The sequence below is a fragment of the Chlorocebus sabaeus genome, chromosome 6 (genome assembly GCF_047675955.1).
Source record: "Chlorocebus sabaeus isolate Y175 chromosome 6, mChlSab1.0.hap1, whole genome shotgun sequence".
NCBI classification, from domain to species: domain Eukaryota; kingdom Metazoa; phylum Chordata; class Mammalia; order Primates; family Cercopithecidae; genus Chlorocebus; species Chlorocebus sabaeus.
Window position 1 is genome coordinate 17,890,206 of NC_132909.1, and position 277,623 is coordinate 18,167,828.

The following is a 277,623-nucleotide window of genomic DNA, read 5'->3' on the forward strand; positions in this document are numbered from 1 at the left end:
TATGTATAAGGTGATTCTTCACTCACAGGTCTGAAACTATGGTGGGGACAATCAGAAGGCTCGGCTCAGCTGCGACGGTCGCCTGAGTCCTACACATGACCTCTCCAATGTGGTGATCCTGAAACAGCTGGGTCTCTTACACAACAGCTCATACTTTTTTTTTTTTTTTTTTTTTTTTAGATGAAGTCTTGCTCTGTCACCTTCAGGCTGGATGCAGTGGCGCGATCTCAGCCCACTACAGCCTCTTTACCAGGTTAGGTTCAAACGATTCTCCTGCCTCAGCCTCCCAAGTAGCTGGGATTGCAGGCACATGCCACCAAGCCCAGCTAATTTTTGTATTTTTAGTAGAGACGGGGTTTCACATTGTTGGCCAGGCTGGCCTTGAACTCTTGATCTCAGGTGATCCGCCCACCTCGGCCTCCCAAAGTGCTGGGATTACAGACGTGGGCCACTGCGCCTGGCCAAAGCTCACACTTTTTATGATTCAGCCTTACATGTCACATCGGGTCACTTTCCCCACACTTGTTAGTGTTAGAAGTCACAAGCCCACCCATACTCAGGGAACCTGGCACACAGACCCCACTCTCAGTGGAAGGGGTGGGAACACCACCATTCTCCTGCTGATGGGCATTTGAGTAACTTCCTGTTTGAAGCTTAGATTGGGCTGTGTGGCCGGGCGCGGTGGCTCACGCCTGTAATCCCAGCACTCTGGGAGGCCAAGGCAGGCGGATCACGAAGACAGGAGATCGAGACCATCCTGGCTAACAAGATGAAATCCCTTCTCTACTAAAAATGCAAAAAAAAAAAAAAAAAAAAAAAAAAATTAGCCGGGCGTGGTGGCGGGCGCCTGTAGTCCCAGTTACTCAGGAGGCTGAGGCAGGAGAATGGCGCTAACCCGGGAGGCGGAGCTTGCAGTGAGCCGAGATCGCGCCACTGCACTCCAGCCTGGGCGACAGAGCAAGAATCCATCTCAAAAAAAAAAAAAAAAAAAAAAAAAAAAAAAACTGGGCTGCTGTAACTATTCTAGCAGGTGTCCTTGGTGAGCACCTACAAGTGTTTCTCTTTAGTATATGCCCAGGAGGGGAACTGCTGGCTCCTAGATACTGTATGTTCAGGGTCACACACACGTCCGCGGGATTTTCCAAAGCACTTGTACCAGGGCATACTCCCAGCACCTGTGTGACTGCTCCAGCCGTCCCACAGTTTTATCAGTTCTATTGCTGATATTTTCATTTTAGCTTAAGTTATATTTAATAGGAAAATTACCATTGCCTCCGCGCCTCGTTCCTGCCTGTAGAAGTTTCTCACAGTTGTTGCTACAAGTGGTCACAAATGTGTCACTTAAACCCACACGAAATGATGTTCTTGTGGTTTTGGAGTCAGAAGTGTCAACGGACGGTGCTGGCAGGGTTGTGCTGACCTGGAGGCCTCAGGGGAGCATCTGTGCTGCTTCTCCACCTTCTAGAGGCTGCTGCGTCCCTTGCTCCAGCCCCTTCCTGACACCACTCACCCTCGTACTTCTGTTATCACATCCTCCCCTTTTCTGTGTTCAGGGCTCCCTCTGTCTCTCTTGCAAGCACACTTGAGATTCCATTGAGGGTCACCCACATAACCCAGGAGAATTTCCCCACCTCAATATCCTTAACTTCATCCCATCTGCAAAGCCCTTTTGCCATAAAAGTTACCATTCACAGGTTCCAGGGATTGTGACATGGGTAGCTTTAGGAGTGATTATTCAGCCCATAACACTGCCTGTCTCCTGCTCACCAGAACTTGGAGTTTCTGTCTCAACAGGAGCCCCCTGTGTGGGAATAGCCTGTCTCAACGACACCCGCTATAGGGACCGGCTTCCTCAAAGGACCTCACAGTCCCGTCCCACCCCTGTGTACGGTCTTCGCCTTGGCTGGAGGGGCTGCAGCGGTGTGTCTTGGCGCCACCTTGTGGAGATAGGGCATCACAGCAGGTTGGAGCCCAGTAGAAGCACAACCAAGCCCCATGGGTAAAGTTTAAAATTTTCTGGCCGGGCGCTGTGACTCACGCCTGTAATTCCTGCACTTTGGGAGGCCGAGGCGGGTGGATCACACGAGGACAGGAGTTTAAGACCAGCCTGGCCAACATGGTGAAACCCCCTCTCTACTAAAAAATACAAAAAAATTAGCCGGACAGCTGGTGCACGCCTGTAATCCCAGCTACTCGGGAGGCTGAGGCACGAGAATCGCTGCAACCCGGGAGGCAGAGGCTGCAGTGAGCCAAGATCACGCCACTGCACTCTAGCCTGGGCGACAGAGCGAGACTCTGTCTCAAAAAAAAAAAAAAAAAAAAAAAAAGAGAGAAGAGAAAACAATGGCGAATTTGTTTCTGTTTGAGCTGAGACATCCATCTTCTCCTGACTTCGGATATTTGCCCTCCTGGTTATGAAACCTTCAAACTTGAACTGAATACACCACCAACTTTCCCAGTTTCCAGCTTGCAAACGGCAGATCGTGAGACTTCTCAGCTTCCATAATTACATGAGCCAATTTAAATATACAAATGGGGTTCTACAGAAAAACAGCATAAATTATATAGATACCTAACTTATACGTACATATACCTAAATTATACGTATAATTAAATTAAATTATACTTTAAATTAAATTATATGTATAATTATATATATAATTTATTCTGTTTTTCTGGAGAACCCTGACTGATACAAATGTTGAGCATCTTTTCATCTGCTTATTGACTTAATAACGTGTATATCTTCTTTGGGGAAATGGCTATTCAAGTTCTTTGCCCATTTTGTAACTGAACTATTAATATTTTTCTTTATATTGTTGAGTTGTAAAGGTTCCTTATATATTCTAGATATTAGAGCCTTATCAGATATATTTCTGCAACTATTTTCTCCTAATGTATAGGTTGCCTTTTTCTTTCTTTTCTTTTCTCTCTCTTTTTTTTTTTTTTTTCATTGAGACAGTCTCACTCTGTCACCCAGGCTGGAGTGCAGTGTGGCATGATCTCAACTCACTGCAGACTCGACCTCCCGGGCTCAAGCAATCCTCCCACTTCAGCCTCCTGAGTAGCTGAGGTTACAGGCACTTGCCATGGCACCCAGCTAATTTTTGTATTTTTTAGTAGAGCTGAGGTTTCGCCATGTTGCCTAGGTTGGTCTTGAACTCCCTGACTCAAAGTGATCTGTCAGCCTCGGTCTCCCTAAGTGCTGGAAGTGTGAGCCACAGTGCCTGGCAATCTATTTTCAATAGTGTTTTTTTTTTTTTATGTATACACAGGTTTGGAATTTTGATAATGTTCAATTCATCCAATTTTTTTTTTTTTTTTTTTTTTTTTTTGTTCTTTCTACTGGACCACCACTCTTGAGCCCTCTAATCCAACCTCCACTCGGCAGCCAGAGGGAGCTCTCTAAATGTAGTTACTGTCTCCCTGCTCCACCTGCTCAAAGCCGTGTCACATTTGTGATTTAGAACAGTATTTCTCAAACCTAATTTGCGAAGGCAGCAGGTGGAACTCTTCTTATGCACAGAAGCTGATTTGGTTGGTCTGGCATGGGTCTGGGAGTGAGCACATCTACCAAGCGGCTACTGGGGTAGCTTGTGTTTTCCACTGATGATCTCAGCAGTGTTTCCTGTCCCACATGCTCCTCTAGAACACTGTACTCGCCCATGAAAAGGTGGAGTCTATTTCCCCTTCCTTTATTTATTTTTTTTTTGAGATGAAGTTTTGCTCTTGTTGCCCAGGCTGGAGTGCAATGGCACCATCTCGGCTCACCGCAACCTCCGCCTCCTGGGTTCAAGCGATTCTCCAACCTCAGCCTCCCGAGTAGCTGGGATGACCAACATGTGCCACCATGCCCAGCTAATTTTGTATTTTTAGTAGAGATGGGGTTTCTGCATGTTGGTCAGGCTGGTCTCGAACTCCCGACCTCAGGTGATCCGCCTGCCTTGGCCTCCCAAAGTGCTGGGATTACAGGTGTGAGCCACCACACCCAGCTATTTCCCCTTCCTTTGAACCTGATCAGGACTTTGCAATGGCATCAACATGGTGAGAGTGACCCTGCATGGCTGATGAGGCTGGGTTACACAAGGCGATGTGGCTTCTGACTGGCTCCCTCTCAGGATACATGCCCTTGGAACCCATTCTCTAAGCTCCTTGGGAGCCCAACCTAGCCCATATGGAGACAAGACAAGAAGAGAAACAGAGGCCCCCCAGCCCTCAGCCAGCATCAGCTGCCAGACAGGAGAGCAAATGCGCCTTCAGTGATTCTAGCTGAAGCCTCAGACCGCATGGAGCAGAGATGAGCAAAATGCACACTGTCACTGTTTTGAAACAACAATGTTTGGGGGCTGTTTGTTATGTAGCACTAGACAGCTGTAACAATGCTATTACTGCTGTGTTCCATGAATGACTGCACTTTGAGTAGCAGGGGGCTAGATCACTAGATAACCCCCATGGCTTCTGTATATGCTATTTTTCTACTTTTATATTCTTTTCTTTCACTTTTTTTTTTTTTTTTTTTTTTTGAGACAGAGTCTCACTCTGTTGCCCAGGCTGGAGTGCAGTGGTATAATCTTGGCAGACTGCAACCTCCACTTCTCCAATTCAAGCAATTATTGTGCCTCAGCCTCCTGAGTAGCTGGGACTATAGACATGCACCGCCACGCCTGGCTAATTTCTGTATTTTTAGTAGAGATGGGGTTTCGCCATGTTGGCCAGGCTGATCTCAAAGTCCTGACCTCTGGTGATCCACCCGCCTTGGGCTCCCAAAGTGCTGGGATTACAGGCGTGAGCCACCATGCCTAGCCCCATTCCCTTTCTTTACTTGGCTCATTTTTCCCTGTTGCCTCAGTTCTCCTCTAAGATCACTTTCCTGACATTTCAGCCTGGGCCTATTGCCTTCCCTGGGTCCCCTCAGCCTCCTGCGCCTCCATCATCTCAGCCCTGATCCCTCAGATTATACTTCCTCTGTCCCCACTCTGACCATCTTGGCTGTCCCTGGGTAGGGATGGGTATCTTCTCCCACTGATCTGGGAGACCCAGTCTGCCTGGTGCAGACTTGGTCACTGCTGGAAGGAGCTCAGTTAGTGTGGTGCTGAGGACAGCACTGGTGGGGCTGGTCCCCTTCACCCAAACTCCCACTCTCTTCCATAGATTTCACCTCTGTGGCCCAGGCCATCGCTTAGGGCAACTCTGCTTAAACATCGAGTCCATCCTCCATTCTGTTCTTGAATAGGGAGCACCTGTTACACCAGCCTCTCCCTTGTACCCTCCACTCATGTCTTTCTCCCCAAGAGACACAGGACCCCGGCACTTGTGAAGCATGACCCAGATCCTGGGGCTGTGGCATCCAACATCCTCATTCCCTATGACTCCTACTGTCTAGATGTAGCTGCCAAGAGACCCCCAGACTCCCCGGGCCTCTGTCTAGAATGCCAAGAGAAGGCGAGAACGCCGTGCCACTGCATGCTCTGTGGGGTCTCCTTCCCCCTTCCCTGGCTGCTGGGCGTGACTTCAATGTTCTCCCCAACCCCCAAACAGCAGTACTGATACCAGCTGCAGACCTGGCTCAGGTTAGCTAATGAGGACCAGGCTGGGAATGAAGCCTGAATCCCTAAACCCCAGTCCTGCACCCCACCCCAATCCTGGGGTTTCCACCGGACAAAAGGAAGCAGCTTGGTTTTCCGTTATTTTTGTTTTGAGGTAGAGTATCTCTCTGGCTCCCAGAGTGGAGTGCAGTGGTGTGATCTTGGCTCACTGCAGCCACCACCTCCTGGGTTCAAGCAATGCTCATGCCTCAGCCTCCCCAGTAGCTGGGATTACAGGTGTGCGCCACCACACCCAGCTAATTTTTGTATTTTTGGTAGGGACGGGGTTTCACCATATTGGCCAGGCTGGTCTCAAACTCCTGACCTCAAGTGATTCCCCAGCCTCGGCCTCCCAAAGTGGAAGTGGCTTATTTTTAAGGAGAAAACTCCCATGGAAAGGAATCAGCACCTCCTCTGTCAATGTTTCACTTCTCTGAAAAGACCCGCACTTCCAACTACAAAGTGCTTTGTAAACACAAGAATGAGGCTGGGCGAGGTGGCTCATGCCTGTAATCCCAGCACTTTGGGAAGCTGAGGCGGGCAGATCAGGAGGTCGGGAGTTTGAGACCAGCCTGACCAATATGCTGAAACCCCGTCTCTACTGAAAACACAAAAATTAGTTGGGTGTGGTGGCGCGTGCCTGTAATCCCAGCTACTCAGGAGGCTGAGGCAGGAGAATAGCTTGAACCCAGGAGGTGGAGGTTGTAATGAGCCGAGATCACACCACTGCACTGCAGCCTGGGCAACAGAGAGAAACTCCATTTCAAAAAAAAAAAAAAAAAGAATGAGAACACATGGACACAGGGAGGGGAACAGCACACACAACAAAATTTAAAAACAGGCGAAAATAATTTTAGTAATATTTTTACTACTACTGATATGATCAAAATATTATTATTTCAACAAGTAATTAATCTAAACATGATTGAGATGTCTTATGTTATTTTCATCATACTAAGCCTTTAATATTTGTTGTGTATTTTACACTCACAGCACATCTCAATTTGGACGCCCCATGTTTCAAGCACTAAATAGCCATGTGCGTCCGCTGTCCGTCTACCATACTGGACAGCGTTGATCTGAAATCCCATCTGTATGTATCACCATCACATTTGCAGAGACCCCATCTCAGCAGCACAGCTGAGGCTCATCTGCAAAAGCACCTGCAACTTCTCTACAACCTCCCACATCACCTCCAAACACATCCTCATGTCATCTGCCAACACACCCATAGCTCACAGGCCAATGTCTAAATCTCATTGCAGGCATCTTCAGAGAAAGCACTTACTAAAGGGGTATACTTGATTCCACATCTGATTTGACCTGCAAATCTCCCCTCCCCTTTGCATACATTTGCATCTAATTTGTATGTCAACCTAAATGCACTGGCAGAGCCTCAGATCATCATCTCAAAGTCAGGGGGGTGTGGGGCTGGGCAGGCCTCCAGGTGTTCCTCCTCCTCCTGCTTCCACTGGGGCTCTTGATCCTCCTCCTCTTCCTCGCTGCTCTCCTCCTCCTCCTCCAATATGGTGACCAGTTCCTCCCGCAGTGCCCCTATCTCCAGCCCCAGGCTGCACAGCTGTCCCAGCAGCTGGACATCAACTCGGCGCAGGTTCTCCTGCCGGTAGGAAGGGGACGTCACAGGGATGCCACCCCAGAGAGCAAGGGTCTCGCCAGGGCCTGGATGAGAGCAGGTCCCAACTCATGTCCTGGCCATGGTGCCTGGGCAGGGTCCTCACCGTGCCCGTGGATCCTAACTGCCTTCCTGCTTCTCAGAGTGTATCTTGATCTCTAACTCTGTCTCTGTCTTTGTCTCTCCATTTCATTGTCCCTGACTTCTCTCTCTGTTTCTCAGTAATATGTCTCCTCCCCCTCTTATCTATCTCTGTCCCTGTTTCCCTTTGTCTGTCTCTGTCCCCATTTATTTTTTGTCTTTCCACGCCCCTGTCTCTCTGTCTCTGTTTTGCTATTTCTCTGCCCCTGCCTTTGGCTCTCTTTCTCTCGCTCGCCCTGTCTCCACCCTCCTCAACTTTCTCAAATTCAGTCTGAGTCCCTCTGTCTCTGTTCCTGCTCTTAGTCTCTGCTTCCCACCCCTGTCCCTCTCTTTTGGGATCTCCCTGTCCCACCTCTGTTCCCGTCCCTCACTCTATGTCTGTCTTTCTGTCTGTACGTGCCTCTCATGTCTCTGCTTCTGTCTCTCAGATTCTGTCTTTCAATCTCCGGCCCTCTCTATTTTCGTTCATTTCCATTCATTCTCATTTACTCTCTCTCTCTCTTTCCCTTCCAAACCCCTCACTCACCAGCTCCTCCCTGATCCACAGCAGACTATCCCAGGCACCTCCAGTGTCTGTCCCTGCAGTCCTGAGGGTCTGACCAGGGATTTCCACTGGGGGGACCTCCCTCAGGGCCTGGGGGGGTGGGCCCAGCCCCGGAGGCACCAGTCCAGCCTGACTCAGCTGCCTCCACAGCTCCATGGTCTCTGAGCCATGGCTGCCAGGAGCAGGAAGTAGCAAGGTCCAGGGTGGCCCGGTCCCCCAGGGAGCTGTGTGCGTGGTGGAGAGTAAAGGGCAGAGGGAGTGGGGTGGGGGTTCCTGGCGAAGGTATCCCAAAGTCCACTCTTCAGAGAAAATCAGCTGGCCTTGTGCTTTTGTTTTTCCTTCTGAAGTCTAACCTCAACTCTGCTTAAAGGATTCAAACACAGTCTCTTGCAGAGGTCAAACTCTGCCCCTCCCTGCCTATCTCAGGTCTGACCCCTCAGGGGCGCTCAGTGTCTGTAGATGCCTGGCACCCTCTGTCATTCCACCTGCCCCCCACCACCTCTCCAGCCTCTCCTCAGCCTCCATTTGACCTCTGGCTTCCCCATAGCTTGGTCCTTGCTTGTCCTCTCAGCGCAGGTCATCCCAGGGCTTTCCCACCAGTGTGCCCTTGGGGGCAGGAATGGCTCCCAGGGGCACCAACAGAGCAATCCCTCAGCTGGAGTGCCTGTGTCCAGGCTGCTGGCCTAGGGCCGAGCAGCCAATTCTGCTGACCCTGGACTTGCCTATGGGTATATCATCCTTGCTGAGGGTGGGGCTTCTGCTGTGGAAAAGTCTGGGAAGCACTGCAGGCCTCTCTCGGCCTTGAACCCTTCCTTCAGACCCAAGGTGCTTATATATATATATAATGGTAGATCACGAGGTCAGGAGATCTAGACCATCCTGGCAACAGGGTGAAACCCCGTCTCTAGTAAAATACAAAACATTAGCCAGGCATGCTGGCAGGCGCCTGTAGTCCCAGCTACTCTGGAGGCTGAGGCAGCAGAATAGCTTGAACCCAGGAGGCAGAGGTTGCGGAAAGCCGAGATCACGCCACTGCACTCCAGCCTGGCGACAGAGCAAGACTCCATCTCAAAATAAATAAATGAATGAATTAATTAAATTATATAGATAATTTTTTTTTTTTGAGATGGAGTCTTGCTCTGTCACCCAGGCTGGACTGCAGTGGTGCAATCTTGGCTCACTACAACCTCTGCCTCCCGGGTTCAAGCGATTCCCCTGCCTCAGCCTCCTGAGCAGATGGGGTTACAGGTGCACACCACCACATCTGGCTAATTTTTGTATGTTTAGTGGAGACGGTGTTTCACCATGTTAGTCAGGGTGGTTTCAAACCCCTGACCTCAGGTGATCTGCCTACCTCGGCCTCCCAAAGTGCTGGGATTACAGGCGTGAGCCACCAGTCCCAGCCAATTTCATGTATATGTCACTGGCTTCCAAATGTTTGGCCTCAGTCCTGATCTCTCCCTTGAGTTCCACACCCTAATTCTGCAGCCCTGATGAAGGGCAGGTGAGTCCCCAAATTGGGGCTTAGCCCTGGAGGTTTCTTGGCTCCACTCAGCCAAGAATTCAAGAGCAAGGGAGCAAGCCGTGGAAGAAAGCAGGTTTACTGAAGCGGCTGTGTACAGCAGAAGGACAGCTCCTTGCAGAGTAAGGCTACCCAGAGTAGCAGCACGTGGGCTGTTGGCTGGCAGTATTTATACTCACTTTTAACTGTATGCAAATTAAGGGGTGGGCTATTCAGAAATCTAGGAAAGGGGTGGTAACTTCTGGGTGTTGCCATGGCATTTATAAACTGTCATGGCGCTGGTGGGAGTGCCTTAAGCTGATGAGCAGTGAGGGCAGCTAGAGGTTGCCTTTATGTCATTTGCTGGTTCCAGACACTTTATTTATTCTATCCTGTCAGGACCAGGAAATAAGTCCTGCTGCTCCTCTACTTCAGCTCCACCAGGGTGTCTCAGACACCTCCACGTGAATGTGGTCAACACAGAACTCTCAGTTGGGAGCCCCATCATTGGATGCATTTCCTGTTGCTGCTGTAACAAATGACCACAATCTTAAAACAACACAAAGTCACCGTTACAGTTCTGGAGGTCAGAAGTCTAAGGTGGGTGCACAGGGCTGGGTCCCTTCTTGAGTCTCTAGAAGACTGCCTATTCCTTAGTCTCTTCCAGCTTCTGGAAGCCACCTGCCTTCCTTGGCTCTTAGCCCCTTCCTTCATCACCCTGACCTTCTCTATCTATGATCATCACATCTCCTGTTGATGCTGACCCTCCTGTCTCCCTCTGAGAGGCCCCTTGTGATTACATTGGACCTACCCAATTGCCCATGGTAAGGGTAATCTCCCATCTCAAGATTCTTAACTTTGTCACGTCTTCAAAGTCCCTTTTGGAGACAGAGTCTCACTTTGTCACCCAGGCTGGGGTGCAGTGCATAATCTCGGCTCACTGCAACCTCACTGCAACTTCCACCTCCTGAGTTCAAGCGACCCTGCCACCTCAGCCTCCAGAGTAGCTGGGATTACAGGCCTGCACCACCACACCCGGCTAAGTTTTGTACTTTTAGTAGAGACTGGGTTTCACCATGTTAGCCAGGCTGGTCTCGAACTCCTGACCTCAGGTGATCCACCCACCTCAGCCTCCCAAAGTGCTGGGATTACAGGCGGGAGCCACCGCGCCCAGCCCCAAGTCCCTTTTACCATAGAAAGTAACACAGTCACAGCATCCAGGGATTCACAGGTATGAGTATCTGGGGCAGGGGGTCCGTTATTCAGCCGCCACACCCACCCTCCTAAACCTGCTGCCCTTTCAGTTTCCTCATGTGCACAGCCATGCCAGTCTGCTTTTAGTTTCTCAATCTATTGGCTTAACCTTCAGAACAGATCCAGGATTTGAGCACTTCTCACCATTTCCTCTGCCCCATCCCCATTCATCTCTTGCCTAGACTGTTACAGTAGCCTCTTGTACTGGTCCCCTGCATCCACCCTTGCCCTCTAAGGCAAGGGTCCCCAATCCCTGGGCTGAGGACCAGTACCAGCCCCTGGCCTGTTACGATCTGGGTCACACAGCAAGAGATGAGCAGCAGGTAAGTGAGCATTACCATCTGAGCTCCGCTTCCTGTCAGATCACCGGTGGCATTAGATTCTCATAGGAGGCAAACTCTACTGTGAACTGTGCGTGTGGGGGATCTAGGTTGCCTGCTCCTTATGAGAATCTAATGCCTGATGATCTCAGGTGGAACAGTTTCACCTCAAAACCATCCCCACCCCACATCCTGCCCCCTGGTCTACGGAAAAATTGTCTTCCTCGAAACCAGTCCCTGGTAACAAAACAGTTGGAGACCACTGCTCTAAGGTACATTCTCCACATGGCAGAGATAATCTTTACAAAACGTAAATCCGATTTTAACACTCCCTTCTTCCCACTGTGAATAGAAGAAAACCCTACCAGGCCTGCACCGTCAGCCCCTGCCCACCTCTTAACCCAGTCTCCTATCTCTGTCTACAAGCTGGTTCCCACCTCAAGGCCTCTCTGCTCTAGAGGCTACCTCTCCCTGCAGCTCTTTTCCCTTAGATCTTTGAATGGCTCTTTCCTTATCATTCACTTCCACTTCAATGTCACCTCTTCAGAGAGGCCTTTGCTGATGGCCCTACGCCCCAGTCACTTCTTTTTATCTGCTTATTATCAAAATTACCTTGCTGATTCCTTCGTTTCTTATCCATCCTCTCCCATATCCATGCTGTCCCAGCCCAGAATGTTGACTCCCTGAGAGAGGGACTGGGTCTGTCCTGCTCACTATGGTAATCTCAGCACCTAGAACAGTGCCTGCCATCATGTGGTAAGTGCTCAGTAAATATTCTTGGAATGAATGAATGAATACTGCTATCCACAAGACTTCACAATGGCTCTGCATGCTGCTATCTAGCTTTGAACTCTGAACTGGTCTTGAGATCTCACCTCAGTCTCTAACCTTGAAGTCTAACCTCTTCCCCTACTCTTTCTCTTACCTGACCCTAATTTTAAAAAACGACGTGGTCAGCTTTTCAGCCCCCTCATTCATTCCCTGTTTTAAAGAGGTAGTGAGAGGAAGCTGGAAGAACAAGCTAGCTCAGGGAGACTGCAATTGCAGTCAGGAAAGAAAGAGACTCTGCCGGGAAGGACACCCCATCTTCTCCTAGGGAAAGACTGTGGAGTCCTGGTTTTTTGTTTTGTTTTGTTTTGTTTCAACTTTTTGTTTTAAGAGACAGCGTCTGCTGTGTCGCCCAGGCTGGAGTGCAGTGGCGCAATCACAGCTCACTGCAACTTCGACCTCCCTGGCTCGAGCATCCTCCCGCCTCAGCCTCCTAAGTAGCTGGGACCACAGGCATGCACCACCATGCCCAGCTAATATTTTATTTTTTGTTTCCCTATTTTTTTGTGGCGATAAGGTCCCCCTGTGCTGCCCAGGCTGGTCTTGAACTTCTGGCTTCAAGCGATGCTCTCGCCTCAGCCTCCACAAAGTGCTGGGCTCACAGGTGCGTGAGTCACCGCGCCCGACCTGTGTCTGGTTTTGAAGCTCAGGGAGAGGGAGCTGTGAGCAATCCCTAAACCCTAGGAGAGTAAAAAGTGCGTGCACCTTTAAGAGGACGGTTAGAAAACGCGGGGCGTGGCCACAGGAGAATAAGTTCGCCCCGGCCCCGGCTAGTGGGATAAGACCGACCCCTTCCGGTTACGTAATCTTAGCAAGATGGCGGCTCCCTGGCTGGTAAGTGGCCGGAGTTCTAGAGCCCTAAATTTGAAGTCCGCTCTGCAGCCTCCGCATTCAAGCCTCTGTTGGCGGCCACGAGAGCAAAGAGCCGTGAGGCAGCGGGCTAAGACTGGCAAGCCCCGTACTGGGAGTGCAAACCTGTGGCTATTGGGGGCCAGGAAGGATCTGTGGGGGTCGCAGGCGGAGGAGACGCTTTAGCGAGGGAGGGACTTGACTGAGAGTATCCAGTGGGGATGAGGGAGTGACTTCCGAAGAGCGACGCGACTAACCAATCAGAGGGAGGGATGACACAAGGCGCTAATGGACAGACAAGGGTGGGGCCTGTAGGATAAGAGGGCTTGAAAGGGATTGTTTAAGGATGTGGGATTTGGTCCTAGGAGACCGAAGGATAAATGTAAGAAAAGTTCGTGGGAAATTGCCTAATTTTTACAGAAAACTCAAAAGCATGATGGGCGGGGGAACCAAGAGGCCAATTTGGGGGTTCCAAGGGCATGATCTGGGTGAAATTAAGAGCAGAATTTGAGATATTATTTCAGAGGATTTAGAAAGAATTGGGTAAAATCAAGGAATGAATTTAGGGAAAATTAAAGAGGTTGGCAGCTTCAAATTTTTAAGGAAAATAAGGGTGTGGGTAAAATTATCGACAGAATTTGAAAAAAAAAAAATGGTTAAAGCAAAGAGAAACTGGGGTAGATTAAGAGAAGACCTTGAAAGCAAAATTGAAGCGTTTGGGGGCTTCTTCCCTGTGGCCACACCCCTCCACTTTCTTACTCTCCTCTTCAAAGCTCATGCTTTTTTTACCCTTCTCGGTTTAGGGGTGTCCAATCTTTTGGCTTCCCTGGGCCACATTGTTCGAAGAAGAAGAATTGTCTTGGGCCACACATAAAATACACTAATCATAACTGATGAGTCAAAAAAAAAAAATCACACAAAAAAATCCTCCTAATGTTTTAAGAAAGTTTGCATGTTTGTTTTGGGCTGCATACAGGCGGCGGATTGGACAAGCTTGGTTGGGTTGAGGGATTGCTCAGAGCGCCCTCTCCATGAGGTTTGGAGATATGTTTTTAAGATTATATTTTGGGGAAAGAAGTCATTTGGGAAAACGGGAAACCCCCAGGAGAAGAATTGGGTAATTAAGGGGCAAATCTGTGGGAAATTAAGAGGTCAAATAATGCAGGTTTTGAGTAATAAGAGTTTGGGGGAAAGTTAGAGGAAGAATTTAGGAAAATCAACAGTATATGGCTAGTCAAGGAGAGAATTTAGGGTTGACTAAGGGGAGGAGGAACTTGGAAAAAACATGGGGAAATTTTTGGAATCTCAGACAATTTTGAAGTTTTGAAGGAAGAACTTAGGGCGAGTTGGGAAGCAGAGGGATTGAGGTTCATGGAGCAAGAACTGGGGGATCCAGCTCTGTGTCTCCCAGGAGGCTCCAGGCTCAGCTCCTTTCCTCTCCCCCTCCCCAGTCCCTGCGCCTGGTGGCCCCCATGTGGAATGGGACCAGGGGCATCCATCGCCTGGGTGGGGCAGTGGTCCCAGAGGGCAATCAGAAGAAGGAAAGGACGATACTCCAGTTCCTGACCAACCATTTCTACGATGTGGAGGCTCTGAGGGGTTACTTGCTCCAAAGGGAGATGTGCAAGGTGCATCTGAAAAATCGGTGAGCATCCCTGGCCTGCAAGACCCTGCGGAGACCCTGGCCCACCAGAGCCCAAGTCCTGTCCTTGCCATTCCCAGGCAGCACTGTGGCTTCCAGTGCCAGCCTTGTTGTCTCTTGCAGCTCCATCTCCAACCTGTACCCTTCTCAAGGACTCCAGCTCACATAGGCAGCTTGCCCACCAGCTCCACTCAGAGTCTAACTGGCATCTCAAACCTAACATGGCTAAAACCAAACCCTGATTTCTCCCCAAAACACATCTGCTCACTCCCAAGCCTTCCCATCCCAGTAAACGCTAGTGCTGCCCACCCAGTTGTTCAGGCCAAATTCTTTTTTTTTTTTTTTTTTTTTTTGAGACGGAGTCTCACTCTGTCACCCAGGTGCGATCTCAGCTCACTGCAAGCTCCGCCTGCCGGGTTCATGCCATTCTCCTGCCTCAGCCTCCCGAGTAGCCGGGACTACAGGCGCCCGCCACCACGCCCGGCTAATTTTTTGTATTTTTAGTAGAGATGGGATTTTTCACCATGTTAGCCAGGATGGTCTCAATCTCCTGGCCTTGTGATCCGCCTGCCTCGGCCTCCCAAAGTGCTGGGATTACAGGCCTGAGCCACCGTGCCCGGCCTGTTCAGGCCAAATTCTAAGGAGTCATCCCTAATTCCTCTCTTTGCTTCCCTGCCCTCCACATCCAGACCATCAATAAAATACTAGAATATCTCTAATTTGACCAGTTCTCACTGCCTTCACCATTCATAACCTGATCCAAGTCCCTTCGTTTTATAATTGAATCACTCAATAACTGGTTTTTTGTTCCTATACTCTTTTTTTTTTTTTCCCCGAGACGGAGTCTTGCTCTGTCTCCCAGGCTGGGGTGCAGTGGCACAATCTAAGCTCACTGCAACCTCTGCCTCCCGGGTTCAAGCAATTCTCCTGCCTCAGCCTTCCGAGTAGCTGGGATTACAGGCACTTGCCACCAGGCCCGGCTAATTTTTGGATTTTTAGTAGAGATGGGTTTTCGCCATGTTGGCCAGGCTGCTCTCAAACTCCTGACCTCAGGTGATCAGCCTGCCTCAGCCTCCCAAAGTGCTGGGATTACAGGCATGAGCCACCACGCCTGGCCAAAATTTGTTTTGTTTGAGACGGAGTCTCGCTGTGTTTCCCATGCTGGAGTGCAGTGGTGTGATCATGGCTCACTGCAACCTCTGCCTCCCGGGTTCAAGCAGTTCTCCCACCTCAGCCTCCCAAGTAGGTGGGATTACAGGCACATGCCACCATGCCTAATTTTTCTATTTTTAGTAGAGCTGGGGTTTCACCATGTTGGCCAGACTGGTCTCGAGCTCCTGACCTCAGATGATCCACCTGCCTCAGCCTCCCAAAGTGCTGGGATTACAGGTGTGGGCCACAACACCTGGCCTGTCCCATACTTTTTTATAATCTACAAAGCAGCTCAAGGAATCTTACCATCACTAGCTCAAAACCTTCAAATGAGAACCAATCTCCAAGGCCTAAAACATAGCCCCTACTGAGCTTTGAGACCCCCCGACCAGGACTCCTCTGGCCCCCTGTCAGCATGACATCCCAATTTCTTATTTTTTCTTCTTTTCTTTTTTTTTTTGAGACTGAGTCTCGCTCTGTTGCCCAGGCTGGAGTGCAGTGGCGCAATCTCGGCTCACTGCAAGCTCCGCCTCCCATGTTCACACCATTCTCCTGCCTCAGCCTCCTGAATAGCTGGGACTACAGGTGCCCGCCACCGCACCTGCCTAATTTTTTTTTGTATTTTTAGTAGAGACGGGGTTTCACCGTGGTCTTGATCTCCTGACCTCGTGATCCTCCCGCCTCGGCCTCCCAAAGTGCTGGGATTACGGGTGTGAGCCACTGCGCCCGGCAACATCCCTATTTCTTATTTATTCAGCCATCCTAATTTGAGTCTCTGAGCCTTTATACTCTGTTCCTTCTCACCACTCAAATCTCTGCTCAAATGTCACCTCCTCCAATTAACACCCAAACTCAGCCTCCACCGTCCCCACCCCTCTGCTCCCCACCCCTCCCAGTCAGCCTCTCTGCTTTATTTGGTCATGGAATTGACATTCTCTGCAATTTGCTGTTATTTCTTGGGTTGTTATCTGTTTCTCCCTGTATAATGGCTTGGATTACTGCACTAATCTCCAGACTGGGCAGGGATGTTATCTGCCTTGGTCACCACTTTGCCCCCAGTGCCCAGCACTTAGTAGGTGGGCAATAAATATTTTCAGCCTGACTCAGTCTGTCTGCATGCCTGGTTTGCTGGACTCTGCCCCTCTTAACAGCACTGGGGCATCGTGAGGGCTGTGGTGCTCCCCAGGCCTCACCCTTAGCTACCGTTTTTTCTGCAGATCCTTCACCTGGCTGGAGGAGCAACATGGTCCATACAGTGCAGGTGCCTTTTTCATCCTGAAGCAAGGAGGCGCAGTCAAGTATGACCGCTAAGGTGTTAGAACGGGCTGGGGGCAGGTGGTGGGGTATCTCTCTAACGTCCAGGCTATGCAGTCACACAGGCTTCAGAGTCCCCTGGTCTCTGCCGCCTTCTGGCTGTGTGGCTTGGGACTTGTTCCTGAGCTTCAGTTTTGTCATGTGTAAAGTGGGATGGTGATCATTTCTAACCTACAAGTTTTGCTATAAAGACCAAATGGGGGCCAGGCACGGTGGCTCAAGCCTGTAATCCCAACGCTTTGGGAGGCCAAGGTGGGCGGATCACCTGAGGTCAGGAGTTCAAGAGCAGCCTGGCCAAAATGGCAAAACCCCGTCTCTACTAAAAACACAAAACTTAGCTGGGTGTGTGGTGGCGGGCGCCTGTAATCCCAGCTACTAGGGAGGCTGAGGCAGGAGAATCGCTTGAACCCAGGAGGCGGAGGTTGCAGTGAGCCGAGATTGCACCACTGCACTCCAGCCTAGGGGACAGGGCAAGACTCCGTCTCAAAAGTGTCAAAAAAAAAAAAGACTGAACGGAGTTGGGCACAGTGGCTCATGTCTGTAATCCCAGCACTTTGGGAGGCCGAGGCAGGAAGGTCACTTGAGGCCAGGAGTTTGAGACCAGCCTCAGCAGCTTTGTGAGACCCTGTCTCTACAAAAAATATTTTAAATTAGCCAGGTGCGCTGGGCGCGGTGGCTCAAGCCTGTAATCCCAGCACTTTGGGAGGCCGAGATGGGCGGATCACGAGGTCAGAAGATCGAGACCATCCTGGCTAACACGGTGAAACCCCCTCTCTACTAAAAAATACAAAAAACTAGCCGGGCGTAGTGGCGGCGCCTGTAGTCCCAGCTACTCTGGAGGCTGAGGCAGGAGAATGGCGTAAACCCGGGAGGCGGAGCTTGCAGTGAGCTGAGATCCGGCCACTGCACTCCAGCCTGGGCGACAGAGTGAGACTCCGTCTCAAAAAAATAAATAAATAAATAAATAAATAAATAAGCCAGGTGCAGTGGCACATGCCTGTGGTTCCAACTACTCAGGAGGCTGAGGCAGGAGAATCGCTTCAGCCCAGGAGGCTACAGTGAGCTATAGTCACACCACTGAACTCTAGCCTGGGCAATAGAGCGAGACCTTGTCACAAAAAATAATAATAGGCAGGGCACGGTGCCTCACCCTGTAATCCCAGCACTTTGGGAGGCCAAGGCTGGTGGATCATCTGAGGTCAGGAGTTTGAGACGAACCTAGCCAACATGGTGAAATCCTGTCTCTACTAAAAATACAAAATTAGTTTGGCATGGTGGCGCACGCCTCTAATCCCAGCTACTTAGGAGGCTGAGGCAGGAGGATCCCTTAGAAGCCGGGAGGCAGAGGTTGCAGTGAGCCGAGATCACGCCACTGCACTCCAGCATGGGCGACAGAGCAAGACTCTGTCTCAAAATAATAATAATAATGGCTGGGCGTGGTAGCTCATGCCTGTAGTCCCAAGCACTTTGAGAGGCCAAGGCAGGTACAGCATTTGAGCCAGGAGTTCAAGATCAGCCTTGGCAACATAGTGAAATCCTGTCTCTACCAAAAATACAAAATTACCCAGGCATGGTGGTGCATGCCTGTAATCCCAGCTACCCAGTGAGACCCTGTCAGAGAGAGTGAGAGATTGACTGTGATTTTGCGATGTAAGAGGCCTAGCAATGCATATGTGCTCATTTTTTTTTTTTTTTTTTTTTTTTTTGAGACAGAGTCTTGCTCTGTCGCCCAGGCTGGAGTGCAATGGCACAATCTCGCGTCACTGCAACCTCCTGGGTTCAAGCAATTCTCCTGCCTCAGCCTCCCAAGTACCTGGGATTATAGGCGCATACCACCATGCCTGGCTAATTTTTTCTATTTTTGGTAGAGCCAGGATTTCACCGTGTTGGCCAGGCTGGTCTCCAACCCCTGACCTCAAGTGATCCACCCACCTCGGCCTCCCAAATTGCTGGGGATTACAGGCGTGAGCCACCGGCAGCACCTGGCCTGTGCTCAATACTGTTTTTCTTTCTTTCCTCCTTCCCCGCCTCCTTTCTCCTTCCCTTTCTCTTTCCTTTGCTTTTTTTCTTTTTCGGAAAAGACAGTTCACATAGACTTCATCTACCCCTCCGTCTGGTTTGAGCACTTCCTCTGGCAACTTCCTTAGAAACAGTATACATGTTTGAAAATGTCCCTTAACTTTTGCCTATCTACAAGGATTCTTGCATTTACCTCTTTGCTATTATGTTATCTGTAATCTTGCTGACCCTCAGTTTCTAGGTATGTAAAATTGGCAAAACATTCCTTTTTTTGTTTTTTGAGACAGTGTCTCCCAGGCTAGAGCACAGTGGCATGATCACAACTCACTACAGCCTCGACCTCCTGGGTTCAAGCAATCCTACCACCTCAGCCTCCCAAGTAGCTGAGACCACAGGTGCAAGCCACCAAGCCCAGCTAATTTTTGTGTTTTTTTGTGGAGATGAGGTCTCACTATGTTGCCCAGGTTGGTCTCAAACTCCTGAACTCAAGTGATTCTCCCGCCTCGGCCTCCCAAAGTGCTGGGATTATAGGCGTGAGCCACTGCGCACAGCCAGATGGAGTCTTTTTCTAAGATGGAGTTAGTTATGTCAGGGGTGACCTATACATATTATATAGGGCTGGGGAAGGTTCCGAAGAGGCTGGAGGCCTGGGGCAGGTTCGGCTGCCCTACTGACACTCCCTCTCCCGTTTCCAGGTTTCGAGACAAGGAGTGGATCAGGCCCGATAAGTATGGCCATTTCTCTCCAGAGTTCTGGAATTTCCGGGAAGTGCCTGTCGAAGCTGTGGATGCCAGTGACTGTGAAATCAACTACGAGGGCCTGGACAACCTCCGTGAGTGCGGTGGGGTGGAGATGGGACAGGCCTCTACGTTTTCCCTTTGGTGATGGGCTCCAGAAAGGCTCCTGGTGCCATCCTGCCCTCTCCCTACCACAGTCCTCCTGAAGGAGCTCCAGTCCTTGTCGCTGCAGCGCTGCCCCCATGTGGACGACTGGTGTCTCAGCCGCCTCTACCCACTGGCCGACTCGTTGCAGGAGCTCTCGCTGGCCGGTTGTCCCCGCGTCTCCGAACGGGGCCTTGCCTGCCTCCACCACCTCCAGTGAGACCTCAGCTCAGGCTGGGCCCCGTATGCAGGCAACTCTCCCACCTCACACAGACGCAGGAGAGGAAGTGGGGAGGAGCAGTGTTGGGCAGTTCTCATATCCCCCTGCCTCCATCACAAACCTAGAGTATTTGTGGTAGATGAGCAGTCACAGTGAGTCTCTGGAAGAATTAAATGACTCCTGGTTTTTCTTCCTTTTTGTTTTAGTCAAAACTCTATGATATCGATGCTGTTGCAGAACAGTAGGAGCTAGAGTTGCATATTTGCAGTTAACACACTGGGCTTCGTGTGCCTGGACAGCTATAAAGATTTTAGGAAGCTAAGGTTGAAATTTGGGGCCAGTACCTCCCTATACACACACACTGTCCTTACACTGGCTTCCTGTCCTCCCCCTTTTTCAGGAACCTCCGCAGGCTGGACATCTCGGACCTCCCTGCTGTGTCCAACCCAGGCCTCACTCAGATCTTGGTGGAGGAGATGCTGCCCAATTGCCAGGTTGTGGGGGTTGACTGGGCCGAGGGCCTGAAGTTGGGGCCAGAGGAGCAGCCTCAGGACACAGCCAGCCCTGTCCCTGCCTAGCCTTCAGCCCTGTCCCCACTCGAGTGGCTTCTCAGCGGGCTGCATGGAATGTCTGGTAGCTCGCCACACTTCTGGCTTCCATTTGTCTTCACTCAACGTGGGGGTGGGGAATGGTGCTGGCCAATCACAGGGAGAGAGCATGAAGTCCCAGTATTTATTCCTGACCGCCCTTGGCTAAAGGTCACAGCTCCCGTCACCCTCTCAGACAGCCTTTCCATGCCCCTCTTCAGGCCTGGGGAGGTAAAGTCTCAGGCTGTCAGTAGCTGCAGAGAGCCACACTCACCTTGTCAAGAGACTCTTCTCAAACTGTCATGTGAGTGCACTGCCATTTCTTGCAGGGACCCTGACTGACAGAGAAGCTGCTACTGACATTTTACAGGGATGGTTCTCCCCCGTACAGGGCCTCTCTGCTCACTACAGGACGTGCAGCATCCTTTGCCCCACTCACTAAAGGCCAGCACACCCCAGGCCCCATGGTATTGCTGGTTATGGATTTATTGACTATATTCCAAATTCAGCTTTTTTGGTCTGTGTTTCTTTAGAAAGGGGATAAGCTTTGTCAGTAGAGGGCACCAAACAGGCATTACAGGAGGAAAGGTGCCTCCTTCCTGGTTCCTGTTGGTTGTGCTTCCGCCTCTGGACCCCGCGGTGCCTGTGGCTTCCCCAGCACCCAGCTCCTGAAGCACCAGGTGGTCAGCAGCTGCCCTTGGCACCCTCCAGCCCCCAGAAGTTGCGTAGGAGACACAGCACCTCCACTGAGGCACCTCTCTGGGAATAACGTTCCCCAGCACCCCAGATGGATTTCCAGTCAATTCAGAAGCATTTCACCAGTGAAGCCCTCATTATTCCAGTTCGCTGTTAAAGCCAGTAATTCTCTATATTAAACTTTCCCTGTTCAAGTTACTCTGTGGTTTTTCTCTCCTGACTGCATCCTGATGAATACAGAGTCGACACCTGGAGTGTCCCAGGAATAGACTATTAAGATAGGATTCCAGGATTGGTTTGCTTGTGCCTTTGGGCTTGGGCGCAGTGCTGAGCTCTTGCTGGTGGGAAACTAGACGCCAGAGGCCCAAGGCATGCAATGGCATCATAATCCCACAAGCGCCTGTGGTTGACAGAGATGAGGCACGTGCCTTGGGACCCCCTGTGGCTGCTGTGCTCAACAGCTGTGGTAGTTGTGACAATTCTAAAGACTGGGTATTGGACGGATTCTCCAGAGTGCCCCTGAGTGCCCACAGACAGTGACAAGCGTGGGTCTGCTAACTCAGCTCAAGTCACAGTCTGAGAACTAGACAGCTTCCGTGACAGCCCCCAAATTTTTGTTGTTTTTTGTTTTTTTGTTTTTGAGACAGAGTCTCGCTATGTCGCCTAGGCTGGAGTGCAGTAGTGCGATCTCTTGGCTCACTGCAACCTCCACCTCCCGGTTTCAAGCGATTCTCCTGCCTTAGCTTCCCAAGTAGCTGGGATTACAGGCGCGCACCACCACACCAAGCCAATTTTTGTATTTTTAGTAGAGACAGCATTTCGCCATGTTGGCCACGCTGTTCTCAAACTCCTGGCCTCAGGTGATCCGCCTGCCTCAGCCTCCCAAAGTGCTGGGATTACAGGTACGAGCCACCATGCCCGGCCCAAAAGTTTTTACTTCTTTGGAATGGGGTCATCTAATTGGACCCATAGTAAACAGGCAATCTTGAACCCCCAAGTCACTTCAAGCGAGTGACTTAACAGTGTCTGAGGAACCTACCAGCCTTCCTATGCTTAGAAACCCTGTGATGTGGCCCAGCACAGTGGCTCACGCCTGTAATCCCAGCACTTCAGGAGGCCAAGGAAGGTGGATCATGAGGTCAGAAGTTCAAAACCAGCCTGGCCAACATAGTAAAACCCCATCTCTACTAAAAATACAAAAAAAATTAGCTGGGTGTGGTGGCAGGCGCCTGTAATCCTAGTTACTTGGGAGGCTGAACCCTCTCGAGTAGGAGGGTTACTTAAACCCAGGAGGCAGAGAGGTTGCAATGAGCTGAGATCACACCACTGCACACCAGCCTGGGCAACAGTGCAAGACTCTATCTCAAAAAAAAAAAAAAAAAAGAGGCCAGGCGCGGTGGCTCACGCCTGTAATCCCAGCACTTTGAGAGGCCGAGGCAGGCAGATCATGAGGTCAGGAGATCAAGACCATCCTGGCTAACATGATGAAACCCCATCTCTTCTAAAAATACAAAAAAATTAGCCGGGCGTGGTGGTAGGCGCCTGTAGTTCCAGCCACTCAGGAGGCTGAGGCAGGAGAATGGTGTGAATCTGGGAGGCAGAGGTTGCAGTGAGCTGAGATCACACCACTGCACTCCAGCCTGGTTGACAGAGTGAGACTCCATCTCAAAAAAAAAAAAAGAAGAAGAAAGCTTGTGATGACCTCACCAGGGGCAGATACCTTGAAAGTGGTTGTCCATTCTTTTTTTTTTCCCTTAATTAGAGATAAGATCTCACTGTGTTGCCCAGGCTGGTCTCAAACTCCTGGGCTCAAGTGATCCTCCCCTCTTGGCCTCCCAGAGTACTGGGATTATAGGGGTGAGCCACTGTCCCACCCCAGTTTTTTTTTCTCATGGCCAGCTCTTACATAGAAATAACAGATACACCCCATTCTTCTTAAGACTCACCACAAGCGCCCCTTGCTGCCTCTAGACCCATAAATACCTAGGGTCAAATCAGCTTGCTCCAGGTGGACAGGTGCCAGCTTTTACATGATGAGAATGACAAGGCTTCGCAAATATACAGAGTCAGAAACTTGGGGAATGCATGCAGAAGTGGATTTTAAGGACGTGACACCAATGAGGGTGGATGTAACACTAGCTCAGGCCAAATTTACTGGCATGAGTGCGCTTTCTAGAGCTTCTGGATTTCATGGGTTACCTTGTGCAGCTGGACATGGTTCTAATAGCTTGCTTGGGTACCTAATCGGAACTTGGATCCAACAGTGGCCTAAAGTTAATGAGGCAGAGACCAGAACTGCCCTAGCGTAAGATGGATGAGGGGAGTCCCAAGACTTGGGGAGATGGAAGTGTTGGATTGGAATGATCATGTTCCACCAGCATGTCCACCCTCCAACCATGTTCCCCAAGAAGGCACCCCTTACTGGCCAATCCCATGGTAGAGTTAATCATTCTATATATTGAACTTACCCTATTCCCATTCCTGTGTGGTTTCTCTCTCCTGATTGGACCCAGACTGAGGCACATGGCAAAGGCAAAAAGAAAGGCACCCTCTGAAGCTTCCTAATGCTTCCAGGAAAAGCAGCACCCCCTGCCCCCAGAAGCTAGATGAGCTCAGGGGCCTAGAGTCCCTCTCTCCCAGCCCCAGGGTAGAGGAACTTGCAGACTCCCTCAGGAGGTGCTCGGGCTCCTGCCCCCAGCCCCTAGCTGTCATTTCCCACTCCAGCTATTATTCCATTAATATTCACCACTTCCTCCCCACTCTCTTCCTCTAGCTGTTCCCACAGGCTCCATTATTCAAACTTGGGGGGAGGAAATCAGGGCTGGACAGATCAACTGCTGCTGCTGACAGACTGGGTTCCTGCCATGATGGGGACAGGCCTCCCCCAAAACGAGGGTGGAGTGAAGGGGTCAGCCCAGGCTTAGTGGGAGCCCCTTGGTCCCACCCCCTGTCTTGGGAGGTCTTCAGAGAGCTGATGCAGTACCAACAGCAGGGACCTCTGGAGGGCAGGCACGCAAACACAGGCAGACACCCTCTCCTGCCCCGGGGAGCTGGATGTGAGTGTCCCCAGAGTCACAGTGCCCCTGGGGGAGGGGCGGGGCCCAGGGCGAGGCTGGCTCCAGGGCTGGAGGTTGGGGATAAGGTAGCAACAGATTCCCACCCTGCTGGGCAGGCAGCCCAGGTGGAGGAGGTACTGGGGTCAGCTTAGCTCCTGGGGTTCCTGTGGGCCCCACCCTGTCACCCTCTATTGCCCTTGAAGCTCCAGTCTTTTCCTCTCCTGTTCTTCCCCTTGGCTCTCTCTCCGCCACTCCCCGGGTCTGGCTCAGAAGCCTGAGTCCCTCCCCTCTGCCCTCCACCTGCCTCTCTCAACCTCTCTTTCCCCCGTGAGCACCCCACAGGGCTTCCGCAACCCCTTATCTTTCTCGGATCTCCATTTCCCTCCCCCTCTCCCTCCTGGCCACCTTCCCACTTTTCCTGTCTTCTCTCTCTCTCCCCTCAGCTCTCTCCATCGCCTGTCTCACCCCAGTTCTCCTCTCTCTGCTCCCGGGCCGTCCCTTCCCTCTCCACAATGTGTCTGTCTCTCCTCCTCCTCATCAGCCCCTTCCCCCCACCTCACCCTGACTGGGCAGCTACAACAAACATCCCTCTCTCTGGCGGGCCCGCCGATCCCTTCCCACTCAGCACATTCACTGCCGCCTCCTGGCCATGGGCGCTGCCGGGTGCCAGCCTCTCAGCCTCCCCATCTCTGCCTCAGTGGGACCCTGCCTCACCCTGGTCACTCTGACACTCCCCAGCCCAGGCCCAGCCCTCAGTCTCACCCTCCCTGGTACCCCCTCCCTCCCCAGGCCCTGGTTCTCCCCTCCTAGGCCTCGCAACGCCCCCATCTTGTTTCTGTGGCTGCCCCCTGCACCCTTCCCAGCTGTCTTACCAGAAACCAGCCCTAACACGCCAGAGCTCCATCTCTCAGGTCGGCCTCCTGCCCTCCTCCCTCTCTTCCTCCCTCCCTTCTGCCTCAGCCCCGCCCCGGCCCCTGGGGCCCTCCCTGCTCCCGCTCCGCTCCCCTCCCTGCCCCTCTGGACTGGCTGGGCAGGGCTGGGCCTGGCCGGTCGACAACGCAGGGGCTGGGGCAGGCAGATCAGAGGGAGCTGAGGGAGGCCTGACCTGAGGCCAGCACCCGGAGCTGGTGGGAGCCAGACCCAGAGGTAAAAAGGCATGGGATCCCGGGTTCCCCTGTCCCTGGGGTGGGGATGTTGCGGGAGGCAGGCTGGGTTTCTAACCCCAGGGAGCTAGGAATCGTGCTCCTGATTTCCTGGTGAGGGCGATAAATGGAGGGAGAGGGAGGAGATAGACGGCAGGGTCCCTTGTCCTGGATGGAGACAGGGAAGAGGTAGACCCTTGGGCTTTTAGGAAGGTGGAAGCATTTGGACGGAGTGGGAAGAACAGGGTGCTGGAATGGGATTGGAATGGGGGATTCCTAGGTCTAGGAATAAGGACCAACGGGGTCCCTGGGTCAGGGGAGCTGTTTAGAATCTGGGACTGAGAGAAGCTGTTACGGGGGTTGGCAGGGACTACGGGAGATTGTGAAGCTGTCTGCCTGGGGCCTGGCTGGGCCCTCTCTGGAGGCCCATCCCCACACCCCAATGGCCTCCGTGGCTCCCCTGTGGCTCCCTTGTAGCTCCCGCGGCCGCCCCTTCCCTGGGCCAGGTCATGCGCTGCCCCAAGTGCCTTCTCTGCCTGTCAGCACTGCTCACACTCCTGGGCCTCAAAGTGTACATCGAGTGGACATCCGAGTCCCGGCTCAGCAAGGCCTACCCCAGCCCTCGGGGCACCCCGCCAGGCCCCACGCCAGCCAACCCTGAGCCCACCCTACCTGCCAACCTCTCCGCCCGCCTGGGCCAGACTGGCTCGCTGCCCTTCGCTTACTGGAACCAGCAGCAGTGGCGGCTAGGGTCCCTGCCCAGTGGGGACAGCACTGAAACGGGGGGCTGCCAGGCTTGGGGGGCCGCCGCCGCCGCCGAGATCCCTGACTTCACCTCCTACCCCAAGGACCTCCGCCGTTTCCTGCTGTCAGCAGCCTGCCGGAGCTTCCCACAGTGGCTGCCTGGAGGTGGTGGCGGCCAAGTCTCCAGCTGCTCGGATACTGATGTCCCCTACCTGCTGTTGGCTGTCAAGTCAGAACCAGGGCGCTTTGCAGAACGACAGGCCGTGAGGGAGACGTGGGGCAGTCCAGCTCCAGGGATCCGGCTGCTCTTCCTGCTAGGGTCTCCGGTGGGTGAGGCGGGGCCTGACCTAGACTCACTAGTGGCCTGGGAGAGCCGTCGCTACAGTGACCTGCTGCTCTGGGACTTCCTCGACGTCCCATTCAACCAGACGCTCAAAGACCTGCTGCTGCTGGCCTGGCTGGCCCGCCACTGCCCCGCCGTGAGTTTTGTCCTGCGAGCCCAGGATGATGCCTTTGTGCACACCCCTGCCCTGCTGGCTCACCTGCGGGCCCTGCCACCTGCCTCAGCCCGAAACCTCTACCTGGGTGAGGTCTTTACACAGGCCATGCCTCTCCGGAAGCCAGGAGGACCCTTTTACGTGCCCGAGTCCTTCTTCGAAGGTGGCTACCCAGCCTATGCAAGCGGGGGTGGCTACGTCATTGCCGGGCGCCTGGCACCCTGGCTGCTGCAGGCGGCAGCCCGTGTGGCACCCTTCCCCATTGAGGACGTCTACACTGGCCTTTGCATCCGAGCCCTGGGCCTGGTGCCCCAGGCCCACGCAGGCTTCCTCACAGCCTGGCCAGCAGACCGCACTGCGGACCACTGCGCTTTCCGCAACCTGCTGCTAGTACGGCCCCTGGGCCCTCAGGCCAGCATTCGGCTCTGGAAACAACTGCAAGACCCAAGGCTCCAGTGCTGACTCTCGGTGGGGAGGGCGGAGGTGCTGACCTGGGGCCTCTGGGGCCTGCCCCTGGCTCAGCCCCTCCTTCCAGGTCTTGATGGGAGGGAGGAGGGCCTAGGAGCTGGACAACTTAAGCCACTCCTCGGCCTCCCCAGCCAGGGGCCTGGGCAGGAAAGATGGGCAGGAAAGATGGGCTGGTGGGCTGTCTTTGCCTACTTTTTGTTTTTGAAAAACATGCACTCCCCACTCTGAGGCCTGGGGTTGTTTTTTCATCTGTGGGGCCCTGGAGTGGTGGGGAGCAGGGCTTGGCCACACCCTGATCTTCATCCTGGACGCTCCCCTGCACCCTTGCTGGGCAGGGCTAGCTCTGCTGGGCTCCCCGTCACTCTGCTGGACAGCAGGCTTGCCCCATTCTGTAAGACAGCAGGAGACCATCTCTGGAGGATCCCCCCACCCCCATCCTGTCTGCTGGAGCTAACCTTCCAGCTTGCGAAAACTTCCGGGGGAAGTAGGTATCTCAAGGGCCTTGACCTTATTATCTAAGGTGGAGAAGCTGGGGGTGGCCTCAAATCACCCCCAAACTCCAGGAAACAGACCAGAGGTGGTAGAGAGCCAGGTGCAGAGATGCAGTTTATTCGTGACCTCTGCTGGCCACTCGCACCTGCGCAAGTTCCACAGGCTGACCTGCCATGTCCACCCCATGCCCAGAGGGGCTTCTAGTCCTGTACACCCCCTCACCCAGCCCCTGGGAGAAGGCACTGCAACAACAGGTGAAAAGGGGGCTGACGGAGCCCCAGCAACTGCAGCAGATACTATCCCCCGACAATGTAACAGCCTGGAGGAGCAGGGGTGAAGAGCAGCAGCCGCCCGGGCCGCCGAGTGTTTTAGAGGGAGCTGACTGGGGAAGAGGGTAGTGTGCTGCCAGGTCCCCCTGCTCCCCTTAGAGTCGGCTACCTCTCGGGGTAGCTGAAGGCGGGTGGGGGTGGGCTGAGCAGGCCTCACTTATCAAAGTGCTCCAGTGGGTAGTGCTCCCCGTAGGTCTGCAGGTGGCGGGCCAGGGACTCCTGCTGCTTGCGGAGCTGGGCGGGCATCTCCTGATACACGTCTGAGAAGAGCAGGTTGGGGTTGGGTTTGGGCTTCCGCTCTGCCTGCTCAAAGGCCTCCATCACCTGTGGGGACATGGGGCAGTGGGCAGGCAGCCGGCCTCCCATGTAGGGCCCTGCCTCCTCCTGCGGGGCCTCGGCAAGGAGTTAACCACTCCAAGCCTTTGTGTTCCCACCTGGACAATGGAAATGATCATCCTAGCAGAGGTGTAACGAAAAACCCCAAATCCTAGCAGGGACCAGGTGCTATGCAAGTGTATGGATTCATTTAAGGCTTTCAGCAGCCCTAAGACGTAGGCAGCTGAGCAATGAGGAAACTGAGGCACAGAGAAAGGCAGGGACAGGACGCATAGTGCTGCCCTATGCTGGGTGCTACCCTCACCACTGGGTTGCAAGGCTCCTGGCTCCTAATGACCAGGCCAGGGAGGGTGGCACACTGACTCCGGGCAGGGCACATACACTGCACACGGTTCGCCACCTACTCCTCAAACCAGCTTCTTCTTTTTTTTTTTTTTTAAGAGATAGTCTCACTCTGTTGCCCAGGCTGGAGTGCAGTGGCGCCATCTCGGATCACTGCAAGTTCCGCCTCCCGGGTTCAAGCGATTCTCCTGCTTCACCTTCCCAAGTAGCTGGGACTACAGGTGCACATCACCACACCTGGCTAATTTTTTTTTTTTTTTTTTTTTTGAAATGGAGTCTCACTGTTGTTGCCCAGGTTGGAGTGCAATGGTACGATTTCGGCTAACTGCAACCTCTGCCTCCCAGGTTCAAGCAATTCTCCTGCCTCAGCCTCGCGAGTAGCTGGGATTACAGGCACCCGCCACCATGCCTGGCTCATTTTTGTATTTTTATTAGAGACGAGGTTTCACCATCTTGGCCAGGCTGGTCTCAAACTCCTGACCTCAGGTGATCCGTCCGCCTTGGCCTCCCAAAGTACTGAGATTAAACGCATGAGCCACCGCGCCCAGCCCTAATTTTTGTATTTTTAGTAGAGACAGGGTTTGACCATGTTGGCCAGGCTGTTCTCGAGCACCTGACCTCAAGTGATCTGCCACCTCGGCCTCCCAAAGTGCTGGGATTACAGGCATGAGCTACCAGGCCCAGCCTCAAACCAGTTTCTGAAATGGGCACCACCAGCATCCCCCTTCAAAGACAAGGAAGTGGAGGGCAACGTGCCAAGGACACAGAGCCAGGACACACATGGCCCCAGCAGCCTGGCTCCACAGGCCACATCTGAGACATCACTGAGGTTATCCCTGAGCCTCCCAGTTCAGTGTTCTGGAAATCCTTCCCAAGCTCTGCAGGCCACAGCAGCCCCCAGCACACCCTCCTGGGTGGGATGCCCTCACCTTCTTGCGGGACTGCTTCCTCCAGGCCTTCTCTTGCTCCTCATCCCACCAGCCTTGGCTCAGCAGGTAGTGCCGCAGCCGGGAGATGGGGTGGTCCTGCTTGTCCCAGTAATTGACTTCGTCCACCGAGCGGTACGCTGAACTGTCGTCACTGGTGCTGTGGTGCCCGATCCTGCATAGGGGCAAAGGGCCCCAGGTCAGTGTGGGGCTCCCTGGAGTGGGGGTCAGGAGGGAAGATAGGGGATGGACTAGGGAAGGAGGAGTGGAAACGGAATAAAGGCAAGGGGGAAATGCAACATCAGGTGATAAGGCCATGTTTTGGAGACAGTGATGGATATGAGGAAGATGCTACAGTGGCTGTCAGCGCTGTGGGGGTGCTGATGGGGGAGCGGCAGGCACCTGTAGGTCATGGCCTCGATGAGGAAGGGCTGGTTCTCTGCCACAGCGCGCCGTCGGGCCTCCTTTGTGGCATTGTACACAGCAAACACATCATTACCATCCACGCGGATTGACATGATGCCATACCCGGGGCCTCGTGCCGCTGTGGGGACACAGAGAAGGCGGGTCAGGCCAGGGCTGAGATGAGGAACATGCACGAGGCCAAGGGGACGAGCAGGGAGAGGACAGAGAGAGCAAGGCTGAGTGCTCAGGACCTCGACTCCTGTGGCTGACCAAGTGCCAGACACCACAGGACACAGGAAGGACCAGGAAGGAGGGCAGGGGTGGCAGGAAGGTGGGGGGATGGGGGAGGGAAGGAGATGATCCCGGCGAGGTGGGGAGCAGCCAGTAGAGCCCATACCGATGCCATCACCGCGATACTGCTCGGAGGTGGGCGTGGAGATGGCGTAGCCATTGTTCCGGCAGAAGAAGATGATGGGGCACTCAAGCGTGGCCGCGAAGTTGAAGCCGGCGTGGGCATCCCCCTCGCTGGCCGCCCCCTCACCGAAGTAACAGATGACGACCCTGTTGGCATTGGCCCGCTTGGCTGCATAGGCTGCCCCCACCGCTGCAGGGGATGAGAGGGTGGTGAGCAGGGGCGAAGACTTACACGCACTCACACTCATTCACACTCACACGACCCAGGGCTCTGAGGCTCAGGCCAGCGGTCACCAGGCTTCAAGGGGAAAGAAAACACCTGAGCTCCTGATGCCCCCAGCATCTGCCCATCCAGGTCTCCTCCCGCTCAGCTGAGAGCAGCTCCACCCTTCCAACTGCTCAGGCTGAAGACTCCAGCATCATCTCCAAGCCAAACTTCCCACCATTCCCCACATCTGCTCCACCTTCAGAACCTGACCCCTCTCTCCTCCTCCTCAGCACCACCCTGCTCAAGCCCAAGTTACCCAGCAGCCTCCTTACTAGCCCTTCACACACTGCCCAATCTGTTACCCACAGGGAGGCCTGCGGATTCCATGAAGAGGTGAGCCAGGCCAAGGAGGAGCAGACTCCTCCCCACCCACGGCTCCTGTTCCAGTGTAAGTAAAAGTCAACATCCCTGCAAAAGGCAAAGGCCTTGAGGCCCCACCCAACCTGCACCATCTGCACCCCTCCCACCACCTCTGGACTTGACCTCCAACCACCCTACACCTGCTCACCCCATAGCCGCTCGCTCCACACCTGCCCCTCTGGGCTCCTCCCTGCTCCTCAAACACACTAGGCTCACACCTGCCTCAAGACACCACACAGCTCCCTCCCTCACTTCCTCTGGTCCATACTTCAGTGTCACTCTAGTGACGGCCCCCAGCTACGCCCACAGTGTACCACGCCCCACTGGCTTGGCAGCTCCCTACAGGACCCCCACCCTCATATACTCCAGGCATTCCCTCTCCATCTTTGTTACTGTCCATCTCCCCTACCACGATGGCAGCACCAGGAAGGCTGAGGTTTGCGTTGCTTTTGTTCCCTGTACTTGGAGTGGCACCGGCACACGGCAGGAACTTCTTACATTTGAAGTGACTTAGCAGGGACCCAGAGGGAAGGTTAGGGGCAGGTCCCAGCCTTGTGGAAACCCTATTACCTTTAGTTCAAATGCCCCCTAAATGCCTCCTCGTCTGAGAAAGCTTCCCTACCCACGTCCCACCTAAGAGGCTCAAACTGCTACTTGTTTCCCAACAGAAGAACACTATGAGCTAAGGGGTGTGGAGCCTTCTACTGTGCTGGGCACAGTGCTGAGGCCTGGAGAGACACAAACTCATGCATCTCAGCTGCCCTAGGGCAAAGAAGCCAGCACCCAGACCAACCCTAGATCAGGCTACAGGCCCCAGAGGGCAGGAAGGGGCTCCGATTCCTTGTTCTCCACGCTATGAGGGTTGCAGGCCTGGCACCCGGTGGGTGTGCTTCCCAAACAAGCCTCTTATAAGGAAAGGGGCTTCAGGGCACCTACAGTAAGCTTTGGGGAAGCTTGCTTGACTCTAAGGACTGAGGTAGACAAAGGTCAGGGCCAAGAACCCAGGCTCTGGAGGTACACAGTCCATGACGAGTCCCTGCTCCTCTCCCTCTGTGCCATATGACCGTTAGCGAGTGACTTCCCTCTTTGACTTCAATTTCCTTTTTTTTTTTTTTGAGACAGGATCTCACTTTGGCTAGAGTGCAACGGCACAATCTCAGCTCACTGCAACCTCTGCCTCCCAGGTTCAAGCGATCCTCCTGCTTCAGCCTCCCAAGTAGCTAGGATCACAGGTGTGCATCACCACACCAAGCTAATTTGTGTATGTTTAGTAGGGACAGGGCTTTGCCATGTTAGCCAGGCTTCCTGCACTTTTTTTTCCCACTCGCTTGCTCTCTCTCTCACACACACAAAACATGGGCCTCCTGCTCTCGAAAACAGGAACAAGAGCAAATAATAACCTCTGTCCCCATGGCCACAATGAGGGTCCTATTGGACGATGAATGTGAAGCACTGGCACAGTGGAACCTGGTGCACATGTTGGCTGTGTTTGTGAGCAGACAAATGCAGTGGGCATGTGGTTGGGAAATCCAGAGTGTGGTCGCATAGGCTTCAGGCCCCTGAATGGGGTGGGGACAGCAACAGAGCCCTCTTCTGAAGGGTCCCAGACAAGAGGTGCATTCCAAGTCTGGAACACAGGCCGGGTGCCGTGGCTCACATCTGTAATCCCAGCACTTTGACAGGCCAAGGCAGGCAGGTCACTTGAGCTCAGGTTCAAGACCAGCCTGGCCAACACGGTGAAACCTTATCTCTATAAAAAATACAAAAAATTAGCCAGGTGCAGTGGCCTATGCCCATAATCCCAGCTACTCAGGAGATTAAGGCAGGAGAATCACTTGAGCCTGGGAGGTGGAGGTTACAGTGAGCTGAGATCACACCATTGCACTCCAACCTGGCTGACAAGAGTGAAACCCTGTCTCAGACAAAAAAAAAAAAAAAAGTGGGCTGGGCACAGTGAATCATGCATGTAATCCTAGCACTAGCTGAGGCAAGGTGTTTGAAACCAGCCCGGCAAACATGGTGAAACCCCGTCTCTATTAAAAATACAAAACTTAGCTGGGCGTGGTGGTGCACACCTATAGTCTCAGCTACTTGGGAGGCTGAGGCAGGAGAATTGCTTGAACCCGGGAGAAGGAGGCTGCAGTGAGCTGCAATCGCACCACTGCACTCTAGCCTGGGCAACAGAGCAAGGCTCCGTCTCAAAAAAGAAAAAAATAGTAATAAGTCTGGAGCACAGACCAGGGCTCTGGTGGTGTCACCAACCCAGAATTCCACCCAGAAGGGAGGCAGAAGAGCTGAGGCTTGGACAGGGGTGTGACACTGGTCTGCATGTGTGCAAGGTCCAGGGTATGCATCCTCACCCTGAGGGATCTGTGTGGCCAGTGGAGAGGAGATAGTGACGAAGTGGCGTTCCTTGCAGCCGTAGTGGACAGGCATCTGGCGCCCCTTGCCCAAGTCACTGATGTTGCCATAGCACTGGGCCATGAATAGTTCCAGGGGGTAGTCGCGATACATCAGCACACCTAGGAGGGGAGGAGGCAATGGTTAGCTGAGTGGGCAGTGCAGGAGGTCAGATCGGCCCCGTGGGTGACCCGCAGCATGCCGGCAGACAGACAGGAAAGCTCGGGCTTGTTTTTAAGAGGGAGACTGATGTTCAGACTGACTGACTGCCCGGCAAGGCCAATCTAATTTTTCAAAAGAAAGCAGAAATCTAGCCTTTTTCTTTCTTCCTCTTAGTGAGACACTGTCTGGTCTTTAAGTGCTTTCAACTAATTCAATTACCTTTAAGAAATATTCTAACCATAAATCATCACTATGGCCAGGCATGGTGGCTCATGCCTGTAATCCCAGCACTTTGGGAGACTGACGTTGAAGGATCGCTTGAGCCCAGGGGTTGGAGACCAGCCTGGGCAACATAGTGAGGCCTTGCTTCTACAAAAAAAAAAAAAAAAAAAAAAAAATCAAAACATTGGCCAGGCATGGTAATGTGCGCCTGTGGTTCCAGCTACTTGGGAGGCTGAGACAGAGGACTGCTTCAGCCCAGAAGTTCAAGGCCGCAGGCAGCTGAGATTGTGCCACTGCACTCCAATCTGGGCTACAAAGCAAGACCCTGTCTTGAAAAAAAAAAAAAAGAAAAACATCATCATTATGAACCAAATAACAGCACAGACCACTAATTTACAACTTCTGGACTACAGAAGAAGTACTCTAACCCACGTATGGCAGTAAAACCCTTTCTTCAAACAAAACCTCTGGTGAACACCCACCTGCCCATCAAAGGGAACCGCTCCAGGTGAAGGCGGCCCTTCCTCCTGAGTTAGAAGACAGAAGGGGGTTTGGGATTGCCCTTGGACAAGCTCTTTGCCCCACCTGGATAGTGGGACAATCTTCACATCCACACCTTAGGGGCAGCGCTGTGGATCAATGCTGCAAGCACTCAGACCAGGAACCTTATTCAGAGGGAGCTCTCTAGTACAGTGCTTTCCGAACGCTTTCTTTACTGCAGAACCCCGTCTTTAGATACAAATTTAATGGTGATCACATTACACACAGCAGTTACCGGTTTTTTTTTTTTTTTTTGAGACAGAGTCTGGCTCAGCCACCCAGGCTGGAGTGCAGTGGTGCAACCTGAGCTCACTGCAACCTCCGCCTTCTAGTTCAAGCAATTCTTGTGCCTCAGCCTCCCAAATAGCTGGGATTCCAGGTGTGCACCACTACACCTAATTTTTTTTTTTTTTTTTTTTTTCTTGAGACGGAGTTTTGTTCTTGTTGCCTGGAATGCAATGGCACGATCTTGGCTCACTGCAACCTCTGACTCCCGGGTTCAAGCGATTCTCCTGCCACAGCCTCCTGAGTAGCTGGGATTACAGGCATGCGCCACCACATCCAGCTAATTTTTGTATTTTCAGTAGAGACAGGGTTTCTCCATGTTGGTCAGGCTGGTCTCAAACTCCCGACCTCAGGTGATCCACCTGCCTCAGCCTCCCAAAGTGCTGCAATTACAGACATGGGCCACCGCGCCCGGCCCACTTGTTAATATTTTAGTTAGAGTTGAGAGTGATTGGCATTACTTCAACATTCAACTTTAATACAGGTTTATTGGTATTTTCTGACACACGCTTTTGAATGGACATAACACAAATCCGCATAACATGTGGCTGTGGTGCATATGTAACAGATGGAAACAGGAGCTGCTCTGGTTAAAGAGGGAAAGAAAGGCCTTGTAGAGGGCCGAAGAAGGTCCAAGGCACTGATACAGGATCTTGGAATCAGGCTTTCTCAGAATGTGGTACTGGGTCCACCCACATGAGAAGGACTGGGTAGGGGCAGGGAAGGTGCTAAAAGTACAAACTTGCCAGGTGCAGTGGCTCATGCCTGTGATCCCAGCACTTTGGAAGGGTGAGGCAGGTGGATCGCTTGAGCTCAGGAGTTTGAGACCAGCCTGGGCAACACAGCGAAACCCCATCTCTACCAAAAATAAATAAATAAACAATTAGCCAGGTGTGGTGGTGTGCACCTGTGGTCCCAGCTATTCAGGAGGCTGAGGTGGGAGGATCACTTGATCCTAAGAGGCAGAGGTTGCATGAGCCGAGATCATGCCACCGCACTTCAACCTGGGTGACAGAGTGAGACCCCATCTTGAAGAAAAAGAAAATACAGACTCACAGGCTGATTTGCACCGGGAAACTCCAGGTCCAGTGGGAACTGCTGCTCTTGCTTGACACCTGCCACCTCTTTTCTTGTTGGTCTCAGAGACAGGATCTCACTCTGTCACCCAAACTGGAGTTCGGTGGTGGAAACATAGATCACTGCAGTCTTGAACTCCCAGGCTCAAGCAATCCTCCCACTCAGCCTCCTGAGTAGCTGGGACTACAGGTGTGCACCACCATGCCTGGCTAATTTTTGAATTTTTCAGCGATGGGGGTCTCGCCATGTTGCCCAGGCTGGTATCAAACTCCTGGGCTCAAGCAATCCTCCCACCTCGGCATCCCAAAGTGTTGGGATTACAGGCGTGAGCCACCGCACCTGGCACCTGCTTCCTCTTAACACTCCTTTTCACTGGGTGCCACTCCCTGCCGGTGCCACCACTGACACTCCACATATAGCCCTGGTAGGACAGCCAAGGGTGGAAACAGCGAGAGCTATCTCTGGGTCAGACAGCCATGCAAGGACTCGGCTCCACTCCTTAGGAGAACATGGCCTGAGCCCATGACCTCACCTCTGTTGACTCAGGTTCTTACCTGGCTTTTAGAGTTGACGGTAATGCCTGCCTCTCCTGCCTCACATGGATGCGGGAGGTGCCTCAATGAGGCAACACCATCGGGGCCTGCCCTAACCTCACCCAGTGTGCCCTTGCTCTGCAGTGTGGTGAGAGGAAATGACAATCTCTGAGGCTAAAGAGCACTTTTAACAGCACCTTGGCTGGCCAGGTGTGTTGGCTAACGCCTGTAATCCCCAGCACTTTGGGAGGCCAAGGCAAATGAATCACTTGAGGTTAGGAGTTTGAAACCAGCCTGACCAACGTGGTGAAACCCCATCTCTACTGAAAATACAAAAATTAGCCAGGCATGGTGGTGCATGCCTGTAATTCCAGCTACTCGGGAGGCTGAGACAGAAGAATCACCTGAACCTGCAAAACAGAGGCTGCAGTGAGCCAAGACTGCGCCACTGCACTCCAGCCTGGGCGACAGAATGAGAATCTACCTCAAAAAAAAAAAAAAACCGCCAGGCGCAGTGGCTCACGCCTGTAATCCCAGCACTTTGGGAGGCCAAGCAGGGCAGATCATGAGGTCAGGAGATCAAGACCATCCTGGCTAACACAGTCAAACCCTGTCTCTACTAAAAATACAAAAAAGTTAGCCGGGTGTGGTGGCAGGTGCCTGTAGTCCCAGCTACTCGGGAGGCTGAGGCAGGAGAATGGCGTGAACCCAGGAGGTGGAGCTTGCAGTGAGCTGAGATCATGCCACTGCACTCCAGCCTGGGTGACAGGGCGAGACTCCATCGCAAAAAATAAGTAAATAAAAATAAAGAAGAAAAAAAGAACAGCACTCTGGTGTCAAGAGCCCAGGGAAGTGCTACCTATCATGATGAAGACCACTCTTCTCACTTCACAGATGACAGACAGCGTCACCAAGGCAAGTGGCCTGCCAAGTGAAGCCTAGAGTGGGTCTGACTCAACTCCTTAGCCTGCACCATGCTGCCAGTCCCATTTGCAGCTGCCCAGCCACTTCTGCTGACCCTCAGTGCTGGACAGTCACTCTCTCCCATGTGGAGAGCTCAGCGGCTCCCATGATTCCTATGAGGCTTGCTCGGTCCTGCCTGGTGCCCTCACAAAAGAGACCCCTTCAGCAAAAACAGGTGCAGTGCTCAGCACAGCTGGTGGGGCCCCAGCTTGCTGCCCGGCGTCTGGAAATCTCATTTTCCGCATGGATGACACTCAACCTGACAAACATCACAGGGCGTTTGCCCTCCTAGAGCATGTGGGGCCAGGGGCCTGGTCCAGCTGTGAGCAGTAGACAGTCCAGGAGCAGGCTGCAAGTCATGCTGGTCCATGGGGGCTCTGGACAGCCACGTGGTCTGGCGCGGCAGAAGCGCTGTCCCAGGGTGAGGCCCCAATCATGACACCAACCCCTGCCCCTGAGTGCTCACTCTGTGCTGAGGGCACTGTGCCAACTGCCCCAAGACTCCCCTCAACAGCTGTCTTGGGAAGGGCTACCATTCCCCTTACAAATGAGGAAACAGAGGCACAGGGCAGTTAAGCAACTTGCCCCAGGCTGTGCAGCGTCTAAGACAAAGGGTTAAGATGTGCCTTCCTGGCCCTATCAGTGCTCGCTGACACTCAGAGGGTAGTCCCCTTGCAGGGCCCCACACCAACAAGCTCCCTGGAACACCCCACTCACTGCTCCCTGGGCTCACTCCTTCGCTCCCAGGCACTCATTCCTGCTCAATGATTTTCTTCATTCCTGGTCTTTGACCCTTCCTTTCACTCATCCGGGCCTGCTGGGCCCCTCTGATCTTGCACCGCACTCAGGTCTGTCAAGGTTCTTCCACCTGCTCCTGCTCCCTGAAGGATACAGCACCCGAGGAGGGGCCAAAGGATCCCTGCACCAGGCAGACAGGGTCTCCAGCACAGACCACACCCACAGCGAGCGCCGACCTCACTGCATCCTCTCAGCGACCTTGGATGCTGGTACCATCATAATCCCTCTTCTGGAGATTAGAAAACTGAGGCTCAGAGAAGGGAAGTGATGTGCCCGAAACCTGACAACTGGTAACAAAGGGTTAAGAGCATAGACCCTGGCCACTACACTTCCCAGCCTTCAGAGTGAGAAGACCGCCCCCTCCAGAGTCCTGACCCTGGCTTGTCTCTTTCTTGCTTGGAAAGCTCTTCTTCCAGCTCCTTAGACCTTCCTGGCACTGTGCTGCTCCTGGAAGAACACTCAGAAAGACTAAATTGTACACCTCAATGGGGACCACAGGGCCAAACCACGGACAGACGTACCTGCCTCCCGGTACTGGCCAAACACCAGGTCTGTGTTGTCCAGGGCGGCGGCACTCCCCACGTGCGTGCCCTCCTCGCCATAGTTGGTCATGTAGAAGGAGATCCGGCCCTGGTGGTGGAGGGGGGGACCGGGGGCCCACACTTGGTTATGCTGGGCAATGACAGAGAGCCATCCAAACCCTACCCAGCTTCTGACACCTCCGTGAATTTGCAGCCTGCCTGAAGGCCAGTCCTGGGCCAGGCCATGCTAGGGTTCCTGCCTTTATGGAGATGCTGCCAGACTGCTTAAAACTGCCAGAGGGATCGAGTTGCTGTGATAGGAGCCCAAAGGAAGCACCTTTTCCACCACGGAAGGGCATCAGCAAGCACCAATGAACAAAGATGGGGTGGGTGGAGGGTTCCAGGCAGAGGGAATGATAGACCGTGAGGACCGAAGGGCTGGGACGTATAGTGGTAGGGGTGAGGAAAGATGAGGGAGAGGAAGGTGGCACCCAGATAACAAAGGGAACGATACATTGATTTTACTCTGAGAATGGTGGTAACCTGCCAACAGGTCTTCTCAAGGGAGCAATGTGGTCAGACCTGTGTTTTAGAATTGCTCTCAGGCTACAGTGAGGGAAATGGATGGAACCATCAAGGCTGACTCAGCGAGCCAGGAGAGAGGGGACAGAGGCCCAGCTTGGTAGCAGGGGGAGGTAGGAGAGGAGCAGGTGGATGTGTCTGAGGAAGCTGAGTTGGCTGTGCTAGGGGGCAGCAGACCCTGTCAGCTGACCACATCAGTAACCAGCTTCCTTCTCCCAAATCCCCTATCCTGAGCCTCGAAAGACATGCGCTCAGGTTACTGGCCTCCCTTGCAGCCAGAGGTGGCCATGCGACACAGTTTTAGCCAGAGATTTCGGTGGAAATCTGCTTTTGCTTTCTGGATAGAAGAGACCACTGCTGCTGGTGCCAGCCCCATCCACTCCCAACTTCTTCCTGCCTTGCAGATAGCCAAGAAGCCTGGACATGCAGCAGCCATGCTGAGAACACAAGGCCACAAGCAGAGCACGAAGACCAGCCCACCAACAACAGTGAAGCAGAGAGAGGATGAGGCTAGGTCCCAGAGTGTGCTGCTGAACAGCTGAGCAATTCCTAAGGAAGTATCTACAGACAGGCTAGGCGTGGTGGTTCACGCCTGTAATCCTAGTACTTTGGGAGGCCATGGCAGGTGGATCACTTGAGGTCAGGAGTTCGAGACTAGCCTGGCCAACAGGGTGAAACCCCATCTCTACTAAAAATACAAAAATTAGCCGGATGTGGTGATGGGCGCCTGTAATCCCAGCTATTTGGGTGACTGAGGCAGGAGAATCTCTTGAACCTGGGAGGTGGAGGTTGCAGTGAGCCGAGGTTGCGCCACTGCACTCCAGCCCGGGTGAAAGAGGGAGATTCCGTCTCTAAATAAATAAATAAAAATAACATAAAAGAAAAGAAGTATCTATAGCTTGGTGCGGTAGCTCATACCTATAATCCTAGCGTTTTGGGAGGCCGAGGCGGGCAGATCACCTGAGGTTGGGAGTTAGAGACCAGCCTGACCAACATGGAGAAACCCCATCTCCACTAAAAATATAAAATTAGCCAGGTGTGCTGGGACATGCCTGTAATCCCAGCTACTCAGGAGGCTAAGACAGGAGACTCGCTTGAACCAGGGAGACAGTGAGCCGAGATTGTGCCATTGCACTCCAGCCTGGGCAACAAGAGCAAAACTCCGTCTCGAAAATTAAAAAAAAAAAAAGTATCTACAGAGGGAATGAGAGGGGAGAAAGGGATAGCAAGGGAAGGGAGGAGACAGGGATGAGATGAGGTTTCTGGTGTGGGCAAGCAGGTGGATGGTGGTGCCCTTCACTGAGAAACAGACTAGATGAGGCAAAGGAGCACGCCTGGGAGGAAGATGTCGAGGTCAAGTTCAGACAGGATTAGTTTGCTGTGGGACATCCAGGGCGAGAAGCCAAGCAGGGCTCTGACAAGCAGTCTGGACAGGGCTCTGGGCAGCCCTGGCATACGGATGCACATGAGATCACACAGGGCCATGTGGAAAGCGCAACAAAGGCAGCCTGGACAGCACCTTAGGGACACCCCGGGGTCAGTGCACCTCATGGCTCGGCAGTGCCCTCCCCCGTGTGTTCCCAGGCCTGGCTTTCCTGTTGCTGTGGGGGAAACTGATGAATGTGTGCTTTCTTCCAAGTGGGGAGCCAATTAAAAGTTCATGCACATTCCAGTGCCAAGTGAGTGGGCGGTGCTGAGTACTGAGGGCCTGGCAGGACTGTCCAGGTTAGCGTGGGGAGGAGCCTGCGACCAGCCCCCTGAGGATCAGGACTCCGGGCTACTGGCAGAGGCTCCTGATTGCCTTCCCAGTATCCTATTCCCCTCCTCTGTTAACAGAGGTCTCAATCTCCCGCAGGCAGCAACTGCCTGGACTAAAGGATTATTAATACATTTCTCAGTCTCCCCTGAAGCTAGGAGTGGCCCATGAAATGTATGCAGATGTTACTAGGTGGGACTACCCAGAAAGCTCTAAAAAGGTAGGGGGGTGTGATAGCTGGGATGTGCCATGTCTGGCCTTCCATCTTCCCTCTACTTCCTGCCTAGAATGAGATGTGATGGAGAGAGCTTCAGCAACCATTTTGGCTCATGAGGGGACCTCAGAGAAGGTAGAAGCCAATGCTATGAGTGGCAGATCTAAGCAATGAAAGAAAACTGGGTATCCAATGACTCCAATGACATCATGGTGCCACCAGACCTGCCCCAGACCACCTGTTTCCAGATTTTTTTTTTTTTTTTTTTGAGACAAAGGCTCACTCTTTAGCCCAGGCCGGAATACAGTGGCATGATCTTGGCTCACTGCAACCTCTGCCTCCCAGGCTTAAGTGATTCTCCCACCTCAGCCTCCTGAGTAGCTGGGACTATAGCCATGCACCACTATGCCCGGCTATTTTATGTGTTTTTAGTAGAGACGGGGTTTTGCCATGTTGGCCAGGCTGATCTCAAACTCCTGACCTCAGGTGATCCACCCACCTTGGCCTCCCAAAATGCTGGGATTACTATGAGCCACTGGGCCCGGCCCAGGTTTCTTTCATTCAAAAGAAGAAATTACTCGTCTGTATAGACTACTGCTTTTGTTTTTATTTGTTAGGGTTTGGGGTTTTGTGTGTGTGTGTGTGTTTTTGTTTTGTTTCGTTTTTTGTTTTGTTTTGTTTTGTTTTGTTTTGTTTTTGGAGCGGGAAAGAGGTCTGTAACTCACAGCTGAACACAGTCCTAACAGAAGCAGGCCGCACGGTGACGGGTGAGGTGACCTTACTGAGAGCTTCCTCTGTGTCAGCCAATAGGCATGAACCCTACTTGCTGTGTCTCACAGAATTTCTACCCCTGCCCTTTAGGGTGGCTCTATCGTTAGCCTCATTCTTTAAAACAATGAGGAAACTGAGGCAAAGACAAGAAAAATCACCTGTCCGAAGTCACAGGTGTGACTGGACCCAAGCCCACTGGACTCCAAAGCCGGTGTGTGCAACTCACAGCGGGGCAGGAGGGAGCCTATGTGTGCAGGGGTGGTGTGGCCTCGCACTGAGGCTGTGGAGAGAGGAGCAGAGAGCACCAAGCCACGGGAGAACAGGCAGGCAGGGAGGCCAGGAAGGGCTGGACTTGATCCTGTAGGCGCTGGACGCCCAGGGAAGTTTCTGGGCAGGGTGAAGACACTACCCTAACTCGGCAAACCCATGCATAGGATTCCTGTGAATGAGAAAGTCTGGGAGTGGGCTGCCTGCCCGAATCCATGCAGTGTCCACAACAGGGTCACCTGGGCACTTGACACAAATGCAAATTCCCAAACCTGGGAGAGGTCCTGACCCCCCCAAGCCCTGGAGAGGTCCTGACCCCACGAGAATGGCGGACATCCAAGGACCTGCCTGCCCAACAAGCTTTCCACTTTTCTCAGAGGAACCCCCAGCCCCGCCCTCCATCTCTGTGGAAGATGAATAGGATCATCATAAATAAGAAGAAGCTAATATTAAGTGGTAGCTAAACGTCAGTTTTGCTGTTCCTAAGGCCATTACATATGCCACCATCAACCCTCAGGCCAACCTCATGAGGCAGGTGCAGATAAGAAAACTGAAGCACTAGCTGGGCGCAATGGCACTTTGGGAGGTGCCAAGGTGGGAGGCTCACTTGAGCCCAGGAGTTCAAGACCAGCCTGGGCAAAAACGCAAGATCCCATCTCTACAAAAAATTAAAAACTAGCCGGGGATGGTGGTCCATGCCTACAGTTTCAGCTGTTAGGGAAGCCAAGGCAGGAGGATCGCTTGAGACCAGGAGGTCACGGCTACAGTGAGCTACAAGGGCACCGCCACACAACAGTCTGGGAGACAGAGTAAGACCCCGTATAAACTAATAAAATAAAATGAAATAAATAAAATAAACTAGGCTGGGTGCAGTGGCTTATGCCTTTAATCCCAGTACTTTGGAAGGCTGAGGCAGGCAGATCACCTGAGGTCAGGAGTTTGAGGCCAGCCTGGCCAACACGGCGAAACCCTATCTCTACTAAAAATACAAAAATTAGCCGGGTGTGGTCGTGGGTGCCAGCTACTCAAGAGGCTGAGGCGGGAGAATGACTTCAACCCAGGAGGCAGGGGTTGCAGTGAGCCAAGATCGTGCCACTGCACTCCAGCCTGGGCAACACAGCTAGACTCTGTCTCAAAAAATAAAATAAAATAAAATAAAATAAATAAAATAAAATATAAATAAAATTTAAAAAATAAAATAGAAAACTGAAGCACTGAAGTTTTAAACAACTTTCCCAAGACCACAGAGCTAGAAAGGGGCAGAACTAGGACTTCAGTCTTACAGACTTGCTTCAGAGCCTGTACCCTACACCCTTTCTCTCTGCCTGCCTCCTCTGCATGAGCCAGGAGCTGCCAGAGCCTACCACCACCTGAAGAGGAAGAAAGCCAAGGCAAAGGAGAACAGAGCGAGAGAAGGTCTAATGACAGCTTTTGAGCCCCCTGGATCCAGCTGTGCCCCAAAAGAAGACCCTCTGGATGTATGGCAATTGGAGTCAATAACTTCCTTCTTTGTTGACACTGGCTTGACTGGATCCTTGTCCCCTGATACAAGGATTTATCAGGGGATCATAGCACATTCCACATGGGCCTATGGTGGTCCCCTGGAGCACTCCAGGAAGCACTGGGGACCCACCCTGTTTCTCAGGACCGTGTGTTTCCAAGAGGAAGGGCTGTCAGGCCTTCTCCCTGCCTTCTCCCCACACAGGCAAGCCCCCAGCCAGGCACACAGTAGGTGTTTTTTAGTGATCAGGTCCATCCTTCTGCCCTAGGGCAGGACTGCTCTCACGCTTTTCCTCCAGAGTCCCGAGAGAACCCTCAGAACTCTATGGAACCCCCCCAAAAAAGAATCTCTCCTCCTTGAGAGCCATCCTTTGGCCCAAACACAGGTAGGGGACCTCAGGTAATTCCAGCCCCCCGCCCCCAGGCCTGTCCCCACGCACCTGCCGCTGAGACTCATAGAGGATGCGGTCCATGGTGTTAAGCAGTGTCATGCTCTTGTAGAGCTTCAGCACCTTCTCCTTTGGCAGCTGCGGGTGGAGGCACAGACAGACGTGGGGCGGTTGGGACCAGAGAGGAGACAGGCAAGGGGCCTGGGCATGGGGGGCATGGGAAGTGGGGAAGGTCGCCTCTCACGTGGGGGTCCTCGCTGGGGTTGATGATCTGGCCTTGCCGGTCCATGACACGGTAGATGGGGATTCCAGAGATAACATTGGGCTGGATGAATTCCAACTTGTCTATAAACTCAGCCGAGGCCCCTGGGAACTGGGGCTTGTCATCCAGAGATGAGAACTGCTGCTGCTGCCTGTGCGGGTGCTGGGGGAGAGAGCAAAGGAGACCACCTACATAAGAAGAAGCACCCAGGTTTCAGTCGGCTCAACCCCAGCGGCAGGCAGGCGGCATGGTGGTTGAGCACATGGCCCCAGAGAACTGTGGGGCCTGACTCGCAGGGTCTGAGGCCCAACTCCAGTACTTTCTCACTGTGACACCTTGGGTAACTGACTACAACTTCTGTGTCTCAGTTTCCCCATCTGAAAAACCGGGATGAAAACAGTAACACCTATCCCATAGAACTGTTGTGAGATTAAATGACTCAATAAAGTGGCCCGAAAGTCAAGAACTGGTACCTATTACTATTCTCATTACCATAGGCCCAAACTCTTCATACTGGCAGCTACTTCTATTCTCATTATCATAGGCCCAAACTCTTCATCCTGGCATTCAAGGCCTCCCCATTCTGGCCACAGATGCCCCCTCCTCTCTCTCTCCCACTGTGATCACAGACACACACGCCCACTGCAGGATGCCCTCTAGGCATCCAGACAGGCTCTCTTCTGACCCCTATACCATACACCAGCGAAGCTACTCAGGACAGAGCTTAAGTCTTTGAGTTCTTAAGAGTCAGACTGCCTAGGTTCAAATCCCTTACTGGCTTTGGGAGGCCGAGGCAGGCGAATCACTTGAGGTCAGGAGTTCGAGATCAACGTGGCCAACATGGCGAAACCCTGTACCCACTAAAAATAGAAAAATTAGCCGGATGTGGTGGCACATGCCTGTAGTCCCAGCTACTCAGGAGGCTGAGGCAGGAGAATCACTTGAACCCGGGAGGCGGGGGGTTGCAGTAAGCCGAGATTGCACCACAGCACTCTAGCCTGATGACAGTGAGACTCCATCTCAAAAAAAAAAAAAAAAAAAAATCCCTTAGTGGGTGATATGGCAAAGTAACTTCCCTCTTCATGTGTCCTCTTCCTTGTCTATAAAAATTGAGAACCCCTCATGGAAATGAGAGGCTTCAACAAGATCATGTGAATAAAATGTTCAGCAAAGTATCTGTAAGCCACATTAACAAATGCTCAAAACAATCTTAGCTATTCTCATTTCTCCCTCTCATCTCTGCTTGCTTCACGAGAAGGTCTCTTTCCCTATTGCCTGGCAAACTGCTACACACGCTTCAGTGTCCACCCTACTCTGGTTCCAGCTCCCTCTGCGAGCCCAAACTGACTCATTCAACAAATATTGGAGCACCTGACATGTTCCAAGCCGTGTGCTGGGTTCTGGGGACCTAAGACAGGCAAGATATCTATCCTTGCTGCCTAACAGGGAGGGCGGACGCTGAACAAGTAACGATGACAGTGGTTCATATTATCCTACAGCAGAAGAGAGGGAGGGTAGGGCTTCCCTGGGGAAGTGATGTTAGAGCTGAAACCTGAGGGATAACCAGGAGGCAGCGAAAGCACATTCCAGGCAAGGGGATCAGAACATGCAAAAGACAAAAGTGGCCAGGCACAGTGGCTCACGCCTGTAACCCTAACACTTCAAGAGGCCGAGACCAGCCTGGTCAACATGGTGAAACCCCACGTCTACCAATAATACAAAAATTAGCTGGGCGGGCTTGCGCACACCTGTTATCCCAACTACTCAAGAGGTTGAGGCAGGAGAATCACTTGAATCTGGGAGGCAGAGGTTGCAGTAAGCCCAGATCGCACCACCACATCCCAGCCTGGGCAACAGAGACCCTGCGACATACACACAAAAAAAGACAAAAGGCGAGGAATAGTGTATCCTTCATGGAAGCCAGAAGGAGCTCAGCGCCTGGCAAGGTGGCTCACATCTGTAATCCCAACACTTTGGGCTCAACGATTACTTGAGCCCAGGAGTTCAAGACTGGCCTGAGATCATATCTCTACAAAAAATTTTAAAAATTATCCGGGCATGGTAACATACACCTGTAGTTCTAGCTGCTTGGAAGGCTGAGGTGGAAGACTCGCTTGAGCCCAGGAGGTGGAGGTTGCAGTAAGCATTGATCACACCACTGCACTCCAGCCTGGGCAACAGAGCAAGATGCTGTCTCAAACAAAAGTAAAGTTCAGAGGGGCTGGGCAAGGACATCACACCTCCTCAGGTCAGATGAGGAGTGGCTGAGAAAGTCCAGGGGACCTGTGAGAAGCCTATAAATGCTCAAAGGGATATGAACTCACTGGGACTCTTAGCTCTGGAGCTAGGCAGCCTAGAACTTGCCAAGACATTGCAACAGCTCCCCCTTATGAAGCACCTGTTGTAAGCCAGCTGTGTCTGGCATGCACAAGCCTACTGACTCCCCGGGGAATTTGTGAGGGGGATTATCTACCATTGCCCTTGAGTAGATGAGGAAACTGAGGCCTGGGGAGGTAAAATAACCTGTACCAGACCACAAATTTAAAAAAAAAAAAAAATTGGGCTGGGCACAGTGGCTTACGCCTGTAATCCTGGCACTTTGGAAGGCCAAGGCAGGAGGATCACATGAGCTCAGGAGTTTGAGACCAGCCTGGGCAACAGTGAGAAACCTGGTCTCTACAAAAAAATACAAACATTAGAAAGGTGTGGTGACACACACCTGTGGTCCCAGCTACTTGGGAGGCTGAGGCAGGAGGAATGCTTGAACCTGGAAGGACGAGGCTGTAGTGAGCTGAGAGTGTGCCACCGCACTCCAGCCTAGGGGACAAAGTGAGACCCTGTCTCAAAAAAAAAAAAAAAAAAAATTACATCAGGACTGGGCTTCTAACCTGGGCGAGGTTGAGATTCAGGCTCATAGACGTCCATGCTCCTCACCCCAACTACCCCTGCAGCCTGATTTTCAAATATCTGCGACTTTTCTTCCCACTACTCCTGGGATTCCTCTGAGGTCAGTAATGGTGGCTTCATTTCCCACAGACGTTAAAGAAGGGCGGGGTTTGCCACGAGCTGGATCTCACACATGGGTGCTCAAATGTGTTCCTCCATCTTCCTTTAACTGCAGTGAACAAGCCGTCAACAGTTCCAGGGCGGTAGCATGTTCAGTGTGTGTGTTTATTTGCATTTGTAGTCGTGAGGAAATTACACTCCCAATGGCAGGGCAGATGCAGGCCTGGCAATGTCACCGTAGGCCTCCCCTTGTGAGGAGGAAGCAGCTGGCCTCTTGCAGCACATCGCTTCCCCCTTCTGAGTACCCAGGAAGCCAGAAACTGACTTAGAAGATTCTTTTGTTCCGTGTCTCTCTCCCACACACAACACAATCCCAGGAAGGCAGAGACAGCGTCCAGGTTGCCTTCACAGCAGGCACTCAAGAGGGAATTCCTGAGTGAATGCATGAATGGGCGGTTAAGTTCCCTGGCTCTGGAGTTCAAATGCCCTGGGTTCCAATTGCTTAGCTCATCGTGTGGCTCTCTGCAAAAACACTTCATCTCTCTGAATTTCATTATCTGTAAGAAGGCTGCAGAATGCCACATGAAAAGCTGTTAACTCACACAAGAGGTTCAGCACCGATCTGGGATGCATTACCTACTCAAAACTTGGTAAGAGAGAAAAACAAAACCTAGGAAGGTGAGAAGTGGGAGAAAGGGAAGTGACTACACTTTATGAGGATGGGGAAAAGAGGAGCTAGGGAGAACTAATTGCACCTTAAAGTGGATTTTAAAATCAAACTGTGGCAATGTGCAGCAGCTCATGCCTGTAATCCCAGTACTTTTGGGAGGCTGAGGTAGGAGGATCACTTAAGGCCAGGGGTTCGAGATCAGCCTAGGCAAAACCCCCGTCTCTGAAAAATTGTAAAATCAGCCAGGAAGGCTGGGCATGGTGGCTCACGCCTATAATCCCAGCACCTTGGGAGGCCAAGGAGGGCGGATCACCTGAGGTCAGGAGGTCGAGACCAGCCTGGCCAACGTGGTGAAACCCTGTCTCTACTAAAAATATAAAAAATAGCCGTGCATGATGGTAGGTGCCTGTAATCCCAGCTACTTGGGAGGCTGAGGCAGGAGAATGGCTTGAACCTGAGAGGCAGAGGTTACAGTGATTCGAGATGGCGCCATTGCACTCCAGCCTGGGTGACAAGAGTGAGACTCTATCTAAAAATAAATAAATAAATAAATAAATAAATAAATAAATAAATAAATATAAATAAATAAAAAATAAAATAAAATTAGCTGGAAATGGTGGCATGTACGTGTAGTCCAGATACTGGAGTTGCAGGAGCCTGAGGTGAGAGGATGGCTTGAGCCCAGAAGGTCAAGGCTGCAGTGAGCCATGACTGCACCACTGCACTCCAGCCTGGGCAACAAATTGATACCCTGTCTCAGAGAACAATAAAACCAAACTATGGCACCAGCAGATACTCCAGAGAGGGAGACTGAGGCACAGGGGAGACGGCATGCTGATGGAAGAAGACCGAAGGCTGAAGTCTTCAGATGGGCACTAAGAGGGGAGGCCAGAGTCTGATAACAAACCAGGGTGTCAGGGCAGGACTGTCAGCCTCTAGAGGCTGGACAGCTATCTTCATGGCACCCCAGTGTGCTCCATATACTGGAGCTGGACCTTGGCTGTACCCTCCTCCCCTTTTTGCTGGGCTGGTGGAGATGACAGTAGTCCCCAGGCCCAGGTTGCTGCACCAATTCAGTGAGCTATGCAAAGGGCTCCGCACCACCCTGGTCCTGAGGAAATGCTCCATAATGGGAGTGGGTGGTCAGATGCCTACAGAGGAAGGATGCGACTCCACCCATCCGTTCTTCTAGTTTTTGGTAGGGGATGGGGGTAGTCTGTCCTGGTGGCCCAGTGATTTACAATGGCAGAGGCTGCACAGATGTACACAAAGCTTCATGCCATGTCCTCTCCCACCACGCAGGAAAGCACAACCTGCCCGCCCTGGATGGTCTGGTCTGCCCAGGAAGTACTGGGGTGGCCCTGGTGGAGTCATTTGAAGGCACCATGGCTAAGCGCATGGACTCTAACTGAGCAGACCGCTGCCTGATTGTGTGACTTACACTCTCTGAGCCAAGAGCAGTGGCAGACGCCTGTAATTCTAGCTACTGTGGAGGCTGAGGCAAGAGGATCACTTGAGTCCAGGAGCTCGAGGCCAGCCTGGGAAACATAGTGAGACCTCATCTCTACAAAACAATTAAATAAATAAATAAATAAAATTTAAGGCCGGGTGTGGTGGTTCACGCTTGTAATACCAGCACTTTGGGAGGCCAAGGGGGCCCGATGAAAAATTAGCTGGGCATGGTGGTGCACACCTGCACTCCCCAACTACTCGAGGGGCTAAGGTGGGAGGATCCCTGAAGCCCAAGAGGCTGCAGTGAGCCAAGATCACGCCACTGCACTCCAGCCTGGGTGACAAGGTAAGACCTGTCTCAAGGAAAAAAAAAAAAGGAAAACTTTTTTTAAAGAAAAACTCCCTGAGCCTCAGTTTCCTCCTGTGTACACCGAGGGTGGTATAAGCCCTTACCTCACGGGTTGTCATGAGGATTAACTGAGGTGACCCGTGTGGACTGCTCAGCCCACTGCCTGGCACATAACGAGTGTTTCATAAACACGAGTAGTGAATAAGTATTTCTCATGATTGTTCTTGTTAAACAGATACTGAACATTTGCTCCAAATCATGCCCTGAACTGAGGGCTGGAGACAGGGAGGGATGAATGACAAACACTGAACACACAAATTACAATCAAGAGGTGATCTTACTCACATTGCTTCACCTGAGTAGCCTAAAAAAATAAATAAGTGTCAAGTTGACAGATAAGCCAAATGAAAATAAATAATATAGCTGGGTGCGGTGGCTCATGCCTTTAATCCCAGCACTTTGGGAGGCTGAGGCAGGTGGATCACTTAAGGTCAGGAGTTCGTGACCAGCCTATCAGGCTGATCACGATGGTGAAACCCCATCTCTACTAAAAATACAAAAATTAGCCAGGTGTGGTGGCATGCACCTGTAGTCCCAGCTACTCAGGAGGCTGAGGCAGGAGAATCGCTTGGACCTGGGAGGTGGAGGTTGCAGTGAGCCAAGACCGCCCCACTGCACTCCAGCCTGGGCGACAACAGAGCAAGACTCTGTCTCAAAACAATAACAACAGCAGCAAATAAATAAGTAAATACATACATACACACAAAATTTTAAAATTAAAAAAAAAAAAAAAAAACCAGGAGATTTCAGAGGAGGCAAGATGTATAGTGGTTACCCATGTGGGAGGTAGGATGAGGGCCTCCAGGGCTAAACTGCCGGTGCTTGAATCGGGTTTTGTCTCTTTCCAGTCACGTGGCCTTGGACAGGAGCCAGTCTCTGTGGACCTGCATGCCCTCGTGGAGATGGCATCCACCTCACAGGCTGGTGGAGAGGTGGGGAAAATATCTGCCGCAGCTCTGGCAGGAATGCCTCACCAGCTAGCATCAGATAGTACCCCTCCAGGAAGCACCAGCATCAGATGGCACACCAGGGAAAGCTTCCTAGAGAAGGCGGAGTTGAGCCGAGGGGTCAGAACATTTCAGTCCTAGGGAACAACAAAGGCTCCAAGACAAGAGAAGAAAGCCTGGCAGCCTGGAACCCTGAAGACTGGCACGGCTGCTACAGGTCAATCAGAATAACTACATGCCGAGGTGCCACTCCTTTATTTACACCTATGTGCTCACTGAACCCATAAGGTATCCAGGCAGGGCAGGCACTGTTATCACAACTCCATCAAAGACAGGTGGTAGGTGAGGCTCCGAAGGGCTAAGCAACTTGTTCAGGTCCAGTGCATGCAAGGCTTTGTGGATGGTGCCAGTTAACTCCAAGTCCTCCGTATCGAGGGTAGCTAAGGCCATCCAAACCCACTCTCTCCGGAGCTCAAAGGCACTCTGCCCTAAAACAGAGTAAAGAGTTGAGCCCCCCTTCCCAGGATATCTCATGAGAAGGGAAAGGCGTGCAGATTAGGCAGGTACCACTGTCCCTGTTTCACAGACAGAGACCTGGTGTTTGCGGTCTGGAGCGCTTCCCTGAGGAAGTGTCATGTCAGCCATCATCTAAAGGACCTCATACCTACAAAGGCCTCCAGGCAGGAGGAGGCACATTCAAGGAAGGGAAAGATGGCCAGGGGGACTGAAGTGGAAACAGGGAAAGACAAGAAAAATCACCTGCCTGGCCACATGTGGTGGCTCACACCTATAACCCCAGCACTTTGGGAGGCCAAGGTAGGTGGATCAGTTGAGGCCAGGAGTTCGAGACCAGCCTGGCCAACATGGCGAAACCGTGTCTCTATCAAAAATATAAAACTTAGCTGGACATGGTGGCATGTACCTGTAGTCCCAGCTACTTGAGAGGCTGAGGCAGGACAATCGCTTGAACCCAGGAGGTGGAGGTTGCAGTGAACAGAAATTACGCCACTGCACTCAGCCTGGGTGACAGAGCAAGACTCCGTCTCAAAAAAATATAAAATAAAATAAACCAATACTGGACTAAGAAGGATGCTGCAAGACTTGAATCTAAGCTCCATCCTGTCTCCTCCTGGCAGCCTGGTACCATGAAAAGAAACTGGGCTTTGGAGTCCAGAGCTCCAAGTTCAGACCTCACCGCTGAGCCTCAGTCTCTCCACCTGTAATAGGCGAGTACTACCAATAAAGGCCTTGCACTATTGGTGTATTAAACATAATAAAAAATTAGAGTTGGCATTGTAAACCACACAGCACTTCAAGATGTGAAAAAGCAGGCCAGGTTTCTTAACACACTACCAAGTAAGAGATGGACCCATACACTTAGAAGACCGTAATGACCATCTCCGTTCATCTCACAATACACACTGATATGGTTTGGCTGTGTCCCCACTCAAATCTCATCTTGAATTGTAGCTCCCATAATTCCCACATGTCGTGGGAGGGAGCCAGTGGGCTGTAACTGATTCATGTAACATGATTCAGTAACTGAATCATGGGGGTGGATCCTTCTTTTTTTTTTTTTTTTGAGACAGAGTCTCGCTCTGTCGCCCAGACTGGAGCGCAGTGGCCGGATCTCAGCTCACTGCAAGCTCCGCCTCCCGGGTTTATGCCATTCTCCTGCCTCAGCCTCCTGAGTAGCTGGGACTACAGGCGCCCGCCACCTCGCCCGGCTAGTTTTTTATATTTTTTAGTAGAGACGGGGTTTCACCATGTTAGCCAGGATGGTCTCGGCCTCCCAAAGTGCTGGGATTACAGGCTTGAGCCACCGCGCCCGGCGGGGGTGGATCTTTCATGTGCTGTTCTCGTGATAGTGAATAAGTCTCACAAGATCTGATGGTTTTATAAAGGGGAGTTCCCCTGCAAACACTCTGTCTGCCTGCCACCATGTAAGATGTGACTTTGCTCCTCATTCGCCTTCCACCATGCTTGTGAGGCTTCCCCAGCCATGTGGAACTGTGAGTCCATTAAACCTCTTTTTCTTTATAAATTACTCAGTCTTGGATGTGTTTTTATTAGCAGCCTGAGAACGGACTAATACACACATTAAGTACCTACCACTTAGAGATACTGCACAGGGCACTGGAACCCCCAGATAGGCTGCCCCTGATGAGCTGGGTCACAGAAATAAAGTCACTGATAATTAGCACAGACCGAGCTCCAGGTGCTTCCTGACTTACAACAGGGTAGGGACTCTACTCACCCCACTAGCCAGGGTCAGAGAGGTGAAATGACTTAGCCAAGCCCAGGCCTGGGGTGGTGGCTGAGAAACTGACTCACGATTCCTTGACAATCTGAGTTTCCTTCCTCCTCCTTTCCCTGAGCACTAAAACATCTGCTATGATAACAGAGACAGGAAGGGAGGTGAAAATCAGGCAAACACATCTGCAGGGCAGCATGGTATTCAATGAAGGAGTGGGCAGAGGAGGGGCAAGAAGTCAGGGACAAGTAAAGCAGCCCCACCCCCCTTCTAATCCGACCTTCCTCAGTGAACCCAGTAATTCAATCCAATCTGTCCACAACTATACAGCCTCTCAACCTTTCCCTGACTATTTCTTCTTCTCCACCTGGAAAAAACTGCATGATCTTAGCCAGGCGCGGTGCCTCACACCTGTAATCCCAGCACTCTGGGAGGCCGAGGTGGGTGGATCACCTGAGGTCGGGACCAGCCTGACCAACATGGAGAAACCACATCTCTACTAAAAATGCAAAATTAGCCAGGCATAGTGGTGCTTGCCTGTAATCCTAGCTACTTGGGAGGATGAGGCAGGAGAATTGCTTGAACCCAGGAAGAGGAGGTTGTAGTGAGCCAAGACCCTGCCATTGCACTCCAGTCTAGGCAATAAGAGCAAAACTCCGTCGCAAAAAAAACAAAAAACAAAACAAAACAAAAAACCCTGCACCATCTAACATGGCAGCCACCAACCACTTGGGCTATTAATTTTATTTTTGAGACAGAGGGCTGCTCTGTCACCTAGGCTGGGGAATTGTGGCGTGATCTTAGCTCACTGCAACCTCCGCCTCCCAGGTTCAAGCAATTCTTCTGCCTTGGCCTACCAAGTAGCTGGGATTACAGGCACATGCCACCACGCCCGGCTAATTTTTTTGTGTTTTTAGTAGAGACAGGGTTTCACCATGTTGACCAGGCTGGTCTCGAACTCCTGACCTCACGCAACCTGCCCACCTTGACCTCTCAAAATGCTGGGATTATAGGCATGAACCACTGCGCCCAGTCCACTTGTGGCTACTAAAACTCATAATTGAATAATATGCCCAGACAAGGTGGCTCATGCCTGTAATCCCAGCACTTTGGGAGGCCAAGGCAGGCGGATCACCTGAGGTCAGGAGTTCAAGACCAGCCTGGTCAACATGGTGAAACTCCATCCCTACTAAAAATACAAAAATAAACTGGGTACAGTGGTGCACGCCAGTAGTCCCAGCTACTCAGGAGGCTGAGGCAGGAGAATCACTTGAACCTGGGAGGTGGAGGTTGCAGTGAGCCGAGATCGTGCCAATGCACTCCAGCCTGAGCAACAGAGCAAGATTCTATCTCAAAAAAAATAAATAAATAAAAAATCAGCCAGACGTGGTAGCACGTGCCTGTGGTCCCAGCTACTTAGGAGGCTGAGGTCGGGGGATTGCTTGAGCCCAGGACGTTGAGGCTGCAGTGAGCCATGATCATACCACTGCACTCACTCCAGCCTGGGGAACAGAGTGAGACCTTGTCTCAAAAAAAAGAAAGAAAAGGCTGGGTGCAGTGGCTCATGCCTTTCAAGGCCAAGACAGGCGGATCACTTGAGGCCAGAAGTTTGAGACCAGCCTGGACAACATAGTGAAACCCCGTCTCTACCAAAAATACAAAAATTAGCCAGGCGTGACAGTGCACGCCTGTAATCCCAGCTACTTGGGAGGCTGAGGCAGGAGAATTGCTTGAACCCGGTGGGCAGAGGTTGCAGTAAGCCAAGATCGCACCACTGCACTCCAGCCTGGGCGAGTGAGTGAAACTCTGTCTAAAAAAAAAGAAAAAGGAAAAAAAAAGAAAAAGAAAAGAGAGAAACAGGTACAGAAAGAAAGAGCGAGAAAAGAGAAGAGACGAGACGAGACAACAAAAGAAAAAGGAGAGGGGAGGGGAAGAGGAGAGGGGAGGGGAAGAGGAGAGGAGAGGAGAAGAGAAGGAGAGGAAAGAAAGAAGAGAGAAAGAACAGGTGGGAGAAATAAAGGGGAAAAAAAATAACTCTAAGATAATACAAATTTAAAGATATATAAAAAAATTAAAAGTAAGGACTTCTTCCCTCCCCATTCCCCACCACAAATGAAGGAGGGGAAGCAAGAGGAAAGGTAATCAGGAGATTGAGACAGGAGAGAAAGATTTAATCAACCTTAAATGACCTTTCCCTAGCCTGCCCCAGTCCTGCCCACCTCCCGCCCCAGTTGCCCAGCCAATGGGCTCCTGGGACTGAGATCAGCTGTGGAGGATATGAACTACTCAAAAAAAAAAACCCGAAAAGGTCTCCAGCCCAAAGGCAGGAGACTGCCCTACCCACATCTTGCTCCTGCAGCCCTTCTGCATTTACCTGTTTCAAGTGACTCCATTCCTAGATACCTACTACGTCCTACTCCTGGCCCATCCTCTTCACCCTCCTCCCGTTTTTCCCCCTACCCAGAGCTTCTTTCTACAGATTCCATCTTCTCCTCCTTATGGATTGGGGATCAGACGATCAGACTCAACCTCACAAGATCTTTTAAGATTTTTTTCCGCAGGGCCTCACCAATCCAGGCCTTCCCAAGGTCACCCCTTTCTTCTCCCCATCTCCAACGTCAGTTTCTGTCCTTTCCCTCCACCCTCACTATCAACAACGACCAACATTCCTATTGCCCTTATGATGTGCCAGGTCCAGTCCTTAGCATTTTACATATTAATTTTTCACAGTCCTATGAGGTGGCCACTGTTAATATTTTAGAGAGGGAAATTAGGTCCATAGATCCAGAGAGGTGCAGTCCGTTGCCCAATACACAAGTGGAAAGTGGCAGAGCAAGGACATGAACCTACCCATGTAACCACTACTCTCCTATCTGTCAAATGTAGTTCAAAGCTCTTCTGCAACCCCTTGCCTCTCCCCCTCTGAAGACAGGCTTCCACCTAGATTTTTTGCAGTGTAATTCTGACAGCATCCACCTGAAGGGATTGTGACCCTTTTGACAAGAAACAAAGCCTTCTCAAGTGTTTCTAAGAAATGTGGGCCAAGTGCCCTGTCTGTACCTCTCTCCCTCCTTTTTTCCCCTCATTAACTCAACAAATATTAATCATCTCCTCTGTACAGTGTCCAGAACACACGAATTCCCTGTCTTGATATTCGATCAGGAGACACAGGAACCAAACAAAATTTTTACACAATTCATTTTAAAATCAGAATTGTGGCAAATGAGCAAAGTAGTACAAGGCCCTATGCAGCCTGCGACAAGGGGACCTGCTCTCTTCTTTCTTCTTCTTGAAGAGGGATCTTTGCCCAGAAGAAAGTCTCTCCTTTATAAAGTCAGTTTCATTCTCCAAACCCTGAGGGAAAAGGTCTCGCGGTCTTCCCCTGTCCCTCCAAGGAACCTCCCCTGAATATGAGTGGCAGTTAAGAAGGAACCCCCGGCCGGGCGCGGTGGCTCACGCCTGTAATCCCAGTACTTTGGGAGGCTGAGGCGGGCGGATCACGAGGTCAAGAGATCGAGACCACCCTGGCTAACACAGTGAAACCCCGTCTCTACTAAAAATGCAAAAAAAAAAAGTTAGCCGGGCGTGGCGGCGGGCGCCTGTAGTCCCAGCTACTCGGGAGGCTGAGGCAGGAGAACGGCGTGAACCCGGGAGGCGGAGCTTGCAGTGAGCTGAGATCCGGCCGCTGCACTCCAGCCTGGGCGACTGAGCGAGACTCCGCCTCAAAAAACTAACTAAATAAATAAATAAGGAACTCCCATCCCTCTCTTCAAGTCGTCTCCCTCCCTCAGGGCCCACAAAGAAGTTGCAAACGGGTTTTGTCCTCTCCTGAAGAAGTGGAAGTTCTTTTCTTCTCCTAAGGAAGTGGCAGATCTTCCCTTCGGTGTCTTCTCCAAGGGGTCTCCCACTCTTTTCCCCTTCTGTGACAGCCCTTCCTTCATATCCTTCAGGGACCCCACACTCTGAAGATAGCCTTTACATCCCTAATCCCCTTTGGGAAAACTCCCTGGGGCCCAGGTACTCACAGATCTAGCCAGTCCCCGAGCCCCAGGCCGCCACAGCAGCAAGAGGGCAGCCTGGCTCAGGCCTCGGTTTGGCCGCCAGACCCTCGCTGCAGTGATCGCTACCGCCATCTTGGCTAGCAACCACTCAGTGGTCCGGCACTCACGTAGGCTAGATTCGGGGCTGCCCCTTTATGTGCCTGACACAAACTCCAGCACCATCTGACAAGAAAATCACCTTCTTCCCATTCTGTTGTAGATAGAATGCACAGAGATTTGGAGAAGAAAATCTATCTACCCAAAATTTTCCCCAATCGCCTCACTGTAGTTACTCCTGTAACAGGCAAAGAAGAAGGCAACCTTTCCACGGCCTCAGGGATTTAGGGCCCGGGGGCCCAGAGTAAAACAGGTCACTGCCAAGGCCTGCCTCCTGTTCTCAACTGTCCAATGGCGTTGCCAGAGTTAGGAGGTGGGACTGGGCGGAGCCAGATTGTTGGTAAACGCTAAGCCACGTGCGGACGCCAGGACGGAAGGCCGAGCCCAGCGCGTGCGCAATGGTTACGCAGAGTGTTCGGAGCGCGCGCTGCCGGGCGGAAGTGATAATCGCAGCCGCACGTGGGGTCGGCGCGATGGAGGAGGAGATGCATACTGACGCCAAAATCCGTGCTGAAATTGGAACAGGGTGCAGCCCTCGGGGTCCCGGCTGCAGCCTCCGGCACTTTGCCTGCGAACAGAACTTGCTGTCGCGGCCAGATGGCTCTGCTTCCTTCCTGCAAGGTAAGAACTTACCCAGGTCTTTTGCAGAGGGACTACCATGTACCGTGCAACGGAGTGCCCATCTCCCCACGATACCAGCTGGTAAATGTCACTCCTGCGTTGATGCATGATTTCTTGTCCGATTGAATACTACTACATACGCAGGGATACATATATCTCTCCCTCACGACTAGAAAGGAGAAAATAGCTCCATCTTTGTAAATATGTCTGAGAATGACAGGCAGGGCAGACCGTCCCCGCAAGAATTAATATTTCAGAATAGGGAAAATCACCTCACCAGGGTAAATATCGCCCTTAACTAGATTCCTCCTCCTCACCCCCGCCCCCGCCCACCCCACACACACGCCCACTAGGTCCTTGCATCCCGGACTGACGCAAACCTGTCAATTTGCATACTCTGGACTGTGGCGGATCTTTCACCCACGTAAATACTCCTCAAATTGAAGATAATGTCACTGCCCTGGGTTGAAAAATACATCCCCACTGCTACCTAACTGCATCTCTCCACAGGAGTAAATATCCCTAAGATTAGGGCAAGTCTTACCTATAGGGCAAATATCCCCCTCCCCTAGTTAAATAACTCTCAGAACCAGATTAACTCCAAGAATATTTCTCTTTAACGTTTGAGACAGGAGGCTGGGCGCGGTGGCTCACGCCTGTAATCCCCACACTTTGGGAGGCCAAGGCGGCTGGATCACCTGAGGTCAGGAGTTCGAGACCAGCCTGGCCAGCATGGCGAAACCCCGACTCTACTAAAAATACAAAAATTAGCCAGGCATGGTGGCGGGCGCTTGTAATCCCAGCTACTCAGGAGCCTGAGGCAGAAGAATCGCTTGAACCCGGGAGGCAGAAGTTGCAGTGAGCCAAGATTGTGCCATTGTACTCCAGCGTGAGCGACAAAACAAGACTCTGTCTCAAAAAAAAAAATTTTTTTGAGACAGGGTCTCACGATGTTGCCCAGGTTGGTCTTGAACTCCTGGACTCAAGCAATCCTCCTCCCAAAGTGCTCATATAGGTATCAGCCACCACGCCCAGCCCCAATACATTTTAACAAAATCTGGCTGCTGTGTTGATTGTGGGGAGTATGGGGGAAAACAGGGAGGTGATGGTGGCTCCAGCCAGAACAGGAGTAGTGGAGGTGATGAGATTCTGGATGTAGTTTGAAAGTAAAACGGACAAAACTTACCTATAGTTTGGTTTGAGTGCGAGGAAAAAGAGTCAGGCATAACTAAGGTTTCTGCCCAGATCTGTACAAGTCTGGAAATCAGGAGAGAGACCCAAGCTGGACGTAGGCAATTTGGAACTCTCTGGCTATATATATGGTATTTCAGCCTATTGACTGAACGAAGTGCGTGTAGATGGAAAAGAGGTCCCAGGACCAAGCCCTAGGCCTTCCAACTTGAGCAGTCAGGGACTTGTGACAAGCAAGCTAAAGGAGACTCAGAAGGAACGCCCAGAGACTTAGGGGGAAACCGGGAGAGGGTGGTGACCTGGGGCCGAGAGAAGAACGTGTCTGAGCTGTGAGGCTGACAGCTGTTTCGTCCTTACTGACAGCCGGGTCAATGGAGTGTTGATCATTTGGAGGTCAGTGGTGACGATGTTGAGCTGCCGCAGTGGAGTGGTGGGGTCACAGAAAAGGAAGAATAGACAGCTGTTCAGGAGTTTTGCTGTAAGAGGATCAGATAAGTGGGGCAGGAATTGAAGATGGTTGTGGGGTCAACAGGGGAGAGAATTGCTGGAGCCATGTCTTGAAGAAGGTGAGAGGGGAGGGACTCTTGTGCTCAGGCGAAACACAGGCAGTTCATCTGGAGCCAGAGGCGAGTTCTATTTTGGTTTCTCCAGTCCTCAGGGCAATTTTTCCTGGAACTAAGCACACCTTCCGTGTAAGGGCAAATTGGGCTTCCCAGGAAATACCGCCTTAACCAGGGACCTTCCCGGACCCTCCCTCAGGCTTAGCACTTATGCTGAATTGAGATACCTAAAGTTTCTTTGAACCTAAGAATTAAGAAGGGGCCGGGTGCCGTTGCTCACACAGGTTGCTCACACCAGTAATCCAAGCACCTTGGGAGGCCGATGAGGGTAGATCACCTGAGGTCAGTAGTTCTTTTTTTTTTTTTTTGACACAGAGTCTCACCCTGTCACCCAGGCTAGAGTGCAGTGAAGCGATCGCGGCTCACTGCAACCTCCACCTCCCCGGTTCCAGCGATTCTTCTGCCTCAGCCTCCCGAGTAGCCAGGACCACACGCGCGTGCCCCCACACCCAGCTAATTTTTGTAGTTTTTAGTAGAGACGGGGTTTCACCATGTTGGCCAGGCTGATCTTGAACTCCTGACCTCGTGATCCACCCGCTTCAGCCTCCCAAATTGCTGGGATTACAGGCGTGAGCCACCTCGCCCAGTCGAGGTCAGGAGTTCTGAGACCAGCCTGGCCAACATGGTAAAAACCCGTCTCTACTAAAAATACAAAAATTAGTCGGACGAGGTGGCATGCACCTATAATCTCAGCTACTCTGGAGGCTGAGGCACGAGAATCACTTGAGCCTGGGAGGTGGAGGTTGCAGTGAGCTGAGATTGCACAACTGCACTCCAGCCTCCTGGGTGACAGAGGGAAACTTTGTCTCAAAAAAGAAAATAGAGACAGGAGTCTTGCTGTGTTGCTTAGGCAGGTCTCAAACTCCTGGCCTCAAGCAGTCCTCCCACCTGGGCCTCCAGAGTGCTGGGATTACAGGTGTGAGGCACCATGTCTGGCCTCAAATGTTTTGTTTTGTTTTGTTTTGTTTTGAGACAGAGTCTCGCTGTTATCGTCCAGGCTGGAGTGCAATGGTGCCATCTCGGCTCACTGCAACCTCCGCCTCCCCGGTTCCAGCAATTCTGCCTCGGCCTCCCGAGTAGCTGAGATTACAGGCACCCACCACCATGCCCAGCCAATTTTGGTATTTTTAGTAGAGATGGGGTTTCACCATGTTGGCCAGGATGGTCTCAAACTCCTGACCTCAGGTGATCCACCCACCTCAGCCTCCCAAAGTGCTGGGATTACAGCAGACAGTACTAGAAGCCAGGCTATTTATTTCTTCGGTCTTACCTCCTGTACCCCGTTTATAGCTTCTGGGGAAATAAGCAGGAATCAGGATTCATTCCAGATATTACTCCTTTCTCAGGTGTCCAGACTGGACTGGTGCAGAATTTGGGGACCAGTGCCTAAGGGAAGAGCTGGGCTGGGGAACCTTTGGAAAGAGAAGTTGAGAGCAGCGACAGTAAGAGGGAGGATGGTTAGCTTTCAGGAAGAACTTCCTGTTAAAAGTTACTAATACTGGCCGGGCATGGTGGCTCATGTCTGTAATCCCAGCACTTTGGGAGGCCGAGGCGGGCAGATCATGAGGTCAGGAGTTCGAGACCAGCCTAACCAACATGGTGAAACCCAGTCTCTGCTAAAAATAAAAAAATTAACCGGGCATGGTGACATGAACCTGTAATCCCAGCTACTCAGTAGGCTGAGGCAGGAGAACTGCTTGAACCCGGGAGGCGGAGGTTGCAGTGAGCCGAGATTACGCCACTGCACTCCAGCATGGGCAACAGAGCGAGACTCCGTCTCAAAAAAAAAAAGAAAGTTACTAATATCAGGGCTAGGCATGGTGGCTTACGCCTGTAATCCTAGCACCTTGGGATTACAGTTGCCCAGGAGTTCGCAACCTGCCTGAGCAACATGGCAAAATCCTCTCTTTACTAAAAATACAAAAATTAGCCAGGCATGGTGGCATGTGCCTGGAGTTCCAGCTACTTGGGAGGCTGAGGCAGGAGGATCGCTTGAGCCCAGAAGGTTGAGGCTGCAATGAGCCGTGATGGCACCACTGCACTCCAGCCTGGGCAATGAGAGTGAGACCCTGCCTGAATGCCTGAATGGATGAATGTTAATAATATCAGCTAAAGTCTGTTGCGCACTCAGCATGAGCCCCGCAGTGTTTTAAATGTTCTCTTTGAATTGTGTCCTTTGATCCTCACAAGACGCTAGCGGGGAGCGACTGCTATTTTCCCCATATTACAAATGAGGATACGCAGGCAGAGAAATGAAGTGAGTACTCAAAGAATCACTGCCAACAAATGGCGGGGGTGACATGGGGAGCCCTGGCCATCACACTCAGTGCCACAAATGGGGCCCCAGGAGCAGGAAAGCTGGGAGTGAGGCCCTCCCGCCCTGCTGTCTCCTCAGGTGACACCTCTGTCCTGGCGGGTGTGTACGGACCGGCCGAGGTGAAGGTCAGCAAAGAGATCTTTAACAAGGCCACACTCGAAGTGATCCTGAGGCCGAAGATCGGGCTGCCTGGTAATTGGGCCCTGTTGAACCTCTGAATAGTGCCCAGTTTGTCATAACCGCCCCCCAGCTCCTCCCTACCAGCTGCCCCGAGTCTCCACTCCCCACTTTGGTCTCCACTCAGCTGTTTCTGTCCTTAACTCTCTGCCCTGTATCTCATCTTCTGTTGCTTCTCTCTCTGCCTCTAATTTCTCCCTCCCTCCTCCTCCCTCTCTCTGCCTCCACTCATTCATTCCATTAACCTGTTTTTCTTTTCATTTGTTTGTTTATTTATTTATTTTGAGACGGTGTCTTGCTCTGTCACCCAGGCTGGAGTGCAGTGGTGCGATCTTGGCTAACCGCAACCTCTGCCTCCCAGGTTCAAGCAATTCCCCTGCCTCAGTCTCTCGAGTAGCTGGGATTACTGGTGCACGCCACCATGCCCGCTAATTTTTTGTATTTTTTTAGTAGAGATGGGGTTTCACCATGTTGGCTAGGATGGTCTTGATATCCTGACCTCGTGATTCGCCCACCTTGGCCTCCCAAAGGGCTGGGATTACAGGCATAAGCCACTGCGCTTAGCCATTTTTTTTTAATTTTAATTTCATATTTTTAAGACGGAGTCTCGCTCTGTTGCCCAGGCTGGAGTGCAGTGGCTCGATCTCGGCTCACTGCAACCTTCACCTCCCAGGTTCAAGCAGTTCTCCTGTCTCAGCCTCCCGAGTAGCTGGAATTACAGGCGTAAGCCATCATGCCCGGCTAATTTTTGTATTTTTAGTAGAGACAGCGTTTCACCATGTTGGTCAGGCTGGTGTCAAACTCCTGACCTCAAGTGATCCGCCCGCCTCATCCTCCCAAAGTGTTGGGATTACAGGCGTGAGCCACTGTGCCTGGCCCATTAACCTGTTTTTCTACCCTTTTACCCTCATATCCAAGCTTCAGTCCCCACTGGCTGGGCCTACTAGGGTGGGAGTGGGCATGGGTAGCAGCACAGACATGGAACTCCCAGGTCTTCTTCCCCTGGATGGTTCCTTTGGTGGATGCTGGAGGTAGCAGGGGTCGGTGGATGGCAGTCAGGCCTTGCCTTCTTCCCACTGGAATCTTCCCTCATCCCTGCAGGTACCTGCACCATCCCAGGCTAAGACTGTGGGCCCTTTCCAGGGGGTTTGGGTGGGGCATATGGAGGAAGGTGAGTCACATGAAGGAGAAGACCCTGACAACCGCTCTTCAATTTCCCCAGGTGTTGCAGAGAAGAGCCGGGAGCGACTGATCAGGAACACGTGCGAGGCGGTGGTCCTGGGCACATTGCACCCCCGCACCTCCATCACTGTGGTGCTGCAGGTTGTCAGTGATGCCGGCTCTGTATCCTTTCTCCCAGGCCTCCTCCTCCAGGAAGTCTCCTGATTGCTTCCCTTCTGGTGGCTACATATATGCTTTCTGCTAGCCAGAAAGACTTCAAACACTTAACAGGTACCAGCTCACTGAAGAAGGAGAGCAAACAGCCTGGGTGCTTACTTATGTGCCAGGCACTGTTCTGTGTGCCTTACACACATTAACTCATTTAATATAGCACATGCCCTTAATGATCCCCATGGAAGTGGCAGAGCCAAGACTTAGACCCAGACCATCTAGTTCTAGAGCCCAAGGACCCTGACAGATGAGTGTTCTTATGTTCGCATGTTTTCAGTGACAAAACTGAGGCCCAGAGAGGGGAAGGGGCTTGCCCAAGGTCACACAGCTGGAAGGCCGCACAGGCGGGACTCAAGCCCAGGCCCGTCTGACTCCAGAGCCTGTGCCAATCACTTTTGTTTTTTTGGTTTTTTTCTTTGTTTGTTTGTTTTCGAGACAGGCTCAGGCTGGAGGCAGTGGTGCAGTGTCAGCTTACTGCAACCTCTACCTCCCAGGCTCAAGCGATTCCCATGCTCTAGCCTCCTGAGTAGCTGGAGTTACAGGTGCCCGCCATCACACCAGGCTCATTTTTGTATTTTTAGTAGAGACGGGGTTTTGCCATGTTGGCCAGCCTGACCTCAAGTGATCAGCCCACCTTGGCCTCCCAAAGTGCTGGGATTACAGGCGTGAGCTACTGTGCCCGGCTGGCAATCACTTCTACTTGCCACCTCAGTGGATTTTAGGCCCTCAGTGCTGGGGGCGCCCTGAGCAGACAGCGGCTGAGTCAGGAGCTTGGCCCTGAAAGATCTCCCCGTCTGAGGTAAGGGAGGTTGAGGTTGAGGACCAGAATTAGGCACTGTAGAAGGCTTTACTGGAACATGGCCCTGAACTGGATAGACATTTTATAGATGGGCAGAGAGAGAAGCTATTGAGACCCCATTTTACAGAAGAGGAAAGTAAAGCCCAGAGGAAGTGGTGGAGGATCAGCAGCAGAACTGAAACCGGTTGACTCTAAAGCTGTGGCCTGTGTGTGGCCTGCTCCGCCTGGAGAAGACACACATGGAAACTGAAGCAGAGCCAGCTGACTCCCAACCTATGCTGTCTTTCCACTGTGAGCTCCCTGCAGGCAGCAGCGCGATGGCTCTTCCTCCATTGCCCTGCCAGCTCTGTCACCGCGGAGTGGCTGCTACCCAAGTTTTGAGCCTGGCTTTGCCAGTGCCTCCCCCATGTGACTTTGGAAGGTTTCTTCCCTTCTCTGACCCTACTTGCCAACAAATGTGTGGTATGTACTTCAGTACATACCTATTGAATATTATATCCCCCGTCTAACAGATGAGGAGATTGAGACTCTAAGTCATTTGTTCAAGGTCACACAGCTGAGAGAGCAAAACTGGGTCTGGAACCCAGGGCTACTTGATCCCTGGACCACTTTTAAGCACTCTGCCATACTGCCCTTCTGTGACCGATTAGTGATGTCTGCCACAGGCATCAGCCTGGTGGAGGGAGGCATGGATCTGCTCTGCTGGCCAGGCCTACAGTAGAAACTTCTTAGGCTGGGCGCGGTGGCTCACGCCTGTAATCCCAGCACTTTGGGAGGCCGAGGCAGGTGGATCACCTGAGGTCAGGAGTTTGAGACCAGCCTGGCCAACATGGTGATACCCCGTCTCTACTAAGAATACAAAGATTAGCCAGGTGTGGTGGTACGTGCCTGTAATCCCAGCTACTCGGGGGGCTAAGGCAGGAGAATCGCTTGAACCCAGGAGGTAGAGATTGCAGTGAGCTGAGATCAAGCCATTGCACTGCAGCCTGGGCAACAAGAGCAAAACTCCATCTCCAAAAACAAAAAAGAAACTTAACCATTGCCTGTGGTGCTCAGCTCCTGGCCTGTTGTCTGAATGCCGCCTGCATGGCATTGGTGGACGCAGGTGTGCCCATGAGGGCTCTCTTCTGTGGGGTCACCTGTGCCCTAGACTCTGATGGGACTCTCGTGCTGGATCCTACATCCAAGCAAGAAAAGGTAGGTGTGAAGATCAGGGTGGCTGAAGGGCAGAGGCCAGACAGCTCCCCCTCCCTTCCTCCAGGCCTCACTTCTCTGCAGACAATAGGCTCATGCCACCTCAATCCCACTTAGCAAGGGTTGCTCTTATCATCGTGGTTCATTTAGCAGCAAGTGCTAGAAACCCAGCTCAAACTTGCTTAATTAGAAAGGAAATGTGGGGCCGGGTGCGGTGGCTCACACCTGTAATCCCAGGACTTTGGAAGGCCGAGGTGGGCAGATCATCTGGGGTCAGGAGTTCAAGACCAGCCTGACCAACATGGAGAAACCCCGTCTCTACTAAAAATACAAAATTAGCCAGGTGTGGTGGTGCATGCCTGTAATCTCAGCTACTCAGGAGTCTGAGGCAGGAGAATCACCTGAATCCGGGAGGTGGAGTTTGTGGTGAGCCGAGATCGTGCCATTGCACTCCGGCCTGGGCAACAAGAGTGAAACTCCATCTCAAAATATAAATAAATAAACTAGAAAGGAAGTGTATGTCCGGGTGTGGTGGCTTACACCTGTAATCCCAGCATTTAGTGAGTCCGAGGCAGGCAGATCACCTGAGGCCAGGAGTTCGAGACCAGCCTGGCCAACATGGCAAAACCCCGTCTCTACTAAAAATACAAAGGTTGGCTGAGCATGGTGGCACGTGCCTGTAATCCCAGCTACTCGGGAGGCTGAGGCATGAGAATCACTTGAACCCAAAGGGTGGAGGTTGCAGTGAGCTGAGATCACGCCATTTCACTCCAGCCTGGGTGAAAGAGTGAAACTCCGTCTCAAAAAAAAAAGAAAACCAGGACTTTAAACAGCATCAGGATGTCCTTGCTTCACTTCTCATCCCTGCCTTTCTCTCCACATCAGCTTCATTCTCTCTGGCCAGCATCTCTCCTGAGGCTGGGACTGACCCCTTAAGCTCCATTTCCATCTTAAGAGGCTCGAAAGCACACAAGAAGACAAGAGAGCTTTCCTCGTCGGCTCAGGTGCAGCGTCCTAAGCTCAGGTTATGCTGAGTTTTCTGCCCAGTGCTATAATGGTCCCCTCCAGTCAAGAAGACAGAAACCACTTGGAGGGTTTCAGATGGAGGGAGTTAAATGCAGGGACTTTGTAACAACAGTGTTGGAGGAGCTAGAGGAGGAAAAAGAAACCAGGAGTGACACCCAAAGATGAGAAACCCCTCCCAGACCTGGGCTGAACCTGCGAGCCAGCTCCTGCTCTGTCATGTTGGAGACATCATCTCAATTGGTTCTGCATGCACATAGCATGTCCTGCCTCTGCCCTGGCCACTGAGGTCCAGAACCCACCCCACCTCCATGGCTGTCACACAGCCACGTGGAGCCATCAGCACCTGCCATTGTCAGTGAGGACCAGGGTGCTGCTCTTCTTCCATTCTCCCACCTCATTACTGCTGGAAACTAGCTGGTAAGGGAGTCTGGGACATACAGCTTGCTGGCTTCCAGCCCCTGTGGGGCAGAGCATGGAAGGGTGACTGGGAGGCCGAGAGGCACCAGATAAGTGAGTGGCACTGTGGCTAGCCCCTTGGGGCAGGAATACTAAGCTTGGAAGCCCCTGTCAGAACCACGTGGTTGGAATAAGGGGCATTGAGTACAGTTCTACAAAGGAAAGGCAGAGGGCTATACCCGGGGAAGTAGGGAAGGAGTGGTGTAGACAAAAAATGACTGCGCTTCATGCTTGATAGGTGAGCACCTGGCTGTGGAAAGGGAGAGGCCTGGAGGCCAAGGGTCCGGAGTCCCCTCAATGGGACTGGCTGCAGGTGTGTGGTGGGAAGCAGGGTATTGAGACAGGGTCTCACTGTCGCCCATGCTGGAGTGTAGTACGATCACAGCTCACTGAAACTTCAAACTCCTGGGCTCAAGCAGTCCTCCCACCTCTGCCTCCTGAGTAGCTGGGAACTCAGACATGTACCCCCATGTCCAGCTACTTTTTTTGTTGTTTTCTTTCTTTTTTTTCTTTTTTTTTCTTTTTCTTTTTTAGAGATGGGGTCTTCCTCTTTTGCCCATACTGATCTTGAATTCCTGGCCTCAATCAGTGTCCTGCCTCGGCCTCCCAAAGTGCTGAGAGTATTGTCATGAGCCACTGTGCCTGGCCAAAGGACTGGCTGAGACTTTATCTGGGGGGAAGGTCCTAGGTCCCCCACCACCTTCTACCCGTTGTACCTAGGAGGCCCGGGCAGTCCTGACCTTTGCCCTGGACAGTGTGGAACGGAAGCTGCTGATGTCCAGCACCAAGGGGCTCTACTCGGACTCTGAGGTACCAGCATGGGGATAAGGGGAAAAGCCTCCCACTGATATACGGTCTTGTCCCAACTCTGCCCTGGATTCTTAGAGGCTTCAGGAGAGCCTCTTACATTTCTTCTTGTAAAAAAGAGGGAGTTTTCAAACTTCGTGGTCCCAGAAACCTTTGCGGAAATGTTTAAGGGAAGCCCAATTTATGAGACAGGCAAAAAGAGGATGAGCTCTGTTTGAAGTCAGAAGAGGGCATGTGATGGTCCCCCAGCTCCCAGCTCAGAGTGGTGAGCCACGGGAATTCCGGGTCTCAGGCTAAGGGGCAGAGCCTGGAAACTCTTGGACCAGACTGTCTGCAAAAGCATGTCCAACCTGGACCTCAGAAATCTAGGAATACATGGCAGTGAAGACTGGGAGTCTCTTGATTCCGTGGCTCTTAGATTATTTGGGCTCAAGGGGCCCATGGCTGTAAAATCCCAAGACCACTCCAATTCTGTGCACTCTCCAATTCCATAGCTCTGCAAAGCTAGGGCTTCCAAGGTGTGAGGATACCTGATTGGTCTGAGTCCTGTTGCTGTCAGAATCTGATCTTGAAGCCCTTTGCCCTTTTCCTGATCTCTAAAAAACAGCTCATGAAATGGGAAATAATCCCTCACCACCTGCCTCACTTGGGGGCAGGGGAGTGATGGTAGGTTAAGGGAGTCAGGTGGGGTCAGCAGAAACTCCTGGGTCAACTAAGTCACGTGTGCATGCAGGGCTAAGCCCCCAGCACTGACCGGTCTCTCCCGCACAGTTCCAGCAGTGCCTGGCTGCGGCCCAGGCTGCTTCGCAACACGTCTTCCGCTTCTACCGGGAATCGCTGCAGAGGCGTTACTCCAAGAGCTGAGGCAAGCTGGGGCAAAGGGCCGCTCCCACTGCCTCCACCCACTCACCCCCTATAGCCTGAAGCAAACCAACGGCCCAGCCTTGCCTCTCTGTCCTGTGGGCTCCTGTGAGCCTGCAGCTCTGTAACCACAGGGCTCTTGTGGGGAGGCCGTGGCCTGTGACAGCCCCCAGCAAGGATAACATTCAGAGGAGCTCACATTTATGGAATAGATGAGTCAATAAATTAATTCACTTTAACAAATGTCTGTTGAGCACCCACTGTGTGCAGGCCCTGCTAGTGAGATCCCAGAGAAGCAGGGAGGTAAACTGGAATTTGTCAGATGGTAGTAAATCTATAACAAAGTAAAAAGCAGGGAACAGGAGTTTGGGAGACTCCCTTTATGGAGGGCAAATTCAGTACATCAGGCATCAGTGCCTTCACAGAGCAGGGCACCTCAGAGGGGCCCTGAAGGAGGAAAGCGCATGAGCTCTTGGATAACGTGGGGAAGGAGCCCCCAAGGACTGGGGACCAGCTTGGTGAACAGGGTGGCCAGAGCCAGTGAGCAAAAGCAGGAGAGCAGATGGGGCTGTGGGGAACAGGCAAGCATGCAGGTGGGGCCTTGTAAGCCATGGGGGGAATCTCACCCACCAACCCTGTGAGATGGGGCTGTTGTTACAGTCTCTGTCTTGTTTTGTGACGCAATCTCGTTCTGTTGCCCAGGTTGGAGTGCAGTGGGGTGATCTCGGCTCACTGCAACCTCCGCCTCCCAGGTTCAAGTGATTCTCCTGCCTCAGCCTCCTAAGTAGCTGGGACTATAGGCGCCCACTACCACACCCAGCTCATTTTTGTATTTTCAGTAGAGACAGGGTTTCTCCATTTTGGTCAGGCTGATCTCTAACTCCCGACCTCAGGTGATCTGCCCACCTCTGCCTCCCAAAGTGCTGGGATTACAGGCATGAGCCATCGGCCCCAGCCTAATTTTTGTATTTTTAGTAGAGACGTGGTTTCACCATGTTTGCCAGGCTGGTCTCGAAATCCTGACCTCAGGTGATTTGCCTGCCTCGGCTGCCCAAAGTGCTGGGATTACAGACGTGAGCCACTCTGCCCAGCCTAATTTATGTATTTTTAGTAGAGACGGGGCCAAACCCTGCCTGGAGTTGGAGGCAGTCCCATTCAAACCAAATGGCCTGCGATAGGGAAATGGATGCATCCTTAAGGAAACATGGAAGTGTTGGCACCTGCACAGGGAAAACACATCTGCCACAAGCACTTAGCAGAGGCACATAGGAAGTGCTCACTAAGCACACTAAGAGGGGCTAGATATTATTAAGCAATAAAGGCCAGGCTCGGTGGCTCACGCCTGTAATCCCAGCACTTTGGGAGGCTGAGGTGGGTGGATCACCTGAGGTCAGGAGTTCGAGACCAACCTGACCAACATGGTGAAAACCCATCTCTACTAAAAATACAAAAATCAGACGGGTGCGGTGGTGTGTGCCTGTAATCCCAGCTACTCGGGAGGCTGAGGCAGGAGATCGCTTAAACCCGGAAGGCGGAGGTTGCAGTGAGCCAAGATTGCGCCATTACACTCCAGCCTGGCGACAGCGAGACTCCGTCTCAAAAAAAATAAAACATACAAAAAATTAGCCAGGCATTGTGGCACACGCCTGTGGTCCCAGCTCCTTGGGAGGCTGAGGTGGGAGGATCACTTGAGCCTGGAAGGTTGAGGCTGCAGTGAGCCAAGATCGTGCCACTACACTCCAGTCTGGGTGACAGAGGGAGATCCTGTCTCAAAAAAAGAAAAGAAAAAAAAAAAAGCTCAGAGGGAGACAGCAACAGCAGTCATTTCCATATACGATGCCTTTAATCCTCACTACAGCCTGAGGTGTGCAGAAAGTCCCATTTTGCAGAGGAGAAAAAATGAGGCTTCAAGAGAAGTCACTTGGGCCAAGCTTACACAGTTAACAGGTAGAGGAGTAAGGACTTGGAACTCAGCTCTCTCCAGTTGTCTGCTAACCACCAATATTGGAATGAGAACATCCTGCTGTTTAGAAACCGGCAGGCGTGGTCGCTCATGCCTGTAATCTCAGCTCTTTGGGAGGCCAAGGCGGGAGGATCAGTTGAGCCCAGGAGTTTCAGACCAGCCTGGGCAATGTAACGATGATGCCTTGTCTTTACAAAAAAAAAAATTTTTTTTTTTAATCAGCTGGGTGTGGTGGCAGGTGCCTGTAGTCCTGGCTACTTGGGAGGCTCCTGGGCTCAATCAGGAAGATTGCTTGAGCCCAGGGGTTCAAGGCTGCAGTGAGCCGTGATTGTGCCACAGCACTCCAGCCTGGACAACAGGGAGACCATCTCTCAAAAAAAAAAAAAAAATCCTCTTCCCCTTTTCCAGCTCAGGTCTCAGGGGGCAAGCACCCTGGGGATGCCCACCACAGCTCGTCACCCTGACCAGTCAGTCCCCTGTTGGTCTCAAGCACCCCCAACCCCTTCCATCCTCCCACACACATGAACAGACTCTGGTTTGCTGTAAGAGTGTCTGGTGTTTAATCTCACGTTGCTGCCGCCCGATGAGCGGTGGCCAGGAAGGGGAGGGGTTCCAGTCCAGCTCACTCCCGTTTCTAGATGCTCCTGCCGCCGCCGCAGCCTCATCCACCAAGATTCTCCACTCTCTGCCCACAGATTTGCTGGGCTGCCGGCCTCAGGGTTCACAGTGAGGGCTGTAGGGGCAACTAGGGCGGGTCTCGGGAGGCAAGGTAGGCGGCCAGGGTCACCAGGGCAGCCGCATACGTGCACACGCCCAGCCCGACGGCGAGGACCCCCAGCAGGAAGGCACGGCGGGAGGCGGCCCCTGCCCCCTGGATGTCCCCCTTGGCCCAAGCCTTGTTGGTCTGTAGAGGCAGTGGGCAGCAGTGACCCAGGCATCCCCTCAGTCCCAGACCCTTCCCCTGGTCTCCCCCACCCAACATACCCATTCATTCATTCATGCATGTATTCCAAAAGCAGATACGTAGCACCTACTATAGGTCAGGCACTGGGGATGCTGAGTGATTAATAAAAACATTAAAATGGTATATGCCACTGTTCTAACTCATTTGATTCTCACATTGGCCTAGAGGTAGCAATTATTCCCACTTTACAGATGAGGAAAGTGAGGCACAGGGAAGTTAAGTGACTCGCCCAAAATCTTGCAGAGATCTGGGCACCGTGGCTCACACCCGTAATCCCAGCACTTTGGGAGGCCAAGGTGGGAGGATCACTTGAGGTCAGGAGTTCGAGACCAACATGGCCAACGTGGTGAAACCCCGTCTCTACTAAAAATTCAAAAATTAGCCGGGCATGGTGGCGCATGTCTGTAATCCCAGCTATTCAGGAGGCTGAGGCAAGAGAATCACTTGAACCCAGGAGGCGGAGGTTGCAGTGAGCCGAGATTGTACCACTGCACTCCAGCCTGGGCAACAAAGTGAGACTCAAAATATATATATATAGCAGAGAGTGGCAGACTCAGGATTTGAGTTCAGGTTCTTAACTAACACTCTGGGCTGCCCTCCACCTTCCCGCCTCAGGTATATGGCTCTTTGTTTGTGTGGGGCATTTTTCTCTTTTATGCCCAGTCCCCTCCAAGTCCCACACACAGACTGACCTTCTGGGCTAGACAGAAGGCAGCGATGCCCACAGGCCAGAAACAACACAGCATGGAGAAGACAGCCAAGCCGAGGTGGTCGTGGGGTAGAAATGGTGAAAGACGGCTGCCGCCATCCCAGTCCGAGTCACTGTCACTGGATGACATGTCCTATGGGCAGGAAAGTGCCCAGGTGGGCATCTCCAGCCACCTTTCCTGCCCCATTGCTCTGCTCTCCATAGCCCTCAAAGGCCAATACCTGCCCCCAGGGCTTCCCCAGAGATACAAAGAGAAAAAAATGTTCAGAGATGGGCTTTTGGTGTTTGTTTGAGACAGAGTTTCGCTCTGTCACCCAAGCTGGAGTACAATGGCACAGTCTCAGCTCACTGCCTCCCAGATCCAAATGATTCTCCTGCCTCAGCTTCCGGAGTAGCTGGGATTACAGGCACGCGCCATCATACCTGGCTAATTTTGTATTTTCAGTAGAGACGGGGTTTCACCATGTTGGCCAGGATGGTCTTGAACTCCTGACCTCAGGTGCTCCACCCATCTCGGCCTCCCAGAGTGCTGGGATTACAGGCATGAGCCACCACACCAGAGATGGACTTTTGACATTTGTATCCTGGAGCCCTTTGAAGGGAAGCTATGGACCAGGTCTCCAGAGAAGAGCCCCAACCACACCCAGAGTTTTCAGTTCATTTTCAAGGGGTTCACGGATCCAATCATGGATGCTACAATTGTTTATAATGTCTGAGTGAAAAGCCCCTGAATGACCAGGCGCAGTGGCTCATGCCTGTAATCCCAGCACTTTGGGAGACCAAGGTGCGTGGATCACCTGAGGTCGGGAGTTGGAGACCAGCCTGGCCAACATGGTGAAACCTCGTCTCTACTAAAAATAAAATTAGCTGGGCATGGTGGGGTGCCCCTGTAATCCCAGCTACTCAGGAGGCTGAGGCAGGAGAATCACTTGAACCCAGGAGGTGGAGGTTGCAGTGAGCCAAGATGGAGCCACAGCACTCCAGCATGGGCGACAGAGCAAGACTCTGTCTCAAAAAGAAAAGCCCCTGAACAGGGACAAACGCCACTGAAACAAGGAAACTGCAAAAAGATGGAGATTATTGGCCAGGCACAGTGGCTCACACCGGTCATCCCAACACTTAGGGAGGATCATTTGAAGCCAGAAGTTTGAGACCAGCCTGGGCAATATAGCAAGACCCCATCTCTACAAAAAAATTTTAAAATTAGCTAGGCATGGGCCGGGTGCAGTGGCTCACGCTTGTAATCCCAGCACTTTGTGAGGCCAAGGATGGCAGATCGTGAGGTCAGAAGATGGAGACCATCCTGGCTAACACAGTGAAACCCCACCTCTACTAAAAACACAAAATCAAAATTAGCTGGGTGTGGTGGCATGCACCAGTAGTCCCAGCTACTCGGGAGGCTGAAGCAGAAGAATGGCATGAACCCGGCAGGCAGAGCTTGCAGTGAGCCGAGATTGCGCTACTGCACTCCAGCCTGGGCGACAGAGTGAGACTCCATCTCAAAAAAAAAAAAAAAAAAAAATTAGCTAGGCATGGTGTCTTGTGCCTACAGTCTCAGCTACTTGGGGAGCTGAGGCAGGAGGATGGCTTGAGCCCAGAAGTTTGAGACTCCAGTGAGCTATGATCACATGTCTGCCCTCCAGCCTGAGCAATGGAGCAAGACCCTGTCTCTAATAAATAAATAAAAGATTGAGATTATAAAATGCTCCAATGGCCTAAATGATTAGGGCAAACCTGCCTGCTGGAAACTAATGTAGAGTCTAGATTTTTAAACCTTTTTTTTTTTTTTTTCCCGAGACGGGAGTCTCGCTCTGTTGCCCAGGCTGGAGTGCAGTGGCTCGATCTCTGCTCACTGCAGCCTCCACCTCCCAGGTTCAAGTGAGTCTTCTGCCTCAGCCTCCTGAGTAGCTGGGATTAGAGGTGTGCACCACCACACCTGGCTAATTTTTGTATTTTTTTATTTAGTAGAGACTGGGTTTCACCGTGTTGGCCAGGCTGGTCTTGAACTCCTGACCTCGTGATCCGCCCGCCTCAGCCTCTCAAAGTGCTGGGATTACAGGCGTGAGCCACCGAGTCCTGCCTAATTTTTGTATTTTTAGTAGAGATGGGCTTTCACTACATTGGTCAGGCTGGTCTTGAACTCCTGACCTCAAGCAGTTCATTTGTCTTGGCCTCCCAAAGTGTTGGGATTACAGGCATGAGCCACAGCACCTGGTCCCACATGCTTTTATTACCATGTGACTTTGATATCCCTCCCATCAAGGGATGAGTTCTGTGTCCCGTCCCCTTGAATTTGAGCAGACTCATGACTCACTTGTAATGAATAGAATGTGGTGGAAGTCATGTTACATGACTTCCAAAGCGAAATCAGAAAAGGTGAGGCAGCTTCTGCTTTGCTGCAACATTCATGCTGCAGGCTGGAGGTACCTAAGCAGCCTGACTGCCCTGAAGCTGTTATGCTGTAAGGAATCCCAAAGCAGCTTATATGGAGGGACCACATATGGAAGCTCTAAGACTCGGCTGGGCACAGTGGCTCACGCCTGTAATCCGGCACTTTGGGAGGCTGAGGTGGATGGATCACCTGAGGTTAGGAGTTTGAGACCAACCTGAGCAATACAGTGAAACCCTGTCTCTACTAAAAATACAAAATTAGCTGGGCATGGTGACACAAGCCTGTAATCCCAGCTACTCAGGAGGCTGAGGCAGGGGAATTCGCTTGAACCCAGGAGGCGGAGGTTACAGTGAGCTGAGATTGCACCATTGCACTCCAACCTGGGCAACAAGGGCAAAACTCCATCTCAAAAAAAAAAGGAAGCCCTGCCGGGCACGGTGGCTCAAGCCTGTAATCCCAGCACTTTGGGAGGCCGAGACGGGCGGATCACGAGGTCAGGAGATCGAGACCATCCTGGCGAACACGGTGAAACCCCATCTCTACTAAAAATACAAAAAACTAGCCGGGCGAGGTGGCGGGCGCCTGTAGTCCCAGCTACTCTGGAGGCTGAGGCAGGAGAATGGCGTAAACCCGGGAGGCGGAGCTTGCAGTGAGCTGAGATCCGGCCACTGCACTCCAGCCTGGGCGACAGAGCCAGACTCCGTCTCAAAAAAAAAAAAAAAAAAAAAAAAAGGAAGCCCTAAGACACCATGAAGAAAGAGAAAAGTACCCAGCCAGCTCCTGACTGTTCTAGTTCCACCCACCAGCTGAATGCAACTTCATGAAAGACCCAGAGGCAGAACCATGCAACTGAGTCCCAAATTCCTGACCAACAGAAACCATAAGAGTTCATCGTGATTGTTGCCTGCCTGCCTGCCTTGCTTCTCTTCCTTCTCTCTCCTTCCTTCCTTCCCTTCTTTCCTTCTTTCTTTACTTCCTTCCTTTCCTTCTTTCTTTCCTTCTTTCCTTCCTTCCTTTCCTTCTTTCTTTCCTTCCTTCCTTTCCTTCCTTCCTTTCCTTCTTTCCTTCATTCCTTCTTCCTTCCTTCTTTCTCTCTATCTCTCTTTCCTTTCTCTCCTTCCTCCCTCCCTCCCTTTCTCTTTCTCTCTCTCTCTCCCTCTTTCTCTTTCTTTCTGTCTGTCTCGCTCTGTTGCCCAGGCTGGAGTAAGGTGGTATGGTCATAGCTCATTGCAGCCTCTACCTCCTGGGCTCAAGTGATCCTCCCACCTCAGCCTCCCGAGTAGCTGAGACTACAGGAACACGCCCCCACACCTGGTTAATTTTTTTTTTTTAAACGGGGTCTTGCTAATTTTCAGAGGACAAAATGAAAAATTAAATAAAAATAAAGATGGAGTCTCGCTATGTTGCCCAGGCTAGTCTAGAACTCCTGGGCCCAAGCAGTCCTCCTGCCTCGCCTTCCCAAAGTGCTGGGATCACCAGTGTGAACCATTGTGCCTGGCCTGGAATGAGAAATTATAAAAAGTGACATTAACTTAAAAAAAAAAAGGGAAGGCTGGGCAGGAGTTTGAGACCAGCCTGGGCAACATGGCAAAATCTCTTCTCTACAAAAAATACCAAAATATTAGCCAGGCATGGTGGCACATGCCTGTGGTCCCAGCTACTCAGGAGGCTGAGGTCGGAGGATTGCTTGAGCCCAGGAGGTCAAGGTGGCAGTAAACTATGATCGCTCCACTGCACTCCAGCCTGGGCAGCAGAGCGAGACCTTCACACACACACACACACACACACACAGAAAAAAAGAGCAGAGTGGACAAAAGCCAGAGGTGCATGCACTCTGAAGACACCAAGCAGCAGAGTCAGAGATCAGAGGGAAGACAAAGCCAAAGGCCAGGCAACAAAGATGAGAGACAAATCTGGAGAGAAAAAGGTAAAGAAACCAGGAGAGACATAAAACAAGAAGAACCGTAACTGGAAATCTCAGAAGCCCACACACAGCTGGGAAGTGAGACTCCAGGCCTAGGGCAGATCAGCACAGCTGTCAGCCTGCCAGATGCTGGCCATAGTGGGGCTCACCCCAGCCCCCTCCCGTACCTTCCACTAAGGTCTGCTGTTCCTACCTCAACATCAGGGGGCCTTGGTTCCCCCAGGCCAGCGCTGACAGAGGGAAGAGGCGGTGACAGGAACTGCAAACCCCTCAGGGACTCGGCAAAGGCTAACTCTCGTAAGGCGGGCCCCAGCTCATGCCTGCCAGGCTTCTGGGCAGGGGTCTCACATTCTGTGCTCTCCAGCAGAGGCTGTTGAAGCTCACGAAGACTAGGACTGTCCATGGCTTTGGGAAAACTCCAAGAGGGATTTCCTAGGGGTAGGGGGAAGAAAAAGACAAGTTGTAAAAGTCTCACTTCACTCAACTTCTGACCCCTTGCTTTAGAGAGACCCAGGCAGAGACCAGTGAGTGCGGTGGTCCTCAGACCCATTTTACAGATAGGGAAACTGAGGCCCAGAGAGAAAAAAAGATTGGCCTCAGGTTACAAAGAGAACTTAGGACATTCAATTTTGGGCATTTCTCTCTTTTTTTTTTTTCTTTTTTCTTTTTTTCTTTTTTTCTTTTTTTTTTTTTTTTTGAGACAAAGTCTCTATCTGTTGCCGAGGCAGATCCACCACTGCAGATCCACTAGAATGCAGTGGTGCGATCTCAGCTCACTGCAGCCTCTGCCTCACGGGTTCAAGCCATTCTCCTGCGTCAGCCTCCCAGGGTAGCTAGGATTACAGGCACCCACCACCATGCCCGCCTAATTTTTTAAAAATTATTATTATTTTTAGTAGAGACAGGGTTTCACTGTGTTAGCCAGGCTGGTCTCGAACTCCTGACCTTAGGGGATCCACCAGCCTCGGCCTCCCAGAGTGCTGGGATTACAGGCATAAGCCACTGCACCCAACCAAATTCTGGGCATTTCTCTCAGGCAAAAGCCACATACCCATCACACTTATCCCATTAAGTTGCACCTGTTGAACCATGCCTTACACACTTACCTGCCCCATGAACACCCCCAGCACCCATCCCAGGTTCATACCCTGTGGCCACCTATCCAGGTCCACACACCCCTCCCAGTCACACACACACCCATCCCCTACCCCCAGTGCTGCCTGGAACTTCACTCTAATCTGCATTCCCCCTCCTGTGTCCCCTAGACCTGCCCCCCGAAGTCCCCTGCCACACAGCCCCATCTAGGCAAGCCCAGCCTCCACCTCCACACATTCATCTCCCAAAGGACTCCTTGTATATTTGCCCCAAAAGTCAGCACCCCTTTCAGGCCCCCAACCTCCTTACACATTTATCCCAGTTGACTCCGTGCACAACCCTACTCCCCACTGCATCACAAACCACAGACACCTGTGCACACACACGCACCCTGGCCCTCTCCCCTATTCTCATGACCTCTCGCATGCCTGCCTCACTCATCAGGCCCAGGCACCCCTGCCCTACTCCACCCACACACCCATGACTCCACACAACTCCCACATACGCACCAGCTCTCCAGAATCCTTGGCACACCTCGCCCCATAAACACCTTCAACCCCAGCACACATACACTACACACGCAACACAACCAGAAAGAATATTCTTCTTGTCCTACGATCCCCCTGGGAGGTCCCCAAGCCTCCTGCCCGCTCATTCCAAACCTTGACTGAGCCGATTTCCTCACCAAAGCTTTGCCCTCTCATCCCCAACGCCAGGACCCAGGGGAGGGACTGTGACCCCCACCCACCTACGCCCCTCGCTCACCGCTTACGATCACAGGCCGGGGGCCTCCTGAACCCCCGCAATGTCACCCGCCCAGACCCTGCCACCGAGGGTCCGAGGGGCGCAGGGGCCTGGCGCTTTGCTCTTCGCGGGTCTCGGCGCCCCGGGCCCGCTGCGCGCGGGGGCGGGGACGGGGCGGGGCGACGGCCTCCCAAGCTCTGTCCCTCCGCGGCGTCCGGCGAGGGGGCCCTGAAAGCCGACTTCAGCGTCCAGGAGCGGGTTCCTACGACTCCCGGGGGTCTGGGAGCAGGCGGGAATCCTCGGAGAACGGTAGCCCCTTCCTCGTGAGTCCAGGCCCAAGCTCTGCCGGAGGAGAGGGCACCCCTGATTCTCCAGGGCCTTCCTGGCTTGGCCCCGCCTCCCTTCCCCTTTGCGCAATAATAGCCAATAATAATAACAGCAACAAGGACAGTGCGCCCTGTTCTAAGTGCTTTGCAAATAAACTTACATACACATGTATTCCTCGGCAAAACCCTAAGAGGCATAATTGTTTATTGTCCGTTTCACGCGGGAGTAAACTGCAAGCCGAGGTTAGGTAAATTGCCTAAGGGCATATCATTGGTTCATTGAGGGCAGACTGTACCCAAGACCTGTGTGAAACGCTCTACATTCATCATCGCATTCATTCCTCCTCTCAGTAGCTCCGCGTTTTTTTGTTGTTGTTGTTGTTGTTGTCGCTGCTATTTTACTTCGGGGTTTTTGTTTGTTTGTTTTGTTTTGTTTTTGAGACGCAGTCTTGCTCTGTCGCCCAGGCTAGAGTGCAGTGGCATGATCTCGGCTTACCGCAACCTCCGCTTCCCGGGTTCAAGCGATTCTCCTGCCTCAGCCTCCCGAGTAGCTGGGAGTACAGGGGCAAGCCACTACGCCCAGCTAATTTTTGTATTTTTAGTAGAGATGAGATTTCGCCATGTTGGCCAGATTGGTCTGGAACTCCTGACCTCAGATGATCCACCCACCTTAGCCTCCCAAAGTGCTGGGATTATAGGCGTGAGGCGCCGCGCCCGGCCAGGTTTCTTTTATTTTTTAAAAGACGGGGTCCTGCTCTGTTGCCCAGGCTGGAATGCAGTGGCACGATCATTGCTCACTGTAGCCTCAGCCTCCCAAAGCGGTGGGATTACAGGTGTGAGTCACCGCGCCTGGCCTATTTTGTTTTGGTGTGTTTTTTTGCCGCGGTGGCGGGGGGCGGGTGCTGAGGGGGTGTTGGCTTGTTTTTCATCCCTGTTTTGCAGATAAAGAAACAGGCTCACGGGCCAGGCCGGTGGCTCATGCCTGTAATCACACGGTGAAACCCTGTGTCTACTAAAAATACAAAAAATTAGCCGGGCCTGGTGGCGGGCGCCTGTAGTCCCAGCTACTCTGAAGGCTGAGGCAGGAGAATGACATGAACCCAGGAGACGGAGCTAGAAGTGAGCCGAGATCATGCCACTGCACTCCAGCCTGGGAGACAGCGAGACTCCGTCTCAAAAAAAAGAGAAAAAGACTCACCTGTATGCTCACTTGGCCACAGTAAACAGCTGGTACCAAGCCCAGCAGACTGTAACCCAGGGCTGTGTTCCTGCGGCCCTTGCTAAGCCAATGGGCGAGGAGGAAGCAGAGACAGGTAGGGTGGGAGATTCTAGGAAAAGAAGGCTGAGGAGTGGGGTCCAGTAGCGGGTGATGCTTCGATTGTCAAGTGGTACAGTGATGTTCATGAGTCAACATTTGGACCCACATAGACCTGGTTTCCTTTCCAGGCTCTTTTTTGTTTGTTTGTTGTTGCTTTGAGACAGAGTTTCGCTCTTGTTGCCCAGGCTGGAGTGCAACGGCGTGATCTCTGCTCACCTCAACCTCCGTCTCCCAGGTTCAAGCGATTCTCCTGCCTCAGCCTTCCAAGTAGTTAGGATTACAGGCATGTGCCACCACGCCTGGCTAATTTTGTATTTTTAGTAGAGACAGGAGTTCTCCATGTTGGTCAGGCTGGTCTCGAACTCCCGACCTCAGGTAACCCACCAACCTCAGCCTCCCAAAGTGCTGGGATTGCGGGCATGAACCATTGCTCCCGGCCCCTTTCCAGGCTCTTTAAGGCACTGAGCATGTGGCCTCTAGACAGTGCCTTTACCTCTCTGACCCCCGATTTCTTCACCTGCAAAATGGGGATAATGCTCCTTGCCTCTTATGTGATACTCTATGTACTTAGAGTTGCTGTAACAACAAATGTCCAACATTGGGAGCCTCTCTGAACCTATTTTGGTTCAGGTGCTGCCTAGGAAATAGAAAAATAAACAATGAACAAATATCCAACATTTATCCAAAGCCGGGCAAAGAAAGCAGTCTGAACACATTTGATGGTGTTTATTAATATTATTATTTACGTCCATCTCCATCGGACTGATTACAAGACTCTCCCTGTCTTGCAAGGTTCCACCTCCTTCATGGAGCCTTGTACAGGCCTCCCTTCCCAGAAGCCCTCCGTCTCACCAGACTGGAGGATTCCCTGGCCTTTGTGGGGCCGGAGTTCCCTCGCTCCAGGGCTCCAGGGCTCCATGCCAAGAGTCCAGATGCTGGCGCTGGCACTGGCTCCACTCCCGGGGAGAACAGATGGTGTCTGCAAGTGCACTTGGCTCAGCCAGTTTCTGGCAGACGACAGAAGCAGGGAGACCCACGGGAGGGTAGACGAGAGCGTGAGGGGGCAGGATTGTTTCACCCAGGAGGGATGCCCTGTTACTCTCTATCTTAACCTTGCTCTCATTCTTTTCATATTTCTATGAAGCATACTATAGGCCGGGTGTGGTGGCCCACGCCTGTAATCCCAGCCCTTTGGGAGGCCGAGGAGGGAGGACTGCTTGAGCCTAGGAGTTCGAAACCAGCCTGGGCAACATACCAAAACCCCAGTCACCGAGACTGGAGTGCAGTGGCATGATCTCAGGTCACTACAACCTCTGCCTCCTGGGTTCAAGCCATTCTCCCACCTCAGCCTCCCAAGTAGCTGGGATTATAGGCACTTGCCACCATGCCCAGCTAATTTTTGTACTTCTAGTAGAGATGGGGTTTCACCATGTTGCCCAGGCTGGTCTTGAACTCCTGACCTCAAGTGATCTGCCCGCCTTGGCCTCCCAAAGTGCTGGGATTGTAGGCATGAGCCAGCGCACCTGGCCAAAAACGATTCAAAAAAAAAAAAAAGAAAGAAAGAAACATACCGGCCAGGCATGGTGGCTCATGCCTATAATCCCAGCACTTTGGGAGGCCGAAGTGGGTGGATCATAAGGTCAGGAGTTCAAGACCACCCTGACCAACATGGTGAAACCCTCTTTCCACTAAAAATACAAAAATTAGCCAGGCGTGGTGGTGCGCACCTGTAATCCCAGCCACTCGGGAGGCTGAGGCGGGAGAATCACTTGAACCTGGGAGGCGGAGGTTGCAGTGAGCCAAGATCATGCCACTGCACTCCAGCCTAGGGACAGAGCGAGACTCTGTCTCAAAGAAAAAAAAAAGAAAAGAAAAGAAACATACCACATATTTTTCTTGTTTGTAGTTTGAATCCTGCCACATCAGTGTCGACACAACAAGGGCTGAGATTTGATCTTGTTTTTTTCACTACTGTGCCTCAGGGCCTAAAACCGTACCTGGCAGAAAGTGGGCCTTTATTACATATGTATGGGATGGGGGCATGAATTACCACCAGCCTCCAGCCTCAGTTTTTCACCAAATCATTGAGCTTTGGGTCCTCTTATCCCTCTAGGCCATCCTGGAGATTAATTCACTTCCAGTTAGAGCTCTCTGACTGCTGTTAGCCTCGTACAGTCTAAGAGGCTACACCTCTTAGTGTTTGCCATGGGTCTGGAATATTAAACATGAGATTCTAGCTGGGCACAGTGGCTCAAGCCTGTAATCCCAGCACTTTGGGAGGCCAAGGTGGGAGGATTACTTGAGCCCAAAAGTTCAAGACCAGCCAGGGCAACAAAGTGAGATTTTGTCTCTACAAAAAATAAAATCAGCTGGGTGTGGTGATGCATGCCTGTGGTCCAAGCTACTCGGGAAACTGAGATAGGAGGATTGGTTGAGCCCAGGAGGTGGAGGCTGCAGTGAGCCATGATTGTGCCACTGCACTCCAGCCTGGGCAACAAAGTGAAACCCAGTCTCAAAACTAAAAAGACAAACAAAAAATCATGAGATTCCAGCAAGGATTGTCAACAGAGACTGAAACTATTAATTTGATTTGATAAAGAACAGGATATTTATTTAGTCTCAAAGTATCTTCCCCTAGATTACTTATTATAACAAAAAAAAAGTATTCATGGAGAAAACTGGCAAACATCACGTTAACCAGATGATACAAGTTAATATCACCATTAACAGGACAAATTGACCTTAGTTGCCTCTGACGTGAAGCAAAGAGGGAGACACATATCATTTCTTTGGTTTTCCTGCCAAAATGCATAACTTAAATCTAATAATAAGAAACATGTGCCGGGCGCGGTGGCTCAAGCCTGTAATCCCAGCACTTTGGGAGGCCGAGACGGGCGGATCACAAGGTCAGGAGATCGAGACCAGCCTGACTAACACGGTGAAACCCCGTCTCTACTAAAAAAATACAAAAAACTAGCCGGGCGAGGTGGTGGGCGCCTGGAGTCCCAGCTACTCGGGAGGCTGAGGCAGGAGAATGGCGTAGACCCGGGAAGCGGAGCTTGCAGTGAGCTGAGATCCGGCCACTGTACTCCAGCCTGGGTGACAGAGCAAGACTCCGTCTCAAAAAAAAAAAAAAAAAAAAGAAACATGAGACAAAGCCAAAATGAGGGACACTCTACAAAGGAGGTGGCCTATAACCTTCAAAACATCAATGTTATGAAAAAACAAAGTAATAATAATAATAACAACAAAATAAAGTGCTTGCCAGGTATAGTGGCTCGTGCCTGTAATCCCAGCACTTTGAGAGGCCGAAGCAGGAGGATTGCCTGAGCCTAGGATTTCCAGACAAGCCTGGGCAACAAAGTAAGATCGATCCCCATCTCTCCAAAACTTTTTTTTTTTTTTGAAAGGAAGTCTCACTCTGTCGCCCAGACTGGAGTGCAGTGGCACGATGTCAGCTCACTACAAATTCTCCCAGGTTCCAGTGATTCTCCTTCCTCCCTCAGCCTCCGAGTAGCTGGGATTACAGGCATGCACAACCACGCCCGACTAATATTTGTATTTTTAATAGAGACAGGTTTTCACCATGTTGCCCAGGCTGGTCTCAGACTCGTAGCCTCAAGTGATCCCCTCCTCCGACCCCTACTGCCTCAGCCTCCCAAAGTGCTGTGATTATAGGTGGGAGCTACTGAGCCCACCCTGTCTCTCCAAAACTTAAAAAAAAAAAATTAGTCGAGCATGGTGGCACACACCTATAGTCCTAGCTACTTGGGAGGCTGAGGTGGGAGGATCACTTGAGTCCAGGAGTGGCTATGATGGCCACTCCACTACAGTCTGAGTGACAGAGCAAGACTCCAAGTCAAAAAAAGGGGGGTCAGGAAGGAAAAAAATCCTGTTGTATGCTACGACCTGGATGACCCTTGAGGACACTATACTAAGTGAAATAATCCTGTCATAAGACAAATACCATAGGATTCCACTTACATGACGTACTTAGAGTAGTCACATTCACAGAGATAGAGAATAGGATAGTGGCCGGGTGCGGTGGCTCACACGTGTAATCTCAGCACTTTGGGAGGCCGAGGCGAGCCGATCACAAGGGCAAGAGATTGAGATCATCCTGGCCAACAAGGTGAAACCCTGTCTCTACTAAAAATACAAAAATTAGCTGGGCTTGGTGGTGCACGCCTGTAGTCCCAGCTACTTGGGAGGCTGAGGCAGAAGAATTGCTGAAACCCGGGAGGTGGAGGTTGCAGTGAGCCAAGATTGTGCCACTGCACCCCAGCCTGGAGACAGAGCAAGAATCCATCTCAAAAAATGAAAGAAAAAAGAAGAGAGAAAAGGAAGGAAGGAAGGAAGGAAGGAAGGAAGGAAGGAAGGAAGGAAGGAAGGAAGGAAGGAAGGAAGGAAAGAGGGAGGGAGGAAGGGAGGGAGGAAGAGAAGGGAGGAAGAGAAGGGAGGAAGAGAAGGAAGGAAGGAAGGAAGGAAGGAAGGAAGGAAGGAAGGAAGAAAAAGAGAGAGAGAGAAAGAAAGAAAGAAAACAGGATAGTGGGCTAGGCGCGGTGGTTCACACCTGTAATCCCAGTACTTTGGGAAGCCAAGGTGGGCAGATCACCTGAGGTCAGGAGTTCGAAATCAGCCTGGCCAACATGGCAAAACTCTGTCTCTACTAAAAATACAAAAGTCAGCCGGGCATGGTGGCGCATGCCTGTAATCCCAGCTACTCGGGAGGCTGAGGCACAAGAATTGTTTGAACCCGGGAGGCAGAGGTTGTGGTGAGCTGAGATCTCACCACAACACTCTAGCCTGGGTAACACAGCGAGACCCTGTCTTTTTTTTTTTTTTTTTTTTTTTTTTTGAGACGGAGTCTCGCTCTGTCGCCCAGGCTGGAGTACAGTGGCCGGATCTCAGCTCACTGCAAGCTCCGCCTCCCGGGTTCACGCCATTCTCCTGCCTCAGCCTCCCGAGTAGCTGGGACTACAGGCGCCCGCCACCTCGCCCGGCTAGTTTTTTTGTATTTTTTAGTAGAGACGGGGTTTCACCGTGTTAGCCAGGATGGTCTCGATCTCCTGACCTCGTGATCCGCCCGTCTCGGCCTCCCAAAGTGCTGAGATTACAGGCTTGAGCCACCGCGCCCGGCCAACCCTGTCTTAAAAAAGCAATAAAAAACAGGTTGGGCACGTTGGCTCATGCCTGTAATCCAGCACTTTGGGAGGCCAAGGCAGGCCGATCACCTGAGGTCAGGAGTTCGAGTACAGCCTGGCCAACATGGTGAAACCCTATCTCTACTAAAAACACAAAAATTAGCCGGGGTGGTGACACACGCCTGTAATCTCAGCTACTTACGAGGCTGAGGCAGGAGAATCGCTTGAAGCCAGGAGGCAGAGGTTACGGTGAGCAGAGATCACTTCGCTACACTACAGCCTGGGCAACAGAATGAGACTTCGTCTCAAAAAAATAAATACGCAGCTGGGCACAGTGGCTCACGCTTGTAATCCCAGCACTTTGGGAGGCCGAGGCGGGTAGATCACAAGGTCAGGAGTTCGAGACCAGCCTGGCCAATATGGTGAAACCCCGTCTCTACTAAAAATATAAAAATTAGCTGGGCGAGGTGGCGTGCGCCTGTAGTCCCAGCTCTCAGGAGGCTGAAGCAGAAGAATTGTTTGAACCTGGAAGGCAGAGGTTGCAGTGAGCTGAGATGGAGCCACTATACTCCAGCCTGGGCAATAGAGCAAGACTCCGTCTCAAAATAAATAAATTAATTAATTAATTAAAAATAAATAAATAAATAGGCAGGGTATGGTGGCTCACGCCTATAATCCCAGCACTTAGGGAGGCTGAAGCAGGCGGATCACCTGAGGTCAAGAGTTCGAGACCAGCCTGACCAACATGGAGAAACCCTGTCTCTACTAAAAATACAAAATTAGCCGGGTGTGGAGGAACATGCCTGTAATACCAGTTACTTGGGAAGCTGAGGCAGGAGAATCGCTTGAACCTGGGAGGCGGAGGTTGCGGTGAGCCGAGATCACGCCATTGCACTCCAGCATGGGCAAGAAGAGCGAAACTCCGTCTCAAAAAATAAATAAAGTGAAATAAATAAACTGAAAGAAAATAGGATGGTGATTACCATGAGCTGGGGAAGAGGGGGGAATAGGGGAATTGTTTTGTTTCAAAAATGTGTTTAGTTTGCAAAAATTTTAGTTTTGCAAGATGAAAATGGTTGTGGAAATTGGTTGCACAACAATTTAAATGTACTTAACACTATTGAACAATACAGTTTTAAACAGTTAAGATGGTAAATGTATATTTTACTACAATTAAAAGGCTTATTTTTTTATTTTTTTATTTTTTGAGACAGAGTCTCACTCTGTCACCCAGGCTGGAGTGCAATGATGCAATCTCAGCTCACTGCAACCTCCACCTCCTGGGTTCAAGTGATTCTCGTGCCTCAGCCTCCCAAGTAGCTGGGACTACAGGCGCTCACTACCATGCTCAGCTGATTTTTTTTTTTTGTATTTTTAATAGAGACGGGGTTTCACCATGTTGGCTAGGCTTCTCTCGAACTCCTGACCTCAAGTGATCCGCCTGCCTCGGCCTCCCAAAGTGCTGGGAATGCAGGCGTGAGCCACTGCGCCCAGCCTGTTGGGTTTTTTTTTTTTTTTTTAGAGGTGTCCTCTCACTTTGTTGCCCAGGCTGGAGTGCAGGGTGCCATCATAACTCACCGCAGCCTGGACTCCCTGCACTCAAGTCATCCTCACGCTTCAGGCTCCAAACTAGCCGGGATGGCCAGGCGCAGCCATACATGGTGAAACCCCATCTCTACTAAAAATACAAAAATTAGCTGGGTGTGGCAGCAGGCACCGAGGCAGGAGAATCACTTGAACCCAGGAGGCAGAGGTTGTGGTGAGGAGAGATGGCACCATTGCACTCCAGCCTGGGCAACAAGAGTGAAACTCTGTCTCAAAACAACAACAACAACAACAACAAAGTAGCTGGGACTGCCAGCTGTATGGCATACTTGGCTTAAAAGCATTTTGTTTTTGCGACAGGGTCTCACAGTTAGTTGCCCAGGCTGAAGTGCAGTGGCACAATCACAGCTCACTGTAGCCTCCAACTGTCAGCCTCAGCGATCCTCCCACCTCCCCCACCAGAGTAGCCGGGGCTACAGGGGCATGCCACCACATCCAGCTAATTTTTTGTAGTGATGGGGTTTCATCATGTTGTCCAGGCTGCTCTCAAACTCCTGGATTCAAGCAATCTGCCCGCCTTGGCCTCACAAAGTGCTGGGATTACAGGTGTGAGCCACTGTGCCCAGCCCCATATTCTATTGGTTAAAGGCAAATTACGAAAACTAGCCACACTGAAGTGAAGGAGAATTAGGCTCCACCTACTAAAAGGGGGCTGCCCAAGAATCTGTGGATATATATACACACACATATATATATACACATATAAATACACACACATACACACACACACACACACACACACATATATATATATATATTTTTTGAGACAGAGTCTCGCTTTGTTGCCCAGGCTGGAGTGCAGTGGCGTGATCTTCGCTCACTGCAAGCTCCACCTCCCGGGTTCACGCCATTCTCCTGCCTCAGCCTCCTGAATAGCTGGGAGTACAGGCGCCCGCCACCATGCCCAGCTAATTTTTTGTATTTTTAGTAGAGACGGGGTTTCACCGTGTTAGCCAGGATGGTCTCGATCTCCTGACCTTGTGATCCGCCCGTCTCAGCCTCCCAAAGTGCTGGGATTACAGGCATGAGCCACCGCGCCCGGCCTCTGTAGATATATTTTAAAACAGCTTCAGGCCGGCATGGTGGCTCACGCCTGTAATCCCAGCACTTTGGGAGGCTGAGGCAGGTGGATCACTTGAGGTCAGGAGTTCAAGACCAGCCTGGCCAACATGGTGAAACCCTGTCTCTACTAGAAATACAAAAATTAGCCAGGCATGGTGGCATGGGCCTGTAATCCCAGCTACTTGGGAGGCTGAGGCAGAAGAATTGCTTGAGCCCAGGAGGCAGAGGTTGCTGTGAGCCAAGATCCCACCACTGCACTCTGTCCTGACCCACAGAACGAGACTCTTTCTTTAAAAAACCCAAAAACCAAAAAAAAAAAAAGGTGACAGGTTTTCACTCTGTCACCCAGGCTGAAGTACCTTGGCATGATCACAGCTCACTGTAGCCTCAAACTCCTGGGCTCAAATGATCCTCCTGCGTCAGCCTCCTAGGTAGATGGGACTACAGGCATGTGTTACCACACCCTGCTATTTATTTATTTATTTTTCTAATTTTAAATGTTTTTGTAGAAATGGAGTCTCAATATGTTGCCCAGTCTGGTCCAGAACTTCTGGCCTCAAGTGATCCTACTGCTTTGGCCTCTCAATGTTTTGGGATTACAGACAGGCATGAACCACCAGGCCTGGCCAGCTTCCGACAATGTGGTTAGATAATTCAAACTTAAAGCTGCTGGAACTTTAAATTATTCCGAGCCTTGAGAGGAATGTTGCTCTGTAGCCTGAGTCACGTAGCATGCAGTTACAACTTCTGCTTTTTCCTGTAAATGATTAAGAATGACCAAGCAGTGCCAGAGATAAGATCGCCTCAGAACATTACTCCTAGGCCGGGCGTTGTGGCCTCACATCTGTAACCCCAGCACTTTGGGAGGCAGAGGTGGGAGGATCACCTGAGCCCAGGAGTTTGAGACAAGCCTGGGCAACATAGTGAGACCACGTCTCTACAGAAAAATTTATTAAGAAATTAGCTGGTCATGGTGGCACACGCCTGGAGTCCCAGTTACTGGGAAGGCTTAGGTGGGAGGCTTGAGCCTGGGAGTTCGAGGCTGCAGTGAGCTGTGATTGTGCCACTGCACTCCAGCCTGGGTAACAGAGCAAGATCTTATCTCAAGAAAAAAGAAAGAAGGAAGAAAGAGTACTCCTCCTCACAGAATGTTAACACAATCTTCCCTGCAGCATAGCAAGATGTACTAATGAAATCGCTGTAACATATGTACTGGCCTTGTAGCCTGGAATAAACTCTATAGTTAATCATATTTTCTTTCCTTTTCTTGTTTTTGTTATTTTCTTTTTTATTTATTTGTTTGTTTGTTTTTGGTGAGATGGAGATTTACTCTTGTTGCCCAGGCTGGAGTGCAATGGCGCAATCTCGGCTCACTGCATCCTCCGCCTCCCAGGATCAAGCGATTCTCCTGCCTCAGTCTCCCGAGTAGCTGGGATTACAGGCATGTGCCACCACACCCGGTTAATTTTGTATTTTTAGTAGAGACGGGGTTTCACCGTGTTGCCCAGGCTGATCTTGAACTCCTGACCTCAGGTGATCCACCCGCCTCTGCCTCCCAAAGTGCTGGGATTACAGGCGTGAGCCACTGCGCCCGGACTTTTTTTTCTTTTTAGAGAGTAGAAGTCTTGCTCTGTCGCCCAGGCCGAAGTGCAGTCGTGCGATCTCTGCTCACTGCAACTACCGCCTCCCAGGTTCAAGTGATTCTTCTGCCTCAGCTTCCCAAGTAGCTGACACTACAGGCATGTGCCACCACACCCATCTAGTTTTGATATCTTTAGTAGAGACGGGGTTTCACTATATGTTGACCAGGCAGGTCTCGAACTCCTGACCTCAGGGTATCCACACGCCTTGGCCTCCCGAAGTGCTGGGATTACGGGCATGAACCACTGAATCCGGCCTCAATCATATTTTCTGAATCTCGTTATTTATGGTTGACAATAATTTTTTTTTTCTCTTATTTAACATGTATACATGGGAGCCTTCAGAATGAAGACCCCAGCTGGGAGCAGTGGCTCATGCCTGTAATCTCAGCACTTTGGAAGGCCAAGGTGGGTGGATCACCTGAGGTCAGGAGTTTGAGACCAGCCTGGCCAACATGGCGAAATCCTGTCTCTACTAAAAATACAAAATGGAGGCAGGAGGTGCCAGCCAGGTTGTGGAGAGCCTTGTCATGCATGGTAAGACTTTGGCTTTTACCCTGAGTGAAATGGGGACCACTAGAGGGGTTTGAGCAGATGGGACCTGACTTAGGTGTTCACAGGGTTCCAGATGCATGTGGGGTGCAGACTAGGAGGGTTGGGAAAGGAGACCCCAGAGACAAGGTCCCTGTCATAGTGCAGGTGATAGATGAACTTGGACAGATGAAGGTGCTGGGCGACAAAGAGGTGAGAAGTGGATTTTAGGGTGTATTTCAAAAGTAGAGGCAGTAAGATTTCCTGATGGACAAAATGAGGGTTTGAGAAAAGAGAGAGCAAGGCTGGTGCCACCACTAGGGGACCAGAGGCCCCAAGAGCTGAAAGGTTAGAGCTGTCTTCCTCACCCACACAGCATCCAGAAAGATATAAAAAACCCATCTCTACTAAAAATACAAAATTAGCTGGGTGTGGTGGTGTGCGCCTGTAGTCCCAGCTACTTGGGAGGCTGAGGCAGGAAAATTGCTTGAACCAGGAGGCAGAGGTTGCAGTAAGCTGAGATCGCGCCACTGCACTCCAGCCTGGGCGACAAGGTGAGGCTCCATCTCAAAAAAAAAACAAAAACAAAAAAAAAAACACTAACAAAAATCCAAAATTATAAGGAGGGGGCAACATTTCAGTAGGATAACACTTATATTAAACAATTCAATGGAATATTTCACTAGTTGATATATGCATTATTTTGTTTTTTATTTTTGTAGAGATGGGGTCTCACTATATTCGACCTTCTGGCCTCAACAGCTCTTCCCGCCTCAGCCTTCCAAAGGGCTGGGATTACAGTCATGAGCCTAGCCAAGGGTGGCTTTTAAATACTCGTGTCTATTGGCCTGGCTGGGTGGCTCAGGTCTGTAATCCCGGCAGTATGGGAGAGCAAACTGGGAGGCTAGCTAGAGTCCAGGAGGTCAAGACAAGGCTGGGCAACACAGCAACACAGCAGGACTCCATCTCTTAAAAAAAAGAATTAGCCAGCCGTGGTGGCGCATGTGTGTGATGCCAGCTACATGGGAGGCTGAGGTAGGAGGATCCCTTGAACCCAGGAGTTCAGAGGCTGCAGTGAGCTGTGATCAAGCCACCGTACTCCAGCCTGGGTTACACAGTGCGACCTTTTTATGGAGTCTTGATGGGACCTGATGACTGGCTTGATGTGGGAAATGATGGCATCTATGATGGCATCCAGGGACATCTCCATTTCTTGATTGAGAAATCAATCAATAGAAAAGAGGATTTTCTGCAAATGAGAGGATCCCAGTTCCTCATTTCTCTTCGCTACCCCAACGGTTCCTTGCTCAGACTCAAGCAGTTTAACAGTGAACTTGGTAGTAGCTTGGTAGAAGTTGGGTAAGTCCAACTTCCTTCCTTGTCCTTGAAAAACCTAGGGGAACTCTAAAACGGAAGCAGAACCCACTCCCCAATTTCTCCACTCTCTCTGAATGAGGAGTGATTTTTTTGCTTTGTTTTCCAGTTACAAGGTAGGGGATGTACACGAGGTCCTGGAAGGAATTCCTCCTTGGTCGTGGTTCGATCTCTGATTTGTGATCCTGGACCATAGAGAGCTCTTCGGTGGGGTCCTCACGCAGCACCGAGCAGTTACGGATTTGCTTTTTTTGGTAAAGAGGACATCTGGGAGAAACTGCACTCAAACTTCCTCAGCCACACTCAACATGGCAGCTTCCAAGCCACGGCCAAAATGGCGGAACCCTTTGCCGTCGCTGGAGAGACGCTATTTTCCCAAAATGGAGCGAGAGGAGGAAAATGTCCATCACAGTTTCACCCCGCCTCCCGGGGACGGTTAGCACCAATCAGTGGCGCGGAGGGCGAGTACAAAGCCAGGGGAGGAGCCTGCTGTTGCCCCAGCAACAACCACGGAACCCAAGGCGAGCGCGGACGCGGAATATCGCGGCTTCCATCTCTCGCAGCCAGGAAGGTCCTGGGAAAGGCGCGAGCCAGGCCTGGTAGGCGCCCGCGGAGAAAAAAAACGAGTCAACTCAACCCCATGAACTACAACCCCCGTTGCCGCTTTCGCCTCTCCTAACCGTTAAGTGCGCTAAGGTAGGAATAACGCATGCGCCGCGCTTAGAGGCGTGGCTAAGTCGGCCCGGAACTCAACGCATGCGCCTTATAGAGCTTGCTGGGTGAGGGAAGCGGGGTGGCTGACATGACGCGGAAGGTGGGTCTTTTGCGCTCGTGGGCGGAGCCATAGTCCCCTCGGGCGGGGCTTTCCGCCGACCTGAACCCAAAGAAGGTATTTTAGACCTCGCAGAGTTAAATGCTGGTTCCCCAGACAAGGGTCCCCCCATTGTTTCCAGGCTTTCATGGGTTGGCAATTAGGATCTGTGGTCAAGACCTCAGCCTCAGGGGTGTGACGAAGCTAGCTTGGAATCCTAGTACTACCCTTTACTTGCTGGGCCTCAGTTTCCCCTCCTGTCAAATGGAGATAATATACTTACCTCACAGGGTTGTGATTATATTTTTTCCCATCCCAGGGCCATGGCTGAGGTGCACGTGATCGGGCAGATCATGGGGGCCAGCGGTTTCTCGGAAAGTAGCCTGTTCTGCAAGTGGGGCATTCACACAGGTATTCCCCCAGGCCTGGTTCATTTCCACACCAAGACCCCTAGCCTAGAGGCTGCATGCTCCTTCCTCCACCCGTTACCGCAGCCCCTTAACCTCATCTTCCATCAGCTCTCTGTACTCCAGGCTTAGCCCACACCCTGTCCACATGAGTCTCAAGCTCCCATCTGTTTTTTTGTTTGTGCGGGGGCTACGGACAGGGTCTCTCTCTGTCGCCCAGGCTGGAGTAAGGTGGTGTGATCATAGCTCACTGCAGCCTCTAACTCTTGGGCTCTAGTGATCCTCCCGCCTCAGCCTCCTGAGAAGCTGGGTGTACAGGCACGCACCACCAAGTGTGGCTAATTTTTAAACTTTTTATAGAGACAGGGTCTCGCTATGTTGCCCAGGCTGGTCTCAAACTCCTGGGCTCAAGCAGTCCATCCGCTTCAGCCTCTCAAAGTGCTTGGATTAAAAACATGAGCCACCACATCCCAGGAAAGTAATTTTGTTCATGCTTCCCCAACTAAGGCCCTGTAGAGTCATGGTATAGTGTAATGGTTAGGGCCATGGGCTGCCAGATCTGGATTTAAATACTAACTCTCCCTTCTATTAATTGGAGACCTTTGGACTTGACCTCTCTGAGCCTCAGTTTCCTTGTCTGAAAGTGAAGCTAATAGCAGCCAAGAAGCAGCACAGGTTTGAGGTTAAGAGCACAGACTGCCTGGGTTCAAAACCAGTTATTGCTTGTTAATGCACCCTTGGGCTGATTATGTGACCTTGGGCACTTCTCTTCACCTCGACTTCTCTGTTTGTACAATGAGAGTAATAGAAATATTTACCTGTTGAAGTTGTCATGAGTACTAAACAAATGTCAACAGCACTTAGAATAGGAATAGGGCTGGAATATGAAGTGCCCATTCAGTGTTTGCCTGGCTCATACAAGACTTTGATGGGGTCTTGTTTGTAAAGCCTGGGGTATGTTGTTGCCTGGCACAGATAAATGTCCATGAAACAGATGTGGCCATTTGGCATTATCATGTCTGAGTCTTAGTCCCTTTTTTTTTTTTTTGAGATGGAGTCTCTCTCTGTTGCCCAGACTGGAGTGCAGTGGCGCAATCTTGGCTCACTTCAAGCTCCACCTCCCAGGTTCACGCCATTCTCCTGCCTCAGGCTCCCATGTAGCTGGGACTATAGGCACCCGCCACCATGCCCGGCTAGTTTTTTTTGTATTTTTAGTAGAGACAGGATTTCACTGTGTTAGCCAGGATAGTCTCGATCTTCTGATCTCCCGATCCACCTGTCTTGGCCTCCCAAAGTGCTGGGAGTACAGGCGTGAGCAACCGCGCCTGGCCGTTTTTTTTTTTTTGAGACAGAGTCTCACTCTGTCACCAGGCTGGAGTGCAGTGGCACGATCTCGGCTTACTGCAATCTCTGCCTCCTGGGTTCAAGTGATTCTCCTGCCTCAGCCTCCCGAGTAGCTGGGATTACAGGCGTCCGCCACCACACCCAGCTAATTTTTGTATTTTTAGTAGAGATGGTGTTTCATCATGTTGGCCAGGCTGGTCTCGAACTCCTGGCCTTAAGTGATCCGCCCGCCTAGATCTCCCAAAGTGCTGGGAGTACAGGTGTGAGCCACTGCCCCTGACCTCTGGTCCTTTTTGATTCTACAGGTAAGTGAGGTAGAAGTTGAGATTCCCAGGAAATCAGGACCCTCCAGTTGACGGAAGAGAGGCAGACTCTGGAGTCAGACTTGGTTTCCAGGTTCCACCCCACCACTCACCTTCTCTGTGACCCTGGGCAGATGCCATCCCCTCTTAGAACCTCAGTTTCCTCATTTGTTCTTCATAGGGCTGTTGGGAAATCTTGCTTTTAAGCAGCCTGACTGAGGGCCTGGTGCTTCCCTCACTCAGCCCAGAAGGGAGTAATGACTAACCTGATTTTTATTATTTCAGGGAGTTGCTGGGGGTGTTGACCCAGCCAAGAATACTGAGGCAGTTGGATGAAAGGCTTGGGCTCTGCAGTTAGAGCTGAGTCTGAATCCAGTTCCATGATGGGACCTTGGTCTGCTATAGTCACAGCTGTGTCACCAGCATGGAAAACAGTGCTTGGCACACAGCAGGTGCTCAATAAATGTTCATGAACTTACCTTCTCAGAGCCTGTTTCTTGTTAAATGGGAATTATATTAGTTCCTACCTCCTAGGATCACTAATTTGTCCAAGAAACATTTATTGAGCACCTTCTGTATACCAAGAGCTGGGTTTGTGGTCTTGGAAATCCAGCAGTGTGCAAGGTCCGTGTTTTCCTGGGCCATACGGTAGGGGAGACAGAAAATAAATAAGCAGGCCAGGCACGGTGGCTCATGCCTGTAATCCCAGCACTTTGGGAAGCTGAGAAAGGCAGATCACCTGAGGTCGGGAGTTTGAGACCAGCCTGGCTAACATAGTGAAACCCCGTTTCTACTAAAAATACAAAAGAATTAGCTGGGCATGGTGGCATGTGCCTGTAATCCCAGCTACTCGGGAGGCTGGGGCAGGAGAATCACTGGAACCCGGGAGGCAGAGGTTGCAGTGAGCCGAGATGGTGCCATTGCACACCAGCTTGGGCAACAGGAGCAAAACTCTGTCTCAAAAAAAAAAAAAAAAAAAAAAAAAAAAGAAACAGATAAACGAGTGCAGTTGGGTGTGGTGACTCACCCCTGTAATGCCAGCACTTTGGGAGACTGGAGCAGGAGAATCACTTGAGCCCAGGAGTTTGATACCAGCCTGGGCAACATAGTGAGACCCCCGTCTCTACAAAGAAATCAAAAATTAGCAGAGCATAGTGATGTGTGCCTGTGGTCCCAACTACTTGGGAGGTTGAGGTGGGAGGATTGCTTGGTCCTGGGAGGTTGACTGCAGTGAGCTGTGATTGTGCCACTGCACTCCAGCCTGGGTGACAGAGGGAGATCTTGTCTCCTCCTCCTCAAAAAAAAAAAAGAAAGAAGCACCGTGATTACAGACAGTGGTAAGTGCTAGGATGAAAAGAAATGATGTGACAGGAACTAGTGTTTGGAGAAGAGAGTCAGGGAGAACCCCTCTGTGGAAGTGGCACTTGAGCTGGGCCCTGAAGGATGAAAACAAAAGCTAGGGATGGGGACATCCAGGAGCAGAGCTTTCTAGGCAGAGGGAACAGCCAGTGCAAAGGCCCTGAGGTGGGAAGACAGAAGTGGGACCGTGAGGCCAGAGGGTGATGACGGGCGGGGAGAGTGATGGGAGATGAACTCAGGGACGGGAGCAAGAGCCAGGCCATGTGGGCCATGGTGGAGAGTGTAAACTGGGGAGTGAGGAGGGAATTAAGAGTCCTAGAGGGTGGATTAAATGAATGCATTGCCTAAAGTGCTTAGCATAGCATCTGGGATTTAGTAAGTACTCGGTGTATTTTCTTTTTTTTTTTTTTTTTTTTTTTTTTTTTTTTTTTGAGACGGAGTCTCGCTCTGCCGCCCAGGCTGGAGTGCAGTGGCCGGATCTCAGCTCACTGCAAGCTCCGCCTCCCGGGTTCACGCCATTCTCCTGCCTCCGCCTCCCGAGTAGCTGGGACTACAGGCGCCCGCCACCTCGCCCGGCTAGTTTTTTGTATTTTTTAGTAGAGACGGGGTTTCACCATGTTAACCAGGATGGTCTCGATCTCCTGACCTCGTGATCCGCCTGTCTCGGCCTCCCAAAGTGCTGGGATTACAGGCTTGAGCCACCGCGCCCGGCCAGTACTCGGTGTATTTTCTTATTTTTTTTTGAGATGGAGTTTCACTCTTGTTGCCCACACTGGAGTGCAATGGGAACATCTTGGCTCACTGCAACCTCCGCCTCCTGGGTTTAAGCGATTCTCCTGCCTCAGCCTCTTGAGTAGCTAGGACTACGGGCATGCGCCACCATGCCCAGCTAATTTTTGTTATTTTTTTTAGTAGAGACAGGGTTTCAGAATGTTGGCCAGGATGGTCTCGATCTCTTGACCTCATGATCTGCCTGCCTCGGCCTCCCCAAGTGCTGGGATTACAGGCATGAGCCACCACACCCAGCCATACTCGGTACAATTTCTTTCTTTCTTTGATTTTTTTTTTTTTTTTTTTGAGACAGGGGCTCACTCTGTCGCTCAGGCTGGAGTGCAGTGGCACGATCATGGCTCACTGCAGCCTCAACCTCCCTGGGCTTACGTGATCCTCCCACGTTGGCCTCCTAAGTAGCTGGGACTACAGGCATGAGCCACCATACCTGGCTAATTTTTATATTCTTTGCTTGGCTTGGTTTGGCTTGGGTTTTTGTTTGTTTGTTTGTTAGTTTTTGAGACAGAGTCTTTGTTGCCCAGGCTGGAGTGCAGTGGTGCAATCTCAGCTCACTGCAACCTCCACCTCCTGGATTCAAGCGATTCTCCTACCTCAGCCCCCCGAGTAGCTGGGATTATAGGCGTGCGCCACCATACCCGGGGCTAATTTGTATGTGTGTGTGTGTGTGTTTTTAGTAGAGATGGGGTTTTGCCATTTTGGCCAGGCTGGTCTCGAACCCCTGACCTCAAGTGATCCACCTGCCCTGGCTTCCCAAAGTACTAGGATTACAGGCGTGAGCCACCGCACCCATCCTAATTTTTGTATTTTCAGTAGAGACAGGATTTCACCATGTTGGCCAGGCTGGTCTCAAACTCCTGACCTCAGGTGATCTGCCCGCCTCAGCCTCCCAAAGTGCTGGGATTACAGGCGTGAGTCACTGCACCCGGCTTGTTTGTTCATTTTTTGAGATGGAATCTTACTGTGTCACACCAGCTGGAGTGCAATGGTGCAATCTCGGCTCACTGCAACTTTTCCCTCCCAGATTCAAGCGATTCTTGTGCCTCAGCCTCCTGAGTACCTGGGATTACCGGCACCTGCCACCACTCTAGACTAATTTTTGTATTTTTAGTAGAGACGAGGTTTTGCCATGTTGGCCAGACTGGTCTTGAACTCCTGACCTTAGGTGATCCGCCCGCCTCAGCCTCCTAAAGTGCTGGGATTACAGGCATGAGCCACCATGCTCACCGAGCTCAGCCTTGATTTTTATATTATTCGTAGAGATGGGGTTTTGCCGTGTTGGCCAGGCTGGTCTTGAACTCCTGGACTCAAATGATCTGCCTGCCTTGGCCTCCCAAAGTGCTGGGATTACAGGTGTGAGCCACTGTGTCCGACCACTCAGTGCATTTTAGCTATCATTATCACCCCTCAGTGGGATCGAAATTGTTATGTGTGTTTCAGGATGTGCTCCTGGGGGGTACCCTTGACCTCCTCTTAATCCTTGGACTAGGCTTGTAAATGTGGGGTGCGAATAGTAATAAAATGATATTGAAGACTTACCCGCATTCACTATGCTCATTATCCATTCATGGATTAATGGGTTAATGGATTAGTGGGTTATCATGGGAGGGGAACTGATGACCTTATAAAATGAGAGAGAGACGTGAGTGGCATGTTAGCACACTAGCCTTGGGAGTCTTCAGAGAGTCCCCCCAGCAAGAAGGTTCTTACCAGATGGGGCCCCTCCACCTTGGTCACTCTCCCCTAACTGTGAGATAGAAATTCCTTTTCTTTGTAAATTACCCAGTTTTGGATATTAAGAGTAACAGAAGACAAATGAAGACAATGGGGAATGCATTATTGCTCAGCCCTTTTTATAGATGGGGAGACCAAGTCATAGATGACTTGCCCAAGGTTGCAGAGGCAGGAAGAGGTAGTGCCAGGATTTGAACCCAGATACTTGGTTCCAGAGTCCACGCTTCATAACCCCTACCAGTAGATGCCACGGAGTAACAGTCCTATAGCTACAGTGGCGTCCCCTTCCCAGTGGCTGCCTCCCACCCCTCTATGTCTCCGCTGTCACTGCAGGGGCGGCGTGGAAGCTCCTGTCAGGCGTGCGGGAGGGCCAAACGCAGGTGGACACCCCCCAGATAGGGGACATGGCCTACTGGTCCCACCCCATCGATCTGCACTTCGCCACCAAAGGTCTTCAAGGTGGGTACCACACCTGGTCCTGGGGCCAGGCTGAGGGGAGGGGATGAGTAGCCTCTGAGGCCCCGGGTCTGGGAACACCAAGACCTGTCCCTGCTCCCCATACCACGTGGGTCCCTTTTGCAGCAAGTCTGGCCCTGGAGAGGCTGAGCTAAGACTTTCCCAGGCCTGCTCAATAGGCGATCCCAAGTTTGTAGGATTAGGGCAGAGTCCAGGGTGGAGCGGGAGATGGGAAGGTGGGGGTCAGGGTGGGAGGGAAGGTGGCATTCAAGTAAAGAGACAAACCGAGAGTTTCCAATAAAGAGGAAGCCGGGAGGCAGGGTCTGAGAGAGGCAAGGGCTGTTTCTCCAGGAAGGGCTCCTCGGCTTGAAAGTAGAGCCACTGCTCAAAGGGGAAATCAGTACTGGGGGAGGAGCGGCATCAGAAAACCTTTTGGTAGGAAATGTGGGTTCCTGAAGATGAGTCGATTCTGAGAAATTGCCTAGGTAAATGTGCCGTATATTTCACCAATATAAAGAATGTTTACCTGGTGCCTGCCCTGTGTCCAGCCTGTGTTGGGTGATGCCAGGGAGACACTGGGGATCAAGGCAGTGCCCCTTAGCCTTCTCCTCACAGAGTTCACCATCCTATGGAGGGGACACACCTCTCTCCAGACAGTGGCACCTCAGAGTGGGCAGGACTAAGATAGGCAATTTGGAGAGGCCGTGGGAGCCCAGAGGAAGTGCCTGACTCTGTCAGGGAGGTCACAGAGGGCTTCCTGGAGGAGGGGGCTTCTGCGCTTTGCTGTGAAGGGCCAGTGGAAGCTAATAAGGCAGAGGGATAGAAGAAGGTTCTAGGCAGAGGGAGCTACATGTGGAAGACTCAAAAGGGAGAGTGAACCAAGGGTGTCTAGCGGACTGAGGGAGAGTGGGACAGCAGCAGGGAAAGGTAGCAGGGGACAGTTCATGCAGGACCTTGAGTGCCAGGCTGAGGAGCTGAGGCCATCTCCTGAAGGCACTTGGGAGCCAGAGCAGGTGATGGACAAGTGAGATTTCACTTTTTTTTTTTTTTTTTTTTTTTTTGAGACAGTGTCGCTTTGTTACCCAGGCTGGAGTGCAATGGCAAGATCTCAGCTCACTGCAACCTCCGCCTCCTGGGTTCAAGCAATTCTCCTGCCTCAGCGTCACAAGTAGCTGGGACTACAGCTGTGTCCTACCATACCTGGCTAATTTTTGCCTTTTTTTTTTTTTTTCTTTTAAGTAGAGATGGCATTTCACCATGGTGGTCAGGCTGGTCTCGAACTCCTGACCTCAGGTGATCCGCCTGCCTCGGCCTCCCAAAGTGCTGGGATTATTGGTGTGAGCCACCGCGCCTGGCCGAGATTTCACTCTTAAATATTATCTTTCTGTCCTTTAAGCTGGAGCTGGGGAAAGAAAAACTTTCCGGTGCTGTGCGTGTGAGGTGGGCAGCTCTAACCTTTCAGCTCTTGGGGCCTCCGGTTCCCCAGTGGCGGCACCAGCCTTGCTTTCTCTTTTCTCAAGCCCCCATTTTGTCCATTAGGAAATCTTACTGCCTCTACTTTTGAAATACACCCTAAATCCCACTTCTCACCCTTTTCTCGCCCAGCACCTTGATCTGTCCAAGTTCATCTCTCACTTGGACTATGACAGTAATCTTGTCTCTGGGGCCCCCTTCCCCAGCCCCCACTAATCTGCACCCCACATGCAGCTGGAACCCTGTGAATACCTAAGGTCCTGTCTCCGCTCTGCTCAGAACCCTCCAGTCGTCCCCATCTCACTCAGGGTAAAAGCCAAAGTCTTAGCATGCATCACAAGGCTCTCCACAACCTGGCTGGCACCTCCTTCCCTTCTCCTCACCTCATTCTGCTCTAGCCATGCTATCCCCACCAGGCACACTCTGTCGGGGCTCCGGCCATGCCGTCCCCACCAGACACTCCCCTCTCAGGGCCTTGGCACTTGCTGTTCCCTCTGGCTGGGAACACTCTTCCTCTAGATGGCCACATGGCCTACTCCCTTCCTTCCTTTTAGCATTTGCTTAAATGTCACCTTCTTAGTGAAGCTTCCTTGATTCCCTTCTACAGCGGTATCCCCACCCTCACCCTACCCAGCTCTGTTTTTCTCCACAGCAATTACCACCATCCGATCTAACCTATAATTTGCTTATTCACTACATTTGTTGTCTAGGATATCAGCTTCACGGGGGCAGGAATTTCTGTCTGCCATCCATGTTCATGTCCGCCGTGTCCCCAGCTAGCTAGAACAGGGCCTGGCACAGGGGAAGGGGTCAGCATGAGATGAGATGGGGCTGGATCTCCAAGGGTTTTGACTACTAGACTGAGGAGCTGAACTGTGTTCTGAGGACGTGGGCAAAGCTATGGAAGGAAAGATGCTTCCAGATGCCAGGTGGAAGGTGGATTAGAGAGGGGCAAGAAAGAAGGCCCTGGGCCCAAAGAGAGCAGGGCAGGGACATGAGGAGGGAAGGCAGGAGGTGACCCTGACAAGGCCCACGATGGTTACCTGGGGACTGGAGGAGCAATGGGCTGCCCTGACATGGGGTCATGGAGGAGGATAACACAGAAAGGAAATTCAGCAGAGGTCTGATTTGAAGGGCCTTGAATGTTGAAGAGGTTGAACTTCATACTGAGGGCACTGGGGAGCTATGGAAGGATCCTTAGCAGGGGAGTAACATGGATTTGGAAAGATCTCTGGCAGTTGTGTGGGGATCGATGAGAGGGTGGGAGTCTAGAAAGGAGGCTGGGTTGGAAACCCTGGGACAGAAACCCAGAGAGGAAAGGACTGGGCCTGGGGTCTCCAGTGAGTACCAGGGAGGGGGGAATCAGGAGCAGGAGTCTGGTCCCCACCCATCCCTCCTTTCCCCTCTCCCTGCTTTCCTGCAGGCTGGCCCCGGCTCCATTTCCAGGTGTGGTCCCAGGACAGCTTTGGCCGCTGCCAGCTTGCAGGCTATGGATTTTGCCATGTGCCCAGCAGCCCGGGCACACACCAGCTGGCCTGCCCCACCTGGCGGCCCCTGGGCAGTTGGCGAGAGCAGCTGGCACGGGCTTTCGTGGGTGGTGGGCCACAGCTGCTGCATGTGGACACCATCTACAGTGGGGCCGACCGCTATCGCCTGCACACAGCTGCTGGTGGCACCGTGCACGTGGAGATCAGCCTGCTGCTCCGCAACTTCGACCGCTATGGCGTTGAGTGCTGAGGGACCCTGTCTCCAACGCCACCACCATCCACACCCTGGACACCCAGTGAGGCACAGTGGTCAGGAGCACGGACTCTGGAGACCATCAGAGCTGGACCCCAGCTGAGGACTCCTGTCCTTGCTAGGACCTCTGGGTCCCTCTGGGCCCAGTTTCCCTATCTGTAAATTGGGGAGAGTAAATGTATGGGGTCGCAGGATGTTGGGTGACAAGAGGCTGCTTAGCCACATGGGAGGTGCTCAGTAAAGGAGAGCAATTCTTACAGGTGTCTGCCTCCTGACCCTTCCATCCCTCAGGTGTCCTGTTGCCCCCTCCTCCCACTGACACCCTCCCGAGGCCCCCAACTTGACAGACCCTCTTCCCCTACCCTGTGTCCCAGCCTCACACTGTCCTCCCGTTCTGGGTCCCCCTCCTCTGGTCGGCTCCCCTGTGTCTCATCCCGCGGATTAAGCCTTCTCCGCCTGGTCCTCTTTCTCTGGTGACCCACACCGCCCGCAAAGCCACAGCGCATCTGGATCACCCGCTTTGGTGGCTCTTGGCCGCCAGGAGGCAGCACCCTGTTTGCGGGGCGGAGCCGGGGTGCCCGCCCCCTTTCCCCCAGGGCTGAAGGGACCCCCCTCGGAGCCCGCCCACGCGAGATGAGGACTGTGGCCCAGCCCCCCCCATGCCCTCCCCCTGGGGGCCGCCCGCGCTCCCGCCCAGTGCGCTTCCTGGGTGGGGCCGGGGCGGCTTCAAAACCCCCCGCCGACCCAGCCGGTCCCCGCCGCCGCCGCCCTTCGCGCCCTGGGCCATCTCCCTCCCACCTCCCTCCGCGGATCAGCCAGACAGCGAGGGCCCCGGCCGGGGGCAGGGGGGACGCCCCGTCCGGGGCACCCCCCCGGCTCTGAGCCGCCCGCGGGGCCGGCCTCGGCCCGGAGCGGAGGAAGGAGTCGCCGAGGAGCAGCCTGAGGCCCCAGAGTCTGAGACGAGCCGCCGCCGCCCCCGCCACTGCGGGGAGGAGGGGGAGGAGGAGCGGGAGGAGGGACGAGCTGGTCGGGAGAAGAGGAAAAAAACTTTTGAGACTTTTCCGTTGCCGCTGGGAGCCAGAGGCGCGGGACCTCTTGGCGTGACGCTGCCCCGCGAGGAGGCAGGACTTGGGGACCCCAGACCCCCTCCCTTTGCCGCCAGGGACGCTTGCTCCCTCCCGGCGCCCTACACGGCGTCCCTGAGGCGCCCCCATTCCGGACCAGCCCTCGGGAGTCGCCGACCCGGCCTCCCGCAAATACTTTTCCCCAGACCTCGGGCGCACCCCCTGCACGCCGCCTTCGTCCCCGGCCTGTTTCCTGAGCCCCCGCGCATCCTAGACCCTTTCTCCTCCAGGAGACGGATCTTTCTCCGACCTGCCACAGATCCCCTATTCAAGACCACCCACCTTCTGGTACCAGATCTCGCCCATCTAGGTTATTTCCGTGGGATACTGAGACACCCCCAGTCCAAGCCTCCCCTCCACCACTGCGCCCTTCTCCCTGAGGACCTCAACTTTCCCTCGAGGCCCTCCTACCTTTTCCCGGGGGACCCCCAGCCCCTGCAGGGGCGGGGCCTCCCCACCAAACTAGCCCTGTTCGCGCTCTCGGCAGTGCCGGGGGGCGCCGCCTCCCCCATGCCGCCCTCCGGGCTGCGGCTGCTGCCGCTGCTGCTACCGCTGCTGTGGCTACTGGTGCTGACGCCTGGCCGGCCGGCCGCAGGACTATCCACCTGCAAGACTATCGACATGGAGCTGGTGAAGCGGAAGCGCATCGAGGCCATCCGCGGCCAGATCCTGTCCAAGCTGCGGCTCGCCAGCCCCCCGAGCCAGGGGGAGGTGCCGCCCGGCCCGCTGCCCGAGGCCGTGCTCGCCCTGTACAACAGCACCCGCGACCGGGTGGCCGGGGAGAGTGCGGAGCCGGAGCCCGAACCGGAGGCCGACTACTACGCCAAGGAGGTCACCCGCGTGCTAATGGTGGAAACCCACAACGGTGAGCTCGGAGGGGCAGGGGAGCCGGGAGGGGGGCCCCCAGGGGGCGCCGGAGTGCCGGGGCCACGGGTAGGAAGTGACTGGCAGAGGAAACTGGCTGGAGGAAGAGGACCCCCCGGGGCAAAGGGAAGGTGGGATGGTGGGAAGGGGGTGTCCGAAAGAGGATGGCTCTGAGTCCCCTACCCCCCAGGTATCTGGTCTTGGAGAGGAGGAGATAGCGAAGTGGACCGCTTCTAGAGGGCGACAGAAACATGCGGGGTCGTGGGGGTAGTCCGCTAGAGGGATAGAAGCAATAGGGGGAGGGTAGAAGGCTCCCTCTTCCAGGACGGGTTGAATTGGGGAGCGGGTCGTGGGGTAGGAGAGGGGGGAGAGGGGAGCCCGGTGTGGGAGAAGCGAAGACCCCAGCATTTGGGAAAGGAGAGGCACTGGGGCAAGTTGACCCAGAGCTTGGGGGTCCTGAGATGGAAAGATTCAAGGACAGAAAAGCTACATGAAGGCAACCCTAGGGGGTGCGAGGAAAGTAAGAGCGGACCCACTTCCAGAGGCTGCGAGGAACACGCGGAATGCGGGGGTGGGGGAGAGTCGTAGAAAGAGAAACAGAGGTGGGTGTGATAAATGTGGAGAGAAAGGGACGGGAGGTTATTGGGAGGAGGAGGCAAGCGGGAGAGGAGCGGAGACCCAGGAGTGCGCCCGGGATGCAGAGGTGTCCTCGGTGTTTCACACAGGGATGTGAGGGACGGAGTGGGGAGCCCAGGGGAGGAACTGAGCTTCCAGAAGACCTAGAATCCTGGGTCATGGGAAGAGCTTTACCGAGAGGGGAGACAAGCATGGGAAAGGTGGTGTGAGCGGGGCGGAGGAGAGATACCCAGAGCCATCCACCCCGCGAGCATTGAGCGCCCCCCCCACTCCGCCACTCGCCGCAGGATGCAGGGGAATGGGCTGAGCGGAGTCCAGCCGCAGGGGAAGTGCTGGGTGGGGAGTGACTCTACAAGACCGAGGTGAGAAAACCAAGCTGGGAGGAGTGAGAAAGCCCCACGTGGGTGCCACGCGCGGGGGGAGGAGCCTGCGCTTCCACCAAGGGGCAGGAGGACCCCACTGCGCTAAACGCTGGCAGTCTGGACCCCAGAGCCCCAGTTCCTCTCAAGGTGGCTGGGGAAACCCCAGCGTCCGGCCGCCTCACTCTCCTCCCTTCCCTTTCCTTCCCATGCCCCCGGCGGGGGCGGGGACCGCGCGCGGAGCCCGGGGCGAGACGGGGCAGGTCTGGTCCCCGCCCTCCTGGCTGCGGCGCCTCCCGCCCTCCTCACCCCAGCTACGGGCGGGGCTCCCACTGAGCCGGCCCCGTCCATCCATGCGAGGACCCAGGCGTCCCGCGTGGTTCAGAGCCTTGGGGAAGATCCCTTAGGTTTCACTGACTTTTGGGCGGTGTGGGCTTGCGGGTCGCCGGCCCATTCTTGCGCCAGTTTACGGCTCCAGCCCAATGACGCGCACACTGCACCCAAGTCTCAGCCTTGCCTTATCTTCCGTGCTTCACCTTCGTTGTAGAGGCTCCTTTAACACTGACATCTCCAATCCTCTTCTCCCCAACAAATGCACATGTGTCTCTTCTCGCACGTGTGTCCCCATCTGCCTCTTTCTTTTCATCTCCGTTAGTCTCTCTGTCCACGCATGGGTCTTCTGGTTTTTGTCTCTCCACTATTTTCTCTCCCTTTCTATTTTTCTCCTCCACGGTCCTCTCGCCTCGTCTCTGTCTCTAGCATCTGACCGCCTCTCCCTCTCCGCAGCACCCTCCAACCCTTCCTTTCCCTCCTCTTTCTCTTCCTCCCTATCTGTCTTCCCCAGCCAAGGCTCTGCCTTTCCTTTGGGGTTTGCTGAGTAACTTCTGGGCCAAGAATAGGGCTTATTGGGGCTGGGTGGGGAGGGAGACTGGGGAAGAGGAGGAAGATCGAAGGGAGCCCTAGGAAGCGGTTTCCTCTGCCTTTCTCACCAGTCTCTTTTCACACCCCCACTATAGGAGGCTGGAAGCAGTTGCCCCAGTTGATCCAGGAGTTCATAGCCTATTGCCTCATCCCCAACCCCAAACTTTTCCTAAACTAGAAAATAACTTGGCTGGGCACGGTGGCTCACGCCTGTAGTCCCAGCACTTTGAGAGGCCAAGGCGAGTGGATCACCTGAGGTCAGGAGTTCGAGACCAGCCTGGCCAACATGGAGAAACCCCATCTCTACTAAAAATACAAAAATTAGCTGGGCGGGGTGGCGGGCGGCGCCTGTAATCCAGCTACTTGGGAGTCTGAGACAGGAGAATCACTTGAACCTGGGAAGCGGAGGTTGCCGTGAGCAGAGATTGTGCCACTGCACTCCAGCCTGGGCGACAGAGACGCCATCTCAAAAAAGAAAAGAAAAGAAAACACCTTAATTCCTTTTGTCCCCGCTACAGCCATTCCTACCCAGAATGAACATCACTTTCCCTAACCAGCTGGGGAAGGGAGTTAAGGGTGGAAAACTAATAATAAAAAGAAGTAGAACAATCACTTAGGGGATAAGAGCACAGTCTCTAGCTGGGTGGGTGCGGTGGCTCATGCCTGTGATCTCAACATATTGGGAGGCTGAGGTGGGAGGATCCCTTGAGCCCGGGAGTTCCAGCCTGCAGTGGGCCATGGTTGTGCTGCTGCACTTCAGTCTGGGGGACAGAATGAGACCCTGTCTCTTGGGTGGGGAAAAAAAAGCACAGTCTCTGAAACTAGACAGCTTGAGTTTGAATCCCAGTCTGCAGCTATGTGACCTGGGGGCAAATTACTTAATCTTGGTGCCTCAGTTTCTCCATCTATTAAATGGTTATAATAATAGTATAAGGTTGTGAGGTTAAATGTCTTCATCTTTGTAAAGTGCTTTAAATAGCATCTGGTAAATAGCGCTGTTTGTGGGTTTTTTTTTATTGTTGTTGCTTTTTTTGAGACAGAGTCTTACTCTGTCACCCAGGCTGGAGTACAGTGACTCAGTCTCGGCACACTATAACCTCTACCTCTCAGGTTCAAGCGATTCTCATGCTTCAACCTCCCAAATAGCTGGGATTACAGGTGGCCGCCACCACGCCTGGCTAATTTTTGTATTTTTAGTAGAAATAGGGCTTCATCATATTGGCCAGGCTGGTCTCGAACTCCCGACCTCAGGTAATCCATCCACCTCGGCTTCCCAAAGTGCTGGGATTACAGGTGTAAGCCTCCGTGCCCAGCCAGTGCTCTTAAATGTATACATGATTGAGTGACCAGTATATACAGAATTGGTGTCACATGGCTTGACCTGGGTCATCTAATTTCCCACTATAATCCTGGAATGGATTCTAGAGTCGCTCTGTCTTGCCTTATAGATGAGCACCTGGCTCAGAGAGAGGAATTCATTTGCCCAAGGTTACACAGCGCTTCAATTAGGAGAGTCTGGGTGGGAGTGCAGGGAGCTTAATGTTATTGCTGGTTTTCAAAGAATAACAGGAAAGTGACATTCAGAAAGAGGGTGTTAACTGCCCATGGTCAGACAGCCGAGAGGGAGCAGAGGCACTATCTAAGTCCAAAGCCTGTGCCCTTGATCCTTACTCTGCATTTTAGGGGCTCTTGCATTTGGGGTAAGGAAGGCCAGAGCAAACAGAGTAGTTCCCCTTAGTGCCAGCCTTAGTCGACTTGACAGATGATGCTACATGAGAGAGGAGTGTGGTTAGGACCCATTTTACAGAGGAGGAAACAAACCCCCAGGGGGAGAAACCACTTCCTCAAGGTCACACAGCTAAAAAGTATCACAGTCAGGGCTGGGCCTGGTGGCTCATGCCTGTAATCCCAGCACTTTGGGAGGCCGAGGCGGGTAGATCACTAGGTCAGGAGATCGAGACCATCTTGGCCAACATGGTGAAATCCCATCTCTACTAAAAATACAAAAATTAGCTGGGCGTGGTGGCATGCGCCTTTAGTCCCAGCTGCTTGGGAGGCTGAGGCAGGAGAATTGCTTGAACCGAAGAGGCAGAGGTTGCAATGAGCAGAGATCTCATTGCACTCCAAGCCTGGGTGACAGAGCGAGACTCCATCTCAAAAAAATAAAAATAAAATAAAGAATAAATGAATAAATAAAAGGTATCAGAGACTGACTCCACCCCAGAGTTGTCAGCTCCAAACCTCCTAGACTTGGGAGCACCAGCTCCCCTCACCTCTGCCAAACCCCTGATCGCCTTCCTTCATTTCTCCCTGCTAGAAATCTATGACAAGTTCAAGCAGAGCACACACAGCATATATATGTTCTTCAACACATCAGAGCTCCGAGAAGCAGTACCTGAACCTGTGTTGCTCTCCCGGGCAGAGCTGCGTCTGCTGAGGCTCAAGTTAAAAGTGGAGCAGCATGTGGAGCTGTACCAGGTGAGGACATGAGCCAGAAGGAAGGTCAGGGCACGGGCTGGAGAGGGTGAGCTGTGACCAGCGGGGCGGCTGTGGGTGGGCGGGCTACACGGTCCACCTAGATGGTCCCTGAAGGATAGAGGAATACAAACCATACAGTCTCAGGACTCTTTTTTTTTTTTTTCTTTTTTGAGACAGAGTCTCGCTCTGTTGCCAAGGAGTGCAGTGGTACGACCTCAGCTCACTGCAAGCTCCGCCTCCTGGGTTCAAGTGATTCTCCTGCCTCAGCCTCCCAAGCAGCTGGGATTACAGGCGTGCACCACCACACCCAGCTAATTTTTGTATTTTTAGTAGAGACGGGGTTTTACCATGTTGGCCAGGATGGTCTTGAACTCCTGACCTCGTGATCCACCCGCCTTGGTCTCCCAAAGTGCTCAGATTACAGGCGTGAGCCACTGCGCCTTGCCTTTTTTTTTTTTTTTTGAGATGGAGTCTTATTCTGTCACCCAGGCTGGAGTACAATGACTTGATCTCGGCTCACTACAGCCTCCGCCTCCTGGCTTCAAGTGATTCTCCTGCCTCAGCCACTTGAGTAGCTGGGATTACAGGCATGTACCAATACACTGGGCTAATTTTGGTATTGTTAGTAGAGACAAAGTTTTATCATGTTGGCCAGGCTTGTCTCGAACTCCTGCCCTCAAGTGATTCTCCTACCTGAGGCTCCCAGAGTGCTAGGATTGCAGGCGTGAGCCTCCGCACCAGGAATCTAGAGCGCTTTTAAACGTTCAGACTCTTTGCATCCTAGGACGTTAAACACTTAGAAGCCTGGAATCTTAGGAGTTAGACTCTTTAAGGACACAGGATTCTTGAAAGTTGGGATCTCTGAAAAGGTTGGGGACTCTAGACTCATTCTGTCCAATGTGACAGCCGCTAGTCACATTTAACTTGATTAAAATTTAAAGTATTTAAAATTAAATTAAAAATTTAGGGCCAGGCATAGTGGCTCACATCTCTAATCCCAGCACTTTGGGGAGCTGAGGCAGGCAGATTGCTTGAGCCCAGGAGTCCGAGACCAGTCTGGGAAACCTTCTGAAACTTGGTCTCTACAAAAAATACTAAAATTAGCCTGTTAACGGTGATGAGTGCCTCTAGTCCCAGCTACTCAGGAGTCTGAGGTGGGAGGATTGATTGAGCCCAGGAGGTCGAGGCTGTAGTGAACTGTGATTGCACCACTGCACTCCAGCCTGGGTGATGGAGCGAGACCCTGTCTCAAAAAATATATATATAGGCCAGGTGTGGTGGCTCATGCCTGTAATCCCAGCACTTTGGGAGGCCAAGTGGGTGGATCACTTGAGGTCAAGAGTTCAAGACCAGCCTGGCCAACATGGCGAAACTCCATCTCTACTAAAAATACAAAAATTAGCCAGGTGTGGTGGCGGGCACCTGTAATCCCAGCTACTCAGGAGGCTGAGACGGGAGAATCGCTTGACCCTGGGAGGTGGAGACTGCAGTGAGCGGAGATCATACCATGCATTCCAGCCTGGGCAACAGAGCGAGACTGTCTCAAAAAAAAAAAAAGAAAAACAAATCCTCATTCTCACTGGTTGTATTTCTAGTGCTCTATAGTCACATGTGGTTAGCAGCTACTATTTTGGATGTTGCAGATAAAGAACATTTCCAGAAAGTTCTTTAGGACAGCACTGCTCTAGAAGATACGGAGCTTCCAAGAGGACTGGGGCATCTGGAAGGGCTGGAGGCTCTAGCAGTTTCTATGAGCTAGAATCCACATCAGAGGGAATGTTAAACTCATAGGATGGTAGATTTCAGACTTTCATAGTGAGAGAACTTTGTCCTATGTTAGCTTGGCCTCTTGGAGTCTGGGGAATTCAGCTTTATTCTGCAGACCCTGGAGTGGTCTATCCAGCCCCAGAAAATTCTTCTTCTTTTTTTTTTTTTTGTGATGGAGTTTTGCTGCTGTTGCCCAGGCTGGAGTGCAATGGCACGATCTCAGCTCACTGCAACCTCTGCCTCCCGGGTTCAAGCGATTCTCCTGCCTCAGCCTCCCGAGCAGCTGGGATTACCGGCATGCACCACCACGCCCAGCTAATTCTGTATTTTTAGTAGAGACGGGGTTTCTCCATATTGGTCAGAGTGGTCTTGAACTTCTGACCTCGGGTGATCTGCCTGCCTCGGCCTCCCAAAGTGCTGGGATTACAGGCGTGAGCCACTGCGCCCAGCCCAGAAAATTATACTACACAGATGTTGGGTGCCTCCAGCATCTAGGTGCGGCTTGGCAGACTCTTGGGTTTATAGAACATTAGTCTTCTAAAGCTTCTCAGGCTCATTAAATGTGGAAATCTTGGGATATCATCAAACATTTGAATCACAAAATGACTTCTAAGTTACTGACTTAAAATTCAGGGTGTTAAATTTGCAGAACTGCATGCCCAGCAAACCCCAGAATGTTTGCAGCAGAATTGTATTTGTTATTTATTTATTTGTTTATTAATATTATTTTGAGACGAAGTCTCATCCCGCCACCCAGGCTGGAATGCAGTGGTGGGATCTTGGCTCACTGCAATCTCTGTCTTCCGGGCTCAAGCAATTCTCCTGCCTCAGCCTCCCAAACAGTGGGGACTACAGGCGCACGCCACCATGCCTAGCTAATTTTTGTATTTTTAGTAGAGATGGGGTTTCACCATGTTGGCCAGGCTGGTCTTGAACTCCTGACCTCAAGTGATCCACCCGCCTTGGGCTCCCAAAGTGCTAGGATTACAGGCGTGAGCCACTGTGCCCGGCCCAGAATGTTAGCAGCGGAATTTTAGCATTGTGGGCTGTCCACGCTGAGTGGGGCTTAGCATTTCACCAATGAGGAAACAGGCCGGAGAAGGCAAGAAAACACGTTCGACTGAGCTGTGTGAAGGCGCCTCGACCGCAGCCTGGGCTTTTTCTCCACCCTTCCTCTCTCGGGTGCTGTGGGGGAGGATGGGTGCCACAGGACCACACAGCATGGCTGTCTGAGAAGGTAGTGCCTAGGAACTTTCTGGAAGCAGATGGGGTGAAGGGTTGAGTTAGTATATGAGGGGGCGTGGCAGCATATACCCACTGTCTCTCTCCCAACTTCATCATCCTCTAGAAATACAGCAACAATTCCTGGCGATACCTCAGCAACCGGCTGCTGGCGCCCAGCGACTCGCCGGAGTGGTTGTCTTTTGATGTCACCGGAGTTGTGCGGCAGTGGTTGAGCCGCGGAGGTGAGGATCACTTGTGTGTCCCACCCCTGTTTCTCAGTGGGGTGCACCCCATTGTTTGTCTTGGGGTCACTTTACCTAGGATCCCTCTCCGCCCCATACTGGTGTGAAAGTACTGAGACCTGGCTCCCCTCTGTGGCCTGGAAACCCGAGTGATTGGCTAATCTGTTTCCTGAGCACCTCTCTGCCCTGCCCTGTGATGGGTGATGCTAAGGACAGAGCAATGACCAAAACAGCCCCATCCTTGCCCTCATAGAGCTCGTATAGTTCATTGGGTGGGTAGCTGGGGAACAGACCTGTAAGGCGGTGATGACCCAGAGTGGGTGGGACCGGGATGGGGAGCCCAAAGGAGGTACCTGACCCAGCCCAGAATCAGGGAGGGCTTCCTGGAGGAGGGGCACCATAGCTGATGTTGAAGCGATGAGTAGAATGGTCAGGAAAAGGAGAGGTGTAAGAGTATTCTGGGACTGGGCACGGTGGCTTACACCTATTATCCCAGCACTTTGGAAGACTAAGGAGGATGGATCACTGGAGTTCAGGAGTTTGAGAGCAGCCTGGGTAACACGGCAAAACCCGGTGTCTACAAAAAAATACAAAAATTAGCCATGCATGCTGGTGCGCGCCTGTAGTCCCAGCTGCTTGGGAGACTGAGGTGGGAGAATCACCTGCGCCTGGGAGGTGGAGGCTGCAGTGAGCCGTAATCACAGTACTGCAATCCAGCCTACACGAAAGAGTGAGATCCCATCTCAAAACAAAAGAAAAAAAAGTGTTCCAGGCAAGGGGAACAGTCTGTGCAAAGGCCCAGAGGCCAGAGAGCCTAACTCATTTGATCTGTCCCGAAGATGATTGTCTCTGTCCAGTTCCTGGCAGGGGCCATGGTGCCCATATCTCTCTCCCTCACCTCCCTCTCATGTATGCTTTTATTCAGTCATTGCCCACAGGTTCCTGCTGTGTGTCTGGCCCTGTGCTGGGTGGTGTGGGGGACATAGTGGTAACCAAGACAGCCCTCAGTTCTGCCCTCATGGGGCCCACAGTCACTTCTGGACACCGAAGAGATCTTGCCCCACCAGGCAGGAATGACCTAGAATGATTGAGGATGGGACGGGGAGGCACGGGCAGAGAGGACAAGGCTGGGACAGAGAGGCGTGCAGGATGGGGGATGCCCTAAGCGCTGCTGGGAGCCCAGAGAAGGTTCCCAGACCCATCTGGGGAGTCTAGGAGGGCTTGCTGGGTGAGCGTGATTATGTGGAGACTCACAGGATAAATAGTAGTTTGGCCACATGAAAAAATAGGGATTAGGGGGCATGGTGACTCACGCCTGTAATCCCAGCGCTTTGGGAGGCCAAGGAGGGTGGATCACAAGGTCAGGATATCGAAATCATCCTGGCTGACAAGGTGAAGCTCCGTCTCTACTAAAAATCCAAAAAAAGAAAAAGTTAACCGGGCGTGGTGGCGGGCGCCTGTAGTCCCAGCTACTTGGGAGGCTGAGGCAGAATGGTGTGAACCCGGGAGGCGGAGCTTGCAGTGAGCCAAGATCGCACCACTGCACTCCAGCCTGGGCGACACAGCAAGACTCCGTCTCAAAAAAAAAAAAAGAAAGAAAAAATAAGGATTAGTGGGCCAAGCACAGTGGCTCACGCCTGTAATCCCAGCACTTTGAGAGGCCAAGGTGAGTGGATCACCTGAGGTCGGGAGTTCAAGACCAGCCTGACCAACATGGAGAAACCCTGTCTCTACTAAAAATACAACATTAGCTGGGCGTGATGGCGCATGCCTGTAATCCCAGCTACTTGGGAGGCTGAGGCAGGAGAATTGCTTGAACCTAGGAGGCGGAGATTGCAGTGAGCCAAGATTGTGCCATTGTGCTCCAGCCTAGGCAACAGGAGCAAAACTCCGTCTCAAAAAAAAAGGAAAAAAAGAAATGAGAAAAAATAGGGATTAGGGAGCAGGTGGGCACCAAGAGGAGTGTCCTGGGCTGTTCGATAAAGGCCTAGAAGGATTTCATCTGTCTTGGTCAATGCTGAGTCCCAAGCACACAGCACAGGCTTCGGCACATTGTAGGAGCTTAGAAAATATCATTCACTCATTCATTCAAGAGATTGATGCTGGCCGGGTGCAGTGGCTCATGTCTGTAATCCTGGCACTTTGGAAGGCCAAGGCAGGAGGATTGCTTGAGCCCAGCCTGAGCAACATAGCGAGACCTCTGTCTCTACAGAAAATTTAAAAAGTAGCCATGTAGGCTAGGTGCAGTGGCTCACGCCTATAATCCCAGCACTTTTGGAGGCTAAGGCCAGTGGATCACCTGAGGTCAGGAGTTCAAGACCAGCCTGGCCAACATGGTGAAACCCCATCTCTACTAAAAATACAAAAAATTAGCCGGGCGTGGTGGTGCACGCTTGTTATTCCAGCTACTTGGGAGGCTGAGGCAGAAGAATCGCTTGAACCTGGGAGGCAGAGGTTGCAGTGAGCTGATATCACGCCACTGCACTCCAGCCTGGGCAACACAGCCAGACTCCATCTCAAAAAAAAAAAAAAATTAGCCATGCATGGTAACACGCGCCGGTGGTCCCAGCTACTCGGGAGGCTGAGATGGGAGGATTGCTTTGGCCTGGGAGGTAAAGGCTGCAAGACCTTGTCTCAAAAAAAAAAAAAAAAGAGCTGCAGTGAGAGGGCAGAGTGGGGTGGGTGGGGGAGGCAGGAAGGAACCCCCTGGGCTTTGCTCCTTCCTTCCTCTTCCTCCAGGGGCTGGGTGAGCTGCACTCTCAGACTGGCTTCCCTCTCCCCACTCCTACAGGGGAAATTGAGGGCTTTCGCCTTAGCGCCCACTGCTCCTGTGACAGCAAAGATAACACACTGCAAGTGGACATCAACGGTGAGGCTTGCTTCCCTGGCCATGCCCAGCTGTGACATGTGTGCGTGCGTGCGTGTCCCCATCTGCCCCACGCCCCACTTATCTATCCCTCTGAGAGTGTGTGTGTATGTCCTCTATCCCCTGACTCCCACACCAAAGCAGGGTTCACTACCGGCCGCCGAGGTGACCTGGCCACAATTCATGGCATGAACCGGCCTTTCCTGCTTCTCATGGCCACCCCACTGGAGAGGGCCCAACATCTGCAAAGCTCCCGGCACCGCCGAGCCCTGGACACCAACTACTGCTTCAGGTGAGCCTTGTATCCTTGGATGGAGACCTTCCAGGCTGGGGGCATGACCGCCATCTGCTGACCAGGTGCTCCAGGTTGAACACCTGGCTGGTGCCGTGCTTGGGCTGGGCGTCTGTCTCCTTTAGCTTGGAGGGCTCAGGGAATGAGGTCTGGGTGTAAGAACCGAGAGTCTTATGCCGGGTGCGGTGGCTCATGCCTGTAATCCCAGCACTTTGGGAGGCCGAGGCAGGTGGATCACCTGAGGTCGGGAGTTCGAGACCAGCCTGGCCAACATGGTGAAACCCGTCTCTACTAAAAATCCAAAAATTAGCCAGGTATGGAGGTGGGCGCCTATAATCACAGCTACAAAACACAAAATACCCCACCCCCCCAAAAAAAAAAAAAAAAAGAACTGGGAGTCTTGTAATGTTGGGATCAGGTTGCTTTTTTTTTTTTTTTTTTTTTTGAGACAGAGTCTTGCTCTGTAAGAAAGCTGAAATGTTGGATTCCTAGAAAGTTGAAATGGAGAGTTAGTATGTTGTAAATTTAGAGTGATCATCTGACTTTATTCCTCCCCTGCTTAAAATATTTTGGTGGTGTCTCTGGGCTTTGTTACCTGCTGCTTCCCTGCCAGAAAATCAGGCTCCTTCACCACCAGATCTTAGTGCCATCAGCCCAGCAACCCTGTGAATGAACAAATTGAGGTCTTTTTTGAGACGGAGTCTCGCTCTGTTGCCCAGGCTGGAGTGCAGTGGTGCAATCTCGGCTCACTGCAACCTCTACCTCCCAGGTTCAAGCGATTCTCCTGCCTCAGCCTCCTGAGTAGCTGGGATTACAGACACGTGCCACCACAGCTGGCTAATTTCTGTTTTTTTTCAGTAGAGACTGGGTTTCACCATGTTGGTCAGGCTGTCTCGAACTCCTGACCTCATGATCCGCCCACCTCGGCCTCCCAAAGTGCTGCGATTACAGGCATGAACCACTGCACCCTGCCACAAATTGAGGTCTTGAGTGCCAACAGCAGCTGACATTACAAAGGGAGGCAGCCAGCCATGTGAGCCTCTGTAGGGAGGAACCCAACGTCGCCTGGGAAGTCTTGCCGAAAAATCAAAACTGAAGGCCGGGTGCAGTGGCTCATGCCTGTAAGCCCAGCACTTTGGGAGGGCAAGGCAGGCAGATCACTTGAGCTTAGGAGTTCAAGACCAGTCTGTGCAACATGGTAAACCCCGTCTCTCTACAAGAAATACAAAAAACTAGCTGGGCTGGGTCGTGTGTGCCTGTAGTCCTAGCTACTTGGGAGGCTGAGGCAGGAGTGCTTGAGCCCAGGAGGCTGTGATTGCAGTGAGCCAGGATCACGCCACTACACTTCAGGACAGAGCAGGACCCTGTCTCACACACACACATACAAAATCAAAATCAAACCTGAATCTGATCAGGACTGTAGATCCTAACAGTTTTCTAGAAAGACAATAACAGAGGAAATGGTCAGCAAAACTCAGACTGCGAGAAACCTGACCCAGTTTCTTCATCAAATACAATGCAAAGAAGGGGAAAGCATGCGCACACACACACACACACACACACACACACACACACACACAGTGACCCTGGAACAATAGGGGTTTGGAGTGCTGACCCCCCATGCAGCCAAAATTCAACTTTTTTTTTTTTTTTTTTTTGAGACAGAGTCTCGCTTATGTCTCCCAGGCTAGAGTGCAGTGGCGCGATCTTGGCTCGCTGAAAGCTCCGCCTCCTGGGTTCATGCCATTCTCCTGCCTCAGCCTCCGAGTAGCTGGGACTACAGGCGCGCACCACTATGCCCGGCGAATTTTTTGTATTTTTAGTAGAGACGGGGTTTCACTGTGTTAGCCAGGATGGTCTCGATTTCCTGACCTCGTGATCTGCCCGCCTCGGCCTCCCAAAGTGCTGGGATTACAGGCGTGAGCCACCGCGCCCGGCCAAAATTCAACTTTCGACTCCTCAAAAACTTAACTACTAATAGCCTACTGTGGACTGGAATTCTGCTTTATCCATAACATAAACAGTTGATTAATACTTTTTAAAAAAATTTTTGGAGATGGAGTCTCACTCTGTCATTCAGGCTGGAGTGCAGTGGCGCCATCTTGGCTCACTGCAACTTCTGCCTCCCGGGTTTAAGTGATTCTCTTGCTTCAGCCTCCTGAGTAGCTGGGACCACAGGTGACCACCGCCATGCCCGGCTAATTTTTTGTATTTTAGTAGAGACAGGGTTTCACCGTGTTGCCCAGGCTGTTCTCGAACTCCTGAGCCCAGGCAATCCGCCTGCCTCAGCCTCCCAAAGTGCTAGGATTACAGGCATGAACCACTGCGCCCGGCTGAATAATACATATTTTGCATATTTTATGTATTATGTCCTATATCCTTTTTTTTTTTTTTTTTTTTTGAGACGGAGTTTTGCTGTTGTCACTCAGGCCGGAGGGTCATGGCACAATCTCGGCTCACTGTAACCTCCACCTCCCAGGGGTTCAATTCTCCTGCCTCAGTCTCCTGAGTAGCTGGGATTACAGGCACCTGCCACCATGCCTGGCTAACTTCTGTATTTTTAGTAGAGGTGGGGTTTCACCATGTTGGCCAGGCTGCTCTGGAACTCCTGACCTCAAGTGATCTACCCTCCTCGGCCTCCCAAAGTGCTGGGATTGCAGAGTGAGCCACCGCGCCTGGCCGTATTGTTTTTGTTTTTTATTTTTTTATTTTTGAGACAGAGTCTAGCTGTGTTGCTCAGGTTGGAGTGCAGTGAAGTGATCTCGGCTCACTGCAACCTCCGCCTCCCAGATTCAAGCAATCCTCCTGCCTCAGTCTCCCAAGTAGCTGGGATTACAGGCACATGCCACCACACCCAGGTAATTTTTGTATTTTTAGTAGAGACAGGGTTTCACCATGTTGGCCAGGCTGGTCTCCAACTCCCCAGGTGATTCATTAGCCTTGGCCTCCCAAAGTTCTGGCATTACAAGCTTGAGCCACTGCTCCCGGCCTATGCCTGTATTTTTTAAATAAAATAAGAGAGAAAATAAAATGTTCTTAAGAAAATCATGAGAAGGAGGAAGTATATTTTCCATTCATTGAGTGGAAGTGGCTTATAAAGGTTTTCACGTTGAGTAGGCTGAGGATGAGGAAGAAGAGGTGTTGGTCTTGCTATCTCACGGGTGGCAGAGGTGGAAGAAAAATTCACCTGTCAGTGGTGAATTGTGTAATTGGACCCATGATGTCCAAGGGTCAGTCTATATATAGTTGACCCTGAATATATATACAAAGAGAGAGAGAGATGATTCTGTAGATTTTGAAAAAAGTTCTAAGAGAGGCCAGGCATGGTGACTCATGGCCGTAATCGCAGCACTTTGGGAGGCTGAGGCAGGTGGATCACTTGAAGTCAGGAGTTGGAGACCAGCCTGGCCAACATGGTGAAACCCTGTCTGTACTAAATATACAAAAATTAGGCCGGGTGTGGTGGCTCACACCTGTAATCCCAGCACTTTGGGAGGCTGAAGTGGATAGTTCACCTGAGGTCAGGAGTTCAAGACCAGTCTGGCCAATGTGGTGAAACCTCGTCTCTACTAAAAACACAAAAATGAGCTGGACGTGGTGGCGGGGACCTGTAATTCCAGCTACTAGGAAGGCTGAGGCAGGAGAATCGCTTGAACACAGGAGGCAGAGGTTGAGGTGAGCTGAGATCAAGGCCCTGCACTCCAGCCTGGGCAACAAAGGTGAGGCTCCATCTCAATAAATAAATAAATAAAATAAAAATACAAAAAGTAGCCAGGTATGGTGGCAGGCACCTGTAGTCTCAGCTACTTGGGAGACTGAGGCAGGAGAATCACTTGAACCTGGGAGGCAGAGGTTGCAGTGAGCCGAGATTGCACCACTTCACTCCATCCTGGGTGACAGAGTGAGACTCCATCTCAAAAAAAAAAAAAAAAATTCCTAAAAGAGATATCAACCAATTGCAATGTGTAGACCTTACTTGAATCTTTATTTACACAGGCTTTTAAAGAAATAGATATTTATGAGACAGTTGGGTAAACGTGAACTCTGTCTAGACATTTGATGATATCAATGAATTGTTAATTTTCTTACATGGTATTGTGACTGTGTTTTAAAGTAGTCTTAATTAGAGATACATTTGAAATATTTATGGATGAAGCAACATTGGTGGATTGCATGTGCTTTGAGATAAACCAATGTCGTCTGGGTGCAGTGGCTCACAGCTATAATCCCACCACTTTGGGAGACCAAGGCAGGAGGATTGTTTGAGCCTAAGAGTTGGAGACCAGCCTGGGCAACATGGTGAAACCCCATCTCCCCAAAACAATATATATATATATATCTCTATATGATGGGCCTGGTGGTGTGTATGTGTAGTCCCAGCTACTCAGGAGGCTGATGTGGGAGGTTGACTTGAACCCCAGGAGGTGGAGGCTACAGTGAGCTGTGATTGCACCACTGCACTCCAGCCTGGGTGACACAGTGAGATCTTGTCTCAAAAAAAAAAAAAAAAAAGATAGTGGATAGGGGTAGAGCTGCAATGGAAATTGGCCATGAGTTGATCATTGTTGAAGCTGCTTTTGTGTGCATTTGAAACTTTCCAGCCTGGTGTGGTGGCTTACACCTGTAATCCCAGCACTTTGGAAGGCCGAGGCGGGTGGATCACATGAGGTCAGGAGTTCGAGACCAGCCTGGCCAACATGGTGAAACCCGGTCTCTACTAAAAATACAAAAAAAGTAGCTGGGCATGGTGGTGCGTGCCTGTAATCCCAGCTACTCGGGAGGCTGAGCCAGGAGAATTGCTTGAACTTGGGATGTGGAGGTTGCAGTGAGCCAAGATTGCACCACTGCACTCCAGCCTGGGCAATAGACCAAGACTCCATCTCAAAAAAAAAAAAAAAACTTTCATAGGAAAATTTGTTCTTAAGGCAGCTCGAACACTACCTCCTTCCTAACCCCTTTCTCCAACATCCAAGGTGAATGTGAGGCCTCTGGGCCTCCCCTGGGGCCCTAAGTAGATCTTTTACTCAACAGTCTCTGTTGGGTCTTTTATTTAAAAAAAGTTTTGTAGAGACAGGGCTCATTATGCTCCCCAGGCTGGTCTTAAACTCCTTGGGCTCAAGCGATTCACCGGTCTTGGCCTCCCAAAGTGCTGAGATTACAGGCATGAGTCACTGCACCCAGCCTAGGTCTTGTGAGACTGGACGGAAGAGGCTTGGCAAGGGCAAGGGCAAGGTCTGTGGGTATCCCAAGGCCCAGTGCAGGGTAGGCCCCGAATGCGTCCTGAGAAAATAAGTCAGAGGATCACCTAGAGGGCTTGTTCAACACAGACTGTTGTTCCCAGTCCCACACACAGTTTCTGATTTCAGTGGCCTGGGGTGCCGCCTGAGAATCTGCATTTCCCACAGTTCCCAGGTGATGCTGCCACTGGTCCTGGGAGCCCACGTGGAGAGCTGTTGACTTGGATAACAGTATCACAGACTGTTCAAATCCTAGGACCTCAGAACCCCAGCTAGGGTTGAACTGGACATTAAAGATGATTCTGAGCCGGGCGCAGTGGCTTATGCCTGTAATCCCAGCACTTTGGGAGGCCGAGGTGGGTAGATCACCTGAAGTCAAGAGTTCGAGACCAGCCTGGCCAACATGGTGAAACCCAGCCTCTACTAAAAATACAAAAAATTAGCTGGGCATGGTGGCGCATGCCTGTAATCCCAGGTACTTGAGAGGCTGAGGCAGGAGAATTGCTTGAACCCAGGAGGTTGAGGTTGCAGTGAGCCAAGATCACACCATTGCACTCCAGCCTAGGCAACAGGAGTGAAACTCCCATCTCAAAAAAAAAAAAAAAAAAAAAAAAAGATGATCTGGACACTAGTTCTTCCCCTTTTGTGAGTTCAGAACCTCCTATGAGAAAGTGAACACCAGGAACCTTTTCCCCAGAAATACATGCACACATACACGCATGTGCATATGATCTCAGGCACTCAGGACCCTCCTCAAGCCTGCCCATGATGGTCCCTTGGCCCTCAGGTTAACATGGTATTTGATCTGGTAGCACCTACCTCTGAACAGATGAGGAAACTGAGGTCCAACCACACTGGGTGGTACAGGCTGAGTTCACAGGGATCTCAGTTTCTTGACTTCCTTCTCAGGCTTCTGTGGCTCTTGGAGAGGCTTTATCTTGCCTCCAGGTTATCCGATGCCACTTGAAGTTGGGTTCAAGCGATTCTGCTACCTCAGCCTCCCGAGTAGCTGGGATTACAGGTGCCCGCCACCATGTCCAGCTAATTTTTGAATTTTTAGTAGAGACAGGGTCCTCAAGTCCGCCTGCCCTAGCCTTCCAAAGTGCCGGGATGACAGGTGTGAGCCACCGCGCCTGGCTGGCCCCACCAATCTATGAGCGGAGGTTGCAGTGAGCCAATATCGCGCCACTGCACTCCAACCTGGGTGACCGAGCGAGACTCTGTCTCAGAAAAAAAAAAAGCACTGTCAACTTTTTCTTTTATTTTCTCTTTTCTTTTCTTTTTTCTTTTGTTTTCAAGACAGAGTCTCACCCTGTTGCCCTGGGTGGAGTGCAGTGGTGTGATCTTGGCTCACTGCAACCTCTGCTTCTTGGGATCAGGCGATTCTTGTGCCTCAGCGTCCTGAGTAGCTGGGATTACAGACAAGCACTGCCACGCCCAGCTAATTTTTGTATTTTTAGTAGAGACGGGGTTTCGCCATGTTGGCCTCAATCTCCTGACCTCAGATGATCCACCCGCCTCGGCCTCCCAAAGTGCTGGGATTACAGGCGTGAGCCACCACGTCCAGCCTCTTTGACAGTTCTAAGAAGTAAAACAAATCAGAAGAAGGCAGACAGAGAGTAATAGATATTGGGAACGATTATTTTTCCTATTCTGATTTAAATTGCTTTATTATGGAAAATTTCAAATGTATACAAAAGCAATGAAGATAATGAACGCCTGTAAACTCTCATCCAGCGTCGTTGGTGATTAAGATTTTGCCCCATTTCAAATGCATGCATTTTTATATTTTCTTACATAACTGCAATACCGTATTGCACTAAAGGGAACTAATAGTCCCTTGGATATTTTGGAAAGGATGGCTCAGAATGGTATCTCCGAGGAGGTGATGTTCAGTCACGTAACTGATATTTACTGAGTACCTACTGCATTCCAGATACTGCTTTAGGAGTTAAGGGTCCTTGAGTGAAGAATATTTGAGCTAAGGTTTAAATGAAGTGAAGGGGCCAGGTGCGGTGGCTCATGCCAGTAATCCCAACACTTTGGGAGGCCAAGGTACGCAGATCGTGTGAGCCCGAGTTCGACACCAGCCTGAGCAACATAGTGAGACCGTGTATCTAAAAAGAATAACAAACTAAAAATAATAAATGCGCCAGATGCGGTGGCTCAGGTCTGTAATCCCAGCACTTTGGGAGGCCGAGGTGGGCGGATCACAAGGTCAGGAGTTCGAGACCAGCCTGGCCAACATGGTGAAACCCTGTCTCTACTAAAAACACACAAAAAATTAGCCAGGCGTGGTGGCACACGCCTGTAATCCCAGCTACTCGGGAGGCTGAGGCAGGAGAATCGCCTGAACCTGGGAGGCGGAGGTTGCAGTGAGCCGAGATTGTGCCATTGCACTCCAGCCTGGGAGACAGAGTGAGATTCTGTCTCAAAAAAAAAAAAGAAAAGAAAAAAGAAGTGAAGGAACAAGCTGGAGTGGGTATCTGTGGGACTAGCAAGACAGAGAGGGAACAGCAGATGCAGGAGCCCTGAGATAAGACTGCCTGAGGACAGACAGGATACCAGTGCGGCTGGTGTGGAGTAGGTGGGAGAGAGGGAGTTGAGATCAGCCAGATTTGCTAGCACCTTGTGGCTCACGGTGAGGACTTGGGCATTTGCGGTGAGGTGGAGCCAGGTTCAGAGCAGAGGAGTGACATGACAATTTATAGCGTGACCCTGGAGGGCAGAGATTTCTGTCTGTTTTTAAAAAATTGAAAAAAAATTTTTTAGAGACAGGGTGTTGCTCTTTGTTGTCCAGACTGGCATGCAGTGGTGTGATCCCAGTTCACTGCAACCTCGAACTCCTGGACTCCAGCGATCCTCCCACCTCATCCTCCCAAAGTGCTGGGATTAAAGGCGTGAGCCACCATGCCTATCCTATTTCTATCTATTTCATTTGTCCTCAGCCCCTAGTAGATCCCAGCCCAGCACACAGTAGTAGCTCAATAAACATTTGTTGCACAAACAGAATAGATCAGTTTACATGGAGCCGTGTTATTTTGTATGTTCCAGGGTGTGGGCATGCCATGATTTATTTAGCCCCCTGGGGGATGGTCATCTGGCTTCTTACAGGCTTGTCTTAAGCATTGCATGAGATTATTACATCGCTCTTAGCACAGTGCTTGACTGGAGGAAGTGCTTAATCTGTGTTAGTGATTATCATGACTATTTGTGTTGTTATTAACATGGGGTGCAAGGGAGACCCAGATGGAGATAGGCCTGGGGGGGGGGCAACTTAGGGTGACACACACCTGGGGAGGAGGGGCACACAGCTCCTGTGGCGGTAGCCCCTCCCTACCCCTGACGCGTCTCTCCTGCCTGCAGCTCCACGGAGAAGAACTGCTGCGTGCGGCAGCTGTATATTGACTTCCGCAAGGACCTCGGCTGGAAGTGGATCCACGAGCCCAAGGGCTACCATGCCAACTTCTGCCTGGGGCCCTGCCCCTACATTTGGAGCCTGGACACGCAGTACAGCAAGGTATGTCTGGCCCACCGGGCTAGGAGGTGCGCTTGCGGGGAGCCAGGACAGAGGAAGAGGAGAGAGAAAGAGAAGTAAAGTCAGAGAGGTGAGTTGGCAGGATGGGGAGAAAGAGGGATGGGGTGGGAAAGGGAATGGATAGAGATGGGGAGAGAGGCAGGAAGCTAGAGAAGGGCTCTGAGCAGGGGGCAGAGGGAGATGAGATATGAAGGCCCACAGAACTGAAGTAACAGAGGGGTGGGGGTAAAGGGGGGAAGACAGACAGGGAGGTGGAAGGAAAAAGGCAGAGAGAAATGGAGAGACAAAATGAGAGAGGCAGATACAAACACAGAGTTAGAGCAAGGAGAGACAAAGGCATACAACAAGGCAAGAGGCGACGACGAGAAGGGTAGAGACTGAGAAAGAAAATCAGGCGGGCACCGCCGCTCACGCTGGTAATACCAGCACTCTGGGACGCTGAAGCAGAAGGATCGCTTGAGCCCAGGAGTTCGAAAATAGCCCAGGCAGCTGAGTGAGATCCCATCTCTACCAAAAAAAAAAAAAAGAAAAAGAAAAAAAAACCAGGAGTGGTGGCGCTTGCCTGTGATTCAAGCTACTCCGGAGGCTGAGGCGGGAGGATGACTTAAGCTTAGGAGGTTGAGGCTGTAGCAAGCCTTGATCGCGCCCCTATACTCCAGCCTGGGTGGCAGAGCGAGGCCCAGTCTCTAAACAAAAAGAAAATCAGACAGGTGGGGAGAGACAGAATAAGATAGGATGTTAGAAGATAAGAGAGACCGAATTGGAGATGGGAAGAGGGGGACGGGGATGCGGGGAGAGGCTGGCGCGGTAGGGGGTGGGGGATGGGGCAGTGGAGGGCCATCTTCCTCCCTCCGCGAGCCCTGAGCCCTGACCCCGCCCGCCGCCCGCAGGTCCTGGCCCTGTACAACCAGCATAACCCGGGCGCCTCGGCGGCGCCGTGCTGCGTGCCGCAGGCGCTGGAGCCGCTGCCCATCGTGTACTACGTGGGCCGCAAGCCCAAGGTGGAGCAGCTGTCCAACATGATCGTGCGCTCCTGCAAATGCAGCTGAGGCCCCGCCCCGCCCCGCCCCACCCCGGCAGGCCCGGCCCCGCCCCGCCCCGCCCCCGCTGCCTTGCCCTTGGGGGCTGTATTTAAGGACACCCGTGCCCCAAGCCCACCTGGGGCCCCATTAAAGATGGAGAGAGGACTGCGGATCTCTGTGTCATTGGGCGCCTGCCTGGGGTCTCCTTCCCTGACGTTCCGCTACTCCCACCCCATCTCTGTCCCTCTCTGCCTCCTCCTGCCTGTCTGCACTATTCCTTTGCCCCGCATCAGGGCACAGGGAACCAGTGGAGAACACTACTGTAGTTAGATCTATTTATTGAGCACCTTGGGCACTGTTGAAGTGCCTTACATTAATGAACTCAGTCAGTCACCTTAGCAACAATCTGAGATGCAGGGACTCTGATAACACCCATTCTAAAGGTGAGGAAACAAGCCCAGAGAGGTTAAGGGAGGAGCTCCTGCCCACTAGGAACCTGCTTTAGCGGGGGATGGTGAGGAAGACAGTAAAAGATGGTAGTTCAGGCCAGGCAGGGTGGCTCACGCCTGTAATCCTAGCACTTTTTGGGAGGTCAAGGTTGCAGTGAGCCCTGACTGTGCCACTGTATGCCAGCCTGGGTGACAAAGCAAGACCCCACTTTTTTTTTTTTTTTTTTTGAGACAGAGTTTCACTCTTGTTGCCCGGGCTAGAGTGCAATGTCGAGATCCTGGCACACTGCAACCTCCGCCTCTTGGGTTCAAACGATTATCCTGCCTCAGCCTCCTGAGTAGGTGGGATCACAGGCATGCGCCACCACGCTTGGCTAATTTTGTATTTTTTTTTAGTACAGATGAGGTTTCACCATATTGTTCAGGCTGGTCTCGAACTTCTGACCTCAGGTGATCCGCCCACCTCCTCGGCCTCCCAAAGTGCTGAGATTACAAGCATGAGCCAGTGCCCCAGCCAAGACCGCATCTTAAAAAACAAAAACAAAAACAAACAAAAAAAGGCTGGGCACGGTGGCTCACACCTGCAATCCCAGCAGTTTGGGAGGCCGAGGCAGGGGGATCACTTGAGGTCAGGAGTTTGAGATCAGCCTGGACCACATGGTGAAACCCTGCCTGTAATAAAAATACAAAAAAAGGCTGGGTGCGGTGGCTCATGCCTATAATCCCAGCACTTTGGGAGGCAGAGGCGGGCAGATCACAAGGTCAGGAGTTCAAGACTAGCCTGACCAACATGGTGAAACCCTGTCTCTACTAAAAATACAAAAATTAGCCATGGTGGCACACGCCTGTAATCTCAGCTACTCAGGAGGCTGAGGCAGGAGAATCACTTGAACCCAGGGGGTGGAGGTTGCAGTGAGCCAAGACCGTGCCACTTCACTCCAGCCTAGGTGACAGAGCGAGACTCCATCTCAAATAAATAAATAAAAATGCAAAATACAAAAAAAAAATTAGTCTGGCATTGTGGTGCACACCTGTAGTCCCAGCTACCCAGGGGGCTGAGGCAGGAGAACCGCGTGAACGGGGGAGGCAGAGGTTGCAGTGAGCCAAGGTCGCGCCACTGCACCCCAGCCTGGGCAACAGAGTGAGACAGCATCTCAAAAAACAAAGAAAGAAAGAACTTGTACTTGAGGAAGACAGGAGCCATGGCAGGGTTTGACCTAGGTGCTCAGAGGGTTCGCCGTCTGGCTCATGGTTGGGAGTGGACAGAAGTGTCAGGGTGAGGGTGAGCACAGAGAGACCAGCTGTCCAGGCAAGAAACGGCAGCAGCCATGGGTGGGTCTGCCTCTGCAGTCTCCGTTTCTTCCCATCTGCTATGGTCCTGCTCGTGAATTAATTCCCTCCTGCTTCCTCTTTCTCCTGGCTCTCAGTTTCTGCTCTTTCTCCCAGGTTTCACTTCCCCACACCCAGTGATTGTCCTGGGAGGGAGGACAGTGTGAGTGCTGCCGTTCCTTTGCCTGTGGGCATGAGAGCTGTTGGTAGCACTGGGTCTGGGTGCCAGGGACCTGAGGCCTTCCCAGCTCAGCGTAGGGGTAGAAATGTGGTTACTCCACTGGCCTCAGGTCCAAAAGCACAGAGGGCTGAGGGAGGAGTGGGGAGGCAGGAGTTCACTATACAAGGACATGCCAACAAATGGATCGGTATAGAGATGCTGAGGCCTGGCTCAAGAGGCAGAGTCACAAGCTAGGACACAGTGACTCGGCTGTGATCCCTGCAGCCCTGCAAGGATGTGGTGTGTGTACACACGCAGACACACTCACAAGGGGGGAAACACGGACGGTGCCCCACACTACACAAACATTCACCTCTCAAAGCCGCCGTGGACACACAGAGACTCCTGCAGGGCCCATAACACATGGGCTGTGTCATTTGGCAGCAGCTACAGCCCACATATACACAGATACAAACAGAGAAAGTGTCAGCCCATCACATAAACACCACCCAGCCTCGGAGCCTCACTGGGACACAACAGGAGCAGAGACTTCAATAGGGACCTGGCACAACACAGTCATATACAAATATATTCCATAGGGTCATGGTCGCAACCACCGCACACCAGACACTGATTCAGTGTCATGCACGCACACGCATCACGACATCAGAGCCCGGACAGGAAATGGATCTCCCAACAGTTACCTCCTCCCCCACGGGGTCACAGTCACAAACAGGTCCAGGGTACATGTCCACGGTCGGACCTGTCACAGTCCCACCAGACACACCCCACACGGAGGTCTGACACGTCACAACCGCACAGACAGCAGGTCGGTCTTACCCACTCAGTCTGACATCCCACACCCTCCACCACGCACGCACAACTCCAGCCTGGGGAGTCCCACAGGGCCCCATAGACTGCAGCGACCCCGTCACGCCCAGACACACTGTCACACCCAGGGTCCCAGACGGAGCAGACACACCCCCAGGGTGGCAGACGCGGCCCTCACACGCCCAGCCCCAGCTCGTGCCTCGGCCTGAGGACAAGTGCTGGCTGCACACTCGCGGTGTGGTCGGCCTGCCCGACACGCCCTCGTGACACACCCCGCCCACCTGCCCCGGGCTGCCGGTTGAGCTGGCAGAGCCCCACAGGGTGGGGAGGGGAAACTGTGGGCTCAGCACCTTCCCCTGGCCGCGTGTGCACTGCCCCTGCCCTGCCACCCTGGCACCCAGGCCCGATGGGTGGCTTAGCCCCGTCGGGACAAGTCTGCCCCCGCCCGAGGCCGACCGCAGGGGCAGGGCAGGGGGTTTGGGGCTCCCTGCTCCCTCCCCCCGCCCCGCCCCTGCCTCTGCAGGCAGCCGGGGCCACGGAGGGAAGTCGTGGGGGGAGCCTGGGTTCCGGCTGGAGCCCCAGCTTCCTGTGCAGCCCCCGTGGGGCAGGAAGCCGCTGGGGGAGGCCAGCTCAGGCCTTCCTGCCCCCTATCCCCAGCCCCGGGACCCAGGTCCCCGAGGGGGAGTGGGAAGGTTGGGGGGTGAAAGAAAGCCCCTTCCCCCTCAATCTCTGGATATGCAGAGTGTTTGAGGTTCCAGTGTGGATTTGTGTGTGTTCAGGACCTTATTGTGTGTGTGTGATTCCAAGCTTTGTGGTGTGAGTTGCATCTGGCATGGGTGTTCTGGGGGCCTGTGTGCTGTTTGGTATGGATGGTCTTGTCTGTGTGTGTCCCCAGCACGTGTTCGCTCCGTGTGTTTGTGGCTGCGCTGCATTTCTGGGGTGTGCGTCTGCGTTTTGTATTTCTGCTGGGCAAGCTGTTGTATTTTCTGTGGGTTTTATGCTCTGGCACTGTTTGATTCTCCAAGTCGGCCGTGTATCTGGGGCATATTGTGTGTCTGATATTTTTCTCAACATCTTCACTGTTCTTCTGGGTGTAAATTTGTGCGTTTTTTAGTGTAAGTTTGACTTGAAATGTGGTGTTTTCTGCATATGTTAATCGATCTGTGAGTGATGTTTTTTCCAGGAGAGGGGAGTGTGTGTGTAAGACGGGGTCTTGCTCTGTCGCCTAGGCAGGAGTGCAATGGCACAATCTTGGCTCACTGCAAGCTCTGCCTCCCAGGCTCAAGAGATTCTCCTGCCTCAGCCTCCCGAGTAGATGTGATTACAGGCACCCACCACCACGCCTGGCTAATTTTTGTATTTTTAGTAGAGATCGGGTTTTACCATGTTGGCGGGGCTGGTCTCGAACTCCTGACCTCGTAATTCGCCCACCTCGGCCTCCCAAAGTGCTGAGACACAGGCGTGAGCCATCGCGCCCGGCCGTGTGTGTGTTTCTTACATATGAGGTGGGTGAGTTGTGAGTCGTTCCTGGGTTGCACTGTGATCAGTGCATGTGTCGCTGGTATTCTGAGCATGCTTGTCTACGTGGTGTGCATCCAGCATGCTTCCTGTGGTTCTGGGTGTGTGTGTGTGAGGGAGGGCTGTACTTCGGGGCTGTGTGTGTTCATCTCAGGGACTGGTGTTCTCAGCTGTGGGTGCTGTGAGCAGGTGCTAAGTGGTGTCTGCGTGCTGTGTTCCCACATGCAGGCTGGTGACTGCAGTGTGTGGAGTTGTGTGGGTCTGTTTTGCATCACCGTTGAGGGCATTTCGCATTCTCAGGTTCTCAGCAGGGGTGGATGTGTGTTCCCAAGTGGCTGCGAGTGTGGGTCCACATTGTGTGCTGGTGTTTTCAGGGGAGGGGAACAGGGTACATCCATGAAGCCGCCTGCGTCGTGAGCGGCCAGTGCCTGTTGGCCTCCATACCCAGCGCCGGCTATGTCTGTGGCGCGTCCCCTTGCCAGCTGGTGCCACGCTGGCTCGGAGCTGGCTGTGGCAGCAGGCAAAGCAGGGCAGGGCAGGGGCTGTGGTGGGCACTGGACCCACGCCCAGCCTCGGTATAAATATCCCAGGCTGCCGGCGGCTGTGTTTGCTGTGTTTACTCGGCCTCAGCCCCGGCCCGGGGGCGGCAGCAGCCCAGCAGGTCCTGGGGGCGGGGGTGACCAGGCCACAGCACAGACATTTCCTTCTGGCCAGACAGGCCCCGCAATCTTGCTGCCCCCTCCTGCGCCCTTTCTGGGTGGGCGAGAGGCAGTGACCCCTCATTCTGGACTTCCAGGGGCTGCCAGTGAGGCTCCGACCTGGATATCCCAGCTGGGCTTTCCAGAGTGTGGGAGACAGAGGAGATGGGGGGCGCGGGGGGCAGGCCAAGACACACAGCAGGGAGAGGGAAAGGGCAAAGTGAGGGGAGGACAGAGCCCCCCAGAGGGAGGCTCCAGCAGAGAAAAGGGACGGGGAAATGAAGTGACAGGAGCTGAGAATGAGATGGAGAATGGCTGGGGACATGGAGTGGAAAAGGGGAGGAGAGGGAGGGAGGGAGGGAGAGGCATGGGAAAAACAACGGAGGAGAGGGAGGAGAGACGGAAAGTCACGGGGAGACACCGACAGCCAGAGGTGCGGAGACAGAACGAGAAGACAGAGTAGTGGCGGCAAGGGAGGAAGGCAGAAGGCTGGAAAGAAATGCAGAGAAGCAGGGAGAAGGGACTAGGGACAGAGGGACGGAGTGACTGGAGCTGGAGGGGGACTGTGCAGGGAGGCAGCTCACTTTGGCAGGACGCATGGAGGTGTCAGACGTGGGGGGCGGGGTGGCGGCCAGGCCAGCGAAGGAGGCCAGGGCCTGTCAGACGGACAGGAGACACGGGGGTGGGGGCCGGATGCCCACCTAGGGGCTCTCTCCCAGTGGGCCCGCCCTCCCTGACTCAGCCTTTCCGCCTATCCCGACCCCAGGAGAACTGGGAGGGGGATGGGAGGCGCCCGCCCTGGGGGCCCACCACCCCCAGGTCTCAGAGGCAGTGACCAGGGGGTGTGTCTCCCGCCATCCCTGCCCCACTCTGTCTCCACCTCTCTTCCTGTCTCCCCATCTAATCCCTGTCCCTGGGACCAGCTCCACCTCTGTCTGTCAGCTAGACGCTCACGTCTTGACCATCTGACTAACCCTAATTCTGACTCAATTTCTGTGTCTCTCATTGCTTTTTAAAAACCTACACAACAAATTTATGTATTGCAAAGTATATCATAAACAAATTTAATGACCAAGTGATACACTGGTCAAAAATGTGCCTATCACCAAGGGTTGACCCCTTTCCTGTGGCCCAGGCCCTCTGCTCTTACAAATGGGGCACAAATACAGGCAGGTAAGAGACACACAGCTCTCATCTCACATTCTTGGCTTTCCGAGAGGTATGACCCCAAGGTCCTGGAGTCTAGCTGCCGCTTACTCCTCTGGGAAATAGAGGAGTGACATTGATAGTGCCTAGCGCATAGCACTGCTGGGACAACACAGTGATTCGGGGATTGATCTCTGAATCAAGATGACCGGATCCCGTCTGTGTGCGGGACAGTGGCTAGCACGGAACGTTTGTTAGGTCCGCCCGCCATCTGACCCCTCTCAAACCTTCCTGAGGACATCTGCGTGCACACTTGTCCCTCCAATGCTGTCCCACTCTGGATGGCCCCGACACCTGACAGGCCAGACAGCTGGGTGGTTTCTAGGACCTTCGTGATTCCAGGCCTGGGTTCCTGTTTCATTTCTGCCTCCGATAGCCGAGTGCCCTTGAGGAAGCAACATCTTTCTGGGCCTCCCTTGACCCATTTCACTAGTTCACAGGGCTGAGGATCCAACCTGGTGTCAGGCATTTAGCTCGGGCCTGGCAGAGGACAGAAGTGCTCGGTAGCAAAGGCTTTCATTCTTTAATAGTTGCTCTGAACATCTTGTCTGCCTCCGTCCAGCTCTCACTTTCCCTGTCTGGCTCTAATTCTGGTTGACCCAGAGGACATAGCTGAGGCTCGGAGGTCAGGAACCGTGGGCTCCAGGAGGCAGTTCTGAGGGTCCTTCAGGCTCAGCCACGGCAGGATACCACCATTCCATCTCAGAGGCATGAGGAGTCCCTAGGCCCCGTCTTGCTGACCCTTGGCCTGTGCGCCCCCTCAACAGTGGCCAGGCCCTTCTGTATGTGTGTCTGCTGGGGGAGCAGGAGCTGGGTGTGGGGGCATGGGAAGGCGGGACGCCTGGGTTCCCACAGGCACGGTGGCTGAGTCACCAGGCGGCCATCTGGCTCCCATTAGCCCAGGGCGGCAGGGGGCTCCATGGGGCGGGCCCTGCGGCCAGCTGGGGGCAGGGACGCTGGGGCAGGCTGTGTGTGGGATGACTCAGGACCCATGATAACAGCCTGTGCGCATTTGGGGAGTGTAAACAGCAGAGGGAGAGGAAGGCGGATGAAGGGAAAATTGTGGTTGGGCAGAGGGGGGCTGGTGGGGCTGAGAGGGGTAGAGTCCCTCTCCCTCTACACTCAAGCTGGCAGGACCCTTGATCCCCAGCCTGGGTCCTGGGGAGAGAAGAGAGCTGCCGCCAGCCTCCCTGCCTGGGGTCTCCTCCCTCCCCTGGGGCTGCATTACTCAGTGGTCAGGGTTCTGCTGCCTATAGCAGCCAGGTTTGAGGGAAGGGGGAAGAAGGGGCCCAGAGCCTGGAGCAGGGGATCAAAACCCAGAGATAAAGGCTGAGAGACAGATAGAGAGGGACAGTGACAGCAGAGGCCTAGAGAGGTGGAAACGTACAAGTAGAAAGAAGAGGAGGCCCAGAGTGAGGCAGAAGGAGACATGGGAACCTAACAGAAGCAAGGAGGCTCTGAGTGTGAGACACAAGGCAGACATAAACAGAGGGGGAGACAGACAGCATGGGAGGCAGCCGCGCTGGGGCCCAGGGGTCAGCACCGGAACCAAACTGGCCACTTCCAGCCACGAAAGGCCCTGCCAGCTGGCCTCCGGCAAGGGGAGGACTTTCACCTTGGGCCCTGTGGTGGAGACAGAGCCTAAGGCAGAGAGAGAGGCAGAGAAAGGGAGAGACAGCCAGCCAGAGCACTGGAAAGAGGGAGCGGGGGTAGGGAGAGAGACAGAAAGAAGGCCAGACAGACACCAGGAAAGACAGAGGCAGGAGACAGGGTGGGAGACAGGAGAAAGATAGGGAACCCCAGAAACGGAAGGGGTGGGGGTTGTCTGAGATGAGACTAGACCCAGTGAGATGGTGGTGTGCGTGGGTTGTGGGGCGCTGCCCTGGTGTCCCCCTAGAGAAAGGGTCACTGAGCCGGCCTGGAATCAGCTGCCTTGCTGGGGTCAGGGATGGGGCAGGCGGTGGGAAGGGTGGCAGCCATCAGTCCCCATCCAGCTCTGGGCTGGGCGCGTCCTCAGGTTCTTCCTCATCGAAGTACCTCTCCTCCTCATCCCGTGCCACGATGTCCAGGTTGTCAAAGTCGGGGTTGTCGTCTACTGTGCTGCAGGGGGAGGAGGCTGTCAAGGACTGGGTCTTTCTGGGACCCTAGGATGCCCAGGTCAAAGGCCTGGGGCACCCTGATGTCAAAGGCCATGTGCTGGCAGCTGTCAGAGTTGACCTTCCCAAGGGGGATGGTGTTTATAATTCTCAGGGTTTAAAACTCAAGGAAACATTTTCCAAATCAGAGTCTGCACAAAAACTCTGGGCATGGTGGCTGATGCCTGCAATCCCAGCACTACGGGAGGCCAAGGCAGGAAGATGGCTTGAGCCCAGCAGTTGGAGCCCTGGGCAACATAGGGAGACCCTGACTCTACAAAAAAATTGAAAAAGTAGCCAGGCATGGTGGCAAGCACCTGTAGTCCCAGCTTACTCAGTTGGCTGAGGCGGGAGGCTCACTTCAGGCCAGGAGGTCAAGGCTGCGGTGAGCTATGATCAAACCATCACATTCCAGCCTGGGTGACAAAGGAGACCCTGTCTAAAAAAAACCCCAAAGCTCTAGTTTTTCTTAAAAAGCTGTAAAATGTGGCGACACACGGGCTTACGTTCTCAAGCAGGCAGTGGCTCTCAACAGAGAACCACCTGGGGGTGATTTTGCCCCCATGGCATTTTGACATTTTGACATCATCACTGGGGGCTTGCTACTGCCCTCCAGTGGACAGAGGCTGGGGTTCAGCCAGAGCCCACCACAGGCAGGACAGCTGCCCATGCCCTAAGGCAGCAAGTAAACCCAGTAGCACTCACTTGGGTCGCCAAGCCTAGCTTGATCTGGCCACGCAGAAATCTCCTACCCCCTTGTGACCCCTTGCGACTGCTCCAGCCCCTTCTGCCCCTCGATGCTGCTGGGGGCTCTGGCACCTACGGTGGCCTCTGCCAGGAATGCTCCTCCCCCCACTTCCTGCAGGCCTTTGCTGTTACCCACTTAGAGAGGCCTTCCCTAGCCACCCTGTCACTCCCCTCCTGTTGCTTCACTTTTCCTCATGGCCCAATCACTATGAAGTGCTAGAAGATTCTAGATCTTCCTCACTAGAGTGGGACCCCTTTCCAGGCAGGGAAGCCTTTCACTGGTTTTGGTTCTTGCCTTATCCCCAGAGCCTGTGGACATCACAGACGCTCAGCACATGCCGACTGAATGCACAGATGGGGGACGTGTCGGAGCCACTGCTGCCCTCCCGAGGCGATACACTGTGGTCCCTGCAACCCCCAATTTCCTCCTGGGCCCCTGGCTTGGGAACAGCAGTGATGCCTGCTGACTGAGGGTCCCCGTGGTCCAGGCCCTCTGCTCACCACTTTGCATGCAGGAACTGGGGCTCTGAGCAGGCCTGCCTGGCTGGAAGTGGAGCAGCCAGATTCCATTCAAGAGCTGGGGATCCCAGAATGGGAGGCGGCTCCGGTGACCATGGCTGAGCCTCATGGCAGTGGCAATCACAATTCCCACTTTCCTGATAAGCCCACCTCAGGACGGACGTAGGGTCCGCCTACATGTGGTCACACATTTCACATGTCATCAGGGCTGGATGTGAAACCAAGGAGGGTCCTCTGCTGCTAGGCCCAGTGTTGGGGACCACAAGGCAAAACTACCTTAAATGACAAAACCAATCTTTGACTGACACATCACTCTTCTGGGTCCTTTTCCAAAGGAGGTGGCTCACATGTCTCAGCCCTGGGGTGCTACTGGAGAAATGAACAACTGTAACTGTGGGGGCTGCCAGCACAGGCCCCTCCATGCCGGGCATGAACCCTGCCAGGGGTTACTTCCTGCAGCACGAGGAGGTCCAAGGTCAAGCGGAAGAGGCTGGGCTTCCTAGGGAGACTTGGGGTAGTAGCCTCTGCCACTTGTCAGGAGGGAAGTGTTTCAGCGTTTCATTGATACTGAGCTATATGTCATCCCTGCCCACCCCCTGCCTACCCCCTGCCTTAGAGGTGAGGAGACTGAGGGTCTGAGATAGACCAGGCTAGTCCAAGGTCACCCCGTCTCTTCCTTTGGCTGTTCAACCACACATCCTGGAACTGTTTTGGGGCCTTCTAGCTCCACGAAGGGAGGCCCCCACAGTTTGGTAAGGGTTCTGCATGTGGCCAAAGGCTGTGGGATGCTGGGATAGGGGATGGGAAGGTGGGGGCACAGGAGCACCTGTAGTCAAAGTCCCCATCCTTGCCATCTAGGAAGCGCTGGTGCATGCGGCTGGTGAACTCCTCTCGCAGGATCAGCCTCTCCTCCGAGTCGGGGACCCAGGCCTCTGAGTCCTTGCCTGACCTCTGGTCTGCAGAGGGAGAGCAGAGGGGGTGTGAATGCGGGTGCACTTGGGCAGGCACTGAACAGAGTCCACAGAGAGCTGCTGCTCCTGCACCAGCCTTGTGCTGGGTGGCTGTGGGAACACAGCAGTGACAGAGATGGCCTGGTCCCTGCCCTCCAGGGACACACATAAAACACATGACCATACAGTGACCGTATCCTCAGGTCAGGATCTGAGACCTGAAGGGTGGGAGGAGAGGCATTCCTGGCAGAGGGAATAGCCTGAGCAGACCTGGAGGCGAGGGGTCGTTTGGTGTCTGGGAGTGGGGGATGGGGATGTTGCAGTGGTTGGAATGGCACACAGGGAGTCAGGCCAGGCAGGGGAGGGACACAATGTCGGCCTTTGCAGGTTGGGGGCCCAGCCTGCTGCCATGAGGTGGAGACAGACAAGCCTGGGGCTGGGTGTCTGGAATCTGGGGTCTCCCTGCTACTGGCCCTCACCTTCCTCATCACTGTCCTCCTCCTCCTCTTCTTCCTCCAAGCAGGCCTCCTCCTCCTCCTGCTGTTGGAGCAGACGCTGCTGAAGCTCCCGCTCCTCGTAGGACTGAAGCAGCAAGTTGGAGAGTGGGCAGGCAGGTCTCCCGGGGGACCCAGGCTTAGGGGGCTGGTGGGTTGGGGTGCGGGCACTGAGCTCCTCCTGGGTGAGGTACTGTCCGATGTACTGCTCGTATAGCAGGGGGGCCCGGAACCGCATCTGCTCATCACTGAAGTACTCGCCCCCTGCAGAGGAAAGACAGGGTGGGCATGGGGTGAGCAACTGAGCAGACGTGTCCACGTAGGTATGCATGTGATCATGCTTGTAGGATGATGTGCACACACCCAAAAACACAGGCAAATATGCAGGCACCTGAGGTGTGCGCGAGTACTCATGCAGGCGCCTGAGGCCATGCGCGCAAGCACTCATGCAGGCACCTGAGGTCATGTGCACATGATTACTCGTGCAGGCGCCTGAGTGTGTGTGTGTGGCCCGGCCTGTATCTTCCTGTGTATTCATGCATCCAAGCATGTGTGTGCACAGGCAGACCTGGCTACATCCTGGCCTCTGAGGCTCTGATGGTCCGGAGCTCCTGTACAACCATGTCAAGGCACGACGCGCAAGCTCCTGCCCATGATGTGTGCATGGCCCATGTACACACACATCTCCCGTCAGGCCCAGCATATGCCCATGGACACCTGTCTGTGTGGGTGTCAGCATGCAGGACAATGCAGCAGAGGTTGTGTGTCTCTATGTTGCGTGCCTGTTTGTAGGGCCCCAGTCTGGCTGGCAGTGGACACGCCTGCGCTGTAAAGCGTGTATGTGCATACATCCACATGGATCTGGCATGTATGTGCAAGGGATCAGGTCAGGTGGGGCATCTGCCCGTGTGAGTATCCCTGAGAAAGCCAGGCCCTCCTGGTGGTGGAAGGCCCCAGATCCATCCTCTCTCAAGTGCTCCTCTCTGCAGCAACCCCTTGGTGGGCCTGGCTTCCCCACTGCCCCAAAACCTGGGTTCCTTGCATCACCCCTGGCTGCCTGTTCCTGCAGGAGCGACTCTGTCCCTCAGATAACAGTTAAACTTGCCCTGGTCCCTGCCCTCCACTGGTCCTAGCCCTGTCTTCAGACTCCTGGCCTCTGCAGCACTGTAGGCTGTGACTGTCCCTGTCCTGCTCAGCTTCCCAACTCCTGCCAGCTCTCTTACCCTCAGCTGTTTCTGGCATCCTCTAGCAGATTCAGTTTTTTGAGATGGAGTCTCACTCTGATGCCCAGGCTGGAGTGTAGTGGCATGATCTCCGCTAAATGCAACCTTTGCCTCCCGGGTTCGAGTGATGCTTCTGCCTCAGCCTCCTGAGTAGCTGGGATTCCAGGCACCTGCCACAGTGCCCGGCTACTTTTTTTTTGTATTTTTAGTAGAGACGGGGTTTCACTATGTTGGCCAGGCTGGTCTTGAACTCCTTATCTCAAGTGATCCGCCCGCCTTGGCCTCCCAAAGTGCTGGGATTACAGGCGTGACCACAGCACCCAGCCTCTAGCAGATTCAGTTTCTATCCCTCCTTCTCCCCAACTTGGATTATCACCCACCCTGGCTCTGGCTCTGGATCCCTCTCCATCTCTTATCTCCATCTTTCTATCTTTCCTGCTTTTCTCAGTTTCTGTCACCTACCCCCACCTCATTTATCTTCCTTCTTTTTTTTTTTGGGGGGGGCAACCACCACCTCCCAGATTCATGTGATTCTCCTGCCTCAGCCTCCCAAGTAACTGGGATTACAGTTGCCTGCCACCACGCCCGGCTAATTTTTTTGTATTTTTAGTAGAGATGGGGTTTCACCATGTTGGCCAGGCTGCTCTGGAACTCCTGACCTCAGGTCCACCCCTACCTTGCCCTCCCAAAGAGCTGGGATTACAGGCTTGAGCGACCGTGCCCCTGGCCCATCTTCCTTCTTTCTTCATCCTCATTTCCACATCTGTGTTTCACTTTTTTTTTTTTTTTTTTTTTTTTTGAGACAAGGTCTGGCTTTATTGCCCAGGATAGAGCTTAGTGGCGGGATCTCAGCTCACACAACTTCCACCTCCCAGGTTCAAGAAATTCTCCCATCTCAGCCTGTAGAGTAGCTAGGGCACCACCACACCCAGCTAAGTTTTGTATTTTTTGTAGAGACAGCATTTCACCATGTTGCTTAGGCTGGTCTTGAACTCGTGAGCTCAAGTAATCTGCCCGCCTTGGCCTCCCAAAGTGCTGGGATTACAGGCATAAGCCACCGTGCCCAGCTTCTCACTCTCTATGAACCTCTCTATAACTTGTGCCTTCTCCCTAATGACAACTTAACTCACTCTCTGCTTCATTCACTCTCATCTTTTAACTTTGGTTCTGGTGTTGTGGTCACAAGGATGCTTTAATTATGCCATGGTCAAAAAGCTATCTTTTTTTTCCGTTCATGGCTTTCACAGTGTGTCTTGTTCAGAAGGCTTCTGTGTCCCCAAGGTCATGCACATACTCCTTTTGGTTTCCCCTGATGCCTTTGTATATGGTATGAGGTAGGGATCTCATGTTTTGTTCCTTAGGTATGACCAATTATCACAGCACTGTATACTGTGTCCTCAGCCTACCAATCTGAAATGCCGCTTCTGTCATTCACTAAATTCTGATCTATTCTCATTGTCTGTCCTATTCTCTTCCCTGGACCCCTATCTCTCTACCTTACTTTACATTTCTGCTTCAGTCTCTTCCTGTGTCCCAGTCTCTGTCTCAAAACTTCTCTCCCAAGACCCCTGCCTCTGCTTTTGTATTATTTTCTCTAATTCCCTCTGCCTCAGTCTCCCCTCCCTCCCCATCTGTACCCACTCTCGCCCATCTGGCCCCCACACCTTGGATCAGCTCTCGCAGGGCAGCATAGCGCCGGTTACGCAGGCGGGTACGCAGGGTGCGGGGCCGGGCAGTGCCCTGCCGGGCCACCTCAGCACAGTAGAAGTCTGCACGGTGGTCGCCACGCACGTGGCCAAAGCAGGCCAGGTGCTCCTCACGGAGGCCTGTGCGGAAGCGCTCCAGGAACACCAGTGGCTTCTCGTGGTACAGCTGGGCCAGGATGGCCACTTTCTCACGCTCTGTCAGATCAGGTTCACCCTGCTGCTGGCTGCAAACAGGTAGGCGGCTGGCGGCTACAGCGTGCAGCATGGCACTCACTGCTGCATTTTCAGCACCGGAGGTGTCACTGTTCAGGGCCACTGGTGTTGCTTCAGCTGCTTCCACTTTGTCCTGGGGTTTAGATGGGACTAGTGTCCGGCTCAGCTCACCCCAGTGCCCAGGTCCAGGCTCTGTGCAGCGAGGAAAGGAGAGATTTGTTAGTTCAGAGGTGGGAGTGTGGGAAGGGACTGGGGGCTTAGTCACTCACTCAGCTCACATTTACTAGGCAGACTATATTCTGGGCACTGTTCTGGGCACTACAGAAACCACAGTGAGCAAAAGTTGACATTTTAGTAGGGGACACAAACAATTAGCAACGTAATTACCGAAAGCATAATGTGTTAGGTGTTTCCGGGAGTTATGTGGAAAAATAAAGAGGGAAGGAGGTGGAGGAGGCTGCAGTTTTATTTTCCAGACAGGGTCTTGCTCTGTCACCCAGGCTGGAGTGTAGGGTGCAATCACGACTCACTGCAGCCTTGACCTCCTGGGCTTGAGAGATCGTCCCATCTCAGTCTCCCATGTAGCTAGGACCACAGGCACATACCACCACACCTGGGTAATTTTTAAATTTTTTGTAGAGACAGGGTATTGACATGTTACTCAGGCTGGTCTCAAACTCCTGGGCTCCAGCAATCCTCCTGCCTTGGCCTCCCAAAGTGCTGGGGATTAAAGGCATAAGCCACTGTGACTGGCCTATTTTTATTTTAATTTTAGAGATAAGGCCTTGCTCCATTGCCAGGCTGGAGTTCAATGGCGCAACCATGGTTCACTGTAAGCTTGAACTCCTGGGCTCGAGCAATCCTCCCACCACAGCCTCCTGAGCAGCCAGGACTACAGGTATGCACTACCATACTCAGTTAATCTTTAATTTTTTTTTTCTTTTTTTTTTTTTTTTTGAGACAGAGTCTTGGTCTGTCACCCAGGCTAGAGTATAGTGGCGTGATCTCGGCTCAGTGGTGTGAACCTGCCTCCCGGGTTTAGGCCATTCTCCTGCCTCAGCCTCCTGAGTAGCTGGGACTACAGGCGCCTACCACCATGCCGGGCTAATGTTTTGTATTTTTTTTAGTAGAGACGGGGTTTCACCATGTTAGCAAGGATGGTCTTGATCTCCTGACCTCATGATCCGCCCGCCTTGGCCTTCCAAAGTGCTGGGATTACAGAAGTGAGCCATCGTGCCCGGACTTTTTTTTTTTTTTTTTTTTTGAGATGGCGTTTTGCTCTTGTTGCCCAGACTAGAGTGCAATAGTGTGGTATCTGCCCACTACAACTGCCGCCTTCTGGGTTCAAGTGATTCTGGTTGGTGCCTCAGCCTCCCAAGTAGCTGGAATTATAGGTATACTCCACAATGCCTGGCTAATTTTTGTATTTTTAGTACAGACAGGCTTTTGCTATGTTGGTTAGGCTGGTCTCCAACTCCTGACCTCAGGTGATCCACCCCCCTTCGCCACCCGAAAGTGCTGGAATTACAGGCGTGCGCCACCTCTCCCTGCCAATCTTTTTTTTTTTTTTTTTTTTTGAGATGGAGTCTTGCTCTTTCGCCCAGGCTGGAGTGCGGTGGAGCAATCTCGACTCACTGTAACCACCACCTCCCAGGTTCAAGCAATTCTCTGCCTCAGCCTCCCAAGCAGCTGGGATTACAGGTGCCTGCCATCATGCCTGGCTAATTTTTATATTTTTAGTAGAGACGGGGTTTCACCATCTTGGCCGTGCCAGTCTCGAACTCCTGACTTTGTGATCCACCCGCCTTGGCCTCCTAAAGTGCTGGGATTACAGGCGTGAGCCACTGCACCCAGCCTACACCCTGCCAATCTTTAAATTTAAAAAAAAAAAAAAAAGTTTCAGTAGAGACAGGGTCTCACTAGGTTGCCCAGGATGGTCTCAATCTCTTAAGCTCAGGCGATCCTCCCACCTCGACCTTCCAAAGTGCTGGAATTACAGGCGTGCACCACTGGACCTGGCCTAATTTTAATTTTTTTTGGTAGAGACAGGGTCTTGCTGTGTTGCCCAGGCTGGTTCTTCAACTCCTGGCCTCAAGTGATCCTCCCGCCTCAGCCTTCCAAAGTGCCGAGATTACAGTGTAAACCACCATGCCTGGCCAAGGCTGCAATTTTAAATGGAAGGCTCAGAGAAGGCTTTGCCAAAAAAAAAAAAAAAAAAAAAAACCTGACATTTGATTAGAGACCTCAGGTGCTGAGGGATTACACCATGAGATCTCCTGAAAAAGAGAATTCCAGGCAGAGAGAACAATTACTGCAAAGACCCTGAGGCCTGACTTATTGATCCACTCAATTCTTTAAATCATTAATTCACTCTCTCACGTATTCATGCATTCACCCAACCACTCTTTAGTAACTCTAAATCTTAGGCCGGGCGCGGTGGCTCACGCCTGTAATCCCAGCACTTTGGGAGGCTGTGGCAGGTGGATCACCTGAGGTCAGGAGTTCGAGACCAGCCTGACCAACTTGGACAAACCGCGTCTCTACTAAGAATACAAAATTAGCCGGGCGTGGTGGCACATGTCTGTAATCCCAGCTACTCAGGAGGCTCAGGCAGGAGAATAGCTTGAACCTGGGAGGCAGAGGTTGCAGTGAGTCAAGATTGCGCCATTGCACTCCAGCCTGGGCAACAAGAGCAAAACTCTGTCTAATAAAACAAAGCCAAACAAACAAACAAACAAAAAACTGTAAATCTCTGAGAGGCCCTAAGTCAGGCAATGCTGAGGATCCATAGGATGAATCCAGTCCAACTCCTGCCCTCAGGGAGCACCCAGTCTGATATGGGAGATAGTCAGGATCAACGATAATACAGGCAAAGAAAACAGGAAAGGTGGCTGGGTACTGTGGCTCACGCCTGTAACCCAGCACTTTGGGAGGCCGAGGTGGGCAGATCACTTGAGGTCACAAATTCGAGACCAGCCTGGCCAACGTGTTGAAACCCTGTCTCTACTAAAAATACAAAAATCAGCTGGGCATGGTGGCGGGCGTCTGCAATCCCTGCTACTCAGGAGGCAGAGGTACAAGAATCGCTTGAACTCAGGAGGTAGAGGTTGCAGTGAGCCGAGATCAGCCATTGCACTCCAGCCTGGGTGACAGAGTTAAGACTCTGTCTCAAAAAAATGGAAGGAAAATAGGAAAGCGGAGCGCTGGGCAAACCTTAGTGAGAGCTGTTTCCCAAGAGTGGAGGGAGCAAGCCTGTGGCAAGCAGGAAATACGTGAAGACAGAATATAGAAACAACTCCTTTAGGCAGCGTGGCTGGGTTGGAAAGGAGAGAAGTCATGGGTGACGTTACATGTGTAGTGTGTATCAGGGAGGATTTAAATCACTGATGCAGCTGAAGACAGAGCTGGACAAGGGCAGGGGCTGTGGAGGAAGGAACAGGATCATGAGTGAGCGAACTGGAAAGATGTCAGGAGGCTGAGTGGAGGAGCCACGGGGCTGACGTGCTGGGAGGTAAGGGAGGCATCCAGGGGAATGGTCCGACTGCTGCCACACGGGCCTCCAGACTCCTCAGGAGAGAAATGCTGGGCTGGAGACAGAGCTGTGGGTGTCATCAGAGTCAAGACAAGAACCAAAGCCAAGAGAAATGAGAGGTAGGGATGGGGGAGTGGAAGAGGGATAAGAGAGTCCAGGAAAAAGCACTGCACGGATGCGTGGAGGACATGCCTCTGAAGCTAAAAACTGGCTGTGCTAAAGATAGCTACATCTTAATCCCTGGAGCCCATTACTGTTACCTCAAAAAAAAAAGAGGCCAGTTGCAATGGCTCACCCCTGTAATCCCAGCACTTTGGGAGACCGAGGTGGGCAGATCACTTGAGGTCAGGAGCTCAAGACCAGCCTGGCCAACATGGTATGGCGCTCTACCAAAAACACAAAAAAATTAGCCAGGTGGGGTGGCGCACACCTGTAGTCCCAGGTACTCAGGAGGCTGAGGTAGGAGAATTGCTTGAACTCCGGAGGCAGAGGTTACAGTGAGCCGAGATCATGTACTCCAGCCTGGACAACAGAGCGAGACTCCGTCTTAAAAAAAAAAGAAGGCAATGTCAAAAGGGGAAGCAGAGATTGGAGTGATATAGCCAAAACCCATGGAATTCCAGAAGCCACCACTGGCTGGAAGAGGCAAGAAATGGGTTTTCTCCCAGAGCCTGTGGGGGAGCACGACCCTGCAGACACCTGGATTTCAGTTTAGCAACACTGACTTCAGTCTTCTGGCCTTGAGAACTATGAGAGAATAAAGTTCTGTTGTTTGAAGCCATGCAGTTTGTGGTACTTTGTTACAGCACCCCTGGGAAACAAAGTCAGGCTGAGAAGGAGCAGCCCGAGAGACAGGCAGGAAATCAGGCACTGTGGTGTTGCAGAAATCAAAGGAAAACATGCAAGAAGGATGGAAGGGTCAACAGCATTTAATTCTAGTCCAGTCTAGTAAGAAAAAAACCTGAATGGGCCGGGTGTGGTGGCTCACACCTGTAATCCCAGCACTTTGGGAGGCTGAGGCAGCAGGATCTCTTGAGGTCAGAAGTTCGAGACCAGCCTGGCCAACACGGTGAAACCCCATCTCTAAAAATACAAAAAATTAGCTAGGCATGGTGGCAGGCGCCTGTGATCCCAGCTACTTGGGAGGCTGAGGCACGGGAATCACTTGAACCTGGAAGGCGGAGGTTACAGTGAGCTGAGATCATGCCACTGCACTCCAGCCTGGGCAACAGAGTGAGACTCTCTCCAAAAAAAAAAAAAAAAACCAACCTGAATGAGGTGACTGGATTGAACAACATGGAGGAAGTCAGTGGGGACCCTAATCAGAGCAGTTTCTTAGGGGAAAAGTCAGACAGTCATGAGCAGGAGAAGAGGAAATGGAGATCAAGTGTACATGACTCTCTGAAGGAGACAGATGGGGCCAAGAAACAGATTTTTTCTTTTTCTTTTTTTGAAACAGGGTCTTGTGCTGTTTCCCAGACTGCAGTGCGATAGTGCAAACAAAGCTCACTGCAGCTTCGACCTCCTGGGCTCAAGTGATCCTCCCGCCTCAGCCTCCTGCGGAGCTGGGACCACAGGAATGCACCACCAAACCTGGCTAATTTTTTTTTTTTTTTTTTTTTTTTTGAGACAGAGTTTTGCTCTGTTGTTACCCAGGCTGGAGTACAGTGGTGTGATCTCTGCTTACTGCAACCTCTGCCTCCTCGGTTCAAGTGATTCTGGTTGGTGCCTCAGCCTCCTGAGTGGCTGGGATTACAGGCACACACCATGACGCCTGGCTCATTTTTGTATTTTTAGTAGAGATTGGGTTGCGATATGTTGGCTAGGCTGGTCTCCAACTCCTGACCTGAGGTGATTTTCCTGCCTCGGCCTTCCAAAGTACTGCGATTACAGGTGTGAGCCACCGGGCCTGGCCTTAATTTTTAAATTTTTTTGCAGAGATGGGGTCTGGCTATGCTGCCAGTGCTGGTCTCAAACTCCTGGGCTCAAGTCTCACTCCGTTGCTGAGGTTGGAGTGCAGGGGTGTAATAATCTTAGCTCACTGCAATCTCAAAGGGTTCGAGTGACACTCCCCACCTTAGTCTCTGGAGTAGCTTGTCCTAGCTACTCCCTAGCCACCAGGCCTGGCTAATTTTTAAATGTTTGTAGAGATCAGGTTTCTCTCTGTTGCCCAGGCTGATCTCAAACTCCTGGGCTCAAGCAACCCTTCTGCCTTGGCCTCCCAAAGTGCTGGGACTACAAGTGGGAGTCACTGCACCCGGCCTTAAGACTTTTTTTTTAGGTTAAATTTTTTATCTTTAGAAAATTTCAAACGCACACAAACGTAGAAAGTACAACGACACCTCTCCCCCTACCTCCAGATACCAATCATCTCCATCTGGCTTCCACAATTACCAATTCTTGGCCAGTGGTGGTTGAGCCACCCTTCCAACCATACCTCACCCGACATCGGATTACTTTGAAGGTTGTGGGGAAGCACAGAAATTGACTTTGAAAGGAGCCTGGCTGGATTTCGGGCTTTGGGGGAAAGGCGAGTTACAAAGAAATGAGGGAATCGTTAGATTGGGATAAGTTAAGTTTGCATGAGGCAGGTAGAAGTTTAGCCTGGAAAAGTAGGAGGATTCGTCTAGAGCGAGGGAAGGCTCAGCTTGGTATAGGGAAGGAGGTAATTTGAGAAGGGCTGGTCTGAGGCAGTGCGGAAATTAGGCCGGGATAGAGAGGTTTCTGTTAACTCGAGAGTTAGCCTGGTAAGGAAATGAGTTAGTCAGGGACATGGAAAGGATTGGTCTGGAACTGGGAAGAGGTTAATTTAGGGAGGAAGGAATGGAGGTCAGCCCCCGACAAGGGAGGGGATAATCCGGGCAAAGGGGTGAAGAGGACCGGTAAGGCTGAGGGGGACGAGCGTCCTCCTAAAGCGAGTCCTCCTTCGCGTTCCTGGGGGAATCATTTCCTAGAGACACCGCAGCCGCACCCACCCGCCGCCTCCGCGTGACCAAGATCTCACCCTTATCGGGTTCCTTCGCCGCCGCCGCAGTCGCCACGGCCTCCATCCTGATTCTCTCGTACTTGTCAACCGCCGGGCGGGCCCCGCACACCAACTTCCGGCCCACGCACGCAAGAGACACTTTCGCCTGAGAATGTTCCGGGTCCGGGTGCGCCGCTGCGCCCAGGCACCAAAGTTCCGGGCCTAAGCTCATGCGTCTCTCTCTCGGGCTCCGCCCTCCGCAGCCAGGAAGGAAAGGGGCTCCCCGGAGAGTGAGAGGCACTTGACTCTGCTCTCAGTCAGTAGGAACCAGAACCGTTGTTCGTTTGTTCACTGATGTGACTCCAGCTCCCAGCGTGCTTAATTTTGGGATGGATGGTTAAAGGACTGTCCCCCGGAGCCTGGAGCTGACATTCTCTGAGGATTTGTGCTCTGGTTTAGACCCCTGCCTACCCTTTTCCTTTCTTCACCCCTTCAGGAATTCAGGAATATTTAGTAAGCCTTGACTCTTTTTTTTTTTTTGAGACAGGGTCTCGCTCTGTCGCCCAGACGAGTGCAGTGGCGCCATCACAGTTCACTGTAATCTCACATTTTTGTGCTCAAGTGATCCTCCTGCCTCAGCCTTTGGAGTAGTTGGGACTACAGGCGCGCACCACCGCCCCTGGCTAATTTTAAAATTATTTTGCAGAGTCAGGGTCCCACTTCGTTGACCAGGCTGGTCTCCAACTCCTGGCCTCAAGCAGTCCTCCCGCTTCAGCCTCTCAAAGTGCTGGGATTACATGCGTGAGCCACCAGCCTGGCTTACTTCCATCATCATACCCTGTCTCTGGCTGGCATGAGATGGGTGATGAGATAGAACTTCCCATTTTGTGTTCCCAGGACCTGGAGGAAATCCGCAGGTGTGAAACAAGACAACTGTGGTCCTTATTTCCCTGTGGGATGGGTGGGGCTCTATTTAGGTGTTACCAGCATAGTAGACAGACATGTCACCAATAACCACTCAGTGGTCAGGGCTTTGATTGATAGATCCAGAGGGCTGAGGGAGCTGCCCACCCCAGGTTGGAGGGTCAAGGAAGGCTTCTTTCTGGGAGGGGACCCTCAAGCTAAGACCTGAAGAACGAGTAAGAGCTGGGTAAGAGGAAGGTAAGGAAGAGCCTTGAGGAGGATGGCAGGTACAGACAGTTCTGGTTGCTGCAAGCACTTCAGTACTGTCAGGGCGTAGGAAACGAGCTCTAACTTGAAAGCCATGATTGGGCTGTGGAGGTTTTGAGAACCTCATGAATTTTTATGCAATTCCATGTGCCTCTGTATTCTCCAATGCAGTGGTTCATGGCACCATTTGTGGGTTCCAAAAAGGATTTATGGCTCCTCAGAACTAAATAACCACTGATTTGATATTCAAAGGGGGAGCAGAAGAAGATGGAGCCAGCGAGGTTACCAGGTGCTAGGCCATGCAGGACCTCCATAAGCCATAGTAAGTGGCTTGACTTCTATATTCTGAAGGGAGTGGGCAAGGGGATCAAGGGACTGGAGATGAGACGTGTGTGAGGACGACTGTGGCTGTGAAAAGAGGAAGAGCTTCCTCATTTGCATTCCCTTAAGGTCTGGCGATGTGGAAGAAAGCCAAGGAGGTCCCTATTTACCACCCCAGATACCTAGGCACGGTGCCTAGGCATTACCCGGAGAGACCAGCAGAGGGCGCTGTAGCCCAGCACATGGACATGCAGGGAAAAGCTTTCCAGACTAAAGGCCCTAGCCTCTCCCCGCCACCTCCTCTCTGGGGCACTTTAGGGTCCTTTTAGCCACCAACCTTGGTTCCTTCTCTCTTTCTGATGCCCTACCCGAGATTCTGAGACTAGTCAGCTTCCCTCCCTTGTTTTTGTTGCCCATCTCCCCTTCACAAGGCTCTGAGCTCCCACCAGGGAAGATTGGGCCTGAATTGGTTCTCCTGTGGCCCAGCATTGTCTCCCACAAGGAGCCAGGAACACAGCATGTACTGAGGGAATGAAGACGTAAGGTTGCTAAGGAGGACGATGGGCCATAGGGATGCAATCTGGAGTCTTTTACCCTGGCTCACTCCTCCAGGAAGCCCTCCCTGCACACCAGCCCAGGCTCTCACAGCTGACCACTTCGTGCTGGCAGGTCTTTGTTCTCTCTGGAGTGGGAGCTCTGTGAGAACAGGGTCCAGGACTGCCGTGGCCATACTGTGTCCCCAGCACTGTCCAGCACAGCTGAAGAACACAGCAGGTGGCTCACACACACTGGCTGAAACATGAAGCTCCTGGAATCCTCATGAGCCCCAACCACAGAACAGGCAGTAACTGTCCTCCGTGCTACACACAGGCCAGGTCTGAGGCAGGTGGTCTGTGGATGCCCAGTGATGATCCTGAACCAACCAGCCCTGGTCTCTGCCCCATCAGTCCCACCCATCCCTCCACCTAGAGGCCTGTTCCATGTCCTTTACTCAAAAACTCCTGGAGGGATTTTAGACCGTGAGAGGTAGAGAACCAGAGAAGCACTTTAAAAACGAACCAGATGATTATACACCAGGGACCCTTGTTTAAGTGTGCATTTTTGGCACCAAAATCGGGGCCAAGCATATGAATCCCTCAGTAAGTTGGTTTAATGAATGAGTAAATAATTTCCCTTTAAAAGGCCCCCACCCCAATTAACGGCCAACTGCAGTTAACACTTCAGGGTTTTAACCCTGCTTCCTTCCTGCTAGGAGGTGCCATGTCATTTATTCAAAGAAAACAAAACGAAACCAAACAAAACAGGGCAAACACATTTCTTAAGTGCAGTTTGTTAAAATCATGTTAAAACATATGAGTCAAGGGGAAGTAAAAATAAAGGGTATCACTGTAGGAAAAGCTTTTGGGTCTGGCACCTGGGAGACCACCGGAGAGGAGGCAGTGGGAGAAACTTCAAGTTCTGAAGGGAAGGAGCCCCCCAACCTCCCCTCCTTCCCTCTCACCCACTGAATCCCACCAGAAACTACCAAGACGCCCGGAATAAAAGGTTTCAAGTTCAATAGTCACACTCTCTCCAAATACAAAAAGCAGTTACAATTCAACTGAACACAGAAGCTTGTGTGCAAAGTTATGGGGAACTGGGGCATCGTATAAAAAGTCGGGTTAAAGATGATTCTGTGGTTTGGTTTTGTTGTGTTTTGTTTTGTGGCTCTTCCTCAGTCACCTGAACTCAGGAAAGAAATGCTTATCTTGATGAAATATCAACAGCCGACCCACAGTAAAAACAGACAAATTCTAAAAATTAAAAAAAAGCGCATAATTACCAAAAAAATATGTCACTGCTTCCTCCCTCCCCATTTTGCTCTTTAAACTTTTTTTTTTTTTTTTTAAAGTTTTGATTTTTTTTTTTTTAATCCTGAAAAGTAGACAGTAAAACAGCTCCTGGGAGAATTTACAACCAACTGCATGAGGGTCTGGGAAGCTGAGGGGTTGGAGCAGGGTTGGGAGAGTGAACAGGAAGGGATTCTCCCCTCAGTCACTGTAGCCTCACTGTATGACCAAGGGAGGCGGGGATTATTTAGTCAAAAAGGAAGAAAGTAGGAAGAACAGGAAGTGGAAGGTTGGGGAGGTGGGGACAAACAGAAAATAAAAGGTCATTGTTGCCTGTTTGAATCCAGAGAAAAATGCCTGGCCCTATGGAGGGGAAGGAAGCCCCTCGGAGGGGAGGCAGTGGGCTGGAGGGAGGCAGCCCTGGGATGACCCCATCCCCAGCACCACGGGATCTGGCGGGGGCAGAGGAGGGGCAGAGGCAGGCGCTGGTGGAGGAAGCCGGCAGGGGCCTCTGGGTCACACTGGCTACTGTGTGCTTGTGCCACCCTGTGTGTTCCCGGAGTAGCTCCCATAGTCGTAGTTCCCGTAGTATGGCGGCCACTGGCCCTGGTTCTGATAGTACTGGTTCCACTGCTGGGCATACTGGGGAAAGAAACCAAGAACACCAAGTTGTCCTGCGTCTAACCCACATTCAGCCTCCCCACCAGCCCACTCTCCTCTAGGGCAGAGACAGGTGCAGTGACAACAGGTGAACACAGGTCCCCTGGCAGAGAAATCAAGGCACCTCGGGAAGACCTGATGCCACACAGGTAGGCAGTTAGGGACTGAAGCCCAGGTCTCAGCTTATCAACCCAGTGCCTTTTGGGTATAGCTAGATATCATAGTCAAAAGATTTAGTAACAGGTATGGGGGCCTGGGCACCAACCTGCAGCAGGATTTGGAGCCCCCTGGCTATGGTGCTGAAAGAGGGCTCTGAGGCCACTGCTACTTAGGCCAGCCCTTCCCCTTTGCTTGCTGGACTGTGGAGGGGGCTAGGATACCAATTACCTAGCAACCAGTGCAGAAGTGTTGACCAAATGGAATGGCTGCACCAAATGAATGCCAGGCCAAGGCCAGCAGGCTGTCTTTTTAGGGATAACCAGGCACTTGAGTCTGGGAATACACACCCAGGAGGGGCCCATGGAAGTCTCTCCATCCAGTTGGCCCCCGGTCTGGCACCTACCTGCTGATACTGGTTATAGCTGGGCTGAGGGTAGGTCTGTGCGGTGGGGGGTGGCGGTGGGGTATAGGGAGCTGGGTTGTAACCGCCGTAGCTCCCATAGTTGTAGGCAGGTGGTGGTGGAGGTGGAGGCGGTGGGGCTGTGTAGCCCTGGCTGTAACCTCCCTGGTTGTAGGGTGGCTGGCTGTAACTCGGCTGGAAAGTGGAGGGAAAAAAGCCAAAGCTCTGTGAAATAGAGGAAATCTGCAGATGTGAAATGCTGGGATGGAAAAAGGGCCTTTGTAAGTGGTTGGCCCACAGGGGCCCTTCCCTTGCCTGGTGGACATTGTTTGTGGGCTGAGAAGGAGGAGAGTCAGCTCCATGCCATGGCAGGGCAAGATGAAGGGCAAGCCCCAGGGCTGTGATCTGGACTCTCACCCCAGCTCTGAGACCCCCAGGGAGCAAGGTACATGGCACTTCTTGAAATACCAGTTTTCTTTTTTATAAAATGAGAAGCACAATAGAACAAGAACAACCCCTTTAGCTTGCCCTGAGTATCCAATAAGCTTGTGTGTATAAACCACTGGGCACTCAACAGGTGGTGGTAGTTGTTACTGGAAGATCTGCTGAGAAATAGTAGTGGCAATTTACTAAGTGCTTCCCAAGTACAGGTTGGATCATTAAGTCGTTTGATCTCCATATAGAATCTGGGGGTAGGTCCCACTAGCCCCGTTTTAAAGAGAAAGAAACTGAGGCTCAAGATGATGAAACTTCTGGGCCAAGGTCACACAGCAAAAAGGACCTGACCCCAGGTTTGCCTAGTCCCAAAGCTAGAGTGCCACCCACTCCTCACAACAAACCTTGGAAGTGAGTTTTTTTTTTTTTTTTTTTGAGACGGAGTCTCGCTCTGTCACCCAGGCTGGAGTGCAGTGGCCGGATCTCAGCTCACTGCAAGCTCTGCCTCCCGGGTTCACGCCATTATCCTGCCTCAGCCTCCCAAGTAGCTGGGACTACAGGCGCCCACCACCTCGCCCGGCTAGTTTTTTTTTTTTTTGTATTTTTTAGTAGAGACGGGGTTTCACCGTGTTTGCCAGGATGGTCTCGATCTCCTGACCTCGTGATCCGCCCGTCTCGGCCTCGCAAAGTGCTGGGATTACAGGCTTGAGCCTCCGCGCCCAGCCGGAAGTGAGTTTTACTAACACCTTTATGAGGAAAACGAGGCCCAGAGACGGGAAGCTATGTGTCTAAGCTCACAGAAACAGGATGTTGTGAGGCTGGGGTTTGGATCTGTGCCCACCCAACTCTCGTTCTAGGAAATATTCTAGTTAGAATATGCTAGTTAGACTGGGCCTGGGAACCATCCATTGGTCTCCCGGCAGCTGATTCCAGGCCTGGCATGAGGAAAGTGCTCGGGAAATGGCTGTGAAATAACTGAAGACTTCTCTGGTTTACAGGAGGCTGTGCATACCAGAGCCAGGGCACTGGCTTTCCAAGAATGGGAACTGAGCCTGGAGCTGCTCAGGACTGAAGCTCTCTGTGCAGAGGGCAAGTCCTCAGCAACCTTAGAGCCCTGGTTATTATGTCCAAAAGACAAAGAGGTCAGCCAGCCTGGGCGAGGGTGACTCCAGTCAAGTGCTTTCTTGGGGATTTAGTGAGGTTACTGACACAGCCAAGAATAATGTACTTGCTGGAGGGATCAGTGCTTATAACCCATCCCCTTGAGGGTGGTGGGAGAAGAACAGGTTCTGGGAAGGTCTCCATTTACTCCTGGGTTTGGAGGGGACCTGGGAATGTGTAGCGTCCATCTGAGTCAAGATCACGGCCAGGGAGAAAGAAGGGCAGGCTAGAGGTAAGACTGAAGACCAGTAGCTGGGGCATGTGTTGATTTCCCCAGATCCGCCTCCACTTAACTTGCTCAGGTTCAAGAGCACACATGCGATTCCTACATACAAACATACACCCGTTCTCTCACCTGTGGAGGGCTGTAGCTGCTGACGGTGGGGGTGCTGGTATTGGCGCTTGAGCCAGGGATGTTGCTGTTCTTGTTGTAGGTGCTGGCCCCTGGGGGGTTCCGAGCAGGGCTGTAGCTGGGTGGTGGTGGTGGCTGCTGGGGTGGTGGCTGTGGTGGCGGAGGCTGCTGTGGTGGTGGTTGTTGCTGGGGAGCCCGGTTGTAGCTGCCTCTGTTGTTGGAGTTGTTGTTATCCCGGTTGTTGTTACCCCAGCGGTTCTGGCTATAGCCACCACCTCCGCTGCGGTTGAAACCTGCATTGGAGAAATCCAGATGAAAGGCACCATCATTCCCAAATTGCAACCCCAGGGAACTGGGCTGTCTTGGTGACTACTATGAGCTGGCATGGCCAGGCGCAGAGCCAAGAACTCAAGGTGAACAAACAAAGCATGTCCTCTGGGATTCTCTAGACCCCCGGGCATACTCCCATCCCAGCCCTTAAGACAGGTTTGTCTCATCCACTGGACGGCGAGAATGGTGAGGCAGAGACCAGGGCAGTCTTGGGTTTCTGTATCCCAGCATCTCCATAGCTGTTGAATATGCAGGAAGGAGATGCTCAAGGAGAGGAAGCTGGCAGGGCGCAGTGGCTCACGCCTGTAATCCCAGCACTCTGGGAGACTGAGGCGGGTGGATCACCTGAGGTCAGGAGTTCAAGACCAGCCTGACCAACACGGAGAAACTCCATCTCTACTAAAAATACAAAAGTAGCCAAGCATGGCGGTGCTTGTCGATAATCCCAGTTACTCGGGAGGCTGAGGTGGGAGAATTGCTTGAACCCGGGAAGCAGAGGATGCACTAAGCCGAGATCACGCCATTGCACTCCAGCCTGGGCAACAAGAGCAAAACTCCATCTCAAAAAAAAAGAAAAAAAGAGAGGAAGCTAAGCACTGGGGACATCCATGAACGAGTCACATCTAGTCCTTTTCAGACCTGGCCAAAGATGTAGCCTCCATTTCTAATAGATTTTGATCTAGACCCTATTTCCAAGGAGCTCATGGTCAGATGGGGGAAGGTTCACAAAAATGACAGCAATGTGACAGAATGTGCACTGTGATATGCAAATGGGCAAAGGGCTTCATAAGCAATGTCCAGGGAGTGGGACAGTGGGAGCGTTTCTGAGGTCTCCGTGTCTGACTTGTTTCAGTTTTCTACCAGAGTTTAACTCACAGCTGGAGCTCAGAAAACTTCAGTTGGTGATTCAATAAGCAGTCAAACAAAGCCCAGCCCCAACCTGGGAACAGAAAGTGGAGAGTGCCGTGTGCGAGATGTCTCACCTCCTCGGTAGTTGCCTCCTCCACCGCTGCCTCCCCCTCGGTTCTGGAAGCCGCCACGGTTGCCTCCAGGGGGTCCTCGGTTGTCATAGCGCTGGAAGCCACCGCCACCCCCACGGCCCCGGAAGCCACCACCACCTCGGTTGTCAAAGCGCTTTTCAGGGGGTGGCCCAGCCTTGCGGCCTTCCTCGTTGTACTGCCTCACGAGCTTGTCTGCTTCCTCCCGCTGCAGCTCAATGAATAGAACCTCATCCAGGAAGTCCCCAACATCTGGCAACGTGAAGTTGGCTAGGAGGAAGGGAGCACCCCAGAGGGAACAAGAAGAAGAGGTCAGTACCTTCTGAAGTCTGGTCCCCCCCACCCAGAAGAGTGGCCTTCCAGGAGGGAGAAGGTGAAGAAAACTGGAGTAGTGAATAAGAAAGAGGCAGACAGAAGGGCCGGCGTGGTGGCTTACGCCTGTAATCCCAGCACTTTGGGAGGCCGAGGTGGGTGGATCACCTGAGGTGAGGAGTTCGAGACCAGCCTGGCCAACAGGGCAAAACCCTGTCTCTACTAAACAAATACAAAAATTAGCCAGGCATGGTGGCGGGCACCTGTAGTCCCAGCTACTCGGGAGGCTGAGGCAGGAAAACTGGTTGAACTCCGGAAGCGGAGATTGCAGTGAGCCAAGATCGTACCACTACACTCCAGCCTAGGTGACAGGGCAAGACTCCATCTCCAAAAAAAAAAAAAAAAAAAAAAAAAAAGAGAGAGAGAGAAAAGAGAGAGAGAAAGAGGTAGAAAAAGCCCCAACTCCTCAGCCTGCTGTCAGGGGCTAACAAAGACTCCTCCCTTTTCTGAAGAGGTGGCTAAGACCCACCTAGCCACAGTGCTCAGCTCCCTCAGGCCTCACCCCAGGGAATGGGTCAAATGGACGGCATCACCATCCCTATTTTTACTGAGAAACAAACTGAGGCTTGCCCACAGTCAGCCCATCTGGGGCCAGAGGCAGGGTGAGCACGCAGGACTTTCAGCTTTAGCTCGCATACATCCTTTCCCTCATGCTGTCCGGCCCAGTCCCATCCCACCTGAAAACCCCGACACAAGGCCGGGCGCGGTGGCTCAAGCCTGTAATCCCAGCACTTTGGGAGGCCGAGGTGGGCGGATCATGAGGTCAGGAGATCGAGACCATCCTGGCTAACATGGTGAAACCCCGTCCCATCAATACAAAAAATTAGCCGGGCGAGGTGGCGGGAGCCTGTAGTCCCAGCTAGTTGGGAGGCTGAGGCAGGAGAATGGTGTGAACCCAGGAGGTGGAGGTTGCAGTGAGCCGAGATCGCGCCACTGCACTCCAGTCTGGGCGACAGAGCAAGACTCCGTCTCAAAAAAAAAACCCAAACCAAACCAAACAAAACAAAACCCCCACACAAGAGGAATGGGTAGCTTTTCCATTCACAGCTGTGGTAGACAAGGAAGGGACAAAGTAGAAGCAAAGAAAGAATAAGATCAAAAAAGAAATCATTAGGGAGCCAGGGAAGGGCAAACTGAGTAAAGAGCTTCTTCTCTCCAGGACCCTGCAGTGATGTTCCTCTGGGAAGCACTCATTTCCTACCTTTCATTTCTAAGACCGCATGATCTGGGACATCCTTCCCTTCCTCGTCGGTTCGCTTTATTGTTCGGTCTTTCAGGTCCTCGTCAGTGGGACAAATCACAATGGCTTTGCGCTGGAAGCCTTCAAATGGTCTCATTTTTCGTCTCTGGGCTGACCCATAAACATTTGTCTAAGGTAAGATAACAGAAGAGGCAAGAGATGGTACATTAAGAGTTGGTTTTTTCCTCTGAGGGGTATTATGTAGGCCAGGGACTGAGAAAAGGATATTAGTGCTCCTTGTAAGCAGAGAAACTCAGGAAACAGCTCTTCTTTACTTTGAAGATTCCTGAGTCACCCTCAGCAAATGAATTGACTTAGGTAAGTGGCTACAGACAGGCACAGGGCAAAGGACTCCTAATGGTTGGGACTCTGCTTTTTAATCCTATTTGTTCTTGGTACTGGGCCTTACAATTTCTTTCCCCTATTCTAAAAGTTAATACATACTCTTGGTAAAAAATTCACAGTATAAGGCATAAAGTTTAGAGGAAAAATCCCTGCATTCCCTTAGTGCCAGCCCTACTTCCCAGACAGAATGAAGAATGAATTTCTTCCGTGCACTTTTAGAAGTATCTATGTGATTTCTTACACAAAAAGAATTGTATTATGCACATCCTCCTAAGGCTCTTTTTCATGTAACATGAAACTTTCTCTAAAGTTTTTCTGTGCAGTATTCTTTTTTAATGGCTGTATAATACCTATAGATTAGCTATGCTGCTAATTAACCAGCTCCTTTGGACAGTTTTGTAGTTTGTTCTCATTAACATTAGTACTTTTATTCCCTCAGTCCTTCTCTGAAACATCAGCCTCGCCCACAAGCTTCTAACCAGCAAGCTCGACAGGTCAGGAGTCTCTGCTTCTCACAAGTGCAGTTTTGCTCCTAATGTTTCCTTCTCTTCCTCTAAGTGATGACAGGTGTGTCCTGGGCTGGTGCTGGCAGAGCGGTGCTCTAGCACATATGTGGTTGAGAGCAGTAACAACATCAGCTTCCATTTACTGAATACCTCCTTCATGTTGGGCCCTTTGGGAATGGGGTCTACCTCTGTTGGACTCAGGGTTCCATAGACTCAGCCTGTATACTTGAATCACGTGGACACTACTTAAAAAGTGAGCAGCCCAAACTTCATTTGAGACTTCCTGAGCCTGAACCTCTAGAAGTGAGACCCAGGCACCTATACAGGTACCCTCCCTATGGAAACTCGGGAACTCAGCAGAAACGGAGTAAGGAGTTTTTAACTGCATTTAGACAATTTTTTAGTGGCTCTAACAGACACCCAAGAAAGAAGCTACAGATGGGGAAAACAGTCTGTAAAGGGGCATGTACAAATGAACAACAAAAGAAATGTATTCTGAAGATACGGCCTAGTTGGGTGCAAAGAGTCTAGGGTCAAGTCCTGGTGTGGCTACTAACGCACCTTGGCCAGTCCTTACGGTTGCCTCATCTGTAATACGGTGTTGAAAAGCCTCCCTTCCTGGGCTGGCAAAAACTGAGTAAGAGAATGTCCATAAAGCAACTGACAAAGTGCAAGAAACTACCCAAGTAGGGGGACACAGGTGGCCTCCAGGGCGGGAGACACCTTGACGGGGACGAAGGCAGTGCACTGGGATGGCCCAGCCTCAGCCTCTGTAAAATCAAGCTCTGAAAAGGGAAAACGGCATGGATGTCTTATGGTTGCTGTGAAGACTGAATGAGTCCATGTGAGTAAAAGCCCTCATTTAAGCCCAGGCCCTGGCTCACAGCCAATACTCCACAACTGTGAGCTGCCACTGATGTGGTCATCACTGGGTAGATATTTATACTGTCATGTTGACTTGAAGCAACTCAGACCAAAGAAAAGGTTACGCTTATAGTGATCTCCCAAGCAGAAAGACAGGGACAGTGAGACAGGGTGGAAAGAACACAGGCTTTGGGGAAGAAACTTGGGCTTGAAATCCCCGCTGTACCCTTTACTATTTGTGAGACTCCAGACAAGGCCTCAAGTAGCCTGAGTCTCAAATTTCCTCGTCTGAAAGACAAGGATCATCACGCTCGTCCTGGCTCTGGAGAGGATTTGCAGATGTAAAAATCTCTGGCAAGTGCCAAGGGGGGTGGGCAGTGAAACAAGTCAATACCCAGAGTGGATATGAAAATAAGGCCTATAGGACTGACTATCCAGGAGAGGCTTCTCAGTGGAAAGTACCAAGGAAAATTGAAGCTTGAGGAAAAAACAAGGTTACAAGAGATCCTCTTCTAAGACATAGGAACAGGGTGCTAGATGTGGATTAGCCAGGGGCCAGGGACTCCAGCACAGATCTGTTGGAAGTTCTGGGCCATGGGTGCAGCTGCTTAAACTAACCAGATCCTCTGGCCCTGAACCATGCGCCAGGAAAAAATGTTCTTCCCTGTCCCCCAGGCAAAGTGTCCCTACCCCCATGAAGGAGGCTGTGGGCAGTCATGTGGGTGACAGGCACACACATACTTGTTCTTGGGGTCTTGGACACTGGCCCACAAAGAGCCCTTGGGCCACAAATGGTTTGAAAAGGAACATCATGTTACAGAGGAAAAGTTAAGTCCCCCTTCCCCGCTACTCTTCTTTGACTCCATTCCTAAAAGCAAAGCAGAACGTGGCATCTGGTCACAGGAAGAAAGAGTTTGGCTTCCTCAGCTAAATATAATTTTCTGACACAAAAGCCCATAATAGGTAGGTGCCAGGGTGAATACGACCCCAGACCATTCTGCCTTTTTTTTTTTTTTTTTTGCTCCTAAGTGATCCTACTTTGATTCCTCTGAATTGCCAGGACATGGAGTGACACGTCCTGAGGTCTTCCATGTGGTACAACCGCCCTGTCAATGTACTGATGAGAAGACAGAGAAGAGAAGCAATTCTGCCAAGACGGCTAGTCCCTGCAGCTTCATGGGATGGGAGGAATGGAGGCGGAGCAGATTGGACTCATAAATAGCTGGCCTTTGTCCTTGGAAGTGGGCAGACTCTGAGAGATGGCTTCTCAGGCACTTCGGAATTGAAGTGCTGAGAATCCTCAGCAATGATTTTTAAGACTGCGCCTCCCTCCACTTACTCCTTGGCTTGGGGAAGGGAAGAAGAGTATCTAAACCACACCAGCAGAAATGCAAATACTTGGCTTTCCTGGAGGAAAGGGAATTAGCTGCTGGTGGCTGTTGCCACAGCAAACACAGTGAGGTCACAGCCCCTGGACCAGCCCAGCACTTCTGTGGTCGCTGGGGGCTGCTGGCGGCTGTTGCTATGAGACCAGCACAACAGCTAGGTCAGCTTTTCCAGTTGCTTTCGTTCCCTCTGCCTAGCTCCTGCTTCTCCCAGTCCCACCCTGCTTGAAGATGTTGATTTTGAGAGAAAATGTGGCTGGCTGTGTTCCTTGGCCCCTGTGACATAGACTAAGGGACAAGAGTTAGGTTTCTCAGAGAAACTATATGGGGAGTTTTGGTGTGTAACAGTCTGAGGGAGAGAGGAGGGAACACAGCAGGTATGAGTGATGACGTAACAGCCCAGGCTCTCTCAAGCCCCACTGTCCCTGTCTACTGTCACTTGTCACAGCTCACCAGGGTCATACTGGCAGCAGGAGAAACCTAGCTAGATCGGAGGAGCAAAGTGAAGGCCATGATGAGGAAAGATTTGCTTTGGACTCAGAGTGAGGTGAATTCCAGTCAAAAGAACCACATTTATAGGAGAAGAACTGGTTAGAGTATGAAGAATGGAATGGGCTTCAGGCTCTAGGGATGGTTGGTCAGGGGTGAAGGAAAGAAACATCCCTTTTCCAAGGCCTGCAAATAAGACGCAGGTTACTGTGGGACACTGTTCTAGCCCTGGGTTTCTGTTTCAGGCAAAAGTGTGGCACCTGCTGACCAGGATGCAAATGAGGACTAGAATGACACGTTCTGACTGTGATGTCAACCCATCCGGCCCTGATTCTAATTGATGCCTGGCCTGGCTCTGGGCTGCTAGAGCCCTCTAATGGAACTCCTAGGCAACAGTGCCCTACTCTGGGGTGGGTTTGGGCAACATGGCCCTGCGGAGGCTCCCCAGAAGCCTCCAGAAGGGCAACTTGTTTGCCTCACAGCAGGCCACTCAGTTCCTGTTCTGTACTCCATTTTGAGGCCCTCTGGGACAAGGCCAGAAAGCATCTCATTCCAGAGGCTTCCCACCTCCAACAGAGGACCCCAAAGAGCCACCTGAAGTAATGTGGCCTTCTACTCCCCCTTTCTCTCTCCTCTGCAGCCTTTTACTAGCCAGGCAAATTTATCCATATTCCCCTGGATGAAAACCTAACCATGACTCCCACTCTCCTCAGAACAAAGCCCCAACTCTTTTAATCATCCTCTGTGCCCTGACCCAAACATTCCACCTCCAGAAAGCTTCCCCAAATTCCCACCATGGCCCCAACCATTCTAGACTATGGCTGTTTGGGAAGTCAGCAGGGCTGTGATCTATCAGCATACTGAGTGTGTGACTTAGCAGTCCGATAGTCCTCTGTAGAGGCCTCAGTTTCCTCTCTGGTCCACCTCTTTTTTCTCCTCTGATGTTCCACAGCTGTGATGCCCACATGACCTGAAGAGGCTACTCAGGTTATCATAGAATGTAGGTCAAAGCCCCCATATACCTGAGAGTTCGTGCCCAATAACATACATCCCAGGGTAGGCGTTAGAGTCCTGGCCAGACAAACGCAGAATCCTGGCTTACACTGGCCCACCTGGCTTCTGCGGACAACCTCTCCTTCCCTCTCAAGGATGAGCATTTCTGAGGCCAACCTACATAACATGAGGCCAGAAGAGCCAAATGTGGGGAGGTCTGACCACTCAGGAAAAACTAGTGGAGGCAAAAGATGGTTCTGGGCTGAGATCCAGGAACTGCAGGGACTTTGCCTGTAGTATAGGTTTCCCCTTTGGAAATTCCACCTAGCCCAGGAGACAGCTATGCATCACCAACTTACCTGTCACTGCCAAAGCTAGTGGAATGGAAGTGCCAGGATTGGCCAGGGGCCTGCTCTGAACCTTCTATACACAAACACACAACTTCCCTCTCCCTCTTTCTCATACCCAGAGTTTTCTGGAACCCACTTTTCGGGTTTAAGCCAAAACAGGTGAAACCACTGGCTTTATACTCCCTCCCTCAGCCTGAGGAGCCTATGGCTTCAGGCCCCGAGTCAATCCTCCAATCTGTGGTTAACCAGAGAACTCTCCCCTCCCCAGCCTTCAGAGTTTAGGTTCTCTGTCTCACTGTTGGCCCAGATCACTTGGCCTGACCCACATGTCCCTTAAGCAGGAGGCTGGTAGCCCCGAAGACCACAGGCATACCCGGTACAGCCCTAGACCCTGTCCCTGAACAAGCCGACAGCAGCCAAGAAGGCTGACAGTAGGTCTTCAGAGTGCAAAGCTGTCATGGGCCTGGCTTCCAGAGAAAACCCACTTCAGCATCCTGGACAGATGTTAGACGATCCACTCTAGACTATAATCATTCTACCCTGGGCCACGTATTTGAAATGGGTTTCATAGCTGATTTAACCAGCAAACCAAGAAAAAGACAGGCAAGAATACTGGCTGGGGTATCCAAAAGAGGTATGTATCCTCAGAGTATTAAAATGGTATTACTGCTCTCCCTTTCACGACAATGAGTCCAAATGGGGTCAATTCAGACTAAAATTCTAAAATGCCCTGACAAGGAGGATCAGGCAAAGTGACGCCAAGGGTTTAAAAGACAAATCTTCAAAGTTGAGAGAACATTGATTGTATACAATACTGATGGGGCCGAGCTGGGGGGATAACCATGGATGGCTTTTAGACTATCCTGTGCTCAACTGTTTTGTGTAGGATCCTCATTCCTATGTGAAGGCAACTTGGTCCCTGGTGATTTCCTTCTAACAAGCCAACTACAATTCTGACAAAGCCAAACACTGTCACCACCTCCACTCTTATCAGGAGCCCTTTAAACTTATGGTCACCAAGCACCCAGGCCTACACGTATGGAAGGCACTTCAGGAAGGCTACAAGGGCAGGATGTGACTTAGTTTACATATTTACTCACTCATAGGTTCTTAAGAAAGCACAAATGCAAGGCTAAAGGGAACAGAGGCTCATTCACAGATCCCCAAATACAGAAAATAAGGAAACACCCTTTGTTACTTGTGAAAGCTTTCAGGACAAATGTTAAGTATGACGTTGCACAGGAAATAACCATGTCGAACTCATTACTCTGAGACAGGAATCTCTAATGAGTTTTGGGTCACTCATCCTTTTGAGAATGCTGAAAGATAGGGACAAAAACATTGTCTAAGGTTTTTTTTTTCTTCTTTTTTGTAAAAAGGATACACCTGCACCTGCGTACGATATTTATGTTCAATTGCAAAGCTTCCAAGGTCCCTGATGTTAAGAACTCCACCATTAACTGAAATGTAGGTAGAAAATATGACTTAGGTATGTACCTGCCAGTCATGCGTATTTGTGAAGAGAATATGATGGAAGCAATAATAGCATTTACCTTACAGCACTGCTGTTGGCATGAAAGCTACTCTAGCTATTCTGTAGAGTATTTAACAATAATCACCAGCTACTAAGTGCCAGGTCCTGTGTTAGGTGTGCAGATGCTATTGAGATCCCTGTTTTATAAACCAAGAGATGGAGATTCAGAGGATAAAGTCAGCTGCCCAAAGGCACAGAGCTAGGGAGTAGCCGAGCTAGGATTTAAGCCCCAGTCTGTCAGGCTCGGAAATCCATACTCCTTCCATTTTGCTGAACAGTATTTACCTGATGTTCTTTGGGGCTGCTGATGAGTCTGAGTAGTAAGTAGGCCTAGATCATGATCCCAGTCTGGGCTCAGCTGTGTGCAGGACCATGTCATCATGTATGACAAGGTCTGACCCCCCGACTAGCACAGCAGTCCATCATCATTATGGGGAAAAAAGAAAGGGACCCGAGGGAGATTCCCAGGCATGCAAGGGGTCCCCACCCTTCTCCTGAGGACACAATGGTCATCATTAAGTACCTGATCTAGGATATAGTTGCGTTTCTTGCGGGCAGCAATCTGGATGAGGCGGTTGAGGCACTGGGTGGCCTGCTGGATCAGGACGTCCCAGCGGCCAGCATAGTTCCGCTGCCGGCGTAGGCCCATCACCTGCAGGCAGGAATTGGTGAGGGGTGAGTGGTTTTAGTTGCAGGGCAGCACTCAGTAGGTGGGAGGTAAGTAAGGAGAGTCCAGTGGCTGTCCTTACCCGCATCTTATCCATGATGGCATTGGTACCCAGGATGTTGTACTTCTTGGAAGGGTTGGAGGCTGCGTGTTTGATGGCCCATGTGGTCTTGCCAGCAGCAGGCAGGCCCACCATCATCAGAATCTACAAGATCAAGACAGAGAAGGTGTTGCGGCGTGGTGGTGTGGCACCACTCGCCTTGTTGGTGACTGTTTTGAGTGTGACTCTGGACCTCTGAGCTGTGGCTGCCTCTGCAAAGTGGAAGCAATAATAGCATCTACCTCACAGTACTGGTTTTGGGATTCGAAAAGATCAGGCTTGTGAGACTCTGAGCACAGTGCCTGGGACAGGGTGAGCATTAAGTCAAGTGCTGGCCAGGCACCGTGGCTCACGCCTATAATCCCAGGACTTTGGGGAAAAACAAAAACAAAAACAGGCCAGGCGGAGTGGCTCACGCCTGTAATCCCAGCACTTTGGGAGGCCGAGACGGGCGGATCACGAGGTCAGGAGATCGAGACCATCCTGGCTAACATGGTGAAACCCCATCTCTACTAAAAAAATACAAAAAACTAGCCGGGCGAGGTGGCGGGCGCCTGTAGTCCCAGCTACTCAGGAGGCTGAGGCAGGAGAATGGCGGGAACCCGGGAGGCGGAGCTTGCAGTGAGCTGAGATCAGGCCACTGCACTCCAGCCTGGGCGACAGAGCGAGACTCCGTCTCAAAAAAAAAAAAAAAAAAACAAAAACAAAAAACCAAGTGCTGTCATCATTAACATTTATAGGATTTTGTTTTTTTGAGACAGGGTCTCACTCTACTGCCCAGGCTGACGTGTAATGGCCCAATCACAGCTCACTGCAGCCTTGAACTCCCAGGCTCAAGCAATCCTTCTACATCAGCCTCCAGAGTAGCTAGAACTACAGGCACAAACCATCACACCCAGCTAATCTTTTTCTCTCTTTTTTTTTGGTAGAAATGAGGGTCTCCCTATGTTGCCCAGACTGGTCTCAAACTCCTATACTCAAGGGATCCTCCTCCCTCCTTGGCCTCCCAAAGTGCTGGAATTACAGGCGTTTGCCACCAAACCCAGCCCATTTACAGGATTATGTGACCCCTCCCCGCCAATAGCCCAGGGAAGGCTGTGTACTGGGACTGGCCCCATGGAGTGGGTAGAAGTGGTACAACTTTCTTGAAGTATGAAATAGGAACAGAGCTGCACACACAAGGACATGAATTGCATCTAATCAGTACATTTAGAATTTGGTAAACGCAGATGCATCTTAAATGCCCGACTAGAGGGGAACGGTGAGTAGTTTGTAAGGCCATTAAGAAAGACGTTCATTTCCTTGAAGGATCTTTAAAGAAGAAAAAAAGAATGATTTCAAAAAGGGGTTTTCATGTGATGGGATAAAGCTCACAAAATAATGTGAAGTGAAAAGGCAGGGCATGAAATCTCAATGATAAATGTTTGTGAGCATAAAACAGGCACTTAGCACATTAAAAAGAACTGATGACCTCCAAAACTCTGCAAGTAAACTTATTTGTAGATGATGGCATTATGAAAATTTAAATTTTTTTACTTCTTAATTTTCTAGAACAAGCATAAATAACTTACACATACAAGAAAAATATTGTTTTACGAAAAGACACTAGTATAGCTCTTGGAATCAAATTATCCCAAAGGCCATTTATCTCTTATGATAGCTCTGGGTGAGAGGTGGAACTTACTCAACCTCCTTCAAGAACACTCGGTGGGCCAGGCTCAGTGGCTAAAAAAGTTAGCCGGGCATGGTGGCATGTACCTGTGGTCCTAGCTACTCGAGAAGCTGAGGTGGGAGGATCACTTGAGCCTGGGAGGTCAAGGCTGCAGTAAGCCATGATCGCACCACTGCACTCCAGCCTGGGTGACAGAGCAAGACCCTGTCTCTAAAGAAAAAAAAAGAACACTTGGTGGCACAGTGCACTCCCCATGAAGCGCCTAGTGTCCTTTTCTGCTGTAAGAAAGACTTCCTTTTCCCATATTCTGGCCTCGCTTAAGAAGAGGGAATCCTTCTGAGATTTAGGTAGCCTCTCTGACTTCAACTTAGATCACACCAACAACCCTCACCTCACACTCAGAGCAGTTTTTCAGCTCTGAGTCCAACCCTAAGGAGCTGGACAAAGCGGCCTCTTGCCCCAAGGCTACTCACGCAGCAAGTCTGTGTGTGTGTGTCTCCTCTGTCTTGGAGCAAGGTGGCCACCAATACATTCTGGCCCCACTCACCTCACATTCTGCTTTGCTCTTTGGTCCAACGGTGCCCCGGATCCGCTCACTAAGGGGAAGATGCTGGATGAAGGTAAACCCCGGGAGGACAGAACAGTAGGGCTCTGCCCTCTGTCCAAAGTTGAACTCCACTGCGCAATTCTTCACCAGGACATGAGGATAGAGGGCCTGACCCCCCAAGGCTTCTTTCTGGATTCGGAAGGCAATGCCCATCCACTTTCCATTCTTGGTAAAGGACAGTTCCACGTCATTTCCACATTCAAAGTCCTAGCAGAAAAAGCCAAAGGAATATGATTGCCAACTCTTGCCGTAGGCACTGGGAGTCACACGGGGGAGACAGTAGATGCAGGGAGTAGAATATGGACAGCTTTCCAGATTGAAGTGCATCCTTCCCCAACATACAGGTAAGCTGGGCAGCATCAGTGAACATCTCAGAGAATGTCCAGCCCATCCTTGCCTAAGACCCCAAAGTTGGTGGATATGAAGCGAGTAAACAAGAGGTTTTTTTTTTTTGAGACAGGGTCTCACCCTGTCCCCCAGGCTGAGTGCAGTGGCACAGCTAGCTAGGGCTCACTGCAACCTCAAACTTCCAGGTTCAAGCAATTCTCCCACCTCAGCCTCCTGAGTAGCTGGGACTACAGGCATGTTCCACAACACCTGGCTAATTTTTAAGCTTTTTGTAGAGACGGGGTCTTGTTATGTTGCCCAAGCTGGTCTTGAAATCCTGGACTCAAGTGATCTTCCCACCTTGGCCTACCAAACTGTTGGAATTACAGGCTTGAGCCACTGTACCCATCCTAAAGCAGGTAATTTTAAGAAGCTCTGGCCGGGCATGGTGGCCCAAGCCTGTAATCCCAGCACTTTGGGAGGCCGAGACGGGTGAATCACGAGGTCAGGAGATTGAGACTATCCTGGCTAACACGGTGAAACCCCATCTCTACTAAAAAATACAAAAAACTAGCCAGGTGAGGTGGCGGGCGCCTGTAGTCCCAGATACTCGGGAGGCTGATGCAGGAGAATGGCGTAAACCCCAGGAGGTGGAGCTTGCAGTGAGCTGAGATCCAGCCACTGCACTCCAGCCCGGGCGACACAGCGAGACTCCACCCCAAAAAAAAAAAAAAAAAAAAAAAAAAAAAAAAAAAAAAAGAAGCTCTAAGTATTTGAGTCTTGTGCCTAGACTGAGATGAAGACGAAGGAAAAGGTGATCCAGTCCTGTCCTGAAAACTGATGAAGAGCCAGGCGCAGTGGCTCACGCCCATAATCCCATCACTTTGGGAGGCCAAGGCAGGAGGATCACTTGAAGCCAGGAGTTCAAGTACAGCCTGGGTAACAGAGAGACCCCATCTCTACAAAAACGAACAAAAGAAACCCAAAAAGGGCAGTCTATGAGTATAACAGCTGAAGAAAAGCCATAGCAGGGCCTTTTCGAACTGAGTTCAACTTGTTCAACATGTTCCCTGAGTTCATACTCTTTCTGATACGTATGTCTGCGTAATCTGGGACCGACAGAGCTTAGGGACCAGTGGGGAATGAGACAAGGACACTCTATCATAATTCAGTAAGATGACCTATCTAGAAGCAAGTTTCTGAGGAGGTTTCTTAGTTGCTTGTATATAAGCCTAGCAGTGACAGAACAAAACGTCAGGTTGGCTGGGGCATAAAAGATGAGGGGGAAGTAATTCAGGAACAGCTGAAGAGCCATGCAGGGACCACATTCATTTATTCTGTAACAACTACTTACTGAATTGCTAAAGTTAGTAATTAAGATTCCCCTCTTTTTGTTGAGACAGAGTGTCGCTCTTATTGCCCAGGCTGGAGTGCAATGGCACAATCTCAGCTCACCACAACCTCCACCTCCCAGGTTCAAGCGATTCTCCTGCCTCAGCCTCCCAAGTAGCTGGGATTACAGGCATGTGCCACCATGTCCAGCTAATTTTGTATTTTTAGTAGAGATGGGGTTTCTCCATGTTGATCAGTCTGGTCTCGAACTCCTGACCTCAGGTGATTCACCTGCCTCAGTCTCCCAAAGTGCTGGGATTACAGGTGTGAGTCGCTGCACCCAGCCCATTTTAGAAGGTGGATGGCTTCAGTTCTACCATTTACTAACTTGTGGCCTTTGTTATTTCATCTTGTTTCTTTATCAAAAAAGGGGGGGGAGGTAATATTTTATACAGCCTATGTTTATTCTGCTAAATGGACTAATACATTTAATACACAGTGAGCACACAAGGAATGTTAGCTATCACTGCAAGATGCCAGGCACTGTGCTAGAAATTAGGGGCTGGGACTGAAGTGCTGGGAGGGGACATGGCCTACCTTGGCATGTGAGGGATTCTAAGTTACCACAGGAATTTGAACTTGATGCTGGTGGCAGAGCAGAGTCTCTGACTTATTTTGAATAGTGGAGCAGCCTGCTCAAAACTGTGTTTTGGAAACATCGCTTTGGCTGCAGGATATGAGAGGCTCTTTTTTTTTCTTAGTGTTTTTGTCCTCTTTAAAATTTATATTTTTAAAACTTTTGGTAAATATTTTTCTAAATGCCCATCTCAGAGAAGAAAAGACTCAAAATGTGAGATTAGATAGCAGACAGAAGCAAAATACAAGGTTCAGTCTCTGATATAAAAGTACAATTTCTTTCTCTATTCAGGTGACCACCTTGGGAATTGCCCTTCAAGAAGCGACAGAAGCACCCTCCCTTGACCAGCTTCCCCATTAACCTCCTCAGTGCTCACAGGGCGCAGCTGTGTCAGACGCCCTCATGCTTGTTCATCTCTAAGCATGCGCCCACGTCAAGACCATGGAGAGCGGCTGGGTATAGTGGCTCACGCCTGTAATCCCATCGCTTTGGGAGGCCGAGGCCGGCAGATCATGAGGTCAAGAGATCAAGACCATCTTGGCCAACATGGTGAAACTCCACCTCCACTAAACATACAAAAATTAGCCAGTCATGGTGGCGAGTGCCTGTAATCCCAGCTACTCAGGAGGCTGAGGCAGGAGAATCGCTTGAACCAGGGAGTTGGAGGTTGCAGTGAGCCAAGATCGCGCCACAGCACTCCAGCCTGGCAACAGCTAGACTCCTCAAAAAAAAAAAAAAAAAAAAAAAAAAAAAAAGACCATGGAGAGCAGATATGACTGTGTAAAGGTGTTAGCCTTCCTTATGGCCACCAGCTTCACTATATGAACCTACCATAATGCACAAAACCAGCACCCTGAACCAACTAATCTACCACCAACAGAGCCATCTGACCAAGAGGCAAGCGGAGTTGTGTTGTTCCTGCTAAAACACTTCTGTGTCAGTCTCAGGCCTAAAGACCCAAACTCCTGAAGCCTGGCATAATTCAGAGCCTGCCATTTTTACAGTCTGGTGTCTCACACCTCTTTCTGTTATTCCGAGGCTCTAAGTATCATACTCTTTATGGTTTGCTGAAATGGGTTATTCTGTTCTTCACTTGGAAGGCTGTTTTGCCTTTTTGTTTTGCAAATTGAGAACTTGAGATTTGACACCAATGTCCTCCCGTCTTGTTCCAGGAGACCAATGATTTTTACACCGCCACCAACTCCTCACTCTGAGCCTTTTTAAAGTTGTGGTAGCTTCTGAACAAAGAAAACTATACAAGGAATCTTAAGACTGGATGCAGAGATGTTCTGGTTGAAGCAAGAGTCAAGGCCTAGAGTTCCATACTGCCACATACCCAAAGAACCTCATACTCTGAAAGAACAGACTTTGGCAAACACTGTCACACAGTGACAAGTTAAATTACTGCAACGTGTATGGAGTGTAGTCTTGGTGGTAGCTATCAAAATTTAAAAATATACCTTTGACTCAGAATCTAACTTTCAAGAAGAAATACATTCCCCAAGAATGCAAAATTGTATGTGCCAAATGCTCATGCCAGCACAGCAAAATGTGCTCCAATGGGGAAGTAGGAGTGGCTAAATTGCACAGGAGATCCATATGTGGGGCTACAAAAAGATCTCCAAGTTACTCCAGTAAATGGAAAAAAGATGAGCAGCGTTATCTGTTCCAGGAAACAACTTTCAGAGCCACTAACAGGAAGACGGGCTAAATTAAAGCAGGGTACCCAAACCCCTGCATCAGAATACTAGACAGCCATTAAACAGTCACTAAATACAAAGCTGCAAAAGTAATGACATGTCCACTAAAGGAAGGGACTAGGTTAAATCAATCATGGTAGTTACACAATGACTACAGACAATGTAAAAGTACAAAGAAGCTCTCTTGGTAGTGCCATAAAAAGATGCCCACCAAGGCCGGGCACGGTGGCTCATGCTTATAATCCCAGCACTTTGGCAGGCCAAGGAGGGCAGATCACCTGAGGTCGGGAGTTCGAGACCAGTCTGACCAAAATGGTGAAACTAAACTACAAAATTAGCCGGGTGGGATGGCACATCCCCGTAATCCCAGCTATGTGGGAGGCTGAGGCAGGAGAATCACTTGAATCTGGGAGGCAGAGGTTGCTGTGAGCTGAGATCGCGCCATTGCACTCCAACCTGGGCAACAAGAGCAAAACTCCATCTCAAAAAAAATTAATAAACAGATCCCCAAGACGTATAAGTTTAAAAAAGAAAAAAGAGAGAGAGATGAAAAAAAAGAGTGGGGAGGGTATATGTGAAAAATGGGTGGGTGGGGTGCGGGGGTGGGTGTCTAAAGAAGACTTTACACTGTATCCCCTTTTACATTCCTTGATTTTTTTTTTTTTGGAAACCCTATTCTTGAAAAAATCCATTCACAATGATTAACTATTAAGAAACAATTTTGACTGAGCTAGATCTATATATTGTCTATGTGGACAGGGAAAGATGGCCAAGATTTGCTGTTACATGGGAAAAAAATCCAAGGTTTAAAACCGAACAATCTGTAAAGTATAAACACAGTTTTCATTTTAAAAATGTTTTATTAAAAACATATTGAGGGCCAGGCGCAGTGGCTGACACCTATAATCCCAGCACTTTGGGAGGCTAAGGCAGGTGGATCACCTGAGGTCAGGAGTTCGAGACCAGCCTGGCCAACATAGTGAAACTCCCGTCTCTACTAAAAATGCAGAAATTAGCCAGGTGTGGTGGTATGCACCTGTAGTCCCCGCTACTCGGGTGGCTGAGGCAGAAGAATCGTTTGAACCTGGGAGGTAGAGGTTGTGGTGAGCTGAGATTGCGCCACTGCACTCCAGACTGGGTGACAGAGCGAAACTCTGTCTCAAAAACAAAACAAAAAAAAGATATTGAGATCCTGCAATGCAAAGAAAGGCTGAGAAACTGTTTCAGGCTAAATGAGACTAAAGACACATGGCAAGAGAATGCAATGTGATCCCAGACCAGATCAGATCCTGAACTAGAAAATCAGCTGGACGAAAGAATACTGTTGGGACAAGTGACAAAATTTGAATGTATAGTAAATAATAGCATTATATCAAGTTTTAAATGTAATAACTTTACTGTCATTAATATCTTTATGCTTAAGAATCAGCCGGGTGTGGTGGCTCACGCCTGTAATCCTAGCACTTTGGGAGGCCGAGGCGGGCGGATCACAAAGTCAGGAGTTCGAGACCAGCCTGACCAACGTGGCGAAACCCCGTGTCTACTAAAAATACAAAAATTAGCTAGGTATGGTGGTGTGCACCTGTGATCCCAGCTACTTGGGAGGCTGAGGTAAAAGAATCACTTGAACCTGGGAGGCAGAAGCTGCAGTGAACCGAGATCACGCCACTGCACTCCAGCTTAGGCGACAGAGCAAGACTCTGTCTCAAAAAAAGAATACACACCAACCAGGAATGGTGGCTCACGCCTGTAATCCCAGCACTTTGGGAGACCGAGGCGGGCGGATCATCTGAGCTCAGGAGTTCGAGACCAGCCTGGCCAACATGGTGAAACCCCGTCTCTACTAAAAAATACAAAAAGTAGCCGGGCGTGGTGACAGGCGTCTTAATCCCAGCTACTTGGGAGGCAGAGGGAGGAGAATCGTTTGAACCCAGGAGGCGGAGGTTGCAGTGAGCCAACATAAAGTCATTGCACTCAAACCTGGGAGACAAGAGCAAGACTTCTCTCAAAAAAAAAAAAAAAAAAAAAAAAAAGAGCAGACACCGAGCCTGGCACAGTGCCGTGCACCTGCAGTCCCAGCTACTAAGTTGGGATGGATGGCTTGAGCCCAGTTCTGGGCTGTAGTGCACTATGCCGATCGGCTGTCCACACTAAGTTTGGCATTGATATGGTGACCTTCTGAGAGTCAGGGACCATCAGGTTGCCTAAGGAGGGGTGAACTAGCCAAGGCAGGAAACAAAGCAAGTCATAATTCTCATGCTGATCAGAAGAGGGATCACTGCCTGTGAAAATGCTGCAAGACCCTGTCTCATTTATTAAAAAAAAAATGAGGAAGGAATACAGACCGAAGTAATGAAGACACGATATATGCAACCTCCTCTCAAATGGGTCAGATGAAAACACAGCTGACTCTGAACAACACTGGCTTCAAGCTGGGCAGGTCCACTTACATGCACACTTTTTTCATTCAATAAATATACTGAAAATATTTTTTGGACACTCGCAACAATTTGAAAAAAACTCTCAGATCCCTATGACTAGAAATACCGAAAAAAAAAAAAAATAAGGAGAAGTTAGGTATGTCACGAGTGCAAAAAAATTGTAGACACTAGGGTCTGGCGCGGTGGCTCAAGCCTGTAATCCCAGCACTTTGGGAGGCCGAGGCGGGCGGATCACAAGGTCAGGAGATCGAGACCATCCTGGCGAACACGGTGAAACCCCGTCTCTACTAAAAAATACAAAAAAAAAACTAGCCGGGTGAGGTGGCGGGCGCCTGTAGTCCCAGCTACTCGGGAGGCTGAGGCAGGAGAATGGCATAAAACCCAGGAGGCGGAGCCTGCAGTGAGCTGAGATCTGGCCACTGTACTCCAGCCTGGGCGACAGAGCGAGACTCCGTCTCAAAAAAAAAAAAAAAAAAAAAAAAAAAATTGTAGACGCTAGTCTATGTGTTAATTGACTGTTTATGTTATCAGTAGGCTATTAGTTTGCTTCCCCCCCCCCACCTCAGTCTCCTGAGTAGCTGGAACCACAGGCATGTGCCACCAGGCCCAGCTAATTTTTATTTCCATTTTTGGTAAAGACAGGGTTTCCTTGTGTTGCCCAGGCTGGTCTTGAACTCCTGGGCCCAAGTGAACCGCCCAGCTTAGCCTCCCAAAGTACTGGGATTACAGGTGTGAGCCACTGCACTCAGCCAGTAGTTGAGTTTTGGGGAGTCAAAAACTATACGTGGATTTTTGATTACATGGGGTTTGGTGCCCCAACCCCTGCAAAGTTCAAGGGTTAGCCCATTGTTTAGGGACAAGTAAACCACTTTAACCCCTTCTGTACTAAACTCATGGGGTTCTTGGTGGCATTCTCCAACATCAAAAGAACTTTAAAAGGGAACCACATATTGGAAAGGTATTTCTTAACTTCAGAAACAAAGCATCAATGGAACCAATCTAGAAGAAGTATTTTCATTGTCCACACCTTCTTGTACTACAACCAAAAGACTGGCAACTGGTGTTGAGGATTCAGGGCTTGAGAGTTACCAGTTTTATAAGTAACAACAGTCCTGATCATAAATCTGACAGAATTTGCTGGGCGTGGTGTCTCCAGCCTATAATCCCAGAACTTTGGAAGGTCAAGGAGAGCAGACTGCTTGAGCTCAGGAATTTGGTGAAACCCCATCTCTACAAAAAATACAAATATTAGCTGGGTGTGGTGGTACATGTGTATAATCCCAGCTACTTGGGTTGCTGAGGTAGAATAGCATGAACCAGGGAGGCAGAGGTTGCAGTGAGCTGAGATCATACCACTGCACTCTGCATTAAAAATCTGTTCAGGCAGATATCCTTTCTCTTCAATTATATCTTAATGATGCCTGGGAACTTGTTTGTTGCCTCTTGATTGGCAGAAGCTGCCTTTCCTGTTAACAATTTTTAAGCCACACCTCTTTCTAAAGTTATTAAACCGTCCTTTGCTGGCATTAAATTCAGCAGCTTTAGATCTTTCACCTTTCTTTTGCTTTATGTTGTCATATAATGACTTCACTTTTTCTTGAATTATAGCCTATAGGTATGCCTTTCTTTTTTTTCTTTTTTGAGAAAGAGTATCACTCTGTTGCCTAGCAGGGAGGGAAGTGGTGCGACCTTGGCTCACTGCAAGCTCCGCCTCCTGGGTTCACGCCATTCTCCTGCCTCAGCCTCCTTAATAGCTGGGACTACAGGCACCTGCCACCACGCCCGGCTAATTTTTTGTATTTTTAGTAGAGATGGGGTTGCACCGTGTTAGCCAAGATGGTCTAGATCTCCTGACCTCGTGATCCGCCTGCCTCGGCCTCCCAAAGTGTTGGGATTACAGGCGTGAGCCACTGCACCTGGCAGGTATGTATGCCTTTCTTATAGCCACCCTGTACCTACACAAAACCGCAGTATTTATTTATTTATTTATTTATTTATTTATTTATTTATTTTTGAGGCAGGGTCTCATTCTGTTATCCAGGTTGGAGTGCAGTGGGACAATTATACCCCACTGCAGCCTCAACTTCCTGGGCTCAAGCGATCCTCAGCCTCCTGAGTATCTGGGACTACAGGTGTGCACCACCACACCCAATTAATTTTTATGTTTATAAAATATAAAAGTTTGTTTTCGCCATGATGCCCAAGCTGGTCTTCAACTCCTGGGCTCAAGCGATCTGCCCACCTTGGCCTCCCAAAGTGCTGGGACTACAAGTGTGAGTCACAGTGTCCACCCTGCATTTTCAATATATGATAAAAAGTGCAAGGATTTAGCGCCTGCTAGCACAGCAGTAGTGATGGCTTCGGGAATTTTTTTTTTTTTTTTTTTACAGTGGTCCTTACGCTGGATTAATCTTGAAATGGCAGGCAACTACAGCTATAGACCTCAATCTATAGTGCATATCAAGCAATTCAAGTTTTTCTTGTAATGTCATAACTTTTTTCTGTTTCTGAGAAACACTTGCGGCATCACCAGTGGCACTTTGTTTGGATCCCATGGTGTTACTCAAGGCTTACAATATTGCAGTAAACATAATTAAAAAATACACAAGAATTGCGAGAGATCACTTTTTACTGTGATACACAATTTACTGAAAATAACTGCTCACATGAAGATGTACAACACACAGTGCCAGCTTGGCCAACACGGTAAAACCCTATCTCTACTAAAAATACAAAAATTAGGCCAGGTGCAGTGGTTCACACTTGGTAATCCCAGCACTTTGGGAGGCCGAGGCGGGTGGATCGCCTAAGGTCAGAAGTTCAAGACCAGCCTAGCCAACATGGTGAAACCTCATCTCTACTAAAAATACAAAAATTAGCCAGGCATGGTGGTATGCGCCTGTAATCCTAGCTACTCAGGAGGCTGAGGCAGGAGACTCTCCTGAACCCAGGAGGCGGAGGTTGCAGTGAGCCGAGATTGCGCCACTGTGCTATACAGCCTAGGCAACAAAGTAAGACTCCGTCTCAAAACAAAACAAACAAACAAACAAAAAATCCCAGCTATTCGGGTGGCTGAGGCACAAGAATCACTTGAACCCTGGAGTTGGAGGTTGCAGTGAGTTGAGATCGTGCCATGAGACTCCAGGCTGGGTGACAGAGAAATAATCTGTCTCAAAAAACACAAAACAAAAAACAAAGGAAAAGCAGTTATGATTTAATACTGTACTATTATGTTTGTTTACATTTCTCTCAACTGTGAATGGTACCATGTAGTCTGTGTTTGTGTGCACAAGTTTTGATAAGTTTTAACTTTTTGTAATAGATTTGTGGATATTTTATGCTAGTAAATGATGAAATAGACTAGTATCTACTTATATTTTATGCATTCATGACATGCTTAATTTTTTCTTAATCTTACTGATATTTCTAGGCTATATGATTTGTCTGTTTTTTCAAATTGTTGCAGATCTCCAAAGAAGTTTCCAATATATTTATTGAAAAAAATCTGCACATAAGTGAACCAGAGAAATTCAAACACGTGTTGTTGAAGAGTTAACTCTATGTGTATGTACACCATAAACATGAAAATGGTAAAGCAAATGTGGCAAATGTTAGAATCTGGATAAGGCCCTATAAGAATTCTTTATTCTCAAGCTTTTCTCTGAGTTTGAATTTATCTCAAAGTTAAAAAAAGAAGAAGGGCCCCAGAGTGGTGGCTCACACCTGTAATCCCAGAACTTTGGGAGGCTAAGGCGGGCAGATCATCTGAGGTCGGGAGTTCAAGACCAGCCTGACCAACATGGAGAAACCCCGTCTCTACCAAAACTACAAAATTAGTCGGGCATGGTGGTGCATGCCTGTAATCCCAGCTACTTAGGAGGGTGAGGCAGGAGAATAGCTTGAACCCAGGAGGCGGAGATACTGGTGAGCCGAGATCACACCATTGCTCTACAGCCTGGGCAACAAGAGCGAAACTTCATCTCAAAAAAAAAAAAAAAAAAAAAAAAGAGTATGTGTGTACAAATATGAAGGAAGGCAAAAGAACAAGCCTCAGAGGATGAATCCGTCTGGGTGGTCACTTCCTCTGGGGCCTCATAGCACATTTTACAAACATCTCTTATAACTCCTAATGTTAACAGTATTAAGTCATATTTACTGAGCACTTACTGTGTGTCAGGCACTATTATAAGTGCTTTTAAAGGATTAACTTAATGACTCCATACGAAATTCTGAGGTAGGGGCAAAGATTCTCATTTAGAGGGAACTGAAAAACAAGGAGTGTAAATTGCCCAGGGCTTGAGTGGAAGAACAGAACTGGGTCCAGGGAATCCAGCCCAGAGCTGACAGCCATATTGCACAGCATGGTGACTGCTGGTCACTGCTCTCAAACACTGAAGTATGGCAGCAGCAGCTGTTCTGTTTTGCATCATCTCTACTCTTCCAGAAGGCAGTTCATTGTAGGAAGCCTGGCTCAACCAATGTGAGATGAAGAAAGGGAGAAGTTTTGGGATAAGATGATGCCAACATGGGGCAAAAGCCAATACCACTGCCTTCAAGAGCAGACAGGCTATTTCCTAGCAATGAAAGGTAAGAAATTCCTAGGTTTGTTTAGAAAATGTCACTCTGGTACCTAGGAATGGAGGAAGGCTATGCACACCTGAAGTCTGCAAACCTCTTCAGGGTGTCATCCGAAAACTTTGCACACAAGACCAGAGGAGATGGAATGACAGAATTTCCCACAAAATGACAGTAAACATTCCAGTCTGTCAAGCAGAGACAAAGAAGTATGGCGAGAGTGGCTGGATATGGGGCAGACAATGGATAGAGGTATCCTGAAAAAGAAGTCTGTAGCCCAACATCTGGTTCTGCCAACTCCCACAGGCTGCTAGCACTCACCGCAAAGCAGCCAATCACATCGTTCTCTGCAAACTTGTCTCCGTAGTTTTCAAACCGGCTATTGGTGGACTTCTTCCCAGTGCCTCCATAGCCATAGGAGAAAGGCTCTTCGCCTGACGGAAGAAATAGGCAAAGGCAGGTTAAACCTGCGATGGTCATAACAGCCTCAATGGCTGCCACATACTTTTATTTTTGAAGAAAAAAATAATTTTCTTTACTGGTTTTATTAATCAGATGCCTTTTTAATATAGGGATGGGGAAGGGTGAAAGGAAGCCCTTAATGATGAACTTTGGAGGGCTTGATGGGTTTCGTTGTCCAGTCTGGGAGTAGGAGCTCAACTGAATTATTCTGCACAGAAGGGAAATTTGAAAAGAAAGGGAGGAAAGGAAGACAGGAGCTGGGATGGAGGAGAATCATATGCTGAGATGCAACCCTTCCTTGTGACACCCAAATATTCAGTCCAGTCTACTCATGGTAGAAATCAGTGAAGGGGCTGGATTTTGCTCCTCGAGACCATGAGGACTGACCCCTAGGAAAGGTACTGTATTTCCTCAGGTTACAGAATTGGGTGCTGATGTGATATGACTGAGAGATCCCAAGGGCTCTGGCTGACACCTGACCTAGAGATCCCTGGGCAGAACCCAAAGAGTATGCTGCTAGAAAAGCAGGGGCCGACAAGCATGAATACCAGGCCTGGTTCTCCTACGAACCAGCTGTGTGACCCTGGATATGGTGCTTGACCTTTCTGGGCTGTTTCCCATCCCTATCAACTGCCACCACCTACATCTCAAAATGGAGACAGAGATAAAATGAGATGACCTATGAGTCTTTTTTTGTGTGTGTGGTAATATATCTACCTTTTTGAGGAGGTACCAATTTGTTGGATACATGTGCAATTTTGTTACATGCACAGATTGCATAGTGGTCAAGCTTTTAGGGTATTCATCACCTAAAAAACGTACATTGTACCCATTAACCAATTTCTCATCCTCCTCCCCCTTGCTACCCCCTAACACTTCTGAGTCTCCATTATGTATTAATCTACTCTCTAAGTTCATGTGAACACATTTTTTAAACAAACACTTATGAGTGAGAATATATCTACCTTTAAAGATTAGTCTTAAGCGGTCAGGCAATTACGGACCAGGATAATGGCTCAAGTGTTAAAACAGCAAAAATCTGCAATGAATTTAAATGAGCTACAGAAGGGGACTGGTTTAATAATGCAATTATAAAATGGAAAATTATGCAGTAGTCAAAAAGCTGTATTTATTTACAAAAATATGCCCATCATATATTAAAACAAGGCTATACAAGGTAGTCCTAGTGTGATCCAGTTTGAATATGTACAAAAAAAAAAAAATGTCCAGAAGACTACAAATGGAATGTTAACATTGGTTAGTTTATCTCACAAGTTTAGGAAGGATTTTCATTTTTCCCTTTCTGTATGGCCTGAATTCTTATAAGCAATACATATTATTTTCATAATTGAAACATTTGTATGATCATAAACGGAAGGCAGAAGGTGTCAGAATTGGTCAGAATAATCAGTTACTTAGGACCAGAAGGTCACTGAAGTCTGGGGACGGGGACCCACAAGATTAAAAATCTTTCAATAGGCAGCCCCTGCCCCTCTCCCAACTAGCCCTGGCCTCACTGGTCTCTGCTCCCCTTTTTCCTCTAGGTTAGGCTCTGGACAGAAAATACAGACAGAACTTAATGGAGCTTGGGAATTTATTTGCAGCTTGGTTTAAGGGCAGGAGACACTGATCCTTTTTACAGAAAGGGAATAGATTCCTAAAGAGAACTTTGGACCCTCCCCTAAAAGATGAAGGATAAGAATTGATTCTTCACAGAAAAGTTGTTTCATGACCATAGTCCTCTGAGTTGAATATAGCATGACAGAGAGAGTGGCATATACCTAATCCTTGTAACTGTTCCACTTCACCCTAGTTCTATTCTAAGTCTGACACCAGAAAGGGAAGCTTAGGAGGCTTGAGAATCCAAGGGTAGGGACAGTCACTCTCTTCTCTGGACTGCATAGCTGACCCCTCCTTACCTAGCTGGGTGCTGCAGGAGTCCAGGGACCAGCCGATACGGACCACATGGGGGTCAGGCTCTGTAGACGGAAGGTGCTTCACAGAGATTTCCTCATTGATCTAAGGAAAGAGGACAAAAGGGCTCAGGGTTGCTTCTCTGGAGGCTGTAGGTTATGAGGCAATATAGGAAGGAAGCACATCAGGCATTAAAAGAAAGTAATGGCTTTTCTTGCTGGAGAAGCAGCATTTAAGCAGCTCTGAAGAGCCTACTGAACAGAAGCCAGGGCCTCCAAGGGGATCAGCAGAGTACAGGGCCACAGAGACAGGCATTTCAAAATATAGTTATCTTTTAGTGTAAGAGACTCGTAACATCTGATAGAAAGATAAACTGGTACAGTGTCTTTAGAGGGCAATCTAGAAGTCTGTCAAAACTGTATGGTGACTCACACCTGTAATCCCAACACTTTGGGAGGCCAAGGCAGGAGGATGGCTTGAGGCCAAGAGTTAGGAACCAGCCTGGCCAACATAGCAAGACCCCATCTATGCAACAACAACAAAACCCCGTAAATGCACATGCTCTATAACTCAGTATCCTACAGAAATGCTAATATGTGTACAAATATGTCTATGTATATGTGAATATATTTGTGTATGCAACATTCTGTGCAGCATTGGATGTGTGTGTGTGTGTGTGTGTATATTTTAACATTAGAAAAAATATCAATAAGGCACCAATTATGGTATATCCATGCCACAAAATATGATGCAACAGTTAAAAAGAGTGAAGCAGGCCAGGCATGGTGGCTCACGTCTGTAATCCCAGCACGTTGGGAGGCTGAGGTGGGTGAACACCGGAGGTCAGGAGTTCGAGGCCAGCCTGGCCAACATGGCAAAACCCTGTCTTTACTAAAAATACAAAAAATTAGCCATGCGTGGTGTCGTGCACCTGTAATCCCAGCTACTCGGGAGGCTGAGGCAGGAGAATCACTTGAACCCGGGAGGCAGAGGTTGCAGTGAGCAGAGATTGTGTCACTGTATTCTAGCCTGGATAACAAGTGAAACTCCATCTAAATAAATAAATAAATAAGGGAGCAAAGCAGTACGTTGGGCTAATGTACTGCCATTGAAAAAATGTCCAAGATACAGTATTAAGTTAAAAAAAAAAAAAAAAAAAAAAAAAAAAAGCCTTCTGACTTAATTTCGTATTAAGAGACTACTAGACTGCCGAATATCCGTATCTACCTGTGGCCTCACTGGCTTTTCAGATACACATTTCAACATCTTTGAAATCAGGATCCATCTCAAAATAAATGTGACGAGAAAGCACTGTGTAGGCTGGGTGCGGTGGCTCACGCCTGTAATCCCAGCACTTTGGGAGGCCGAGGCGGGCAGATCACCTGAGGTCGGGAGTTCAAGCCCAGCCTGACCAACATGGAGAAACTCCATCTCTACTAAAAATACAAAAATTAGCTGGGCATGGTGGCACATGCCTGTAATCCCAGCTACTGGGGAGGCTGAGGCAGGAGAACTGCTTCAAACCGGGAGGCAGAGGTTGCAGTGAGCCAAGATCATGCCACTGCACTCCAGCCTGGGAAACAAGAGTGAAACTCCATCTCAAAAAAAAAAAAAAAAAAAAAAGAAAACAAAACACTGTGTAGTTTATTTAGTTGGCAGTGTTTCTCTATGAGAGGGACATAAAATAATGTGCAACTTACATCAGTGATGTCATAGTCAATAAAATATAACCCTCTGTGTTTCAGCTTCTACCTCTAAAAACGGGCTAACAGTACCTGTTTTCAGACGGTACTGTGAGGATTAATGGAGATAATCCATGTAAAGAGCCTGGTGCTGTATCTTGTGCATGCAAAGAGCTCTATAGTATTAGCTATCATCTGTAAGTATGGATACACAAATAGATAAGAAATTGTTAACACAGAAGTTCCCTCCAGGGAGTAGGATGGAGACTGAGAGGACATGAGAATAACCTGGGCTTTTTTTTGTTTTTAGACAGTCTCACTCTGTCGCCCAGGCTGGAGTGCAGCAGCATGATCTCGGCTCACTGCAACCTCCACCTCTTGGGTTCAAGCAATTCTCTGCCTCAGCCTCCCGAATAGCTAGGATTGCAGGTGCCCACCACCACGCCCGGCTAATTTTTTATATTTTTAGTAGAGACGGGGTTTCACCATCTTGGCCAGGTTGGTATTGAACTCCTGACCTCGTGATTCACCTGCCTCAGCCTCCCAAAGCGCTGGGATTACAGGCGTAAGCCACCGCACCCGGCGAGAATAACCTGTTTTATCCTGTACTCTTCTGTGCTGTCTAAACTTTTGTTAAACATGAGCATGTATTATTTTCATAAACATAACTTAACATGGAACTGTGCAGAGATGACAGCAGATGCTGGCCTAAGCTGGCAGTTCTTTGCCCTGTTTTCCCTCTGGCCTCCCTTTACTAAGTGACACCTGAGTCTATTCTTTCTAGATCACTTTTCTTCCAAACAACATATTTTCTCAGTTCTACAAACATGTCATCACTACACTGGTTGACTATACAATACCTGGGTCAAGTCTCACCAAGGAAATATCTGCTTGATGAAGCAATGTATGGTTGGCCTGCTTTTCTGATATGATATTTAGCAATGATGTAGTTCTCTTGAGTTCATCACAGTTTTGTCTGCTTGGACACAGTATTGCATGATCCAGTCTCTTTTCCAGCTGTAGCTCTGACCAAGGTGGCTGGTGTCAGGATATTACAACGGATGGACCTCTCTGACCTTCCCCTTCTCTTGTTCCTACTCACCTTCATCTCGAAGCACACACGGCCCCTTCTGACCCCATAGCTGGCACGGGCTCCTGACCACAGGTAGGCAAAGCCCTCAATTGTGAGCGGATAGCCACTACTCCGATCTCGGGCCACTTTGAAGTGGAGGTCGCAGTTATCTGTGAAGGAAAAAGCCCAGTTGGTTCATGTTTTGTTTTGTTTTGTTTTGTTGAGACGGAGTTTTGCTCTTTTTGCCCAGGCTGGAATGCAATGATGTGATCTTGGCTCACCCCAACCTCTGCCTCCCAGGTTCAAGCGATTCTCTTGCCTCAGCCTCCTGCGTAGCTGGGATTACAGGCATGTACCACCACACCTGACTAATCTTGTATTTTTTAGTAAAGACAGGGTTTCTCCATGTTGGCCAGGCTGGTCTCGAATTCCTGACCTCAGGTGATCTGCCCGCCTCGGCCTCCCAAAATGCTGGGATTACAGGCGTGAGCCACCATGCCCGACCTGGTTGATGTTTTAAAAGTCCTAAGAAACAGGCAGAGGGAAGTTCCCCAAGTGCTGACCAGGAGTACACAAGTGAACACATCTTGGGGGCTTAAGCCATCCTCCCACCGCAGCCTCCTGAGTAGCTGGGACTACAGGGATATGCCACCATGCCCGGGTGATTTTTATATTTTTCGTAGACAGGGTTTCACCATGTTGCCCAGACTCAAACTAGATTTTAGAATACAAAAAGGTTGATCACCACCACCATATATTCCCACCACCCTCTGTGCTAATTCTATCAAGTTGGGAACCAGACTTCTGTTTCCAACAGCTATACAGGGATCTGACCCTGCTCCACACCTGCCACCCAGGAACCAATGCCCAGGTGCCCCATAGGCTCCTAATTCCTCTCATAGGCCTAGGATTTTCCTACTGTTGCTCTTACCCTTCTCAATATTCAAGCAGCCAGTCATGCCTCCAAGAAAGCCTTTCCCGACCATCCCTCCCACAAGGCGCTCTCCTTTCCCTGAAGGCTGACCACTGTGGTCGGTACATTTGCATTTCATCAGACGCTGCCTCATGAACCACTGCCCCCCAACACTTTTTAAACAATGTTTACCTCTACTCTGGGTAGATTTTGTCTTTGAGAGCTTGCGATATTAGAGACTGTATATATCTTTCTCTCTTACAAAAGCATGTAGCCAGTGCTTTATAAACATAAGCTTCTGTAGAAATAGATGAATAAATTGCTGCTTATCTTCTGCTCTGTTGAGAAGTGCAGTGTTCTCAGACCTGACTGGGCTTCTGGGTGCATATAAAAATTTAGATTCATAGGCTCTTCATTAGACTCTGACTAGGAGGTCTGAGGAAAAGGACCTTTATAAGAAATCCTCCAAATGCTCAGATGCACAGTGAAGGTGAAAGCCACTTATCCAGTGGAAAGAAAGCTGAACTGGAGGACAGCAGGGTGGGCTAGGTTTGTGCCTCAGAAGACACAGGGGCATTGGTTTCACCAGGAACGTGAGCAGCTGATGGAAACGGGAACTGGTTGTCAAAGAGTTAAGTTTCCCCAGCAGCACTCAGATTCCCTTCCTGATTAGATGACAACCTCTGTGTGTACAGGGCAGTTCAGGGTTTTCCAAATTGCTCCTGTATCCACTGAGGAGTCTCCCTGAAAGTCCTCTGAGGTTATTACGGCAGAATTACTCCTTCCTGAAGGGAAGCTCAGAGAAGTAGAATGACTTGCCCAGGGTCCCACTGCTAGAGTTGGGAGTAGGTCTTCTGCCTCCAAACCAGGACTCTTGCTCCAGAGCTAAGCTGTGTGTCACATGTGGACTAACAATGTCTTTGGACGATGCCAGGCAGGGATTCTGGTGAAGGTCAAGACACAATTTCCCCACACTGACTGTAAGGCAGAATTAGATGGGCACTCCAAAGACTTACAGGTGTCAATAGCAACAAGGGTATCATCAAAGTCATCTTCATCCTCTTCAGCAGGAGGCTGAGGAGAGCGGCCCCTGTATTAGAAACGGGGGTTAAGTCACACAAGAACAATACATGAGCACAAAGGAAAGAAAATGAATGTTCTGCTATAATCTACAAGTGGCCTCCAGACTGCTTCCTGAATCTCCATTTCTTCCCACAGAAGTGGGCAAAAGAACTCTAGAACCATACATCCTTGCAATGAGAGCAATGACCATCAACTCCTAGGGTGGAGACAGGGATTGGAGAGGGCGTACTCTGCTGAAGGGGGCATCAGAATCATTTAGGGAACTTTTTTGCTCTTTACACCCTAAGATTCTAATCTATACCCTCTGCATGTTGACAACCACTTCCACACTGATCTCTGTTACTGTTTGGAGGCTGTGGTATCTCAAAAGGGTGCTGTCCAGGAAGGGGCATGTGCAAGAGCCTAGATAAATCCCAATAATTACTATCTATCCATGTACCAGGCTTCTTAAAATCCTACATCTGAGAGAATTTGAGATGACCCATTTTTTTCAGTGTCCTAAATTATAAATGATATTCATTTTCCTACCAAAACACTAAAAAAGGGACTTAACACTGTTGGTTTCTGCTGTACAGGAATGAGGAAGAAGGGTAGAAAGGTAGAGTCTAACTAACACTCAGGGTCCTGCCTGGACAGTCTGGGTGGTCGCAGTGCACTGCATGCACAGATGGGGAGCCCATGCCCATTTGGCTGCTGACTCTCCCAGCAGCAGGCTTCCCTCTGGTGGAGGGCCCCTCTGGCCTCGCCAGGCCAGGGCTAACACAGATGAGTCTCTTTCCTGAAGAGCAGCTCAGAGAAGCAGAATGACTTGCCCAGGGTCCCACTCATGAAGGAGACTCATGAGACTCATCTCATGAGTCTGTGCTCATCACATGTTAAGTCCATTCTACGAAACTTTCCCTGCCAGCCCAGGATCAGAGCGAGTGTTCTTCCTCTGCTCTCCATCAGCAAGTAGCTTCTAGGCCTCTGCTCTGTGGCAAGCAGTGGAAGAACACCATATGAGGTGGGCTCCATGTCCTAACTTAAGTCATAGCCTGGGAGATCCAGGCCCTGTCTCAGAGAGTAACAAGCTAGTTAGAAGGTGGACTCTGCCAGATAGGAAATGGAATGTGTCAGATGACTAATCCAGGTGAGTACAGTGGCCATTGCTAGTTTTCATAATTGCAAAAGGCTTCAGATAGGAGCTGAAGGAAGGAAGGAAGGAAGGAAGGAAGGAAGGAAGGAAGGAGGGAAGGAAAGGACTTGGTCTGGGGGGAAAGGAAGGAAGGGCTTGTTAGGGAAGAGAAATGACCAAAGCAGAGGCTGCTGCCTCTTCTGAGCTCCTGAAACTCACCTGCATCCTGACTACTCACCTCAGAGGTTGTGGCTTACTTATGTATGTGTCTGAGTCCCCATACTGGAACAACAGAAGGCAAAACTCACTGCCCATCTTTATGTCGCTAGTGTCCAGCCCAAGAGTGGGCACTTCGTGACAGCACTGTGAGAGCTGACTGAACGAGTGGATGAATGGGAAGAGGATGTGTGTTTGGGAGTAGTGTTAGGAAACAGATCTTTCTTTCATTACAGATATCAAGCAGCTGACTGCAGGGGCAATAAGGCAAAGGACAGAAGAGGCAGGCTGGCATCTCACACATGAAAAGTCTAAGATATTTACAAGTTACCCTGCAGGTAAGAAGGGAGGAACTGGGGGAAGGACCAAAAGTTTAGGAAAGTTGAATCTGGTAGTAAGCACAGGAAGAAACAGAAAGAGTGTGAAAGCAGAGGGAATCTCTACTCAGCCCCTCTAGATTAGTGCAAATGTCCCCAGCAAGCACGAGGCTATGGATATAGAGACCTACCAGAGCAAGGGTGACTGCTGCCTCATACACCCACCTCCTATCCTCTCGGTGCTCAAAGTACCCCCGTCCCCGGTTTTCTTCATAAGGCCTCTTTCGACTCTGGAATTGCTGCCTGTCTGGCTTGAGTTGAGAAGCTTCAGGCGGGAGGAAGCTGGTGGGTGCTCCTTGCTTCATCTCTGTCTTCATTTCTATTGTCAGGACAAATTCAGACGGTCAAGACACTTGCAAGCTCCCCAGCTATCACTTTCCTGGTCCCTTTTCCCTTGGGAGATGTGAGCAGGATCCTCACTACAGTGATGAAGGGCTGGGCACAGGCAGCTTGCTGAGTTCAATAGAAGCCTGCTGAGCCAACCAAGAAGGCCGTACTGGAGAACAGGGCTAGGATCTGAGATGTCATGACCCTACATTCTCCAATTTCTCCTCCAGAAGAACCTCTCACCTCAGTTCTTACAAAGCTTCTTCAGTCTGGCAAGGGAGGGGGAGAGGATGAATTCAACAGGGTATTGTGGTCCTGCAGCTAACTCTACGGGCTTTAGTTGCCCTACCCACAGAGGCCAGAATCACTCCGGTTAAGCCATCCCATAGGTGCAATAACCTCTTTAAGTCATACCACTAACAGAAAGTCAGGATGGGATACCATGCTGTGGACCATGGGTAAGTCCTAGTCTCAGGCAGACTCCAGGAATCAGTGCTGAACCAAGAGCAAACTATAGATGTAGGCTAGCTTAATTTCTCCCACAGCGTGAATCCCTGATGCCGAGGCTCATTCACATCTACTCATTTCTGCATTCAACCCCAGACCATTTTGGATCATTCCCCAGCTTTGGCATGTGGATCACAACACTCGGAAAAGGCTCCTGGTTCTCTAGGGCTGGGATGGTGCTCAGCCATCCTGAAGAGAGCCTCCCTGGTTCCCAGCAATAGGTTGGGCTCACACAGGGCTCCTGATGAATGTCTGTGGATAACGGCACAGAAAATATTCTCCTGGGGCTGAATGATCCTACAAGTCTCACAGAGCCTGACACAAATCTGCAGTTTAACCTACATTCATTAAAGTTCTGAGCCACCCACAAGAAATGTCTGGGGATTTAACTTTGTGGATGAACCAGAATGGCATTAGACAAAATCAACCAGATACACTAAGAAAAGGCACTGGGGGGCCACAACACAGTAAGAGCAGCACAAAACTGGGGGTCAGCCCGGGCTCCATCAGTTCTTAATAGTGGGACCCTGCTTTCCAAATAGTAAGGCACAAATGATAAGGAATGCTGCTTATTTACCAAAAGGACTAGCCTGGGAGCAAGTTTCCTAGGTTCTAGCCCCAGCTCTGCCATCGGACAAGCCAACTCCTCAATCTATAAAATGGGGAGGAGAGGCCAGGCGTGGTGGCTCACACCTGTAATCCCAGCACTCTGGAAGGCCGAGGTGGGCGGATCATGAGGTCAGGAGACCGAGACCATCCTGGCCAACATGGTGAAACCCCATGTCTACTAAAAACACACAAAAATTTAGCTGGGCGTGGTGGCATGCCTGTAGTCCCAACTACTTGGGAAGCTGAGGCAGGAGAATCGCTTGAACTTGGGAGGCAGAGCTTGCAGTGAGCCAAGATTGTGCCACTGCACTCTAGACTGGGCAACAGAGCAAGACTCTGTCTCAACAAAAAAAAAAAAAAAAAAGGAAGGAGAGAGTTGGCAACACGGGGAACTTTGTTCTATAAAAATATATACTTAACATGCTTGGGAAATTCTAAGTTTAAACAATACAACACAAGGTTTTTTGTCTATTTTTTTTTTTTTTTTTGAGACGGAGTCTCGCTGTGTCTCCCAGGCTGGAGTGCAGTGGCGTGATCTCGGCTCACTGCAAGCTCCGCCTCCCGGGTTCACGCCATTCTCCCGCCTCAGCCTCCCAAGTAGCTGGGACTACAGGCGCCCGCCACCACACCCGGCTAGTTTTTTGTATTTTTAGTAGAGACGGGGTTTCACCATGTTAGCCAGGATAGTCTCGATCTCCTGACCTCGTGATCCACCCGCCTCAGCCTCCCAAAGTGCTGGGATTACAGGATTCAGCCACCGCGCCTGGCCTATTTTTTATTAAAAAAATATTTTCAGCAACACCAGCCCAAGACGATACAAGGTTTTTAAATTTAATTTAAAAAAAATTTTTTTTGGAGACAGAGGCTTACTGTTGCCCAGGCTGGAATGCAGTGGTGCCATCATGGCTCATTGGAGCCTCAACTTCCTAGCTCAAGCCATACTCCCACCTCAGCGTCAAGAGTAGCTGGGTCTTGGCTGGGCTCAGTGACTCATGCCTGTAATCCCAGCACTTTGGGAGGCCGAGGTGGGCAGATCACCTGAGGTCAGGAGTTTGAGACCAACCTGGCCAACGTGGTGAAACCCCATCTCTACTAAAAATACAAAACTTAGCCAGGCGTGGTGGCAGGCGCCTGAAATCTCAGCTACTCAGGAGGCTGAGGCAGGAGAATCGCTTGAATCTGAGAGGCAGAGGTTGCAGTGAGCCGAGATCGCGCCATTGCACTCCAGCTTGGGGAACAAGAGTGAGACTTTGTCTCAAAAACAAACAAACAACAAAAAAGAGTAGCTGGGACTATAGGAATATGCAACCATGCTCAACCACGCTCAGGTAATATTTTTATTTTTTAAAGAGACAGGGTTATGTTGCCCAGGCTCATCTTGAACTCCTGTACTCAAGCAATCTTCCCAAAGTGTTGGGATTACAGGCATGTAACAGCCATCACACTCGGTCTGTTTTTATTTTTGAGGCAAAGTCTTCCTGTTGCCCAGGCTGGACTGCAGTGCACAATCATAGTTTACTGCAGCCTCGAACTCCTGAGCTCAAGTGATCCTCCTGACTCAGTCTTCTGAGTAGCTGGGACTACATGCATATCACCGTGCTCAGTCAAATTTTAATTTTTTCTAAGACAACAGGGGTCTCACTATGTTGCCCAGGCTAGTCTTGGATTCCTAGGCTCAAGTGATCCTCCTCCCTTGGCCTCCTAAAGTGCTAGGATTACAAGCACGAGCCACTACGCCCTGACCTACTTTTTAGTTTTTTTTTCCTTTGAGACAGGGTCGTCTTGCACTGTCACCCAGGCTGGAGTGTAGTGGTGCAATCATAGCTTACTGCACCCTCAAACTCCTGGGCTCAAGTGATCCTCCTACCTCTGTCTCCTGAGTAGCTTTAACTATAGGTGCGTGCATGTACGCAGTCATAGCCACGCCTGGCTAATTTTTAAATTTTTTGTAGAGAAGGGGTCTCACTATGTTGCCCAGTCTGGTCTGGAACTCCCGGTCTCAAATGATCCTACTACCTTGGCCTCCCAAAGTGTTGGAATTATAGGTGTGAGCCAGCGCACCTGGCTTGAGGCCTGACACACAGCTGTTTTTTTTTTAATTCAGGACTTCTCAGAGCCTTTAATGTTCTAACGAGCATAGTGAATTTCCAAGAGATGATATAGCACATGCTGCATTTTCCAGACACATTTGGCTAAGGAACCCTTTTCTGAGAATCCCCTAATAATATCCCCTGGAACAATAATCTTCAGAACATGAGAAATACCAGATTAGACTTAGAAGGCTCTTTCTGGCTCCCCCATTCTAGGATCCTAAATAAGATTCAAACATTAGTCTAGGGGGTCTCAACTCTCCAGGGTCCTGATACTAACATCTTTTTTTTTTTTTTTTTTTTTTTTTTTTTTTGAGATAGAGTTTCACTCTTGTTGCCCAGACTGAGTGCAATGGCGTGAACTTGGCTCACTGCAACCTCTGCCTCCCGGGTTCAAGTGATTCTCCTACCTTAGTCTCCCAAGTAGCTGGGTTTACAGGTGCCTGCCACCACACCTGGCTAATTTTTGTATTTTTTTTTTGGAGACAGAGTCTCACTCTGTTGCCCAGGCTGGAGTGCAGTGGCACAATCTCTGCTCACCACAAGCTCCACCTCCTGGGTTCATGCCATTCTCCTGCCTCAGCCTCCCGAGTAGCTGGGACTACAGGCGGCCGCCACCACGCCCGGCTAATTTTTTGTATTTTTAGTAGAGACGGGGTTTCACTGTGTTAGCCAGGATGGTCTCCATCTCCTGACCTCGTGATCCGCCCACCTCGGCCTCCCAAAGTGCTGGGATTACCGGCGTGAGCCACGACGCCGGGCCTAATTTTTGTATTTTTAGTAGAGACGGGTTTCACTATATTGGCCAGGCTGGTCTTGAACTCCGAACCTTAGGTGATCCGCCCACCTCGGCCTCCCAAAGTGCAGGGATTAGAGGAGTGAGCCACCCCACCAGGCTGATACTAACATCACTTTTTTTTTTTTTTTTTTTTTTTGAGACAGAGTCTCGCTCTGTCGCCCAGGCTGGAGTGCAGTGGCCGGATCTTGGCTCACTGCAAGCTCCGCCTCCTGGGTTCACACCATTCTCCTGCCTCAGCTTCCCAAGTAGCTGGGACTACAGGTGCCCGCCACCTCGCCCAGCTAGTTTTTTGCATTTTTTAGTAGAGATGGGGTTTCACTGGGTTAGCCAGCCAGGATGGTCTTGATCTCCCGACCTCATGATCCGCCCGTCTCGGCTTCCCAAAGTGCTAGGATTACAGGCTTGAGCCACCACGCCTGGCCTTTTTTTTTTTTTTTTTGAGACAAAGTCCTGCTCTGTCACCCAGGCTGGAGTGCAGTGGCCGGATCTTAGCTCACTGCAAGCTCTGCCTCCCGGGCTCCCGCCTTTCTCCTGCTTCAGCCTCCCAAGTAGCTGGGACCACAGGCGCCCACCACCACGCCTGGCAAATTTTATTTTTTGTATTTTTCAGTAGAGACGGGGTTTCACCATGTTAGCCAGGATGGTCTTGATCTCCTGACCTCGTGATCCGCCCGTCTCGGCCTCCCAAAGTGCTGGGATTACAGGCTTGAGCCACCGACTAACATCACTTTTATACAGATACCGTGGAACCTCCCCTCTCCCAACACTTGGAAGTAGGACTGAGATCTTTCCTTTAAACAATTCTTGCCAGAGTGACAAAGTCTGGATGAATTCCCCAATAAAAAAGATGCATAGTTTCTCTGGGAAGACACACTCTAAGCAGAGGGTAAAGGCTCCACGTAGATTCTGTTTCCATCCAAAGAGATGAACCATGTGTATTTTCCTACCTGGGCGATAGACCTGCTGCTGCTCCATTTCCAGTGGTCTCCTCTCGTAGCCGGACTCGTTTTCTTGTTTGATGACTTGGGTATCGTAGAATTGGTTCTGCCTGGTAATATTGTCCATGGCATCTTAAAACAAAATAAAAAATGGCCAATTAGAGGGGCGGTTCACGGAGAACCCTGGACCAAAGGGTCCAGAAGGCATCTGCGGGCCCAGGAGCTCAACTTAAGAGTGGTAAGAATAACAATATTAACTATTCATGGAGTGCATACTATACTCCAGAGCCTGGGATACAGCTGAAGACAAACTTGCCCCACTGAAGCCTTCAGTTTAGGGAGACAGACAAATCTTAAAACAAATACATGCAAAAATTTAATATGATTGTGTTGAAGGCTACAAAGTAGTACCAGGAGCTAAGAAAGGGACCTGGAAAATAACAGATAAGCCTTGACTCAAAGGATACATAGGTGATGACTCAGTGATGAGAATGGAGAATGTTACTGGGGTTGGGATAACACATGTGAAAGCTCAGAGGTGGAACTAAAACCAGAAATTCCCTCAAGAACCTTGCAGCCCAACCCAGAGAGAATTTTAGAAAGCTAGGATGGGCAGCATACAGGCTCTCCTCCCCAGGGGCTAGCTCTCAGTCAGGGCCCCAAGGGCCCTACTATTGGCTATGCCAGGAGCCATGGGACAGAACCAAAGGGAAGGAGAGACTATTCTGCCACTTGCTAACTGACTGCATATCTTCTCAGAGGATAAATACATCTGGGCACAAACCAGGTGCAGCCCAAAAGGAGGAAAGTCACAGGTCACGTGGTTTGCTACAGGTCTGTTGACCAAAGTTGAAGGAGGGCTTAAGGAAGGCATGAAGGGGGCTCAAAGGACTTAGTTGTAGCAAGTAACGGAGAGAGGAAGAAACAGCATTATCTCCTTAATTGGAACACAGGGCCCTTTCAAACTATTCTGCTGCTTCCAGGCTCCAAGCGCAGTACTCCGCTTCCCACAAAGCCTCTTTTCCTGAGCATCTCTCCTGTGGCCACAGAGGCAGCCTCTCCTGGAGAGGCTATGATTCTAGGGTCCTTCTCCACTCCCTAAAACATCCCTCTTCTAACAAAAGGCAGGCCCAGTGCTAAGCCCCTCACACATGCGATTTCATTCGTAACACCCCCGGGGGCTAAAGCGAACACACTATTTGTTGATTAACCCCATTTTACACGTAAGGAAACCAGGCTCACAGAGGCGAAGTGACTTGCCAATATCTTTAAGCCAGATTTGAAACCAAGTCTGTCTGAGTCTAGAATCTACGCTCCAAAGCACCTAATTCGCTTTCCTCTCAGAGACGACTCTCTGGTCAGACCACCAGGTAACTACTACCCCACTACCCTTTCTTGCTAGGCATTCCTGCCACGGTCCCTCCTGCTCTAGACACACACACAGGCCCACTCCTTTCTTCACAAGTCTCTGCAATGGGAAGTTCTCTTTCCAGCACCTGGATCCTAGATAATCTCTAGGCCATTGCCTATCCCAAATCCACACTCGAGTTATCTCCCTCCGGGAAACTCTATCTCTTATGAACAAGTATCCAATGCCAATCCCAAATCTTGTCTCCTCTGTTACCTCATTTCTGTCCTCATTCCCTTAGCCCCAAGTCCCATGGTGCCCTCTTTTCAGAAAAACTCCACAAACTCTTACGCCAGAATCCCTTCTACTTACTCCTTAACCTTTCCAGTTCCCCCATTTCCCAGTTCTACTAGAAACCTGCCCTGAGGCCTGGTGCAGTGATTCACGTCTGTAATCCCAGCACTTCAGGAGGCTGAGGTGAGCAGATCACTTGAACCCAGGAGTTTAAGACCAGCCTGGGCAACATAGCGAGACCCCATCTGTATTTTTAAAAAAGAGAAAGAAAGCAAGCTCCTTTTCCTTTTTTGAGACAAAGTTTCACTCTTGTTGCCCAGGCTGGAGTGTAATGGCATAATCTCGGCTGACCACAACCTCCCCCTCCCAGGTTCAAGCGATTCTTCTGCCTCAGCCTCCCAAGTAGCTGGGACTACAGGCGCCCACCACCACGCCCGGCTAATATTTGTATTTTTAGTAGAGACGGGTGATGGGGTTTCACTATGTTGGCCAGGCTGGTCTTGAACTCCTGACCTTGTGATCCGCTCGCCTCGGCCTCCCAAAGTGCTGGGATTACAGGCGTGAGCCACTGCACCCGGCCCGAAAGTTGCTTTTTTCTAACTGAAGATTCACTCCGTCCTATACCAGGGTTTCCTCTCCTGAGACAACCGCAGATCTACCCGAACCCATTCCCAGAGTCACACCTCCTGGCTGATGCAGAGTTCTGGGCTTCCCGCTGAAGGCCCCCACTCCCTGGGTACACAAATAACTGCTTCTGGGAACCGACCATATCTCTTGGAGACGCTCAGGTCCAGAAACATTCCCCCCACTCCACTCTGAGGCCTCCAGTGAAGTCAACAGGTTTTCTTTCTCTTTGCTCCCTACAGCCTCCCTCCTCCCCATATTCGCTAAGCCAGATACATACTCCTTCTGTGCTGGACACAGGATCCTCTGTCTCCCGCCACATATTTCATCCACTTGGAATGCTACCAACTCATCTGCCCCCATCCCACCCGCAGCTACCCCGGTCTCCAAAAAGCCCACAGTTAGCTCTAGACCATTCAGCAGCAGCCTCAGAGTTATTTGTCCTCAGTCTTCTTAGCTCTAGACCCCCAGATCCTTTGTCGAGGGAAAAATCCTCTCCCCCGCTAGCCTCTGGACACCAGGGCTCCCTATACCTCTTCTAGAAGCCAACCAGAAAGTCCCCAGATCTCCCAGCACCAAATGTCCAGGCTGTGCCTGCTTCAAGGGTGGCCTTCCAGCCCTGGAAGAGAGATGGGGGTGCCCCCTCGTTCAATCTCCCGCAGCCCCTAAATGCTCACCAGCCAAACTCCAAAGCACTGAGTCCATTAGACCCTCCCCAGCTACAGACACCAGCGCCCCCACCTCACCCACCCACCCCCGAAGCAAATAGGAGAACTCCCAGGATCGCATCCAGCGGCATACTCCAGGATTCTGCTTCCTTAAAACTCTCGCAGCCCCGCACACCTGGACATTCTTTCCCCACCCTGGAAACACGGCTCCCCACCCCCCAGCCCACACGCTGGGCTGGCAAGGCCGCCAAGCCCAAGGAGCTCCGAACCCCAGGATCCCCATTTTCGAGACCCTCCCAACCCAAATGGAAAACCTCTTGTTCTTCCGACTCTCTTCGGCTCCAGAAACCAGTTTCCGGTCTCCGATCCCTACGGTAAGGAATCCTCCCCGCCACCCCCGTCCCTCACCTCCGAAACCCAGAGGCCCCTCCCCCAGTGTCCCCCCTGCACCGAGCGTCTGGATCCACCCTCCGGTCGTGCCGGGGCCCTTGTCCCCAGATCCTTTTCGGCGGCGGGTAGCGGGATCCCCCGATCCTCAGGTCGTCTCCCCGACCTCAGGCGCTGGACTCCCGCGTCCCACAGCCCTTTCCTCGGCCCAGGCTCCGGGCTCCCCGGCCCCCGCCCCGCGCACTCTCACAATGTCCGTCCGGCCCCGAGTAGCCGCCGGGCTCCGCGTGCGGCTGCAGCCCGGGCGGCGGTGGCTGCGCGGTCCCCTCCAGCTCGGAGCCCCCCTCGGTCTCGACCTCCTCGTTGATGTGCCCGGGTCGCCCCGGTTCGTCGTCGGCCTCGAGCTCCCGCTCGTCGTCAGGCTCCTCGGCCTCCAACGCCGCCTGCAGCCGCTCAGCAAGCTCGGCCTTGAGGCCTCGAGTGTCCAGGCCGCGGCGCTGCAGCTCCTCGCGAAGTTCGTTCACCTTCAGACGGCGCACATCCATGGCCCGGGCCCCCGGGGTGGCCCCCGAGCCCGGCCCGGCCTCCCAGGGCTCTGTCCCCCTTAAACCTTTCCTGTCAGGAGGCGAAGGGGGAAAGGGGGGGGGCCCACTCCAATGGCGGCGGCGGCTCAAAATGGCCGCCGCCACCGCCTCCCCCTTCACCCGTGCCTCGTCCGATGTAATACGAGTGCCAATTGGTCAGTGCATGGGGCAACGGGCGCGGGCCCGGAAACCTAGCCAATCAGAGTGCGGTTTTCAAAACAACGGCAACGAGAAGGCCTAGGAGCTACCGGGTAGGAAGCGTTGGCCTACGTCGAAGCCGAGGCCGGAGCGGAGGGCGGGAAAAGGCAGGAGGCGGAGCGTGCGCTGATTGGGTAACTCTCGCGCGCCGGCTGCAGTAAACCCCAATGAAAATAAGGGAGTAACGCTTTGGACCAATCAGCGGTGAGATCTCAGAATGAGCGTCCGACGGCCTTTCCTGCGTAGTCCTTTCATCAAACTAAGTGTCTCTGTAACACACATTCCGATTGGTGTACATCTCCCGCCCCTTGAGGAGTCCGAGCGGTAAAAACACTAGAACCAATCAAATGGAGGGTCGTCAGAAACCCCTCCTTCCTGTTGCCTTTAAGAAACCGGAAAGAGATGAATTCACCAGGGGCCCGCCCCTTGCCGTTAGGGCGGTTTCAAAACAATCTGTCCACCAATCGCAGTTATTGTCTTAGCTCACTAAAGCTTAGAGATGGCTCGTTTTAGGAAAAGTGCCCCAGATTGGCCGTGCTTCAGAGGACTGCCTCACAAATTTCGCTGTAGGAGGAGATATTCGAAATAGATATTAAGTGTATATACAGTTCGTAATCTGGAAGGAACCCAGTTGCCTTTAGTAAAAGCAAAATTTTGAGTTTAGAGAGTCCCGAAGGTTTGGCTATAGAGACTAGACTAACAACGGGAGGCTAGCTGTAAAGGACACGGCCTCCCCTTCCCTTGGGTAGTCCGCGGCGGCCTTGCTCTATGGTCGGTGCCTGACGTGGAACGGGCGCTCTGCACGCGACCATAGAGCCTTCCCCTTACGAAAGACTTCCAGAAGTTCACCGACCGCCCTCTGCAATCCTCTAATCGGCTGTTCCCGTAAATCGGGCTGTCTGGCGTCTGTATTGACAAGCTCAAACCCACGGATCCGTCATTAACCTTCGCGCTCATGAATACAAAAGCCACAGAGCTTCCCTGTGTCTAATGCTGCACCACCTGTCGCCTCTAACTCAGAAAACAAAACTCGAGTAAGACGCAATCGGGATACATGATGCAGACGCCCACTGCCTCCTGAGCCACACGTTAAGCCCGCAGAAGCCACACACCATTTCTACTTAGACAAAGGCACACCCCGCAGACGTAAACAAACAGGCGTGCGTCAGATCAGACGCATCCAGTTCTTTTTTTTGTTTTTTTTTTCTGGGACGGAGTCTTGCTCTTGTTGCCCAGGCTGGAGTGCAGGGCCTCGATCTCAGCTCACCGCAACCTCCGCCTCCCGTGTTCAAGCGATTCTCCTGCCTCAGCCTTCCGAGTGGCTGGGATTACAGGTCCCCGCCACCGCGCCCGGCTAATTTTTGTATTTTTAGTAGAGAGGGGTTTCACCATGTCGGCCAGACTGGTCTCGAACTCCTGACCTCAAGTGATCCGCCCGCCTCGGCCTCCCAAAGTGCTGGGATTACAGGCGTGAGCTACCCTGCCCGGCCCCAATTCTGATCTGCTTTGGGTAAGGTACCGAGCTGCAGTGTAGAGCTGCCCACTAAGGTCCGCAGAGGCAGGCGGCATCGAATGATAAAGATAATACAGGATAGTTGCACTACAAGCGAACACTACAGCAACCCAGACACACAGCACCCACTCAGCAGCGGGACAGACACTCACGTGGGCCCAGAGGTTCCAGTCCAGACACCCCGCCCCTCGCCCACGTCCGACTTCCTCTCTCTCTCCTCCCAGCTTCCCACAATGATTTGTTCTAAAAAAGTTTGTGGCCCGGATTGAACTGTCCCCGGTTCTCAGGAGTCGCCACTGGAGGGCGTCCGGGCGCTGCCAAGGGTTTCGCCATTTGCTGCCGGCCACACCCGCGAACGCCTGCTCGCGAGTGCATGCCAGACACGGTGGGTTGGTCTTGGCTGGAGGCCCCTTGTGGGTCCGTGATGGTCGAAGGTGTTCTGTGCCTGTGTTTCTATGTCAGTCTGAACGTTCGGGGCTGGGAGTACCTGTTGTAATCCCACGTCTCTTGAGTATTTGTGTCACTTGACTCTGGGTCTGTGTCTCTTCCTATTCGTGGCAGGTATCTGCCTGAGCATGTTTGTAAATATGTTTGTGTCTGTGTAATTCTGTGTGTCTGTGTTACTCTATGCATCTGAATTTCAGTCTTTGTATTTGTGACCAGGTCCTCCCGGGTGTGTCCATTAATTCATGTGTCTGTTACTTTGCCTGGGGACAGGTGTGTGTATGTCTGTGATGCTGGATCCGTATGCCAGTTCCTCACTGGGCGTTTCTGAGAGCCTACGTCTCTTTGCTTGTGTGTCTTTTTGTCTATCTGTATGTTCATCTCAACCCTCTTTAGTGAGGAGAGAATTCCAAGACCCCACCAAGCCTTCTTTTTTCTGATGGGGGAAAGTGAATTGCCAGGGAATGGGGCCACATCACAGCTAAAAGGAGACAAGAGGAGACAGAAGCTCATTGATATACAAAGTTTTATGTGACCTGAGCCCCTCTGAAGGCACCAGAGTCCACACTGTATACTCAGAAGATGAGGGATTGGCTCAGGGGGGCAACATAACCCGGAAGGTGGGAGATCATCCATCCCCTGCGGGAAAGGAGGCATCCCTAATGCATTGCACAGGCTTGAAGGGGGCACACCCCCACAAGAGGGGAGGAGGAAGCAATGATGGCTAAAAAGGAGAGGGGCATCCCAAAGAATACTACAGTATAGGGTTAGAACCTTGGAATTGCACTTAATAGTCTAGACCTGTGGACCTTTAGACTCTTAGAAACTTAGAACATTTGAGCCTTAGAACTACAGTGCTTAGAACTATAAGATTTTAGAAATGTGGATTCTTGGATGCTTAACCATGGTCCTAGAGAGGCAGAATGCAGCAAAGAACCTAAAGGTGTCCAACATTAGAAATGATTAGAACTTGGTGTCTAGTTAGTCACAACTGAGTGTGAGAGTCTTATAACTTAGATACTTAGGATCCAGAATCTTGGACCAATGGAATCTAAAGTGCCTTGAAACAGAACAAACCATTAGAATCTTATTTAATCGTCTAGAATCTTGGAGCATCTGATCTAGAATCTTAGACACAGAGAATCTAAGATCTTAGAGTAAGTCTGAGAATATCACATCTTAGAACATTGGACCTTAGAAACTCCATCTTTAGACTCTTAAAACTTTTGAATTACAGATTCTAGAGCTTTTGACCCTTAGGATGTAAGATCTTATACAAGAGAATCTGTTATCATAAAGCCTCAGAAACTATAATTGATCATCATTAGAATCTTAGAACTTGAGAAGATAAAATTTTGAAGGCTTATGGTCTAGAGTCTTACAGCCAGAGTATCTAGACTCTCAGAGCCTTAAAACATCATATTTTAGAACACTAGGCCTTAGAACCTCCATGTCTAGAATTAAAGAATCTTTAGAATCTAGAATCTTACATTCTAAGGACTCTGAACCCTAGAAAAATAAAAATCTAGAATCATAGAGCCTTAGATCCTAAAATCAGAATCTTAGAGCTTTAAAACCTAAAACCTTGAGGCCTTATCAAAAATATTAGAACCAGAAAATCTAAAACCACAGAATCTCAAAGCCTTAGAATAGTAGGTCTTAAGGTTGAGTGCAGTGGCTCATGCCTATAATCCCAGCACTTTGGGAGGCCGAGGTGGGTGGATCACTTGAGGTCAGGAGTTTTAGACCAGCCTGGCCAGCATGGTGAAACCCTGTCTCTACTAAAAATACAAAAATGAGCCAGGTGTGGTGGCGGGTGCCTGTAATCCTGGCTACTTGGGAGGCTGAGGCAGGAAAATCATTTGAACTTGGTAGGTGGAGTTTGCAGTGAGGCAAGATTGCACCACTGCACTCCAGCCTGGGCGACAGAGCGAGACTCTATCTCAAAAAAAAAGAAAAAGAAAAAAATAGTAGGCCTTAAAACCTTAGCATTTTAATGGAATTAGAGACTTTGGAATTTCAGGTCCTTAGAACCAAAGACTCATAGCATCTTTGAAACCTAGAACCTTTGAATCTAGACTCTTTAAACCTTAGACTCTAGAGTCTTGGAATGTTAATACCTGGGAGGACTTCACATATTGCAATCCAACCCCTTCCTTTTACAGATGGTGATGCTACTGCTTTCAAGGTGATGCTACTGTACAGAGAAGGGGAGGGACCTGTCTGGGATGGAGGTGGGATAGGTAGGAAGATAGGGCTTCAGGTAGGGATAAGGCCTGGGGTGGGAAAGTGGGGAGGTGGAGTTTCCCCCAGTGGCAGTGCCTAGCTTGGATCCTGAGAGGGAGTCGCAGGTGGAGGGTTGTCTCAGGCGCCATCCTCCTGCCCTGGGGCTGCTGGGGAACCCCTATCAGCAGGCTGAGCGGGGCTAGGGGCTGTGGAAGGGCAGAGGACATAGCGTCCAGCAGGATGGACCTCAGCCGAAGTGAGGCAGCTACAGGAATCCTTAGGGTCTGGCTGGGTTGGGGGGTCAGCTCCTCCAGCAGCTCCAGGAGGTTCAGGATAACCTCCACCCTCATCCATGTTGACATAGAGGATTTCGTCAGGCTCCTGGGCAGGAGGCAAGGCCTTCAGTGTGTTCTCCAAATCTTCCCGCAGCTCTGTAAAACTTGGCCGGTCCTGGGGATTTAGCTCCCAGCACCGTGACATCAAGGCATACCTAGGGCAGCAAAACGAGGGTTGGGAGATTGAGCAGGGACTCAGAAGGGGGGCATTCTGGGAGCCTGGGGACATTTTAGGACACTCAGGGGACTGGGGGCATTTTAGGGGACTGGAGGGAGCCTCAGCAGTTTGAAGCCATCTCTGGGGATTTGGGAATTCCCAAGAGTTTCTGAGTTGGGTCCTGGGAGTCTCAGGAGCTGGGAAGGGTCTTGGGAAACCTGTCTGGGTATGGAGTAGTATTCTGATGAGGGTTTGCTAGAACAGACTTTCCCAGCTCCCCAGAGCAGACTTGCATCAAAGCCTGGCTATGCCTCTTACAAGCTGTGCTGGTTTAAAATAGATCCATACATTCTTTGACCCTCCTCCCCGCAAAAGATGGAGAATAAATCGTCTCCTCTTGAGCATGGGCAGGACTTAGTGACTTGCTTCTGATTTGGCAGAAGCAATGGCTTGTGTGACTTCTGAGACTAGGTCATAAAAGGCGTGCAGCTTCCTCACACTTTGTCTTGCCGTGTTGTGAGTAAGATCAAGCAGTGCCACAAAGGGGTCCACCTGGCAAGGAACTGAAGCCTCCTGCCACAGCCATGTGAGTAAGCCACCTTGAAAGCAATCTTCCAGTCCTAAGCTTCAGATGACTGCAGCCCCCAATGATATCTTTGTAACTTCATTAGAGATCCTGAACCAAAATCACTCTGATAAGCTGTTCCCAATATCCAACTTTCAGAAACCATGGGAGATAATAAATGTTTGTTGTTTTAAACTACTCGATGTGGGGATATAGATAATAAACACACCAGCTGTGCAACCTTTGACAAATAAATCGCCCTCCCAGACTGGGCACAGTGACTCACGCCTGTAATCCCAGCACTCTGGGAGGCTGGGGTGGGTGGATGATGACGTAAGGATATCAAGACAATCCTGGCTAATGCAGTGAAATCCCATCGCCACTAAAAATACAAAAAAAAAAAAAAAAAAAAAAAAAAATTAGCTGGGCGTGGTGGCATGTGCCTGTAGTCCCAGCTACTTGGGAGGCTGAGGCAAGAGAATCGCTTGAACCTGGGAGGTTGCAGTGAGCCAAGATCAAGCCATTGCACCCCAGCCTGGGCGACAGAGCGAGACTCGAATAAATAAATAAAAATAAATTACCCTCCCTGTAGGACTGGGTTTTCTCATCTGCAAAATGGGAATCGTAATGATACCTCTCTACACCATATGGCTGTGGTAAGGACCAAATGATCTAACACATGCCAGGCACCTAAAACAGTGCCTTCTAGTCAGTTCTATAAAAATATTAACTGTTGGCCAGGCACGGTGGCTCAAGCCTGTAATCCCAGCACTTTGGGAGGCCGAGACGGGCGGATCACGAGGTCAGGAGATCGAGACCATCCTGGCTAACACAGTGAAACCCCATCTGTAGTAAAAAATACAAAAAACTAGCCAGGCGAGGTGGCGGGCGCCTGTAGTCCCAGCTACTCGGGAGGCTGAGGCAGGAGAATGGCGTGAATCTGGGTGGCAGAGCTTGTAGTGAGCTGAGATCCGGCCACTGCACTCCAGCCTGGGCAACAGAGCGAGACTCTGTCTCAAAAAAAAAAAAAAAAAAATTAACTGTTATTTTTACTCCTCTCAGCTCTTGGAGTACCCAAGGTGGACTGAGGAGTCTAAAGCCCCAGGCTGTCTCCTCCTGACCCAACCAGCCTCCTCTCTTTACCCTCAAAGTGCTGGCTAAATGTCACGGCCTTCTCCGCATGCGCTAATATTGCAGAGTTTGATAAGCATTCCCTAAAGGATCCTGCAAACATCTCAGAGGAGACCTGAGTCTGGAGAAGGTCAATAAAACAAACTGGAGGGTTTTGCAGAGAGTCTGGGTGTTGAGGAGCAGGTGGGGGAAGCATGGTGTGCTCAGGAGTCTGGAATGAGAAGTCTCTGGGAGTGCATGTTCCAACGGCAGGGCCGCCAGGTTAAGACTGTGCTGTTCTTCACTACGCAAGGATACCTGGCTTGGGGGTGGGGAGCCAGGGGACTGATTCAGCCCACATTCCAGACACAGACAAAGGAGGAAAGGGTGCCTTTGGCTGACTTGCACCCCACTGGCCAGTGGTGGCCCTACTCAGAGCATTGGTGAGGGGCAAGTGGGTCATTCAGCATTCTCACGGATTCTGTCCGGGTTATAGAGAGTACTAGACCTGTGAGGGCCATGTGGGGGTAGTCAGGGGTTTGGAAGGAATTCTGGGTTGGGGGAAACCTAAGGGTCCTCACAGTCCATCCAGACAGTCCGCAGGCTGCTTCAGGCGATTTCCCTGGCGCAGATAGTCATAAATCTCGCTGTTCTCCACGCCTGGATATGGGGTTTGGCCTCTTGTGGCAATCTCCCACATTGTCACCCCGAAGGACCACTGTGAGAGGGAGAGAGGAGGGAATTAGAGGTCTCTCCTGCAGAGAATCACCCGCCCCAATACCCAGGTTCATGGGTACACCCACACTTATGTACGCATGTTCACAACCATCTTCTGGGAGCGTCACAAGTATTCACAGAAACATAATACTTTAGCTGGGTGCAGTGGCTCACGCCTGTAATCCCAGCACTTTGGGAGGCTGAGGTGGGTGGACCGCCTGAGGTCAGGAGTTTGAGACCAGCCTGGCCAATATAGTGAAACCCCATCTCTACTAAAAATTCAAAAATTAGCCAGGCGTGGTGGTGGGCGCCTGTAATCCTAGCTACTCGGGAGACTATGGCAGGATAATCGCTTCAACCCGGGAGGCAGAGGTTGCAGGGAGCCGAGATCATCATGCCACCGCACTCCAGCCTGGGTGACAGCATGAGACTCCATGTCAAAAAAAGAAAAAAAAAAGAAAAGAAAAGAAAAAAAATATATATATGTAAAGTATTTGACACAGGTATACACATGAATAAGTAACTTTTGTGGATGCATACACATGCTCACCATCACACGCATATACACACTTCATGGACACATGAGCTCATGTGCCACTCTGCACACCCTGGCTGTCCACATTCTACGAGTGTGTGCACATGCACACATAATCACTGCAGCTTCTTCTAAACTGTCTGCACTGCTACCATGCACACGTGGGCCTGTATTTATCCTGGGCATGTATACACCACTGTTCAGAGATGCCCACCATACTCCAAGACATGCCTAGCCCATGTAGACAAGCCCCTGCAAAGGGAAGCCCACATGTCCCTGTGACCTTTGCAGCCACAGCCGCCCAGGCATAGTGTGTGATGGTCAGGCCATGCCCTCCCATGGCTCCCCACTCTTGGTGGAGATGCACGTACCACATCACTCTTGCTCGTGTAGACACGGTCAGCTAGACTCTCAATGGCAATCCACTTGACTGGCATCTTGGCGATACGTCCCTGGCGGTAGTAGTCCCCATTGTAGATCTTCTTGGAGAGCCCGAAGTCCGCCACACACACGGACATGTTCTCATTCAGCCTGTTTGGATTGGGGAAAGGAACAGGGTCAGGGCATCAGTCACCTCCACCAGGAAGCCTGCCCCGGCTCTCAGACACATCTGCACCTCCTCCCCTCACTGTCCTGGCTGCAGGGTGGGGATATGTCTCCCAAATCTTCACCCCATTCCAGAAGGGAACTGCTTTACTTCTTGTTCACTCTGTCAAATGAGGATGGGACAAAGGGCTTCCTCAGGCCTTCCCAACTTTGGCTCTTTGCTAGATTCTAAGGTCCTTCCTTGGGTTTGATTCCTTGATGAAAAAACTTTTTTTTTTTTCTTGAAGTATACTGTACATACGGAAATGTGCACAAGTCGTAAGTGAGCAGCTCACTGAATTTTCACACACACACCCATGTAACCAGCACCCAGATTAAAAAACAGAACATGGCTGGGCACGGTGGCTCAAGCCTGTAATCCCAGCACTTTGGGAGGCCAAGGCAGGTGGACCACTTGAGGTCAGGAGTTCGAGACCAGCCTGGCCAACATGGTGAAACTGTTGTCTCTACTAAAAGTACAAAAATTAGCCAGGTGTGGTGGTGCACACCTGAAATCCCAGCTACTTGGGAGGCTGAAGCAAGAGAATCAGTTGAACCCAGTAGGTGGAAGTTGCAGTGAACTGAGATCGTGCCACTGCACTCCAGCCTAGGCAACAGAGCAAGCGAGACTCTGTCTCAAAAAAAAAAAAAAAAAAAAATGGCCAGGCACAGTGGCTCAAGTCTGTAATTTCAGCACCTTGGGAGGCCAAGGTGGGAGGATTACTTGAGGCTAGGAGTTCAAGACCAGCCTGGAAAACAAAACAAGACCCTGTCTCTACAAAAAAATTTAAAAATTAGCTGGACATGGTGGCACATGTCTGTAGTCCCAGCTACTTAGGAGGCTGAGGCAGAAAGATAGCTTGAACCAGTAGTTGGAGGCTACAGTGAGCTATGATCATGCCACTGCACCCCACGCTAAAGGACAGAGTAACACTGTCAAAACAAAAAAGAAAAGAAAGAAAGGGAAAGAAAGAGAGGGAGGGAGGGAGGAAGGAAGGAAGGAAGGAAGGAAGGAAGGAAGGAAGGAAGGAAGGAAGGAAGGAAGGAAGGAAGGAAGGAAGGAAGGAAGGAGAAAGAAAAGAAAGGAAGGAAGGAAGGAAAGGGAAAGAAAGAAAGAAAGAAAAGAAAAGAGGAAAGAAAAAGAAAATCCATGGGACAGGACGTTCATACGATGGAATACCATACCACACAGCAAAGAAAAAGAGCAAACTACTCCTACACAGATTCATCTCAAAAACATCATGCTGAGCCATAGAAGCCAGACACAAAGCAGTACAAACTGCATGATCCCATTTGTATGACTTTTCAGAACAGGCGAAACTAGCACTGAGCAGTCAGGATAGTGGGCACCACTTGGCGGTAGTGATTGGGAAGAGGAAGAGGCATGAAGGAGCCTGCTGGGGCTAAGAAATATTCTTTACCTTGATCTAGTGGTTACATGGGTCTATACCCATAAAAATTCATCGAGCTGAGCTTGCACATATACAATGTGTATATTTTAGTGTATGGAAAATACACACCAATTTTTTTGGAGATGGAGTCTTGCTCTGTTGCCCAGGCAGTAATGAAGTAATAGCATCATGGCTCACTTCAGCCTCAACCTCCTGGGCTCAAGCAATCCTCCCACCTCAGCCTCCCAAGTAGCTGGGACCACAGGCGTACACCACCATGCCCAGATAATTTATTTTTTGTAGAGGCAGGGTTCACTATGTTGCCCAGGCTAGTCTTGAACTCCTGGGTACAAGTGATCCTCCTGCCTCAGCCTCCCAAAGGGCTGGGATTATAGGTGTGAGCACCTGGCTCGGCACCTGGCCGAGACTAATATTCTAACTCTGTGGTTCCATTCCCTCCACCCTCTACCCTCCCCTTACCCTCTATTATGGCTTTTGGGGGATTTATTGTTCTTTTTTTCTTTTCTTTTTTTTTTTTTAGATGGTGTCTAACTGTTGTTACCCAGGCTGGTCTCAAGGCTCAAGCAATCCTTCCACTTCAGCCTTGGGAATGGCTGGGATTACAGGTTACTATTTTCTTTTTTCTTTCTTTCTTTTTTTTTGAGACAGAGTCTCGTTCTGTCACCCAGGCTGGAGTGCAGTGATGTGGTCTTGGCTCATTGCAACCTCTGCCTCCCGGGTTCAAGCAATTCTAGTGTTGGGATTACAGGCACACACCACCACACCCGGCTGAATTTTGTATTTTTAGTAGAGAGGGGGTTTTGCCAAGGCTGGTCTCGAACTCCTGGCCTGAAGTGATCCACCCGCTTCGGACTCCCAAAGTGCTGGGATTATAGGCTTGAGCCACCGCGCCCTGTCTGGCATGTTTTCTGCTTGTCCATTGGTGGGGAGTTTGGTTTCTTTATACAGTGTGGCCGCTTCCAAAGGGCAGCCCCAGGCAAGACACCCAGCATGGGGCGGGACAGAGATGGGGCTCACATGTCCCCACCCCCATTGGTCACCTCAGCCCCTTTGCTCACCTCATGCTGTGCACTGAGCCCACCTTCTGGTCTCTTCCCTCTCCGCATCCAAATGTTCCTTCCAGATCTCAGTTCAGGACCCACCTCCTCCAGGAAGCCTTCCTAGACCACCTTACTGACTTTCCTGGTCCTGAGTTCTGACCTGCCTTTCGTGGGTATGTAGCCCCGCTTCCATCCTAAAAAGGAGGGAGGGAGCTCCCTCAGGGAGTGTGGGAGCAGCGTGGGGGTGTCCCTGAAAGGCACTCACATGCAGTTCCTGGCCGCCAGGTCCCGGTGTATGAATCTCTTGGTACTCAGATATTCCATGCCACTGGCGATATCCGCCATGAACTTCACTAGCATCTGAGTGGGCAGGTACTGGGGAGCCAAGTCAGGTGGGAGGAGAGGTCAACAGAGTCCCTGATGTGATCCCTCCTCCCTCTATCCCTTTGTGCATGCCTAGCTCTGCCCGAATTGGTTTCCCATGGCCCTGACAATTCAACCCAACCCCTCTCCATGGCCTGCAAGGTCCTATAAACTTGCTCCAGCCTTCCCTTCGGACTTGATCGCCTATGTTCTTGCCCTTGACTGACACTCCCCAGACTCCCCTCTGGTCTTCAGACAAACAATGATCATTCCCACCTCCGAGCCTTTGCCTATGCTGTGCGCTCTGTTGGGATTGCTTCCTGCCCAGATCTCCAGACATCCCCCCAGCCCCGATCTCCAGACATCCCCCCAGCCCCAACTCCTTCACAGTCGCCTCCTCAGCAAGATCTTCCACGTCCACCCAAATTCACTGCCTGGCCTCCTTATCATCCATCCTAGTGTATTTCCTTCCTAGCACTGGAACACTTAAATCATCTCGCTCAGGTATTTACTAGCTTGTTTATTGTCTGCCCCTCCCCTGCTGGAAGACATGCTCCAGGAGAGTAAGCTCCTGGTCACCATGGTCTTCCCAGGGTCTGAGCAGCCCTGGGTACCTGATAGATACTCAGTTAATATTTGTAGACTGGATGACTAAATGCCCCTTACCACTGGCTGGTCCCCAAGCCGGGAATAGAGGAGGAAGCTGTGTAGGTCTCCATGCTTCATGAAAGGTAAGATGACCACAGGTGCTGGAAAGCTCTCTCGTTCAGAACCCTGGAAACAGACACCTGAGCCCCCCAGATAGCCCTGTCACTCCTACTGGGCAGAAGGGGAAGCCAAGCCCCCCTCCCAGCCAGCCTCCAGCGTCGCCTTCTCACTCCCCATCCAATCTGGCCACCATATTGTCTAGGGGGTAGTGGCGGTGGCAAGGACCGAGCTGCAGAGAAGCCGTTTCCAGCAGAGTTCCCAGGGACGTTTCCGGAGCCCTCCTGGGGACCTCAGCTATTTCTGGGACTGGTCAGAGGTCACATTCCAAGCTGAGGGAGAGTAGGAGGGGGAAGCTTGCTGACCCTGAAGGAGCGGGGAGCAGGAAGCCTGGAAGTTTGATCTTCCCATGGCCAGAAGAAGGGGTCTTCCCTCTGCTATGGCCCCCATGGGGCCTGTAGACCCCTTGAATCTGCTCCTCTCTCACCGATGAGCCTCATGACATTGGGATGGTCGAATTCCTTCATGCAGACTGCTTCACTCAGGAAATCCTCCAGCTCTGACCTTGTGCAGATGGCAACTTGAGGGAGAGAGAAAGGTGGGTGTGGTGGAGGGGAGGAGAGGGAGGACTCTCCCTCCACCTCCTCTCCATCATCATCATCATCATGATCATCATGATCACTCATCTTCATCACACATGATTAGTAAGTACCAGGTGCCGTACTCAGCACTTTATGTGTGTGTGTATATATATATAGAGAGAGAGAGAGTGGGTTTTTTTGTTTGTTTGTTTTGTTTTGTTTTTGAGATGGAGTCTCACTCTGTCGCCCAGGCTGGAGTGCAGTGGTTCGATCTCAGCTCACTGCAAACTCCGCCTCTCGGATTCAAGCAATTCTCCTGCCTCAGCCTCCTGAGTAGCTGGGACTACAGGTGCATGCCACCACCCCTGGCTAATTTTTTGTATTTTTAGTAGAGACGGAGTTTCACCGTGTTAGCCAGGATAGTCTCAATCTCCTGACCTCGTGATCCGCCCGCCTCGGCCTCCCAAAGTGCTGGGATTACAGGAGTGAGCCACTGCGATTGGCCAACTTTGTATATATTTACTCATTTAATCTTCTCAGGTGCTACTATTATCATTCCCATTTTATTGTTTTGTTTTTTGTTTTTGAGACAGGGTCTTGTGCTGTCACCCAGGATGGATGTGATCACAGCAATCACAGCTCACTGTGGGTTCAAACTCCTAGGCTTGCCTTCCTGAGTAGCTGGGACCACAGGCACGCACCACCATCCCGGATATACATACATACATACATATATATATATTTTATACATACATATATAATATATATATTTATACACACCTATATAATACATATTTATACATACATATATAATACATATTTATACATACATATATATATTTTTTATATATATATATATTTTTTTTTTTGGTATGGAGTTTCGCCCTTGTCCCCCAGGCTTGAGTGCAGTGGCGCAATCTTGGCTCACTGCAACCTCTGCCTCCCCAGTTCAAGAGATTCTCATGCCTCAGCCTCCCAAGTAGCTGGGATTACAGGCATGCACCACCACGCCTGGCTAATTTTTGTATTTTTAGTAGAGATGGGGTTTTACCATGTTGGTCAGGCTGGTCTCAAACTCCCCACTTCAAGTGATCTGCCTACCTTGGCCTCCCAAAGTGCTAGGATTTCAGGTGTTAGCCACCATGCCCGGCCAATTTTTTAAGAGAGGGAGTCTTGCTATGTTGTCCAGGCTGGTCTCAAACTCCTAACCTCAAGTGATCCTTCCATCTCGGCCTCCCAAAGCACTGCGATTACAGGCATGAACCACTGTGCCTGGCCTATCTCTACTTTAAAGATGAAGAAAGCAAGACACAAAAAGGTTACAGAGTCTGCCTAAGGGAACGAACACACGGCTTGGAGGTGGAAGAGGCAGATCTCAAACCCGGGCAGTCTGGCTCCAGGGTCCACTTGTTCACAACCACCCAGGCTGCTTCCTAGTACTTCCCTACCTGCCCTGGGGACCCATACAAGTATCATCCCATTTAACAGTTCAGAACACTGTGGCTCACAGAGGCAAAATGACTTGCCCAAGGTTGCACCGCTGGGATTCAGACCCAGGCCAAGACTATAACCAGTGAGAGGTTGTGTGGGAAGGATCGCTTGAGCCTCAGAGGTTGAGACTACAGTGAGCTGTGATCCTGCCACAGCACTCCAGCCGGAGCAACGAGTAAGACTCTGTCTCAAAAAACAAAAAACGTAGGCCAAGTGTGGTAGCTCATACCTGTAACCCCAACACTTTAGAAGGCTGAGGTGGGTGGATCACGAGGTCAAGAGATCGAGACCATCCTGGCCAATATGGTGAAACCCCGTCTCTACTAAAAATACAAAAATTAGCTGGGCGTGGTGGCGTACACCTGTAGTCCCAGCTACTTGGGAGGCTGAGGCAGGCGAATGGCGTGAACCCGGGAGGCGGAGGTTGCAGTGAGCCGAGATCATGCCACTGCACTCCGGCCTGGTGACAGAGTGAGACTCTGTCTCAAAAAACAAAAACGAAAAAACAAAAAACGTAAACCTGAGGCTGGGTGCAGTGGCTCACGGCTGTAATCCCAGCACTTTGGGAGGCCAAGGCAGGCAGATCACCTGAGGTCAGGAGTTCGAGACCAGCCTGGCCGACACAGTGAAACCCCGTCTTTACTAAAAATACAAAAATTAGCTAGGCGTGGTGGCGTGTGCCTGTAATCCAACTACTTGGGAGGCTGAGGAAGAAGAATCGCTTGAACTCAGGAGGGGGAGGTTGCAGTGAGCCGAGATCACGCCACTGCACTCCAGCCTGGACAGCAGAGTGAGACTCCTTCTCAAAACAAAACAAAGCAAAACAAACAAACAAACAAAAATAACCTGGTACACAGGAGGTGCTCAATAATGAATGAGTGGGTAATGACTTCATAGCCCAAGCTTTTAAGCCCTGTAGTTCCGAAAGGATCATTCTCTACTCACCCCCAGCCCCAATCTGAACCCCCTATGCTTCTCCTTCCCTGTGTGTGAAGAACTTAGCCCTGGACTTCCTCTGCTATGTAACCCTGAAATGGCTCCTGCCCTCTCTGATGATGTAAATACTATAGTCCTAGTCCACATTAACAAGCATGTCCTACTTGCCACCCTCAGCATGAAGTGCTTTGCCTCACAGCTTTGGAAGGTGGGGACATTAGGGTCCTTTTTTCCAGATGACAGGTGGGAGACTCAGAGAGGGAAAGTCATTTGCCTGAGATCGCATGGCTGGTAAATGATTCAGCCAGGTATTCCTCATTCTAGAGCTTCTCCTGCTCCACTATGTATCACAGCGGGCCAGCCCCTGAAAACTACATTTCCCTGGCTCCCTTTCCTGGTGGTTTCCTCTTGGGATTTGCCAATGGGAGGCAGGCCCTGATGGGAGACTGGCAGGTAGCGGGGAGGAAGGGAGAAGTCAGGGTATTTCACCATCTCTCTGCTTCTGGTATTCCCTTGGTGGTGGTTGTGTCTCCCGTGTGTGCATGTGTGTGTGTCAATTTTTTTTTTTTTTCAGACGGAGTCTTGCTCTGTCGCCCAGGCTGGAGTGCAGTGGCGCAATCTCGGCTCACTGTAAGCTCCGTCTCCAGGGTTCAAGCGATTCTCCTGCCTCAGCCTCCCGAGTAGCTGGGATTACAGGTGTGTGCCACCACGCCTGGCTAATTTTTGTATTTTTAGTAGAGGCGGAGTTTCACTATGTAGATCAGGCCAGCCACGAACTCCTGACCTCAGATGATCCACCTGCCTCAGCCTCCCAAAGTGCTGAGATTACAGACTTGAGCCACCACACCCAGCCATGTGTGTTTTATTTTTTTAAAACAAAGTCTCACTCTGTCACCCAGATTGGAGTGCAGTGGCATGATCATAGCTTACTGCAACCTCTGCCTCCCAGACTCAAGTGATTCTCCCACCTCAGCCTCCCAAGTAGCTGTGACTACAGGCATGTGCCACCATACCCAGCTAATTTTTTGTTATTGTTATTATTATTTTTTTCATAGAGATGTGGTTTCACCATATTGCCCAGGTTGGTCTCAAACTCCTGGACTCAAGCAATCTGCTGCCTCGGCCTCCCAAAGTGTTCTTCTGGGTTTTTAGCTCCCACAGAGCAACCTCCAACTTTGTGATACCAGCTCCTGCCTGGTGTCCCTAGCTGTGGATTCTGGTAACACCACTTGCTCCCTCTGTCCTTCAGGCCTAGGGGTGGAAGTGACTTCCTGTTGCTGCTCATCTCTGGTTTCCCTCCCTGCCCCCAGATGTTCCTTCAGCCCATTTCCTACCTTTATACTAATCTCCCCGTATTCAATTCCTTCTGTTGAAGTACCTGGCAGGGGCTCCATTGCCTATCTGGAAACACCAGAAGTTCTAGGCTGTGGCTAACTTGCTGTTAACTTTTCTACTCTCTTCTTTCTCAGGAGCATAGGGAAGGGGCTGGGGGTCCCACACATGTGCATATAACTCACTCTTCATCGTCTTCACAGCCACCTTGAGGATGGAGTCGTCCTGGTTGAGCTGGCCTTCCATCACGGCTCCAAACTCTCCTGTGGGGGGCCAGAGGGAGACACTGACCTCAGACGGCCCGTGGGGACTGTATTTCCTATAGTGGGGTGGGAGTGTGGAAGTGCAGGATCTCAGAAGTTCAGAAGGATGTGTGTATGCTGCAGGGGACTCACCTTCTCCCAGAGTCTTCCCCAGGGCCACCTTGTGCCGGTCCACCATCACATCCCGCAGCTTCTCCTTCAGCTCTTCACTGATGCCCAGGCTGTTCACTGCATGCAAGGTTGGGGTGGACAGAGCCATGGGGCAGGGCTGACATTCAGGTGACATTCACCCACCAGTAGGGATAGACCCATTATTGAAACACTGATATACTTCTGCACTGATTCAAAATTAACTACTGCCCTCAGCACCCGCCACTTCCACCCCAGCTCCTCCTCCTGACCCCCTGAACCTTCTCTCAAAGGGAACTAAAGGCGTAAAGCCTGGCCACACTCTTGCTCCAGTGGGCACCCTGATGTATCAATATTTCTGTATTCAAAAATAAAACTAGCTGGGCACAGTGGTTCATGCTTGTAATCCCAGCAATTTGGGAGGCCAAGGAAGGAGGACCACTTGAGGCCAGGAGTTGGAGATCAGCATGGGCAACATAGCCAGACCCCATCTCTAAAAAAAAGAAAAATTTTTTTTGGAAACAGAGTCTCACTCTGTCGCCTAGGCTAGAGTACAGTGGCACAATCTCAGCTCACTGCAACCTCCGCCTCCTGGGTTCAAGTGATTCTCCTGCCTCACCCTCCCGAGCAGCTGGGATTACAGGCGTGCGCCACCACACCCGGCAAATTTTTGTGTTTTTTTTTTTTAAATGTAGAGGTGGGGTTTTGCCATGTTGCCCACGCTGGTTTCAAACTCCTGGGCCTCAAAAGAAAACCTATGAGGCTTATTTAATTTTTTTTTTTTTTTTTTTTTTTTTGAGAGAGAGTCTCACTCTTGTTCTCCAAGCTAGAGTGCAGTGGTGCGATCTCGGCTCACTGCAACCTCCGCCTCCCAGGTTCAAGCGATTCTCTTTCCTCAGCCTCCCGAGTAGCTAGGATTACAGGCATGCACCACCACACCCAGCTAATTTTTGTATTTTAGTAGAAATGGGGTTTCACCATGTTGTCCAGGCTGGTCTCAAACTCCTGACCTCAAGCAATCTGCCCGCCTTGGCCTCCCAAAGCGGTGGGATTACAGGCGTGTGCCACCGCGCCCAGCCTGATAGATTTTTAAAACAAGAATATACAAGGTCCATCAGCTGTCAGAGTGATGGATGACATCATCCCACATCAGGGAGCCTCTGGAAAACTGCACTGAATGCTCGTGAGAGAATGAGAAAGCAGAAGAGCAAATAATGTCTTGGTAATAGTATGAAAATAGATTTGACCTTATGGTCCCCCTGCAAAAGTCTCGGGGACCACAGGGGATCAGGCTCACACCCTGAGAATGGCTGCTGTATGTTACTCAGTTAAATCACCGGAACATCGTTGCTTCTTCCTTCTCTTCTTAAATAAATGTCTTTCCCAGCCCTTTCCAAACATCCCCCTGGGGCCCTGGCGGCTTTCTCGTTGTGTGCTAGGAAGAGACCTAGCTCTTCCATTTTCTTTCTGAATTTCTGTTTCCCTAACTGAAAAATGAGCTCCTTTTTTTTTTTTGAGACAAAGTCTTGCTCTATCACCCAGGCTGGAGTGCGGTGGCCCGATCTCGGCTCACTGCAACCTCTGCCTCCCAGGTTCAAGCAATTCTCCTGCCTCGGCCTCCCAAGCAGCCGGGACTACAGACGTGCACCACCACACCTGGCTAATTTTTGATGGGGTTTCACCATGTTGGTCAGGCTGATCTTGAACTCCTGACCTCGTGATCTGTCCGCCTCGGCCTCCCAAAGTGCTGGGATTACAGGCATGAGCCACCGCACCTAGCCTGAGATTCTTTTTTTTTTTTCCTGAGACAGAGTCTCTCTCTATCGCCCACGCTGGAGTGCAGTGGCACCATCTCGGCTCACTGCAACCTCCACCTTCTGGATTCAAGTGATTCTCCTGCCTCAGCCTCCCGAGTAGCTGGGATTACAGATGTGCACCACCACATCTGGCTAATTTTTGTATTTTTAGTAGAGACAGGGTCTTGCCATGCTGGCCAGGCTGGTCTCGAACTCCTGACCTCAAGTGTCTGCCTGCCTAGACCTACCAAAGTGTTGGAATTACAGGCGTGAGCCACTGCGCCTAGCTGAAAGAAGAGATTTGACTGGGCCTCTGAGATCCCCTCCTTAGCTGAGACCTTCCATGACTTTCCAGTCTTCTAATGGAGAGTCTATAGTTCTAAGATTTTATTATTTCAAAAATATAAGGGTGTAGAGTATATGCATATAACTTTTCAGGCCAAGATCGATTCTATCTCTCTACCAATCTATAATTCCAAGAGGTAGTAGAGTGTGGCAGTGAAGAGTATAGACTTCAGGCTGGGCATGGTGGCTCATGCCTGTAATCCCAGCACTTTGGGAGGCCGAGGTGGGTGGATCATGGGGTCAGGAGTTCAAGACCAGCCTGGCAAATATGGTGAAACCCTGTCTCTACTAAAAGTACAAAAATTAGCCAGGCGTTTTGGCGTGTGCCTATAGTCCCAGCTACTCGGGAGGCTGAGACAGGAGAGTCACTTGAATCCAGGAGGCAGAGGTTGCAGTGAGCCGAGATCGTGCCACTGCACTTCAGCTTAGGTGACAGAACAAGATTCTGTCTAAAAAAAAAAAAGTATACACTTCAGAGCAAAAGTGCCTGGGTTCAAATTCCAGCTATCCAATTTACAAGCTGTGTGGCCTTGGGCAAGTGACTTAATCACTCTGCTCCAAAGCTGCCTCATCTGTGAAGTGAAGGTGATAAGAAACCCACCTCCAGTCAGGCGCGGTGGCTCACGCCTATTCTCCCAGCACTTTGGGAGGCCAAGGCAGGTTGATCACTTGAGACCAGGAATTCCAAGAACAGCCTGGCCGACAAAGACGGGGTTAGTAAAACCCCCTCTTTACTAAAAATGCAAAAATTAGCCAGGCGTGGTGCCATGCGCCTGTAATCCCAGCTACTCGGGAGGCTGAGGCATGAGAATTGCTTGAACCCGGGAGGTGGAGGTTGCAGTGAGCTGAGATTGAGATTGTGTCACTGTGCTCCAGCCTGGGTGACAGAGCGAGACTTTGTCTAAAAAAAAAAAGAAAAAAGAAACCCGTGTCCTTGGGTTGCTCTGAGGGTTAAATGGTACATGTAGAATGCTTAGAATGGAGCCTGCCACGTAGGTAGTGCTAGGGTTGCCTGTGATTATTATCACATCATCACCATCTAATCTCAACATTATTTCATCATCGTCATTTCTTCGTGATTGTCATTATCTTCATCATTATCATCATCATCGCATCTTCTAAGATCCAGTGGCTCTGAGGTTTGGTGTTTCTTTTCTTTCATTTATTTATTTTTTTTCTTTCTTGAGACAGGGTCTTGCTCTGTCACCCAGGCTGGAGTGCAGTGGTGTGATCATGGCTTACTGCAGCCTCGACCTCCCTGGGCTCAGGTGATCCTCCTACCTCAGCCTCCCGAGTATCTGGGACTATAGGGGAATGCCACCATACCTGGCTAATTTTTTTTTTTTTTGGTAGAAACAGGGTTTCGCCATGCTGCCCAGGCTGGTCTCGAACTCCTGGGCTCAAGTGATCCTCCCACCTTGGCCCCCCAAAGTGCTAGGATTACAGGCATGAGCCACCACACCTAGCCTTGGTGTTTCTAAGATTTACTGTGTCTAAGATTCTATTCCTTGAAAGTTCTTTGTGGTTCCACAAATCTGTTATTTCTAGGGGCTGTGATTCTGACATGCTAGTATCCCAAGGCCTTCAGAAACGTTTGGCTGACACATCTATAGAAGCCCAGCGGTCAGATTATCTATAGCCTTTAGCTCCAGGCCAGGGCAGTGGGGCACAGGGTTCACTTACAGGTAGCTTCAGTGGTCCGGCGACTGTAGGACTTGCGCACGCGGTACCTGACTACCAGTTCACCTCTTTCCACTGTTGGCTCGAACACTTCTCTGGGGGGGGCGGGGGAGTAGGTGAGGGCAAGGAAAAACCATGTGGAACCCCTCCCCAACCAGCAGTTGAGCAAGTACCATCTCAGCCTCAAGCCCTGCCTGCCCTCTCTGCTAGCATTTGCTGAGCATGTCTTGGACAGTTACCTTCTGCCTTCCGTTCACTCCACACACCCCCTTGCGCTCATTCTTTTTTTTGAAACAGGGTCTCACTCTGTCACCCAGGCTGGAGTGCAGTGGTGCGATCTCAGCTCACTGTAGCCTCCATCTCCTGGGTTCAAGTGATTTCTGTGCCTCAGCCTCCCAAGTAGCTGGGACCACAGGCGTGTGCCACCACGTCCTGCTAATTTTTGTATTTTTTAGTAGAGACAGGATTCGCCATGTTGGCCAGGCTGGTCTCAAACTCCTGACCTCAAGTGATCCACCCGCTTCAGCCTCCCAAAGTGCTGGGATTACAGGCGTGAGCCACCACGCCTGGCTTCCCTTGCCCTCATTCCAATTCTTGGTCATCACTCCTCCTGCACCAGCCTCCTCACTGGCCTCCCTGCCTCCAGCCTCTCCATCCCAGGCCACACAGCCTCCCCATGTGGTTCCAACTTACCCATAACGGGTCTCCTTCTTTCGCCGGTGGACAAGGAAGAGAGCCAAGATGAGGACACAGGCAGCGGCCACGACTGCTCCTAGCAGTATATACCACCAGGGCCACGAGAAGGCAGGAGCTGAAGTTTCCTTCACTATCGGGGGTACGAGGAACAGGTCATGGATGAGGCCTTGGATCCAGCTCTCTGGGACCCAAAGGGGTGATGTTGGAGGGAGGCAGAAGGCCTCAGTAAAGATGTGCACATACTTGATGAGGTGTGTGATGGATGCATTCACATATCTGAATAGGCTGGGCTGGACAGGGTATGCAATGGATGTGATACAAGTGCATGTTAAGGCAGGAGTGTGTGAAAGTTGTAGGATGGGTGAGTTGAGAGTGGGATGGAGGCCAGGTGCAGTGGCTCACGCCTGTTATCCCAACACTTTGGGAGGCCAAAGCGGGCGGGTTACTTGAGGCGAGGAGTTCAAGACCAGCCTGGCAGACATGGTGAAACCCTGTCTCTACTTAAAAGATATATATATATATATATATATATATATATATACAAAAATTAGCTGGGGTGCTGGTGCACACCTGTAATCCCAGCTACTCAGAAACTGAGGCAGGAGAATCGCTTGAATCTGGGAGGCAGAGGTTGCAGTGAGCCGAGATCGTGCCACTGCACTCCGCCTGGGTGACAGAGCGAGACTGTATCTCAAAAAAAAAAAAATAAAAAAAATAAAAAGAGAGAGAGTGCCAGCATAGCTCAGTTGGTAGAGCATCAGACTTTTAATCTGGTGGTCCAGGGTTCAAGTCCCTGTTTGGGCGTTTGTAGTTTTCCTTACTTTAAGCTACCACATATTACCCCACCAAGATCCAAAAAACAGAAGAGTGGAATGGATATTTGAGGAGTGTGCATTGAGTGTGGAATGGGAGAGAGAGATGTGTGGAACGGGTTATGAGTGTGCCAGGAGGGCTAGATGAACATGAGATGGGTGTGGAGAAGTCTCAAGTAGCATAGGTTAGTGTGAGAAATGAGATGATTGTGCAAGGAGGGTGGACTAGAGTGTAGATAAACAGGTGAGTAGGGAAGGAGATCCTTGCAGTGTAGGACGGTGCATGAAGCGTGTGCACGGAGGGCGAGACTGGTGAATGAAGGACTAAGGAATATCTTTTGAGGAGAATGCAATGACTACAAAAGGATTTTCTTTCTCTCTTTTTTTTTTCTGTTTTTTTTTTTTTTTTTTTTTTTTTCTGAGACAGGGTCTCATTCTTTCACCCAGGCTGGAGTGCAGTGGCCCGATCTCAGCTCATTGCAACCTCTGCCTCCCAGTTTCAAGCGAATCTCCTGCCTCAGCTTCCAAGTAGCTGGGATTACAGGTGTGCACCACCATGCCCGGCTAATTTTTGTATTATTTTTTTGGTAGAGACAGGATTTCACCATGTCTCCTGAGTAGCTGGGACTGCAGGTCTGTGCCACTTGGCTAACTTTTTTTTCTTTTCTTTCTTTTTTTTTTTTTTTATTTGAGACAGAGTCTTGCTCTATTGCCCAAGCTGGAGTACAGTGGCATGATCTTGGCTCACTGTAACCTCCGCCTCCCAGGTTCAAGCAATTCTTGTGCCTCAGCCTCCCGAGTAGCTGGGATTACAGGCTCGCACCACCACGCCCAGCTAATTTTTGTATTTTTAGTAGAGATGGGTTTTCGCCATGCTGGCCAGGCTGGTCTTGAACTCCTGACCTCAGGTGATCCACCTGTCTCAGGCCTCCCAAAGTGCTGAGATTACAGGCATGAGCCACTGCACCCGGCCACAGGGGTTTCCATAAAGCAAGGAATGAGGGTGAGATAAATATCCAAAGGGGTATGATAAGCATATACAGGGTTGAATGGCTGCTGGAAAAGTTGGGGGTGTGTGAAGTGGGAAGAGTATTCATGAAGTCTTAGATACAAGGAGTGAGCAAGGAACTTTAAGGATGTAATTGCAGTGTGACAGAAGTGTGCAGTGAGCATGCAAAAGATGTGAGAAGGGCAGATGAGGAGTATGGGGTGCACAGAAAGGGGGTATAAAAAGGGCAGGGGTGGAATGGAGTGTGTAAGAAATAAAGATCGTTATGTGCTGAGTGTGCAAGGGGTTCAGGGTGAGTGTGCAGAGAGTGAGATGGGTTGGGATTAGTGAAGGGTGAGGGAATGATGTCTATGGAGTGTGGGGTAAGCATGCAAGGAGAATCGGGTGTGGGAAAGTTGTGGACAATGTTTTTCAGTGTTTGCAATGTGGAAGGTATGGTAAGTGCATACAAGGTGTGCAGAGTTTGTGAATGAGAAGTGTGGTTGTGCAATGGGCCTTGGGATTCATGTGGGAGGAATGGATTATAATGGGATGTATGTGAAAGGAGGGTGGAATGAGCTTGGAAAGGGTATGTGAAGAAATGTAGGAAGGGATGTGAGGAGTATTGAAGGCTAGTGGGTTGAGTTACAAGAGTGGGCTGTAATAGTGCCCAGAGGAGACAATGAGTGTAGGAGGAATGTTTGAGAATTGTCAGAGAAATATTTGAGAGGGATGGATGTGAGGAGGATACCTCATTCCTCCATCCATCCACCTTTCTACCCATCCCTTCATCCATTCATCCACTCACAAATCCATCCATCTGTCCATCCATCCATTTATCCAACCATCCATCCATCCACCCATCTACCCATTCATGGATCCACTCACCACCCAGTCATCTTTTATTCATCCACCTATCCACCCCATCTATTAATCCATTGACCCACCCACCCATCCACCCTCTATATATCCATCCATCCATCCACCCATCCATCTACCCATCCATTTATCCACTCACCATCCAGTCATTTATCTGTTCACCCACCTATCCACCCTCTATTCATCCATTGACCCACCCACCCATCCACCCTCCATATATCCATCCATCCATTTGTTCATCCATCCACCCACCTACCTATCATTCCCTGAATACCTACAATGTTCTATGCTAGGCCATTATAGGCACCTCCATCAAGGACCACACAAACTCAAGAAGTAGGTTAGAGTGATGAGTTCGAGAAACATGAAAGGGATGTGCAATGAGTATGTATGGTGACAGCACCCCCACTAGGTGTTGAGGGGAGGGAGGGAGGAGACGGGGTGTGGAAGCCCTTACCCAGCTGGTGGACTGGCTGTGCTTGCCCTGTGAGAAGAAAGGACAGAGGAGACGTGCTCAGAGAGGACAAGACTGGCGTGGCACAGGTAAGGGAGTGAGGGTGTGGCACGGGTAAAGGAGTGAGGCCATGGCATGGGTAAGGGAGTGAGGGCGGTTCTCGGTAAGGCTCGGGGTAGGAACAGGGCCTAGGTTGCGGTAACTCTGAAAGGTACAGGGAGTAAGTCAGGGCTGTCAGGGAGAAATAGGGTTAAAGCAGATTGGGCATGGCTTTGGACTTACCTGGGCGCCAGGCCTCCAGGGGTACTGGGAGGCTCCAGGGTCCATCCCCAGCAGCAGTGTAGGCTGCCACACACACTGTCAGATTGGACACAGACCCGTCCCCCTGCAGCTCCAGGGTCACCTCTTGCCTTAGCCCTATGTCCATTAGCACCTAGGGGGTCCAGAAGTGGCATCAGGGTAGAGCCTCACCCCCAGCTGTTAAGCCTTCACTCTTGGGCTCAATGCCCCACCTCTTTCTCAAAGCCCTCTCCCCATCCTCCAACTCCTCATCCTTCCTTGTCCTCCCTTCATCTCTCATCCTCATCCTTTAACCTGTATCCCTCCATCCCCTTCTAGCTTCCCTTTCCATCCTCTCTCCCTACGTCAGGGTATTGCTAGCCTTGATAGCAGTGCCTTTGTGCAAATTGGGAAAAGGTACCCCTTCCCCAAGGTGCTATACAACTATCTGCTGTGAAATCGTTATAGTAAATACGAGTCTGCTGAAATGCTTTTGCAGTGGTTCAAAAATAGCCATTCCCCATGCCCTCCCCTAGACCCCCTTATTCTCCCCAGAATGTGAATGTGAACCTTCCCTGAACGTGCCTCTCTAGGCGTAGAGCAATTGCGTACTACCCAACGTGCACAACCGTCCATGTCTGCCCTGATATCTTCTCCTCCCTGTCTCCCTCCTCCCCCAGCCACTCCACTCCAGTCCCACCAGCAGCACCCACCTCTGGGGTGTCCTGGCCTTGATACGCCAGCCGGTACCCTAACAGGGTACCCTGCAGGGGCGCCTGGGGCTCCTGCCAATGCACGAAGGCCTGGCTCCCATTCCGCGTGGCACTAATGTTCTCAGGGGGGCCCAGGGGCACTGGAGGACAGGGAAGAGGGGAAGCTGGCACCCCCACCTCTTCCTGACCCCCTCCCCTGTTCCCAGGAAATGGGTGCAGGGTGCCAAGGGCACGCACGTGGGCAACTCATGGAGGCCTCCCATGAGCGGAAGCACAGGGGACAGAAGGGCTGGGAGAGAGGCCAGTGGGCAGTGCTGCTGAGGGGTCAGAGATTGGACGGGAAGGAGATTGAGGCCATGAGGGGTAAAGGGGTGAAAGGGGACAATGGAGGTGGCACTGATGTAAGCAAAGTCCAGTGGGGTAGTGGTGACGTCTCCCTCCCCAGCCTTTCTTACCTCCCTCCGGCGTCTCCACAGGAAGCCAGTGTGTCCAGGATGAGGGGCCCTGGCTGCTGGTGCATGCCACACGGATGTGATAAGGGGTGTGAGGATGGAGGCTGCCCAGCCGAAGCTGGTGGGGGGGCACAGAGGCTTGCAAGGTGAGGGGCTCCTCTGGGGGGTCTGGTTCTCCCGCCTGGATGCCCACCTCATTGTCTGACAGCATAGCCTGGGGAGAGGGAAGGGTGTGAGGACAGAACGACCAAGCAATCACATGAGATGGTCACACAGCTCCCAGTGGTGGTGGTTCTAGTATGACTACACAACTTTGCAAGGGTGTGTGTGTGTGTGTGTTGCAGCGCCATGCTGGGATAACACAGGCACCTGGATTTGCAAACCAAGGAGATCATTTGGTTGTATACCACGTGGTTCCAAAAGCCACCTCCGGCAAGACTCTTCCCTCTCTGATCCTCGGTTTTCTCCTCGGGCAAATGGGGCCTTAGAGGATCAAATGCCTTACAGGATTGTTTAAAGATTAAATGTAGTTATGCCCAAAGGATGCCACAGTGCATGGCGGGTGGCCAGCACCGATAATAATGATGCATATTGTGATGACAATAATAATGCAAATAGACTGGGCACAGTGGCTCCCGCCTGTAATCCCAGCACTTTGGGAGCCCGAGGTAGGCGATCACTTGAGGTTAGGAGTTCAAGACCGGCCTGGCCAACGTGGTGAAACTCTGTCTGTTCCAAAAATATAAAAAATTAGCCAGGTGTGGTGGTGCTTGCCTGTAATCCCAGCTACTCAGGAGGCTGAGATAGGAGAATCACTTGAACCTGGGAGGCAGAGGTTGCAGTGAGCTGAGATCACATCACTGCACTCCAGCCTGGGTAACAGAGCAAGACTCTGTCTCAAATAATAATAATAATAGCATGATATTGTGAGATTCCATTTATATGACATTATACTACAGGCAAAAGCATTGTTCTAGAAGCAGAAGTGTGGTCATCTCTGGGGCCTGAGGGAGCCTTGTTGGGGACTGGAAGGGTCTATGTCTTGATTTGGACGGTGGTTACATGGTGAATATGTGTATTACACAATCTCAAGGGTGTCCAATCTTTTGACTTTCCTGGACCATAGTGGAAGAAGAATTGTCTCGGGCCACACATAAAATACACTAACACTAACGATAGCTGATGAGTTAAAAAAAAAAAAAATCACAAACAAATCTCATGTTTTAAGAAAGTTTATGAATGTGTGTTGGGCCGCATTCAAAGTCATCCTGGGCCACATGTGTTAGACGACCTTGATCTAGATGTAGACTGAAGACTATGCATGTCATACGTCTCATTTCTTTTTTTTTTTTTTTTTGGAGACAGAGTATTGCTCTGTTGCCCAGGCTGGAGTGCAGTGGCAAGATCTTGGCTCACTGCAACCTCCATCTTCCAGGTTCAAGCAATTCTCCTGCCTCGGCCTCCCAAGTAGCTGAGACTACGCACACCACCACGCCCGACTAATTGCTGTATTTTCAGTAGAGACAGGGTTTCACCATGTTGGTCAGGCTGGTCTCAAACTCCCGACCTCAGGCAATCCGCCCGCCTCAGCCTCTCAAAGTGCTGGGATTGCAGGTGTGAGCCACCATGCCTGGCCTATGAGTCCACTTCATCACCCGAGCTGGAGTGCAGTGGCATGATCTCGGCTCACTGCAGTCTCCACCTCCCAGGTTCAGGCAATTCTCATGCCTCGGCCTCCCAAATAGATGGGATTACAGGCATGAGCCACCACGTTTGGCTAATTTTTTTTTAATTATTATTTTTTAGACGGAGTCTTGCTCTGTCACTCAGGGTGGAGTGCAGTGGCATGATCTCAGCTCACTGCAACCTCCACATCCCAGGCTAAAGCAATTCTCCTGCTTCAGCCTCTCGAGTAGCTGGGGCTACAGTAATGCACCACTATGCCTGGCTAACTTTTTTGTATTTTTAGTAGAGACGAGGTTTCACCATGTTGGTCAGGCTGGTCTCAAACTCCTGATCTTAAGTGATCTGCCTGCCTCGGCCTCCCAAAGGGGCTGGGATTACAGGTGTGAGCCACCACACCTGGCTTTTTTTGCATTCTGTGCAGAAAAAGCGTTTCACCATGTTGCCCAGGCTGGTCTCAAACTCCTGACCTCAGGTAATCCACCCGCCTCAGCCTCCCAAAGTACTGGGATTACAGGCGTGAGCCACTGTGCCTGTCATGTCATATATTATCTTAATTAAAAAAGAAAAACACGTCCAACATTTACTGAGTACCATTCTTAGCCCTTGACAAATCTGAATTCTTTTGGCCTTCACATCAACCCTGTTGTCCTGTGGTAAGTATTATGCTTATTCCCACTGTACAGATGACAACACTGAGGCCCAGAGAGATGGAATCACTTGCTCAAGGTCATCCGTTTGTCAGTGATGAAGCTGGGACCTGAACCCCATCCTGTCCCCATAGTCTTCACTCTACTGGCGGTAAGAATATCAATAATGGTAATAATACCTCTTGTCTGTGCACAGAGGCAGTTTAGCCTAGTGCTGAGGAGCACAGGTGCTGGATCTGGGGCTCAAATCCAGGCTCTACCATTCCCTAGCTGTGTGCCTCAGTCTTCTCATCTGTAAAATGGGATGACAGTGGCTCCCTACCTCATGGGGTTGACTGAATTGGGGCATATAAGCATTTAGAAGACTGCTTGTGCATACGTAGTGGCATTTATTATTTTATTTATCTATCTATCTATCTATTTATTTATTTATTTGAGATGGAGTTTCGCTCTTGTTGCCCAGGCTGGAGTGCAATGGCGTGATCTCAGCTCACTGCAACCTCCGCCTCCCAGGTTCAAGTGATTCTCCTGCCTCAGCCTCCTGAGTAGCTAGGATTACAGGCGTGCACCACCACGCCCAGCTAATTCTGTATTTTTAGTAGAGACAGGGTTTCTCCATGTTGGTCAGGCTGGTCTCAAACTCCCAACCTCAGATGATCTGCCCGCCTCAGCCTCCCAAAGTGCTGGGATTACAGGCATGAGCCACCGCGCCCGGCCTGTCACTTACTATTTTATGTGTGTTTCCTGGTAACAAGTGTCAAGCTCTGCATAGCAGCACAAGTTCCCGTACCTATTCTGCCCCAGGAATGGCACACTCAGGGTGGAGGGGGCCACCGCTGGTGTACACATCTGTATAGCCCTGCCACACGGAACCACAAAACCCCCATAACCACACAACTCACAGCCACGCACCTCAGGAATGCTGCAGCCAAGGACTTCCCCTTCACCCTGGAGACCCCAGCCATACAGCCACACAGTATGTCAGGAAGGAGTTTACTGCCACAGGGTGTGGGATCTAAAGCCAGATTCCTTGGATCTAAGTCCTGGGTTGGATGCTGTTTGCTGTGTGATCTAGAGTGAGTGTCTTAACTTCTCTGAGTCTCAGTGTCTATCTCTGGAAAATGGGCATCACAGTTCCTACTTGTCAGGGTATAAGGTTTAATGAATGACATGCTGCATATAAACTGCTTTGCACGTTATAATTATCAACAGCTAACATTTGTTTTCTTGCTTTCTTTCTTTTTTTTAGGCAGGGTCTCACTCTGTCACACAAGCTGGAGTGCAGTGGTGCAATGACAGCCCCACCTAACTTTTTATTTATTTGGAGAGATGGGGTTTCACCGTGTTGGCCAGGCAGGTCTCAAACTCCTGGGCTCAAACGATCCACCTGCCTCGGCCTCCCAAAGGGCTGGTATTACAGGTGTGAGCCATGGCACCCGGCCTAGCAAACATTTCTTGAGTGCCAAATATGTACCAAGCTCCCTGTCAAGCACATTCCTGGATGAACTCATTGACTTTGCACTACCACCCTATGGGGTCAATTTCTTTTCTCATCCCCATTGTACAGACAGGGAAGCCAAGGCCCAGAGAGGTTCAGCAACTTGCCCAAAGTCACACAGCCCCCATGGGGGGAGACGACACCACCATGAGACCTGGGGAGGCCTAGGGGCAGATGGTGGGTACAAGGAGGGGGTGAGGCTGTCACCATGCCTGCTCTCTGACCCGCAGTGACAAACAGGAAGAGGAACCTCTACCAGGACAGAGGGGAGATGGGTACAGACAGTTGGTCTCCCCGTGCCTGCTCCCACTTCTCTTTTCCCTGGGACGGCTGTGACCCTCCCACTGGAACTCTTCAGCCCTAGCCTGTGTACAGCAGGAAGTGAGACCTGGAGAGGGAAGAGGACACACTTCTGCTTTCCTGGGAACACTTGGTGGATGTGGGCAGGGGTGCAGCTGATGCCTGACCTGGCATTTGAGGTCTCCCGAATCCGGCTGGCCTCTGGGATTGAATCTTAGCTTAGGCTTTCTAGCCCCGGGGAGGGGTGGAGGGTAGGGAAAGGTCACTTCCCCTCTCTGGGCCTCAGTTCCTTACCTTGAAAAAGGGAAGATTCATAGCCACTATTTTTTTTTTTTTTCTGAGACTGAGTCTCACTCTGTCAACCAGGCTGGAGAACAGACGTTCAGTCATGCCTCACTGCAGTCCTGACTGTCAGGCTCAGGTGATTGTCCCACTTCCGCCTCCCGAGTAGCTGGGACTACAGGTGCGTGCCACCACGCTCAGCTAAATTTTTTGAATTTTTTGTACAGACATGCCTCAGCCCCGTGAAGTTCTGGGATTACAGGCGTGAGCTATCATGCCCAGCCAACAGTCACTATTTTCTAGGTTTAAAATGACAAGCAGATGGGGTTGTGCTCAGGGCATGTAAGTATAAGACAATTCCTGTTTAATCAAGCACTGACTCTAAACATTTTCTCAGGGCCCGGCATGGTGGCTCACGCCTGTCATCCCAGCACTTTGGGAGGCCAAGGTGGGCGGATCACTTGAGGTCAGGAGTTCGAGACCAGCCTGGCCAACATGGCGAAACCTTGTCTCTACTAAAAATACAAAAATTAGCTGGGCATGGTAGCGGGCACCTGTAAGCTAGCTACTCAGGAGACTAAGGCAGGAGAATTGCTTGAACCCAGGAGGCTGAGGTTGCAATAAGCTGTGATCACGTCACGGCACTCCAGTCTGGGTGACAGAGCGAGACTCTGTCTCAAAAAAAAAAAAAAAAAAAGAAAAGAAAAGAAAAGAAAAAAACAAAAAACAGTTTATAAGGAGGTTAGGAGCATGACATGGGTTTGCTATGACCTTGGACAAGCTGGTTAACCATTCTGAGCCTTAGTTTCTTCATCTGGAAAATGGGTGTATCCATAGACCCTCCTTCACAAACACATGAGGAGGTGTGCGTAAAACTTTAATGCAAGGCCTGGTGCACAGCGGACACTCAGTAAAAGTTGGTCATTCTTCATTACTGTCATCTACCACCATAGGCACTGTCCACCCCCTATCTCCAACATTCTAATCTCAGAGAACTTCAGACCAGAATTCGGCCTGATATTTACAGATCTGTGAGTTTGGTTTTGGTTTTGGTTTTCTTCTTTCTGTCTTTTTTTTTTTTTTTTGAGACGGAAGTTCGCTCTTGTTACCCAAGCTGGAGTGCAATGGCACGATCTCGGCTCACTGCAACCTCTGCCTCCCAGGTTCAAGCGATTCTCTTGCCTCAGCCTCCTGAGTAGCTGGGATTACAGGTGTGTGCCACCACACCTGGCTAATTTTTTGTATTTTTAGTAGAAATGGGGTTTCACCATGTTAGCCAGGCTGGTCTCGAACTCCTGACCTCAGGTGATCCACCCGCCTTGGCCTCCCAAAGTGCTGGGGTTATAGGTGTAAGCCACCACACCTGGCCTGGTTTTAGTTTTCTTACTCTAGGAGCAACTTGAGGGCAGAGTCTGGGTCTAGCTCATCTGGGTTGTAATATATCCTTCTAGCAAATATTCTCTACTGTATGTCTGGTCCTGTGCTGGACAAGAATGAAGAGCCAGTGGTGACTGGGACAGCTCCAGCCCTGCCCATCAGAGCTTACATTGCAGTAGGGGACAGACCCATCCCCAGACAGTGACCACACAGAGTAGCCAGGGCTGGGATGGGAGAAGTGAAGGGTTCTGGGTACCCAGTGGTAACAGAAATGGCTCCAGACCCTGCTATCTCAGGGCTCCCACTCTGGCTAGAGTTAATATCACTAATACTGAAAATAATTTAGACAGCTGATCATTTTCATTTTGTTAAATTTGTTTTTTTGTTTTAAGACAGAGTCTCGCTCTGTCACCCAGGCTGGAGAGCAATGGCGTGATCTTGGCTCACTGCAACCTCCGCTCACTGCAACCTCCGTCTCCCAGCTTCAAACAGTTCTCCTGTCTCATCCCCCTGAGTAGCTGGGACTGCAAGCCCATGCCACCAGGCCCAGCTAATTTTTGTATTTTTAGTAGAGATGCGGTTTTGCTATGTTGGCCAGGCCGGTCTCGAACTCCTGACCTCGAGTGATCCGCACACCACGGCCTCCCAAAGGATTATAGGCATGAGCCACCGTGCCTGGCCAATTTTGTTAAGTTTGTTTCCTATGTTCGATATGCCATTTTAAGTTGGTAATTTGCATTCACTCATTGAATTTTCACACTAAGCATTCCAGGTAAGCACTACCATTATGTCCATTTTGTAGACGAGAGAACTGAGCCCCAGAGAGATTAAGCCTCCTACTCAAGCTCACACAGCCAGAAGGTGGTGGAGCTAGGATTTGAACCCAGGACATCTGGCTTAACCCCCCCAGGCTCTACTGCTTCTCAACAGTGGCAGAGAAGTGGTGGATTCCCAGGGAGAGGATGAGGGTTGTGGATGTGGGTGGAAGGAGGCCTGAGACTGAAATGAACCAAGTTTGGGCGTCTCACCTGCAGGGTGCAGTGGGTCAGGGGGTAGATGCCGCTCAGGCCTGGAGTCCAAGCCACCTCCAGCTCCGTGGGTTGGCGGGAGACCAGGTGGAGGTTACGGGGCTGCTGGGGGAGCACTGTGGACAGATAGGAGGGATTGACCCTGGGGAGCCTTTGCTCAAAGCTCCCTACCCTGCTCTCTGCCCCCACTCTGACCCCAGACCCAAGCCCTACCCTCTGATGCCCAGCTCCCCACCTCCCAACCCTGTCACCTGTGATGGTGGCCGTGCGGGATGTAGTGACCCCCTTGGCGTTATGGGCTTCGCAGGAGAAAGAGGATGTCTTGTTCAGCCCTAGGGAGTCACATGAGGGAAGGGCCCAGTATCAGAGAGGGGCAGGACGGGCTCCCAGGCCATGCCGGGCCACTCCTACCACGGCCTGCCTGACCAGGGTCAGTGCAGCCCACACAGGCACTTGCCTGAAGGGAGAGTTAGCAGAGTTGAGGGCAATGAGTTAGGAACACAGCCTCCATCCCCAAACGCAAGGATGGCTTGGCTTCAGCCCTAACCTCCCGCCACACAGCCACACATAGTACAGACACACACAGCCACACATAGGCACAGACACACACATTCTCACACACATTCTTACACCTCAGAGACACACTTATACACACACATAGACATATACTCACACAGACACACACAAAGACTCACACAGCCACACACAGGCACAGACACACACACTCATACACACACAAATACACACATACACAGACACACACAAAGACACACAACCACACACAGGCACAGGCACACACACTTTTACACCCCAGATAGATACACACTCATACACACACATAGATACATATGCTCACACAGACACACACATAGCCACACACAGGCACACACAGGCACAGGTGCACACACACACACACACATTTTTACACCCCAGAGAGAGACACATACTCATACACACACATGCTCACACAGACACACACACAGCCACACACAGGCACATACACACACATTCTTACACCCCAGATAGAGACACATACTCATAGACACACATATAAACGCACATGCTTACACACACGCACAGCCACAGAGACACAGCCACACACACACACACACAGTCTGTCTCACACACACAGATTCTTACACCTAGATACATACTCATATATACATATATAGACACACAGAAACACACGTGCTCGTATATATGGACATAGACACATATATACATACACATAGACACACAAAAGCATACACAGACACACACACACAGGAGACACACAAACATGCACACACTCACATGCACAAACACAGGCACCCTAACTCACAGGGTCACACGTATGGGCACACACACCTGCTAGACACACTTAAGGAAACCGGCCCATGGCTGTGCATCAATGGAGACATGTCTATTCATCTCTAAGCTTGCCTCTTACCAACCCCTCTCCCCCTCTCCCCGTCACACGCTCTGCTCTGGCCTCACTGGCCTCCAGTGTCTCTGGAACGAATACATGAAGCATGTTTCCACCCCAAGAACTGTGCACTGTTCCCTGTGCTCAAAACAGTCTTCCACAAATGTCCACGTGACTCGCACCCTCTTCTTTCATTTTTGTTCCTCAACAACACCTCTCAGTCCGCTGGGCCTGGCCACCCTGTTAATATTGGAGCTTGGCAAGGCACGGTGGCTCATGACTGTAATCCCAGCACTTTGGGAGGCCGAGTCGGGAGGATCGCTTGAGGCCAGGAGTTAGAGACCAGCCTGGGCAACATGGTGAGACCCCATCTCTACTAAAAAGAGAAAAATTAGCCAGGTGCGGTGGTGCACACCTGTAGTCCCAGCTACTTGGGAGGCTAAGGTGGGAGGACTACCTGTGCCCGGCGAGGTGGAGGCTGCAGTGAGCTGTGATTGCACCACTGCACTCCAACCTGGGCGACAGAGTGTGGCCCTGTCTCAAAAAAATTAAAAATAATAAAATGAAATATAAAGGCTGGGCACAGTGGCTTGCGCCTGTAATCCCAGTCTTGGGAGGCCAAGGCAGGTGGATCGCCTAAGGTCAGAAGTTGGAGACCAGCCTGGCCAACATAGTGAAACCTCGTCTCTACTAAAAATACAAAAAATTAGCTGGGCGTAGTGGCAGGCCCCTGTAATCCCAGCTACTCAGGAGGTTGAGACAGGAGAATTGCTTGAACCCAGGAGGCAGAGGCTGCAGTGAGCTGAGATCACGCCATTGCACTCCAGTCTGGGCAACAAGAGCGAAACTCTGCCTAAAAAAAAAAAAAAAAAAAGAATAAAATAAAATAAAATAAAATAAAATAAAGAAATAAAAATAAAATAAAATTGGAGGTAACTGGAGCTTCCCCTCCAAATCTACCCCCTTCTCGCTTTACTTTTCCTCTTTGGTTCTTCTCATCGCCCAGCATACTTTACCTGTTACCCAGGTACCTTGTCCATTGTCAGTTTCCCCCACTAAAATGTCAGCTCCAGGAGGGCAGGGGTTGTGTGTGTTTCGTCCCCTGCTGTGTCAGGATGGTCTGGCACACAATAGATGTGCCATAAATGTGTGTTGAACGAGTGAGTGAATGTGTGTTCAGCTGTGTACTTATGAGGATCCCTGGGCATAGGTGCAGAAATGTGAGCGTGTGTAATTCCACAGGGAAGTTCATGTATTGTGTCTTGACTGTTTTTTTTCTTTTCTTCTCTTTTCTTTTCTTTTTTGAGAGTCTCGTTCTGTCACCCAGGCTAGAGTGCAGTGGGATGATCTTGGCTCACTGCAACCTCCACCTCCCGGGTTCAAGTGATTCTCCTGCCTCAGCCTTCTGAATAGCTGGGATTACAGGAGCGCGCCACCACACCCGGCTAATTTTTGTGTTTTTTAGTAGAGATAGGGTTTCACCATGTCGGCCAGGCTGGTCTCAAACTCCTGACCTCAAGTGATCTGTCCGCGTCACCCTCACAAAGTGCTGGGATTACAGGCATGAGCCACCGTGCCCAGCCTTGAGTAACTGTTTTTGAGTGAAGGTGGATTGCCTTCACTCCCTAATGTGGTGGTGGTGGCGTTGGTATCACAGGTGTGCACACACAGAAGCACATACAAGTACAGAGACAAACACAAGAGACACAGACCTGCAAGCACACATAGATACCCAACACACACCGCTATACAACATGCATCAGTCCCCCTTTATCCGAAGTTTCACTTTTTGAGGTTTTAGTTACTCTTAGTCTAAAAATATTCAATGGAAAATTCCAGATATAACTCCTAAGTTTTAAATTGCACGCCGTTCTGTGTACTGTGATGAAACCTCATGCCATCCCACTCTGGTTGGCCTGGAACATGAATCCCCCCTTTGTCCAGCATCTCAGTGCTATAGCTGATACCTGTCTGTGGGTCACTTAGCTATCAGATCGACTGTCCTGGTATTGCAGTGCTGGTGTTCAAGAAACTCTTATTTTTCTAAATAATGGCCTGGCTGGGTGCTGTGGCTCACGCCTGTAATCCCAGCACTTTGGGAGGCCGAGGCGGCAGATCACTTGAGGTTAGAAGTTTAACCCAAGCCTGGGCAACATAGTGAAATCCCCATCTCTACTAAAAATACAAAAAAAAAAAAAAAGAAAAAAGAAAATCAGCCAGGCGTGGTGGTGGACGCCTGTAATCCCAGCTATTCGGGAGGCTGAGGCACGATAATCGCTAAAACCCGGGTGGTGGAGGTTGCAGTGAGCCAAGATCGTGCCACTGCACTCCAGCCTGGGTGACAGACCAAGACTCTGTCTTAAAAAAAAAAAAAAAAAGCCCCAGTGTGCAAAATAATGATGGCTGCAATTCGGATAGGCCAAAGAGAAGCCTTAAAGTGCTTCCTTTTAAGTGAAAAGGTGAAAGTTCTCCACTTAGAAAAAGATAATCAACGGCCGGGCGCAGTGGCTCACGCCTGTAATGCCAGCACTTTGGGAGGCCGAGGTGGGTGGATCACGAGGAGTTTGAGATGAGCCTGACCAACACGGTGAAACGCTGTCTCTACTAAAAATACAAAAATTAGCCAGGTATGGAGGTGCACACCTGTAATCTCAGCTACTCAGGAGGCTGAGGCAGGAGAATTGCTTGAACCCGGGAGGTGGAGGTTGCAGTGAGCGGAGATCGCACCATTGCACTCCAGCCTGGGCAACAGGAGCTAAACTCCATCTCAAAAAAAAAAAAAAAAAAAAAAAAAAAGATAATCACATACACTGAGGTAGCTAAGATCTACAGTAAGAAAACAATCTATCTGCGAAATTGTGAAGGAAAAAGAAAGTTATGCATAGTATACATAGGGCTTGGTATTATTCATTGTTTCAGGCTTTTGCGGGGGTCTTAGAGAATGTATCCTGGTGAATAAGGGGAACCCCTCAACACAGATACACATAGAAACATAGTCAGCCCCCCAACACACACACACACAATGTCTGTGCTAGGGTGTAAGAAGGATCAAGTTTTTCGTTTTGTTTTTTGAGAGAGGGTCTTGCTCTGTCACCCAGGCTGGAGTGCAGTGGCACAATCATGGCTCACTGCAGCCTTGATTTTCAGGGCTCAAGCGATTCTCCTGTCTCATCCTCCCGAGTGGCTGGGACTACAGGAGGCCACCACACTTCGCTAACTTTTAAATTTTTTTGTAGAGAAGAGGGGAGTCTCACTCTGTTGCCCAGACTTTTCTCAAACTTCTGGCCCCAAGCGATCCTCCCACCTCGGCCTCCCAAACTGTTGGAATTGCAGGCTGAGCCACTCCGTGCCTGGACCTGGGACCAAGTCTTGTAAGTGCAACTGCAGTTCTGCGTGTTGTTTACGCGTGTGCCTGTGCATCTGCGTCTGTGTTTCTGAGACGGTATGTTTGTGATCCTGCGTGTATCTGTGGATGGCGTGTATGTGCGTATGTTAAGTATCTGTGTGAGTGTCTCTCGTGTTTCCTCCGTGCGTGTACGCCTGTGTTCCCACCGCGTTCGCAAGGGAGGCTCTCCATCTGCAGACAAAAAGTTTCCTTTTGTCCATCAGCGGAGGGAGTGGAATGGGGCAAAGTCTGCAGAGGCCGGAAGCGGGTGGGTAGGGGAGCTCCTCAGTCGCCGCTTCCTAGGTGGCCGTACCCAGCCAAGGTCAGGTGCCCGCTCCCACAGCCCCCGCGCCCCGAAGGCCCCGCGCCCGCAGCCCCCGCGCCGCCGGGAGGAGAAACAGTACAGTCCCGGGCGGGCGGCCCGAGAGGGGGCGGGGAGCCTGGGTCGGGTCCAGCCACCTGGCACGTGGGGCCCCGCCAGGGTCAGCGCGCGGGAGCTGGAGAAGCCCTGGGGCGGGAGGTGGGTTCTGGAGCCGGGTCCCGTTCCGACCGCAGCATTCCTGCCCCCGCGTGAGTCACCGGGGGCACCTCCCCACCCCAGCGCTTCCGGCCGGCCGGCTTCGGGGGCGCGGAGCCAGAGCCGGGATACCCCTTCCCAGGCCCCAACGGCCGCACCTTGAGTGAAGGGAACAGGAGGAACTGGGACCCCTTCCCTTCCAGAATTCTCTTGCTTTACCGCAGGAGGACAGGAGCAGGCCGACTCCAGATGTGCTTTCCAGATGTCCTGACCATCCCCCCCAACCCCTGCTCTCCGCCCCAGCTTTTCCAGAGAATGAGAGGGATAGAAGGAGGAGGGGCACGCCCTGAGTCAGATAGAGGGACAGAAGCACACAAACGGACAAAATTCCTTCACACAGCAACCCCCCCAACACACTCACAATGACTCACACTTAAACACACAGGGGCTGTTATTAGCACAGAAAACGCAGCACTTGGTAAGTTAACGGCACACAGATATGCAAGGGCTGATGTCACAAACACAGTGACACAAAAACACCATGACTCACACATATACACACGGACTGACACTGATGTACGTTCATAAAGAGACATGTATGCATACAAGCCAACGTGGGACAAACACATCGACACACAGTCGCACGTATACACATTGATTACAAACACCTAGCAACGCAATATACATCTAGGCTGACGCCAACACACACAGAAAACTAAATGTCCCTGTATATTGAGAGACACACACCACGCAACAGCATACACGGAGTTGAGGTGGACAGACAGATGCACACCAGGACACAATGAAGGGTTATGGTGACCTGCTCAGACACAGACACACCGATGCGTACCAACACACAGCCTTTATCTATGCCATAAGATGGAGCTGGATGCACCCAGGTTTCATGTTCACCGAGACACAGACTGATACAAAAACACATTTGCGCTGGGTGCGGTGGCTCACGCCTGTAATCCTAGTACTTTGGAAGGCCGAGGCCGGTGGATCACTTGAGGTCAGAAGTTCGAGACTAGTCTGGCCAACAGGGTGAAACCCTGTCTCTACTAAAAATACAAAAATAAGCTGGGCGTGTCTGTAATCCCGGCTACTCAGGAGGCTGAAGCAGGAGAATCGCTTGAACCTGGGAGGCAGAAGTTACAGTAAGCCAAGCTCGTGTCACTGCACTCCAGCTTGGGTGACAGAGTGAGACTCTGTCTCAAAAAAAAAAAAAAAACAAACCCAAAAACCAAAAAACAAAGACACACAGTTTCATAGATGCGCTGGCTTGATGCAGACACGAGGATGGAGTCACTGCCATGGACACATAGATTGACACAGACACACATGTATATGCTGGCTGGTAAGCATCCTTGGGTCATGTACTCAGAGGCAGCAGGGGCCAGTGCACAGACAGGGAGACCAGAGAGAAGCAGAGGGGGCTGTTGCACACATACACATAGATCTGTGACGACAGTCATACACCAACGTGCCTTACCCTGTGACATATACACACATGCCACAGAGACATCTATGGACACACACAGAAAGCTGGTAAGAGGCTGAGGGTTGAGTGCAATGGCTCACGCCTGTAAATCCCAACACTTTGGGAGGCTGAGGTGGGGGGATCACTTGAGGCCAGGAGTTCAAGACCAGCCGGGGTAACATGGTGAGACCCCGTCTCTACCAAAAAATATTAAAATTATCCAGGTATGATGGCACATGCCTGTAGTCCCAGCTGCTTGAGGGGTGGGTGGGTGCCGAGGTAGGAGGATTGCTTGAGCCCAGGAGGTGGAGGCTACAGTGAGCCATGATCACAGTACTGTACTCCAGCCTGGGTTACATAGCGAGAGTTTGTCTTGAAAAAAAATAAGGGAAAAAAAAAAGCTGGTAAGAAACACAAGTTATCCATGGACACATGCTGATTCTGCAAGGGAACAGAAGCTCTCACTAGGACACGCTCACACCCATAGCTGCACACCTGTGGGCTGACACTACCACCTGCATACAGAGAGGTGTGCAGCATAGCCCCAAACCCACTACCCTCCATGCACACTTTACTTTCATACAATGAGTCTCAGCTGTGAACACACAAACACAAAAAAGAGGGACAGACACAGGCTGACACTGGTATACTCAGTCATGCACACATACATAGACACCCATACACGGGCAACCCCTAAGAAACGTAGAGAGAGAGACATACTATGAAGATCCAAACACACACTGGGACAGAACCCAAGTTGAAGGAAATATACTTAGTCACACACACACACACACACACATACCACACACGGGACATCCACAGAAGCCCACCCTCGCCAAGGCACACCCTCACACAGAGGTTGTGCTGACGGATACACTAACACTCAGATCCAGAACACACGGATATCCAGACACCCCACCACACCACACAGACATGCACAGACCCTCACACCTGTGCAGCCCCCATTTCTCTCCCTTCCCTTCCCTTCTTATGGGACCTGCCAGGCTGACTCATGCCCCATCCCCGACCCTGGTCCCTCCTCAGGCACTCGAGCCATGGGCCTGAGTCACTCCTCTGGGGTCAGCATGCTCACCAGGTCTTCCTTGCAACTCAGGGTCCCAGGAATGCTAAGAATGTGAGCTCCTCCCTCCACCCTGGAGACCCCCAGCCAGGAGGCCCCTCCTCATTCCAGCAGAGAGAGGCAGCAGGTTGGGAGTGTGGGAAGCTGATGCCCTCAAGGCTGTAGCCTCCTTCCTCTATGGAGCCTCTGCCATCTGCTCCTCAGTCTTTCCTCCTTCAGTAGGGAGAACCCCCTGAGTCCAGGGTCCCCCAGTGATGCCTCTGACCACTGCATAACCCTGAGCTCTGTCCTGCCTTGTCTGCCTGGTGCAGAAGGGGATGGTCACCAAGAAGGAGAGGGTTTCTGTCGCTCAAACTTCCCTGTCCTGTCTTTTGTTTTGTTTGGTTTTTTGTTTTGAGACAGAGTCTTGCTCTGTCACCCAGGCTGGAGCACAGTGGTGCGATCTTGGCTCACTGCAACCTCCGCCTCCCGGGTTCAAGCAATTCTCCTGCCTCAGCCTCCCAAGTAGCTGGGACTACAGATGCCTGTCACCACGCCTGGCTGATTTTTGTATTTTTGGTAAAGATGGGGTTTTACCATGTTGGCCAGGCTGGTTTCAAACTCCTGGCCTCAAGTGATCCACCTGCCTCAGCCTCCCAAAGTGCTGGAATTACAGGCGTGAACCACCATGCCCGGCCTCCCTGTCCTGTCTATGTACAACTTGGGTCACTGTGGCCTGTCCCTTCCAGTGTCTTTCTGTCTCTCTCTGTCTCCCACTTTGTTTTGTTTTGTTTTATTTTGAGACGGAGTCTTGCTCTGTCACCCAGGCTGGAGTGCAGTGGCGAGATCTGGGCTCACTGCAAGCTCCGCCTCCCGGGTTCACACCATTCTCCTGCCTCAGCCTCCCAAGTAGCTGGGACTACAGGCGCCCGCCAACACGCCCGGCTAATTTTTTTGTATTTTTAGTAGAGATGGGGTTTCACCATGTTAGCCAGGATGGTCTTGATCTCCTGACCTCGTGATCTGCCCGCCTAGGCCTCCCAAAGTGCTGGGATTACAGGCGTGAGCCACCGCGCCCGGCCTCTGTCTCCCACTTTCTTCCTGTTCTCTCTTCTTTGGGTTCAGTTTCCCCAGTGGGGACCGGGCTGGACATCCTCCCTTTGACCGAGGTCAGCAGGGCTTGTTAGGGCAGGAGGTGGGCCGGTTGTGGAGGGAGGCGGAGGAGAGGAGGGCACAGTTGATTCTGGTGCCCTGCTTAGGTCAAGGGCTGACAAAGGGGCACCAGGCCCACACACACTCAGGCCATGGAACAGCTCAGAGGGAACCCAGGACAAAGAATTCTATTCAGAGAGAGGCTGGGGTGAATGGAGGGAAAGAGAAGCAGAGAGACAGAGAAAGAGACACATACAGAGAGAGACAGAAGGACACACACACCGAGAGACAGAAAGACCGAAAAAGGCATTCGGAGAGGAACAAGGTAAGTAGAGATAGAGAGGCAGAGACAAAGTCAGAGGGAGAAACAGAGAGACAGCCAGTGAGGGACAGAAGGACAGTCAGACACCCACGCAGAGGTAGCAATGCTCCCTTGCTCCTGCCTCCAGCCCTGCCCGGCCCCCTGTGCAGGGCTGACCCACATCCCCGGACTCACCTGGAACATGCAGGTTGCGCTGGGGACCGTGACCTGGAGCTGTGGCCAGGGGGACAGCATCCTGGAGCCAGAGTAGGTCCACGGGCTCTGGGGGTCCCTGGGCTTGGCAGCTCAGGTTGAAGGGGGTGTTGGCGGCCACAGTCCTGTCCTCAGGCTCTTCCAGGAAGTAAGGCAAGCCTGTGGGGGTGGGCAGTGGTAGAGGCTGGGGTCCCTCTGAGCCCCCAAGATGTCTGACCCATACTAGGATGCTGTAGGCTTTGGGCAGCAAACTCACCCTGCAGGGTCATTGACCTGCCTGTATCTGATCCCCCGAGGGCACCTGAGCCATACCCAACACACGTGACTCCAATATCTGATTCCTCCCATGTCAAACCCCCCAAGATAGCTGATCTCCTCATGTCTTTCTTCCAGAATGTCTGACAGCTCATCCTCATCTCAGAAAAATGACACCGCTGGGATCGTGGGGAGAGGGGTACGTTGCGTGCCTCTGATGCCTTATCTGATGCCCAGAATGGCGTCCTGTGACCTGATCGTGTCTGATGCTTAGGACATCCAACTACCCCCAAGAAGTCTCTTCACCCAGAACATATAATCCCCCCACCCTTGGCCCCGTAACTTATATGGACTCCCAGCTTCTTGACCCCCCAAAACTCTGACATTCTTACTGTATGTCGCCTAGGGTCATCCCAAATCCTCCAGCACCCTTTGACCCCTCAGGATTCCTGACTTCCCGCAACCTGTGAGTGCCACACATCCTCTGACCCCTCAGGACCCCTGACCCCAGAGCTCACCCTCCAGCCCTACGTAGCCAGGCTGGGACACGAAGTTCTGATGTCCCAGAAACACCAAACACTGGTACTGTCCCGCATCGGAAAGCTGTAGGGAGGCGATTCTGACAGGGCAAGAGGAGAGACAGAGAGGTTCGGGGTCAGAGTTGGACACTGGGAGGGGGTCTGTCAGAACGGAAAGAGGGTGTCCAGCCTGGAAGCTCGTGACAACCACGAAGTAGCTCCTATTATTAACTCATTTTGCAGAAGAGGAAAACGAAACCTAGAGGTTCCATCACACACTCCAAGCCGCACGGCTGACAAGTGGTCAAGCTGGGGTTCCCACCCAGGTGGGCTTTCTGCCTCCTGCGTGACGGAGGTGAGGGTAGGATTTGGGGATATGGCCACACACCTGAGCTGGCTGACCACTATCCAGTCATCCTGCTCATCTTCACCCAGGGGCACCTGGGTCTGGGTGCTGTCCGCGAGCTCCAGGATCTGTCCGTCCCGAAGCCAGTGTACCTCGGGGGGCTCTCCCTGAACCTGGAGCTGACACCGAAGGGTGCCTGTGAGTCCCCGGGCACCTGTGATATTCCCTGGGTTACCCACAAAAGGACTTTCTTCAGCCTGTGTGCCTGCAGGGGAGATGGGAAGAGTTAGCTTAGGAACCCCCCAGCTCCTTCTGGCCCTCAGTTCCACCCTGTCCCTGCCTTCCCACCGGCCGCCAGGACCCCGCCAGGCCCTTAGGCCCACATAGTTGCAGAGTGACCTCAGAGCAGGGTGGAGGGCGGAGGCTCTGAGGGGAGGATGGGAGTCCTCCCAGGGGACTGGGATCCAGCGTCCATCCCATCAGGAAGGAGGCTCGGGATCTGGCAGCCTCCCACGCCCTGCACTGCCTGGCAGGGCCAGCCCCTGCCCCCTCCGTCCTCTCTTAGGTCTCTGGAGACTTAACAGATCATGCTGGTGCTGGTGGATGGAGGGGAAGAATCAGGGGTCGGGGGAGGGAGATAAGGGTGGTGGAGGAGAGAGATAAGGGTGGCGGAGGAGTGAGAAGCCAAAGAAAGTCAGGCAGGGGAGACGAGACAGAGAGGAGCAGAGATACAAGGAGTGACAGAAAAAAATGAAGAAACAGCCCTCAAGAGAGAAGACAAGGTGGGGGCAGAGGGGGGATACAGTCACAGAGGGAGGCTGAGAAGAGAGAGAGACTTAGAGAGCAGGGAGAGAGAGAGGCAGAGACTGTGTGAGAGAGAAACAGAGACCCACAGAGATAGCAGAGCGGGAGGCAGAGACAGAGAGACGAAGTGAGAGCCTCCTCCCCAGAGATGGCGTGGACTGGTGGGGTAGGGACAAGTTGGAGGGGGGTGTTGGCAGGGAGAAGGGTTTCCCCCCGGGCTCCAGAGCCCTCCTCATCCCGCCGCCTGACTCGGTCCACTTGGGAAAGATTTCTTCCTTCTCGGCGACCCCCAGCTCAGCCCCTCTTCCCATGGCCCCCTTCTCAGGTCCAGCCCCCACCCCTGCCCTCAGCTTCTCCTTGTCTGTCTGTCTCTCCGGGTCCTCTCTTCCGTACCCCCTGCCCTTCAGTTCCTCTCTCAGTCTTTCTCCCTCTGTCGCACTTGGTGTCTCTGAATCTGTCTCCTTCTCTTGAAGTCCCTTTTCTGTGGTCCCAGGGAAACTCCCTAAGCCAGCCCAGGCCCCCCACACCTGCCATCATCCCCCACCTCCTACCCCTGCCCCAGCTTCTCCGAGGGGGTCCCTGCCCCAAGGAGCCCCCATCACTCACCCCTGGGGGCCATGCACACCCAGCCGCACAGCGCCAAGCACCAGGCCAGCGGGACCCTGCCCATCCTGGGGCACCGCCACGCCATGGGTGCCAAACTTTCCTCAGAAGTTGTTGGGCTCCCAGCAGGGGAGGGGGCAGGGCCGGGCTGTCCCCGGCCCTCCCCCCAGCTCCGGGCTCTCTGGATTTGGCACTCACTGCCTGCCTGGCACAGCGGCAGGGGAGGCCCTCGCCACCACCGACTCTGCTCAGCAGCCGCCCTCTCAGCACCCCTGCCTCTTTCTCTCACTCCCAGACTTGGGCAAACCCTTTCTCCGCCCCTGGCTCCCCCTTTGCCTCCGCCCACCAGGGCCAGAGCCCAGGGGCCACCTGGACAGTCAGGGGTTAACTCAAGAGAGGAGAGGATCAGCCCTTTCTTAAAGGGGCCAGGGAGGGAGCTGAGGAGGGGGAAGGGGACCCTGGTGGCTGTGCCCCCAGTCCTGGGCCAGTGAGGCCGTGTCTCTCTATCCGGGCTCTGGGCGCTGTCCCTCTGGGCTCTGTGTCTGGTAAACATTCCTCCAGAACTCCACTCCCCTCTCAGCTCCGGCCGTGACGCCCCTCTCCCCGCCTCCACCCCCAGCCCAGCCCCAGCCAGGCCTCCTTGGCCCTTCACTCCCCCTCACTCTCACGGCTCCTCGGACAAGGACACACACACACACACACACACTCTTAGACGTCATTGACACGCAGAGGCTAGGACAAGCAGAGACACGCAGAGAGACCCATACGGGCAGGGGCATGCTACTGGCCCACAGACACACAGACAAGCCGGGCCAGGAGCTCAATTCCTGGAGAAACCTCAGAGACAGGAGGACACTACTGGGTGGGCGTCCATGGGGGACACTTACTTAGGGAGACACAGATCTTCAGACACGCCAAAACCTGCGTGGACGCCTAAATGGGACACCAATATACAGGCGACATGGAAGGGGACCCAAGTTGGAATCCCAGTGCTACCACTAACTGTGGGCTACTGGCAAGTGACTGGCCTCCTGAGCCTCAGTTTGTCCATCTGTAAAATGGGAATAAGAATAGTTGTTGGCCGGCAGTAACTCACTCCTGTAATGCCAGCACTTTGGGAGGCCAAGGTGGAAGGATCACTTAAGCCCAGGAGTTTGAGACCAGACTGGTCAATGCAGCGAGACCCCCGTCTCTACAAGAAGTTTAAAAATTAAAACTTGAGGCCGGGCGCGGTGGCTCAAGCCTGTAATCCCAGCACTTTGGGAGGCCGAGATGGGCGGATCACGAGGTCAGGAGATCAAGACCATCCTGGCTAACACGGTGAAACCCCGTCTCTACTAAAAATACAAAAAAAAACCTAGCCGGGCGAGGTGGCGGGCGCCTGTAGTCCCAGCTACTTGGAAGGCTGAGGCAGGAGAATGGCGTGAACCCGGGAGGCGGAGCTTGCAGTGAGCGGAGATCTGGCCACTGCACTCCAGCCTGGGCGACAGAGCAAGACTCCGTCTCAAAAAAATAAATAAATAAATAAATAAATAAATAAATTTTAAAAAATAAAAAAATTAAAATAAATAAATAAATAAAAATGAAAACTTAACTGGATATCATGGCATGTGCCTGTGGTCCCAGCTACTAGGGAGGCTGGAGTGAGAGGAACACTTGAGTCCAAGAGATCGAGGCTGCAGCGAGCCCTGATCATTCCACTGCTCTCCTTCTGGTGGGATTGTGTATCCTGGTTGTTGCAGACCTGCTGCCTACGTATCGGCTCTGCTGCACCTCCATTTCTCTGCCCTGTGTGTTTGGCATGTGGAGGGCTCTGCATGTCTGGACGTCTGTGAGGAGGAGGCTGGGCATCTATCCCTCTGCTCTTGGCCACCTCTGTTTGGGTACTGGTATCCCTATGGTGCATCGTAAAGTCCTATCTGTTTGACCTGATGTGTCTTCTACCTGCCCCTTGCCAGCACCCCAGTCTGATCCTCCCTTCTCCTGCCTCTATACTCTCACACTCCTTTCTCCCATTTAGCAACCAGAGGACTGTTTCTGAAAGTCAAATCCTACCCCGTCCCTTCTCTGCTTGCCCACGGCCTCCTGCTGCCCACAGGGCAAGCTCCCAGCTCCTTGTCACTGGCCACTTAGGGCCCTTCACCATTGTCTCCCTGGGCTGTGTCTTTTTTTTTTTTTTTTTTTTTTTTTTTTTGAGACAGAGTCTTGCTCTGTTGCTCAGGCTGGAGTGCAGTGGCTTGATCTTGGCTCACTGCAACCTCCACCTCCTGGGTTCAAGTGATCCACCTCAGCTTCCCAAGTAGCTGGGATTACAGGCGTGCACCACCACCCCAGGTTAATTTTTGTATTTTTAGTAGAGACGGGGTTTCACCATGTTGGCCGGGCTGGTCTGGAACTCCTGACCTCAGGTGATCTGCCCGCCTCGGCCTCCCAAAGGGCTGGGATTACAGGCGTGAGCCACCGCGCCAGCCATGGGCTGCTGGCTTCTGTTGCTCCTTCCAACCTGTCTCCCACTCGACAGTCAGAAGGCTTCTTTCCGATCTCAAACCAAACCCTTTCCCACCTCTGCCCCAAACCTTTCAGCAAAACCCTAAACTCTTTATGTTTCTGTGACCCTCCCCTCGACTCCCCAGGCTTCTCTCGCTTTCTCACCCAAAGGACCCCCTCAGAGGCCTTGGAGCAACCTCCTGCAGCACTTTGTCCCCAACTCTATCATCCCTTCTCCATCACATCCCTGCCTGGCCCCCACAGCCCAATCTAGGGTCCTCGTGTTGTTCACTCCCCAACACGCTGTCCCTTTCCTTGGTAACACTTTGCCTGGGTTGTCATTATATATTTATTGGCATGATTATGTCTCACATCTGTCTCCTCCCACTGGTCTGTGGGCTCTGCGGGGGCAGGGACTGGTTATATTTTGGGCACTGTTGCATCTTCACCACCCTGTAAAAGGCCTGCCATAAAGGGGACAATTCCTTATTGTGGCTTTTTAATTTTTTTTTTCTTGAGACGGAGTCTCACTCTGTCGCCCAGGCTGGAGTGCAGTGGCTATATCTCAGCTGACTGCAAACTCCACTTCCCAGTTCAAGCACTCTGTCATCTCGCTGTGTCGTCTTGCTCTGTCATCCAGACTGGAATGCAGTGGCACCATTGTAGTTTGCTGAAGCCTCAAACTCCTGGGCTCATGCGATGCTCCTGCCTCAGCCTCCCCGAGTAGCCAAGACTATGTATGCAAGCACACCTGGTTAATTTTAAAAAACTGTTTTAGGGGCCAGACGCAGCAGCTCTCATGCCTGTAATCCCAGCACTTTGGAAGGCTAAGGCGGGCGGATCACGAGGTCAGGAGATCAAGACCAGCCTGGCTAACACGGTGAAACCCCGTCTCTATTAAAAATACAAAAAATTAGCCAGGCATTGTGGCGGGTGCCTGTAATCCCAGCTACTCCAGAGACTGAGGCAGGAGAATGGCGGGAACCCGGGGGGCGGAGCTTGCAGTGAGCTGAGATTGCGCGGCTACACTCCAGCCTGGGTGACAGAGCCAGACTCCGTCTCTAAATAAATAAATAAATAAAATAACAACAACAACAACAAAACTGTTTTAGGCCGGGCACAGTGGCTCATGCCTGTAATCCCAGCATTTTGGGAGGCTGAGGTGGGTGGATCACGAGGTCAGGAGTTCAAGTGCAGCCTGGCCAAGATGGGGAAACCCCGTCTCTACTAAAAATACAAAAAATAGCTAGGCACGGTGGCGGACGCCTGTAATCTCAGCTACTCGGGAGACTGAGGCAGGGAACTACTTGAATCTGGGAGGTGGAGGTTGCAGTGAGCCAAGATCATGCCACTGCACTCCAGCCTGGGTGACAGGGCGAGACACAGGGTCTGGCTATGTTGCCAGGCTGGTCTTAAACTCCTAGCCTCAAGCATCCCACCTGGGCCTCCTAAACTATGGGATTATAGGCGTGACCCACTGTGTGACCCACTGTGCCCAGGCCCATCTCTTTTTTCTTTTTTTTTTGGTTGGGGGGATGGTCTCTTGCTGTCACCCAGGCTGGAGTGCGGTGGTGCAATCCCAGCTCACTGCAACCTCCACCTCCCAGGTTCAAGATACTCTCCTGCCTCAGCCTCCTGAGTAGCTGGGACTACAGGAACCCACCACAATGCCCGGCTAATTTTTGTATTTGTAGTAGAAACGGGGTTTCACCATGTTGGCCAGGCTGGTCTCGAACTCCTGACCTCAGGTGATTCTCCTGCCTCAGCCTCCCAAAGTGCTGGGATTACAGGTGTGACCCACCACGCCTGGCCTATTGTGGCATTTTTGAGGGGTGCAAATATGTGCAAAGGTCTCACATATTTGTTGGGGGGGCCCCTGTCCACCCAAGGGCTCAGTGGACCCAGCTGGTTGATGGCCTACTTGAACCTGTGAATTCATTCACTCATGAACAATATCAAACATTTGCTGAGTACCTGCTATGTGCCTGCAATTTACTTTGAAATGCATTTTAAAAAATGAGACGGGGGCCGGACGTGGTGGCTCATGCCCGTAATCCCAGCACTTTGGGAGGCCGAGGTGGGTAGATCATTTGAGGTCAGGAATTCGAGACTAGCCTTGCCAACTTTTAAAAACTCCATCTCTACTAAAAATACAAAAAAAAAAAAAAAAAAAAAAAAATTAGTAAGGCATGGTGGTGCACACCTGTAGTCCCAGCTACTTGGGAGACTGAGGCAGGACAATCTCTTTAACCTGGGAGGTGGAGGTTGCAGTGAGCCAGGATTGCACCAATGCACTCCAGCCTGGGTAACAGCAAGAGACCATCTCCCCTTCCCCCCAAAAAAGAGAAAAAGAGATGGGGCTGTGCCCAGTGGGTCACACCTATAATCCCACACTTCAGGAGGATCACTTGAGGCTAGGGGTTTAAGATCAGCCTGGCAACATAGCCAGACCCTGTGTCTTCCAAAAAAAAATTTTTTTTTTAAATTTTTTATTTATTTTTATTTTTTGAGACGGAGTCTCACACTGTCACCCAGGCTGGAGTGCAGTGGCGCCATCTCAGCTCACTGCAAGCTCCACCTCCCGGGTTCACACCATTCTCCTGCCTCAGCCTCCCGAGTAGCTGGGACTACAGGCGCCCACCACCACACCCAGCTAATTTTTTGTATTTTTAGTAGAGATGGGGTTTCACCGTGTTAGCCAGGATGGCAATTTTTTTTTAATTAGTCAGGCTGCTTGCACACATAGTCTTGGTTACTCAGGGAGGCTGAGGCAGGAGGATCGCTTGAGCCCAGGAGTTTGAGGCTGCAGCAAGCTATAATGGCACCACTGCAGTCTAGTCTGGATGACAGAGCGAGATCCTATCTCCAAAAAAAAAAAAAAAAAAAAACGAAGAGGAAAGATGGACAGGTGGTGCTACGGGTGGGGCTTCTACAATGAGCAAGACGGGCCGGGCGCGGTGGCTCAAGCCTGTAATCCCGGCACTTTGGGAGGCCGAGACGGGCGGATCACGAGGTCAGGAGATCGACACCATCCTGGCTAACATGGTGAAACCCCATCTCTACTAAAAAATACAAAAAACTAGCCGGGCGCGGTGGCGGGCGCCTGTAGTCCCAGCTACTCGGGAGGCTGAGGCAGGAGAATGGCGTAAACTCGGGAGGCGGAGCTTGCAGTGAGCTGAGATCCGGCCACTGCACTCCAGCCTGGGCGACAGAGCAAGACTCCATCTCAAAAAAAAAAAAACAACAACAATGAGCAAGACGCCGGGCGCGGTGGCTCAAGCCTGTAATCCCAGCACTTTGGGAGGCCGAGAAGGGTGGATCACGAGGTCAGGAGATCAAGACCATCCTGGCTAACCCGGTGAAACCCCGTCTCTACTAAAAAAATACAAAAATCTAGCCGGGCGAGGTGGCGGGCGCCTGTAGTCGCAGCTACTCGGGAGTCTTGAGGCAGGAGAATGGCGTGAACCCGGGAGGCGGAGCTTGCAGTGAGCTGAGATCCGGCCACTGCACTCCAGCCTGGGCGACACAGCGAGACTCCGCCTCAAAAAAAAAAAAAAAAAAAATGAGCAAGACAAGTCCACATCCTCCTGGAGTTTCCATTCAAAGGGGAAGAGAAATAACACTCACATAAATACTTATCATGTTGCAAGATGTGCAGTGAAGAAAAATAAAGGAGGGGCTGGGCACAGTGGCTCATGCCTATAATCCCAGCACTTTGGGAGGCCGAGGCAGGAGGATCACCTGAGGTCGGGAGCTTGAGACCAGCCTGGGCGACATGACGAAACCCATCTTTGCTAAAAATACAAAAATTAGCCAGGCATCATGGCTCACACCTGTAATCCCAGCATTTTGGGAGGCTGAGGCAGGTGGATCACGAGGTCATGAGTTCAAGACCAGCCTGGCCAACATGGTGAAACCCTGTCTCTACTAAAAATACAAAAATTAAATTGGTATGGTGGCACGTGCATGTAGTCCCGGCTACTCGGGAGGCTGAGGCAGAATTGCTTGAACCCAGGAGGTGGAGGTTGCAGGCAGTGAGCTGAGATCATGCCACTGCACTACAGCCTGGGCAACAGAGCAAGACTCCATCTAAAAAAAAAAACCCAACATTTTTCTGGGTGTGGGGGTACATACCTGTAATCCCAGCTACTTGGGAGGCTGAGGCAAGAGAATTGCTTGAACCCCGATGGCAGAAGTTGCTTTGAGCCAATATCGCATCATTGCATTCCAGCCTGGGCAACAGAGCAAAACTCTGTCTCAAAAAACAAACAAACAAACAAAAAAAGAAAAAGCAGGGGATAGTGAGAGGTGTGGGTGCTGTTTTAGGATGTTGGGGGAAGGCCTCTCTCAGGTTATGATTGAGATCTGAAGTAAATTAGCAAGTGAGCCCTGTGGGGAAGAGCATTCCAGATGGAGGGAACAGCCAGTGCAAAGACCCAGAGGCAGGCGTGTGGCAGGCGTGTGAAGAACTGTGAAGAGGCCTGTTTGTGGCTGGAACAGATGGGGGCAGGGGTAGAGGGAAGGTAGGCTTGGGGTGAGGGTGAGCCTTGGACTGGCAAAGACTTTGGCCTTTGTTTTAACTATGATATGAACAGGAGTAACACCATCTGATCTAGGGTTTAAAGGATCCCTCTGCTAAGGCAAGTGAAAGGTTGACACGTTCTTGCTCTGTTGCCCAGACTGGAGTGCAGTGGCATGAATACAGTTCACTGCAGCCTCGACCTCCTAGTCTCAAGTGATCTTCCCACTTCAGTCTCCCAAGTAGCTGGGACCACAGGTGTGCGCCACAATAACTGGCTAAATTTTTTAGTTTTTTGTAGAGACAGGGTCTCACTTTGTTATCTGGGCTAGTTTTGCACTCCTGGGCTCAAGAGATCCTCCTGCCTCAGCCTCCCAAATTGCTGGGATTATAGGCGTGAGTCACCGCACACCTGGCTGGTTGGCAGAGTTTCTAACAGAGGGATCAGGACCTGGACACATTAATTTTAAGCGTCACTACACATGGGACCATCAGTTATTGCAATGTGATGCAACGAGATGTGGCCTAGAACCTCCAGTGAGGATCTCTTGCCAGAATGAGCCTGAATCTGATCTAATTCCCAGTTTACAGGAGATCCTGGGAATAGAAGGACATCTTGAACACCACCACAAAGATACTGTTAGCCTAATCCAGAATGTGAAAAATTGTACAGGGCCAATGACCCAGTTGACTGAGGAAATCAATGGCATATAAAAGAATGGGTAACAGTTACAGATTTAAAAAACTTCAAAGACATTTCAAACAAAATTCAGATTCTGATTTGAGCAAACCAATCTTAAAAGACATTGATATCCCAGCACTTTGGGAGGCCAAGGTGAGAGGATTGCTTGAGCCCAAAAGTTTGAGGCCAGCTTGTGAAATAAAGGGAGACTCCATCTCAAAAAAAAAAAAAAAAAGTTTTTAAAAATTAGCTGGGTGTGGTGGTGTGTGCCTATAATCACAGCTACTCAGGAGGCCGAGACAAGAGGATCGCTTGAGCCTGGGAAGCAGAGGTTGCAGTGAGCAGAGATTGTGCCACCGCACTCCAGCCTGGGCAACAGAGCAAGGCCCTATCTTTAAAAAAAAAAAGGACAGCAGGGCGCGGTGGCTCACGCCTGTAATCCCAGCACTTTGGGAGGCCGAGGCAGGCGGATCACGAGGTCAGGAGATCGAGACCATCCTGGTGAACACGGTGAAACCCTGTCTCTACTAAAAATACAAAAAATTAGCCGGGCGTGGTGGGCGCCTGTAGTCCCAGCTACTCGGGAGGCTGAGGCAGGAGAATGGTGGGAACCCGGGAGGCAGAGCTTGCAGTGAGCTGAGATCGCGCCACTGCACTCCAGCCCGGGTAGCAGAGCAAGACTCCATCTCAAAAAAAAAAAAAAAAAGGACAGGCAAGGCGCAGTGGCTCACAGCTGTAATCCTAGCCTATTGGGAGGCCAAGGCGGGCGAATCACCAGGTCAGGAGTTCCAGACCAACCTGACCAACATGGTGAAACCCTGTCTCTACTAAAAACACAAAAATTATATGGGTGTGGTGGTGCACACTGGTAGTCTCAGCTACTTGGGAGCTCGTGAGGCTGAGGCAGGAGAATCACTTGAACCTGGGAGGCGGAGGTTGCAGTGAGCTGAGATCGCGCCACTGCACTCCAGCCTGGGCAACAGAGCAAGACTCCGTCTCAAAAAAAGAAAAAAGGACATTTATGAGACTATCAGAGAAATGTGAAAATGTGAACACTGATGATGAATACAATGAATGAATAACAGAATTGTTCATTGTGATAGGTGTGAAAATGAGTATTATAGTTTTGACTTTTAAAAAATAAACTTTAACAGGGAGTTATGGTGTTTGTTGTTGTTGTTGAAGATGGGCTCCCTCTGTCACCCAGGCTGGAGTGCAGTGGAGTGATCACAGCTCACTGCAGCCTCGTCCTCCCAGGCTCAGGTGATCCTCCCACCTCAGCCTCCTGAGTAAGTGGGACTACAAGTGTGCACCACCACACCGGGCTCATTTTTTGTAGAGGTAGGGTTTCCCTGTGTTACCCAGACTGGTCTTGAACTCTTGGGCTCAAGAGATCCACGTGCCTTAGACTCCCAAAGTGCTGAGATTACAGGTGTGAGCCACCACGCTCGGCCAGAGTTATTATTTAATGGGTAGTTTTTGTTGGAAACAATGGAAACATTTTGGGCATAAATAGTGGTGATGGTTATACAACATTGTGAATATATTTTTTGTTTGATTTTTTGAGACAGAGTTTTGCTCTCGTTGCCCAGACTGGGGTGCAATGGCATGATCTCCGCTCACCGCAACTTCCACCTCCCGGGTTCAAGCGATTCTCCTGCCTCAGCCTCCCGAGTAGCTGTGATTACAGGTGCCTGCCATCATGCCTGGCTAATTTTTGTATTTTTAGTAGGGACCGGGTTTTACCATATTGTCCAGGCTGGTCTTGAACTCCTGACCTTAAGTGATCTGCCCACCTCAGCCTCCCAAAGTGCTGGGATTATAGGCATGAGCCACCACACCTGGCCCCATTGCCTTAATTTTAAAAGAAGAAAACCTTAAACTTCATTCCTTTTCAAAGTGCACTGACATAAAAAATAGTAATATTAAATCCAAGAAGAACTTTGCACATATTTATTTCCTATGAAGTTCTAAAATTTTTCACATTTCTTTCGGGATTTTTTTTTTTTTTTCCTTGAATCAGAGTCTTGCCCTTTTGCCCAGGCTGATCTTGAACCCCTGGACTCAAGCAATCCTCCTGCCTCAGCCCCTCAACATGCTAGGGTTAGAGGTGTGAGCCACTGTGCCTGGCCCACATTTCTCACATCTTATCAATTTATTAAGGCTTTAAGATGGTAAAGCCTCAGCCAAGGTGTGGCCAGCTAGGAGGTGGCAAAGTTAGGATCTGATTCCAATCTCATCTTTCAGTTCTCTATTATTCTGTTTTGTGCTACCTCTGTAGAACTTAAGCCAATAAAGTGTTAATATCTTGGAATTTTTTTTTTTTAAACTTTAGCTAATGATATATGCATTGCTTAAGTTTTTTGATGAACTGATAGGTGCAATTTCGTCAGAAATCCTGAACTGGTCTGGGCACAGTGGCTCATGCCTGGCCAACATGGCGAAACCCCATCTACACTAAAAAAACAAAAATTAACCAGGCGCTCGCCGGTAATCCCAGCTACTCAGGAGGCTGAGGCAGGAGAATTGCTTGAACCCGGGAGGTGGAGGCTGCAGTGAGCCAAGATCATGCCACTGCGCTCCAGGTTGGGTGACAGAGTGAGACTCTGTCAAAAAAAAAAAAAAAAATCAGCCAGGCGCAGTGGCTCACACCTGTAGTCCCAGCACTTTGGGAGGCCGAGGCAGGTGGATCACCTGAGGTCTGAGGTCAGGAGTTTGAGGCCAGCCTGACCAACATGAAGAAATCCCATCTCTATCAAAAACACAAAAATTAGCCGGGTATGGTGGCGCATGCCTGTAATCCTAGCTATTCGGGAGGCTGAGGCAGGAGAATTGCTTGAACCCGGGAGGTGGAGGTTGCGGTGAGCCGAGATCGCGCCATTGCACTCCAGCCTGGACAACAAGAGCAAAACTCTGTCTCAAAATAAATTAAATAAATAAATAAATAAATAAATCCTGAGCTGGTGGCCAGGTGGGTAGAAATGTTAGAAAGCAGTGTAGCGCAGTGCTAGTGGGAGAACCCTGGAGGTGCACAAGGTGTTCCTTGTACAATTCCCTCAACTTTGCTGCATGTTTGAAAAATGTCCTCATAAAATGTCAAGGGCAAAAATGTCCTTAACTCTTAGAAATGTGTATTAAATTACTTTTTGTAATTTGCCTTAAAATAATCTTTAAAAAGCAATAGGTGGCCAGGCACGGTGGCTCACACCTGTAATCCCAGCACTTTGGGAGGCCAAGGCAGGCAGATCACCTGAGGTCAGGAGTTCAAGACCAGCCTGGCCAACATGGCGAAACCCCGTCTCTACTAAAAATACAAAAATTAGCCAGGCTTGGTGGCAGGCGCCTGTAATTTCAGCTACTCAGGAGGTTGAGGCAGGAGAACTGCTTGAACATAAGAGGCGGAGGTTACAGTGAGCTGAGATGGTGCCACTGCACTCCAGCCTGGGCAACAGAGTGAGACTCTGTCTCAAAAAAAAAAAAAAAAAAAAAAGATAAATAAATAAATAAAAAGCAATAGGTAAAATAAAAATATCAGGACAGGGTACAGTGACTCACACCTGTAATCCCAGCACTTTGGGAGGCTGGGATGGAAATTCTTGAGGCCTGGAATTTGAGACCAGTGTGGGCTATATAGTGAGACCTTCTCTATAAAAAATAAAAATAAGAAATTTAGCCAGGTGTGGTGGCACACATCTGTAGTCCCAGCTGCTTGGAGGCCGAGGTGGGAGGATCACTTGAGTCTAGGAGTCCAAGGCCAAGGCCACAGTGAACTATAATCATGCTACTGCACCCCAGCTTAGGCAACAAAGCAAAACCCCATCTCAAATAAGGAAGAGGCAGAAAAGGATACAGATGAAGTAAAAGCTGCAGAAAGTTGATGGCTATCGAAATGAGGCTGGGTGATGTGCACCTGAGGGCTCACTGTATCATTCTACTTTTGTGTATGTTTTCAAACTTCTTTGCTAGATAAGAAATTCATCTAGCAGCGGCTCACACCTGTAGCCCCAGCACTTTGGGAGGCCGAGGCAGGCAGATCACCTGAAGTCAGGAGTTCGAGACCAGCCTGGGCAACATGGTGAAACCCCGTCTCTACCAAAAATACAAAAATTAGCTGGGCGTGGTGGCACATACCTGTAATCACAGCTACTTGGGAGGCTGAGGCAGGAGAATCGCTTAAACCCGGGAGGCGGAGGCTGCAGTAAGCCAAGATCACACTGCCGTACTCCAGCCTGGGTGACAGAGTGAGACTCCGTCTCAAAAAAAAAAAAAAAAGAAATTTAGAAGTGCATCTGGTTTCCTTGTGAAGAGGAGGCAAGAGAAAAAGGGTGGAAGAAGTGGGAGTGGGTTTAGGGTCTGTGTTGCAAGCCAGTTCCTGTGCTCAAGTTTGAAGAGTTCTTGTGCTTTCAAGTTTGAAGAGTCTCTAGGGTCTGGATCTAGTTGGCTTCAGGCTTTCCCTGACTGAGGAAGCCCCCAAGGTCCGCAGTCCAGCTTGGGTTATCCTCTCCTTCGCCACTTCTCACTGCCGGACACCTTGGCCCTTTTTGGAAGTGAGGCCCAGGGCGGCCCCAGCCCTGCCCCTCCTCCCAGCTCCACATCTGGTCCTGATGTCAACAGCCAGGGTGGGCGGTGGCCATGTTTTTCAGCTCCCGCCCAGCCTCAGGGGAGGGGTGGACTGCCCTGTCCCCACCCCTTACTCACAGTGACTGACACGGGTCACACACGCAGTAGGCTAAAGGCCAGGAACAAACTTTAATTCCCAAACCGGACCCTTAAGTCACAAGGACGTCAGATCTGGCTCACTCCCTGACAGGGTGAATTGGAACCTGGCCCCTAGTTGGTCTCTAACCCCTTCCACTGGGTCTAGTGGGGACTCTGATGCCGAATAGGGGCTATAGATCAGTGAGGATGTACGTGTGTGTGGAGGGGTAGCAGGAGCCACTTGGTTACATAAGCACGTGTTGGGGTGAGGCAGGTGTCCCTCTGGTCTGAGGGTCCTCATATGTCCAAGGTCTCCGTGCATAATTACAGACCCAGATGTCTTTGCATTTAGGAGAACCAGGGTGCTTAAAAAGGGGTGACTGACGGCTGCAGTTGCGAAGGTGGCTGGGGACTGTGCCTCCGTGGGAGTGGCGTGTCTAAGTGGGAAGATACTCCGGGAAGCCAGGACGATGTCATATGTGGGTAGCTGTGTGGACCAGTGGTTGGGGGTATGTGGACATCGGTGGTCACAGGCTGGGAGAGTGGTGCAGCCACGAGAAGGAGCACGTGTCAGGGCCATAGACAGTGACGGTCTCTCTGTGGCATGACTCAGGAGGGGGCATGCTGTTCCCTGTGCCAGGCACCAGAGACAGGGACACTGAGAAGTCTGATGAAGGGAGAGGGCGTGTGAGCTGTGAATATGTGTAGCTGTTTCTGTGGCTTGTGAAGGTGACAGGCAGACTCCCATGTGTGGGGCGAAGATCCAGGGGAGTTGGTGGGTTACCTGGCTATGTGCTCGTGACTGCAGATGAACTATATTTATGTCTGCGGAAAGCTAACGCAGCAGTTGCTTTGTGGCCCTTGTAGTTGTGTATGAGTGTGTGGTTGTGCATCTTAACAGCAGCATGAGTCAAGTGAGTGAGTGTGTGGGCCATGGGACAGTCTCCGGAAAACAGCTGCAGGTGTGTAAATGTGGCTGCCTGCAGTGTACACTTTGGAGACATTAACCGTGTCCATACCCACTGTGGAGGCTGGAGGCACCGTCCCGGGCACCCACCACCTCCAAGTTGCCTTCCTTCATCTGGTCTGCGTGGTGGAATGAAGGTCAGTGGGATGGACTTGCAGTTGGAAGGCTGGGGGGATGTTGAAAAGGCCACTGATGGTGGGCTTGAGGCTCAGGGAGTCCAGTGGGCACGGGCTCTCCAGGGAGAAGGCTTGCAGGATGGTGGTGAAGAAGAGGAAGAGCTCTGCTTTTGCTAGGCCCTCTCCAAGGCAGACACGCTTCCCTTGTGAAGAGAGAGAGAGAAAGGGCTGAGCCAGTCCTCCTCACACCTAGGCCCACGGGGAGAACAGGGGGGCCAACAGTAAGCCCAGGGTGCAGAAGGGTGCCCCCAGCTGGCACAGATGCCTGGAGTTTGCCAGCGCCTGCTCGTGATACCCAAGGCTGCAACAGATACCTAAGGAGAAGGGCAGGAACGCCTCATGCTTCCTGAACCGTCCATCTGCATCCAGGAAACGGTCTGGGTTGAACTCTTCTGGGTGCTTGAAGATGCTGGGATCATGCAGGATGGAGCCAAGGAGGGGAAAGACCTCTGTGCCCTGAGGGGAAATAATAATCAAGCTACAAATCCCTTCCCACTCCAGTCTATTCGGTCCTCAAGTATGGAGCACAAGTCTGGGGTGCCAGGGACATGAGTTTACAGAACATAACGGCATCAACATTTGTTGAGTGTTGAGTGGCATTCAGCGGCTCATGCCTGTAATCCCAGCCACGTGGGAGGCTGAGGTGAGAGAAGCATTTGAGCCCAGGAGTTTGAGACCAGCCTGGGCAATATAACAAGACCTTGTCTCTATGAAAGACGAAAAAATTAGCCAGGCATGGTGGCATGAGCCCATAGTCCCAGCTGCTCAGGAGGCTGAGGTGAGAGGATCACTTGAGCCCAGGAGTTCAAGGCTGCTGTGAGCTATGCTTGTACCACTGCACCCCAGCCTGGGAGGCAGAGAGAGACCCTGTCAAGAAAGAGAGAAAGAGAGGAAGAGAGAAAGAGAGGAAGAGAGAAAGAGAGGAAGGGAGGAAGGGAGGAAGGAAAGGAAGGAAGAGAGGAAGAGAGGAAGAGAGAAAGAGGGAAAGAAAAAAAAGGAAAGAAAGAAGGAAGGAACGAAAGAAAAGAAAAGAAAGCTGGGCGCGGTGGCTCGTGCCTGTAATCCCAGTACTTTGGGAGGCCAAGGCGCGCAGATCACGAGGTCAGGAGATTGAGACCATCCTGGCTAACACGGTGAAACCCCGTCTCTACTAAAAATACAAAAAAATAGCTGGGTGCGGTGGCTCAAGCCTGTAATCCCAGTACTTTGGGAGGCCAAGGCGCGCAGATCACGAGGTCAGGAGATTGAGACCATCCTGGCTAACACGGTGAAACCCTGTCTCTACTAAAAAATACAAAAAACCAGCAGGGCGAGGTGGCGGGCACCTGTAGTCCCAGCTACTCAGGAGGCTGAGGCAGAAGAATGGCGTAAACCCAGGAGGCGGAGCTTGCAGTGAGCTGAGATCTGGCCACTGCACTCCAGCCTGGGCAAGAGAGTGAGACTCTGCCTCAAAAAAAAAAAAAAAAAAATTAGCCAGGAGTGGTGGCAGGCACCTGTAGTCCCAGCTACTCGGGAGGCTGAGGCAGGAGAATGGCGTGAACCCAGGAGGTGGAGCTTGCAGTGAGCCGAGATTGCATCACTGCACTCCAGCCTGAGCGGCAGAGCGAGACTCCGTCTCAAAAAAAAAAAAAAGAAAAAAAAAAAGAAAAGAAAGAGAGAGGGGCAAAGAATACTATATGCAGGCTGGGTGGCCTTGGCAAATCTTCTAGAAACTTTTCAAGCTCTCAGTTTCCTTATCTGTAAGATGGGCGTGATAATGGTATAGGGTTGCTTTAAAGATTAAATGAGATAATAGATATGGAAAGCACTCAGAATAACCCCTGGTGCAGAGCAGGTCCTCAAGCCTGGATATCTGTCATTATCATCACTCAAGTGTTGCTGCCTGGTACACAGGACTGGCTCCCAAGAGCTGAGTTGGTGTTTGTTTTACAAGCATTATCTTACAGCTCCAAGTTGATACTATCATTGTTTCTTTTTCTTTTTCTTTCTTTTTTTTTTTTTTTGAGACGGAGTCTCACTCTGTCGCCCAGGCTGGAGTGCAGTGGCCGGATCTCAGCTCACTGCAAGCTCCGCCTCCTGGGTTTATGCCATTCTCCTGCCTCAGCCTCCCGAGTAGCTGGGACTACAGGCGCCCGCCACCACGCCCGGCTAGTTTTTTGTATTTTTTCGTAGAGACGGGTTTTCACCGTGTTAGCCAGGATGGTCTCGATCTCCTGACCTCGTGATCCGCCCGTCTCAGCCTCCCAAAGTGCTGGGATTACAGGCTTGAGCCACCGCGCCCGGCCCCGATACTATCATTGTTTCTAATTTAGAGGAGGGATATACTGAGGTTCAGAGGGAGAAGAGATTTGCCCAAGGCCCCATTTACAAAACAGGAGGGGGCAGGCCAGGCGCGGTGGCTCACACTTGTAATCCCAGCACTTTGGGAGGCCGAGGTGGGCGGATCATGAGGTCAGGAGTTTGAGACCAGCCTGACCAACATGGTGAAACCCCGTCTCTACTAAAAATACAAAAATTAGCTGGGTGTAGTGGTGCGCACCTGTAATCGCAGCTACTCAGGAGGCTGAGGCAAGAGAATCGCTTGAACCCGGGAGGCAGAGGGTGCAGTGAGCCGAGATCGTGCCACTGCATTCCAGCCTGGGCAACAGAGTGAGACTCCATCTCAGGAAAAAAAAAAAAAAAAAAAGGAAGAAGAAAAAGAAAATAGCAGCAAAGCAGCACTGGATCCTAACAGCCACAGACTTCATTCTGCAGTGAAGGTGGAGGGAGCTGCTTGCACTAAACCGCTGGGGTTTCTGGGGAAACATCGCCCCCTTTTGGTTCTGCATCAGAGCTGCTCTCCAGTGAAGGGCACTGAGATTGAGGGAGAGACACAGAGGAGAGAATGTGTCTGCAGCAGGGGCTAAGGGTCAAGAGGGCTTCCCTTAGTCCTGGACTTGCTCCTCGGTTTTCAAGCTGCTTCTCTGTATGTTACCTCATTCGATTGTCCCAACCACTTTGGAAGGAGATAGAATTAGGAGATCTCTGGGGCAGATGGGGCCCAGAGATAGAGTCAAAGGGCAAGAAAACATAAACCAAAAAGAAACAGAAGGAGTTAAAAGATGCAGAAAGGGAGGGAGTGTCAGAGAAAGGAGGAGGAGAAAGATGCAGTGGGGAGTAGAGGAGGAAGACAGAGACACACACAGAAAGAGAGAGAGAGAGAGAGAGAGAGAGAGAGAGACTGACTAAGATCAGAGAAAGTCAGGGAGACACTGATAGCAACCAACCTGGGCTCAGGCCCCGAGGCAGAGAGCCATGGGCTGCGGCTGCACGCATACCCACCTGGGGCAGGGTGTAGCCTCGGAAGCGGGTGGTCCTCATGAGGGTGCGGGGGATTCCCATGGGCACCAGCGCCAGCAGCCGCTGTGCTTCATGCAGAACCGCGTCAGTGTAAGGGAGGCGGGTACGGTCCCCTTGGCTTGGTGCCTGGCCAGACCCCAGCTCCCGAGTCAGCTCCTCACGTACCCGCTCTGCAAGCAAGGGGAGGGCGGGAGTCAGACAGCAGGTAGGGCCCAGGGATCCTCCTCTCAGAAGCCCGTCTGCTTGCATAGCTGTTGTTTGGGGTGAGGCTGACAGGTGGGGAGGAGTAGTCCCCCAGCCCTCGCTGAGCCCAAAGACCACACATCTTGTGTGTTGGGTGTTCCATCTATCTTCTCTCTCTCTCTTATTTTATTTTATTTGTTTATTTTTTGAGACCGAGTTTTGCTCTGTTGCCTAGGCTAGAGTGCAATGGCGCGATCTCGGCTCACCACCTCTGCCTCCCGGATTCAAGCGATTCTCCTGCCTCAGCCTCCTGAGTAGCTGGGATTACACGCTCTGTCACCCAGTCTGGAGTGCAGTGGCACAATCCCGGCTCACTACAACTCCGCCTCCTGGGTTCAAGAGATTCTCCTACCTCAGCCTCCCGAGTAGATGGGACTACAGACGCCTGCCATCATGCCCGGCTCATTTTTGTATTTTTAGTAGAGACAGGGTTTTGCCATGTTGGCCAGGCTGGTCTCAAACTCCTGACCTCAGGTGATCTGTCCGCTTTGGCCTCCCAAAGTGCTGGGATTACAGACGTGAGCCACCATACCCAGCCTTCTCTTTTTTTTTTTTTGAGACAGGGTCTTACTCTGTTGCTGAGGCTGGTGCAGCAGTGCAATGATGGCTCACTGTAATAGCCTTCACCTCACCTAATGGGCTCAAGTGATCCTTTCACCTCAGTCTCCTGAGTAGCTATGACCACAGGCACACACCACCACACCCAGCTAATTTTTCTATTTTTGGTAGAGACAGGACCACACTATGTTGCCCAGGCTGATCTTGAACTCCTAGCCTCAAGTGATCCTCCCACCTCAGCCTCCCAAAGTGCTGGGATTACAGGCATAAGCCACCATGCCTGGCTCATCTATACTTTCTTAATTCCCATAGCACCCTTGTGAGGTAGGTATTGTTATCTATCCCCATTTCCTAGATGAGGAAACTGAAGACTCAGAGAACCCAAGTCACTGCCAGAAGTCATAGCTGGTTCCACTCCTGCAACACTACCAGGACCTCAGCTCCCATATTCCAGGTCAGCCCATCCCCATGACCCACAGCAGCTGCCTAACCCTAAAATGCTGGAGTTGGGCTGGGCGCCTTGGCTCATGCCTGTAATCCCAGAACTTTGGGAGGCTGAGATGGGCAGATCACTTGAGGTCAGGAGTTCGGGACTGGCCTGGCCAACATGGGGATACCCTGTCTCTCCTAAAGGTACAAAAGTTAGCTGGGTGTGGTGGTGCACACTTGTAATCCTAGCTACTCGGGAGGCTAAGGCAGGAGAATTGCTTGAACCCGGGAGGCTGGAGGTTGCAGTGAGCCGAGATCACACTACTGCATTCCAGCCTGGGCGACACGGGGAGACTCTATCCCCTATAAAAAAATAAAAAATAAAAATAAAAAACCAATTTGACCCTGCTGTTCCCTGCTCAAAGTCATTCCATTGCTCCCCATGGCTCAGCATAAGGCACCTAACGTATCACTAAGGCGACGAGGCCTGCAGACACCTGCCTCGTCTTTCACTATGCCTCATACTGCAGTCAGCAACTCCTGAACCTCTTCTGGCTCCCGGACATCCCAAACGCCGTGCCCATTGATGCCTCAAAGATCTAGCTCAGCCTGTCTGCGCGGCCTGCCCACTCTTCCCTCTAAAACTCTCACTTTTTTTTTTTTTTTTTGAGACAGTGTCTCACTCTGTCACCCAGGCTGGAGTGCAGTGGTGTGATGTCGGCTCACTGCAACTTCTACCTCCTGGGCTCAAGCAATTCTCATTCCTCAGTCACCCGAGTAGCTGGGATTACAGGTGCATGCCACCACACCCACTAATTTCTGTATTTTCAGTAGAGATGGGGTTTCACTATGTTACCCAGGCTGGTCTTAAACTCCTGTTCTCAAGTGATCAGCCCGCCTCAGCCTCCCAAAGCTCTGGGATTATAGGCGTGCGCCACCTTGCTCAGCCTAGAACCCTCACTTCTGTTCCCAAGGCCTGGCAGGTGGAAAAGGCTCTTACTTTGGACATGAGGGTATTTCATCAGGAGCAGGAGGGTATAGCCGACGGTGGCACTGACCGTCATCGTCCCAGCAAACAGCAAATAAATGACTGTCATCAGCATGTTCTTGTTGGTGAATTCTGTGTCTGGGTTTTGTTCCTCCTGAAAGAAACCAGGCAGAGGGGCTGAGAGAACACAGCCTTCGGGAAGTAAATGTCCAGAACAGCCAAGCCTGGGGTCAGCACCACGAGTTTTGTCATGGGGTTTAGATAAATTGTGGGGAAGGCTGGGAAGTCGACTCTTTTTTTTTTGAGACAGAGTCTTGCTTTTTCGCCCAGGCTGAGTGCAGTGGCACGATCCTGGCTCATTGCAACCTCTGCCTCCTAGGTTCAAGCAATTCTCCCACCTCAGCCTCCCGAGTAGCTGGGATTACAGGTGCATGCCATCACGCCCGGCTAATTTTTGTATGTTCAGTGGAGATGGGGTTTCTCTATGTTGGCCAGGCTGGTTTTAAACTCCTGACCTCAGGTGATCCATCTGCCTCTGCCTCCCAAAGTGCTGGGATTACAGGTGTGAGATACTGTACCTGGCCGAGAAGTAGACTCTTGATGTTAGTTCTCTCTGGTTGAAATATTTTTTAAAATGAAAGAGAATACTACTAACAAAAACACAGAAAGTTATAAGCATTGATGAAGATGTGAATACTTTGAAACCCATGTACACCATTGGTGGGAATGTGAAATGATGCAGCCCTGTGGAAAATGGTACAGCAGTTCCTGAAAAAATCAAAAATACGGATGGGAGTGGTGGCTCACATCTGTAATCCTGGCACTCCGGGAGGCTGAGGCAGGTAGTTTGCTGGAGCTCAGGAGTTTGAGATCAGCCTGGGGAACATAAAGAGACCTCATCTCTCCTAAAAATAAAAAAAATCAGCCAGGTGTGGTGGGGCACACCTGTAATTCCAGCTACTCAGGAGGCTGAGGCAGAAGGATTGCCTGAATTCAGGAGATCAGGGCTGCAATGAGCTATGATTGAACCACTGGACTAGAGCCCGGGCAACAGAATGAGACCCTATCTCAGAAAACAAACAAACAAAAATTAGAATTATAGAATTACCATATAATCCAGCAATTTGACTTCTAGGGATATAACCAAAAGAATTGAAAGCAGGGGCTGGGCACAGCGGCTCACGCCTGAAATCCCAGCACTTTGGGAGGCCTAGGCAGGTGGATCACCTGAGGTCAGGAGTTCACCCAGCCTGGCCAATACGGTGAAACCCTGTCTCTACTGAAAATACAAAAACAAAATTAGCTGGGTGTGGTGGCGGGCGCCTGTAGTCCCAGCTACTTGGGAGACTGAGGCAGGAGAATCACTTGAACCCTGGAGGTGGAGGTTGCAGTGAGCTGAGATCGTGCCATTGCACTGTAGCCTGGACGACAGAGCAAGACTCCATCTCAAAAAAGAAAAAAAAAAAAAAGAATTGAAAGCAGGGACTTGAAGAGATACACTCATGTTAATAGCGGTATTATTCACAATTGCCAAGAAGTGGAGGCAACCTGTGTCCATCAGTGAATGAATGGATACAGACAATGTGGTATATATACACACAGTTGAGTATTACTCAGGCTTAAAAAGGAACGAAATCCTGTCACAAGCTATAACATGGATGAACCTGAAGGACATTATGCTAAATGCAATGAGTCAGTCACAAAAGGACAAATACTGTATGAATCCACTCATATGAGGCACCTAGAATAGTCAAATCTATATAGACAAAGTAGAAAGGTGCCAGGCACAGTGGCTCACGCCTGTAGTCCCAGCACTTTGGGAGGCTGAGGGAGCTTGGTCACTTGAGGCCAGGAGTTTGAGATCAGCCTGGCCAACATAGTGAAACCCTGTTTCTACTAAAAATACAAAAATTAGCCAGGCGTGGTGGCGCACGCCTGTAGTCCCAGCTACTCGGGAGCCTGAGGCAGGAGAATCGCTTGAACCCAGGAGGCAGAGGTTGTTGTGAGCCAAGACTGCACCGCTGCACTCCAGTCTGGGTGACAGAGTGAGATTCTGTCTCAAAAAAAAAAAAAAAAAAAAAAAAAGGGTGATTGCCAGGGGTTGGGGAAGGGAGGAACAGGCAGTTATTTAATGCGTACAGAGTTTCAGCTTCACAACCTGAAGAGTTCTGGAGACTGACTGCATAACAATGTGAATGTACTTAACACTACTATACTGCATACCTAAAAATGGTTAAGATGGCAAATGTTATGTATATTTAACTATAGTAAAACTAAAAAAAAAAATTCAATAAAAGAGAAAAGAAATGGGGCAATAGAGTTAAGAAAAATTTTTCTTTCTCCACAAACAGGGAGGCTGCATTTAATTAAAGAATGTGGCCCCATTCTTCCAAAGTTCGTACAATTAAAAACTATTTATTTCCTTAGGAGTCCCCTTAATTCTAGTTTTCTTACAGGGCATGGTGGCTTATGCCTATAGTCCCAGCACTTTGGGAGTTCAAGGCGGCAGGAGGATTACATGAGCCCAGGAGTTCAAGACCAGCCTGGGTAACATAGTGAGAGTCCGTCTCTACAAAGAAAAAAAAAATTTAGCCAGGTGTGGTGGTGCGCACCTGTTGTCCCAGCTACTTAGGAGCCTGAGGCAGCGGGATTGCTTGAGCCCAGGAGTTCAAGGTTGCAGTGAGTTATGATTTTGCAACTGTACTCCAGCCTGGACCACAGAAAGAGATCCTGTCTCTTTAAAAAAAAAAAAAAAAAAAGAAAGAAAGAAAGAAAAAGAAATATCGTTCTCATATAATTAATAAAGTGGACTTTACTAACATAAATTGATATTGCAAGGCTTCCTAATAAACCACCATAATTCACATAAAATTGTGAATTTACATAAAAGTCTGGGGAGGCTGCAGGGGGTGGGATGAAGTGATCCTGGGGATTGATGGTGTAGGACCCTGGGCATGGGGCCTGAACACAAGGGCCGAGGCGGGAGGGAGAAAGAGAAGAAATGCTGGAGAGACAGAGAGCCCGGCACAAATGCCCAGGTTGGGGGCGGGAGAGGCAGTGAGAGCAACTCCCTGAAAGAGACAGAGATGTGCAGAGAAGGGACGCACACACACACAGACACTCATACTCACAGAGACATGCAGAGAGAGAAAGAGAGAGGGACCCAGTCGAGGTCCCCAGGGACACCTGGCTGGGGACCTACCAGGTTACCACACCCATTCAGAGAGGGGGTCCCTGCACCCTTCCCGCACCTGTGCCATCTTCAACAGGAAGGCATCGACCAGGTCACGTGCGGGACCTGAAGCATCCAAGTTCCCCTGGTGCTGCTGCACCTGCCGGACTGTGAAGGCAGCTAGGGTGCTGATGTGGTGGAGGAGCTGCTTGTGGGGGCCTGGCAGGGGCCACAGGAACCAGGAACACATCTCATAGGTCTGTGGGGAGAAGGACAGCTAGTTCTCATGGGACCTTGGCAGGAACCTTCAGGGAAGGTAGTTGGAAAGGGGTCCCACCCACTCACCTGACCCCCCCGGGAGCTGACTCCCAGCAGGGTACCACCAGCTGCCCGGACCATGGCCTGGAACTCCTTATCCTCATAGGAGAAGCGGAGGCCAAAGAGGAGGGAGCAGACTACGTTGGAGGTGGCCTGGGCCAGCAGCAGGGAGGGATCGAATGGGCGTCCTGGGGGGAATGGGGGCAGGGAGGTAGGCTGTGATGGAGCCAGGCAGAGGGGAGCAGGTTGGGGCTGAACCCAACCAGAGAGAGACAGGGAGGAAGGGAAAGACAGATGGACAGACAGTGCAGGGAGAGAGCTAAACAGGCAAAGAAGGAGACAGACAGAGAGGGACAGAGAAACAGACAGGGAGAAAGAAACTGAGTGACCATCACACGGACAAGGAGAGAGAAACAGAGATAGACTTAGGGCCCGAAAAATAGAGGAAAGGAGAGAGAAAGAAAAGAGACAGAGAGAGAGATGGAGACCCAGGAAGAATGGGACGATAGCACCAGGGACACACAGAGAGATGTCGTGACAGCCATGGAGAGACAGTGGGACAGAGACAGAGGGCGGGGGTGAACAGAACCCCCAGGCCAGCCCTAGAGTCCAAGGCTTCCCCTCCCACCCATTCCAGGACCTGGGTTGGGGCCACCCCCAGCCACAGTAGGAGAGTTTTCCCTTTCACTCGGCTGGAGACCCTGGGGTGACCCCGCCATGCTGACCTTCTGTCCCCTGGAATGCCTCCACCAAACACCGGGCCTCCGCCTGGATCAGCTCCTCGCCTTCTCGCTTCCCCATGCCCAGGTCCCGCAGAGCAAGCATGGTAAACTTCCTCAGCTGCCTCCACCGCTCCCCGTTGGAGAAGAAAACCCCTGCGCAGAAGGCTAGACTCAAAGAGGGACCGGCCCCTCTGCCCATTCCCCCTTCTTTCTTTCTTTCTTTTTTTTTTTTTTGAGATGGAGTCTCGCTCTGTTGCCCAGGCTGGAGTGCAGTGGCGTGATCTTGTCTCACTGCAACCTCTGCCTCCCGGGTTCAAGCAATCCTCCTGCCTCAGCCTCCTGAGTAGCTGGAACTACAGGTGCATGCCACCATGCCTGACTAATTGTATTTTTAGTGGAGATGGGGTTTCACTGTGTTAGCCAGGATGGTCTCGATCTTCTGACCTCGTGATCTGCCCGCCTCAGCCTCCTAAAGTGTTGGGATTATAGGCGTGAGCCACCACAACCGACCGATTCCCCCTTCTTTCTAGTGAGGTTCTCTGAGGGGGACTCTTCAGGCTCCATCCGAGTCCATTCCAGCCTAGCCCAGGGATGAGGACTCAGTAGGTGTTCAATAAATACATAATCAAATTGGTTCTCCCATCCTTTGCCCTTGGGTAAGGGAGTACATTCTCCTGAAAAGTAGGTAGCTGGGATGACCCAGGCTCCATCTGTTTTGTAATTATTATTATTATTATTGAGACGAGGTCTTGCTCTGTCACCCAGGCTGGAGTGCGAGGGCACGATCTCGGCTCATTGCAACCTCTGCCTCCCAGGTTCAAGTGATTCTCCTGCCTCAGTCTCCCAGCTAGCTGGGATTACAGGCATACGCCACTACACCCGGCTAATTTTTATATCTTTAGTAGAGACGGGGTTTCGCCATGTTGTCTAGGCTGGTCTCGAACTTCTGACCTGAGGTGATCCATCTGCCTCAGCCTCCCAAAGTGCTAGGATGACAGGTGCGAGCACAGCACCTGGCCTGCTCTGTAATTAACCACGATGAATGAAGAGTTCTTTTCTCCTTTCTTCCTTCCTTGCATCCAACCATCCCATCATTTATGGAGTCCCACTGGGTCCTGGGTCCTGTGCCCCAGGTAATTCGGAGGTTGAACACAGAGGGAGGATGGAACTGTACCATTTTCCTCCTTTATCCAAGACACCTGTTCCAGACAGACCCTTTCTGTCCAACGCCAGCCTGTCGTGGCCTCTTGGGCACCTCCCCTTGGGCATCTCCTGCCCTGGCCCCACTGTGTTCCAAAGTGATCTCAGCATCTCTCCTTTCTCTGTTTCAGCCCACCATCCATTCCCTGGCCAGAGCCCCAGGCCTCTCCCAATTACTCCTTCCTCCCCATCCCCTGGCCCCAGGCCTGGTCCATCACCCTGGGCTCCTAGCCTCCATTTTCATCCCCTTCATGCAGCAACCACAGGATCTTCCCAACTCTGACTACAGCTGTTCCCTGCTTAAAACTGACTGCTCCCAGGAAAAACAAAAGCCCAAACACTCTGGCATGACTCACAGGCCCCGCATGACCAGGGATTTCCCTGGTTTCTCAGCTTTGTTACTTAGCCCACTACGACTGCACTGGTCTCTCACTTCCTCAAAGGGGTCAGGATCCCCTGTCTAGGCCTGTGATCCTGCAGTTCCCTCTGCCTGCATCACTCTCACCCCCTTCCATCCCATCCTTGGTGAACTAATTCGTTCATCCTTCATGGCCCAGCTCAAATGCTACCTCCTCTGAGAAGCCTTCCCTGATTCCCTCTTTACCCTCGTACAGGTGCCTGTGCCCTGTGTTTGCCCTCAAATCTGTACCTCTCATTTTAGGATTATATTCCCTCCCTCTATTGTCTTACTGCAGTACAAGCCCGCCTCTCCCACAGTAGGAGAGGACACCACACCTGTCTGAGTCATCTCCGTGTACCTGGTACTCAGTATAAGACCGGGCATAATGATCATTTTTTTTTTTTTTTTTTTTGAGACAGAGTCTCGCTCTGTCGCCCAGGCTGGAGTGCAGTGGCCGGATCTCAGCTCACTGCAAGCTCCGCCTCCCAGGTTCTCGCCATTCTCCTGCCTCAGCCTCCCGAGTAGCTGGGACTACAAGCGCCCGCCACCACGCCCGGCTAGTTTTTTGTATTTTTTAGTAGAGACGGGGTTTCACCGGGTTAGCCAGGATGGTTTCAATCTCCTGACCTCGTGATCCGCCCGTCTCGGCCTCCCAAAGTGCTGGGATTACAGGTTTGAGCCACCGTGCCCGGCCATAATGATCATTTTTACGTTTGTTTGTGTTTTGTGGAGGCAGGGTCTCACCATGTTGCCCAGGCTTGTCTCAAACACCTAGGCTCAAGTCATCCTCCCAATTCAGCCACCCAAAGTGCTGGGATTACAGGCATGAGCCACCATGCCCAGCCTGAAAATTCACCAGTTGAATGAATGAATGCTTCTCTCAAAGTCATGCTTTTGTAGGTACTGGTCTTTCTGCCTGGAACACCCTCCCCACTCATCTTATGAGTCTCAGCTTTGACAGCCTCTCTTCCAGGAAGATTTTCTGAATCTCCCTCACCAAACAAGCTGGGTCAGGTACCTCCTCTAAATTCCTACAGTCCTAGGGCTTCCTTCAGCCTGGCCCCGATCCCTCTTGCCCTGACCCCTCCCCGTCCCACCCTGACCTTTCCCCCTGTGCTTCCCGGTCTTGGCCCTGACCACTCTGGGCTGGCACCGTGTTGTGAGTCTGTTTCCCCACTGGCCTTGGTGCTCTGGGGAAGCAGCACCAGTGCTGTCTTAGTCACTGCTGAGTTCCTGGCAGCACCCAGCATGGGCCTCCTGCTTTCTGTTGTAACACAGAGAACTGCCTCTATCATTGGAGGGCTTACCCACCAATCCTCAGCACCTTGAAAGCGCTCTAGAATCTTTCTGAACCCTCAGGGTTTTACCTGGATCACTGATGGTTATCACTGATACCACAACCTGGTGATTAGTGAGTGCTCACTTTGCACAAGGCTCAGTCCTCACTCAATCACTCAGTCCTACATGATGGGCATTGCTTTTTGTTTGTTCATTTGTTTGAGATGGAGCCTCGCTCTGTTGCCCAGACTGGAGTGCAGTGGCACGATCTTGGCTCACTGCAACCTCTGTCTCCCGGGTTCAAGCGATTCTTCTGCCTCAGCCTCCCAAGTATCTGAGATTACAGATACGCGCCACCATGCCCAGCTCATTTTTATATTTTTAGTAGAGACAGGGTTTCACCATGGTGGCCAGGCTGGTCTCGAACTCCTGACCTCAAGTGATCCACCCACCTCCGCCTCCCAAAGTGTTGGGATTTCAGGCATAAGCCACTGCCTCCTAGCCGATGGGCACTGTTATCACTCCATTTTACAGATGAGGAAACAGGCATTAAGCCATGTGCAAAGGTCACACGCCGGTTAGTGGTGGCAGGCTGTGAGTGGAGGGCCTAGCAGTCCTTGACTTACCATGGCCATCAAAAGTCCGTTCCAGCATCGCTATGGTTCCCCGGCCACTGAACTCTTCAGCCTGACCTCCCAGGGCCTCTCGCACAGCCTCCTGCCCAACCAGGACCACCACGGGCCGCCAGGGTCCCAGGTAGATGGTGAACACCGGTCCGTACTTCTTACTCAGCTGGGCACAGAGAGGAAGAAAGAAGAGGATGCTGTGACCTCTTCCAGCCAAGTTGTCTCCATCATGGCCCTTGTCACTGGAGGAGCCACCGAGTTTAGCTTCTACACCCTTTACCAGGAACCTGCCCCCACCCCAGCAGAAATAGCTGAGGCTCAGTTCTCTTTTTGTACTAGGCTCCCGGGCCTCCTCCCTCAGTACGTCCTTCAGTGGCATCCCCCAACTTCCTGTCATTCCCTTGCTTCCTGCTGAACCTTAACTTCTGACACTGGGCAATCCAGAAGCAGTTTGGGTCTCCCCTAATTCCTTAGGGCCCCCCTACCCACCAAATATCCAGCCACCCTTTTCAGTCACCGCAAAACCCTCAAATTCTAGAGCAGACACTGCTGAGTATCTGCCCCATCTCTCCCCCAAGACCCCACCCCTTTTTCTATGTCCTTGAAGTCACCCAGAATCCTTTTGAATGGGAAACTTCAGGCCTCTTCCCACTCCCACCCGCTATCCCCTAAGGCTGAGGCTGCCTCTGCCTTCTTTCTTGCTCTCCTTCCCTCCCCGCTCCCAGGAACTCCTAGCTGAGCTCCACCCATCCTCCCATCCCGCATTCTAAGCAGACAGATTCCTTCAGCGGGACCCCCTCTCTGAGCCTGCAATCCTCCAGCCTCTTTGCCTCCAACTCCCGCAGGGACGCCTCCCCCTTTTCTTCTTTGTGCCCTCTTCAGCATGCCCCACCTGTATGGCTCCAGCTACCTCTCCCTCTGGGGCAAGCGCAGCCGCATCAGCTTCTCCTTGGCTGGAGGACTCCTGTCTCTCTCAGCCTCGGTCCCTGCCCATCACCTTCCCAGGATTCTGTAGGCAGAGGTCTCTGCCCCTCCTAGCCCTGGTCCCCCACCCCACGATCCTCTCTCCCGGGCACCTCTCCGGTTCTCAGCCCTGGACAACCTGCTGCAGCCCCCAACCCAGGAAAGCTGCAGCCCCTTTGCCTTGGGACCCCTGCCCCTGCCTCCTCCCTAGGATACCCGAAAACCCCCTCGCCCTGGCAATCGGGTTTCTCTCCCAGGGACTCCCAGCCCCTAGCCAGGACGTCCCCTGGGCCCCTCACCCGCATGAGCCCCGAGTACAGCGCCCCGGGCCGTAGCTGCAGAAGGTTTCCCAGCAGTGGCAGCGGCGTGGGCCCGGGGGGCAGTTGGCCTCGGGCCCGGGTCCCAGACAGCGCCAGGGTCAGCAGCAGGAGCAGCGCCAGCGCCAGCAGCAGCGCCCAGGTGCCGGTCGCCTCCATCTCGGCAGGTCGGCTCCTTCTCCTCTCCCAGGCGCTCCACGCGGCTGGGTTAGTTAGGGGCGGGAGCCGGGCGTCTCCCTCCCCAGCAAAGTCAGGCGCGGGGCGGGGCAGCTAGCCCAGCCCCCTGCCTGCTGAGCAGGCTTATCTCCCCGCCGCCGGGTGTCTCCCGGACCACCGCCGCCGCCTGATGTCTGGAGCTCATGCTCCAACGGATGTCTCGGAGGTCTCCCAGATTTACGTGGGGCTCGGGCGGCGGAGACAGCGCCTTGGGCCCCCGGGTAGGGAGGAAGCAAACAGAAGAACCTGGAAGCCAGAGACTTTGGCCGCCTGGAGGTTGCCACACCCTGCATCTGGCGTTGACCCCGCGCCACCCTCCCCAGCTCTACCTCCCTCATTGTTCGGGAGTGGGTTCGTGGGTGCGTGCGTGTATGGGGTGTGTTTGAGCCAGTTTTCTCCAGCATCTTACATCTTCACGAACCGAGAGGAAGGACTTGACCTTTAAGGATAAACAATCTGAAGTCCAGGGAGATAAATCGGCTGGTCTCAGGTCAACTTGGCTGAGTGGCAGAGTTAGGATTTCGACCTGGGCGAGTCAGAATGGTTGAGTCATTCATTCATTCACTTACAGGCAGTTTGTAGAGCGGTTAGGACGGTGATGGCTGAAGCCAGACTGCATGAATTCACAGCCTAACTCCGCTGTGCCTCTGTTAGCCTTGTAAAATGGGGCTAGTTTTCAGGATTAAATAGTACATCTGTGCACACAATTTAAAGCAGACGCAGGTGCACATGAAACAAGCACTAAATAGATGTTAGCTAGTATTTCTGCAACTAATTGTTATTGAGGTCTTACTGTACACAAGACTTTGTTCTAGACCCGAGGATGCAGCTATGAGCCATGGAGAGAAGGGCTCTGACCTTCCTGAGCTCATATCCACATGCGGATGAAGTTCAGATGAAGACAATTTCAGGAAGTGAGAAGGCCAGGGGAATGCGCTTCTTGAGAAGGAAGAATATTAGAGCCATTTGTGCATGAATTATTACAGGTTTGGTTCACTGCTGTATCCCCAGCATGTAGTGCAGTGCCTGACACACAGTAGGCGCTCAGTAAATATTTGTTATATCTTCAAAGATTGAATTTAGGAGATAAGATTCATGAAGTCTGCAGGGGCCACCTTGCAAGGTCTTGGAAAAGACTGCATTTTATTTCTATTGCAAACAGAAGCTGTCTGGAGGGGTTTTCAGCGGGCAGTTACTTTGTTTGAATTGCATTTTCATTTCATATTTTATTATAAAAATATTAAAATTTCAAACATACAGTGAACACCTGTATACCCATCAGATTCCACAATTTTATTATCCTTTCTTTGTTGCCTATTCTATTTTTGTTTGTTTGTTTTTTGTTTGAGATAGAGTCTCACTCTGTTGCCCAGAGTGGAGTGCAATGGCATGCAATCTCGGCTTACTGCAACCTCTGCCTCCCGGGTTCAAGCAATTCTCCTGCCTCAGCCTCTCAAGTAGCACTGGGATTACAGGTGCGCACCACCACGCCTGGCTAGTTTTTGTATTTTTAGTAGAGATGGGGTTTTGCCCTGTTGACCAGGCTGGTCTCAAACTCCTGACCTCAGGTGATCTTCTCTCCTCAGCCTCCCAAAGTGCTGGGATTACAGGCATGAGTCACTGTGCCCGGCCCATTTTTCATTACATATCTGTTAATTTTACCTATCTATTCATTGATTTGTTTTAAGCATTTCAAAGTCAGTTGCAGACACCAGTACACTTCACTCCCAAATACATCAGCATGCATATCAGTAGCTAGAGCTCAGTATTTGTTTGCAGATACTTTTTGTTCCTCGAGGTATCCTATATACAATGAAATGCATACCTCTTAAGTGTGTAATTAGATGAGCTTTGACATGCATATGCTGGAGTTTTAAAATATTAGACTCTTAGAATTTTCAGTCTTTTTTTTTTTTTTTTTTTTTTTTTGAGACAGGGACTCACTATGTTGCCCAGGCTAGAGTGCAGTGGCACGATCTTGGCTCACTGCAACCTCTACCTCCCGGGTTCATGTGATTCTCCTGCCTCAGCCTCCTGAGTAGCTGGGATTACAAGCACCTGGCACCACTCCCAGCTAACTTTTGTATTTTTAGTAGAGTTGGGGTTTCACCATGTTGGCCAGGCTGGTCTCGAACTCCTGACCTCAGGCGATTTACCCGCCTCGGCCTCCCACAGTGCTGGGATTACAGGCATGAGCCACTGCGCCTGGACATCAATCTTGCAATTTTTATTCTAGTCCAGAGCCCTTTCCCTCAAAAGCATAGCAGAATGCTCCCTGGAGTCTAGGGAATCCTTGACTGTGGTCTTCTCTAGCATTGATTCTATCCTCTGACACCCAGGGGTGCCCCGAAGCCGAAGGAGGAGGGGTGGGGAGGCTCATATGCTCTTCCTATGAAGTAAATGCCAGTTCTCAGTTCCTCCTTTGCCTTGTTCTGGAAGGTTTCTAGGACGTCCCAAATCCAACCTTGAGCCTATCTGCCCACTCTATTCTACCCTGGGAGAACTAACAGACATCTCAAACTTCATGGGTCCAAAAGAATTCCCGATTCCCCCACCTCCTGCAAAACGACCTCTACCAGCTTCCCACCCCATCTGGGAATACTTTCTCTCATCTCCTTCCTTACCTCTGTAAAAGGTAACATCATCTTTTCACTCGCTGATGACAACAAAATATAAGAGGAGAGGCGGCCGGGCACGGTGGCTCAAGCCTGTAATCCCAGCACTTTGGGAGGCCGAGACGGGCGGATCACGAGGTCAGGAGATCGAGACCATCCTGGCTAATCCGGTGAAACCCCGTCTCTACTAAAAAATACAAAAACTAGCCGGGCGAGGTGGCGTGCGCCTGTAGTCCCAGCTACTCGGGAGGCTGAGGCAGGAGAATGGCGTAAACCTGGGAGGCGGAGCTTGCAGTGAGCCGAGATCGCGCCACTGCACTCCAGCCTGGGGGACAGAGCAGGACTCTGCCTCAAAAAAAAAAAAAAAAAAAAAGAGGAGAGGCTGGGCACGGTGGCTTGTGTCTGTAATCCCAGCACTTTGGGAGGCCGAGGTGGGCAGATCACCTGAGGTCAGGAGTTCAAGACCCGCCTGGCTAACATGGTGAAACCCCGCCTCTACTAAAAATACAAAATTAGCCAGGTGTGGTGGCGCATGCCTGTAATCCCAGCTACCCGGGAGGCTGAGGCAGGAGAATCACTTGAACCTGGGAGGCGGAGGTTGCAGTGAGCCAAGATCGCACCATTGCACTCCAGCTTGGGCAACAAGAGCAAAACTCCATCTCAAAAAAAAAAAAAAGGAGGAGGGGAAAAAATTAGTTTCATTAGACAACACATCCTTCTGGGTTATCAGATTCTGGTGTTGTTCATTGTTTTTACAGCCATCTTTCCCCCTGTTGCAATAGTCTTTTTTGCATAATGTCTCTACTCACCTGAGACCACATCTGTTATTATTCATTTGTTAACCTTGATTTCTCTCTTTGACTTTAAACCCAATTTGTCAGCAAATCCCGCTGGCTCTACCTCCAAATACATTCCAAATGTATCCATTTCCTCCTTTCCCTACCATCCTGATCTAACTGACACCAGCCCTGATCCAAGGTACTGTCATTGCTTGCCAGGATTTTGCAGTATCCTCCCCACTAAGCTACCTGCTTCCTCTCTCCTTCTCCCTCTCCTTCACAATTCATTCACTGGATGCCAGCCAGAAAGGTCTTTTTAAATGCAAGGAGAAAACTAATGTACCGTGGGAGGGAGGAGGGATCAGTACAGACTCCAGGGAGCATTCTCATTTTGTTCTTGAGAGAAAGGTCTCCAGCCTAGAATAAAAATAGCAAGAATGTTGACCAGGCACAGTGGCCAAGGCAGGTGGATCACCTGAGGTCAGGAGTTTGAGACCAGCCTAATAAGCATGGTGAAATCCTATCTCTACTGAAAATATAAAAATTAACCGGCTGGGCGCAGTGGCTCATGCCTGTAATCCCAGCACTTTGGGAGGCAGAGGTGGGTGGATCACGAGGTCAGGAGTTCAAGACCAGCCTGGCCAAGGTGGTGAAACCCCGTCTCTACTAAAAATACAAAAATTAGCCAGGCATGGTGGTGGGCGTTTGTAATCCCAGCCAGTCGGGAGGCTGTGGCAGAGAATTGCTTGCTTGAACCCGCAAGGGGGAGGTTGCAGTGAGCCAAGATCTCCCCACTGCACTCCAGCCTGGGCGATAGAACGAGACTCCATCTCAAAAAAAAAAAAAAAAAAAATTAACTGGGTGTGGTGGGTGGTGGTGCACTCCTGTAGCCCAGCCACTCGGTTGGCTGAGGCAGGAGAATTACTTGAACCCAGGAGCTGGAGGTTGTAGTGACCCAAGATTGTGCCACTGTACTCCAGCCAGGGCAATAAAGTGAGACTCAGAGTCATATATATGTATATATATGCATATATATATATGATTCTTTATAGTCCTGCTATATAAACCCCGCCTCTACTAAAAATACAAAATTAGCCAGGTGTGGTGGCGCATGCCTGTAATCCCAGCTACCCGGGAGGCTGAGGCAGGAGAATCGCTTGAACCTGGGAGGTGGAGGTTGCAGTGAGCCAAGATTGCACCATTGCACTCCTGCTATATAGCAGGACTATAAAGATTCCAAGTCTAATGTTTAAAGATGATGATGATTGCAACATCCTATAGATAAGAAAACTTAAAAGTTCTCGTGGGGTGCAGTGGTTCATGCCTGGAATCCCGGCACTTTGGGAGGCTAAGGCGGGCGGATCATGACGTCAGGAGTTTGAGAGCAGCCTGAATATGGTGAAACCCCTTCTCTACCGAAAATACAAAAATTAGCCAGGCGTTGTGGCATGCACCTGTAATCCCAGCTACTCAGGAGGCTGAGGCAGGAAAATCACTTGAACCCAGGAGGTGGAGGTTGCAGTGAACTGAGATCATGCCATTGCACTCCAGCCTGGACGACAGGGTGAGACGCTATCTCAAAAAAGGCAGGATTGCTTGAGCCCGGGAGTTCAATATAGTGGGAAATATAGTGAGACCCCATCTCTCCAAAAAGAAAAATTATTCGGGCATGGTCGCACATGCCTGTGGTCCCAGCTACTCAGGAGGCAGCGGTGAGAGAATCACTTGAGTCCAGGAGGTCGAGGCTGCAGTGAGCTGTGATGGCACCACTGCACCCCAACCTGGACAACACAGTGAGACCCTGTCTCTCAATAAAATAAAATAATAAAGATTTCAGGCTGGGTGTGGTGACTCACACCTGTAATTCTAGCACTTTGGGAGGCTGAGGTGGGCGGATTACCTGAGGTCAGGAGTTCAAGATCAGCCCGGCCAACATGGTGAAACCCCATCTCTACTAAAAAAGTACAAAAAGTTAGCTGGGTGCAGTGGCAGATGCCTGCAATGCCATAATCCCAGCTACTCTAGAGGCTGAGGCACGAGAATCTCCTGAACCCAGGAGGCAGAGGGTGCAGTGAGCCGAGATCACGCCATTGCACTCCAGCATGGGCTACAGAGTGAGACTTCATCTCAAAAAAAAAAAAAAAAAAAAAACAGAGTCCAGAACAAGACTTTCCACTATCGTGGTAATACAATTCGAGCCCCTCACGGTGACCTACAAGGCCCTTCAGCATCTGTCCATCGGTTGCTGAATTTGACATCATCTTGGCCCACTGTCTTCTCTGCTTATAATACATCACTTGTTTCTGTTTCTCCAATGTCTAGCCAGCCTCAGGGCCTTTGCACTTGTCCTCTGTCTGAAGTGCTTGTCCTGGAAATTGAGGTTGGCTCATTCTGTTCCCTTCTCAAAGACCAGCCCCCTTCCAGCAGAGACCCTCCCAGACCACACGAGCTGAATTAGCTTAACTCCCTTCCCCATCCCAGGCCCTGCTTTTTTATTAGAGTACTGTATACATATTAAATTAGTTAACATTGTAAACACTTAATAGTGCCTAGCTTATACTAAACTTTTCTTTAGAGGCAGGGTCTCATCATGTTGTCCAGGCTGGTCTCAAACTCCTGGGCTCAAGCAATCCATCCATCTCGGCCTCCCAAAATGCTGGGATTATAGGCTTAAGTCACTGCGTCCAGCCTATAGTACGCTTTAAATTGTTTGTTAAATATATAAAACATTTTCTTTTTTCCTTTTTTTTGTTTTTGAGATGCAAAACAGCACCACACCACCTGGTGTGGTGGTGGGCACCTGTAGTCCCAGCTACTCGGGAGACTGAGGCAGGAGAATTGCTTGAACCCAGGAGGCAGAGATTGCAGTGAGCCAAGATCACGCCACCGCACTCCAGCCTGGGCGACAGAGTGAGACTCTGTCTCAAAAAAAAAAAAAAGAAAAGAAAAGAAAAGAAAAAAACGTTCATTCATATCCATACAGCTGGCTCTGGATTGCTAATTTTAACGCCTGGGAGGTGTTTCAGAGAAGGGCTTTGGCACAACATCTCCATCCATTTAATCTCCCATCTGATCAGATCTCTAGGTCCTTTCTGATCTTTTCCTCTTAGAATCAGTTCTGCATCTATCTCTGGGTTGAGAATTCCCTCATTTCAAACACCTGAGTCATGGGGTTCTGTTTTCTTCTGCCTCTAGCATTTGGCTTTGATCTGCCGGCTTCTGCTCTCCGTACATTCTATTCTGGCTCTTTCCCCTCCCATCTAGGCCCCACCCATTCTCCTCTCAGAGCCCCAGGCCTCCACGTTCAGTTCCCTTCCACCCTTTTCTCTGCAGCCAGAGGATCTTGAAACAGCAGGCATCTGAGATTATTTGTCTGAGCTGGTTTCCTCTCCTAGCCCAAAGTGGGCTGAGTGCAGGGACAGGGCTTGTCTGCCTTCCCTCGGCCTGCCATGAGATGAGGAAGACACAGTCATTAAATGGGATGAAAATGTACCTGTCTCAACAACTGGCTTCTTGCTCATAGGTGGACAGCGATCTTGGCTGACGAAAATATGTGGATTGGCAGGTTAGTGGAGACAGGGGGAATGGAAGAGGGGTGGTGGGTAGGTAGTGGGATAGGCAGGAACTGGAGTTTAACAGTTTAGCAGGAACATGTTTGGGGGTGGAATGGAGAGGAGCGTGGATGCCATGGATGCTGAAGCTTGAGGTCTGGGGGCTGGAAGCTCTGTTCTGGAAACACAGGGGAACCAGAGTTACTGGAATTCAACTCATTTCCCTGCTAACACCACTGCCTTTTTCTTTTCTTTCCTTTTCTTTTTTTTTCGGAGAAAAAATCTTGCTCTGTCGCCCAGGCTGGAGTGCAGTGGTGCAATTTCAGCTCACTGCAACCTCCACCTCCTGGGTTCAAGCGATTCTCCTACCTCAGCCTCCCGAGTAGCTGCGATTACAGGCACACACCACCACACCCAGCTAATTTTTGTATTTTTAGTAGAGACAAGGTTTCACCATGTTGGCCAAGCTGGTCTCAAACTCCTGACCTCAGGTGATCCATTCACCACGGCCTCCCAAAGTGCTGGGATTTCAGGCATGAGCCGCCGCTCCCGGCCTCAAAGCAGACCAATTTAACCAGCGTTCCACCGATGTCCATGCCGAACCATGGGAATGGCAGCCTGTTCTTTCTCCTGGAGTCCATCCTCCTCTGCAGCCGGATTTCTTGGCCGGAGAGTCGTGCTGAGGGAGCACCCCACTGCGTCTACTATGTGACTTTAGCCAAGTTGTCCAACCTCAGTTTTCCTCATCTGTAAATGAGGCTTATAACTGTACCTAGTCCTCCTCTGAGCGCGATAGTAACATATCATCTTCATCTTCAGATGAGGAAACTGAGGCTCAAGGACCCTAGGTCACCTGCCCAGACTCACACAGCCCCTAAGTGTCTACGACTCTGGGATGCTCCTTCTCTCCTTCTCCCACTACTCTCTTCGTCTGGGGGCATTTTTTTTTGCTCCACGCCTACCCCTCAACATGCCCAGAACAGAGTGTTCCCTCTGGGCTGTGATGATGAAGAAATGAAAGTGTGCACTCTACTCTGGCGCCCACCTTTCCATATCTCGGTGGGACCGAAACCACTCCCACACTGTCATCTGCCTCCACCCTGTACCGCCCTGACCTATACCAGGCACACACACAGCAGGGGGTGCCCCCAGCCTACAAGTCACCCCTTTGGGTTTTTGGAGAATGGGGCAGGGGAGAGGAGGAGGATGGTCCAGAGACAGACTGAAAACCCTGGAGGTGAGGGGTGTACGGAGAACCAGAGAGAGGCAGACAATAATCCTTTCTCTCCTTCCCCTCCTCCTCCTCCTCTCCTCCGTGGGTTCCAGTCTTAGGCTGGCTTGATTTGTGACCTTGGGCCTTTGACTGAACTTTCCATCAGCAGGTCAGGGATGACATGTGAGTACAGCCCTCGGAGGCTTATGGGAATCATATGATGAATACCTGTGCAGCATTTAGGGAAATCCTGGCACGTAGACAACCTGTGCCGGCTGGCGTTCACTGCCCTCCTGTTCTCCACGCTTTTTCTGTGGCAGGTGAGGCACCGAAATCTTACAACAGCCTGGAAGTCGGCACCTTTATGATCTCCACTTTATTATGCTTTTCATAGGAATTCAGTTACGTAAGTAATAGATGATTATGGGTCGATTACAAACTTCAGCTGGGTGCAGTGGCTCAGACCTTTGGGAGGTCAAGGTGGGAGGATCGCTTGAGTTCAGGAGTTCAAGACCAGCCTGGGCAACATAGCGAGGCCCCCATATCTATAAAAAATTTGAAAATTAGCTGGGTGTGGTGGCAGACGCCTGAAGTTCCACCTGCTTGGGAGGCTGAGGCGGGAGGATCACTCAAGTTCAAGGCTGCAGTGAGCTATGATTGCACCATGGCCCTCCAGCCTGGGCAACAGAGCAAGACCTTGTCTCCAAAAAAGAAAAGAGAAAAATAAAATTTCAAAGACTACAGAAAAAGAATTCCCTTTCTCCCTTCAACCCACTACTCCCTGGTTGCTGTCAATTTCAGTCCTACCCCCAGCTGTCCATCACCGGCCACTCCTGCCATTACTATTGTTCTCCTAAAGCTGCCGGAGTCAGCTTGGCCTGGTTCTATTCTTTTCTAACTTTCTAGCAGGTAAGACCCACTCTGGGTGGGTCAGAAGGTTAGTGCCCATTACTTTTTTTTTTTTTTTTTGAGACTGAGTCTCGCTCTGTCACCCAGGCTGGAGTGCACTGGTGTGATTTTGGCTCACTACAACCTCTGCTTCCTGGGTTCAAGTGATTCTTTTGCCTCAGCCTCCGGAGTAGCTGGGATTACAGACACGTGCCACTACGCCCAGCTAATTTTTGTATTTGTAGTAGAGATGGTGTTTCACCATGTTGGCCAGGCTGGTCTCGAATGCCTGACCTCAAACGATCTGCCTGCTTCAGCCTCCCAAAGTGCTGGGATTACAGGCGTGAGCCACTGCGCCCGGCCTCTATGTGTCACTTTGGAGAATAAATAAATAAATACATAAAATATTAGCATCTGGTACAGATAGGAGTTCAAAATATAAATAAATATATTAGCAAACAGAATCTTACAAAATATAAAAATATTAATAAATCATAGTTCAGTTGTCGTTATTCCAGGAAGAATAATTTAACATCTGAAAATTACTCAGTATTATTTAGACTAAAGGAGAAAAGCTGTATGATGATCTCAATGGATCTAAAAAAGTATCTAACAAAATTCAACACCTATTCATGATTAAAAAGAAAAAATGGCTGGGTGCAGTGCTTACAGACTTTGGGAGGCTGAGGCAGGCAGATCACTTGAGGTCAGGAGTTTGAGACCAGCCTGACCAACATGTGAAACCCCATCTCTACTAAAAATACAAAAATTAGCTGGGCGTGGTGACATGCACCTGTAATCCCAGCTTCTCGGGAGTCTGAGGCAGAAGATCGCTTGAACCTGAGAGGTCGAGGTTGCAGTGAGCTCAGATCGCGCCACTGCACTCCAGCCTGGGTAACAGAGTGAGACTCTGTCTCAAAGAAAAAAAAAATTTCTAGCAAACTAAGAATAAAATGCCTTAATCTAATCAAGTTTCCTACAGCAAACTTATACTTAATAGTGAAACGCTGAAAATGTTCCATTTCAGAATGGCAACAAGACAAGATGTCTACTCTCACTACTTGTATTGAATATGGTACTGGAGGACTTAACCCATTTACAGATGAGGAAACCGAGGCTTGGGCGTGTTCTGTCACTTTCCCAAGGCCAGCCAGTTAGTAACTCCCAGGCTTCGGGCCCGAGCCGGGGCTCTCTCTGAATCCAGAGTCAGTGCCACACTGCCTGGAGACTCTAGACGCTCAGAATTGAGAAATTTTCATCTTGGGACCCCATTGGAGACCCTCTGACCCATCCCCTTTGTTTTACAAAAGAGGTTTTAGGGCCAGAGTCAGGAAGTGACTTGCACAGAGTCGTCTGCCTAACAGGTGCAAGGTGCGAGGGGAAACGCCAGGCATGGGTGGGAGCCTCTCCCTGTTGACATGCTGATATCTAGGACTTTGGCACAATTTATTTTGAAGATAAAGAAATACCTAAGGCAACCGAGGTACGTGCCAAGTTGAATGAGTCCCTTAATCTCTTGAGAAATTTCTCTAGGAGACAGGGGTATGGCTGAGATGACTCGGGGAAACCTGAACCAGAGGCTCCACCAGTTTACATTCTCTTCCAGCGCCTGAATAAGCAGGGGCCGGACAGAGTCACAGGATCAGTAGACATTCCAGGAAAGTGAAAATTATCAGTCCGTGTCCTGACCACAGGCAGGGACTGACCACTGATCCAGGCCTTGGAACGAATCTTAACCCTGGACCAAGAGTGAACCCTAACTGCAGCCACAGAGGGAGCCGGGAGAGCCTGGGCAAAGACCAAGAGAAAGACAATATATAGTATATTGGGGGAGTCTGAGTTGTTTAGGCCAGAGGGATCTCTAACTCTTGTTGCCACATAAAAGCCACTCCAGGGCCGTGTGCGGTGGCTCACGCCTGTAATCCCAGCACTTGGGGAGGCTGAGGCAGGTGGACCGCTTAAGTTCAGGAGTTCGAGACCAGCCTGGTCAACATGGTGAAACCTCATCTCTACTAAAAATACAAAATTAGCCCGGTGTGGTGGCACATGCCTGTAATCCCAGCTACTTGGGAGGCCGAGGCAGGAGAATTGCTTGAACCCGGGAGGTGGAAGTTGCGGTGAGCCGAGATCGTGCCGTTGCACTTCAGCCTGGGCAACATGAGCGAAGCTCCATCTTAAAAATAAGTAAATAAATAGGCCAGGCACAGTGGCTCATGCCTGTAATCGCAGTGCTTTGGAAGGCTGAGATGAAAAGTTAGGAGAATCGCTTGAACCTGGGAGGCTGAAGTTGCAGTGAGCCAAGATTGCACCACTGCACTTCAGCCTGGGCAACAAAAGCAAGACTCTGTCTCAAAAAAAAGAAAAAAAAAAAGGGGGGGGGGGTCCGGATGCGGTGGCTCACGCCTGTAATCCCAGCACTTTGGGATCAGCTCACTGCAACCTCCACCTCCCGGGCTCAAGGGATCCTTTGTCTCAGCCTCCCGAGTACTTGGGACTACAGGCATGCACCACCACACTGGGCTACTTTTTGTATATTTAGTAGAGACAGGGTTTCACCATGTTGGCCAGGGTGGTCTCAAACTCGTGGTTTCAAATGATCAGCCTGTCTTGGCCTCCCAAAATGCTGGGATTACAGGCGTGAACCGCTGTACCCGGCCGATGGTGTTATTATTTTTCTATTGCTGCCATTAACAAATTTCCACAAACTTAGTGGTGTAAATCAACACAAATTTATTCTC

At 51.2% G+C, this 277,623-nt stretch overlaps 12 protein-coding genes, 1 long non-coding RNA gene and 1 other non-coding gene across 37 annotated transcripts; 6 read left to right on the forward strand and 8 right to left on the reverse strand.

Moving 5' to 3' along the window:
* Positions 1-6,433: 6,433 nt before the first annotated feature.
* ERICH4 (glutamate rich 4) lies at positions 6,434-8,845 on the reverse strand. Its single transcript, XM_007996906.3, has 2 exons — positions 7,886-8,845; positions 6,434-7,203 (listed from the first exon to the last, which is right to left on the reverse strand). Exons 1-2 carry the CDS (start codon positions 8,057-8,059, stop codon positions 6,982-6,984), a joined length of 396 nt encoding a protein of 131 aa, XP_007995097.1. The 5' UTR covers positions 8,060-8,845; the 3' UTR covers positions 6,434-6,981.
* A 3,711-nt stretch (positions 8,846-12,556) lies between these two features.
* On the forward strand, positions 12,557-21,364 carry DMAC2 (distal membrane arm assembly component 2). 9 transcript variants are annotated; one of them, XM_007996908.3, is made up of 6 exons: positions 12,560-12,640; positions 14,107-14,300; positions 16,667-16,747; positions 19,478-19,614; positions 19,717-19,879; positions 20,284-21,364. In XM_007996908.3, the coding sequence occupies exons 1-6, from the start codon at positions 12,623-12,625 to the stop codon at positions 20,459-20,461; spliced, it is 771 nt and encodes a 256-aa protein (XP_007995099.1). In that variant the 5' UTR covers positions 12,560-12,622; the 3' UTR covers positions 20,462-21,364. The 9 variants fall into 9 exon arrangements, with proteins under 9 accessions (XP_072872527.1, XP_007995105.1, XP_007995104.1 ...); XM_007996907.3 differs by lacking the exon at positions 12,560-12,640 and adding an exon at positions 12,891-13,037; XM_073016426.1 differs by lacking the exon at positions 19,717-19,879 and having other exon boundaries at positions 12,557-12,640; positions 16,667-16,710.
* On the reverse strand, positions 21,121-25,161 carry LOC140711856 (uncharacterized). Its single transcript, XR_012093167.1, has 2 exons — positions 25,095-25,161; positions 21,121-23,680 (listed from the first exon to the last, which is right to left on the reverse strand). It is a non-coding gene; the product is annotated as an uncharacterized lncRNA (long non-coding RNA).
* On the forward strand, positions 24,418-27,301 carry B3GNT8 (UDP-GlcNAc:betaGal beta-1,3-N-acetylglucosaminyltransferase 8). The gene is made up of 2 exons (XM_007996915.3): positions 24,418-25,368; positions 25,842-27,301. The coding sequence occupies exon 2, from the start codon at positions 25,874-25,876 to the stop codon at positions 27,065-27,067; it is 1,194 nt and encodes a 397-aa protein (XP_007995106.2). The 5' UTR covers positions 24,418-25,368; positions 25,842-25,873; the 3' UTR covers positions 27,068-27,301.
* A 353-nt stretch (positions 27,302-27,654) lies between these two features.
* BCKDHA (branched chain keto acid dehydrogenase E1 subunit alpha) lies at positions 27,655-57,084 on the reverse strand. Its single transcript, XM_007996903.3, has 9 exons — positions 56,951-57,084; positions 44,170-44,349; positions 43,977-44,063; positions 38,447-38,555; positions 33,306-33,467; positions 30,301-30,507; positions 29,901-30,042; positions 29,502-29,673; positions 27,655-28,218 (listed from the first exon to the last, which is right to left on the reverse strand). The coding sequence occupies exons 1-9, from the start codon at positions 57,056-57,058 to the stop codon at positions 28,048-28,050; spliced, it is 1,338 nt and encodes a 445-aa protein (XP_007995094.1). The 5' UTR covers positions 57,059-57,084; the 3' UTR covers positions 27,655-28,047.
* A 416-nt stretch (positions 57,085-57,500) lies between these two features.
* On the forward strand, positions 57,501-68,786 carry EXOSC5 (exosome component 5). The gene is made up of 6 exons (XM_007996904.3): positions 57,501-57,703; positions 61,910-62,023; positions 63,231-63,352; positions 65,256-65,396; positions 67,596-67,685; positions 68,454-68,786. Exons 1-6 carry the CDS (start codon positions 57,556-57,558, stop codon positions 68,544-68,546), a joined length of 708 nt encoding a protein of 235 aa, XP_007995095.2. The 5' UTR covers positions 57,501-57,555; the 3' UTR covers positions 68,547-68,786.
* A 2,256-nt stretch (positions 68,787-71,042) lies between these two features.
* Positions 71,043-78,725, reverse strand: TMEM91 (transmembrane protein 91). 6 transcript variants are annotated; one of them, XM_037991734.2, is made up of 5 exons: positions 78,356-78,725; positions 76,689-76,927; positions 72,163-72,312; positions 71,491-71,562; positions 71,043-71,262 (listed from the first exon to the last, which is right to left on the reverse strand). In XM_037991734.2, the coding sequence occupies exons 2-4, from the start codon at positions 76,896-76,898 to the stop codon at positions 71,503-71,505; spliced, it is 420 nt and encodes a 139-aa protein (XP_037847662.1). In that variant the 5' UTR covers positions 76,899-76,927; positions 78,356-78,725; the 3' UTR covers positions 71,043-71,262; positions 71,491-71,502. The 6 variants fall into 6 exon arrangements, with proteins under 6 accessions (XP_037847662.1, XP_007995093.1, XP_007995092.1 ...); XM_007996902.3 differs by lacking the exon at positions 71,491-71,562 and having other exon boundaries at positions 71,043-71,239; XM_007996901.3 differs by lacking the exon at positions 71,491-71,562 and having other exon boundaries at positions 71,043-71,251.
* Positions 78,726-91,815: 13,090 nt separating this feature from the next.
* B9D2 (B9 domain containing 2) lies at positions 91,816-102,006 on the forward strand. 3 transcript variants are annotated; one of them, XM_007996895.3, is made up of 4 exons: positions 91,816-92,030; positions 92,465-92,556; positions 98,414-98,539; positions 101,433-102,006. In XM_007996895.3, exons 2-4 carry the CDS (start codon positions 92,469-92,471, stop codon positions 101,744-101,746), a joined length of 528 nt encoding a protein of 175 aa, XP_007995086.2. In that variant the 5' UTR covers positions 91,816-92,030; positions 92,465-92,468; the 3' UTR covers positions 101,747-102,006. The 3 variants fall into 3 exon arrangements, with proteins under 3 accessions (XP_007995086.2, XP_007995089.2, XP_007995087.2); XM_007996898.3 differs by lacking the exon at positions 91,816-92,030 and adding an exon at positions 92,065-92,148; XM_007996896.3 differs by lacking the exon at positions 91,816-92,030 and adding an exon at positions 92,092-92,223.
* A 461-nt stretch (positions 102,007-102,467) lies between these two features.
* On the forward strand, positions 102,468-124,484 carry TGFB1 (transforming growth factor beta 1). Of its 2 annotated transcripts, none has more exons than XM_037991731.2 (7): positions 102,468-103,738; positions 107,971-108,131; positions 111,247-111,364; positions 114,156-114,233; positions 114,372-114,522; positions 123,126-123,279; positions 124,188-124,484. In XM_037991731.2, the coding sequence occupies exons 1-7, from the start codon at positions 103,384-103,386 to the stop codon at positions 124,344-124,346; spliced, it is 1,176 nt and encodes a 391-aa protein (XP_037847659.1). In that variant the 5' UTR covers positions 102,468-103,383; the 3' UTR covers positions 124,347-124,484. The 2 variants fall into 2 exon arrangements, with proteins under 2 accessions (XP_037847659.1, XP_007995085.2); XM_007996894.3 differs by having other exon boundaries at positions 102,471-103,738; positions 114,375-114,522.
* A 6,532-nt stretch (positions 124,485-131,016) lies between these two features.
* On the reverse strand, positions 131,017-145,282 carry CCDC97 (coiled-coil domain containing 97). The gene is made up of 5 exons (XM_007996893.3): positions 145,034-145,282; positions 138,243-138,689; positions 135,341-135,619; positions 134,738-134,867; positions 131,017-132,610 (listed from the first exon to the last, which is right to left on the reverse strand). The coding sequence occupies exons 1-5, from the start codon at positions 145,224-145,226 to the stop codon at positions 132,490-132,492; spliced, it is 1,170 nt and encodes a 389-aa protein (XP_007995084.1). The 5' UTR covers positions 145,227-145,282; the 3' UTR covers positions 131,017-132,489.
* A 2,501-nt stretch (positions 145,283-147,783) lies between these two features.
* HNRNPUL1 (heterogeneous nuclear ribonucleoprotein U like 1) lies at positions 147,784-194,916 on the reverse strand. Of its 6 annotated transcripts, none has more exons than XM_007996892.3 (15): positions 194,817-194,916; positions 189,058-189,180; positions 183,944-184,097; positions 182,005-182,078; positions 180,106-180,245; positions 177,327-177,426; positions 175,267-175,379; positions 163,874-164,140; positions 161,637-161,759; positions 161,411-161,539; positions 154,383-154,551; positions 152,795-153,079; positions 151,485-151,774; positions 149,537-149,758; positions 147,784-148,956 (listed from the first exon to the last, which is right to left on the reverse strand). In XM_007996892.3, the coding sequence occupies exons 2-15, from the start codon at positions 189,173-189,175 to the stop codon at positions 148,840-148,842; spliced, it is 2,301 nt and encodes a 766-aa protein (XP_007995083.1). In that variant the 5' UTR covers positions 189,176-189,180; positions 194,817-194,916; the 3' UTR covers positions 147,784-148,839. The 6 variants fall into 6 exon arrangements, with proteins under 6 accessions (XP_007995083.1, XP_007995079.1, XP_007995080.1 ...); XM_007996888.3 differs by lacking the exon at positions 194,817-194,916 and adding an exon at positions 192,620-193,062; XM_007996889.3 differs by lacking the exon at positions 194,817-194,916 and adding an exon at positions 192,620-193,021 and having other exon boundaries at positions 149,537-149,728.
* Positions 194,917-195,617: 701 nt separating this feature from the next.
* On the reverse strand, positions 195,618-238,066 carry AXL (AXL receptor tyrosine kinase). 3 transcript variants are annotated; one of them, XM_007996886.3, is made up of 20 exons: positions 237,545-238,065; positions 236,177-236,399; positions 235,789-235,889; positions 234,998-235,174; positions 225,754-225,834; positions 225,503-225,618; positions 218,688-218,898; positions 218,233-218,372; positions 217,523-217,673; positions 217,244-217,270; positions 214,105-214,237; positions 213,415-213,506; positions 209,594-209,689; positions 209,384-209,461; positions 205,346-205,438; positions 204,820-204,941; positions 204,056-204,165; positions 201,125-201,284; positions 200,083-200,219; positions 195,618-197,824 (listed from the first exon to the last, which is right to left on the reverse strand). In XM_007996886.3, the coding sequence occupies exons 1-20, from the start codon at positions 237,627-237,629 to the stop codon at positions 197,473-197,475; spliced, it is 2,685 nt and encodes an 894-aa protein (XP_007995077.2). In that variant the 5' UTR covers positions 237,630-238,065; the 3' UTR covers positions 195,618-197,472. The 3 variants fall into 3 exon arrangements, with proteins under 3 accessions (XP_007995077.2, XP_007995078.2, XP_007995075.2); XM_007996884.3 differs by having other exon boundaries at positions 197,077-197,824; positions 214,105-214,288; positions 237,545-238,066; XM_007996887.3 differs by lacking the exon at positions 217,244-217,270.
* Positions 214,839-214,911, forward strand: TRNAK-UUU (transfer RNA lysine (anticodon UUU)). The gene has a single exon. It is a non-coding gene; the product is annotated as a tRNA-Lys (tRNA).
* Positions 238,067-248,906: 10,840 nt separating the features above from the next.
* On the reverse strand, positions 248,907-266,049 carry CYP2S1 (cytochrome P450 family 2 subfamily S member 1). Its single transcript, XM_037991729.2, has 9 exons — positions 265,606-266,049; positions 264,344-264,509; positions 260,843-260,992; positions 260,145-260,305; positions 259,879-260,058; positions 256,640-256,781; positions 254,392-254,579; positions 251,385-251,526; positions 248,907-251,213 (listed from the first exon to the last, which is right to left on the reverse strand). The coding sequence occupies exons 1-9, from the start codon at positions 265,780-265,782 to the stop codon at positions 251,005-251,007; spliced, it is 1,515 nt and encodes a 504-aa protein (XP_037847657.2). The 5' UTR covers positions 265,783-266,049; the 3' UTR covers positions 248,907-251,004.
* Positions 266,050-277,623: the final 11,574 nt, after the last annotated feature.

Excerpts from the sequence above, each read along its gene's own strand:
- CYP2S1 (XM_037991729.2), bottom strand. The coding sequence starts at position 265,782 with ATGGAGGCGACCGGCACCTGGGCGCTGCTGCTGGCGCTGGCGCTGCTC. Across the intron at positions 260,993-264,343 it reads ACGGACTTTTGATGGCCATG|GGGTTTTCTTCTCCAACGGG; the intron begins GTAAGTCAAGGA and ends CCTTCTGCGCAG. Across the intron at positions 254,580-256,639 it reads GAAATACCCTCATGTCCAAA|AGCGGGTACGTGAGGAGCTG; the intron begins GTAAGAGCCTTT and ends CCTTGCTTGCAG.
- BCKDHA (XM_007996903.3), bottom strand. The coding sequence starts at position 57,058 with ATGGCGGTAGCGATCACTGCAGCGAGGGTCTGGCGGCCAAACCGAGGC. Across the intron at positions 30,508-33,305 it reads GGCCACACAGATCCCTCAGG|CGGTGGGGGCAGCCTATGCA; the intron begins GTGAGGATGCAT and ends CATCCCCTGCAG. Across the intron at positions 28,219-29,501 it reads GGAAGCAGTCCCGCAAGAAG|GTGATGGAGGCCTTTGAGCA; the intron begins GTGAGGGCATCC and ends ATGTCCCCACAG.
- ERICH4 (XM_007996906.3), bottom strand. The coding sequence starts at position 8,059 with ATGGAGCTGTGGAGGCAGCTGAGTCAGGCTGGACTGGTGCCTCCGGGG. Across the intron at positions 7,204-7,885 it reads TGTGGATCAGGGAGGAGCTG|GAGAACCTGCGCCGAGTTGA; the intron begins GTGAGTGAGGGG and ends TCCTACCGGCAG.
- AXL (XM_007996884.3), bottom strand. The coding sequence starts at position 237,629 with ATGGCGTGGCGGTGCCCCAGGATGGGCAGGGTCCCGCTGGCCTGGTGC. Across the intron at positions 235,175-235,788 it reads TGGCTACGTAGGGCTGGAGG|GCTTGCCTTACTTCCTGGAA; the intron begins GTGAGCTCTGGG and ends CCACCCCCACAG. Across the intron at positions 214,289-217,243 it reads ACAGCCAGTCCACCAGCTGG|AGAGCTGGATCCAAGGCCTC; the intron begins GTAAGGGCTTCC and ends TTTGGGTCCCAG.
- CCDC97 (XM_007996893.3), bottom strand. The coding sequence starts at position 145,226 with ATGAGCTTAGGCCCGGAACTTTGGTGCCTGGGCGCAGCGGCGCACCCG. Across the intron at positions 135,620-138,242 it reads CCTGCGAGAGCTGATCCAAG|GGGGCGAGTACTTCAGTGAT; the intron begins GTGTGGGGGCCA and ends TTTCCTCTGCAG. Across the intron at positions 134,868-135,340 it reads GGAGGACAGTGATGAGGAAG|ACCAGAGGTCAGGCAAGGAC; the intron begins GTGAGGGCCAGT and ends CTCCCTCTGCAG.
- B3GNT8 (XM_007996915.3), top strand. The coding sequence starts at position 25,874 with ATGCGCTGCCCCAAGTGCCTTCTCTGCCTGTCAGCACTGCTCACACTC.
- TGFB1 (XM_037991731.2), top strand. The coding sequence starts at position 103,384 with ATGCCGCCCTCCGGGCTGCGGCTGCTGCCGCTGCTGCTACCGCTGCTG. Across the intron at positions 111,365-114,155 it reads GCAGTGGTTGAGCCGCGGAG|GGGAAATTGAGGGCTTTCGC; the intron begins GTGAGGATCACT and ends CCACTCCTACAG. Across the intron at positions 123,280-124,187 it reads TGGACACGCAGTACAGCAAG|GTCCTGGCCCTGTACAACCA; the intron begins GTATGTCTGGCC and ends CGCCGCCCGCAG.
- EXOSC5 (XM_007996904.3), top strand. The coding sequence starts at position 57,556 with ATGGAGGAGGAGATGCATACTGACGCCAAAATCCGTGCTGAAATTGGA. Across the intron at positions 57,704-61,909 it reads CTCTGCTTCCTTCCTGCAAG|GTGACACCTCTGTCCTGGCG; the intron begins GTAAGAACTTAC and ends CTGTCTCCTCAG. Across the intron at positions 62,024-63,230 it reads GCCGAAGATCGGGCTGCCTG|GTGTTGCAGAGAAGAGCCGG; the intron begins GTAATTGGGCCC and ends CAATTTCCCCAG.
- TMEM91 (XM_007996899.3), bottom strand. The coding sequence starts at position 76,898 with ATGGACAGTCCTAGTCTTCGTGAGCTTCAACAGCCTCTGCTGGAGAGC. Across the intron at positions 72,313-76,688 it reads CAAGGCCCCCTGATGTTGAG|GACATGTCATCCAGTGACAG; the intron begins GTAGGAACAGCA and ends TCCTGCCCATAG. Across the intron at positions 71,411-72,162 it reads CCTTCTGTCTAGCCCAGAAG|ACCAACAAGGCTTGGGCCAA; the intron begins GTCAGTCTGTGT and ends CTGCCTCTACAG.
- B9D2 (XM_007996895.3), top strand. The coding sequence starts at position 92,469 with ATGGCTGAGGTGCACGTGATCGGGCAGATCATGGGGGCCAGCGGTTTC. Across the intron at positions 92,557-98,413 it reads CAAGTGGGGCATTCACACAG|GGGCGGCGTGGAAGCTCCTG; the intron begins GTATTCCCCCAG and ends CTGTCACTGCAG. Across the intron at positions 98,540-101,432 it reads CGCCACCAAAGGTCTTCAAG|GCTGGCCCCGGCTCCATTTC; the intron begins GTGGGTACCACA and ends GCTTTCCTGCAG.
- HNRNPUL1 (XM_007996888.3), bottom strand. The coding sequence starts at position 192,914 with ATGGATGTGCGCCGTCTGAAGGTGAACGAACTTCGCGAGGAGCTGCAG. Across the intron at positions 180,246-182,004 it reads CCTTGTTGCTATTGACACCT|ATAACTGCGACCTCCACTTC; the intron begins GTAAGTCTTTGG and ends TTTCCTTCACAG. Across the intron at positions 175,380-177,326 it reads CTCCTGCAGCACCCAGCTAG|GCGAAGAGCCTTTCTCCTAT; the intron begins GTAAGGAGGGGT and ends TTCTTCCGTCAG.
- DMAC2 (XM_007996907.3), top strand. The coding sequence starts at position 13,002 with ATGTGGGATTTGGTCCTAGGAGACCGAAGGATAAAT. Across the intron at positions 19,615-19,716 it reads CGAGGGCCTGGACAACCTCC|TCCTCCTGAAGGAGCTCCAG; the intron begins GTGAGTGCGGTG and ends TCCCTACCACAG. Across the intron at positions 19,880-20,283 it reads GCCTGCCTCCACCACCTCCA|GAACCTCCGCAGGCTGGACA; the intron begins GTGAGACCTCAG and ends CCCCTTTTTCAG.